Source organism: Macaca nemestrina, chromosome 4 (genome assembly GCF_043159975.1).
Source record: "Macaca nemestrina isolate mMacNem1 chromosome 4, mMacNem.hap1, whole genome shotgun sequence".
Lineage (NCBI taxonomy): Eukaryota > Metazoa > Chordata > Mammalia > Primates > Cercopithecidae > Macaca > Macaca nemestrina.
In genome coordinates this window covers 125,398,663-125,687,020 of record NC_092128.1, presented here as the reverse complement: position 1 = coordinate 125,687,020, position 288,358 = coordinate 125,398,663, and the positions used below count along the sequence as shown (strand labels likewise).

The 288,358-nt window shown below is 44.7% G+C and overlaps 1 protein-coding gene and 1 pseudogene across 4 annotated transcripts; one reads left to right on the top strand and one right to left on the bottom strand.

The window, feature by feature from the left end:
- The first annotated feature begins 22,961 nt into the window (after window positions 1-22,961).
- Window positions 22,962-25,510, top strand: LOC105493077 (calmodulin-like; annotated as a pseudogene).
- A 45,013-nt stretch (window positions 25,511-70,523) lies between these two features.
- LOC105493061 (epidermal growth factor receptor) lies at window positions 70,524-263,264 on the bottom strand. 4 transcript variants are annotated; one of them, XM_011760496.2, is made up of 28 exons: window positions 262,915-263,264; window positions 139,212-139,363; window positions 138,159-138,342; window positions 134,881-135,015; window positions 130,245-130,313; window positions 128,951-129,069; window positions 127,467-127,608; window positions 125,448-125,564; window positions 124,739-124,865; window positions 124,567-124,640; window positions 123,649-123,739; window positions 120,516-120,715; window positions 119,233-119,365; window positions 117,042-117,132; window positions 115,109-115,266; window positions 109,679-109,717; window positions 107,768-107,909; window positions 106,841-106,963; window positions 106,057-106,155; window positions 99,427-99,612; window positions 89,093-89,248; window positions 88,123-88,198; window positions 82,114-82,260; window positions 80,620-80,717; window positions 79,685-79,852; window positions 79,271-79,318; window positions 78,426-78,534; window positions 70,524-76,857 (listed from the first exon to the last, which is right to left on the bottom strand). In XM_011760496.2, the coding sequence occupies exons 1-28, from the start codon at window positions 263,000-263,002 to the stop codon at window positions 76,496-76,498; spliced, it is 3,633 nt and encodes a 1,210-aa protein (XP_011758798.1). In that variant the 5' UTR covers window positions 263,003-263,264; the 3' UTR covers window positions 70,524-76,495. The 4 variants fall into 4 exon arrangements, with proteins under 4 accessions (XP_011758798.1, XP_011758800.1, XP_070951294.1 ...); XM_011760498.3 differs by lacking the exon at window positions 262,915-263,264 and adding an exon at window positions 250,595-252,802; XM_071095193.1 differs by lacking the exon at window positions 262,915-263,264 and adding an exon at window positions 194,731-194,754.
- Window positions 263,265-288,358: the final 25,094 nt, after the last annotated feature.

Sequence of the window (288,358 nt, the reverse complement as noted above, 5' to 3'; positions counted from 1 at the left end):
CAGTTCTTCGCATGTTTGAATTAGAGAAGCAAGCTCTTGGCCACCTGGAAGATGCGGCAACGTCCCCACCCCTCACTGAGAAAGAAGGCTCCCATGGGAGATGGGCTGATTTCCTCTTTTTTGGGATCTAGGATCTGGTATAAATATGGGACCCTTAATTTTGGAGGTTCGTTTTTGTCTTCCAGCTGTGCCTGCTTATTAAGCCCTAGAAACTGCATGATTTCCTGGCCCTGTTCCTCCAAGGACTCCACCCTAAAGCCAATAATCCAATTAAAAAAACTTAAAAACTGGCCAGGCGCAGTGGCTCATGCCTGTAATCCCAGTGCTTTGGGAGGCTGAGGCGGGAGGATCTCCTGAGGTCAGGAGTTCGAGACCAGCCTGGCAAATATGGTGAAATCCTATTTCTACTAAAAATAAAAAATTAGCTGAATGTGGTGGCATCTGCCTGTAGTCCCAGCACTCAGGAGGCTGAGACAGGAGAATCACTTGAACCCAAGAGGCAGAGGTTGCAGTGAGCCGAGATAGCATCACTGCACTCCAGCCTGGGTAACAGAGTAAGACTCCATCTCAAACAAACAAACAAAAAACCCTTAAAAACTGGCAAATGAAAAATCTTACAGCTTTTACTGGGTCTTCTATCTTTCTCTGTGTGTAGTTATGTATGTGTTGTGTGTGTGATGTTTATATAAAAGAGCTCTAACTGGTTTAAAGAAAAATAAGCACTTAAATATTTTGAAAAAATAAAAACTGTAATGTCTCTTAGTTCATATAACTTTAGTAATCTTTGGGAAATAACAGCTTTAAAGATTATTGGTAAATTACAGATATTTCATCTAAATTAGGCATGTCAGATATTAGGTTTACTAATTGCTTTAAGGTTATAAATTGCTTTAAATTATAAAAATTGTTCAACTTGCCTACTTTACAGCTGGGTAAGGCCTGGGGACATGTGGAGTTAGCCACATCCCTAGCTATGCTGGAAAGAGTCTTATCTGCACTTCTGTGTAGTACCCTAGGCTCCATACCTAGATACATAATTAAAATAACCATACCTAAGCTCCATACCTAAGTACATAATTAAAATAACTTACTAGGTTTTTCACCAAAATTAAAAATTGCTAAGAGTTACCATTATCACATGTGATTGAGACTACTAAAAAAATAGTTTTACATGCAAAGTGTGTTAGAAAAGTAAAATGTGTTTTAAGTAAAAGATGATAAGAAAGTATGGGAATGTAAATTTTTGCCTAGTTAGAGGGTTAAGGATTGTTTTAAATTATGTAAGATAAAGCCAAAGGTTTGAACAAGTTGTGGATGGTTTGCGAAAAATTAATCCTGTGAAAAGAAATTCTGTGTGGACATTGGCTAAAGTTCAAGTGGGAATTATTAAGGTTTTCTGTAAATTGAACATTGGAATAAAAGCAAAACAGGTTTTTCTTGCAGCACTGCTTGCTCTTTCACAAAAATTGTTAAGGGTTATAAAAGGTGTATGAGAATCTCACCTTATGGTCAAACTGATTAAGATTGATAGATTTGTCTATAAGGTTTTATTAAAAATTGGGGTTGACATTAATAGACTAATGCAAGCGTAAAATTTGGCTTTCTCTCTTGAACTAGATTTTCATGTAATATTAAAGGATAATGAAAGATTTTTGTTTGCCTGTTAAATAAACTACAGGAAAAAAAGAGGAAAGACGAGACAGATTACATGGAAAGCTAAGTCTTCCCTCTGATGAGAAAAAGCTTTTGCCTTTTTAAAAATTTTTCAGTGGCTAGGCACGGTGACTCACACCTGTAATGCCACCACTTTGGGAGGCCAAGGCAGGTGGATCGCCTGAGGTCAATAGTTCAAGACCAGCCTGGCCAACATGGTGAAACCCCATCTGTACTGAAAGTACAATAATGAACTGGGTGCGGTGGCAGGTGCCTGTAATCTCAGCTACTTGGGAGGCTGAGGCAGGAGAATCACCGGGAGATGGAGGTTACATTGAGCTGAGATCGTGCCATGCACTCTAGCCTGGGTGACAAGAGTGAAACTCAGTCTTAAAAAAAAAAAGTTCTGTATTCCAAGACTCATTATGGAAAAGAGAGAATGATCCACATTAAATATATATTGGTGTGATGACTTCTAAATTGCTAACATAGTTTATGAACAATGTTTAGTTGTCACTAAACATTGTCAAAATGTTTATTTTGACAAATATAAAAACCATATTCCTTGGAAGACAATCAAAACTTTAGGTATATTCTGCTATTTGATGGGCCATTTAAACATTTATAAAGGGATTTCATTCAATTGTCATTTTCAATGCCTGTTTTCTGTTGGTATAAATACGTTTCCATGTAAGAGGGCTGATGTTACAACAGTAGCTTATTATGCCACAGTGTGTTTTCACCAGGTAAAGAAAGCTTTTTATGGTTCACTGAGGACAATCAACCCATTCACAGTCTAGAACCTGAAGATTGGATCTTCTGAGAACATCAGAGAAAGACTGCCTTTACCGTCCACACTGAAACAAAATTTTGGGTCCTTGAAACTTGGGTTCGTAATCTCACAGCTGAGAAGGCTTTCTTCACACTTGTGGAACTGTATACCCATTAGAACCCTTAAGGTAAATCTAACCAGGGAAGTTTCTCCCCAGAAGAAGATGGCATCCTTGATGTGAATAGTTTTTCCCAAGATCACGGATCAAGACTCTTATCTTCGAATATTTTTTTTTCCTTGCTTATGCCTCTATGAATAATAGAAGTAAAAAGGGGGTCTGTAATGTGCACTTACAGAATATACTTTTATTTGTGAAGGATTTTGCAGCCAGCCTTATTCATGGATAACCTTATACTTTGATAAAAGATGAAGGCCAATGTAGGTGAGAAACTTTAATGGTACACATGTCACATAGGCCACATAATCAGTCAGAAACAGAACTCCTCTTAACCTATATCATGAGTTAAAGAGAGCATTGCCAGGAGGCTTTCACTCTTCTAAAAGGGCATTTATTATGTCCTTTTTCGTGGTTTGGAGTAAAAGAGGCAATGATTAGAAATGTATCCCTCTTAATAAGCTCTATAGCAAATGCTACTGTAAAGGCTATGGTTACACAACAGACTTTAAACTCTTTTATGAAAGTTACGCTAAACAATAGAATTGCTCTAGATTACTTACTGGCTAAATAGCAGTATCTGTGAAGCTGCTGGCACTATGGTCTATGGAGAAAACATCGGGTATTACAGAGATTCAGTTGTAGGGGTTTAATGAAAAGACTGCTTAGTTAGGCAAGTAGACTATCTAGCTCATTCTTTGATCTGTTTAATTTTAGGTGGTTTAGTTTATGGGTACCTGGGTAAGGAGCATTCTCCAAACTCTCGGTATTATCCTCCGGATAGCCGTAATAGTAATATTCCTGGTGCGCTTCATTCCCTCAAAGGTTTTAAATGTTTGCATGCAGCCATCTCTAGAATGCCAAATGGTCTGTTTTCAACTGGAATGACAAGAGCTGAAAGGAATCTGCAACCATGGGGATACCATAAGCTATGAATGAAGTGCTGAGATGAGAAACCAAAAATGATGGTAACAGAGTGGCACTAAGGCCCAAGTTTTAGTCACACTCTTACCTAAGTGAGAATTTCAGTAAAAATTTTAAACAAAATGATGAGAAGCCATTGTTTTGGAGCTTATGCACTAGGCTCCAACAGACCAAACCAAACAAAAATGGAGTCACTTGTGCTAAATGTGACATGATCAAACTAAGATTTTAAGGAAACACATAGGTCCTGTAACAGACCAGGTTTTGTTTTTCTCTGTAAACAGGATGTTCCAGCATAGGGAGCTACCCTCTACTCAGTCCTTGTTCCCACCTTTGCAAAACTCCCGGTTCTATTGTTCCCCAGTGGGCTTCAAGGCCGAATAGTACATTTACCTTGGTGATAATGACATCAATGACTAAAGTTTTGGTCAATCGCTGAAAATTGAGAAAATGACTAAAAGGGGAGAAGTGTTAAGGTTAATGAAATATGGCCTGAGAAGGACTCTGCACTTCTATATTTGAGTCCTTGTGGATGAACTGTAACCTAACTTAGTAAGTTAGGTTCTCAATCTTGTCTACCTAAGTGTATGCACCTGTAACAATAGCTGAGACCTGGCCAATCGCAGCAGCCGTTCTTCAACCATTCATGCACTGCTGAGTGTTCAAACCGTGTTCAAACAAGGCAAACACCAACCTGCAACCAATCCCGCTGTTCTGTACCTCACTGCTGATCTCTGTACGTCATTTCCCTTTTTTGTCTATAATTTTTTTCTGACCACAAGGCAGCCCTGGGGTCTCTCTGAACCTGCTGTGGTTCTGGGGACTGCCCAATTTGTGAAAGGTTCATTTCTCAGATAAACTCCTTTAAATTTAATTGACTGAAGTTTTTCTTTTAACAGTTGTATAATTTACACAGTTTCCAAATTCGCACTACTGTAAATAACTCTACAATGAATAGTCTGTTTTCTTTTTTCTTTCTCTTTCCCTTTAAATCTCACTCTGTCACCCAGGCTAGAGTGCAGTGGTGTGATCTCATCTCACTGCAGCCTTGACTTTCTGGGCTCAAGTGATCATCTTACCTCAGCCCCCAAGTAGTTAGGACTACAGGCAAGCACCACCACACCTGGCTAACTTTTGTATTTTTTGTAGGGACTGGGTTTTGCCATGTTGTCCAGGCTGGTCTCAAACTCCTGAGCTCAAACAATCTGCCTGCCTTGGTTTCCCAAACATATATTCTTATTGACTTCTAATCTTACAACAAATTCCTACATATAAAGTGATCATGTGACATTTTGGGGGCTTTTGATGAACCCTGTTGAGTTGCCTTTCCCAAGGACTTTCCTACCTGTGGGGGATAAGGGGTGGGGGCGAGGTAGGGCAGGCTCCTAAAACCTTGCCAGGCAATGGCCACAGCTTCTGAGCCTCCCCTGGAGAGGATCATTCTGTAAGGGCCTCTCAGGGGTGGATCTGTCTGAGGCACTTGGAGAGGAAATCGGCACCTCTCGTCAAATTCATTGCTTCACAGCTTCCCTCTCAGTGCTTCCCTTAATCCTTTCCTTTCTTCCTCGCCTGGGCTGAGCTCTCTGGGTCTGGGTCTGCAGGATGGGGTTGGTGGGTTAGGGATGCTCCACTTCCCACCTCCACACCGGTGTCTGACCTCCCTGGGCAGCACAGGAAGAAGGTGAGTGTGCCTGGAGCCACCAATAATTAGGAACCACTGCCATCTAGTGTCTGCAGTGCTGTGAAGATTTAAATATTAAAATCCACTCCAAGCCCTGAAGAGTACCGCCTTCCCCATGGGCACACCTTAGGGACCCTACAGGCCAGAGCAGTGCAGGCCTGAGCTAGAAAATGCTCATTAGGAGAATTAAACATCTGGGGAAGGATTATGAAATCTAATTTAGAATGGCTCGGGACTGCCAGAGGAAGTGGGGAGTCCAGAGAGAAGACTGAAGATAAATTTTCTTGATAGATCACATTAATTAGAGGGTGGCAGCAAATGTAGGGTTAATGAAGAAACAAGTATCTGGGGAAAACACTTCTTGGGATGCCTAGGAGGTGTACGGAATCTCCCATGAGTCTCAAGACGGACCTGAGGCTTGCAGAGTTAAAAGAGCCCTCCTAGCTCACTTAGTCCACCCGGGAAGAGCCATTGGTGCTGCTGTCCCCAGGACCCTGCTCTGAGACTTGCCCCGTGTTCCAGCCTGGGCCCTTCTCTGAGACCCACCCTGTGTTCCAGTCTGGGCCCTGCTCCAAGACCCAGTCCGGGTTCTTCTCTGAGACCTGCCCCGTGTCCCAGCCTGGGCCCTACTCCGAGACCTGCCCTGCGTTCCAGCCTGGGCCCTGCTCTGAGACCCGCCCTGTATTCCAGCCTGGGTTCTTCTCTGAGACCTGCTCTGTGTTCCAGCCTGGGCCCTGCTCCGAGACTCGCCCTATGTTCTAGCCTGGGCCCTGCTCTGAGACCTGCCCTGTATTCCAGCCAGCGTTCTTCTCTGAGACCTGCCCTGTGTTCTCTACTGGGTTCTGTGTCTCTGACTTAAAAATGATGGCGGTGGTGGGGCAGTTTCTTGGGTGGGGGGATGAGGTTAGAGCTGTTCAGCCCTCGGGCTGCTGACACCACTGTGGGCTACAGGGGCAGCTTCACTCCGGGGGTTCAAACCCCATTTCAGCCACCTTTTTATTTGTTGTGGAAACTTAGGTAATTTCTTAAACTTTCCAAAGACTCAGTGTAATTGACAAATGGGATCTAATTAAACCAAAGAGCTTCTGCACAGCAAAAGAAACTACCATCTGAGTGAACAGGCAACCTACAGAATGGGAGAAAATTTTTGCAATCTACTCATCTAACAAAGGGCTAATATCCAGAATCTACAAAGAACTCAAATTTACAAGAAAAAACAACCCCATCAAAAAGTGGGCAAAAGATATGAACAGACATTTCTTAAAAGAAGACATTCATACAGCCAACAGACACATGAAAAAATGCTCGTCATCACTTGCCATCAGAGAAATGCAAATAAAAACCACAATGAGATACCATCTCATGCCAGTTAGAATGGCAGTCATTAAAAAGTCAGGAAACAACAGGTGCTGGAGAGGATGTGGAGAAATAGGAACACTTTTACACTGTTGGTGGGATTGTAAACTAGTTCAACCATTGTGGAAAACAGTGTGGCGATTCCTCAAGGATCTAGAACTAGAAATACCATATGACCCAGCCATCCCATTACTGGGTATATACCCAAAGGATTATAAATCGTGCTGCTATAACGACACATGCACACGTATATTTATTGTGGCACTATTCGCAATAGCAAAGACTTGGAATCAACCCAAATGTCCATCAGTGACAGACTGGATTAAGAAAATGTGGCACATATACACCATGGAATACTATGCAGCCATAAAAAAGGATGAGTTCGTGTCCTTTGTAGGGACATGGATGCAACTGGAAACCATCATTCTCAGCAAACTATTGCAAGAACAGAAAACCAAACACCGCATGTTCTCACTCATAGGTGACAATTGAACAATGAGATCACTTGGACACGGGAAGGAGAACATCACACACCGGGGCCTATTATGGGGAGGGAGAATGGGGGGAGTGATGGCATTGGGAGTTATACCTGATGTAAATGATGAGTTGATGGGTGCTGACAAGTTGATGGGTGCAGCACACCAACATGGCACATGTATACATATGTAACAAAACTGCATGTTGTGAACATGTGCCCTAGAACTTAAAGTATAATAAAAAAAAAACAGGGTAAATAATGACTCCCAAAATCCATCTCCACCCAGGACCTCAGAATGTGACAGATTGCCGTATTTGGAAATAAGGTCTTTGCAGATATAATTAGTTGAGTTCATCCTGGATTTGCGTGGGCCCTGAAATGTGATTTATAAGATGAGGGAAAGAGATGCAGAGACACACAGAAGGGAAGCCCGTGTGATAGTGGAGAAGGGGCTGGAGTGATGCCTCCACAAGCCAAGGAGCCCAGATACTGCTGGGAGCCACCGGAATCTCAGAAGAGGCAAGGGAGGATTCTTCCCTGGAACCTTGAGAGGAGACAGGGCCCTGCTAATGCCTTGATTTGGAGCTCTTGGTCTCCAGAACCCTGACGGAATACATGTCTGCGTTTTAAGCCATGGGTTTATGGTAGTTTGTTAGAGCAGCAGTGGAAACAAATACACCTAGTTTCCTGAGAAGCAGAATGGGGCTAGCACCACCTCGGAGCTGCTGGCGACAAAGCCATGCGGTATTTCATGAATGACTGGGAAGTCACCACCCATAGCCGGGCCACAGCTGCTAGATGGTGGAAGGCTCTCACTTTCTGCCAGGTGCATGGCAACCACTTAACAAATGTTAGCAGTCGTCACTTGGGCTGGTTCTTTGTTTTTGAGGGTCTACATGGAGACAGCCTCCTGGTCCTGGGGACTTCTTCCCATTCCATCTCAGGTAGCCTCCCTGTGGCCCTTCCACTCTTTCCACTAGGTTAGCAAATCCCTCAGGCCAACAGCACTCTGGCACCGGGGCATCTCGATGGCCCTTTCGTCCATTCCTCAGTGCACTGCTGCCCTGGGGAACGTGGCCTCCTTTCAGCTCCTCAGCCACCCCTGAGGTCCCAGGGCAAGCCCTCCCTGGGGCTCCTCCAAATGCTGCCTTCCCCTCTCTCCAGAAGGGCTTGTGGATATTCTACCTGCATTATAGACTCTAGCTGACTAGAGGGGACTCTGGGAGCAGTGCCCCATCAGTCTTTCAGTGAGTGGCTAACACCCACCACATGGCCAGGACCCGGCTACACAGGGGCTGGAGCAGCCCTGGAGGTTAGGCTGCATTCCATTCCCACTGAGCCCTGTCGTTCACACCTGAAATGAATCCCAGTCTCTCAGCCACAGCCAATCCCCCCACAGACACCCACGCTGTGCCCTCAGAGTGGAAGTCAACTCCAATACCTGCTTCCAGACAGTCTCAGCCTCTGCCCCCAGTTCCCATCTGTGTCACCTGGCTGCAGGTGCACACCTTGTTCACACACTGTCATCTATTTCCTGCAGGCAGAGTAATACCAGACATAGGATAGAGGTCACGGAGCCCAGAATCTTCTGCATGGGTTGCTGAGGCCGCCACGGAAACAGGCATTGGGAGCTGAGTGAGTCAGGGTATAACATGTTTACACAGCACCTCCCATGTGCCAGGCATAGTGCTATGTTACGGGATTTTAAAAATAAGTGAGAATCTACTCTGTTTCTTTGCTGGTGAGACTGCCAAGTCGATCTCCGTCTCCCCTTTCTGCGTGAAAAGGTCTAGGAGCTACACTTTTAGAAACTCAATGGATTACAAAATAATTTTGCCACTGATCATCTATTAAATACCTGGAAAACTTTACAGCTTCAGGCTCACTGGCATAAGTCTTTCTGTATCCAAGAGGTGGAGTTTACATGTCCTTTTTAGTTCCGGTGGTTTTTAAACATGTCTGAGAATTCTTTGACACTCCTATTAAGAAGGGAGGCCTATGTCTCCTCCTCTGTGACTTGGTTAGCTGGGGCTGCCAGAAAAAGTACCAAGGATGGAGTGGCTTCAACAGTGGAAATTTCTCGCAGTTATGGAGAGTGAAAGTAAGTTCTGGAGGGTGAAAGTCACACCAGCGTGGTCAGATTCTGGCGTGGGCCCTCCCTGGCTTGCAGACAGTGGTTTCTCACTTTTTTCTCACATGGCTGAGAGAGAGAGGGAGCAAGCTCTGTGGCATCTCTTTTTAAGGGCACTGATCCCATGATGATGGCCTCATCCTCATGACCTCATCCAAACCTAAACCCCAAAGACGTCATCTCCAGACATCATCACATCAGGGGTCAGGTCTTTAGCATGTGAATTTCGTGGACACACCTCAGCCATAGCACCTTGAGCCTTTGCAGTTCCCTCTATGAGTAAAATGTGGTGATGCTGTGTATGAGTTGCTGTTCACATTGCTGTAAAGAACTACTGAGACTGGGTAATTAATAAAGGTAAGAGGTTTAATTGATTCACAGTTCAGCATGGCTGGGGAGGCCTCAGGAAACTTACAATCATAGCAGAAGACAAAGGGGGAAGCAAGGCACCCTCTTTGTAAGTTGAAGGCAGCAGGAAGGAGAAATGCTGAGTGAAGGAGGAAGAGCCCCTTATAAAACCATCAGAACTCGTGAGAACTCACTCTCACGAGAACAGCATGGGGGAAACCACCCGCGTGATTCAGTCACCTCCACCTGGTCTCTCCCTTGACGTGAGGATTATGGAGATTACAATTCAAGGTGAGATCTGAGTGGGCTCACGAAGTCTAACCATATGGTGCTACCTGCCTTCCAAGTGTGGCCTAAATGAGGTCCTAATGGTGTCTCTTGGGACACTCACTCACGGAACCCAGCAGCCATGCTGTGAGGAAGCCCAGGCCTCACTGAGAGTCTGTGGACAGATGTCCCACCAACAGCCCCAGCAGAAGACCCAGCTGACAGCCAGCATCACCCACCAGTGAGGTGTGTAGGAAAGAAGCCTAAGAGAGGATTCCAGCCCCAGCCATTGCCTGATCACATGACAGAGTCTATGTAAGAACCCCATGACAGAGTCCAGCCAAGCCCCAGAGCTGCATGTGGGTCATAATTATAACAAATGATTATTATGGTTTATGCTCCATGGTCATAGATACCTAAATCAGCAATCTCCACTGGCTGTTTGTTTAGCTAAGGCCCTTTCTGCCATACCCTGGCTTGAGTGGGAATGGTCCCTGCATCCCTGCATGCCTGCCTGCATTGCAAGAAAGGGCTGTAACATTGTGTCCCTTCACCAGGCTTACGCTTAGCCTCAGCGACAATCAGAGCCTGAAGTTCTTTGTCTGTAGCCATGGTTCTCAGCCGAAGCTGCTTATTAGAATCACTCAGGCAGATTTTCAGAATTCTTATGCCTAGGTTACAACCCAGACCAGTTAAATCATAATCTTCGTGAGTGTGGCCCGGAAATCAATATGTTTCAAAGCTGTCCAGGGATCTGAATGTGCAGCCCAGCTAGAGAATGATGGAGAGAGTGGGTGAGGCTCAGGCCCACCCTGCTGTAGAAGGGGAGCCTCCCCCACCACCAGGCGCAGTGATGCCAGCACCCCCTCTCTGGAGGGGCACTGGCACTCTTACAGGGGAAATAGAAATTTGGGCACAGGGATATATTTACTCTTCTCTATTTCGTGTCAGTGAAGTATGTCATACCCGCATCAGCTTGTTCTTTTACTTAATGCCCTCCTCTCTTCTTATCAGACCCGGCACCCGTTTCCTTTGGAAAGGGTCTTCTGATCATTCCAGGTGTATCAGTTGTCTTTTGCTGCACTACAAATTATTGCAAAACTCAGAAGGTTAAAACAGCAATAAACATGGATTGTTTCATCCCATTTTGTGGGTCAGGAATTAAGGAGGGCTTAGCTTGGGTGGCTGTGAGTTAGAGTTGCCATTCAGATGTCAAGGAGGAGTGTAGACACCTGATGACCCGACTGGGGCAGAGGGAGACATCTCCATGGTGGGGCACACACGTGTCTGACATGTTGATACTCGCTGTTGGCAGGCAGCTTTGGTGCCTCACCATGGACTCAGCACAGGGTTGCTGAGTTTCCCCACAACGTGGTGTGTCAGAGCTTGCAATCCAGAGAGACAGAGGGGAAAGCTGCAGTGTCCTTTTATGACCTGACCTCATAACCCACACACTATCATTTTTGCAAGATCCAATTGGTACACAGACCAGGGGTATTCACTGTGGTGGGGGCTCCTCAGGGGCATGGCTATCTGGTGGTGGGAATCCCTGGGGGTCATCTTGGAAGCTGACCCTTCCACCAGGCCCCAGTCACCTCCCTCAGATCTGCTCTCTGCACCAATAGAATCCTATGAGAAACTTCTAAGAGCAGAGATTCCCAGATGCTACTTGTGATGCTCTGATTTAATCAGGCCTAGAAATCTGTATTTTAAAAGGTTCTTAAAGCAGTGTCGGTGATCACATGGGAATCTATAACTGTAGAATTTTGGCACTCTGTGTCTGACCAGGTGGAGTCCTCTTTGGCGGCTTCTCCCATGGGCCGGGCCACATTAGGGGAACCCTGCAGTCCAGAAGAGGGGCCTGGTGTTTGTTCAGGAGCAGCCATTGTACCCCTTGTTCCTTATCTGGCCATGCCTGTGTTCCTCTCCTGTCACAACCACATATGGCCAGCAACCGTGTGTGGCCGCCAGGACATGGGGCTGTGTGGTGGGAAGGGAAAGGGATTTGAGTACCCCTGACCCTTTCCATTTGGAGAATAAAAGTTTCGCAGATGAGCTGGGGAGTACTCTATGTTCTGAACCCTCTCTGTGTCCTGCCCTTGCGTGCATTTCAGTGTAGTGGTTGAGAGCCAGACTTCCCAGGTTCAAGCCCTGTGTCTTCTAGTTACTCTCATGATTTAGGGCGAGCTATTAGTTTTTTTGACCCTGCATACTGAGCGAGGCAGCCGGGTGGGACTGGTTCTTGCTCCTGTGTATCCTTCATTGTCTGTCTGCTCTGGGATCTGTGGTGTTCACGGTGGAGGGCTCAGAGAGGCAGCCGCATGCCTGGCCTGTTCGGCTGTAGGCTGGGAGAAGGGGTTGTGGGTCCGGAATTCATGAAGGAAGAGTGAGCGTGACTTGCTGCTGAATTCCAGCAAGAATTTCAGCATGTATGGGAAAGAGAACAGTTAATAAAGATTTCCCCGTAGACAATAGGGAAAATATAGGTGTAATCTGCTGAAATGGGGTTGGCTGAGGGAACAGGCTTAAGGTATTTGGTAAGAGGTTGTTTTGATTTTTCTAAGTTTGAGACACCTACTAGACATCTAAGTAGGCATTGGGATATTTGAATTTGGATTTCAGGGAAGATGTTGGGGCTGGAAATAGATATTTAACGATCTGAACATTTGGCTCTCATTCACATCAGGGGTGGGTCGTGGACGAGATAGAGAGGAGGGCCGGCAAAGGGTCTAGCAGCGAGCTGCCATGGAGAGTGCAGCAGCTCAGGGGGATGTGGTCTAGAAAGGTGGGAGATGCGAGAACACCTTGTGTGTTTATGGTAATAATTGGAATGGTGTCAGCAGATGGGGGACTGATGATGTCCAAGGGAGAGGAGATAATTATAGGCGCACAGTCCTTGAGTTGACAAGAGTGGGATGGGCTGCCTGAGGAAGGAGCAAGGGGCTTTCACCAGCGGCCACAGGGTGGGCAGGGGCTCACCAGGCCCAGGTGCTGGACGTCCTGCAGAGGTGGCGGCAGTGGAAGATCATTGCCTGTGCACACTCAGCAACGTAAGAGGTGATGCCGTGGTTGGAGAGTGAGGAGAAGGGAAGGGCCTGGGGATTTTGAGCAGTGAGCAGTTGTGAAAAAAATCTTCAGGGGAAGGGAGAGCAAATGGATTCTAGAAATACGAAGGGTCACTGGGCAGGCGGGCGGGCCTTGGGATTTACGGTTATCCAGCCAGTGAGGCTGCCAGCACCAGCAGCCCCTGATGAATTCCGTTTGGTGCTGAGTCCCTCTCTCCCTGACAGGATGGCTTTCCTGAGAAGGAATCACCCAGAACAGGTGAGAATTGACCTTCATCCTAACAACCCGGAAGAGAGCTACAGGACGGGAAATCACACCGAGTGGCCAAGAAGATGTCCTGTGTGTATGAACACATGGAGCATCCCCGTCACTTGCCTGGAGCCCAGCTGCAGTGATGGCAATGGCAGGAAGGCAGCCAGGAACTGTCCAAGGGCCCAGGATTTCCCCTGCTCAGGGAAGGCAGCAGCCGGGGCAGCCTCCTGCACAAGTACGAGAGGAAAACAGTGAACCAAGCCAGACACAGTCCGCACCTTCCTGGAGCTCGAGCAGGGTCAGGCTGCTTTCTGTGAACTTCTCCCGGGTGGCTCCCCTGCTGACTGGCTGTTCAAGGAAGGTTCCCGGCTGCAGCCCAGCCTCTCACACTCCTGGGTATTTGGAATTGGAAGACTCTTTTCATTCCGCACACTTGAGGTGCCCAAATCATGGCCCAGTTGACAAAGTGGGTCCTGAGCCAGGACCTTGCCTGATGATTTTCTTCAAGGTTGGTGCCAGCAGCCCTGACTTCTTCAGTGAGGGAAGATGGGCTCCTGGTCGTAAAACCCACCTTGCAGGTCTGCAAGTGTCATGTAGCAGGGGCTGACCTTCCATGCCGATCCCATCTGATGCTGGGGTGTCTGACAGGCAGCCAGCGGCAGGTGCAGCAGGCTCTCTTCTTTTAGCATATAGAGTTCAGGCTACTGGTGTGTTCTCTCAGGTCCAGAAAATCCGAGTACCAGGAGGGCATCACCCTGGGAGATACTTACCCAGAGATCTTCGCCGTCCTCACTGCATTCTGTTCAGGCTTCCGTGACAAAACCTGATAGACTGGGTGGCTTAAACAACTGACATTTTCTCATAGTCCTGGAGGTTGGAATAGTCCAAGATCAAGGTTCCAGCAGGGTTTGGTTCTGGTGAGGGCTCTCTTCCTGGCAGGCAGACTGCCGCCTTTTTGCTGCGTTCTCACATGGTAGAGAGGGGGAGAGAGCTCTGACATCTCCTCCTCTTTTATAAGGACACCAGCCCTATTGGATCATGGCTTACCCTCATGACCTCAGTTAACCTTAATCATCTGGTGACAGGCCCGGTCTCCAATACAGTCACGTGAGGAGTTAGGGCTTCAGCAGGTGGAGTTGTGGGAGACACAGTTCAGCCCATAGCAGTCCTATAGCTCCACCTGGGCGCAAGAAACCCCTTACAGAGTCCCACACAGGCTCTGTCCAGCAATATTTGGTTGTACTTCTGGATGGCTGGATTTCTGAGGGCGGCACCTCAGAGCAGGCATGTCCTGCTGTCTGGAGTGAGGAGCCTGGGATAAAGGGCTGATGTTCCTGATTCTGAGGCCCCAGTCCTTTTGGAGGGAAATGGCATTTCTGGCGTTTCTGCTTCTCTGGCTGTCTTGGCACCATGAGGCTGCCCGAGGCACCTGATGTGCCCCATGTGAGGCGGCACCTTCCCCTCCCTGCCCCAGTGGCCCAGCCCATCTGGCATAGCACCAGGCCTCGTGACGGCGCTCTCTCTGCTGCCCCCAGGGTCGCTGTTTCACGTGAACTCTGGGGAAGGGGGTGGGAGCTGGGGGGCCGTGCTCAATATATGTCCTAATTTTAGATGTAAGATGGGCAGATTTCCCTGTGTTCTAGCTAGGACTAATGATAGAAGCCCAAATACAATCAGGTCAGGAACAAAAGGGTCCTTCCTGACTCTCAGAACTAGTTCAGTGACTTTCTTCAGCAGCAATGGGGTCAGGCTGTCAATGCCTGCCAGGAGTCAGCCTGCCGCCCTCTCTCAGCTCTGCTCTGCCCTGACTGGACCTTCCCTGCTGTGGAAAAGAACTCCAGCGCTCCAGGTGCACACGATTCCTGCAGTTGGCAATTGGGTAAGGAAAGAGAATTTTGTCCTCAAATGTCTTTACTCCTATTCATGAACATTCTGGTTGCTTTGCTTGGATTCTGTTCTGTGGGGTCTGGAGGCATGGGGCACCCTGATTGGCCTGTCTTGTCATGCAGGAGTCTGTGGCCCTGGGTCGCCAGCCTGGCAGCACTGTGTCTGGTGCTGGAGTCTCCATGAGGAAGCTGTGTGTGGACACAAGTGCAAGTTTGCCTGCTCCTCAGCCTCTCCACGGCGTGCATCTGAGGTGCAGGCTCGGCCATATTGCCCACACTCAGAAGAGAGCATCAGGAACCTTCTGCTGTCAGGACAACTGGACCACGTGCCTCCCATTCCCAGGTCCCAGCATGCTGTGGCTGCCTCTGTTCAGCTGTGGTCTTCCTCCCGTGCAGCACGCTCCTCCCAGCCCCATCGCTGTCTTTGCAGGCTGATCAGCATGGTCACGAACATGGGGCCACACAGGGGAACTGGTGTCCCACGCCTGGCCTCTTCTTGCCTGAGGTGCTTGTTGGCCATAATCATATGGCTCTTTGGCCCATCCCAAGGCGGCCTTCTGTCAACATGCTTTTAACTTTCTGGCAAGTCTTCCTTGTCTTGCCTATGTGTGTGTGTTTTTTTTTTCTATTGTGATTTTTTTCTCCAGCATGTCCTCACCCCCTTCAGGCTCCATGCAAGCCAGCAAGGAGGGGCCAGGAGAGGTGGGGATGGCAGCTGCTATGGCTTAGTTTCCTTAAAGTTGTGTCCTTGGCTTTGTGGAGCTTGAGGGGAGGTTTGTAGGCTTTAAATATTTTTTGCTCTTTGGATGGAAACCCAGGGCCTCCCGGTGGCATTCTCCTCCACTGGAGGGTGCTGTAGTGTAGGAGTGGTAGTTGTGGAATTGATTTAAAAGCTGTTTGTTCCAATTTCAATAAGAGGACCATGGGAGATGTCACCACGTTAGACTATGGGTTGGTGGTCTTTGGGGATGGTGGTGGGAGAGGGAGTTCCCATTGTCCCTCATCCCAAGATGCCATTAATGCTGGGACAAGAAGCAGGGCGCGGGAAGTGATCCCAAGACAGTAGTGAGGACAAAGCCCTCATCTCCCAGGGGTGGGGTGTTTGTTCCAGCCTCTGAAGTTTGGGAAGCCTATGTCATCTTTTATAGGGTGTGGAGATGCCTCACGGAGGCAGTCAAGGCCCAAGGTGGGAAAGTGGTCCCTGGGGGATGGACGGGGGTCTCATCCCCCATGCAGCTGCACAGCATCCTGAGGCAGGGCCTCATGGTCAGGTGTGGGGTCCAGAGTCAGTCAGACCCAAGGACAGGCTGGTGGTGTCATGTGTGCCCAGCCTGGGGGGCTATGGTCTTGGGGGTCCTGAGGGCCAGGAGGGTCTAGTGCTGGCATGGAGGCCTGGAGTGTGTTGGGCAGCCTGAGACCAGACCCCGGAGGAACTCTCAGGAGAGCCTGGGCACATTTTGAAGCATATTCATTGCTGGAAAGGAATACCCCTGCAGAGTGGGTCTGTGGGAACATTCTGTGGTTTTCCCCAGTTTAATCCTTCGGTTCTGGCGTTCAACAATTGATTTTTCTGGCTCCCAGATTACAGCTTTGTTTTCTAAACTCTAGCTCAGTCTTTTCCAAACTTGGTTGGTGGTAGGCTTTGGAAGAATAATTTCACCAAACTTCTCCGAGACCCAAGTGTCAGATGACTAAGAGCAGAGCTCAGGAGCCAGAGTGGTCCTCTAGCTTCCGCAGTCACCTGTCTTGTAAGTTACTAGCACAGGGGCAGCTCTGAGTGAGCGTCTCCTAAGCGGTTTCCTTAGTGGGTGGAAATAAACGAAGACCACCCAAATGAGAACAAAGGCTGTTTATTCAGAGCTGTTATAGCAAGGGGGTCCGCGGCCATCACTTGTGTCCTGACAGACTCACAGGCAGGTGAGGAGTGGAGAAGCTTCATCATGGAAAAGGGGAGGCTTCGGAGGCCTGATGGAGGCTGTGGGCCTGGGGAAGCCAGAGGCGACTGGTGAGAAGTGGGCATCCCATGAGATTAGCTAGGGGACATACTGGGCTTTCTCTGGTTGGTCCTAGATTGGAAGCAGGGACAAAAACTAGGAAAACTGTCAGTTATTAATCAAGTCCTGGCCCATTGGGTCTGATTGTTAGAGAATGTATTATTTAATTTCCTGTATTATTTCTAGAGATAGCAATCTGAATTCTTACAAGCCTTGCATAGAGCAGGCTGGCCTCCTGGACTGGTTCCTGTAGATGTCGGCTTGGCCTGCTGGGTTGCTTCCTGTAGATGACAGCTTGGCCTCCTGGGCTGATTCCTGTAGATGATGGCTTGGCCTCCCAGGCTGGTTCCTGTAGATGTCGGCTTGGCCTCCTGGGCTGGCTGCTGCAGGGGTTGGGTGGGAGTTCTACTCTTACAGATGTTCTGGCCATTGTGCATTTGTGTACTCAGTCTCTGAAGTGCTCGGCCATAGTAAGCACTCCCTAAAAAGTAGCTATTGTTGTCTCTCCCACCTGACGATGACCAGATTATTCACCTGGACTGTCTTAGAACTAAGCCCTGCCCATTTCAGTGGCTGCTTGGCATGCACACCCTGGGCCATCTCCAGATCTGGCTGACTCTGGCCTCATGTGGTCTTTCCATGGTAGCTCTACCTAGGGGGGCTTTGGCACATCAGTGCAGTCAGATGACATGGTGGAAATATTTGTTGAATGGATTGCTAGACTCCTTTTCTAGAGGTTCAGGGCCCACAACCAATGGCATCATATTATGTGCTTTGCATTTTAAATTCTCTAACATGGTAGTTTTCCCCAGGCCAGTGTACATCCTTTACAGGGAATAAGGCACTTTCAGAATGTCTTATCAGTTTCTCTCCTCACATTTCTTGATTTCTTTTTGTGTCCTTTTCTCACTTATTTCCTTTCGTATGTTCCTTTGATCTCCAACTTTTCCTTAGTTTCTCATTATTCTGACTATTCCCTAATTTTCACAGCTTCCAAAATACTTCCAGAATGGGAGATTTTATTAGTTTTTTCCTATTGCTGCTATAAGAAGTTACCGTAAACCTGATGGCTTAAAACAACACAAACTTATTACCTTAGAGTTCTGGAGGTCAGAAGTCTCATGGAGCTAAAATCAAGGTGCCAGCAGGGCTGGTTTCTTCTGGAGGCATCAGAAGAGGATCCATTTCTTTGCCTTTTCCACTTTCTGGAGGTCACATGTAATCCCTTGGCTCATGGCCCATCCCTCCCTCTGAAAGCAAGGAGAGTAGTATCTCCAGGTTGGTCGGCGTCTCTCTCCTGTCCTCTCCGACCCCTGCTCTGTTATGTTTGAAGGATGTTTACATTCATCTCATTTGATTCAAATATTCGAGGTTGTCAGTATCTGCATGGTTTTGATGACAATGGTTCATTCAGGGAGGTAAAGGACCTTGCACACACCCTGGTGTGACCCATGGGAAACGGATCAGAAAGCAGCCTTCAGACTGAATCATCTTCTTTGCTTCTTACTTTCTCAGATAAAGAAACAAAAGCCAACAGAGGTCAAGTAATTTTCACAAGGTTATACAACTTGCTTACATAAAAGCAAAATCATGGAGAAAATCTGTTGGTAAAGATAAACAGTATTCTTCTCCTTATTTTCCTGCAGTTCTTTTATTCTAGTCCAAGGCAGATTTCTGAGCCAATGGGTAAACACACTTAATGGCTTTTTTTGAGAAACGTCTTTTCATATCCTTTGCTTGTTTTTAGATCAGGTTATGTGTTTTCTTGCTATTAAGTTGTGTTCCTTGTATATTTTGGATGTTAACCCCTTATCAACTGCATGGTTTGCAAATATTTTCCTCCCATTTCACAGGTTGTCTCTTCACTCTGTTGTTTGTTTCCTTTGCTATGCGAAATCTTTTTAGTTGGATGCAATCCCATTTGTCTATGTTTGCTTTTGTTGCTTGTGCTTTTGCCAACATATCATAAAAGTAATTGCCCAGACCAATGTCAAGAAGCTTTTTCCTGTTTTCTTCTAAGACTTTTAAAGTTTCAAGTATTGCATTTAAGACTTTAGTTCATTTTGAGTTTATTTTTGTATTTGGTATGACATAAAGGTCTAATTTCATTCTTCTGCTTGTGGACATCCAGTTTTCCTAACAGCATTTATTGAAGAGACTGTTCTTTTTCCGATGTGGGTTCTGGGCATATTTGCTGCAGATCAATCAACTGTGAATGCATGGATTTTCTTCTGGACTCTGCTCTGTTCCATTGATCTATATTTCTTTCTTTTTTTTCTTTTTGTTTTGAGACGGAGTCTTGCTCTGTCACCCAGGCTGGAGTGCAGTGCACCACTGGAGTGCATCTTGGCTCACTGCAACATCTCCCTCCCAGGTTCAAGCAATTCTCCTGCCTCAGCCTCCCAGGTAGCTGGGATTACGGGTGCCTGCCACAGCCTGGCTAATTTTTGTATTTTTAGTAAAGGTGGAGTTTTGCCATGTTGGCCAGGCTGATCTCAAACTCCTGACCTCAAGTGATCCACCCGTCTCAGCCTTCCAGAGTTCTGGGATTACAGGTGTGAGCCACCTTGCCTGGCCAATTAGTCTATATTTCTTTTTTTAAGTGACCACCATGTTACTTCAATTTCCAAAGCTTTGTAGTATATTTTGAAATCAGGTAGTATGTTTCTAGCTCTGTTATTTTTGCTCAAGATTATTTTAGTTGTGTAGCATCTTTTGTGGCTCCATGCAAATTTTAGGATTATCTATTTCTTTGAAAAATGAAATTTGAATTTTGATAGGAATTGTATTGTAGATCACTTTGGATACTACATTTTGACAATACTAATTCTAATAATTCATGAACATGAAATACCTTCCCATTGATTTGCATTTTCTTTCATTTCTCTCATCAGTGTGTTATAGTCTTTAGCGTTCAGCTCTTTCACCTCCTTCCTTAGTGAAATTTTCTCAAGTATTTTTTTTTTTGTAGCTATTGTAAATGGGCTTTTTTCTTGTTTTCTTCTTAGTTTGTGATTGGTATTAGAAACCCTACTAAATTTTGTATGTTGATTTTGTATCCTGTAACTTTACTGAACTTGTTTATTAGTTCTAACAATTTTTTTGGTGGAGTATTTAAGATTTTCTATATATAAGATCATGACATCAAATGGAGAAAATTTTACTTCTTCATTCCTGATTTGAATGCCTTTTATTTATTCATTTATTTAGCCTAATTATTCTGGCTAGGAAATCCAGTGCTATATGGAGCAGAAGTGGTGAGAGTGGGTCTCCTTGTCTTGCTCCTGATCTAAGAGAAAAAGCTTTCAGCTTTTCACCCTTGAGTATGATGTGTTGTGAGTTTGCCATATATGGTTTTTATTATATTGAGATGCGTTCCTTCTATATCTAATTTGCTGAGCATTTTTTATCATGAAAAGAGCTGGGCATGGTGGCTCACGCCTGTAATCCCAAGGTGGCTCACGCCTGTAATCCCAAGGTGGCTCACGCCTGTAATCCCAAGGCGGATGGATCACTCGAGGTCAGGAGTTCGAGACCAGGCTGGCCAACATGGTAAAACCTTGTCTCTACTAAAAATATAAAAATTAGCCAGGTGTGGTGGCACATTCCTGTAATCCCAGCTACTAGGGAGGCTGAGGGAAGAAAATTGCTTCAACCTGGGAGATGGAGGTTGCAGTGAGCTGAGATTGCGCCACTGCACTCCAGCCTGGGTAACAGAGCAAGACTCCATCTCAAGAAAAAAAAAAAAAAATCGAAAAAACATACTGAATTTTGTCAAATGTTTTCTCTGTGTCTATATAGATAATCATGTACTTTTTATCCTTTATTCTATTAATGTGGTGTGTGACATTTATTGATTTGTGTATGTTGAACCATCTTTCCATCCATGGGGTGAAACTCACTTGATCATGGTACGTGTGTGTACTGTAAAATTCCATTTGCTAGCATTTTGTTGAGGGATTTTGCATCTGTGTTCATCAGGAATATTGGCCTGTATTTTTTTTTTTTTTTTTTTGAGACGGAGTCTCGCTCTGTCGCCCAGGCTGGAGTGCAGTGGCCGGATCTCAGCTCCCTGCAAGCTCCGCCTCCCAGGTTCACTCCATTCTCCTGCCTCAGCCTCCCGAGTAGCTGGGACTACAGGCGCCCGCCACCTCGCCCGGCTAGTTTTTTGTAGTTTTAGTAGAGACGGGGTTTCACTGTGTTCACCAGGATGGTCTCGATCTCCTGACCTCGTGATCCACCCGTCTCGGCCTCCCAAAGTGCTGGGATTACAGGCTTGAGCCACCGCGCCCGGCCTGTAATTTTCTTTTCTTATAGTGTCCTTGAATGGTCTTGGTATTGGGGTAATGCTGGACTTGTAAAATTAGTTTAGATGTAGTCTGTCTTCTTCAGTTTTTTTTGGAATAGTTGGAGAAGGATTGACGTTAATTTTTCTTTAACTGTTTGGTATAATTCACCCATGAAGCCATCTAGTTTAGGGCTTTTCTTTGATGGGAGGGTTTTGATTACTGATTCAATTTTCTTTCTTATCATTAGTCTGTTAAGATTTTTCAGTTTCTTCATTATTTAGTCTTGGTAGGCTGTTACATTTCTAGCAGTGGGTCCATTTCTTCTAAGTTATCCAATTTGTTGAAGTACAATTTTTAATAGTCTCTTACAATCTTTTTTATTTCTGTGGTATCCACTGTAATGTCTCCTTTCTCATTTATAATTTTTTATTTATTTGAGTCTTTTCTCTTTTTTTTTTAGTTAGACAATCTAAGGGTTTGTCAATTTTATATTTGCAAAAAAGTAACTCTTACTGCAATTGAACTTTTCTATTGTTTTTCTAGTCTTGATTTCATTAATTTCTGTTCTGATCTTTGTTATTTTTTCCTTCTGCTAAGTTTGGACTTAGTTTTTTCTTCTTTTCCTAGTTCCTTGGGATGCAACCTTAGGTTGTTTATTTGAGATTTTTCTGACGTAGACATTCATTGCTACAAACATCCGTCTTAAAACTGTTTTTGCTGCATCCCATAAATTTTGGTTATGTTGTGTTTTCATTTTCATTTGTCTCAAAGTATTTTTAATTTCTCTTTAAATTTTGTATTTGACCCATTGATTGTTCAGGGGTGTGTTTAATTTCCATCTATAAATGAATTTTCTGGTTTTCCTTTTGTTATTGATTTTTTACTCTCATACCATTACGGTTAGAAAATATACTTATTATGATTTCAGTCTTCTTAAATTTGTTAAGACTTGTTTTGTGGCCTGATATACAATCTTTCCTGGAAAATGTTACACGTACACCTGAAAAAAATGTATATTTTGCTGTTGTCGGAGAGAATGTTTGTGTATGTTGGTTAGATTTATTTGGTCTACGGTACTGTTCAAGTCGAGTGTTTCCTTATTGATTTTCTGTCTGAATTGTCTGTTCATTGTTGAAAGTGAGTTGTTAAAGTCTCTTACTATTATTGTATTGCTGGGTATTTATCCCTTCAATTCTACTAATATTTGCTTTATATACTCAGGTGGTCCAATGTTGAGTACATATTTATAATTGTTATAGTATCTTAATAAATTGATGACTTTATCATTATATGATAAACTTCTTTGTCTCTTATGATAGTTTTTAACTTAAAAGTATATTTTGTCTAAATATAGCCACTCTGCTCTCTCTTTTGGTCACCTTTTGCATGTAATATCTTTTTCCATTCTTTGCTTTTCACCTCTGTGTGTTTTTAAAGCTAAACTGAATCTCTTATAAGCAGTATATTGTTATATCTTTTTTTTTTACTCATTTGGTATTCCACATCTTTTAATTAGAGATTTTAATTCATTTACCTTTAAAATAATTATTGATTAGGTATGGCATTACTATTGTCATTTTGTTAATTGTTTTTTGTTCTTTTTGTTCTTTAGGTCCAGAATTTCAGTTTTTTAAAAAATGGTTTCTATGTCTTTATTTAACTTACAATTTTGTTCATGTACTGTTTTTCTGATTTGGTTTAGTTGTTAATTTGTGTTCTCCATAGTTCACTCAGCTTCTTTAGCATGATTATTTTGAGATTTTTGTCAGGCAGTTAGTAGATCTCCATATCTTTAGAATCAGTTACTTATTTTTTTCCTTTGGTGGTGTAATGTTTCCCTGATTACTTGTGATATTTGCCTTGCATTGGTGTCTGTGCTTTGAAGAAGTAGGTACTTCTTCTAACCTTTACATCCTGGCTTTGACAGTGAAAACCGTTCACCAGTCAGCCCATCTAGAGATTTTGGGTGGGCCACCTTGTGGGGATCTGTGGATAGGCTTGTTGCTGGAGTCTTCAGGCAGTTTGACCTGGTTCTGGGTCATCAGGTGGGTGAGCCTGTTTCTTGGATTTACAGGGGACTTGCCTGGTGCCAGGGTCCACTACAGTGGGCTTTTTGACTGAGTTTTCAGGAGCAGACTTGGAACCCATATCTGCAGGGCCTGGCTGGAACCTGGGTCCACAGGAGAGGATCCGGTACTGGAGTGGAACTTAAGCATGAGTCTGCAAAGGGATGACTTGGTGCTGGGGGACCGGGTGTCTGTGTCCATGGAGATTAACCTGGTCCTGAATCTGTGGGGGCTGGCCTCACACTAGGGTTAACTTGGGAGAACCTGGCATCTGGCCCATGGGGGCAGGTCTCGTGTCTGAAACCATGGGGATGGGCCAGGAGACTGCATCCCTAGGCATGGTCCTGGAGCCTGGGTCCACTGGGGCCAGCCTGGAGCCTAGTTCCATGGGAGTGGCCCTGGAACCTAAGTCTACAGTGACTGGCCTGGTGTTAGGGTTTATAGGGGAGGGCCTGGATCTTGAGTCCACTGGAGTCTGTAGCCTGAGGGCTACATCTTAAGTTTCCTTCCCACAGAGGGGTCCACCTGGTGTTGGAGAAGACATGGAGCCTAGGGTCATGGTGGGGGGCCCCTGGGATCTGGCACTGGAGGAGCTGATCACTGGGGCATTCCTGAAGTCTGGGACTATGGGAGTAGGTCTGGTGCTGGGGCCAGTCCAGAATCTGAGGTGGGCCTGAAGCCTTAATTTGCAGGGTCAGCCTGGAGCCTTGGACTTTGGGGTCTGACTTGGCACCAGGTTTTACTGCTAAGGTCCACAGCAAAATTGGGTGCTCACTTAACTCTCCCTTCCCCACATGGAGGGTATCTCTTTCCAGGCTGCATTGCCTGGGTGTGGGGGACGAGTGATGTGGGTCATCTGAAACTGTCCTTCCTGCCCTCTTTTCTATTTCTCTGCTGCACCCAGGTACTGAAATCTATCCCTTGGATTCCTTTGCTCTTATGAAGGTATTTTCACACATGAATAGTTGTTCAAATGGATGTTTCTGAGAAGGGACGGCCATGGAAAATCCTGTTCCACCATCTTGCTTGGGAGACTGACTGACCTTTTGAATATTTTTACTTATAGTAATGCTGTTTAAGGAGTAGATGGTTTATCCAAATGTAGATGGAATGGGATTCATCCTCTCTATCAATCCCTCTCCCCTGAAATCAAAGGAAATAGCAATCAAGAGGCAAAAACTTTGCTAATTTGGTTCACCCTTCTTTGTGTTATTGTATTCATTTCTGTTAGTCATGTAAACATACAGTTTTAGTGCCTTAATGAAACATCTTAAGTTTTTCCCCCCTTTCATTTCTTCAGGGTCCACACATTCCACAGAGAGACACAATTTTGTGGGTACAGCTTGGCCTGGGTTTTAGTCATCTATAGTCATGACTTGTTATTGCTTATATTAAAAAATCCTGTGCAGTGGTGCTGGGAATGTCATGGATGAGGTGCCATTACTCACAGTAGGTGGGGATGCAGGTAGTGGCACAGTGCACAGTGCACAGCATGCCCTTAGCAGCAGCAGCAGCAGCAGCAGCAGCAGCAGCAGCAGCAGCAGCAGCAGCAGAGGAGGCTCCCCGCAGTCCCAGCCTCTGGGCCAATGCTGCTACCTCGCCCCTTCTGCTCTTCCTCCCTTCGCTGGCACCACGGCTGATCAGCTGACCAAAGAACAGATTGCTGAATTCAAGGAAGCTTTCTCCCTATCTTATAAAGATGGTAATGGCACCATCACAGCAAAGGAACTTGGAACCATCATGAGGTCACTGGGTCAGAACTTAACAGAATCTGAATTGCAGGACATGATCAATGAAGTGGATGATGATGGCAATGGCACCATTTAGTTCCCCGAATTTTTGACCATGATGGCTAGAAAAATGAAAGACACATATAGTGAGGAAGAAATAATGAGGTATTCCAAGTCTTTGACGATAGTGGCAATGATTACATCAGTGCAGCAGAACTGCATCATGTCATGACAAACAGAAGAAAAACTAACAGATGAAGAAGTAGATAAAATGATCAGAGAAGCAGATATTGATGGAGACAGACAAGTTGACTATGAAGAATTAATACAGATTATGACTGCAAAAATGAAGACCTACTTCCAGCCCCTTTTCTCTGTTCTAGAAGAATCAAATGGAATCTTTTACTTACCTCTTGCAAAAAAAAAAAAAAAAGGTTTATAATTTTCTGTTTCTGTTTCTTTCTTTTCTTTTTTTTTTTTTCTTTTCTTTTTCTTTTTTTTAAGACAGAATCTTGCTCTGTCACCCAGGCTGGAGTGCAGTGGTATGATCTTGACTCACTGCAACCTTTGCTTCCTGGGTTCAAGCGATTCTCATACCTCAGCCTCCCAGTTAGCTGGGATTACAGGCGTGTGCCACTACATTCAGCTAATTTTTGTGTATTTTTAGTAGAAACGGGGTTTTGCTATGTTGGCTAGGCTGGTCTCAAACTCCTGGAGTCAAGTGATCTGACCAGCTTAGCTTCCGAAAATGCTGGGATTACAAGCGTGAGCCACTGTGCCCAGCTGATTCATTCTGTTTCTATATAGCAAAACTGAATGTCAAAAGTACCTTCTATCCACACACACAAAATCTGCATGTATTTGTTGGTGATCCTGTCCCCTAAAGACCAAGCTACACATCAGTTTTACAATGTAAGTACATGTACTACCTTAATAATAAGGACTCCTTAAAGTTCCATTTAGTCATGATTAATACACTGTTTGGGCTGGCCAGTTTTTCATGCATACAGCTGGACAACTGACAGCAGTCAGCCATTTGCATTTAAAAAAAAAAATCCAAACCTATTCAAATGGTTTCTGGTTCAATTTGTTTAGTATAAATTGTCATAACTGATTTACTGAAAACAAACATTTAAAATTGGTTTATCTTAGGATGATGTACAGAAAAATGGGGTGAAGGATAAACTCTTGAGACATAGCCCGACTAGTGGGATGGTCGTCTTGTACTTCTGTGTGCCGTGATCCATGGTGATGATGACATACCCTGGTGGCATGCCCATGTATGTTGGTTTAGTGTTGTCTGCATTGTTCTAGAGTGAAATGGCTGTCACTGTTCACACAAATTTTTTAACAAGAAACTTTTACCAAGGGAGCATCTTTGGACTCTGTTTTTAAAACCCTCTGAACCATGACTTTGAGCCAGCAGAGTAGGCTGTGGCTGTGGGCTTCAGCACAGTCATCAACATTGCTGTTCAACAAGTTATAGTTTACTTCCATTCCAAGTTGTAAATGCTAGTTTTTCCCCAATAAAAAGACCATTAACTTAAAAAGAAAATTCTAAGGAATCTACAGAATGACCACTAGAGCTAATAAAAAGTTGCAGTCTATATGATTAATAAGCAAAAATCAATGTAAATTTAGTGTACTAATGGTAGAGAATTAGAAAATGAAATTTTAAAAATTATGTTTACTATAACAACAGAAACATGCAATGTTCTGCAATACATCAACAAAAATATGTAAGATCTCTATACTGAAAACTACACAATGGTGGTGAAAATATTAAAGAAGACTTAAATAAATGGAAAGATATACCATGTTTATGGATTATAAGAGTCAGTATTACTAAGATAGCAATTCTTCCCAAATAGATGTGTATAAAAGCCCAGCAGGACTTTTTGTAGGAACTGACAAAATATTAAAATCTATATGGAAATGCAAATCACCTAGAGTCTGCACAGCCATCTTGAAAAAAAGGAAAAAGAAGTTGGCAGGCTTACATTGCCAGCTTTCAAAACTTATAGAAAGCCAATAAACCTACAGCGATCAAGACAGTGTGGCACAGGCATGAAGACCAACAAACAGATAAAAGGAAAAGCATAGAGAGCCCAGAACTGGGCCTGCTATTACATGAGTACACCTAATTTGGGAACAGTGGTTATCCTTGTGATTATGGATATAAATATAAATAGATTATACTCAACTTGGGAACGGTGTTTTTTTTTTTTTTTTTTTGTCCTTTGTTAAGTGTTGTCAGGTCAAGGAGGTATGTACTGGTTGAAAAAAGATCCTGATTTTTAGGAAAAGACACAGCACGTGGTGATGTTTTAGAGAGTTAAAATTTGGAGCCATTCTCTATATTCATTGGATAGACTCATCATCCCCCCTCTGCCTTTCAGCCTATATAATCAGTAAGAATAATATGGCAGATAAAAATCTGGCATTTAAGGATGAATCAACTATTAGATAATTGATCTAATTTTCTCATGTCATCTATCTACATCTCTCATTGTCATCTGGCATATCATATGTTCTAGGTCAGTCCTGAGTTCAACTAGTCTGTCCTGTGATTTTCACTATTACTTACACTTGTTAGGTCACTATCGTGGGGTTCAGAATATTGGCGTGAGGTGGTGGCATGGGTGCTTTTTTTGGAGCAGTTGTGGGGTGGCATCCCTCCAGCATGACCTGAGGCCACAAGAAACCCCTTCCACCACAGGTGGTAGGAGTATCCCACATAATAAACCCTCGTGTGCCTTGTTACATGATAAACACTTTATATACATTAGACATTTTAACCTAAGTCAACCCTAAAAGGCAAGGTTATTTTTTCTACTAAATTTCCAACAACTAGGTGAACTCAAAGTAGGCTGAAAGACCAATTCTTATAAAAGAACGATTGTCCAAAAAAGAAAGATAAATTCTTCTGGAGAGACCAGAGACAGGAGCAACTCAGGAACTTTTAATGGATTTTAATACAGGGTTTACCATGTTTTGAATCTGCAATTCTGAAATCCAAAGCAGCGCTGAAAATTGAGTGTTTTTAGTAACAAATTGGGTGGCAAAATCTGAACTCTTTGTAGCTCTGTGTGCTAACGAGCATTGTGAGTGCCCTAGAGGGTCATAAAGCTTTTGCCCACAAAATCCTTTCTTTCCTTGGTGCATCTCAGTGGAGTTGTGTTTTGAGAAATAGTGCCTGACATAAGTTTGGTATTGCTACGTAAGACCTCTTTATTTTTTTTTTGCATAACTTTGGATTTTCCTCTTCAGTTTACTTTGACTCACTCTTTACAGTTTAAGCATGCCAGGTGGTAACTTGATGGCTTTGCATCTTAATGATCGCATCTATGCATAATTCTTTGGGGTTCGTTGAGCAGTTTCACATTCATTATCTTGTTTGGCCCTTAGTAAAACTCCTTTATTGTCAGCACTGAAGAAGTGGAGACTCAGAGGTCACACAGCTGGCATGTGGCAGAACCAGCCACGCCATGCCGCCATGCCGCTTTGAGGCCCTGTGACTCTCAGGGACTTAGCAAAGTGCCGTCTTCAGAACAACTTGTCAAGATCCTCACGGGCCATCAGTGTCATGTTTTATATCGTGTACAACCTGCAGCACAGGGCGTGGCAGGGGTGAGTGCCACTGTCTAGGGACTCTCCATACCCTCCAGCCTTCAAATGCAGGAACGGGAATCTCGGTCAGCTGGCTCTGTCCCAGGTTTCATTCCGAATGAAGTAGGTGATAGTCTACTGATCTGAAGGGCATAGTGGTTCATGGGATTTTGCTGAGTCTACACCAGGTGTCAAAAAGTCTGGTGCCCAAACCTTGGCAAGGGCACGTGACTGATTACTTCCTTGTCAGAAAATGCGAGAGCCCGGCAGTGCTTGGGACCACCTGGCTCAGACTCTTCATTCCAGGCCAGACCACTGAGGCCCGGGCAGCGGGGTCCACTTACAGGACGTCGGAAGGCAGTGGGCAGGAGCTGGGCTCCTTCCTGCGGGGCCGGCTCTTAGGAGGCGGGCGCTGGGGCTTCGGGACTTGAGGGCCTGATCGCTGCGCTGCGTAGGCCGCGCGCCACCCGCAGAGGGCACTGGCGGTCCGCCGCGTTCTAGGGCGCGGGCGTCTCTGGCGCGCGAGTGTTTCCTGAGATTTAACAGAAGGCCGTTACACTCAGTGTAAAAACAAACTGACGATTCCAGAGCACTGGCTTTTATGAAACCCCACGATGCACTCTAACGTGGAGATGGGTTCGTCTGTGACAAGAGGAAGTTTGTTTGAAGGCAGATTTGGAGAAAATGTAGGCAGGCATGAGCGTTGGCTGAGCTCCTCAGAAGTCCCTGAACAGTTGTTATCCGGGCCGCGGTTCACATTGAGATGAGACAGGTGGAAAAGAGCTCACCCTTTCTTGCATTGTCACACGGAGCGGCTCTGTCCCCGTGCAGCGTGGGGTCCCCTGGGCCCGGGCGAAGCTCAGGCGGGACGCAGCGGGGACGTCGGAGCTCGTTCCTGTGTGAACCCGGGCAACTGCCGGCGGGCGAGGCCTGGATGGTGGTCGGGCCGCAGCCGCCAGGACGTTTGCGAGTGGGCCTGGAGTCAGGGACCTGGCCCTGCGTGGCCGATGCGTGTGGGGCCGGGCTGATCCGCGGGCTATCGGGGCAGAGAACGGAGGTCCAGCCTTCCCGGCCACGCAGGGGCATGTTGAGGCTGGTGGGTTGGGGGCGCTGTGAGCGGGGGGAGGCCTCGGCCGGCAGGGGGCGCGCTCCGCCACTCCATCCGCTGGGTCTCCGCGGGACCCTGCCGCTCCAGCCCGCTGGTGCCGCGGTCCCGCCGCCTCCCTCCGCCCAGCTCTCCCTCCGCCTTCGCTCCCCAACCCCTCCCTCCTCCTCGCTCTCGGTCTGGCAGGGAAGCTGGGCTGGGCGAGGGGAGTGTCTCCTGGGTCCACCGTGGAAGCACGAGGCGCGGGTGCGGAGCCAGCCCAGGGCTGCCGGCGCGAGCTACAGGGCTGGCCTGGGGCTCATCCTCTGCTCGGGGCGCGAAGAAGGCGAGGGTCGCTGTGCTGGGTCTGTGTGCTCAGTGGCCACGCGTCGCCCTCAGGACGGGGAACGGGGCAAGAGATAGAGATGTGGGTGTTTTCCCTGTGGAAGCTGTGCCCGAGGCAGTGCCCGAGGGCACTGGGCCGCGAATGGAGACAGGATGCCCCGAGGGCCAGGGAGTGGGAGGGGAGCCGGGAGGTGGAGCGGGTCCCAGACGGCAGAGACTCGGAGTGGGAGGCAGCGGGACTGGGAGAGCCGCACCGGGGCCGCAGGGGTGCGCAGGGAGCTTCCTGCCCTTTGCACCTCAGGCTCCGGGAACGGATTAGTTTCACTTTTGGCAGGTGCAGGATCTGCGCTTGCAGCCACCTCACTTGGTGGGCTGTACCTGAGGTGACAGGCAGGGAGGGTCTTCTCTGATGAAGTTACCCACATGAGTCACCACGGGATGACGGTGAGCAGGTGCCACAGAAGGTAACACTGAGCGCATGCGGTTAAAGGAGCAGAAGGGAAAGGGTGAGGGCAGACCAACGGTCATTTTCACAACTCTTCTGTGTGTTAGGGTTCTCTAGAGAGACAGGACTAATAGGATAGACCTATATATGAAGGGAAGTTTATTAAGGAATATTGACTCACACGATCACAAGGTGAAGTCCCACAGTAGGCTGTCTGCAAGCTGAGGAACAAGGAAGCCAGTCGGAGTCCCCAAACCTCAGAAGTAGGGAAGCTGACAGTGCAGTCTTCAGTCTGTGGCTGAAGGCCCGGGAACGCCTGGCAAACTACTGGTGTAAGCCCAAGAGTCCAAAAGCTGAAGAACTTGGAGTCCAGTGTTTGAGGGCAGGAAGCATCCAGCTTGGAAGAAAGATGGAGGCGGGAAGAGTCAGCCAGTCTAGTCCTTCCACGTTCCTCTGCCTGCTGTTATCCTAGCTGCGCTGGCAGCTGATTAGATGGTGCCCACCCAGTTGAGGGTGGGTCTGCCTCTCCCAGTCCACTGACTCAAATGCTGATCTCCTTTGGCAACACCCTCACAGACACACCCAGAACAGTACTTTGTATCCTTCAATCCAATCAAGTTGACACTCAGTATTAACCATCACATTCTGCAAGGAAGGTGTTTTATGTCCATTTTACAGAAGAGAAACAGGCTCAGAGAAGTCGTTATTTGTCCAAGATCACAGAGCTAGTAAACCATAGAGTCAGCTTCTGGCCAAGCTTGAGCGATTCAAAAATTGAAGCCCCTTCCACTAGGTCCTACTGACATCTGGATTCTACCTGACTACTAGCTGCACAATTTCCCCTTGAGCCAGTTCTTCTGTGGTTGTGCCCAGCTGCCCTGCTTGATAGAATTATCCAGTAGACACTTTTCAGTCCTTGTCTTCCATGCCATCCCTCTGGTGTTTGACCTAGACTGTGCACTCCTCGCAATGTTCCTTTCCTCTGACTCCTGCAAAGCCACCTGCTTGCTTCTCTGCTTGTTTCTCCTCAATATGTTTCATTAGCTTCCTCCTCACAGCCCACCCGTGGTTGCTAGTGCTCTCAAAGTTATGTTCTTAGATATCTTCTCCTTTAACTTCACATGAAGAAGCACAAAACACAATGGCATCATGGGCATGGAGGGAATAGTAACCTAAACAGCTGATGAATGTCAGATCCAGGAGCTGCTGGAATATGACACAGATGCGTGGCCCAAATGAGAGGGTGGTGGGGAGAGAGGGTAGGAGCGTTTGTGAGCAATGAACCAAGCCATGTCCAGATGGGGGCTTAGGCAGAAGATGGGGAATATGCGGGTCCCAGGAAGCTAGCCCTTAGTAAATTGTTTTGGGTGAATGGGGGAATTTGACATGTGGAAGCTTAAAACATACATTTCCAAAGTCATGCCATTAGGTTAGGGACTATTTTGAGTAGACATTTCAGGAAGTTTGAGACGTCCGTGCAGCCATCAGGAGCTTGCTTTCCATGGAGCTCTTTGAGAAAGGGCCCAGAGGGTTTGAAGTCCAACAGTCAGGATTCATAGACACTGGGGATAAGATTCGTGGATCACAGTGGGACAATAAAAATTGCTTTTCCCCTGGGGCGTGAGGGAGAATCTCTGGGAATTTGCAGAGCACTTGCAGAATGACACATGGTGACACTCACATGCCATCAGCCCAGCTCTAGAAGGACTTTTCACAGAAAGAACAGCACATTGGAAAGAGGAAAGCTCCCTTTCAGAGGCAGCTGGAAGCCTCTTCTCCCAGCCTGCACGTCCCTGGGGCTCTTCCTGTCCCTGCTGCTCTGCACTGCTGTTCCAGAGGCAAACTTGGCCCAGGAACCACATGCAACCCATCATCTTCTCTGGCCAGCTTTTAATAGAGGGTGTCTTAGCTTAATTTTTAGTCAAGAGCAGGTCTTGGGACCCTGAGATCACTGAATGTGTTTGGCATTCAGTTATGAAACGAGCCCCTTTAGACAGACCTCAGACTTAGTGGCATCCCAGGCCCTCTATGCCCTTAACTTAGACTTGTGATGAGTTATCTTTGTGTCTGCTGGTCTTCCTAAATAGGGCCAGCCCCTGGAGGCAAACCTCATTGACTAATCCAGGTGCTCTTTCCAATGTGCCAGAGGCCCCCCGCAGGCTGCAGTTCCCAGCTGACTGGAGCTGATGCCTCAGAGGAGATGCACTGACCCACTGAACCCTAGATCTTTCTAGACATGTTTTTATTCCATCCTGCCTTCTCTGGCTCCCTTTACTCTTGATTTCTGATTTGTGGCTTTGTGCTCCGAACTCTATTTTTTTCATGTCGTTGTTTCTGCCTAGAATGCCCTCCTCATCGCCCGACAATTTCTCAGGTTGACTGCCTTTTCAGACCTCAGACCACTGTGATGCCAAACAGCAGCACAAACTCATGCTTCCCTCAGTTTCCACAGAAAACCACGGAATCAAGGAAAGACAAACATGGGCAATGGCAAAGTAGGGTGAAGCAAAAGACAACCACACCCCAATCTCCAGGGAAACTTTTGCTGACGTCACTGTGAATGGTAACCAATCGTCAAGTGTACCTCAGCCTCCTGAGTAGCTGGAACTACAGGCACAAACTACCTTTAGAGATGGGGGTCTCATTATGTGTCCCAGGCTGGTCTGGAACTCGTGGCCTCAGGCCATCCTCCTGCATATCTGGGATTACAGTCACGAGCCACCGCACCTGGCTCTTCCTTCTTAACCAGTACAGGAGGCCCATGAGGAAGGTGGAGAACATGGGGACACACTCCCAACCAGCAAGAATGCAGCCCATGTGGGCTGGAGACATTCTTCATGCCCTGTTTTCATACACTGTGACCAGCCCAGAGAGATCTCTCCACTCAGAGATGAATGAGTGCATCTTTCTTTCACCCACCAATCACCCGCTGCAATACAATATGCAATCTCCAGTGTGTTTTAAGCACAACGATTCAGCCCACCCTGACATGGGCCTCCCCAAATCTTTACCCAAACAGGTCCACTCCAAACCATATTAACAAGCCACGAGGCCTTTATCAGGGATTTTGTAGGTGTTCAGTGTAGAGGGTTTATGCTGCAAACCCTATGGTATAACTTCACTTAAAAATCTTCCAAATATATCTTTTCCCCTGAATTCTCTCCTGGAGTCAGCAGCCGTGTTTTCCTCATGAGAGTCTCTGTGTCCGGGCCTCTCTGGCTGGGCTGCTGCAGCCCCTGACTTCCCTGCACAGTTCCTCTTAGTCTCTCCCATTTGCGTCTTCATTCTCATTTGCTGCTGGCCTAACATAGATTGTCCTTGGGATTTGACCCTGAGTTGGAGGCCACTGGCACTCTCCCATGCCTGCCCTCCCTTCTTTCTACAATAATGCATTTGGAATTTTTAGTTGGGTGAACAACCACCCAGAGTAGACTCTACTTCCCCGTGAGGTGTGACCGTGTGAGCACTTCGATGGGACACGAGTGACTTATGGACACCACCTCCAAGAAGGGCTCTGAAGAGTGGGGACGACACACTCTTTCTCAGCCCTTGCCTCCTTTCTCCGGGAATACTGTGGTTAGAATCAGGACAGCCCCCCGGAGGCTGTGTGCTGAAGCTCTGTGCCTGAGCCTCAAAGTGAAAGTAGAGAGAAAGAACATGGGCCCCTGATGGATGATTCAACCTTTTATTTCAACTGAAAAAAATGTTTCCAAGTTTTCTGTGTTGTATTTTTTTCTACATGCATTAGTTTTACCATCCATAAAAAAATTCCACCATTTGAGACTTATTTTAAATTTTACTCTATCGACTTCCATGATTTTCTCCTATCACAGAAAAAATAAAATAATTGATAGATTCTGAAAATATTTTACAGTTTTGACAATAGAAGGTTGGAATGCTGGCAGCAGAGATCCCATTTGGGCCCCTGATTTGCGCCTGATTTTTTCTCTCTAGGTCTTCAAGTCTTACTGAGCTTTGCATCTACTGGCCCTGCTCTCCTGCAAACTATTTGACCCTAGGATTTCCCTTCACTGCAACATGTGAAGAGCAAAGGAGACAAAATGAGGGGAGTGAAAGGGTGGTGGTGGTAGAGAAGAGTCAGTTCCTCCTATATTCCTGCTTTTTGAGGAGCCAATACAATGTTTTTGTTTAGGGGGAATGTAGTTACTGGGCCTTTTACTCATTCATGATCAAACCTGGACAAAAACCTAAAGTGCTGCTTCTGCTTCTCATCCTTGGAGGGGGCTCAGAGCCCAGGTCCAGCAGGCTCTTTGGCTGCAGGAGTGGGAGCTGGGGTCGGGGAGGCAGACTGTACTATATGCCGACCTCCACATTATGAAGCCTGCTCCACTGGAAATCATCCGGAGGGAGCTGTAGTCACGGCTCTCAGATGGCCAGGCATGCCTCCTGCCTTTGCAATCTGTGCAGTCCTCTCTCAGAGGAATGTGGAGAGATCGCTTTGCTGGAACCTCCTCACTTAACCTGAAACTCGGGTCCTCGTCTGAAGGAGGCAGCTCTGTGTCACTCTTAATGATGAAACCAGAGGAAAGGCTCCTACTGCTCTAGTTTCTCCTCCTCCAGTATTCTGAAATTCAAAGATGCAAAGTCTCAGCAAACTCAAAATATAATTGAGCTTTCCTAGGAAAAAAATCTGCTTAGTTCTGGTTCTCTGGCTTTTCTTGATCTTTCTACCCAAGGAGGTCCTTTTCACAGAACCATATCTATCTCTTGCTAATCTCTCTAGTTAAATGATAAATATTATTTAATTACAAACCATTGTGCTAGTTGCCTAGGGTAAAGAGCTTATTGTCTGCAGAAGCTCATGACCTACAGAGAGACAGTCACGTGAGTGAATGTAAGGGCAGTAGCTACCACAGAGTTCGGCGGTGTGTGGCTAGTTTGGTTGGGAGGAGGAGGATGCTTGGGTCTGTGGAAGCTTTATAGAGAAGGAGGGGTTGTGAGCCAGTCCTATGGGCAGCAGAAACAGCTTCTGGAAATAGCCAAGCAGATATTGGGGTATGAGATGCATGAAGAGTGATGATGGTGGTGGATGTCATCACACAAAACTAGAAATCAGATGGGGCTTCGAACACCACAGGGTATGCAAAGGATAATTCTGTATAATTCCAGAAAACAAAAGTGACATGTAGGCATCTGTGTGCAGACGAAAGAGGAAAATGCAAAGACCATTTAGGAAGGAAGTACCCAAATCCTGCTGGTGAGTGCAAAGGAGACCACAAGGGAAGGACGTGCAGAAGACCTTCCGCACTTGGCCGGCAGGTGCAGCGATGATGTGGTGTGGGCCAGCTGAGATCCTGCCCTGCTGTGCCAACCCCACTCCACCAAAAAGGGCAGCCAGCATTTTCCTCCCACACACTTTGATTGCTTTTGATAGAATGACACTTCATAATATTTTTATAGAGTAGAAATATTCAGTCCTTTCTTTACTAAGGTTAACCAAAATTTTGTTTCTTTTTTTTTTGAGATGGAGTCTCGCTCTGTCGCCCAGGCTGGAGTGCAGTGGCGCAATTTCGGCTCACTGCAACCTCCACCTCCCAGGTTCAAGCGATTCTTCTGCCTCAGCCTCCTGAGTAGCTGAGACTACAGGTGCCCGCCACCATGCCCGGCTAATTTTTGTATTTTTAGTAGAGAGGTGATTTCACTATGTTGGTAGACTGGTCTCGAGCTCCTGACCTCTTGTGATCCACCTGCCTCGGCCTCCTAAAGTGCTGGGATTACAGGCACGAGCCACTGTGCCCAACCCCAAATTTTATTTCTTATTGATAGTGTAGAAAAGGAATGGTTTTATTTTTGCAAATTTGACAAAAATATTCATCATGTTAATTTAAGGCCAAGGGCTTGGAAGCTACCCATGCAAGTGAGGGCCTTGAAACCTCTGCCTTTACTCCTCTGTATCTTTTTAGAAAACTTGTAAACTTCTTGAAAACTGCAAGGCTGTAACCTGGCAAAAACAAATAGCAAATTTTAAAAAGCTGTGCGATGCAGGAACTAGTGGATCCAAACCAAGGGAGCTCTGAAGAGAAGTTCCTGGAAGACAGTAATGCACCAGTCCTAGGAAGCAGCGAGTTTTCCTCGATGTGGGAAAAGGAAAGCTCTTTCCCCAAACACACAACACAGGTATCTGAAGATACCAGAAGGCTCCCATAGAGAAGCTCAACTACAAATGGCCAGTCTGTACTTAGGACTCATAAAAAGGTCACACCATGAAAAGAAACTACATTGTTCAGCACAGAGCTGCTAAGACGGGAAGGAAACCTGACTCCAGCTGGCTGCCTGCTATCTCTGACAGCTAGGAATCCTAAATTATGAATCAGAGCAGAAACGGGATTAGTGCAGTAATGTGGTAAATACTTTATTTCCCATTTTGACTTTGATTAATAAATAAACATCAGTGATTATATTTTATAAATAAATAAATTCGATTTTGGAAAACTTATGTCTGCCTGCATGAGCTTGACAGTTTCCCGATACCTAATGACTTCTCTGATGAGATAAGCAGTGGCATGAACAGATGATTTGGAGTATCGTATAATGAAATGTGACAACATTTGAAAAATTCTTAACTCAAGGATCCAGTATTTTCCAAAGGACCAGTGCATTTGGCTACAAAATGCTGCTTGAGTAAAAGATCTTTTCAAGCTGCAATGGATATGAATGTGACAGAATAAGCCTTAATTGACATAGTTTCACGTTCCACATTGCAAGGAACTTTTGATAAACTACTATTTTTGAGTTTTGGTGTAATATCAAAAAGAATATCCACAATTACCCAAAAAAGATAAATACTCTTCCCTTTTCTGGATTTTCTGCAAATATTTCAACCATGATAGCATACCACAACAGATTAAAGATTTTTGTGAAAACATAAAAGTGTCGCTATCCTTACTAAATTTTCATTTGAAAATCATTGTTTTTTAAAATAATTTTTTTCATTTATGTTAACATGTAATTAGTTTATTATTGTTATTTTAAATGAATTAATAAATACTTGAAAAGTTTCTTACCTTTAATTTCTACTTCAGTGAGTACTGATAGATTTCAACCACATAACCAAAGCTCTTTGGAGTCTTTAATAATTTTTTGAATACATTTTATTTAGCACAATCTCTGCCATTTAAAAATTAGGTGTTTTATTCCCACCATCCTCACCTCTATTACTGTTTTACTTACAAATACTCCTAGAAACCTCTGGAAATTCCTTGTATGCGTCTTCCTGTAGACATATTGCACTGACATAGCATTGAAACCCCCATCTGGGGTCATGTGGGGAGAAGGCTCATTGTCCCTCCTGGGCCTCAGGAAACTGCAGGGGCTGTCATTTTGCAGACACAGAGAGGCGTGTGGAGCTATTCTTGACATGGAGCTTCAGCAACAAAGCTTGGCAAAGCACAAAATGCAAAATAATCATGTAAAACATTAAGTGGCACCTTATCAAATCACAGCTTGTAAATAATGCTGTTATTGTAATTCTCAGGTTCTCAGAGAACCATAAGTTCAACAGAGGAAAATGGCTCATGAGACAAAAATGTCCATGAGTTGCCTACTCTGGTAAGATCAAACAAGTGTAGAAACCAAGCAACAGGGTTGGTCCAGTTCGTACTTGTGCTGACAGGTGGGGAATGTCAACTCCAGGAGCGCTGGAGTTTTCTCATGGTTGGTTTCTGTGCCATTAGCATGCCCTTGAAAGTCATCACAACTATTATTGTTGTTACCGCTCTTCATAGGGTCCCCAACATGAGTTGTTGAATTGTGATAATGGGCCCTGTCAACTGAGTTTAGTTCAGGTGGGCACATAGCTGTCTGGTCTAAAACTGAGATTTTTTTTGTGGTTTTGCAAAGGTTCATTAAAATCCAGGTTGGGCATGGTGGCTCACACCTGTAATCTCAACATTTTAGGAGGCCGAGGTGGGCAGATCGCCTGGGGTCAGGAGTTTGAGATCATCCTGGCCAACATGGTGAAACCCTGTCTCTACTAAAAATACAAAAATTAGCTAGGTGTGGTGATGCATGCCTGTAATCTCAGTTACTTGGGAGTCTGAGGCAGGAGAGTCGCTTGAACCCGGGAGGCAAAGATTGCAGTGGGCTGAAATTGTGCCACTGCACTTCAGCCTGGACAACAGAGAGAGACTCCACCTCAAAAAAAAAAAAAAAAAAATTCATTAGAATCCAGACTTGCAAAGCATGTTGTCAACTTATGGCAAAACATACGCCATCCATCTCAAAACCCTGCATTTTCTTTCAGTAACTTTGCAAAGCATTGCAGTAGTTGATGTTGTAGGGTTAGAACTTTGTTTGCGTGATACTGCTCAGCTCCTTTCGGTGCGGCCCGTCTGGGTTCAGACTCATAGCAGGACTCTGAACTCCTTCCTCTTGGCATTTGGCTGATAGGTATTAGATATTCTTCTTCTTAGGAAAATTCTAGAAATGACTGCAAAATAACTCTTGTAAACTACAAACTGAATGCTGATCATAGGCTGAGCCCTCTCTGATGAACTGCAGGCACAGTGATGAGGGTCTGCTGAATCACCAAGGCAGTGAGGTGTGGAATCCGGACACCAGGATACGCATTCCACGCTCAGCTTGACTGCAGTCTGGAATACTGCCTGGGTTGGAAGCAGCACATAGTTGGACTTGAATCGCAAATAGCCCACATAGCCTGCGCAGACGTTGGTCATGCAGTACGTGAGAGGTCAAGAGCCTGCACTGATGACTGAGAAGACTTCCAGAGCCCACTCTCCAGGAGACTCCAGTTGATTTTCACATATCCCACTGCGCAGATAGCCACAGCCCTACCAAATGCTGCAGTAGCTTCTCTGCCCCATTATGGGTATAAGAATATTGGGGTGGTGCTTTGCAACCTCATAGGACTTGAACATAGTTGAAAGCGAGGTTAAAACCTGTGGTGGAAAAAGTGCACCGTAGGTATTAGGAACAAAGGCCTCTGAGGAGTAGCAGTACTTCAAATCTTGGAACCATGGAACACAAACTTTCAGAGTCACTCTTTGTGGCACTATGCTCTGCTGGCTGTCGTCCAGGTTCCCTGAAGTGGTGGGCTTTTCCCAAATGGGTTTCTCCCCTTCACAGTCTAGTGCTTCACTCTGATGAGGTTCCTTTAACCTGGAACACAGGCTTGGGGACTTCTTTACTTCTTTGCTGGGTTTTGCATGGAAAAACATGCTTTTCTTGGGCATTGATAGAAAAAGTGAGAAAATGAAGGCTGTGGTGGCAAAGACTATGGCTATGTGATGAGGTAAAAGTGTGACCCATTCTCCAGGGATGCCAAGCGTCAGGCTTTGTGGGGGCCTCTGTGTTGGCTGTTAGCGTGACACTCCTACGGTGGCCTCTCACTTCCTGGCAGTGTCTCAGGGCTGACCATGCTGCATGTGTTGATACAATAGGCCACCTGGGAGGTGGTGAGTATCCTGGAGGAGAACTCGACAGCCTGTGTGGTCTTCATCCCTTAACCCAACAAGAGCAGCAGCTGGGGAATGATGAAGCAGACCCCTTATGAGAGGGTGATGGGCTTGTGGTGACTCAAGCAGACAGACACCGGGAGCAGAGTGTGTCTAAACGGGAAGGACCTCATCTGTGATCTCTGCACTCAGGTTTTTCCTTGATCCAGATAAATATGGGATAAGGAATGATTCTCGGGGATCTTGCCATGGAGAACAATCTGAGTAAGCAGAGGAGCATAGTGGGATACTTTGAGGAATTGCTTGGCAAAGTTCTGAAACAATCCACAGCTGTTTCTTCCGTGCCCTGAGTTTCTTTCTTTCTGAATCAGGACTGGCTTTCTGCCTTCAGATCCAATTTCTGCTCCTTCCGGCTACTGGCTGCTACAAATCCCAGACACAATGCCCTTTTCTCTTGCTGGAATCTCTCATCCTCCTTCATGTAATAATTTTAAAAAATGAACAGGGATCTTGCGATAAAACGGTTTAAGAATTGCTGCGTTGGACAAGTATGCTTGGAGGAAAACATTTGTTTTCTTCTTGCCAGTTTCTTCAAAAACATTAATTTGTTAATAAGTTGGGAGTCTCCAAGGGTTGAGAATTGTTAAATCAAACTAAATTTGGCCTGAGGCTGCCTCTGATCCTTGAATCTCTAGTGAACTGCAGGTTTTCCAAAATTTTAGTGTTCGTTAAAAAGCTTGAATTTTCTCATTGGGAACTAGAGTTATTTTCTTTAAAGCAACAGGCCCAGTTTGTTCATTTCTGAGCACGTCTGCCTAATATCCAAGTGTAAATAACATATTTGTCTGTCATTCATTAAGTGAATTTGGTGGAAATTCATGAAAAAGCTGGCTAGCTTTGCTTGTAAATCAAATTTAGCGGCCGGGAGCGGTGGTTCACGCCTGTAATCCCAGTATTTTGGGAGGCTGAGGTGGGTGGATCACGAGGTCAAGATATCGAGACCATCCTGGCCAACATGGTGAAAGCCTGTCTCTACTTAAAATACAACAATTAGCTGGGCGTGGTGGCACGTGCCTGTAGTCCCAGCTACTTGGGAGGCTGAGGCAAGAGAATCACTTGAACCCGGGAGGTGGAGGTTGTACTGAGCCAAGATTGAGCCATTGCACTCCAGCCTGGTGACAGAGTGAGACTCTATCTAAAAAAAAAAAAAAAAAAAAAAATTAGCACAAGCACTTTTCCTTGGGATGACTGTCACGGCTCAGCATTCAGTAGAAGTACTTTTTGCATGTGTTTCCAAAGATGATATACAAATGGCCAAGGAGTATATGAAAAGATGCTCAGCATCACTGACCACCAGGGAAATGCAAATCAAAACCACAAGGAACTATCACCTCACACCTGTCAGATGTCTAGTATTAAAAAAAACAAACAACAAAGGTAAGTGCTGCAAGCACGCAGCACAAGAGAACTTCTTTACTTTGTTGGTGGAAATACATTTGGTCCAGCCATTGTGGAAACATCATGGAGGTTCCCCAAATATTAAAAATAGAACTGCCATGAGATGCAGCAATCCTGCTACTATACACCCAAAGGAAATGGAATCAGTGTGTTCAGAGACACCTGTACTCCCACGGTCACTGCAGCACTACTTACAACAGCAAAGATACGGCATCCACCTGTGTCCACCAATGGAAGAGTGGAAAAGGAAAATGTGGTGCACATACGTGAGAGAATGTGACTCATCCTTCAGGAGAAGAAAATCCTGTCTTTTGTGACAACACAGATGAACCTGGAGTGCATTATATTAAGTGAAATAAGCCAGGCACAGAAAGACAAATTCTATATGATCTCACAGTCTAAAGTGGTGAGACTCATAGAAGCAGAGAGTAGAATGGTGGTTACTGGGACTGGGTGAGGGTGAGATGGTCAAAGGCACACAGTTTCTGCTGTGCTGGCTGTGTAAATTCTGGAGATCTAATTTACAGCAAGGTGCCTCTCTCTAATAGCTCTGTACTGAGTACTGAAAATTCACTACGAGGGTAGATCTTACATTAAGTGGTCTTGTCACAAAGAAATCCCCAACAAAACAGTAATAATAATAGCAAAGGGGCGGGAGGAACTTGGGGAGGGGATGGATGCATTTATGGCCTTGGTGGAAGTGATGGTTTCTAGGCTGCAGGCATGTCCCCAGACTCACTGCAATGTACACATGAAATATGCACAGCTTTGCACAAGTCCATCAGCCCTCCATAAAATGGTTTAAAATAAGACAATGAAATTAATGATTTTTAGCCCTTTGTCAAGAACATTCTTCAGTGGACTGAGCTTCTTTACTATTGTTGTTGCTATCTGATTGTTGACTATGGTGCGTGTGTGGTGAAGAGTGCAGTGCCCATCAGAACAGCGGCACCGAGGCCCTGACTTGTGCGGAGGCCCTGGTGGCCTGGCCCATCAGGGTGAGGGGCAACATGAGACCTTTCCACCCTTTATTCTGTAATTACTAGTTGGCATTCAACTTGAAGGAAGTGCTTTCACTTTCATTTGTTTGTCGCTATGGACTCATGAATCCTGTTTACGCACTGGGTTATAATCTTTTGCCATCATCATTTATTTGGCTCTTCAGATTGTTATGAATTTGGCCAGAAAGTCCTGTGAAGCTCGTCCTTGTCTGCTGCTTTCCGCCCCATGTTTCTGCCTCTGGCTACAGACAGGCCTCCTGTGCCTGTCACCAGCTGGCTCCTACCCGGGCGTCAGGCTCTGAAGCCACAGGGCTATATGGTAGCTGGGCCTGCCGCTAGCCCCCCTTGCACCCAGCCTGGAAAAACCAAGCCATGAGGGAAGAGGTCCTGCTCCTCACTTGGCATTTTCTCTGCCTTCAGTTTCATTTGGTCTCTGACTGGAATGGGATGAGTTTGTAACACAGTGCAATATTTTCATTTCAGGACATTCAACAATATTTATAATATTATACAATTTTGGCCCATGTGCTACTGAAAAGTTGTTTCAAAAGTTGTTTCCACAGACTCAACAGAAATGTAGATGCATGTCTAGAAGACACACTCTGGCAGGACTCTCAGGGTCACTCCTTAAGTCTCCTTGGCACTGACATTGGACAGGGCATTGATAATATATTGACTGCTATAGCTGCCAAGCCAGAAGGGCAGTCTCTGTCTTCGTGGAGTCCAAGTTGTAAGTTGGACGAGAGATACAGTAGATCCACATGAAGAGGAAAACATTGGATTCATGCATTTTGTTCTGATTTTGCCTTTTTTGTTTGTTTGTTTTTTGTTATGTATTCCTCACTGACATCTGAATGGACAAGGGCAAAGAAGTAATGACAATAGGGAAGCGACAGCACTACCGACCAGCACTCACTGGGACCAGGCCTCATGCTGGCCTTGTCACACTCTCTCTTACTCGGTGTTCACTGTGAACCTGCGAGGTGTGTGCCCGAGACCCCTCCTTACAACCACTTAGGGCTAACTCCCTGAGCAAAAGACAGGGCGGTGGCTTTCGGTGGGGAACTGGCTGCTGTAGCACCAGTGACTGAGGAGGTGCAAGTGGCAGCCTTGTGGTGACGCAGCCAGTAATGTCTCTCACACATCTCCTGCAGTCTGTCACGCCAATCCTTGGTGGCATTATCTTCATTTCATACATGAGAAAACCACAATGCATCAGGGTAAGTCAATTGTCTGTGATCACAGGACTGCCTCAGCTTGAGTCAGGATTCCAGCCCATGTGTGCCCAAGGCCGGCATTCTCACTGGATCACGCCAGTGAAGATATATTTAAAAGAGAGAAAAACCGAAAAGAAGAGGCAGAAGGAGAAAGACCTGAGCAGGTGTGGCAGGGAAGACGAAGAGGAACAATCAAGAAAACATGAAAACGAGGGGGTCTGGGTGACTGGCCAGAAATTGCCAGAAGTCATGTCTCTCTTCTTTGCCTTCATCGGTGAAGAAAAGGATCTTCCTCATCCACGAATTCAGGTGTGGTGCTGTAAAAGGCTTCAGCACGCGTCTCTGCCTGGCATTTCATGATTTACTCTGTTTCAGGCTTGCAACAGGAGGGCCGAGCAGATTGATCTGTTGACGTTGGGCTTCTCAATTCTTCACAGCACAACGAGCGCAAGCCTGGCATCCGTCCAGCAAGACTGAACACCTGCGGCTCCCTCCCTACCCCCCGCATCTCCATGGACAGAGCCACCTGGCTCTCCTGTCACCTTGCCGAGACATTTCTGACTCCAGAAAATCTGCTAATAAAGCTCAACCTTGTTCCACAGTCTCAGCTGGAACCCTAGGTGGCTGGTCTAGCACCACCCTGGAAGCCAGTGGCTTAGTGCTGTCCTGGGAAGGCACTTGGCCTGACATCCGCTTCTTCCCCGCTGCTGTATACAGCATCCCTGACATAACTAACTCCAGCCTAGAAAACACTCCATTTCATACTTCACAAACACTCTGCCAGCAAGGATGTTTTGTCTAAATAAACAAATAAAAAACAGACAATAAAACAACATAAATAAATAAAACAAAAACATGAATACACAAATTAAAAAATAAAGACTGCATCCAACCAGATAAGGGCACAAACACTAAGCCTTTGGCAGCTCCAAATGATCATCTTAACTGACACTGTCTTGCAGTCACTCGTGGTGAGAACTTGGCATCTGCCACTGAAGGCTCTGCCACCTCTGAGACTCTTCCTTCCAAGACTGATGGACCACTTGGCCCAGAACAGGACTCTTTTTTGTCTTCTTCACTTCCCCTGGACTGGTTCATTAACCCTTTTTATTATTTCATTTTCCTCTTGTTGTTAAATGTTACTTTGTTTTTTGCAGAATGTTGAACCTATAACATTTATAGATTGATGAAGCATACTATTATGTATGGTTTGCAATATTGTCTGACTTGTGGAGTGGCTTGAGCCTGTGTGCCCGTGGCTCAGACTGCTGAGTGGACAAGATGTACTAAGGAGAATGCCTCCTTAGGTACTTCATGGAGCTCCTGGCTTTAGTGACTGAAATAGCATCAGTAGAAGCCTGACATTGTGGAAAGACACAAACGTGCCTGGACCTGGTTATTTCTAACCCTGCACTGCTCATGACACCTGCTCTCCACTCCTTGACCAAGTGGACCGAGGGAGAAGGAAGGGAGGGAAGACACAGGCAGCCACTGCATTTTTCTTTTTCTCTCTTCTGGCCCCTTGTTTTGCTGCCATAACATGGTTATCGCTTTTCACCAGAATCTGAGTTATCCTATGAGGCAGATACATTTGGCTCCCCAAACTGAAATCCAAACAGCTGTATGTCTTTTCAGCTTGTGCTTCTTTCCCACTTATAAAGGAGACTCGCATTTTACATAATACTGTGCATGGCATTGGGGAACCCTTATGGTTTATGGTTTTTCTAATGTTTGGGAACAGGTGAGAGCACTGTGGGCATTCTATAAAATATTTACCTTGAATTGATGAGAACAAAGCTGTGCCTGCATATTAAAAAGTCCAATTTCCTTCTAGATGAGTTATTTAAAGATTATTAAGCTAATTTCCACAGGATCATTACAGATTTTTCTATGTGACGAAGCCACCCCAACCGTGTGGGCTTTATTTCATGTGGGTGTGTAAAAATCGCTCCAGTGGTGAATTGGAAACTTGCAGTGCCAGGAAGTGCTTCTGCAGGCTTCATGCACCTCTGCTCCTTTTTTCAGAAAAATTCAAAAGTAAGCAGAACGGCTTCTTTTCACCTTCTGTGTGCAACTCATCACAGAAGTGCAGCCATAACTGAGTTACTTGTCTGTCTTTTTCCTCCTAATTACAGTGTTTAGACGGGGGATGCTGAGAGAGAAGCTGGCTTGCTGGGAGATGTGAGCCCAGAGCACATGCTCCACCTAGACTGTGGGCGGTACTGCGGGTGGTGCCCCACCGTGAGGAGCTCAGCAGTTTCTTCACATGGTGTTTTCCACCAAGCAAAAACATCCAAGATCTACTGTTTATGTAGCTTGTACTTTGGGTCAGGCCCCGGTTCAATTCCTAACATTGACATTTTGTATTTATGTGACTAATACACGTGTTATTAAGAAAGTTTCTACTGTCTTTAAGATGCAGTTTCCTCATCTGTGAAATGGAATATTTGCATATTCCATATGTTTTATAATATTACCGCCTGCCTGACTTTGGCATAGCGTTTGAAGGACACAAAGCCTGAGTCCAGCACAGAGCTGGTGCTTGATGAATACCCCAGACATAGAGGAAGGCAGCATCTGGATTCCAAGTTCTTTTCCTATATATACATTTATATCTCTCTGAATAGGCATCTATGTGTGTTTCTTTTATTATAGACAGGTTGTTCGATCTCAATCCATTAGAGATGGGGTAGCCTTATGGACCCTCTCGTCCCACATCTCACCGTATGGGGATGGAGGATTTGCCAAGGTCCTATCCGTTAGCGAGTAGCAGAGCACGGATGAGTTCCTTGGATCAGGAGGAGGGGGCGTGCTCCTGTCCTCTGTGAGAGGAAGCTGTGCTCAACCCCGGCCTCGGATCAGGAGGAGGGGCTGTGGTCCTGTCCTCCTATGAGATGAGGCCATGCTCAATCCCAGGACAGGTGCGGACGATTGTTTTCACCTTCTAACTTTAGAATCTGGAGAGTCTGCATAACTCCTGCTTTCGAAGCTGTCTCAGAGAGTCTTTGTTATTGCAGAATGCATGTGGGCAGGCTGGACCAGGCAGTGGATCTTGTTGTTTTGTTAGGGAGAAAGGAAAACTGACGTTCCATCACCTGCCAGTTAGTCTTGGTCTACCTCCAACCCAAACTTGGGCTCAGTGAAGCAGATTAATAAAGCGATGGGGCATCTCTGGCTGCTGCGAGCACCATGAATATGCATGCAGTGCAGGCCGCCGGCTGGAACGCTTTTCCCACCCTGGAATTCGCCAGTCACGTTTCTACTCTCTGGGTTTCTTTCTAAGTTGAAAGATTCTGGAATTGTGGAGCTGGAAGGGATGTTAGTGAAGACCATCTGGTCCAGTGTCCTCATTTTACAGATGAGCTAACTGAGGCCAGAGGGGAAGGGCCACTCCAGGGCACATTGCGAATGGCTCACAAACCTAGGACCAGGCCAGATCTCACAGCTCTTGCTCCAGAGGATGCTTAGTGCCTGCAGTGCTTAGGGCACTCATTTTTTTTTTTTGCTGAATTTTGTTTATTGAGACCGTATGGAAAGCTATTTGAGGCTGAAGTTACATGCATTCGGGACCAAGAGAAATGCAGTTGACCACAAGATCCTTCTGTGTTGGACCACTGAGCAAATCGTGGGGTCACCCTCTCTCTTAGCAGTACAGGCTATGTTGATATGACGATATCACCTTAGAACTAACGAAATGCATTCCTGAGAAATAAAATGATCGTTTCTGTTTTCTGCAGAGCAATTCCAAGTCAGAGAAGCAATAACACTTTTTATGAGCTATTAAAATCGCTCCCATCTCACTAAGCAGCCTTCACATCTGTGGCAGTCCTCGCTTCCCTCGCAGGGGAACTACCTTGATGTCGGAGAAAACGATCCTTGAGTGAGGCCTGACACTGTGTCTGTGATGATGTGAGCCATCTGCAAAATTCACCATGGAGGACAGAATGCCACTTAGGCTAAAGCAGGAGGAAGGGGGCCTGTAACTCTCATCATCTTTTGTTTGAAATGCAAACGAAACTACAGCCCAGGAAATGGATTCAATATACTTTGACAAAACATGGGTAATCTTACCAGCATAGTCTCAAGTGGAAAAAGGTGACCACCCAAACTAAGAATTAACAAAAATCAAACAAAATGAAACAACATGTTGTTTAGAAATGCATTCATTTGTGATAAAACTGTTTTTTAGGCCGGGCGCGGTGGCTCAAGCCTGTAATCCCAGCACTTTGGGAGGCCGAGACGGGCGGATCACGAGGTCAGGAGATCGAGACCATCCTGGCTAACACGGTGAAACCCCGTCTCTATTAAGAAATACAAAAAACTAGCCTGGCGAGGTGGTGGGCGCCTGTAGTCCCAGCTACTCCGGAGGCTGAGGCCGGAGAATGGCGTAAACCTGGGAGGCGGAGCTTGCAGTGAGCTGAGATCCGGCCACTGCACTCCAGCCTGGGTGACAGAGCGAGACTCCGTCTCAAAAAAACAAAAAAAACAAAAAAAAAAACAAAAAAAACTTTTTTAAAAGCAAAAACATGATAGACACGCAATTTGGGATAGTGGCCATGTTTAGAGGGCTGCGGGGGGGGGGGGATGCTGTGTAGGAGAGGCACAGAAAATTGGTGGTGTTTGTAAATTGGGGGGGGGGAGTTTAAAAAGTAGGCAAGAAAGAAGATGCCAAACAAACTTCTGGACAGAACTTCTGACTTTGTAGCAGCCTTGCAGTCTTTATTAAGCAAGATGCATTATGCCAATGATTTCAGATAATTTACTAGCAAGAGGATACTGAATTCTATCTTGTTTAGGAATTAAAAACTCCAAAGTAAATGAGGCTCTGTGCCGCTTGGCACCTTGTTATTTCTTGTTCTGCAGTGAATGACCACCGTGATTATTCACTGTTGTGTGCTACCAGACGGAGGAGCTGGAGAGACTGAGGGGGAAAAGAGTGGAAACAGAGCAAGCTGGGAAGGACTAAGGAGTCTTAAGGAAAGGCTCCAGGTAACCAAACGAATACACTAGGTGCTTGGCATCCCTCCCAGTTGCAAGATGGCTGCTGCACCTCCAGGCAAACGTTAGAATTCTAGGTGGGAAGAAGGGGGTGGGGAAAAAGCGAAGGAGTTCCAGGTCCTGGCCGTGGGGCCTGAAGCATGAGAGGTCTGCAGGGCTCTCAGTCCTTCCACGCCCCAGGCTGCCCCTGTGAGTGCAGCGCTCCCACATGGAGTGGAGGCAACGATGCATAATTAAGCCAGAGAGTGCCCAAGTCTGGTACAATGGAGAAAATCAAAACCAAATCAGGAGGCTGGGCGGGGGGTCATGGTGAGTCAAGAAAAGAGGGTATTCTTCCCCACCTTCCCGCTAGAGCCAGGGCAGGCCTGAAGCCGCTGGCACAGAGCCCCGCAGGGTTGGGGGTTTGCATGACTGAAGTGGGGTGAGGAGGAGGCCTGAGGACTGCATTACCCGCACTTCCCAGGCGCTCCCTCTGCGGCCGCGCTGCCTCAGTGCAGGTCAGCTGCAACCGCAACCCGCAACCTGGTCACTTCCGGCAAGGGCAGCGCTCGCTCCCGCCGGGTGTGGGGTCTGGAATCGGCCTTCCTGCACTGATCTTGTTCCCAGCACTCTTGGGGCGCACCTGGGAGCAATGCGGAGCCCCTCTATGTCTACAAAGTTACGGCTTTCCTCTGTAATGCTGTCACAGTGAAACAGCAAAAGAACACAACTAATTCCATTTTTAAGGGGTCTTTACCCATTCCTGCACATAGGAGAGGATAATTTTAGAGTACAGAGAAAATTAACAGCAATCATATCATATAGTTTTAAAAACTAGCTTTGGGACTAAAGGATAAGTATGAAAACAACTATGTTTTGTGAAAGATTTCCAAGAGCACTGTGACCTGACCAAGAGCACTGTGACAAAGCCATTCTTCACCTTCTTGGACCCGTGCTGGCTCCCAGATATCTGCGGTCCTCCATTACCTCTTGATCCCAACCCCCTCCTCTGTCCCCTGCCCTTAACATAAAAGAGCCTAAAGTTTGTAGCGACTTGAGGTGGTGCTGTAGGATGCTAGTTGGCCATCTTCTTGGCTTGCTGGCACTCTTTTCCTCCCACCAGTTCTCTCGTGTGTTTGGATTCGAGCAGCGAGTAGTGGACCCTGGGTTTGGTTATCTCCGCCTGGAGCCCTTCCTGGGCTGCCCCGTGCCTGTGAGTTTCCTCCCGAGGCTGCTCTCTAGGCCTGCTCCTCACCCTCCTGCTCCGGTTTCCCAGGGGCTTCCTGATGGGTTGGACTCTACTCTCTGGGCCCCCAATACCCCACTGGGGTTCTGCTCCACAGAACTGTGGGAGTGCGACATCCTTGGCATCCCCAGAAGCCTGGAAATGCACCCTGACTCCACTGTGCACGCTCATGTTCAGCCTCCATTTCCCACCTTGCCTGACAGAGGCTGTGGTGGGGCCCCGACCTCCACCCTAGAGAGTGGGCTGTTCTCCCTTGGGTTTCTCCTGTGTGTGCACTGGGTACTGTCTGCCCAGCTACATTTCTTCCGTCTTATTTTGTGCTAACAGTAGCCCCGGGTGTTAGGGTTGTTGGTGGAAACCCTAAATCCTGGGAGGGTGACCTCCTCAGCCCAGTTTGGAGGAATGCAGCTGCCCTATGAAACTCACGCAGCTCTCACTACCTGGGGCCATTGACCTGGCAGATGATACACAACCAGGCGTCTAGGTTTCCTGATCCAAGGGGGCTGGGTTCAGTTGCCATTCCTCTCTCCCCATCCCTCATCTTCCTGTCTGGAATTCTAACTTGTCAGCTGAGGGGCAGCAGCAACCTTGCAAGCTGGTACGATGATGAAAGCTGGCACAGTCAGGGCGGTGCCTCCGGGCGATGCTGAGCCTTTCCATCTGCCCTGGGCTGTCTCCCTCGGGGCTTATCCTAAATAAGGAAATTAACCCCTTTTTGTTTAAAGCGTGAACATTTTGGAATCACATTGTTTTCTGTGATTTGTGCCAGACTCATTCCTAAGTGACCTTCTCCCTTCCTTGTTGGCCTGGGACTTAGGCACACTGTTCCTCAAGGTGCAGCCCAGGTGAACGTGACAGATGCGCAGCAAGGACAGACAAGGACAGAGGGAAAAGTTTTCTCCTGTGGAAAAGGGGCAGTAGTAAGAGGCCTGCCCAGGCTCCAGAGAAGTGGGGAGTCCTAAGGGGGTTCCCAGGCCCGTGGTTGGTGAGGGAGCTGACCCTGGAAGAAGAGAGGCCTGGGTGTGGGGCTGGTTCTTCCAACAGGGCTGTGGCAATTCTCTGGGAAAGATTGTGCAGGCTGTGACCCAGCCTGCCAAGATTTTCCAGACCCTTGCAAGCAACCGCTGCTGCTAGTTCCTGTGGGGACACATAGCTCTACCTGGGAGCACCAGAGAAGCATCTTTTAGAGCTGTCCAGGGATTGCATGCATCTCCTACCTGTCAAGACCCAGGTTGCTCCTCGGGCTCCAGGCGCCATGGGTGGTAGAAGGCGTTTCTTCACCAGAGCTAGAAAGTCAGGGCCTGCACTCTGAAGGCTGTGGGGGCACTGGGAATGCTTCCATCCACCTTTCATCACATTCTGAGATGCTGGGAGCAATAGGCGATTATGAGGGTGGACATGAGCAGATGGCAATGAGGATGGCAGGCCTGGCAGCCTGGGACTTGGGCCTGGAAATGCCGACTGAGGATTGGGCCTGGAATGAGAGAAGCAGCCACATTGGGGGCAGCCAGAGGCAGTCTTCTGTTGGAGTCATGAAGTCGAAAATGAAAGTGCCCTGGAGCTAGGCGAGAATATGGGAGAACATTTATGTCTATGGGGAAAATAAGAGCCTTCTAAAGCAAGATGTACAAAGCATCACATTTATCAAAAAATAAAGTTGATGTAAAAAATTTAAAATTACATTTCACCAAAGATAATATTTACAACGTTTAATCCATCTGATAAGAAAATTAAAAATGAAAATCCAGAATAAATAAAGAACTTTTATAAGTCAATAAAAAGACAAGGCTGGGGACAGTGGCTCAGAACTGTAATCCTAGCACTTTGGGAGGTTGAGATGGGAGGATTGTTTGAGCTCAGGAGTTCAAGACCAGCCTGGGCAACGTAAGGAGGCCCTGTCTTTACAAAAACTGCAAAAATTAGCTGAGCGTGGTGGTAACTGCCTGTAGTCGCAGACACTTGGGAGGTAGAAATGAGGGGATCACTTGAGCCCAGGAGGCAGTGAGCTGAGATCTGCCACTCCACCCTGGGCAATAGAGCAAGACTGTCTTGAAAAATGAAAATAAATAAAAGGAGTGAATTCTCCACCTTCAACTGATGCATCCAGGTTCTCACACTGGGACTGATTGGAACTGACGAAGTGGAGTGCTCAACCCACAGAGAACAAGGCAGAGCAGGGTGGGGTATGAGTCTCCTGAGAGTGGCACAGAGTCAGGGGAGCCCCCAACCCAGCCAAGGGAGGTGGTGAGTCATTGTGTGAACCTGTCTAGGAAACCACGTTTTTCCCATGGATCTTTGCAACCTGCAGATCAGGAGATCCCCTCGTGAGCCCATTCCACTGGGGCCTTAGGTCCGACACACAGAGCTGTGTGGAGTCTCAGTGGAGTGGCACTCAGGCACATGTGGAGACCCAGGAGTTTTGCATACTCCAGCCCTGATAATTCTGCCTAGGCAGAATTCCCCTAGGAAGGGGGCTAAATGTAGGGAGTCAAGTGGCATCATTCTGTGGCCCCACTGCTGCACCTCACAATTTAAGACCCACTGGCTTGACATTCTAGACAGCTAGTGGCAGCAAGCTGGAGATTGCCTAAGATGGACTGAGTTCCCTGGGGTGAGTGGCAGCCATCATCTCTGTGGTTTGAGTTGGCTGTTCTAGCCTCCTGGTTCTGGGGTGTCTGGGTGGTTCAGACTGAGGGGAGTTCCCCACAGTGCAGCACAACTGCTGTGCCAGACTGTGGCCAGACTGCTTCTTTAAGTGGGACCCCTGTCCATCCCTCCTCACTGGGCAGGGCCTCTCTGGGAATTTCAGCAACTCTAGCCAGGGTTATATGGACAGAACTCTGATCTCCCTGGGATGGAGCCCCCAGGGGGAGGAGCAGCCTCTGTCTCTGCCATTCAGCCAACTCTTAGTTTTTCAGCCTCCTGGCTCTAGAGAGTCCAGACAGTCTGCATGAGGGAGGTTCCCTTCAGCACAGTGCACCTGCTCTGCCAAGGGGTGGCCAGACTGCTTCTTTAAGTGGGTCCCTGATCCTGTACCTCCTGACTGGGTGAGACCCCCACAAGAAGGGTCTCCAGACACCTCCTACAAGAGTGTTTGGGCCAGCATCATGTCGGGCCCCCTGAGACAGGGCTCCCAGAGGAAGGAGCAGGCTGTCATATTTGCTGTTTTGCTGCCTTCGCTGGTGATACCTCCAGGTGCAGGAGGGACTGAGGCAACTAGGTCTGGAGTAGACCCCCAGCAAACCACAGCAGCCCTATGGAAAAGTGGCCTGACTGTTAAAAGAAAAACAAACAGAAAGTTCAACAACATCAACAACAAAAAAGGCTCCATTCAAATGTCAGTAACCTCAAAGATTGAAGGTAGATATGCTCACAACGATGAGAAGGAATCAATGCAAAAATGCTGAGAACTCAAAAAGTTAGAGTGTCTTTTCTCCAAATGACTGCAGCGCCTCTCCAGGAAGGGCACAGAACTGGGCTGAGGCTGAGATGACTGAAATGACAGAAGTAGGATTCAGAAGGTGAGTAATAACAAACTTTGCTGAGCTAAAAAAGCATGTTCTAACTTAACACAAAGAAGCTAAGAATTATAATAAAACAATACAGAAACTGATAACCACATTGCCAGTTTTTAGAGCAAAATAACTGACCTGATGGGGCTGAAAAACACAACACGAGAATGTCACAATGGAGACACAAGTATCAATAGAAGAGTAGAATAAACCAAGTGGAGGAAAGAATCTCAGAGCTTGAAGACTCTCTTTCTGAAGTAAGACAGGCAGACAAGAATAGAGAATTAAGAATGAAAAGGAATGAACAAAACCTCTGGGAAATACGAGATTATGTAAAAATATTGAACCTATGACTGATTGGGGTACTTGAAAGAGATGGGGAGAACAGAAGCAAGTTGGAAAACATATTTCAGGATATCCAGGAGAACTTCTGCAACTTAGCAAGACAGATCTACACTCAAATTCAGGAAGTGCAGAGAACCCCAGTAACATACTCCATGAGAAGATCATCCCTAAGACACAATCTTCGGATTATCCAAGGTTGAAATGAAATAAGAAATATTAAGGGCAGCCAGAGAGAAAGGCCAGGTCACCTACAAAGGGAAGCCCATCAGACTAACAGTGAACCTGTCAGTGGAAACCTTACAAGCCAAAGGAGATTTTGGGGGCCAATATTCAACTTCCTTTTAGAAAATGATTTCTGACCCAGATTCATATTTGACCAAACTAAGCTTCATAAGCAAAGGAGAAGTACATTCCTTTTCAGACAAGGAAGTGCTGAGGGAATTTGTCACCACCAGGCTTGCCTTGCAAGAGCTCCTGAAGGAAGCACTAAATATGAAAAGGAAAAACCATTACTAGACACTGCAAAACCACACTGAAGTACACAGACCAGTGACACTATGAAGCAACCACATAAAATGGTCTGCAAAATAACAAGCTAGCATCATCATGACAGGATCAAGTTCACACATAACAATATTAACCTTAAATGTAAGTGGGCTAAATGCCCCAATTAAAAGACACAGAATGGCAAGCTCGATAGAGTCAAGACCCATTGGTATGCTGTCTTCAAGAGACCCATCTCACGTACAAAGACACACGAAGGCTCAAAATAAAGGGATGGAGGAAAATTTACCCATCACATGGAAAACAGAACAAAGCACAGGTTGCAATCCTAGTTGTGACAAAACAGACTTTAAACCAACAAAGGTCAAAAAAAGACAAAGAAGGGCATTACATAATGGTAAAGGGTTCAATTCAACAAGAGCAGCTAACCTAAATATATATGCACCAATTCATATTTGGAGTACCCAAATTCATCAAGCAAGTTCTTAGACAGACAAAGAGACTTAGACTCATGCAATAACAATGAGAGACTTTAACACCCTGCCGACAATATCAGACAGATCATTGAGACAGAAAATTAACAAAGATATTCAGTACCTGAACTCAGCTCTGGATCAAGTGGACCTGATAGATGTTCATAAAACTTTCCCCAACAAAACAACAGAGAATGCATTGTTTATATCACCACATGACACTTACTCTAAAATTGATCACATAATTGGAAGTGAAACACTCCTCAGCAAATGCAAAAGAACTGAAATCATAACAGTCTCTCAGACCACAGTGCAATCAAATTAGAACTCAAGATTAAGAAACTCATTCAACACTACACGACTACATGCAAATTGAACGATCTGCTCCTGAATGACTCCTGGGTAAATAATGAAATTAAAGCAGAAATCAAGAAGTTCTTTGAAACTAAGGAGAACAAAGAGATGGTGTAGCAAAATCTCTGGGACACTGCTAAAGCAGTGTTACCAGGAAAGTTTATAGCACTAAATGCACAAATCAAAAAGCTAGAAAGATCTCAAACCAACAACCTAACATCACAACTAAAAGAACTAGAGAACTGAGAGCAAACAAACCTGAAAGCTTGCAAAAGAGAAGAAATAGCGAAGATCTAGCAGAACTGAAGAACTGAAGGAGATAGAGACATGAGAAACCCTTCAAAAGAAAAACAAAAAACAACAACAAAAAACAAATCCAGGCAAATCCAGGAGCCGGTTTTTTTTTTTTTTTTTTTTTTTTTTTTGAGACAAAGTCTTGCTCTGTCACCTAGGTTGGAGTGCAGTGGCCTGATCTCAGCTAACTGCAACCTCCCCTCCTGAGTTCAAGCAATTCTCCTGTCTCAGCCTCCCAGGTAACTGGGATTACAGATGCCCACCACCACACCTGGCTACTTTTTGTACTTTTAGTAGAGATGTAGTTTAGCCATCTTGGCCAGGCTGGTCTTGAACTCCTGGCCTCAGGTGATCCACCTGCCTTGGTCTCCGAAAGTGCTGGGATTACCAGCATGAGCCACCATGGCTGTCTGGAGCTGGTTTTTTGAAGAAATTAATAAAATGGATAGACTGCTATCTAGACTAATAAAGAAGAGCGGAGAGAAGAATCAAATAGACACAATCAGAAATAATATGGGGGATATCACCACTGACCCCAAGGAAATACAAACAAACATCAGAGATTACTATGTACATAAACTGGAAAATCTAGAAGAAATGGTTAAGTTCCTGGACACATCCACCCTCCCAATACTGAACTAGGTATAAATTGTATCCCTAAATACACCAATAATGAGTTCTGAAATTGAGGCAGTAATTAATAGCCTACAACCAAAAAAGCCCAGGACCAGACAGATTTACAGGTGAATTCTACCAGAAATACAAAAAAGAACTGGTACCATTTCTACTGAAACTATTTCAAAGAATTGAAGAGGAGGGATTCCTTTCTAACTCATTGTATGAGGCCAGCATCATCCTGATATGAAAACTTTGCAGAGATACAACAAAAAAAAAGAAAACTTCAGGCTAATATCCCTGAGGAACATTGATGCAAAAATCCTCAACAAAATACTGGCAAACTGAGTCCAGCAGCACATCAAAAAGCTTATCTGCCACAATCAAGTAGGCTTCATCCCTGGTATGCAAGGTTGGTTCAACATATGCAAATAAATAAACATAATTCATCATATAAACAGAATTAAAGACAAAAACCAATGATTATCTCAATAGACACAGAAAGGGCCTTCAATAAAACTCAACAACTCTTCATGTTAAAAACCCTTAATAAATTAGGTAGTGAAGGAACATACCTCAAAATAATAAGAGCCATCTATGACAAACCGACAACCAATATGATCATAAATGGGCAAAAACTGGAAGCATTCTCCTTGAAAACCAGCTTGAAAACAAGACAATGATGCCCTCTCTCACCACTCCTATTCAAGATAGTATTAGAAGTTCTGATCAGGGCAATGAGGCAAGAGAAAGAAACAAAGCATATTCAAATAGGAAGAGAGGAAATCAAACTGTCTCTATTCCAGATAACATGATGCTATATATAGAAAATGCCTTCGTCTCAGCCCAAAAGCTTCTTAAGGTCATAAGCAACTTCAGCAAAGTCTCAGGATACAAAATCAATTGTGCAAAAATCACTAGCATTCCTATACACCAACAACAGGCAAGCAGAGAGCCAAATCATGAATGAACTCCCATTCACAATTGCTGCAAAGAAAATAAAATACCTAGGAATACAGCTAATGAGGGAAGTGAAGGACCTCTTCATGGAGAACTACAAACAACTGCTCAAAGAGATCAGAGAGGACAAAAACAAATGGAAAAACATTCCGTGTTCATAGATAGGAAGAATCAATATCATAAAAATGGCCATACTGTCCAGAGTAATTTATAGATTAAATGCTATTCCCATTAAACTACCATTGACATTCTTCACAGAATTGGAAAAAACGATTTTAAAATTCATATGGACCCAAAAAAGAGCCCAAATAGCCAAGGCAATACCAAACAAAAAGAACAAAGCTGGAGTCATCATGCTACCCAACTTCAAACTATACTACAAGGCTACAGTAACCAAAACAGCATGGCACTGTTACAAGAACAGACACCTAGACCAATGGATCAGAATAGAGAACTCAGAAATAAGACTGCACACCTATAACCAACTGATCTTTGACAACCTGACAAAAACAAGCAATAAGGAAAGAATTCCCTATTCAGTAAGTGGTGCTGTGAGAACTGACTAGCCATATGCAGAAATTGAAACTGGACCCCTTCCTCACACCTTATACAAAAGTTAACTGAAGATGTATTAAAGACTTAAATGTAAAATTCAAATATAAAGTCCTTAGCAGAAAATCTAGGCAATACCATTCAGGACATAGGAATGATCAAAGATTTTATAACAAAGACACCAAAAGCAATTATGACAAAAGCAAAAATTGACGAATGTGATGTAATTAAAACTAAAGAGCTTCTGCACAGCAAAAGAAACTATCATCTGAGTGAACAAACAACCCACAGAATAGGAGAAAATTTTTACAATCTATCCATCTGAAAAAGGTCTAATATCCAGAGTCTACAAGGAACTTAAATTTATAAGAAAAAACAAACCACCCCATTAAAAAGTTGGCAAAAGTCATGAACAGACACTTCCCAAAATGTGGCCAACAAACATATGAAAAAAAGCTCAATATCACTGATCATTCAAGAAATGCAAATCAAAGCCATAGTAAGAAATGCACATCAAAACCACAATGAGATACCATCTCATGCCAGTCAGAATGGTAACTATTAAAAAGTGAAGAAACAACAAATGCTGGTGAGGATATAGAGAAAAAGGAATGCCTTTACACTGTTGGTGGGAGTGTAGATTAGTTCAACTATTGTGAAAGACAGCGTGGTGATTCCTCAAAGACCTAGAGGCATGAATACTATTTGACCCAGCAATGCCATGACTGAGTATATGCCCAATGGAATATAAATCATTCTATTATAAAGATACATGCACATGTATGTTCATTGCAGCACTATTCACAATAACAAAGACATGGAATCAACCTAAATGCCCATCAATGATAGACCAGATAAAGAAAATGTGGTACATATACACTATGGAATATTATGCAGCCATAAAAAGGAATGAGATAATGTCCTTTGCAGGGACATGGATGGAACTGGAAGCCATTATCCTCAGCAAACTAACACAGGAACAGAAAACCAAACACCACATGTTCTCATTTATAAGTGGGAGCTGAATGATGAGAACACATGGACATGTGGGGTGGAACAACACACAATGGGGCCTTTCTGGGGTTGGGGGATGGAGAGCATCAGGAAGAATACCTAGTGCATGTGGGGCTTAATACCTAGGTGATGGGATGATCTGTGCAGCAAACCACTATGGCACACGTTTACCTTTGTAACAGACCTGCACATCCTGCACATGTACCCCACAACTTAAAATCAAAGTTAAACAAAAAAAAGCACAAGAGGAGGAATATCAAAGAAAAAAAAAAGACAAGACAAATCCAATAGAAAAAGGTCACAGAAGAAACGTCAATGGATAATAAAGAAAAACATATTTTAACACGTTAATTTTTATATTATGTTTTGTGCAAACATAAGCATATTTTTATATAAAAATGAGAAACAATGCCCATTTTTCACTAGGACAAGGCAAAAACCAAAAGCAAAATCCTTGAAGTGACACAAATTATGAAATGTGATAATATTAAGGATTGGCAAGTATGTGAAGAAACGGGCCCGCTTATATCATTCAGCAATTTGAAAGTATCTATTGAAAGTTCAGCATCTCCATACCCCTGGACAAAGCAGTCCTCATTGTGGTGTTTCCAAGAGAGCATTTGGAGGTACCCAGGAGATCCAGTTATGTTCACTGCAAAATTATTTATAATAGTGGAGACAGGGGAAAGCCTTCCAAAGGTCTATCAACAGGGAAATAACTGTGTAAAAGAAGTTATAGTCACACTATAGAGTACTATGTGATACTTAACACAGAACAACCTGGACTTTTGTCATAAACAGAGGTCTGCAAGACAGTGCTGAGGGAAAACAGCAAGACACAGAATTATGATGGAGTAGGTGTCCCTCTCCACCAAAAGAAGATCCAGTAGCATCTATGACATTTTAGTTGTTATGAAGAAGGCTGTATCCATGTACAGCCTATGTTACATGGATGTGCATATCCAAGACTATAGGCGAGATTGCAGCATTTAGGAAAGTACAGAGTGGTAGGAGGAGGGTGTCCTGCCACTGGGGAAGGGTGTAGAGTACTGATGGATAAATGAGGTGGTCCTGATGCTACTCAATGGACAGAGACAGGATTCAGGCCTTTTCTGATGAGTGGTTTTAATTAGAGTTGGGCTGGTCATTTCATTTTGCTAAAAGTCTTCCCTTTGATCACTGAGAAGTTAATTTCACAAAACAAGGAGAAAGTCACTACAGGAGCTGCCCTGTTCTGGATCTAAGTGGAAGGATTGCCTGTTCAGTAAAAGAGAGTGTGCAGGCAGGAGCTGTGCCAGAGGGTGCAGGCAGTGGCTGTGCTGGTTCAGTCATCAGCCCTTTATGGAGCACTTACTATGTGCCGGTTGCTGATGCAGGCACCAGAGAACTAAAGAGTAATACGGCACTGTCCCTGATCCCAAGGACCCTTTTTCTAGTCCGAAAAAAATCTACACAGTGGGATATTCAATATTAACACGTTGTGTGAGGACAGAGGTACAGGGTGCTATGAAGGCTCTGAGAGGCGGGGCTTAGCCCAACCTGGGGTGCAGAGGTGGCTTTCTGTAGGTGACAGCACCTGTGCTGGGTCTTCATGGACGAGTAAGAGCTGGATGGCATGAGGAGGATGCTAGCGCATGGCACAGACAGGACACCGAGGTGTGGAATGGGCATCCGGCTGAGGAGCTTGGGCTTCATCCCCAAGGCAATGTGCGGTTGAAGGAGGTGAGAGCTGTGGTGAGAGCTGGGAAGGGGTGGTGTGGAGGAGGGATGTGAGGAACCCACCTGCAGAGTCAGAAAGACAGGTTGGTGGGCTCACCCAGGGGTCCGTGAAAGATGATGGAAGGTCTGCATTGCTTTAGTTTGTAATGAAGAGCAAGGGGAAGTCGGGGTTATTTAGGTAATACTAGACCTGGCAAGGTGGAATTCTTTTCAAGTGGAGAGAGGTGTGACCTTCTGTAGGAAAGCTCACTGAGGAGTTGTGAAAGTTTTTAAAATAAGTAAATACATCCCTGAGAAAAACAGAACCATCTAAAGAAACCAACATGGCTGTTCTGGAATGCCATAGTGACTTCAGGCTCATATATTTAAAGTCCTGTGTGTCCAGGAAAGAGAGGGACATAGAAATAAGCTGCAGTTTCCTGGTAAGGACAAGGCTTTGCTGGCTTTGTTCCCGTTCAATTCCCAGTGTCTAGCATAGTAGCAGGCATGGAGGTGCTTAGTAATAGTTATCAAGAGAATGCATGGATGAATGAACAAGTGGATGGATGGATGGATGGATGGATGGATGGATGGGGTGGATGGGTGGATGGGTGGATGGGTGGATGGGTGGATGGATGGATGGAAGACTTCCTAGTGGCAAGATATGAACAAATAGTGTTGACCTGGCTAATATCCTAAGTAACTTTTGTAGAAAATGCTCAAAAGGAACAAAGTAGATGTTTAAAGCTATTTTTGGAAAGAAAGAATTGCCATAATGAATGGGTGCTGAAAGATGACAACCCCTTGAGTCAACAGCCCCCTGCTTTGGACTGAAAATGCAGGCCTGTGCAGAAGTATAGATGTAGTGGAAGCAGCAGAGTGAAGGGACAGTGAGCAGGCCCAGAAGAGGAACCCTTCAAAATGCAGGCTGTAAGCCACATCCATGGGTCATGGCAGAAGCCTGAATGGGCCCTCTCTGTTCCCATCTGCACACAGGCTCCAGCAGTCACTAGGGCACAGGTGGCATCTGCACTGCAGTGTCCTGGGAGTTTCCTGTGTCACTTCCTTCTCAGCCTGTGGGTCAGAGCGAGTCATGTGGCCCACCTGACTCTGGGGCAGAGAAGCGCGACCTCCCCATGTGCAAGAAAGGGAGGCACGATGGGGAAGCTTGTGCTCTAGCAGACTCTGCCAGGAGTACAAAAAAATTGGTTTAAAATGCATGTCCTTTTCCCCTTAAAGTGATTTTAAAAAAATTCTTTATTCTTAGAGTGATTTTTAGGTTCATAGCCAAATTGAGCAGAAGGCACAGAGAATTCCCATACAGCCTTTGTCCCCCTATATACACAGCCTCCCCCTTATCAATATCCCGCCCCAGAGAGGCTCACTGGTTACAATATATGGGCCTATCATGATCTCCCAAAGTCCATGGTTTACATGAGGATTCTCTCTTGGTGTTGTATACTCTGTGGGTTTGGACAAATATATCCACCATTATAGGTTCATACAGAGTAATTTCCTGCCCTGAAAATCCCCCGTGTTCAGCTGATTCATCTGTTCATCCCCACTGGCTCCCTGCTAGCATGCATCTTTATACTGCCTCCCTGGTCTTACCTTTTCCAGGACCTCATTAAGGAGATCTTTATATTTTTCTAGACACAGAAGTATGCTGCTTTACCTTGTGTGTTATGTCTGTACTTTTTATAATGAAGAATGTTCTCTTAGAGCCCATGCTGAGTTTTTGATTTGTTCTTTAACATGGAAAGAGTCAGCGTGTACTCCTGCTTTGTTTTCTTATGTGGTTAATTGTTCTTTACTTTAAAAATTAAAAAAACGTCAAATGGTCTTATCAATCTTTCTCTTTATGCCTTTGGAGTTTCATGCTATGCATTAGGATCATCTCCCCTTCCTGAGATTCAAAAATATTCACATACATTTTACTCAATACTTTGACAGTTTACCAGGTTGCAGGAGATCAGCCTGGTGGTCACTGGTTGCCAGAATCCTCCTCTGTCAGGTGAGGGTGAGGATGTCTCTGCCCAGGGCTCTTTGCCAACTTTCGTGTGTGTGTGTGCGCGCGCGCGTGCAGGCAGGTGCGTGTGTGCACATGTCTGCATGTGTAAAGCTTTGTTTTGGAGCACTGACCTAGGTATTTCCACAGTGCTAAACACGTGGCTTGGCACAGAGTAGGCCAGTAAATGTGTGCTGCGGTGGGCTGAGCGTCTTCAGCGCATGCTGGCATAAGACTGTGTGGATCTGATCGCTCTCAGGGAGCCCTGGGTCCTGGTCTACCCCAGAGCTGACTGGTTTTGGTTTGGGGTTGGTGTCCAGGCAGTGTGGTAGCTGATCTCCAGGAAATATCCAGCTATGGAGGCGTTGGTCCCCAGCAAGGTTGGTATGACTTTTCCCTAATGAAGTTCTTAGGAAGGTAAAACACCGATGTAGTAGATCTATGATACTGTGTCCAGACAGCAGTGTGATATTGCACTTTAAATGTTTCTTCATCAGTAAAATGGAAACAATCATTTCTGTCTTAGATGTGCACTCAAGACCATGTCTTGTCTATATGAAAACTCTCTCTTTCTCTATATATAATCACTTATTGTTTCCTTAGTTACAGTTCTTTCACTGTTCAATTAGAACTTTACTAAATTGTTATATGTCTTTCTTTTGGTTAAGGTCATAGATGAAGTTTGAAATCATCCTTTATTCTGGGATGCTAGTGGGCCTTTCTCAACTAAGGTCCCAGGACAGAACTAAGCCCTACAAAAAATAAGTAGGTGACCGTTGTTTCTATTCCCCCAGGGATGATGCATAACTAGCACAATTCTAGAAGGGTAGGAGAGAAGGTATTGATTACTTTCAGTAGATTCCTGCATGCATCAGGGATAAATTCTCTTGTGGTACTGAGAACTGCTTCAACTCCCTTTTAAAAGCACATTGCAACTCTTTCTGTTGCTGGTTCCTGTAGCCAATAAATTTAAAAATATTGTTTGTTTCTTAGGATTTAAAATGTGTTGTATTGAAACATTGACCCATCATGGCTGAGACTTGGATCAGTATCTCACTTCAAGAAACAGGACTCAAGCTGGGCGTGGGCACTTATGCCTGTAATCCCAGCACTTTGGGAAGCTGAGGCAGGTGGATCACAAGGTCAAGAGATCGAGACCATCCTGACCAACATGGTAAAACCCCGTCTCTACTGAAAAAACAAAAATTAGCTGGGCATGGTGGCTGGCGCCTGTAGTCCCAGCTACTCAGGAGGCTGAGGCAGAAGAATCACTTGAACCTAAGAGGTGGAGGTTGCCGTGAGCTGAGATCGTGCCCCTGCACTCCAGCCTGGAGAGAGTGAGACTCCATCTCGAAAAAAGAAACAGGACCCAAACATACATTGTAGGTAATTCTTGGCTCTCCCTTACACGGTTGGGTGCATATACTTTGATTAAAGTCCTCTATCATTCTTTTTTCTCTTTCATCCTAAAATAAAGACACGTCTCTGTTATGGACTGAATTGTGTCCCCCCCAAATTCATATGCTGGAGCCCTAATTCCCAATGTGATGGTATTTGGAGATGAAGTTTTTGGGAAGCGATTAGGGTTAGAGGAAGTCATGAGCATGGAGCCCTCAGGATATGATTAGTGTCCTTATAAGAAGAGACACTAGAGTGCTCTCTTTGTCTGTCTTTCACCAGGAGCCCAATCAGCCAGCATCTTGATCTTAGACTTCCAGACTCCAGGACTGTGAGAAGTAAACACCACTATGTCAGCCACTGGACCCATAGCACTCTGTGAGCGCAGTGCCAGCTGGCTGACGCCCTCTTACACCAGTGGGGATCTCATCATGTGCCTACATGGGCCGTCCTGGTCTCCCAGGAGCCAGGGCATTCCACCTGAAGTGGTCCCAACAGGAAACACACACCCCACCACCTCGGCCCATTAGGTCTGCGTCGCTTCCACTCAGGGCTCCTCCACAGGGAGGTGTGTGGCAAGGATTTTGTTCTGGGGGAGAGAGATCAGGAAGAAGAGAAAATTAAATAAGAAATTGCTAAATGTTCTGTTACAAGTGGAAGGAAGGGGAAAGGCCATGAACAGATGCATAAATGTTTTCCTTTACAATTGCAGAAGTAATATGTATTCGTTATAAAAATTCAAGCAACAGAAGTGTATCCAATAAGAAGTAAAATTTCCTCTTTGTCATTTCGTCATTTCACATTCCACTCCTTACTCACCAGAGGTCTCCACCATTAGTGAATTGACATTAATATTTCCAAGTGGTTTTCAGATTGTACACACACACAGGCATATACACAAATAGAAGCTTTTTTTTTTTTTTTCCAAAACAAAAATACTATTCAGTAACTAGTTTTGTTTCATTTAAAACTCTCTCTAAGATATACCTCCATGCTATTGCAGATGCATTTATTATTATTATTATTTTTGAGATGGAGTCTCATCCTATCACCCAGGCTGTAGTGCGATCTTGGCTCACTGCAACCTCCGTCTCCCAGGTTCAAGCGATTCTCCTCCCTCAGCCTCCTGAGTAGCTGGGATTACAGGCACCCGCCACCACATCTCGCTAATTTTTGTATTTTTAGTAAAGACGGGGTTTCACCGTGTTGACCAAGCTGGTCTCGAACTTCTGACCTCAAGTGATCTGCCTGCCTCAGCCTCCCAAAGTGCTGGGAATACAGGTGTGAGCTGTATATGGGATAGTTTCCCTTTTGATGGACATTAAATGTTTCCATTTTTTTCTCCACTACAAATTGTGGTTTAGTGAACATTCTAGTTTATATGTCTTTCTATAGTTGAATATGTTCATATAATTTATCTTTACAAGTAAAGTTGCCATATCAAGAAGATATACAAATGTAAAATTTTGTTTGCCTTACAAAAAGTTTATAGTAATTCACATTCCCACCAAAATGTGTGGTGAAAGGTTATTCTGTTTTAAGTGGCATTTCTTTCATTGTTAGTGAGGTAGGCTATATACTCATTAGTGCTATTTGCCATTTGTATTTTTTCCATAGATTGTCCATTGATACACTGTCAAAGTTTTAATGGTGCTTAATTTTTTTACAAATTCATTGGAATTCTTCACATTTTAGGGTATTAATTGTTGATATACCTTAAAAGTTTTTCTCCCTGTATATATATTGGCTTTTCTTCAGTGGTTAGTTATTTTTCCTTTAAAAACTGAAAAACATTGGATTTCCTTCTTGTCCATCTTTTTCTTTATGCCTTTGGGGTTTTGTGCTATGCGCTAGGATCACCTCCCCTTCCTGAGATTCAAAATTATTCACATACGTTTTACCCAATACTTTGTTTTGCTGTTATGTTTAGATCTTCGGTCCATCTGAAATTTGTCTTTGGGTAGAGTGTGAAATAGAACCATAATTAATTTTCAAATGTACAGACGTTTTCTCCAAAATCATTTACTGGGTAGTCTGTCATGTCCCCCCATCTGGAGATGTCCTCTTTATCATGGACACATTCCTATGCACGCGTGTCTGCTTCCAAACTATGTTTCCATTAATTACTGTGCAGATTTAGTTATTATAGTTTTATATAGTATATTTTTATATAATTCCTTCACTACTCAATTGTTTTCCAAATGTTGTTGGCTACTGTGGTACATTTTCTATTCTAGATTCCAAATTCTAAAACTTATACTCCCCAAAATAACTACTGAAATTTCCATTTGAATTGCACTGAATGTATGTTATATTTAGGGATAATTGGTATCTTTACAACATCGTCTTCATATCCATGAATGTAATGTATCTTTTTAAGTCTTCTTTTATGCCTGCAAAGATTCTTAGTTTTCGTTTTCATATTATTCTTGCACATTTAAGTTTAATTCTAGGTATTTTGTTGTTTTCTTTGCTATTTTAAATGGAATTCTTTTCCATTATGTTGCCTAATTAATGATGGATGGTGTGTAGAAAAACTACTGATTTCATTTCTATGCACTCACCGTACTGATTTTCTTGTTTAATTTTGTTTCAGCTAATTATTTTGGGAGAGGCAAACTTCTGTTGTAAAGGGTCAGACAGGGAATATTTTTGGTTTTGTAGGTCACAGGATCTCTGTTGGAACTACCCAACTTGCCACTGTAGTATAAAAGCAGTCATAACAGACATAAATAAAAAGGCATGGCTGTGTTCTAATAAAACCTTATAGAAATAGGCTGCTGGCTAGATTTGGTTTTCTGACTATATTCTAATGATGCAAATACATCATGTTTAAGTAATATGTCTTCTCTTGTCCCCCAAAACACTGGGTTTCTGAAGAGTGTTGAATAATGGAGGTGATAATAGTTATCATTGTCTTGTTCTGATTTAAGGTGCTAGATAGACTTTTGGTATTTCACTCTTATGTTTGATGTTTCTTATTAATTTTTGACAGATACTTTAATCCAATTAAACATGTTGTCCTCTCTTCCCAAGTGACTGAGAGATTTTAACAGCAATGTGATTGGGTGTTATTGATGCCTTCTGAACATGTGTTAATATTAACATTTCACCTATTATTTTCCTCATGTGTATAAACAAAATGAACTATCTTTTAATTCCTAGAATAAATAATTCCATTTCCTACATTTCATTTAGGATTTCTACATCTACATTCATAAATAAAGCTATAGTTTTCTTTTTGTAGTATCTCTCTGATTTTTAGTACTATTCGGACCTTGTAGAATAAACTGAGAAGCTTCCTATCTTTTTGTGTTCTGAAACACTTTAATACAAAAATTAGCTGTTCTTTGAAAGTTTGCAAGTACGCTCTGAAACCATCTGGACCTGGTAAATGTTTCAGCAATGAGGCTTGCCCTTCCAGCGTCTTCTGCGTCATTGGTCTGCAGGAGAAATGCTGTCCCCTCCACATATCACGTCTCTTTGTCCCTGACCCCTAAAGTCCGTGTGCGGCACTGGCCAGTGTTCCCTTAGACTTGTCCTTGGGAAGCCAGTCAGCCCAGGCAAAGTGCAAGTGCAGAGGGCAGGTTTGTCACTGCATTTCTGCTTGAGTTCAGGAAAGGTTAGATTATACAAGGGAGAAAGATGGAAGGAGAGGGGTACGGAGAAGCTGAAAGGGTGACAGGAGCAACCTCTTTAGAATGAAAATAGTCAGTAAGGGGTGGCCCCAAGCCATCTGGAGTGAGAGAGGGATGGCTCTCCCAGCTCTCACCTCCACTCCCTCTGAGATAGAGCTGCACTGGAGGTTTTAAGGGCATTACTGGTTCAAATAAGGGACTATGCAGTTTAGAAAAGTGAATGGGTTTTTAGGCACCTGAAGGCCTTGGGCCTTCCACTTCCTGTTGGGTTTTCAGGTGCCATTTGCCTGGGCATTGCCACCTTCAGTCCTAAGTGACGCTGACCCTGGATTGCAGAGCCCCTGGCCTCCCCAGCCACCCTTCCCCATCTATGGGCTACACCCTTTCCCTAGGGGTGGGCAGAAAGGACACAAAGCTGCCAATCTGGGGCCTGCCCCTCTCTCTTCTGGGCCATGCTCAGGTGCTGGGAATGTGGGGAGTCCTTGCCGAGTGGCCCTGGGCTGTGAGCCTGTTCAGAGCTTTCAGTGTGCACACCTAGAAGCTCAAGTTGTAGCCCAGGGGTGGCCCACTGTGGGACAGGATTAAGTGACAGGTGAGAACTGAGGGATGGGCAGTGCAGGCTCCCTTCAGATCTACACGGGGGCAAGGAGCTGAGGACCGGGAATGCCCTTTGCTTGAGCTCAGAAGGGTTGACTCTCAGGAGCAGGATAAAAAAGAGCTTTCTGTTTCTTTCAGAACCCAGTCTCCAGGTTTTCTAGCCCTGCGTCCAGGTAGGGAGAAAAATGGAAGGCAGAGGCCACAGAAGGCAGTGAGGGCAGGGCTGGCCTCCCCAGGGTGCATGTCCCTGGGGCTCAGAGGTGAGAAGCACAGAAGGGTGAGGGTACTTCAGGGCACACATTTATAGATTGCAGACATCTGCCCATGGGCTCCCTATCATGCTTCGTTTATTGTTTTTGAGACCGGGGCAAATACTGAATGTGATCTTGCTGCTTCTTGGCTTGAGCGTTTAAAGGTCTTTTCCGGAGCAGTGGGGCCTGAGCCCTGCGAGAGGTGCACCCACGGCCCGATAGGAAGAGCAGCTCCCTCCTGCGCATTGGACTCTCCATTCTAGAGAAATTGCCCCTCTCCCCACACAGGTATGATGCCTTTTATAGGATTATTGGCCCAAAGGGAAAACCTCTTCCAGCTGAAACCCCATCTGCACCCAGCTTCAGCTGGAATCGCGATGGTCAGCGACAAGACAGTGGTGCCACTGGGTCTGCCCTGAGGTGAAGGCTGTTCAGCGGGATGGCCGGCCGCGGCCTCCACTTGGGGGAACATTTCAGGCTCAGAAAGCCAGCACCCCACAGTACTCCCCACACTTGCCTCATCTGCAGAATCCGGCCTTTCTCTATATGGACTAAACCCCCTAATTGAAGGCTTTGATTATAACAAACCTGCGTGTGCCTGAGGTGTTCCCAGGCAGCCAGGGTGTGGAGACTCAGGAGCTGACAGAGGAGTGGGTGGAGGCGAGGCCCAGAGGCCGGCGGGTTCCCACATGGGATGCTGGGCCTTGAGCAGAATGCTGGGAAGCTCCAGATTTTCTCATTCGTCGTGGACCTGGCTATTCTGAAGTCCTGCTTCCACATGGAAATGTGGTTTACTCTCAGCCCCATGTTTGTGCATAGGCAACGGATGGCATTCACCAGGAACAGCACAAAAGCAAAGCTGCGATCTTCCTGGAAACAGAGTCAGCACTGCGAGCATTAGGGGTGGTGTGAGCTGGCACAGCCTGCTTCCTGCCCTCACTTCTGTGTGAAAGAAATAAGTCAGGGCACTGTGCAGCCACTGGCTGGTGGAGGGAAAGGTGCTGGAGGGAGAGGCTTTACGAAAGTCAGAGCCACCAGGAGCCCCAGGGCCATCCCATCAGTCCAGACGAGCTGCGTCTGGTGCTGGTCCACTCTCCGATGCCCACGGGAGGCACCCTGCCTGCCTTCCTTGCCCTGTGCATCCCCACCCAGCCTCCTGGCTGCTCGGCCCTTGATGCTGGGTTTTGGGAAGCTGTTCTCTCCTCTTCGGTGACATCATCTGCTTCATCAACAGGTTTGCTTTTTCTCAGGTGTTGAGTTCAAATCCCCTAACTCTACTTTTACAGCTAGAACTCGGAAAACTCCATACTCGTTTATCTGTTTAAGCATTTAGACACATAACCTGAGTTTTTATAATGTGCCATGTAACGATGTTCACATGGTCCCATAAGATGATAATACCATGTTTTCACTGTATCTTTTTAATATTTAGCTATGTTTTATATATACAGATCCTTACCATTGTACTGCAGTTGCCTGCAGAATTCAGTATAGTCCCAGGCTGTACAGATCATTAGCCTAGGAACAACAGACTACACCATATAACTTAGGCGTGTGCTGGGCTGTGCCATCTAGGTGTGTGAAGTACACTCTGTGACATTCGCACAGTGATGACATCTCCTAATGATGCGTTTCTCAGAACATGCTCCCGTGTTAAGGAAGCCTGACTGCAGTGTGAGCTCGATCTCCCTAGAACCCTCCCCTGCCACACCATGGCTATTCCCGATGTGCGGGTAGTGGCTTCATTACATTAAACATGGCAGTGAGAGCTCCTGCCATGAAAGTTCTGGGTGGAGGGTGGGACCGCCCACACGTGAGGGAGGTTGGCGGGGAGTGAGTGGGGCAGCTGAGTGGGAGGCCCCATGCCCATGCTGAGGCCCACTTAATTCCTCTGATTTGTAGCAGAATCAGGGTAAACTTCTACTTATTTTGGTGCTCTGAAGAAACAAAACCTGGGCTTGCCATAGGAAAACCTGTTCCCTCAGGGAATTCCCTCTTGGCTCTGTGAAGGAGAAAAACTACGAAGGGATCTTGGAAATGAGGGGTCTCAGGGGCACTGGAAGACCCTGGCATGTGATGAGCCTGAGTTGCAATGCACCTGAGAGCCCGAGGGGCTGGCCCAGCCACAGGAGGAAGCCTCTGAGCTGGCCTGGATTTTTTTTCCACTAAAAAGTTATCTGGTTCCTGGGGTGTGATGGTGATGGTGGGAGAGGCTGATAGAGAAAGGGGGGCTCTCTGTACTTTCTGCTCAGTTTTGCTGTGAACCTAAAACTGCTCTAAAAATAGTTTATTAATTTTTTAAAAAGTTATCAGGAAAGAACATCTACAGTTGGTTAGATATGACTAATAACTAGTACCAAAACAGCTTTGTTAACAAAGAATACATTATTATTATTATAAAGTACTCATGAGTAAAGAACAATGAATAATATACATCTAATTTTTTAATACTCAATGCACAATCAACATTTCTGATCAACAGTATAAACCATATAAAAGAGAATTCTGCTTTTCATTTGTACAAATACTGCTTTCATCATTGCAAAACTTTCAAGGTTAAAACGTACCATATGTCGAAGCTACAAAGCTATTGCTTGAACATTTCTGAAATGAAGTTATTGCTGTCTGTTGTTAGTCGGTTACATTGTCACCTCTAACACCAGTCATCAAATCCACAGGATCTCTTAATTTCCAAGAGATTGTATTGTACAGCAAGATTATTTTTGTGGCCAAATCAGGTCATAGGATTCCTTTTTTTAAAAAGATAAGTAAATGCATCCAGAAATGTATGCACGAGTTTAAGTTTTCCCCATAGTTTTATCTGCTAGGTGATAGGGTGGAGCTTCTTAGTGCTTCTGCTGGGAATTCAGATAGGATAGACTTGCAGCCTCAGAGGACACACTGTGGGTAGTGCAGAGAGACATGGAAGGAAAACACACTGCCTGCTACAGTTTTTATCCCAGGTATAATTTGTGAAGAATGTATAACTAATGTTTCTTAAAGCATGAATCCTCTTCTTGAATTCTTGTTTTTCTAAAAGCCATCCAACCACTTACTTAATCCTCTTGAAATCTGCCTTTTGTAATGTAACTGATAGGTCAATGTTTTCTTTCACTGTGGGAAATAAAGGCTACTTGGTTGCTTTGGGGAGAGCAACAATGTCAGCTGCATAAGTATCAGGAATATTATATTTTATTACTAGTCCACCCTTAATAAAGAGAGCAAGCTTAGGAAATGGAACAGAGGTGTCTGTTTTATATTTCCTTTGCTTTTCAACCATTGTTTAGACACTCTCCCTTCTAGTGCTTGGAGAACCTTCATGGAAACTCTGTTCAGGTTCTTGACTCTCAGCGACAGATGCGGAGGTCTTTGTGTCTCAGTTCTCTAGTCCTGAGAATCACATACTCCTGCAGAATTTGCCTGCAAGTCCAAGTCCTTGTGGCTAATCCCTAGGCCGGTAGTTCTCAACTTTGGCTGCACGCTGGAATGACCTCAGGAGCTTTAAAACTACAAATGCTTGGGTTTCAGCCCCAGAGATTTGCCTTTAATTGGTCTGAGGTGTAGCTGGGCTTTAAGCTTTTTAAAAGCTCCTCAGGTGATGTCACTGCAGCCAGGGCTGAATAACTTCTTTAGGGTGGCTGGGCCCAGCCTCGGTAAGACTGTTGGTGAACTAACCAAAGTGTGCTGAACATTATTAGGGCTCTCCAGATATGACTAGTTTATACTGATAGATGCATATCAATTTTAAATATAAAAATAAAATCATTTGCATTGAAGTCACAGTATATATATAAACCAACAAAATGCTATGTTATTGCTTTTCTTACATGTACCGGGTCACACTGGCAGATGATGAGGGTATGACATGCAGCTGGATTTTTCTAGTTGTAACAACAGACAGTGAGCCCTTTCCATTAACATTGCCCCAACAGACTCAACAGAACCTGCCTCAGACCAAGCTAAATGTGCCTTCCATCATCTTTTAAAATTTTCTAAATATAAAGGCGATGCTTCTCTTCTTCACCATGACAATGACCTAGCTTAGCTCCCCAATGACGTTGTGCCTTTTTGTAAGAGAGAGAAAGGGCTTTCCTCTTGCCTCAACTTAACCCTTTTAAACAAAGATTTCCGTTTCAAATTTTGATTCTATTGCAGTCTCTCTAAAGTAAACTGTGTTTCCTTTAGTAGAAAAATGAGTTTCTAAAAATATATTATACAAAGTTCAGTGCTACATAAAGAGGACGATATCCCACAAAAAAGTTACAAAAATAGATTTACATTTAAAAATCCTGTCTGTGTCTTTAATAGTACAAAGCTGTACCCCTGGTATGGCAGGCGTGGCTGGTGAGAGAGGCAAGGATTTCTGTTCTGTAAGGTTTTACAGCCCCCAGACAAGGAAATGTGAGCAGATCATTATATTGCAATAAAAATGTGTGCTTATCACAAGAAAGAAATGCAGAGTAGACGTTGAGGGCAGTTTCAATAGGTGTTGCCTACACGGAATAGCAGCTCATTCACAAAGGAGGGAAGAGACTGGTTTCTATAACTTAGAGAATGTGGAGGGTTCCCAGGGCTTTTTCAAGGCTCCAGTGCGGGTATTTGCCCCTTTCCAGCTGAACTGCTGGTGACGATGATGAATTGGAGGCTTTTGGAATGGCCACTAGCAGCCAAGTCTCAGGCTTATCAGTGACTGCAAATTGTTCTCTCCACTGCACATGGGAATCTCTACCTTACCCAGCTTTTTATTCTACTCTGACTGGGGGCCCTGGTACAGACCCACAGTCCTGTACAACTGAAGACCCTAGAAATAAGGGTTTCAACCCTGGTTGCCCATTAGAATCATGAAAGAGCCCCTGAGATTTGGGTTGAATTGGTCTGCAGAGACCCCAAGCCCCTTCTTTTGAAGCTCCACAGGTGATTCTCTTCTGCCTGAGGGGAGGTGCTGAGTTCCAGTCACTAACCAGCCTCATCCTACGCAAGAGCAACCAGAGGCCTAGTGAGAGTGGCACTGGGTGGGTGGCCCCCCAGCGAGTGCCAAGCAGACCCCCGCCAGGCCCTTCCTTTAGGCCAGAGGTTCCGGAAACTTTGATGAATGTTGCAATAACCAGGGGGTGCTCTGAAAAGGCCCTATGGCTGGGCTGCACCTGAGAAAATCCAGTCACAATCTTTCTGGTTGGGACCAGGAGATTCCCAAGGGCAGTCACCCTTGAGAACCAGTGCCTTTCCTGCTAAGCAATCCACAGTCCCCTTATGTCTGCAGTTGTGAGGCGGAGGTGGTAAGTCACAACATCAAGAACTTTCAGCAAACACCTAAGCTTTGTTGTCATCAGCTGGAGTGCAATAGGATGCGTCCACAGTGCTCCCCCTTACAACCTGGACTCACAGCGAATATAGAGTTTAGAAGACTCATCCCTTCTTTGATCCCTCATGGGGTGACAGGCATGGAGCAATTAGAGCAGCTCCTTAGAGATGATGCAAGAAGACGCACGAACGCTGGGGGCACCTGTGAATATGAGCTCTCAGCTCCTTACTTTCCTTTGACCTCTGTTTCCAAAGGCCACATCTGAAGCTGGGGTCATGGGGTAAGGTCTTCCAGGAACCTGAGGAAGAAACAGCCGACAGGCTCCCTGTAGGATATTAAGGCCAGGCTATCAATTAAGAAGACCTTCAGGGATGGAGTCCAAGCTTTGAGAACTGACGAACAGGGCTGTTAGGTGAAAATCATGGGACTTTGGGCAGCTCCTTTCCCGACCTGCCCACCATGGTCGCCAGATCCGTGGAGAGGCCAATGGCTTTGCGGCTTCTACCAGACAGAACTGTGCCTCCCTGGACAGATGAAGTGAGAACTATTTTGGGAAGTACAGTCTTAAAATTAATACATTTAGCAACTAAACTTTATGGTGGAAAATTAAAATATGAAGGAGAAGAAAGCTAGAGGCTGTTGCTCTTTTATTATGTTAGCGTTTCAAACTACAAAAATACTAGAATTTAATGCTACAATGTGACTCGCTTACAACTGAGCTGCCTCATCAATCATCTGCTTCTTGACACATACGTGACAGCAGAATGTGAGTCCTGTTTCCCAGTTCTGACTGAAATATTTGTTTGTCCTGAGGTGAATGAATAATGGAAGTGGTTTACTGACGATAAAAAATCTCAGATTCTTAGAAATGTTGCGTAGTCTTCTCACTAAGCATGTGCAGAGATGATAGCTCAAAATCCCCGTGGGGGATGCAACTTTTAGGGATCTTGCGGGATGAGCCAAGCTCATCCCCTGGCTTAGAGGGAGCAGGTTGCTAGGGCGACTGACCTCAGCCTTATGCGGACTTCAGCAGTGAAGGCGTTTGGCAGCTGTTTCCTTGATCAGGGTGCCCCTGCTGCACCTGCACTTTCCACCTCCCCTGTGGCTGAGACCTGGTCATCCTCCTGTGAGGCCTCCCTGATGAACCTTCCAGGTCTCCTCAGGCAGGACCCAACCTTCCTGCTCTGTGCTCTCACAGTGCCTGGCTGACGGGTCCTGTCTAGCATTTGTCAGGTTGTTTTAAGGTTAGCATCTTTGAGTCCATTTCCTTTGCTAAATTGTAAATTTCTCAGAATCAGGGACTATGTTTTATTTATCTTTGTACCTTTCATACCCATACCACGTTAGTATAGGTGCTTAGGGGTATTTGAGAGCATAATAGAGTGGAAATGAATATAATTTTATTTTCATTGAGACAAAAATCAAATACTTTCTTAACAAAGCTGTAGGGGCCCTGACTGATCTGGGAGTCAAAAAATACTTTAAAAGCAAAAGGAATATTTTGTATGTGTGTGTGACTGAACATAACTGTAGGCTGAAAATATTTTCTGAACCATTTCTTCCTTGATAAATTGGATGGGATGGATATTGACTAGGGGAGTTTAAAACACTGTTTACAAAGGGCTGCTGTTAACCAGTCAGGTTACAGGGCACACACAGATTAAGAAAAAAGGTGGGATCCTAACTAGCTGAGTCTTCCAATTGTAGAGAAATTATTTTAGCAAGGAACTTTTTTTCTTCTAAAACATCTGCAAATGTTGTGAAAGCATTATCAATTTCAAACCCTACTTTCATATTTACTACCTGAATTCCACATTACTCATAATGCCACTCTCATTCGCACCTGTAAAATGTCCCGTTGTGGCCAGAGCTGTAAGTGCTTGAATAGCTGACTCAGGGCGGAGACACTTTTTGTTTGACAAAGGGTAAGGATGGGGTCTGGGGGCAGCTGACCTGGAGGGAACATATACTCTGAGTAAATAGCTTTTAAAGTGAAGTAAAAGGAGAAAATTATCTTCCATGAGGAACCCAAACTAATTTTGGGGGCTTGGGGTGATGGCTAAAGGAGATTTCAGAGCAGCTTCATTTTTGTGGTCTCCTGCTCTATGCCCCAAAGGACCTGATGCATTTCATCTGAGCCTCAAATCAGGAGATATGTTTTTGCGAGAACAAAAGCGGTGCTATCCTTAGGTATTCCACATTCTCAGCTGTGGGCTATTGGTCTGAATGCCGATGAATCCAATGTGGGCTGGAATCCGAGTTATTATTTGATGTGTCATCCTCTCTTGCTGATTCCATGACAGCAAGACAGGGGCAGCATACTGAGTTTCAAAACAATGGAATGGAAGACAAACAAGTCAGTCTAACGCTCACGACTGGAAACCACTAGTCAACCAGTGGGGAGTAAGTACCGTGGGGACATTTTTACAAAAGTAAGTCTAAGGAAGAATTCTATCCCCTCCATTTCTTTTTTGCCCAGGAAGGGACAGAGTGGCTTATCCTATTGTACCTGCCATGACTTGATACAGTACCGATCCGGCCTGCTGGGGCCATGAAGGGCTTCTTGGATCTTTAGTGTTTTGCAGTGGAAGCCTTGAAGCACAACCACTGGAATCAAGCGTCCACTGGAAGACTTGTGGCCTGTGCTCCTTGCTCACAGTTGGGCCTGGATGAACTCAGGGTGGCAAGTGCTACCAGCAAGCTTCTTCTTTGTTGGAAGAGCCCATGGAAGTAAAAATGAATAGTGACAATGAAAAACTCCAAGATCCCCAATCAATAAAAATCCTGACATATACTTTTTTTTTTTTTTCAAATATACTTCCTTGAAGGATAAACTTCTGCTCAAAGGGACAATATTCTTGCTGGATGCGTTTCTGTAAATGCTTCACAGTTTGAAGACAAAGGAATGCACCTGCAACTTCCCAAAATGCGCCCGAGGTGGAAGTACTTCCTGGCTGATCGGTGTAAACGTTGCGAAACCAGTCTGTGGGTCTAAGAGCTAATGCGGGCATGGCTGTTGGGATGGAGGACCCGCTGTGGCTTGGTCCTGGGTATTGACAGAGTCTGGATTTTAAGGGCTCATGCTGTCCTCCGTGGTCATGCTCCAATAAATTCACTGCTTTGTGGTGCGACCCTTAGGTATTCTGCATTTTCAGCTGTGGAGCCCTTAAAGATGCCATTTGGCTTGGCTTCCTTGGGAAAGAAGTCCTGCTGGTAGTCAGGGTTGTCCAGGCTAATGTGGTGGCTGCCTTTCTGGGCCCAATGAGCAGGGCTGTCGAATGTGCTGTTGACACAGGTGGGCTGGACAGTGTTGAGATACTCGGGGTTGCCCACTGCGGTGCTGTGGGGGTCCTGGTAGTGTGGGTCTCTGCTGGGCGCAGGGTTCAGAGGCTGATTGTGATAGACAGGATTCTGCACAGAGCCAGCGGGCCTTTTGGGAACGGACTGGTTTATGTATTCTGAAAGTGGAAAGAAATCAGAGGTGAAGTAATCAGCAAAGCACCATCCCATGCAAGATCCCCGGGTTCTGAACCCTGTGAATGTCTTCAACAGGGAGACTTATGACAGGGAGCAGGAGCCTTGGGAGGCCCCTCTTGCTGTTGCTGCAAAAGAAAGTGGGTTCTTTCCTGCACTTCTCAAAGTAATGGACACGTGTGTCTTTTGTAAATTTAAAGTTCTCAGAGGATAGCCTGCTTTGAGGACAGTGTGTGTGTGTGTGTGTGTGTGTGTATGTGCATGCATGTGTACATGTATGTGTGGTGTGTATGTGGTATGTGTGTCTGGTGTGTGTATATGTGTCTATGTGTGCTGTGTGTGTGGTGTATGTGTGTGTGGTGTATGTTTGTATGTGTGTGGTGTGTGCATGTGTGGTGTGTATGTGTGTGTATATGTGGTGTGTGTGTGCATGTGTATGTATGGTGTGTGGCGTGTATGTGTCTATGTGGGTATGTAAGTGTGGTATGTGTTTGTGTGTGGTGTGGGTGTGTATGTGTGTGTACATATGTGTATGTGGTGTGTGAATGTGTGTGTCTGTGGTGTGGGTAAGTGTACATGTATGTGTGGTGTGTGTATGTGTGGTGTGTGTGGTGTGTATATGTATGTGTGTGGGGTTTTTGTGGTGTGTGGTGTGTATGTGTGTATGTATGTGTGGTGTGTGTGTGGTGTGGGTATGTGTGCGTACATACGTGTATGTGGTGTACATGTCTGTGGTGTATGTGTGTGGTGTGTGTACGTGTGTGTGGTGTATGTGTGTGGTGTGTGTGGTGTGTGTGGTGTGTATGTGTGGTGTGTGTATGTGTGTGTATACGTGTGTGTGGTGTCTGTGTGTATATGTGTATGTGCATGGGGTTTTTGTGGTGTGTGTGGTGTATGTGTGGTGTGTGTATACATGTATGTGTGTGTGTGGTGTGTGTGGTGTGTGTGTGTGGTGTGTGGTGTATGTGTGTGTATATGTGTGTGCATGTGTATGTGTCTGTGTATGGTGTGTGCGGTCTGTGTATGTGTGTGGTGTGTGTATATGTGTGTGTATGTGTATGTGTGTGTATATATATGTGTGTGTGTTAGCAGGTTGTGAGTGTCTGGATAAAGCTTAAAATTTATTAATATTAACTAATATTTAATTAGTTAAATATATGTTTCACAGGTCAAGAATAGAGCCAGCAGAGAGAACAGGGATCAAATCTGTCACACACACACATACACATACACAGATGTACACACATCATGCACATACTCACACACACACGTATGTCTGTCGTTTGTTTCATAATCTGGAAATTTTGCAGATTCATTCTTAAAACAGAGGTACAGCAAACAACCCAGACACAACAAGGAGCTTGTGCAGCCTCCATCATGTGTTTATCTGCTCCTTACGCCCTTCACTGTGTCTGCAAACGCCTGCCACTGTTTCCCCCTCTGGAGATGCTGGAGGGAGCACCTGGCTTGGACACTGGGTGGTGGAGACTGGCTGCTGCTGAGTGGGTCGAGGAGGCTGAGGAGCAGGAATGTTTCCAGACAAGCCACTCACCAGGCACTGGGAGGAAGGTGTCGTCTATGCTGTCCTCAGTCAAGGCGCCTGTGGGGTCTGAGCTGTATCGCTGTAAGAAGCTGTCTTCCTTGATGGGACAGCTTTGCAGCTGCAGGAGGAAATGAGGGAAGGTTACTCCAGTCAGGGCTGCTCCAACTTCAGTGTGTGCAAAAATCACCTGAAATCTCCTTGAGATGCAGGTTCTGATTCGTAGGTCGGGCAGGCCTGAGAGTCTGCACCCTAGCGGGTGCCCGTGCTACTGGGCCGCAGGCTGCAGGGCGGGCAGCGGGGCTGTGCTGGGTGCTATCCAGCAGAACCTTCTGCAGTGAGGGAGGTATGCTATGAGCGGTGCTCTTCAATACGGTCGCCACTAGGCACGTGTGGCTACTGGACACTTCACATGTGTGAGAAACTGAATTTTATATTTCATTTCATTTTAACTTACTAACATTTAAGTTGAAGTAGCCACATGTGGCTAGTGGTTTCTGCATGGCACAGTGTGGTCTAGACCAGAGCCTCACATTTCAACAGGCATCAGCATCACCTGGAAGGTGGCTCAAAGAAAGACTACTGGGTGCCACCCCCAGAGGTCCTGATTTGGTTAATCTGGGGCGGTGGCCTGAAAAATGGCATTTCTAACAAGCTGCCAGGTGATGCTGCTACTGGTCCAGGAGCCACGCTTTGAATGGCACTGTGAGGCGTGACAGCCATGCAGGGAAAAACCCACACAGGAAGAAAACTCAAGATTATCTGGGTTAAGATTATTTAGGTTAAGGCATTTTCCACGTATAATAGAGTCGTAGTGCAGAGCTGTAAATGCTGGCTTATAAGGTGTTCATACATACCCCATTTCTATCAATGCAAGCCACAGTGGAATTGTTGCTGGTTGCACTCTGAAAAATAAACAGAGAAGTTGCCCATGGAATGATTGTACTGCATCTCATCCACTTTTCCTGAATGCAGGTGGTGTGCCTCATGGAGGGTATATTGTGAAGGTGTTTAATTTTTGTCTTAATCATTAGTTTTAGAGCAACTATGTTTAGTTTTGATTTAATTCTGTTCCATAGTGGACCTAAAAGGCTTACAATCAAGTTGTTGCAATGCAACAAAGTAATACACTTATTTAATTGATTTTGATTTTACCATTTGGTTAAAATTGACTTCATCTCCGTGTGAGTTTCACTAGATGGTTATTATTTTCCCTAAAATTCATTTTGTTCAATTTGAGAGACAACTTGAGAGAGACAGAGGTTTCCTACCAGAGAGCTCAGGAGGGGAGTCCGTGACGTGGAGGGGCTGCTGAAGAAGCCCTGCTGTGGGATGAGGTACTCGTCGGCATCCACCACGTCGTCCATGTCTTCTTCATCCATCAGGGCACGGTAGAAGTTGGAGTCTGTAGGGCTTGGCAAATGCATTCTTTCATCCCCCTGGTGCAGAGATTTTGAGGCTATTAGAATGGCCCATAGAGATGCTATTCCACTTCTTGGCTATAGGAGCAGGGCTCTATTGCCAGCAGGTGCCTGTGTGTTTGCCAATTTTGTTATAATGAAATCCCCCTTAGTTCTCTGAATTATAGCTGCCTCCCTCATGGCATGTGGGTGCCTTAAAATAAAACATGAACCATCCTTTGATGCTTGAAAGCCCCTACATGAGATGCAAATAGCTTCTGAGGAAACAGGGAAGAAGCTGCAGCGTTCATCGAGTGTGCACCTTGCTGTGAGGTACTAGGGAGTGTATTTTGCAACATATCTTATTAAGTCTTTGAGACCAATCCTGTGAGCCTGGTTTTGGTATTCCCATGTTATGGAAGGAGATAGGTGGATCGGCTGCCTGGGTGATGGGACGAAGTGGAGAGTCAGGGGTGTGAAGCCAGGTCTGCCTGACACCAAGGCCAATAGACCATGCTTCTCTGTTAGACCCAGCTGAAGCTTTGGCTAGCTGGACAGTGAGGATGAGTGTGGGAGGAGAGTTCAGACGGGGACGGGGAGGTGGAGTTGGGTGGGCCCCACTCACGGACCCTGCTTAGTTCACGATGTGGCCTGCGCCTTAACCGAGGCTTGCTCTAATGCGCTGGGGGGTTTAATAATGCGATCTGGGACACAGGGAGGCCAGGTTGGCATGTGACAGAGCACAGTGACATGAGATGCTTATTAGAGGGACTCTTCCCAATGGAAGGACAGGTTACGATTTGTACCTGAATAACAAGGTAGCGCTGGGGATCTCGGGCCATTTTGGAGAATTCAATGATCAACTCACGGAACTTTGGGCGACTATCTGCGTCTATCATCCAGCCTGGGGAAGGAATGAGAAAAAACAGTGCAATTACAACACTGGAAGAAATGATAAAGACGGCATTGCTTAAAGAAGGCATTGGTGATGCAACACTTCCAGTCAAATAAGTGATGAAAGAACCAAGTCTTTGTGGTAGACTTTTCTGTCTTGGCCAACTAGTACTGGTTACTGTTTAAAGACCATGCCAGCACCGTACATTTGAATCAGAATAACAATAATGCCCTCCAGTTTTTCTACGCCCACTCTTCCTGGGGTCAGCATCCTGTGTTGTTGCCTGAGGGGATGGAGCAGTGTGGGTCTGTGCAATTGCTCTCTGTGAACTATCCTGACTGCAGGGTGCCCTGCACCAAGGTCCTCACTCGACATCCACCCTCAGCATTCCTTCAGGCAGGAAATCAGATGCAACGTAGAAAAATAGGCTTTAAAGAATTTGGGATTGGGTCCGGGCCCCTGCCCCTGGCGTCTCCAGTACAGCACATACGCAGTGGGCATACATGCAAGTGAGAGGGCTGGCTGCGCTGGCAACTTCCATAGAAGGATACACTGTTAACTGTGCTGCTGCATGTGACTACCCAACCATCTAAATCCAGATTAAACAAGTTGGAGGTACAGCTACTGCCTGGAAATCCTCATGCCTCTTGAGGGATCACATTTATTTTCCGTCCACAGGATGTCAAGCTATTTTAGGCCAGACTGCTATGTAACCTTAGACGAATCACGTGGCTTCTCTGGATTACAGCTTCCTCAGCTCAAACCAAGGAAGTTAAAAAAGATTAACTCTGTGGTCTAGAGTTCAGAAAGGCACTAATATTTACATTAACTTGGCTCTGTCATATTCCCTATACAACTTTCTTTTGCGAATGCTCATCCCATGTATGTAATGCTACCTCCAGAGCCCACTGCACTCGTGAATCTGGTAGAATAATAGCATCGATCAAATTACACACTCTTATGTGCAGAGACTTCACATAAATCCACTGGTTTAAAAGGTTTAAGTCAAAGCAGAAATGTTGACTCTATTAGCCTTATGTTGTTACTCACTGTAATGCATTTAAAAACATTCAGTCTCTCTGGTAACAGGCTTCAAAATACAGGGCAACTCGGTATTTCATTGAGTAACTCGGCGAATAGAGTATTTCGGTGTAATGGCTTGCGGAAGACTTGTTTTATTTATTTGCTTGCAAACATAGGCAAATGTCAGGTCACACTGCCCAATGAGTCAAGAAGTATCTTTAGAAGAATGCTTGAAGGGGTATTTACAGATGTTTCTGGATTTGTGTGCCTGCCTTAAGTAATGTGATGACATTTCTCCAGGGATGCAAAGTCCCCAGCTGTTTGGCTAAGAGCAGCCACCAAGGCTCAGCTAGCAGTGTGGACAGCCCCACTGGTCACTCACACTTGACCATGATCATGTAGACATCGATGGTACATATGGGTGGCTGGGGGAGGCGTTCTCCTTTCTCCAGGATGGAGGAGATCTCGCTGGCAGGGATTCCGTCATATGGCTTGGATCCAAAGGTCATCAACTCCCAAACGGTCACCCCTGAGAGGATGAAGTAAGAAAAGAAGGCAGTGGGATCATGAATGAATGATCACAATCCCTTGCTTTAGTCATCATTACTGGTTACTGTTTCTTGATGTTTAGAAACCTACATTTCTGTAGTCTTGGGCAATTTGCTTCAGTGCTGGAAGCCTCAGTTCACCTCTCTATAAAGTGGGATAAGAACAGTATCTGTTTCACAGGATGGCTGTGAGTGCCCAACAAGATAATACAACTGAAATCTGTTGTATTAGCGCAATGTCCAGCAAGTAGTAAGTGACTGATAAGTGGTAAACTTTGGTAATTAACAATAAAGACAACAGTAACTCTACTAGCATAAATATTATGCTCCAGACAGGATACACACTCAGTCACCTGCTCTGAGGGACCTGTATCTGCAGAAGGAGGAAGATGCAGATTCTGAACAGGGCTGTAAACTGCACATTTTTAGATCATAAAAAATTGGAAATGAAAAAGCTTATGTTCCTTTTGATAAAAATAAAAACCTCAGGAAGAAACTGAATCCCTGAACAGACCAATAATGAGCTCCAAAATTGAATCAGTAATAAATAGCCTACCAACCAAAACAAAGCCCAAGACTAGATGGATTCACAGCCAAATTCTACAAGATGTACAAAAAAAGCGGATATCATTCCTACTGAAACTATTCCAAAAAAATTGAGGAGGAAGGACTCCTCCTTAACTCATTCTATGAGGCCAACATCATCCTGATACCAAAACTTGGCAGAGATACCACACAAAAAAAGAAAACTTCAGGCCAATATCTCTGATGAACATAGAGGTAAAAATCCTCAACAAAATACTGACAAATTGAATCCAGCAGCACATCAAAAGCTTAAGCCACCACAATCAAGTCAGTTTCATCCCTGGGATGCAAGGTTGGTTTAACATACGCAAATCAATAAATGTGATTCACCACATAAACAGAGCTGAGGACAAAAGCCACATGATCATCTCAATAGCTGCAGAAAGGGCTCTCAATAAAATTCAACATGTTAAAAACTCTCAATAAACTAGGTATTTAAGGAACAAACCTCAACATAATAGCCACCTATGACAAACCCACAGCCAACATCATATTGAATGGGCAAAAGCTGAAAGTATTCCCCTTGAAAACTGACACAAGACAAGGATTCTCTTTCTCAACACTCCTATTCAACATACTATTGGAAGTCCTGGCCAGATAAATCAGGTGAGAGAAAGAAATAATGCGCATCCAAACAGGAAGAGAGGAAAACAACTATCCCTGATTGCAGATGACGTGATCCTATATCTAGAAAACCCCGTGGTCTTGACCCAAAAACCCTTAAGCTGATAAACAACTTCAGTGAAGACTCAGTTGTACGAAATCAATGTACAAAAATCATTAGCATTCCAATATGCCAACAACAGTCAAGCTGAGAGCCAAATCAGGAATGTAATTCAATACACAATTGCCACAAAAAGAATAAAATACCTAGGAATACAGTCAACCAGGGAGGTGAAAGATCTCTACAATGAGAACTACAAAACACTGCTTAAAGAAATCAGAGATGACACAAACAAATGGAAAAACATTCCATGCTCATGGATAGAAAGAATCAATATCATTAAAATGACTATATTGCCCAAAGTAATTTATAGATTAAATGTTACTCCTATCAAACTACCAATGAGATTCTTCACAGAACTAGAAAATACAATTTAAAAATTCACATGGAACCAAAAAAGAGCCTGAATTGCCAAGGCAATCCTAAGCAAAAAGAACAAAGCTGGAGGCATGATGCTACCTGACTTTAAACTACAGGGATACAGTAACCAAAACAGCATGGTACTAGTACAGAAACAGACATACAGACCAATGAAACAGAATAGAGAGCCCAGAAATAAGGCTGCACACCTACAACCGTGTGATCATTGACAAAGTTGACAGAAAAAAAAAAAAGCAATGGGGAAAGGACTCCCTACTCAATAAATGACAACTAGCTAGCCATAAAGAAGATTGAAACTGGACTCCTTCCTTACACCATATACAAAAATCAACTCAACATGCATTAAAGACTTAAATGTAAAACCCCAAACTATAAAAACCCTGGAAGACAACCTAGGTAATACCATTCTGGATATAGGAATGGGCTAAGATTTCATGATGAAGACACATCAAGCAATTGCAACAAAAGCACAAATTGACAAATGGGATCTAACTAAACTGAAGATCTTCTGCACAGCAAAAGAAACTATCGTCAGAGTGAATAGACAACCAATAGAATGAGAGAACATTTTTGCAAGCTATAAATCTGAGAAGGGTCTAATAACCAGCATCTATAAGGAACTTAAGCAAATTTACAAGAAAAAATGAAACAATCCCATTAAAAAGTGGGCAAAGGAAATGAGCAGACACTTTTCAGAAGAAGACATACATGCAGCCAACAAGTATATGAAAAAGAGCTTAACATTACGGACCATTAAAAAAATAAAAATCAAAACCACAATGAGATACCATCTCATACCAGTCAGATGGCTATTATTGAAAAGTAAAAAAAAAAAAAAAAAAGAAGAAAACCCGATGGATGCTGGTGAGGTTGTGGAGAAAAAAGGAATGCTTTTACACTGTTGGTGGGAATGTAAATTAGTTCAATTACTGTGGAAAAGAGCGTGGCAGTTTCGCAAATAGCTGAAAACAGAACTACCATTTGACCCAGCAATCCCATTACTCAAAGGAATATAAATCATTCTACCATAAAGACATATGCATGTGTATTTTCACAGCAGCACTATTCACAATAGCAAAGACATGGAATCAACCTAAATGCCCATCAATGACAGACTGGATAAAGAAAATGTGGCACATATATACCATGGAACACTATGCAGCCACAAAAGAGAACGAGATCATGTACCTTGCAAGAACATGGATGGAGCTAGAGGCCATCATCCTTAGCAAACTAATGCAGGAACAAAAAATCAAATACTGCATGTTCTCACTTATAAGTGGGAGCTAAATGATGAGAACACATGGACATGTAGAGGGGAACAACACACACTGGGGTCTATAGGAAGGTGGAAGATGGGAGGAGGGAGAGGATCAGGAAAAATAACTAATGGGTACTAGGCTTAATCCCTGGGTGACGAAGTAATCTGTATAACAAACCCCCATGACATAGATTTACCTATGTAACAAACCTGCACATGTACCCCTGAACCTAAAATGAAAGTTAAAAAAATGACAGGTACTAAAATCTAAAAAACACGAAACCACATGAAGATATAACAAGCATAGAATAAAAACCGTCATATTTTCCCTTCAAAATCAAACAACTATGACAGTTAAAAACAAGTGAAAGCAGTGATAATTTTAGAACCAGTGTTTTTTCAGACAACCCCGAGTTCTGATGGCCCTCCCGTCTCTGGGTAACAGAGGCCATTCCCAAATGGAACCACCTGAATTAATATGCAGAATGCAAGCTTAACAATAGAAGGAAAGCAATGGTTTTGGGGCAAGAAAGTAGATTCTTGTGTCATCCCCTGCCCCCAACACATAGTCTATATGGATTTGTAAAAGAAAAACTGTCTCATTTCCAGATCTATGCAGTCAGTTTACTATTTAACTAGGTTTTTAAACATGCATGATGAATTCTAGTGGGAAGACAGGTTATTAGAGAGGGAGGAGAGTCAGTGTAGCCAGTGTTAGGTGGAGAATGGACTGGAAGGCGTTGTGAATTCTCTCTTTAGCTCGTTGGTACAACACACTATGTCCCTAATTTATTAAATTGAATAATTTGCCTTGACTAGAGACTAGAAAGTAGAGAAAACAGGATATGATTTTTAGACTAAAAATTCAGGCTCATGATCTGGTAGTTCCAGTGGGCTGCCCAGGCCAGTGATTATAATCTGCTGTGGCAGCCTCAATGATGTTGAAAACACACAGTGTTTTCAGTGGGAACCTACTTCCTGAGAATGGGTGTGACATCAAGGCACTAAGCCACTGAATTCGAGAGGGCTTCCACTTGTACATGGAGTGTGGGCAGTGCACTGGCACACACAGGCTGTGCCTGGAGCGTGAGGGGAGGGGGACCTCGTGGACGGGACAGTTGGCAGGGCCAGATGGCCCAGCATCCCATCAGTCATGGCCAGGTGCTCAGGTTTTATCTGAACATACCTGGAGGACCAAAGAAAGATGTTGAGCAGAGAATGAAAAGTCTGATAAAGTTAAAAAATATGCACTTTGGGAGGCCAAGGCAGGCAGATCATGAGGTCAGGAGTTCGAGACCAGCCTGGCCAACATAGTGAAACCCTGTCTCTACTAAAGATACAAAAAATTAGCTGGGCGTGGTGGCGTGCGCCTGCAATCCCAGCTACTCAGGAGGCTGAGGCAGGAGAATCGCTTGAACCCAGGAGGCGGAGGTTGCAGTGAGCCGAGATTGTGCCACTGCATTCCAGCCTGGGCGACAGGGCAAGACTCTGTCTCAAAAAAAAAAAAAAGTTAAAAAATATATGTGGCCGCTGTCTGGAGCATAGATGAGGGGGAGCAAGTGGGAAGAGGGGAGACCAGCAGGAGACCAGGCTGTGCCTGGGGCAGGAGGGGCCGGCTGCATGGGGACAAAAGAAATGGCTTGGGGCAGGACCCCGGGGTTCCCTTGTGGAGAGGAAATACATTCTGAAAATGGCTGAAAATAACAATGCATCAGCAGACCTTTATTTCCTTATCTGCTCCATTAATCGAGGCAGCTCAGCTCACAGGTGCACACCAAACTTCACTTATTCATGGATACAAATCTCTGCCTTTGTATCATAAATCTTACATTTTAACAGAAGAGATAAAGACTCAGGAAATTTAAAAATGTGTATGTATTTGGAAAATCAGAAAGTTAATAATGCTATAGGAAAAATAAAAAATACTAAATAAAAAAGGACGATATCCTGAATAATTTTGCTTTCGTGGTACTGACTATATTATTCTCGGAAATTCCCTTCAATAGTGTTCTGCTCAAATACACATTTCTAGAGAGGTGAGGCGACTCCTCCCCTTGCTCCTGTCGCTGTAGATGGCTGGGGTAACCGATTTTCCTCAGTAAAGGGGTAGGTTCATGGGTTCCAGCCTTTCAGTAAGTTGCTGGGTGAAATTCAAGGACCATGTGTGGTAATGCAGTGGAACGTGCCTGGCACAGCAGTCAGAGAGAATGTGTCAGCAACACTTTCTCAACATGGGAGGCCCTTGTAGGCTCAGGACAGGGCAGGGACCTAGGGCCGGGTGAGGAGAGGGGCCCTCGTGAGGATGGGTACAGGCCTGTGCTGGGCAACACTGGGATTCAGAAGAGGAAACAGAGAATCCTCTGGGGCCAGACCAGATGGTCCTCCCAAGAGCGAGAAGCAAGGGTCATCTCCCTTTCTTCTTTTATCCCTGCAGACATCCTCAGTGTGTGTCAAGCCGTTCTCTCTGACACATAAGGGCCAGGGTAGTTCATCATAAGCCTCATTTCTCTACTGGAACTTTTCCCCACCAAGCTGCTTCTGTCACCTCCCTCTGGTTCACTTCAAATTCATGGCAACGTTAATGGTTTGGTTAAAGTTAAAGTTTGGTTGGACTTTGCAGGGAGAGGCATTTCCTAAGCTCTTTCCCTCCCATACCCCGCTCCCTGCCAGACCAGCTCATCGCTATCTCCAGTGACTTTCGGACGGCAGCTGGACTCGATTTCCTCTGTCGTGTTTTCTCAGTACAATAGATAGACAGCAACGATTACATTATCATTAGTCATTATCTCGAAAGAAAATACTTGGATGTCAGAGGATATAATGTAAATTAACTAACAATAAAAGCCAGCTTGGCCTCAGTACAAATTCATTAGCATCAGGATTATGACTCACCGTAGCTCCAGACATCACTCTGGTGGGTATAAATTCGGTGTAAAATTGATTCCAATGCCATCCACTTGATAGGCACCTTGGGATGGTGAGAGATAAAGCAGTGAGACAACTATTAGTTTCCCTCTGTTGGAAAAAGTTAATTCACTCTGGACCTAATTACAAGTGACACACACAGAGGAGCCAGGTCACCCCATGACCCGTCCCCCAGGCCTGGCGCCTCCTCCCGGCAAGAGGGGATTTCAGTCTGACGGAGTTCAGGGCTGCTCTGGTAGGTTTCTGAGCACCCTCTGGGTCCTAGGTTGCTCTGGTGAGCTGGGGGCCCTGGGTGGGCCCAGTGGCCTTACTCATCCAGGTCTGTGTGTGTTTTTAGGGCCCAGCATCACAGGGTTGGTGGCTGCTAGGAGCCAGGCAGGCCAGAGTGAAACCTCAGAAGGGCATGGCTGTGGGAGGGCATTTGAGGGCATGACAGGGGACATGCATCCCTAAGTGCTGTGAGGGTCCCTAAGAGAAACCTGAGCCAGAAAAGGGACAGAAGGACTCCATCACTGCCTGTCCCAGCCACGAGCCACAGACAGCCCTGGGAGCTCGGGCCCGCATGGGGGCCTTTCCTGTTCCTTAGGTGTCCTCGACAGCAGTGGGCCACCAAGGCAGCTGTGACCTTTCCCAATTGTGCTATTGAAGGGGACTTACATATCCTGCAGGGAGAGGCTGAAATCTAACATTTGCTAATGATCACCTGGGGGTAACATCCTCATTCACTGCCCCAGCAAGTCCCGTTCCCAAAGCAGCTCTGGCTCACACTGCCAGGAGACCCCGGCTGGACCAGCTGCCAGTGGCGGCTGCTGCGAGCTCACCCAGAAAGTCTGGAGAGTGTCCTCCCCTGCATGAGTTAGATAATACAGCTGGTGGGTAGGTAGCCTGGTCCCTGGTGTCAGGAAAATGCTGGCTGACCTACAAGCCACCTCCTTACTTTGCCTCCTTCTGCATGGTATTCTTTCTCTTCTGCACCCAGCAGTTTGGCCAGCCCAAAATCCGTGATCTTGACATGCTGTGGCGTTTTCACCAGTACGTTCCTGGCTGCCAGGTCGCGGTGCACCAAGCGCCGGTCCTCCAAGTAGTTCATGCCCTGAAACACAGAAGACCCTGTGGTGAGGGGCAGATCGTCATGGGAAGAAGCTCTGCATCTGAATTCAGGGTCATGTCCATGCCAGGCTCTGAGCCTCTCCAGCTCGAGGACTTACAGCTGGTGAACGTTAGTGACTACTGATCCAAAGAATGGAAAGGCAGATGAAAGAAGATGTAACCCGCTGCTGACTTTTGTCCATCCAGTTCCTCAAGTTTTAAGCCCAAAGGTGCTCATACATGAGGACACAGAAGAGCAGGAGCTCTGCTGTCCTGCTGAGACCTGCGCTTGAACTTGCTGGACTTGCCAGGCCGACCTTCATGCATGTGGTTTATCTGCAAAGCGGGGGTGGGGGGTGGCGGGGACCATGCCCTCCGAACCAAGCTGGTGCAAAGGAATGTCTGTCAGGGTTTTTAAGCCACACTCTCATTGTGCTTTCTTGGACTCTCTGACATGGTTCACTGCCTATGAAGATTTTTGTACTGTTTTACTTTTCACTGGTTTATTATTATTATTACTGAAACCACATGGATACTGAATATGCTTTTAGAAGACCCCACTCCCCTCACCTTCCTGGCTGCCTCCACAATCCCACTGCAATTAGAATCTCTGCTCTGAGAGTAAGAAAGAGAGAATATGTGAGAAGCAGCCAGCACAGCGCCCAACAGAGTGAATTCCTAGAAATGCTACCTGACCCTGGCTGACCCTGACCCATGGCCTCTGGTAACCTTGTCACACGCACCTTCCTCCCTGCTGGCTGCTGGGGTCACTGCTGACCTCTGTTCCTCCTTGCTCGATGGATGCCTACCTTGCTGAGCCCAACTGCCCCAGGCTTTGGCATGAGCGTGGCAGCCTGCATCTCTCTGCAAGGGCCAGGCTGGCAGGTGGGAGAGGCTGGGAGGGGTCAAGTTCTGCAGACCTCTTTGTTTCTACCACTCTCTCTTCTCTGTCCACCAAGAGGGTGGGCCACCTTTCTAGTTCCCTTTATGGCTGATGTTCATGTACTTTCTAGTACAGAGTGGGCACCACAGAAATGCTCGCTGTGGTGCAGCAAATAGAAACAAACAGGCATCCCCAGCCCGCTCCACTCCGCCATTTCTGTATGGAGGGATCCCACTGTAGTGTGACTGCAGGGAAGAGCTGTCGATGTGGATGGATTCCCAAGTTTTCCGGCAAGTTGTCTGCTTTTTTTTGCGCGAATGTTATGTGAAAATGGTGCGTTGAATTGGCATGTCAGAGCAAAATTTAAAATTTTTTCTTTCTCAGGCAAAACCAGTCATCACAAGAACGTAGGGTCTCACAAAGATGCTATCAGAATTAGTCTTCGGGTGCCATTTGTGAGGCCTTTAATGTTTTTCTCTTTTGGAAAAGAGACGCTTGCCTGACACCCACGTCTCATGACTACATGGACTGTCCCCTCACCCTGCACGGCCGAGAGCGCTCCTACGGGTTTCCGGTGCTGCTGGACGTTAGTGCTTCCCTGCCTACTTAAGAGGAAATGAGCAGGTTCTTCTCCGGAACAACACTTCCAAATTAGGAAGTATTATGTCAGGATGGCAGGTGGAAAGGGAGAGGAGAGGGAGGGGCAGAAGCCGAGGAAGTGCTTCCCAAGAGGACTGGCCCAGACTCCCTGCTACTCTGGCAGCCTGGGTCTCCTGCAGAGGCAAGCTCCCTGCCCCCCACTCCCGTCTGCCTCCTCTGACTCCTGGGATGCTGGCTTGCTCTCTGCCTGGTACCCTGTCTCTTACAGAGCAAGGCCTCTGTTTATTAAATGTCATGAACTCCTAACCATTCAAAAGGGAGAGTTGGGCTCCGCCTCTTGCTGGTTTGACTGAGTGTCTACCTTCTTGGCGGTGTGAACTCCCAGGCTGTCTCCCCTTCTCTCTTCTCTATCCCTTGATTTCTCACCCTCACCCTTGCTTTCTCCTTGCCTTCTACCCTGTATCTCTTTTGTTCATTCTTCACATTTGTTGAAGGCGTTCTCTGTGGTAGCTGCTGAGCAGGAGTGGCACAGGCCTACAGTGAAGAGCCACACACAAGCCCCTGCGCAGGGGACCAGGAGCCTCTCCTTTTCTCCCTCTCTATTTAAAATGTGTGGTTTCTACACGTTCATTAAGCCCACAAGGAGGCCTTCAGAGCACATTCCCAGCTTCATTTCACCACCATTGCTAACTTCTATTCTGCCTCTTGAAATGCTTAGCGGAGATTTTGGTATACTGGGCACATTTTTAAAACAGCCTGCTGAAGAATGAACAACTGAATGAATGAATGAATGAATGAATGAATGATTGAATGATCGGTGACAGCAGCTGATGGTGCTGAGCACTGGTGACGTGCCAGTCATTTCACACACGTCTGTGCAGACGCCCTTTCCATCCCAGTCCCCATACAACCACCTTGTTAGACGACCTGGGGTCCAGAGGCTGAAGCATGTAGTTGCACAGACCAAATCCTCTGAGCCCTCAAGACCACTACTGGGACCATGGCTTTAATTCCCCTGCTGGGAAACGTGCCTGCTAAGCCAGAGGCCGCTTGGGGTTTTATACACACACACACACACACACACACACACACACACACACACATTATGTGTGAGAGCATGAGACAGCATGAGCACACACCTTGGTCCGGTGCCTCTGGGGAGGTCCGCATCACTCTGTCAGTCTAACAAATCCAGCTGACCTCTGGTCCAGCCCTTCCCGGCTCCTCAGGCCAGGGCTTTAAAGGACCTGAGGCATTTCCACACAGTGTCTGTTTCCTCAGAACACAGGTCTTCAGCAAAGGCGTGGGAAAGGGCAGAGAGAGCACAGGACATATTCTGGAATTCAGGTAATGAGCTGGAGGGTTTTAAATCAGAGACAGCTTTGGGACAAGGAGAGAATCTCATGTGAACTTAGATGAGACTTGACGCATGGGTCTCTGTTCCACTGCCGGCACATTTGAAAGGACAACTCTGTGCCTGGCGCAGTTATGCTTTAACCGGTCCCCAAAGATAAGAGCCACGATACGGCCTGTGAGCTCCGAGGGTCAGAGCAGAGGCCGCAGGAAGCAATAACAGCAAAGCCTCAGCGGGGCCTCTCAGGAAACTCAGTTCCTGCTTCTTCTCCGAGACACTCACTTTAACTGAAATTAAAGTATTTATTTTTGTTAATTACTACAGGAAAGCTGGAATGAATTTTGAAATACAGCACTGAGGTTAAAAGGGGATTTGAAAAGTCAGCCTGGAACTTCCACTCACAAAAAGGAAGGCTCTGCTCCACATGGCTGTCGGGGCTTTTTCTGGCAGGGTTCCCCAGAGCGAGGGGCGGGGGCTGTGTTTGACCCTGAAGGGCTGGATGTTCCCAGGGGCTGCCGCACCCCACAAGTCTTGGGAGGAGTTCAGAGTGAGAGGCGGGAACTGGATTGTTTGTATTCTGTTTTGTAAATCTCCTGTGGAAGAGCTCATGGAGCAGTGACTTAGTGAGGAAGGAAGTGGAGGATGCGAGGACGAGAAGGCCGCGTGGTTCTTGTGGAGTGGAGGGTTTTCCTATCAACACTATTTTGTTGTTGCTGTTGTTCAGAAGTATTTATTTAAAGCAAGATCAGAAAGAGGCTTAAGGCTCATCATCTTCAAATTAACCCACCTCTACCAGAACCATGCTGAGACCAAGCTCACCATCACCCTTCCCCTGGGGGTTGGGGCTCACCCCTCACCTCCACTTTGGGCTGCTCCTGAGGCAGGCAGGGCCTGACACTCCTGACCACAGCTAGGGAGAAGGCGAGAGGCCCCGCAGGGCTTTCTCAGGCCTCATCTTCGAGGATCCCCCTGTATAAATGATGGTGTTCTCCCCTCAACCTTTCAGCCCTTGGGGTGCAGGTGGGGAGGGCAGCCCCACCCCAGAGACCCACCCGCAGCTGGTAGAGGTGAGGGATGGGGTTCGGGGGACTCCGAAGCTACAGATCTGATGACGTGTTTAAGCAGAGTGGCCACCAGGAGAAGCCTCCGCTCCTGCCTCTGGACTCCAGATTTCAGAGCATCTGTGGCCTTGAGCTCCCCAAAAATGGAAGAGTCTGCTCCTCGGGCCATCTTGTCACCTTCCCACGTGGGCACAGAGTAAGTGCTGGACCTCGGAAGAGGCAGGCAAGTGTCAGAATGTCCTATTCCCAGACAGAAGTGGAGCAGCACGGGCACCCTTGCTGTTCAGGGAGGGGGTGCTGCTGGGACCCCTGTCCTGAGAGCCGTGCTCTGAGCTGGGGCATCCGTGCAGGCTGAGAGGCTGCACCATGGAACTGGGCCACTTGGATCAAATCCTGAGATCTTGGCAAGTGACATGAACGCCGCATGCCTTTGTTTTCCCATATGTAGAATGGGTTAATCAGAGGGTGGAATGAGTTTATGCAGAGACAGCACTTGCTTAGATAGCACCCATGTGGAGTCCCGTGGAGGTGCTCGTGATTGTCACCATTCCTCTAAATGCCAAATCTATCTTCTCTTCTCCATCCCTTTTGCAGCGACCTTGAATTTGGCCACCATCTTGCCTTTGTGATGAGGCTCCATGTGCTTGGCCTTGAGGGGTCCACCCCTCCCTCCCCAGTGTCCCTTACTTTGTGGCTTCCTCCGTGTCCTCAGCATCTCCCAGTCAAAGTCACTTCCCCACTCTCGAGTGCCTTCATGCCCTGTTCACAGCCAACTCTCACCTACAGAGGCCTCCAGGACAGGGAGAGGACCTGTCACGCTGTTTGGTCTGCAGAACTCAGGGCTCTGGAGGGTGAGGGGCCATCTGGCTTGTTCACTGCTGTCTTTCCAGAGCAGGGGGCTTGGCTGACAGACCCAGTCCATTTGGCTTCGGAGCTCACCCTCCCTGCACCTTGCACCGTGGCCTCACGACAGCTGCGTCTCCTGCTCTGATCTGCTTCCCTTCCTGCTCTGTATTTGTTGGCAAACTTGGGGAGATAAGAAATTTTGTCTTACTTCTATATATATTTCATGTGATGCTTAACACTAGCAGGTGCTTAAGAAATAAATAGTCAAAATGTCTAAAGATGATGAATGTGCTTCAACAGCACTGTGAGCTTTGACTTCTTAGTGACATACTAACGTGATCATTAGGTGAAGTTTAGCTACAACCCTTTGTGGAACATGCAAGAACAAATAAAAAAAAATAACTCACATAACTGAAATCTCTGGTCCTTGGACCTAGGAACCCACAAAGCTGTGTGATGTGAACGTGCTGGGTAAGTCATCCTCTCTGGTCCAGTGCAGATGGGAGCAGGAGGTGCAGGGCTGAGTCACCACCCTAGGGCCGCAGTTAGTCAGCAGGGGTAGGCTCTGCCAAATCCTCATCTGAGGATGGGAAAGCCGTGAGGGGAGGGAGTAGACCTGGACGATGAAGGCTGGAGCCCTCTGGGACCTGCCTTGAAGCTGCATTGGAAGCTACGTAGAACAAGCCAGGGTCTCTTCTCCATGACAGCCTATCTCCACCAACGCACTGTGGCCCTTCCTCAGCGCTCCACCCAGTGTCACGTTCACTCTCTCACAGTCCTGCTTGTGCACTATGACACACACACACACACGATCTGTCAGCGTGGTTTTCATGACCTGGTGCCTAGGAGTAGGCCCCAGTGGCCTGGAACGTGCTGGCGCCACCAGCGTGGAGTCTCCTTCCCTGTCTCCCGGTGTGGACGGGATAGCCAGGCCCACTCAGCTCTGCTTCCTCTCCCTCCCATTAGCAGCTCACGGGCACTGGGGCCTCTTGTCAGTAGGGGAGCCGTGAAAGCACCTAGGGCTTTTTAAAATGAACTTGGACCAAATTAAATAGCCCACGTACTTGAAAAAAGGAGGCTTTGAAGTTTTCTTTGATGTTTATCTGCATTAAATTTTACCTCATAGATGGAACTAAGTATAGTTTGGTGCTTATAGAGTTGTGGTCAGAGAGTGCCACTCGTAAGCCAGTTTCATTCTGAGAGCCTTGCCCTGCCGCTACCGTGCATAGTTCACCAGGTCTGGCCTCAGCACTGTAAACTGATATTGTTTGCTGTACTACAGAACCACATCATGGTCTGCCTGAACACTCAATTCTGTGAGACTGTAATCTGCATTAGGTGATGAGAAATCTCTGTTGTCCAAATAGTTTGGAAGAATGTGAGATGAGTTGCAGTCTGAATGGCAGGACCCTGCAGTCCTGGGCATGGGAGGCTCCACGGGGAGAGGGCGGCGCAGGAGCGGGACTTTCCAAACGGCACGGATGACGGGATCTTTGGATGATTGTGCTGTGTGATTTAGTCTGGGATTTACTAGCTGGCTTGTAAATCCCAGGAAGAGTAGACAGGTTTTCTTAAGTCTAACTTACTGCTAGTGTGTGAAAGCCACCGTGATCTCCTGCGTGGGGAATTTAGGAGGCACCTGCTCTTTCTGGCTGGTAAGCAGGTGGTGTCTTCACAAGCTCCTGAGATGGTTTTGCATGTGGAGAACAAAACCCATTTTCCCTGTAGAGGGCAAGGGATGTCTCTCTCATGGTCTTCTGGTCTCATCCGGATTCCTCCCAGGACACCTCTGTTTTTTTTTTTTATTCTTTCTTTTGTCTAGTTGATATCATTTTATGTAATCTCTTTAGCAGTTTCGTCAGGACAATGAAACCTGCATAATGGTGGCCAGCTCTGCCATCAATATTTAGAAGAAAACTTCCCAAGATAGCTTGTGCCTTTGTCAATCAATACAGGACCTTTATAAGCCAATAATCCCACTTTGAGGATGCCAGGAGTTTAGTTTCTAGTCAGCCACTAAGTGTTTCTGGGTAGTTTTACTTCAAACGTTTAAAAAGAAAAATTTTTAATAATCAGATACATTGTAAGTAACCCAAGAGCAAATTTCTGTCTTTACAATTTGGGGAATCATTGTTTTCATTTCCCTCCGGGGACAGCTGTTCCATCATTGCAGCTATTCAAATACAGAGGAATGAGATTTCCTTTGTGAACTAAAAAGCAAATCTAACAGAGCCAAAGCGTTAACTGCCCATAATGTAAAAGGACTTCAAATCAAAATAAAGCTAATCAAAGTACAACAAACACAAGAATGGCTTTAAATAACAGGTTGAAATTGTAGGTAACATTATGTAGAGAACTATTGTGGATAACTTTCAGGCCCTGGAAACTTAAACTCAGGCTTTCAGTAACTTCTGCTTAAATGGGACCCGCACTAAGTGAGTTCTCTGTAATGGCACTATTATATTCGTTTGTAGAAGGCTAATTTTTGGGGTCAAATAAACCTCCACTTATCTAGGCCAGGCTGACTGGAGTGTGAGCGTGAGAAGGAGGGCCAGAGAACAGCTCATGAGCAGCGGAGCTCAGGAGCAATGGTGGACGCCTGACGGTCATGCTGAGCTAGGGAATGAGGGTTGGCGCAGATGTAGATTAGGAAGATGTTTCTGGGTATATTTTAGTGGCTGCTCCACCCTAGGTCAGCCAAAGGGGATCAAAGGAGGAAAGGAACACTCAGTGGGGATCAGGCGTGTGCTGGGCCCATGGTGGGCGATGTGAAGGGGCTCACTGCCCTCCCTACTTCCCAGAAAGACAAGGTGCAGAACACACTCCACAGCCGGGAGACCAGGCGCAGAGAGGCCAGCAACGTGCCCACGCTCACACAGCAAATGTGCCAGAATCCAGATCTGAATCCACAGTCCACTGGATTCCTGAGCCGTCCTGTATTGGGCGAAACCTGCCAAGACTACGTGCCCCTTAAGGAAAACGGTCACATACGCATTACACATGGATGGCCTGGCCACCTCTCCACCACGTGAGGAGTCACCTTTGTGGAGCTGGGGGTTACTGGGAGACGATTAAGAACAGCTGCGGACTGTTGGCCCCCTCTGATAAGCGGGGGAGGGGCAGCTCCCACATGCAGGGCTGGGTTCGGGGGATAGCCAGGGCTCACCTCCTGGTTGGGACAGGTAGGCACAAACTCAAGTAAGCCATAAACCAACCAGATCTTCTGGGGCAATATGTGCTAAGAGGAAAGTAAAACCAGGTGATAGAGACTGCCGGGCAAGGTGGGCAGTGCTCTCCATTCCCTGCTTCAGATAACCAGGAGGAGAGCTGGGGAAGCAGGTCTGGGTTCCAGGTCAGGGCATGAGTGGACCTAGCTCCACACACAGTAACACCTGCCCCAGGCTGACCACCCGCTCCCCAAGACAGTGGGTTGCACAGTGTCCCCACATTTCACGTCTACCCAGAACTGTAGAATGTGACCTTATTTGGAAATGGGGTTTTGCAAATCTAAAAATCTTGAAATGAAATCATCATGGATTTAGGGTGGGTCTTAAATGCAATGACTGGGATCTTTTTTAATATATACATTTATGGAGTGCGATGTTTGTTTTGACATCTATACACATAGTGGAGTGATCAGATCAAATCAAACTAATATATCTATCACTTCATATATCTATCTTTTTTTTGTGCTAAGAAGATTTACAATAGACTCTCTTAGCAATTTTCGAGCTCAATGATTGGTATCTTTATTAAGAGAAAGGAGAGGGGCCTGTGGTTACAGAGACACAGGAAGAGGCCATATGAAGATGGAGGTTGACGTGGGGAGGTGCAGCCCCAGCCCAGGGATGCTGGGGCCACCAGAAGCCAGAGAGGCAGGAAGGATCCTTCCCAGAATGCTTGCAGGAGCATGGCCTTTAGATGCCTGGCCTCCAGAGCCAGAAGGGAATAAATCTGTGCAATGTTGAGCTACCAAGTTGGTGATGATTTGTTGTGGCAGTCTTGGGAAACAAATGCAGCCACACACAGAAATAACAAGCATCTCCCAATAAAAAGAGGCACACAAGATCCTCTCCCAGGACCACTGTCTAACAACGGTCATGGGAGTGTTCTACTGTGTGGCCGAAGTTATGACCATGAGAATGGCAAAAACATTCAGTGATTTTTGTGGTCAGAGAAGTGTGAGCGTTCCCCACTTCCTGGGCTGCTGGGGGCCGCCTGTGGCTGCAGCTGAGAAATCAATGCCTGATGGTGTTGGAGTAAAAGGGGCTGTTCAGGGTGTGCTGCTGTCTGGTTATCCTGGGAGGTGGTCCCTGCTTCTACAATGTGGCCCAGGAGCTCTGTGATGGGAGGGAGTGGACCCAAGCACCATGGCTCCCAGCAAGAGCCTGCCTGGTGGTGTCAAGGGCAGCTGCTGGCATAAGAGCACTCCAGATATTTTTGTTTGTCTTCTTGTAGGTCACCTTTTATATCTGCCTGGAGCTGGGCAAACACCTCACGAGTGACTTGGCAGGACTGACTGCCACAGCTAACCAGGGGAATGCAAGCAATAAGGAGGACCTGCCCAGGCCGGGTGGGTGTCTGCTCCCTCCCTCTGGTCCCTGGCACATCCCTGAACTCCCTGCCCTACTGTCGGAGGGAGAGGAGGGGCAACAGCGTATTCTCAGAGACGGGGCCTGCCTGCAAATTCTTTAAAGTCAACGGGGTGAAATATATACCCACTGTCAGAAAAAAAACAGGACTTAGCAAGTTGAGTGCAAATAACTGATACAAGACTGGGATGGAGATGGGAGGGGTTTGGGGCAAAAGCAGAAGTCTTTCTGGGTCCACACGAGCTGTGAAATACCTGGCTCGTTGCTCTGTGCCTGCCTCCGGCACCCAGGCGGGGCTACCTGACCACTCTGCTCTCTCAGCCCCGCCCTGGCTCTGGAGCCTGTGGAAAGGGGGACACTTAGCCAAGGCCCCAGCCACATAGCAGCAGCAGCTGCGCCCTCTGTCGGCTCCTTGCACCTGCTCACTGGGACTCCTGCGAGGCACCTGCTCCATTCCACCACCATCACCTGGGTCCTCCTGGCCTCGGCCTAGCTTGCTTACCTTGTTATCAAGTCCTGACTGGGGGAAGCAATACTCCTTCTCCACTACAAATCACCACAGTATTCACAAAGAATTCCAGAGAAATAAGAACACAGACATCAGACCAGACTGAGCACTCAATAAAGAGAAAATTCTTCAAAGGTAGCTGATTGATGAGAGTTTCCACATGCAGAGGGGACAGGCACTGATTCGTGCACAAGAAGATCAACTTGATTGGATCCAAAATAAAGGAATGTGTGTGTGCTGCATGCACGCACACACACATCCCATGGCAAACTCTAGCTATCCCAGGAGCGTGGACCACATGTGAGGATCCCGGCTCCTTATCTCCCCTCCCCGATTACCTTTGCAATCTGCACACACCAGTTGAGCAGGTACTGGGAGCCGATATTGTCCTTGTGTTCCCGGACGTAGTCCAGGAGGCAGCCGAAGGGCATGAGCTGCGTAATGAGCTGCACGGTGGAGGTGAGGCAGATGCCCAGCAGGCGGCACACATGGGGGTTGTCCACGCTGGCCATCACGTAGGCTTCCTGGAGGGAGGGAGAGGCGTGTCAGTGGGGCTTCCCATGGCCGCCAGAAGGAGGGGCACATGGACCCCTTCCAGGTGAAAATGCATGAATACGATCTTGAGTTTTGAAATATGTACTCATGGAGGAAAAGCTGTGCCTGCAAAAGACCTAGCGCAAGGACGTTTATGCAGGGCTGTGAAGTGACAGATGCAGTGGGAGGGTGCCCCTCCTGGGTGCATCCGGGGATTCCCCATGACAGAGAGGCCCAGGCAACAGTGGCCATCAGGAGCACATTGGATAAAGGAGGAACCGGAGTCACCTGATCTCTGAGTTTGGGAACTGATACTGTCTTTGTTATGAAGACCTCTGCCTCAAGGTTAAGGATGCTGTGGTTTAAAATACCATGAGGGCCTGTGGGACTCTGTGTGTGGGGTCCAGAACACCCTGGGTAATGACTGACCCTGCACATCAGGGACACTGGCTGTGGGTGCTGCAGAGGAGAGGCGATGGAGAAGGCATCTAGGGAGCACTGAGCCAGCAAGGAGAAAGGCCTCCCTTCCCCACAGGCCAGGTTTGACCCTGACTGTGCTCTGGGAAATGGGTGGGCATTTGGTCTGGGGACCCTGCCCGCAGCACCTCTGCAAAGAGTAGCTGGACAAGCTCTTTCAATGGACCAGTCCCAGGCTTTGAAATGGACAGAGCATTCAATCTATAGTGACTAAAGGCTGCCTGGCTGCCCGGGACCCATTTCTAAAGAGAAGTGGTCTCCCTGTGCTGCGCCCCCAGACTTCCTATGGGAAATCCATGATGCACTGAGTCAGGCATCTGCTGCCCGCTAATTCCGGCTGGCTGCCAAGGCAGGGGCCTGCCTTTGACAGAGCCATAAATACAGACTTTATTTTAACCCTTCTGCTATTCTCGGGCTGAGGAAGCTAAATTTATTTGCAGTCATGCACACAATGGGGCCCTCTTTTCTGTCTGAGAATGAGGGAATCTCCAATTTCCACCCATAAATTCTCTTTCCCTTTAAAATACAAATGGTGGTGACCTTTTATTCAGATGTGGAAAAGAACACACGGACTGAAGCAGAATGCATCCAGAGCTGCTTTTCACATCTCAGCAATGCCTGTGTTTGAGTGTGGACTTGGGCAAGTTAGTTTCTCTGCAGAAGTGAACACACCGGGCCAGGGTCTGAGATAGGGTGCTGCTCCAGGGTGCCTGGGCAGGTCAGGTGCAACAGGCTGGCGGGAGGCAGGGTGGAGATAGGAGACAGGAGACAAAGGCAAGGTGGGGCGAGGGGATACAGACAGTCAACCCTCAGTGTCTGGGGAATTGGTTCCAGGACCTCCCTCAGATATCAAAATGCGAGGATGCTCGAGCCCCTGACATAAAATGGCACAGCATTTGCGTGTAACCTACAGACATCCTCCCATCTACTTTACAGCATCTCCTGATTACCTATAGTACCTGATACAATGCAAATACTATGTGAATAACTGTTATGCTGTATTGTTTAAGGAATAATGACAAGAAAAAAAGTCCGTATATGTTCAGTACTGATGCAATTTTTTTCCCAATGTTTTTGATCGTAGTTGATTGAATCCATGGACATGAAACTGCAGACATGGAGGGCAAACTGTAAATATTTACTAAAATACAAATATGCTCACACACTTTCCTTGCCCTAAACCCTGCCCTGGCCTTCCCTGTTCTTTGGAAGCCCCAAGACTGCCTGCTCTCCTCCCTCTCCAGCCTCTGGTCCTCCTGCCCACTTTCTCCCCAGGACAGCTTCCCTCCGCCCTTACCCACGGGAGGACCTCTGTCCCAGAACCTTCCACCTCCTCCTTCCTTAGCAGACTCTTTCTCAGAGGAGCCTTCCTTGACTCTTCAATCTAAATGAAACTCTCCTGGTATCTTGCAGTTTTTCCTTCAGAAAGCAGCCTAGGCATTGCCTGTGAACCTTTTAGAGCCACACATTCTTGGGCCCCGCCCCAGGCCAAGAGGGTGAAATGCAGGAGACAGGCCCAGCCTTCCCTATGAACAAACCCTCTGGATTCTGAAGCTTGATGAAGCTGAAGAGCCACTGCTTTGGGGCACTCATCATAATCTGTCCTTAAATGTTTGTGTGATTTAAAAAGTGCCCTTCCCACCAACCTCTTTGAGGAAAGAACGGCTTGGTCAGCTCCTAACACACGCCTAGGGTCTAGCTGGCGCTCTGCAGTGTTGGGCCGCCTGGCACACACTTGCTCTTATATTGCCTCAAGTCTCTACCCCGTATCTGTTGGCAAGTGTGTGGCAAGTGCTCTGAGGGCCTGACCTTTGCTTCTTCGACATTCCAGCAGGGACTAGGGCAGATCTAGGCACATACCTACTTCAAAACTGTCAGGGTTGAACTGTACTGAAGTCATGCAAGGTCAAAGACTCAAAGCAAATCAAAGTCCAGGCAAGACAAACAACTTTAAATATTTTCTGCAGAGTGTTTAGGCTCTCTATTTTCAAGGACAGTGTGTGTTATTTTCCTTTTATATTCTAAACATAATGTCACAATTTTAAAGAAGAGAGATGTTTAATATCTGTGGACTCAGTAGATATTGAAAATATCCTTTCAACTCGGAGAAGTGCTTGTTTATAAAATGTCAGAACAGGACAGGGCCAGGAAGTGTATTTTGTCTGAGGTCACTATAGTCAGAGGGTAAGCTGAGGCTGACGAGGTGAACGGCCCAACTCGGAGAAGTGCTTGTTTATAAAATGTCAGAACAGGACAGGGCCAGGAAGTGTATTTTGTCTGAGGTCACTATAGTCAGAGGGTAAGCTGAGGCTGACGAGGGTGGCCCACCTGAGGCCACCCTGCACAGGGTCGGGTCTGGGCCCACAGCCAGGTCTCCTGACCCTGGCTCCCTCCATGGCCCGCTGCTCACCCCAATGGTTTGGAGGCGCCCCAGGTCCTGTGTGTGAAGGCAGCCTGTGGGGCCTGTTGGGTGCTCCAGTTAACGGACTTTAGACGTGAGACACACACACAGAGCACACCTAGAAATCTGTTTTGCATTCCCTTTCCATTGCCTACTCTAAATTTAAACTGGAAAGCCTATGGAAAAATTAATAGGCCATGGGATTGCCAGAAAGCACAAATCACATCTCTCCCCCGAGTCTGGGAAGCTGTACAACCATAACACCAAAGAAACCCTCTGGCTCTTCCTATTTTCTCAAGATCTGGTTGAGATTTGAAAACATATTGTATTCATTTGAGAGAGAAGAAAAATCTGCACACCAGAGCAGTTTGAGCAGCCCATCTGCTGCAGGGCCTCGCAGGGCTGACCTGGGGCTGGGAATGGGGAGCAGAGCGGGGGGCGTGGGTGTCGGCCACACAGAGCTTGGAGCCCCGCCAGGCCCCATCCTACTAACATCTGATAGACCCACTGGGCCATCACTTCCTCCCCACCCAGCAGGCACAATGGGAACGCTGTTCAGTCGTGTGTCCCGTTCGGTGTACGCAGAAGCTAAAGCGAGCTTTGTTCTCGGTTGTTTGTCTTGGAAGTGGTAAATGTGCACCGTGACCTACAGCAAGCATGCTTGGTATTCCACAACAATCTCCGCGGAGCCCCAGCGCCCGCAGGCTGGCAGGCAGAGTGCACATTTGGAGCCCCCATGGCTCCTGGCCCAGTCCCACCGCAGGAGTGTCCCTGAGGCTTTGTGACCTTGAAAGCCTGTTATTTTGTCCTAACTGCTGACATGACTTTTGGTTCCTTCCTTCTGGCTTGTCTCCCTCATCTGTGAACGGCTCTACCATAAGAACTGGGGTTCTACTAGCTTTTGAACTCCTTAAGGAGAGGTGTATGTCCAGCCTTACGAATGAAGGGCAGGTGTCCCCTGCATTTTAAGAACTTTACTCATTCACTAAGTCACTGCTAGCAACATGGAACTGGGCTGCAGTGTGTGTGCCAGCCGCGGGGCCTGGTGTCTGCAGGGGAACGTGAGTATGCAGTCATTGCTGCTGTGCTCGCATGCATGCGAGTCTTTCTAAGAGCGCACGTGGCCCCGTGAGGTGTCCTGCCACACGATTAAGGTGTATTTAACACCCTGTTGAAATTGGCTTGGGCACTGCTGGTTTTTGCTTTCTTTACCAGAAAGTGCCTCCTCCAGCTTCCCCCTCTCCATCCCAGCACGGTGCCCCTGCCTGCCAGGATTGCTGGCGAGGCCCGGGCAGCCTGAGCTGCAGGACAAAGCACAGGATTCAGGGAACACTCCAGGCTTGTCGCCCTCTGACTGCAGCAGACATGACATCCACCATTGGAGAGGAGGGGGGACATGGCCGCAGTGAAGAAACATGGGGCAAGGAAATAAGATGATGGAGGGGAAGAGGCAATGAGACAGGATGAGCAGGAGGCCAAACTGAGCCTTTCTTTTATTTATTTAATATATTTAGAGAGATACATATCTCTCTAAATATATATCATATGATATTATATATGATATATTTATATATCTACATATCTATATACAGAGTATATATACACATATCTATATTCAGATATATATAGGTATCTATATTAATATCTGTATCTAATTATTTTTTTGAGCAGGGTCTTGCTTTGTCACCCAGGCTGGAGTGCAGTGGCAAGATTTTAGCTCACTGCAGCCTAGATCTCCTGGGCTCAAGCCATCTTCCCATCTCCTGAGTAGCTGGGACTACAGGCATGAGCCACCATACCCAGCTAATTTTTTATTTTTTTGTAGAGACTGGGTCTCAGTATGTTGCCCAGGCTGGTCTCAAACTCCTAAGCTCAAGGGATCCTCCTGCCTCAGCCTCCCAAAGTGCTGGGATTACAGGCGAAAGCCACCACGCCAGGCCCATGGACACTTCAGATGTTGGGTGCACTTAACTTTTAAGCCTTGACCTTGTCTATCTTCTACTCCATTTCCAACTCCACAGAAGCATATTTCCTCCAATTAAAAGGTCCTGGGAGGCACTTTTCAGTGAACACTGCTTCCTTCCCAAAGCACAGCTATTGTCTTAGAATACATTCAAACCCTCCTCATACTGCATTATAAATACCACTGAAATTCACATTTCAACATGATTTTATATAATTTATTAGGATGTGTTGAATGAATAAAAAATGAATTAAGGAAGCAAATTCTGCACAAAGATCTTCCTACACAGCACAGGTGAGGGGCTAGATTGTAAGTGAAGGCTTCATGGATTGCCCGCCTTCCTGTATTTTTGTGGTTATATTAATAGACCTAACATTTTGTTACTAGGACTTGACTCAATTTGTAAACCATTAAAATGAAAGCTAATTTTTCTTGATAAGTATATCATCAATTTTTACAGATTTTTTATTGTACTGTATCAATTCATCATCTTTCATTTAGAAGTATATCAACATGGCATTTCCCCTACTGTAATTAAAAGGAAGAAAAGCTGCTGAGAGAAAATTAAACTGTAGATTTCCTCCAATTAAAAAATAGTGTCTTAAGACAATTTTATGAAGGCCCATGTTCTCTTAGCTTGCTATGTATTCTGTGTGTTAGACATGAGGCAGGGGATATCACTCTCTGGCTTTTGTCCTTCTTGGCTGTAAGATCAACTACATTCTCTAGGGTTTTGAGGTAATAAGGACAGCCATTTTTCCTTTTCCTTGATTCTGCTTCCCTAGTCCGCTGCCTGAGCCCCTTGACCTCCTCTTTCACTTGCTCTGTGTTGGGACAAGAGTAAAGGTTTCCATGATGAACTCACAGCAAACCCAGGCCAGTGTAGAAGAGGCTCTGTCAGACCCCAGCCAATGTCTTCCCACCACTGGCTGGGGAAAGGCCCAGAGAAGGTGGAGAAAGTTCAATAGAATTGGTAGTAAGAATATAACAATAATCTTGTGGAATTTTCCAAGAACTTATTCCACAAAGTAACAATCAGCAGACACTGGAGAAAAATGTGTATTATTTTGAGAGAAAGTACAGCAGGTGGGCAACAGTTTATAGACTGCACGCCATCATATTCTAGGCACCTTTAAAAAAGCCATTTCAAAGATGAGATAACTTGGTGTAGTGAATTGAATGCAAGTTTCAGAGTCAGAAATAACAAGGGGTTTAAACCCTATCCCAGCCATATAAGGGTCAATTTTTTTATGCCTCCATTTCTTCATCCAAAAAATACCACAAACAACATCCATGCTCCAGGCTCACCAATAGCACTCACTCATCATGCATGTCAAGAAACTAGTGCTGGGCAGATGCCAGTGATTGCCCGTTTCCAGCCTTTTGGGGTGGATACCAGCATGGGGGAGGCCAGTGTTGTCTCTAAGGGGAGGGAGTTATACCCACTATGGCTAGAAAGGGAAAGACATGGAAAGTGAACATTTAGGATGTGGAGATGAGCAGGGTCTACAGCAGAGCAACTGCCAGACATGAGAAAAGGTGGGCCCTGAGGTCCAGAGTCATGGACCCCTGCACAGCAAAGCAGAAACTCACATCGAGGATTTCCTTGTTGGCTTTCGGAGATGTTGCTTCTCTTAATTCCTTGATAGCGACGGGAATTTTAACTTTCTCACCTTCTGGGATCCAGAGTCCCTATGACAGAGAGAGAGGGAAGATGTTAACTGGCAATTGTGAGATGGTGCCACGAGCTGCCCAGTGAGCTGGGTGGATTTTACCAGCAATGCACCCCAAAGGTGAGGGACAGTGGGGCTGTGGAGCTGCATCCAAGGCTGATATTGCTGGGCGCCATGATGCTCCCACAGCCCTGCAGCTGTTAGGCTCCACGAATCACACCGATTATTTAGATAAAAGAATCTCAAGCTTATAAAGCCTGTTATAAAGTCCGTGCAGATCATTTCATCTAGAATTTAATGATGTTACATCTAGGCCTAACTGAAATCAGATTTCATGCAAAGAGGATCTAGAAGAAGCAAATGAAGATGAGCCCATTTCAGCTGGGCTGCATTCTGATGCCTTGTGGTGAGAGGTGGCCCTCCTCCCGCCCTGTGCTGCGCCCCACGGCAAGGTCAATGGCGTCTTTCAGAAAAATGCCTTTGGTCTGTGAAGTGGTCTCACAGGACCACTGGTCATTGTGGTTCTCGGAAAAAGAGAATCTCGGAAAAAGATTTCCTCTCAATAACTTGGGGAAAACACTGGAGTTTCCCAAACATTCAGTGAAACAAAGAGTAAAGTAGATGATGGAAATATACAGCTTTCGAGGACTCTGGGCTCCCCACCAGATCATGAGGGGCCCTGTGGTCCAACCCAGAGACCTTACCTTATACACAGTTCCGAACGCACCGGAGCCCAGCACTTTGATCTTCTTGAATTCAGTTTCCTTCAAGATCCTCAAGAGAGCTTGGTTGGGAGCTTCTCCACTGGGCGTAAGAGGCTCCACAAGCTGGGGGGAACAAGAACAGAGAGACAAGGGTCCCCTCAGTGCTCACCACGCTGGGAAGCAGTGCCAGACGTGGCCCAGCAGGGGGACCAGCAGCCACGGCATGTGCTTGGGTGCCAGGACACGGCACTTGCCAGCTCATTTGGAAGGATAAATGTACGCCTTCTCTACAGAGCTTGACAGAAGTTGGTAGAAACACAGGCTCTGATACAGGTGTTCTTCAAATGAACAGCTACCTTTCAACAAACACAATTTCTATTTCTGTTTCCACGCCTACTAGCTGGATTGAAAAACTCCAGTAGGGAAGTTGTGTGTGGCAGTCATTTTGGTGTCTGTCGGGGCATATCACATGCCCTCATGCTTATGAGCCAGGGGGTTGCTCTTTCCAGAGATCATGGCTTCCAGCACAGGACTGGGCTGAGGCAGAGTCCATCATGGACAAAGCCACTGTGTAGACAATGGTGTTTTCCAAAGCAGGAATCTCTTGCCTCTGCCACAATGCCAGCAGAGGATCAGCAGCTAGACTTCCCGGCCTCCCTCCTACGCACACACAGGCACCAGGTCCTAAGCAGATGCCACACAGCTTTGTGGGCATTGAAGGGTGCAGTCTAGAAACATTGCCGTTTCCTCGGATGGATGTACCAATATGTCACTAACTGGGTATAACTGCACGTTCAGAGATTCTTTCTGCATCATAATACAATTATGTGTCTAACATACACAACTGCTAATGGTCCGTTCTCGGGGCTGGCCCTTGTTCCCATTGGGGTGCGAGGGCTCCTGAGCACACCCAGTTCTGGTACTCACCTCCCTCTCCTGCAGCAGCCTCCGCAGTGTGCGCTTCCGAACGATGTGGCGCCTTCGCATGAAGAGGCCGATCCCCAGGGCCACCACCAGCAGCAAGAGGAGGGCCCCCACCATCCCAGTGGCGATGGATGGGATCTTAGGCCTGGAATGAGGTGAAGGAACAAGGAAGGATGAGATTGCTGACAGATTCCATGGCCTTGGCACTCAACACGCCCCTGAATGTTTCGGCGCACTGACATCTATCTTGTAGAATGATCTCGGAAAGTGAGATATTGTGTAGCTTCTAAGAGGAGAAAAAACAGGCTTCTAGGGCAATGTCTCCAACTTTCTCAAGCTCCCCCCAGTCTCCTACCAGGCCCAATTTTCCTCATTTTTTAAAATTGAGGCTTTATCTGGACCTCTCAATATGATGAGTGATTTTCAATTTGTTGATTAACAAAATATAATTCAAAAAATAACTTAGACTTCAATAATGCTTTTTCATGGATTGGTATTTTGTTCATTCCAAGAGTATTTCCATGCAATTGAAGTGCCGTAGTCCATACACATGGAGCAGGCACTGCCTCCGGTCAGGCTGTGTGAAGGGACTTTTTGACAATGCCGAGACTCCTCTGGGTCCTTGACTTGCAAGATGAGCACATGGATTGTGTGAAATACTCTCTGAATGAGCTTGAAGGGGGTTATAAAGGGATAGGATCCAGACATAGAATCATTGTGATGAGTGATGTCATCATGCAGCCTCAATCTATAAGGTGCATTTAATCCTCCCTCCCACAGAGGCCATGTCTAGTTCCAGAGAGAGGAAACCAGAAGCCACGTGTGCCAGCTCACTAGACTACCGGAAGATATAAAGAATCATTTGCTATAGAGCGCATGTCCACAGAGAGCCGCAGGAGTGAGGGTGGGTGAACAGGAGAAGAAAAAGATGGAAAAGAGCAGATGTAAGAAGGAATGGCCATGACTGGTTTCAAAGTGGCCATGTGGTGGAAAGCCCCATGATTAAGATCCCTGAGACTGCAGGATGGAGTGGGGAAGTTCTGCTGGGTGTCGTAGCAGCTCACTGAAGAGACGGGCGTGGAAGTGGACCCAGTCTCTGCAAAGTTGCCTTCTTCCTCGATCATGTGGCACTGATGGCAGGAGGGAGAGCTACGGTTGTCCACTCAGGGGCGGAAGAGCAGGCCAAAATGAAGGAAGGGCAGTAGTGAGGAAGGGACTTTGTAGACGTTACCAGAGATGGCAGAGTGGCCTGGAAGTTTGGTTCGTGTTCGGAAACATCCAGAATGGCAAACAGGTGCTCGGTGTGTAATTCCCTGATTCCCGGCTAGACGCCGTCGAGGGTAACACCACTCTTTCCTAGTGAGTTTGAACAAGATTTTTCAACTTTGCTTTTCTCAGGGCTCTGCTCTGGCAAACTGGCCAGAGCTGATGTTGAAGGAAGCCCTTTTGCCTTTGCTGGACAGTGTGTCTGGGAAAGAAAGCGAGGAGAAACACTCCCCTACGCTGGAGGGTGTCATCGAACAAAAAGGCCACTCATACACAGGCTTGTGATGGGACCAACGGGGTAAGTGGACAGAAAAGAAGAGGAGCTAGAGGCAGGGAAGGACACAGCAAAACCAGTGGAACCGAGGAAGTCAGAGGCAGGCCATGCATCAAGCAATGGCGGAGCAGGGAGCAGCTCCAGCACTGCGCGTCCAACCTTCCCTCCACTGAGGACAAAGTTGGCACACGGAGCCACGTGGAACCAGCTGGGCAGTCTCTGCAGAAACCCTGGCTGGGGGAAGGCTGGCCCAGAGCCATAGAAACTTGATCAGGACAGAGGATAGTCAGAAACGCAGGAAAGTATAATCTTCACCCACAGCAGTGTGGTCATTCTTGACGAGGTCCATGTGATACAGAGCTGTGAACACTTACCCGTTCCTTGCACAGCCTTCAAGACCTGGCCCAGTGCATCTGTAGGAAGTGAAAGAAAAATATACATTTTTCTCATTCTACTTCTTTGGCATATTTCTTGGAGATTTTAAATTAAATTATAAGGCAATATGTGCTAAACTACTCTTAAATAATTAAAATCACAATGTGTCTGAATGTTGGATTGGTGGTTAATTATTTAGTATGCATTTCTTCATTTGTTCATTCACTCAGCAAATATTTTTGAGTTTCTACTCTGTGACAGGCGTTGTTCTAGCACTGAACAAAGCAGTTAGTTTGTTATTGAAATGTTTTCACATCTGGCTTTTGACATAGATAATTGTCCTACAGCTGGCTCTAGAATTTCAAAGAGAGGGGCAGAAGGAACCAAGGCTAGAAGCATGGACTGGGGCCACGCTAATTATGGAGAAGCCTGGCAGCATGGTGTCACTGCAGGTTTCTGACAAATTCTGTGCTTTGAACAACCATCTGGCAGTGAGGAGGAAGAGGTCAGTCCTGGGGGTGATGGTTAGGCTACTAGATGGGGTGAGGGGCACTGGCAAAGGGAGTGGAAGGAAGGAAACCAGTAGGATACTCTTGAGAATCTGGCGGCCCACATGCAGAGGTGGCAGAAAGGAAAAGCAGGGGGGAACAGACAAGTGAAGGCATGAGGCTCACTGGCCGGAGGAGGCTGTGAGGATCACAGATGCAGAAGGCCAGGCATGGAGGTGGCTGCATCCACCCCGACCCAGCTGAAACTCTAATGGCAGAAGAGATGGGATCCATCCTCAGCATGACTCCTGAGCAGCTGGGCTCCCATTCTGGTGGGACACGCTACCATCATTACTTTGATTACAGGACGATAGTTTAAAAAGGCAGAATAACGTGGCTTTGAGACTCCCATTTCCTGGCTTGGAGAAAGATGGACAAGTACATTTCAATATGTGAGAGGCCTGGGGAGCCCTGGTTTAACACTATAATCTGGTCCTAACAGTTTCCGTCTCTGCTCTCCAGGTCTCTAGTCTCTACACTGCTCTTCTTAATTTGGGGGTCTGGGCGCTCCCTCTTTTCCATGGTGTCATGTAGTGCAGTCTTACCACTGTGGTGCCTTTGAGCTTAGTTCATAAACCAAACACGCAGGCTTCATAGGGGTGGAATATACAGGAGGCCTCGTTACTGCTCACCCCATTACCTCCTGCGGACACCAAATAGTCCAAGACAGAAAGCAGTCACTCAGGAACTGTCCTTACAGCAGTCTCTCCCTGCCTGCTGAACGCAATACAATGGGAATACCCTGCAGAGGGAGGGCCGATTGAAACTGCAAATTTTCTACAACATGCAGAATCTTATGTAGCCTCTGAAAGTGCTTTTGGGCAACCACAGGGATTGCTAACAAGAAGCTGTGACAAACAAGCTTATAGGGAAACGTAGACCAGTTGACCCTTGAAGAGAAGCTGGACAAGGACAATGGCAGGACAGGGCTGCAGGAGAGAAGGATGTGAGAGCGTCAGAAGGCGAGGGGCTCTTGCTGACGCTGATGAGGTCCTCGGTGACTCTGCAGAAATGACTATTGGGTATGAAGTCAAGCAGGCTATAGCATGCTATTTAATTCTGTCAGAAAAATTATTCTCTGTGCCCCACTTGATTCATTTTTTTGGTAAGGAATTTATACATATTTGCAATTATAGCAGTAACTAAACTTTGTTACATATAATTAAAATAGGCAAATTTTCATATTATTCGGTTTATCAGGATAAAGATTTCAAAACAACTTTTTCCTCACTGTACTATGAAAATGCAGTTCCATTTAAAAATAGATACTCTGGCTGGGCGCAGTGGCTCACGCCTGTAATCTCAGCACTTTGGGAGGCCAAGGTATGTGGATCACCTGTCAGGAGATCAAGACAAGCCTGGCCAACATGGCGAAACCCCGTCTCTACTAAAAATACAAAAATTAGCCAGGCGTGGTGGTAGGCATCTGTAATTCCAGCTACTCGGGAGGCTGAGGCAGGAGAATTGCTTGAACCTGGGAGGTGGAGGTTGCAGTGAGTCAAGATCACGGCACTGCACTCCAGCCTGGGTGACAGAGTGAGACTCTGTCTCAAAAAAAGAAAAAAAAAAAAAGAGCTCTTCCTCCAGGGTCCCTCCCCCTCATCTGGGTGGCTGCGCCTGTTAAAGAAACCCCTGTAAGTGTTTCTTTAACAATAGAAATGGAGAAGGCAAAAATCCCGTCTGAGAAATGAGAGAGACAATATATTCAGGAATGTTGTGCACATCATAAAAACTCAGTGAAAGAAATTTAAAAAATTTTCCCTTACTCTCATCAACATTTCACCACATTTAAAAAATTAAACCCATTTCTATTGTGCAATTCCTATATAATTAATGGTTTTGGGAGAAGACACAGGTGTCAATAACAAGATTATATAAAACTATATACTCTTCTAAAAAGGTTCAGAATCAGGAATGTAATCACACATACTAAAGAAAATACTTACAAAATTCCATATGTCAAATGAATAGCATTAGGACTTTATTTGAAACAAAGGGAGAAATTGAAATTGTAGAAAGAAAATGCAGTTTTAGTGGGAGACTAAAGTCAGACAGTGAAGATTTATTATGACCTGGGAAAAACTAGAAAGACATTAGAAAAATGATCACTAACATTTTTAATTTAAATCTTGAGTAAATCCCCTCTTTCTGTATTTAGCAAACTATTTCTTATACGAAGTAAGTGTATTGAAAATGCCAACACCCAATCACTTTCTGGACCTCCCCTAAGCCCAATGACATACACTCACTGACACAGAGATACTGACACAGAGATACTGATGCACATCTATTCCAAAAGAGAGAAAAGGGGGGAAGATAAAACATTTATTCTATCCAGATAATATAATTCTGTTTCAGAGGCTTAGCTCCAAAATTGCTTAGAGAAATAGATTAAGTGAAAAACTAGCAAAGCATCTTTTATACCATGCTTCATCGAGCTCACAAAGTGGCCAACAGAGCTGGCATGTTGGTATACCCGAAGGCGAAAATATGAAAAATCTTACATTGCTCCCAGGGAAATATTTGATAAAATTCAAAATCAATTCCAGATTTTAAAAACCAGGTAAAAACTAGGTATAGGTGAGTACTTCCTTAACTAGATAATTAGTATCTCAGACTAATAGCAATGTTGTTTTCACGCTGAGACATTAGAGCTATTCCTGTCACCTTTAGATGCCAAGCTCTGATGTCCACTGTAATTATGTCTGATATTATTCTGGAAACTTGGCCCTTATAATATGATCTGATACTTTTGGAAAAGATATTAAGATACTGCTGTTGGAGATTATATGATTGTTTTCCTAGAAAGTTCACAAATCGTCATCATGTCTCAATCACCATCACTGCCACTATTGTTGCTCCCATGTCCTCACGACCATCACCACCATCACCACCACCACCATTGTGACTCTCACCTCCTCACCACCATCACCACCACCACCATTGTGACTCCCACCTCTTCACCACCATCACCACCATCAACACCACCACCATTGTGACTCCCACCTCCTCACCACCATCAACACCATCATCACCGCCACCATTGTGACTCCCACCTCCTCACCACCATCAACACCATCATCACCATCATCACCACCACCATTGTGACTCCCACCTCCTCACCACCATCAATACTGCCACCACTGTGACTCCCACCTCCTCACCACCATCACCACCCTCATCACCACCACCACTGTGACTCCCACCTCCTCACCACCATCAACACTGCCACCATTGTGACTCCCACCTCCTCACCACCATCACCACCCTCATCACCACCACCACTGTGACTCCCACCTCCTCACCACCATCACCACCACCACTGTGACTCCCACCTCCTCACCACCATCACCACCACCACTGTGACTCCTACCTCCTCACCACCATCAACACCACCACCATTGTGACTCCCACCTCCTCACCACCATCAACACCACCACCACTGTGACTCCCACCTCCTCATAACCATCACCACCCTCAACACCACCACCATTGTGATTCCTACCTCCTCACCACCATCACCACCCTCAACACCACCATGATTGTGACTCCCACCTCCTCACCACCATCAACACCATCATCACCACCACCATTGTGACTCCCACCTCCTCACCACCATCAACACTGCCACCATTGTGAATCCCACCTCCTCACCACCATCAACACCATCAACACCATCACCACCACCATTGTGACTCCCACCTCCTCATCACCATCACCACCATCAACAATGCTATCATTGACTCAGTATTCACCATTTTCCAGGCACCATTTTAAGTATATGATGTATCTTCACTCATGGTCATAAACATCCTGTGAGCTATGCAGCATCATTATCCCAATTTACAGAAAAGAAACTGAGGCACAGAGAAGGTAAGACCCTTGCCCAAGGCCACACAACTCATACAGATGGATTCAGAGAAAGAATGAGTAACATTTCCAAACAAGGCTGAGGATTTTGAGAAACAGAAGTAAGTGTGAACTACTACATGACAGCTCAACTTCTCTTTCTGATTGTTGAGTACGACCCAGTTTGAATGACAGCTTTACTCTTCCAGTAAATTAGATACACACAATCAGAGTGCTTCTGCTAATTCCAATCAAAGTAGTTTTTTTGCTTTTGTTTTTTTGGGACGGAGTTTTGCTCTTGGTGCTCAGGCTGGAGTGCAGTGGTGCGATCTTGGCTCACTGCAACCTCTGCCTCCTGGGTTCAAGCGATTCTCCTGCTTCAGCCTCCTGAGTAGCTGGGACTACAGGTGACTGTCACCACGCCTGTCTAATTTTTGTATTCTTAGTAGAGATGGGGTTTCACCATGTTGGCCAGACAGGTCTCGAGCTCCTGACCTCAAGTGATCTGCCTGCCTTGGCCTCCCAAAGTGCTGGGATTACAGGCGTGAGCCACTGCGTCTGGTCCAGTTAAAGTAGTTTTAATTCAAGTAGCAACAACTTAACAACCAACTAGCTTTTAAAAAGTGTCTTGAAGCAACATTCCAGGCAATGTTACCTTTTATTCATTGCAAAACAGTTAATCCCTATGCTAACCTTAGAAATCTGGAGAGAGATGCAAAAGCCCCTGGAGACAGGCCGAGATGGCAGCTGCCAGGACCTGTGCTCTTTTTGTCCCCCTACCCTCCTGTTGCAATGAGCAGCAAAGAACAACACAGGCCTGGCCGGAGACACGGTGCACGGCAGAGTCAGTCCCACTGCACCGAGGCCTGCCCACAACCATGTTGCTCCTGCCATGGTTGTGGGGGCCAAAGCACCTTAAGTAACTGACTCAAATACAAACCTCTGCAATTTGTTGCCTGAAAACTTTAGAGACATTTTCGATCTCTGAATTTGCAAGAGGAAATGTTCTGTTATCCTGCGCTTTCCACTCACCCGTAGGTGCAGTTTGGATGGCACAGGTGGCACACGTGGCCGGCGTCTGCGTACTTCCAGACCAGGGTGTTGTTTTCTCCCATGACTCCTGCTGGGCAGGTCTTGACGCAGTGGGGGCCGTCAATGTAGTGGGCACACTGGATACAGTTGTCTGGTCCCTGCACCGAGGTGGAGAAAAATGTTCATGCATGTCTCTTTCTTTTCTCTTTCAAAATGGAAGTAACGTTTTACTTAACATATTTAGTGTGTGTGAGTGGGGAAAGCCAAATGATAGAAAAATTTTTAAAGGAGAAAACCAGTTCTTCTGTGATTGCACTTGCTTGATAAGGTCACTGTCAGTTGCTTAGTAGAAATTCTCCCTGTTTTTGAATGCATGTAATACACACGAGCATGAATGAAATGATATTCTCTACATTATTGCATTCTGCTTAACACATTGTGGGCATCTTTCCTTGGTAAAACCATCTTCATTGGCCCATATGTATATTTATGGTCAGATAGTCTTTCTTGCATATTATATTTGAAGCTAAAGGGAAGCTCAGAGGGAGGCAAATTTAAGAAAACCCACACGGGTGTTTCTCCAGTGACAGGAAGGTGGCAAGTCTCTGTGCAGTGGTTGGCGTATCAAGGACTGAGTCATATGCTACCTTTGATTCTGTTTGCAAAACTTGGAATAACCTTGGAAAACTCAAATAGAAGCATTGGGACTCAAATAAAAGCATTGCTCAGGCCGGGCGCGGTGGCTCAAGCCTGTAATCCCAGCACTTTGGGAGGCCGAGGCGGGCGGATCACAAGGTCAGGAGATCGAGACCACGGTGAAACCCCATCTCTACTAAAAATACAAAAAATTAGCCGGGCGCGGTGGCGGGCGCCTGTAGTCCCAGCTACTCAGGAGGCTGAGGCAGGAGAATGGCGGGAACCCGGGAGGCGGAGCTTGCAGTGAGCCGAGATCGCGCCACTGCACTCCAACTCCAGCCTGGGCAAGAGCGTGAGACTCCGTCTCAAAAAAAAAAAAAAAAAAAAAAAAAAAAAAGCATTGCTCAGGTTGTGTGCCCCACACTTCAGAAGTAGCAGAAATAAAACCAGCAGGGAAAGGCTTTCCCCTTGGCTAAGTTCTCTAATGTCGGTTTTGTCCACTCAGAGGCTGCACGTGCCCAGAGCCAGCACATCTAGATGACTATGTCAATATCGCCAATTATTTTAATGACGGAAATTTAACCCACACCATGTAAACCTATAAACCAAGGCTTTACTTTGTAACCAGTCATGCTGGCAGCCTATCCCTCAAAACACGGTCCTGTCATCTTCTGCCCAATTTAGAGAATGTCTAAAAAATGTTTTCAGTTAGTAGATTTACAACTGGCTGTTTAAGCTCACATACAAACAGAGCTCCCTATATAATAACATTGAGAATTAACAACATCAGGACATTTGGTGTGAGAGGGGTGCGAATTCTCACTCATATTCTTTACAAGAATATTGTAAAGAATATTGTATCTATGTTATTGAACATATAGATACAAAACTGTGCAGCTTAAAAAGTTTTGCTAGGAATTTCTTTAAAACTTCTTCAATTAATTATAAAGTAATGTTAAAAATTTGAGGACATTTGATGAAAGTGATAAAGCAATGCTGACTAGGTCAGGGATGGAGGAAACCAGGTGAAAACAGCTGCTGTTAAATGTGAGGATGTGATAAGCTTAGATAAGGTTGGAGGTGTCAGCAGAAAGAGTGAATGGTCATCACAGGCGGGTGTGTGCTAATGTCACAGACACACTGCCTGGACAGCACTGTTAGAGCCTGCCATCTTCTCTGGGAAGTGGCTCTGATGGCTGTCCTGCCCACATTGGATACCCTGGGCCATCGTCACGGTTCGGCTTCTGTGAAGGCCCTTTCCATGAAGTGGATGTGGATAGCAGCAAGGGGCTCTTACCCGTCCTGTGCAGGTGATGTTCATGACCTGGGGCAGGCATTCTGGGTGGCACTGTATGCACTCAGAGTTCTCCACAAACTCCCTTGGCTCGCTGAGAGGAGGAAGAGGAGACCTGTCAGCCCTTCCCTGATACATTGTTGCAGGAACACAAATCACCTCTCTGAAATTCCAAATAACTTGAGGTAATAGTCAAGGAGTTGGGACTCCAGGACGATACAGTAATATAATCAGCTGATTTTGTTAACTGAATCCTGGGTCATCTTCTCTCTGAGTAAACACAGGAGCATCATTCATAATCAAGATACCTTTTCTGCATTTTCTACAGCATAGTTTTTGCACATTGGGTAAGCAAGTCACATGATAAAAGAAAAGACAATCCCGAAGAGGTGTTCCCTGCCTCTAATACCAGATTCACGGTTATTGAAATTAAGCTGGAAAAATGATAATTTTAGATTAAGTGACAGAAAAAGGAAGGAGGGAGAATGAACTTGCTCAATGGTTATTACTAAAAATGGTGAGTGTGGAACACAGGTGTGCAAAACTTAGCTTGTAATATTTTGACATCCCTCAAGATGTACAGATCAGTGTTAAGCAAGAATTGTTTGATTGAAAAGACAGAGCAGACGTGTGGCTGTTTGTCAGGAAGATTGGACTCTGCCTGGTAGTCAAGCATAGTTCTATCCTCCAGCAGTGAACAAGGAGTGTTTATTCTCAAAAGCATGTGCCTTGGCCAGGCGCAGTGGCTTATGCCTATAATCCCAACACTTTGGGAGGCCGAGACAGGCAGATCACTTGAAGTCAGGAGTTCGAGACCAGCCTGGCCAACATGGTGAAACCCTGTTTCTATTAAACTTACAAAAAATGAACTGGGTGTGGTGGCGCACACCTCTAATTCCAGCTACTTGGGAGGCTGAGGCAGGAGAATCGCCTGAACCAAGGGGCAGAGGTTGCAGTGAGTTGAGATCACATCATTGCACTCTAGCCTGGGTGATGGAGTGAGACTCTGTCTCAAAATACAACAACAAAAATGTGTGTGCCTTTCATCCTCCCCTTTGGTCAATGGCACCAATTAAACAAAATATGATACAGGGTTGTGTCTTCTGTGCTGCTTCTCCTGGTCACTGCCCTAGCTGAAGGGGGCTAGGCTTGCAGAGGGAGCAGGTGCTGCTGGACACCAGGCTTTTCTACACTAATGGAAGGACATGGGACTCCCCACATGGGTATTTTCATCACCCTGCCTCTTAAGAAACACTTGAAAACTGAAAACATGAGACCACTGTCCATTTGTAGCCGTAAGGGTTGCATTAATATTCCTTACTTGAAGTTGAAGCAGCACTACTGATTATGTGATTCGTTCTGAGCCTATCAGCTAAAGAATTCCTATAGAATTGAACTTGGTCCTCTTATCCTGTTCCTAAATATTTCTGGATCCAAGCTGTGGTCCATGCCCAGAGAGTAAAACAGGAAGATTTCCTACAGCCTTCTGTAATTCCTATGGTGCTCACCAAATTTCCCTTTTTCTTTAAATCTTCTAAAACATGGCCTTGGCCTCTATCCTTCAGTTTTACTTTCCTATTTATTTTTTGTCCTCATTTGTCGTTCAAAGCCTTATGTCAATATCAAGATCCTCAGAGCATCCACAAACTGCACCTTTTATTGACTGCAACTAAATTCAACAAGCATCATTATGAATTATTTCTTTGTCCGTGGGTATATTTAAAGCTCCTGGTACTGTTTGATGTTCAACACATGCTGGGGGCACATAAAACAGATATTAACTTGGCAATATAATTTGTGTTAATTTATTTTCACACACCAGGAATCGGGCACTGCAAAGAAGAGCCCAAATGGCCACAGTGTTGGCCAGATGAACCACTGATGACTGTCTCATTTGTCTTAGGAACTTTTTGTAGCTTAGACAAATTTAAGATACTTCCAGGAAAAGAAATTCTATAAATTATTGGATTAAATTAGGTAACAATACTTGCTTATTTCCTATTGTGATTAACTTTTCCAAAAAATAAAGCAATCAAACAACCTCCCATCTCCCCACAGAAAACCCCAAAACCTCCAAAAGCCAAGGGCAAAGAATAAAAGGAAAAAAATCAAACAGAATGCCTGTAAAGCTATAACAACAACCTGGAGCCTTATTTTTGATCAAAGCCAGGGGATTAAAGAAATAACCTCCTACCCCTCCAGGATGTTGCACTTGTCCACGCATTCTCTGCCTCGGCTGACATTCTGGCAGGAGACGCAGTCCCTGGGCTCCGGGCCCCAGCAGCCCTCGGGGGAGCACAAGGCATGGCAGACCTGGCCCGTGGCCTCTGTGGAGACAGAGTGGGTCACAGCAGTCAGTGACAGACCAGGGACCCGAAGGGCCGCAGGAGACAGCACCTTCCCGGGAGGGGCCCTGTGCTCCGTGACTTTGGGTGGCACGGACATGCTGGGCATCCCTGAAGGAAGAGGACACAGACTGGGCTTCCCAGAGGCCGACAGTGACTGGAAGGACAAAACAGTTGTGCTGGCTGCTGGGAAAACTGAAATGTGCCTGACAGTGGAGGACAGGCGCTCTAGCACCTGAGAGGGGGTGCCATGAGTCCTCCCCTTTGGCAATGGCATCAATTAAACCAGATGGGACTCCTTGTTTTCTGTGCTCCCACAGCCACCGCCACTGCTGAAGGGGCCAGGCGTGCAGAGGGGCAGGTGCTGCTGGGCACAGGGTGTGTTTTGATGGTGCCCAGGGCAGCCTGGAGCAGAGCTGGTGATGTTCGGATGACAAATCCCACAGCCGATAGGGGCCATTGGGCCATTGGCTGTGTGCTATGTGCTAGGCACCATGGAAGAGTTTTACACACAGAATTTCACTGAATTCTCTCAAAGCGCTATGGCGTGGGAATCATTCATATCTCCATTTTATGGATAAGGAAGCCAAAACCTAAATAGATGAAGGGAATTGACAGGGGCCTCGAAGCTAGGGAGGCCAGACCAGCACTTGACTCAAAGCTGATGCTGCCATGGCCAAAGCCCAGCACAGGCCAGGCTCTTGCCAGCTTCAAAAGCTCTAGAGTAAGAACAGGAAGTGTTGATGTAAAGTGTTCATTCCATTCCTCTGTGTGTGTGTGTGTATGTGTGTGTGTGTGTGTGTGTAGCTGCAATCTTTACAGGCTGAAATGCGCAGAGAGTGACCTACAGCTAAAAGGTAATATAACTAATACTAAATTTAGTTACTTAAATTACAAATAATTGGTAGCCTAAACCTCAGGGTAAATTCATCCTATTGAATGATAATGATCTGGAAAAAGTTTTAATGGAATTCACATGGTAATTTCACAATTAGGAATCTTAAGATTTTAATTTGCTTCTTAAGGAACTGAAAAAAGGATTTTAAATGGGAATAGCCCTTCAATATTCTAAATAAAAATAAAGGACCCATTAGAACCAATTCCATAAACAAAAGAGAAAGCAGTGACTTACTGCAGCTGTTTTCACCTCTGTTGCTTATAATTTTGGTTTTCTGACTGGAGGTCCCAAACAGTTTTTTCCAGTTTATTGTATTTGCATAGCACAAATTTTTGTTTCCTGAAATTATCACATCTCCATCGCTTATCTCCTTGAGGGAGCGTAATCCCAAGGATGTTATGTTCAGGCTGACGACCGCAAGAGAAAACTGACCGCTACATTGGAGAGAAGAAAAATCATGTGGTGAAAATTATAAAAACAATGTATCCCTGAAAACTTTGTTTTTCCAGACCACCTTTGATTGGCTACAAACTGCTTTCCAATGATGGTAAGTCATGCTGTGGGAGGCACACACTGCAACTTTTGAAAACTGCAGGTGTTTTTTAAGTTCCTGCAGGCAAAAGCTAGTTCCTTGTTTATTTAGTATCTTTAACCCCAGTGGCAGATGGGGAGGATGAATAAAATGCCTTAATGTCATTATATTTCTCCATTTTCATTTTGCTTGGAAATTGAGAACATATTCTAAAAAAGCCTCTCAAACAGCCAAATACACTTCAAAGGTGTGGATTTGTCCTTCTGTCCACCACCCAACCTGTCCCTCTATCCATTCATGTATTTATTGAACAAACACTTGATGTTCTCTGTCCTAAATTCTGTGCAGGTTAAATATGTTTCCTCCTCTCAAGGACCCTTGATCTGGTGGTGATACAACCCTGTAAACAGATAATTTTGAGCTGGTGTGAAGAGCACAGTGAGTGTGGGCAAAAGGAAGAAAGGAGCAGGGGCCTCTGAACAGGTCTGGGAGGGATGCCTGGGAAGCCGGGCCTTCCTCCAAAAAGCTATGCCCAAGGTTGTGAGGTCCTGAGAGCAGGAACTGTGGCATTTTCTTCACCATCCAACATGATGCTAGGACGCTACTGGGTGGTCCAATGTGTATATCAGATGACTGGATGGAAGTCATTCAGACTGAAGGGGGGATGTCTTCAGTCACCTGGAGGAGCAGGAAGGCACGCGTTGGACATGAGAACCACTAGCCCCTGAAGGACCACGATGGGTGTGAGAACCACTAGCCCCTCCTGGACTATGATGGGTACGAGAACCACTAGCCCCTGAAGGACCACGATGGGTGTGAGAACCACTAGCCCTAGCCAGACTATGATGGGTGTGAGAATCACTAGCCCCTGCTGGATCACAATGGCTGTAAGAACAACTAAGCCCCTGCCAGACCACGATGGGTGTAAGAACCACTAAGCAAGCCCCTGCTGGACCACGATGGGTGTGAGAACCACTAGCTCCTCCTGGACCACGATGGGTATAAGAACCACTAAGCCCCTGCCGTACCACGATGGGTATGAGAACCACTAGCCCTTCCTGGACCACAATGAGTGTGAGAACCACTAGCCCCACTGGACCACGATGGGTGTGAGAACCACTAGCCCTTCCTGGACCACAATGGGTGTGAGAACCAGTAGCCCCTCCTGGACCACGATGGGTGTGAGAACCACTAAGCCCCTGGGGGGCCACGATGGGTGTGAGAACCACTAGCCCCACCGGACCGCGATGGGTGTGAGAACCACTAGCCCCACCGGACCGCGATGGGTGTGAGAACCACTAGCCCCTCCTGGACCACGATGGGTGTGAGAACCACTAGCCTCTCCTGGACCATGATAGGTGTGAGAACCACTAGCTCCTGCCAGACCATGATGGGTGTGAGAACCTCCAGCCCCTGCAGGACCACGATGATGCAGGCTGGGAGGGCTGGGCTGGTTTGGGGAGGGAGTAAAAGGCCAGAGTGCACCCTGTGGAGGAGCTGTCTGTAATTGAGAAGGAGCCACAGGAAAGAGATCTGCATTTGCAGGAAGCTCTCATCTGACCCCAGGCTGGGGACTGGGCCAGCTGAGAGCACTGGATGAAAAGACTGATGTTCAGATGTTGGATGGCAGGGGGTTAGAGTATCATCGAGAGGCTTCTCCTCTCCCTGCTGCTCTTCTTTCCCCCATCTTTTTCCTTTCTCCTACACTGATGAGTGGTCTTGCATAGGAGCCTGTAACCAATACCATTAGGAATTCTCCCCCACATATGCCCAGGGAGGCCAGACACCAGGGAAGAGCCAGATGGTCCTTGCAGGGCAGGCCTGGAGCTTCAGTGAGTCATGACCTGGAACCTGTGGCCACCCTGCCTCAGTAGGAGCTGGAATCACCAGACTTCTCATTAAATGTGAAAAGTAAGTAACCCTTATCTTGTTTAAATCCCTACAACTAAGCCAACTGGCTCATACCAGCCATCCAAGAAACTTGCTCTAAATCTCTTGTTTTTATAAGAATCTCAGGCAAAGAAGGTATTCCAGAGAATTCAGAGCAAAAAGGCTTTTCTGGGAAGCAATGGTAGCCACATATTTAGTATCAGAGATTCAGAGCCAAGGGAGTTTATGGGAGGCAATGCATATTTCATGCACTCTTACTCTCTTTAATGTTGCACAGTATTATCTAGTGCTTTAGGAGTCAAGTAGGGGCAGCAGTTCTCATAAGGGGGCTGCTTCCAAGGCTGGTTTTACTAAGAGATTCCCATCTCCTCCTCCACACCACTAAACTGATGATTACCATTACCATATTAAAGATGCTTGTGTGTGAGCACCTGCAAGTCTATTCCACTGTCAAAGCTGAAAATGTGGAAATTCTTAAAGAGTGGTGCTAAAAAGTCTATCTGGTCCCCGTGATAAGATGTGCATAACCTCAACTGCATCCTGAGAAAACACCAGCCGAACTGAAATGGTTAGACAGTCTGCAAAGTACCTGAACAACACGTTTTATAAGAGTCAAGGCCATGAAAGACAAGGAAAGACATAGGAGCTATTACAGGTTAGAATGGACTGAAAAGATCTGACAACTAAGTGCAATGTGGGATCTGGAGTGGACACAGAAGCATAAGCACTGGCGAATGCTGAGAAGTCTGTGGTTTAGCAGACAGCCTGTGCCAGTGGTCGTTCAGTCTTGATCCTTGTGCCTGCTCATGTGAGATAGCATTCGGGAATGCCGGCGAGAGATACAGGAGCTCTGTGCCCTATCTTAGCAACTCTCCTGTTAAGCCTAATTTCCAACTAAAAAGGCAAAATGTAATCTACCAGGCTCTTTGGCTGTGGTCAACTTACTGTTGCTTGGTCCTGCCACGTATGATTTCTAGGTTCTCAAAAGCATGGAGGTCCGTCCTGTTTTCAGGCCAAGCCTGAATCAGCAAAAACCCTGTAAGGCAGAGGAGACTCAGACACACACCACACAGGAGTTTCTTTTTTGTATGAGACATTACTCTAGACTCTCAGGGACTTTGTATTATAGGAACAGTGAGTGGGAAAATTGGATTTGCTTTCTTTTTCGTTATCATCTTCTCTGAGTGTACATGCGAATGGGCGGATGCAGGCCAGCCAGAGTTCACGGCTGCCTCCCGCCTCCCCCAGCGATTCCCCATGTCTCCCGCCGCCCCTCTGGCTGTGGCCCTGGGGCCCCTGCTGCGCAGGGTATCTGATTACCCCCAAGAGGCTCCTGCTGCGATTATCTGCCAATTATGGATCTGGTATCACATACAAGGAGCTTTACAGATTTTCCTTATTTGATTCCAACCCTAAAACAGTTGTGTTATATAAGTCTAATTTTCCCATTTTAGAGAGGAAGGAAGCGGAGCTCAGGTGGCAGTCATGGACCCGAGGCTTGCCCGTGGCCCCACAGGGCTCTGGCATCCAGTTTCAAAAGCCTGAGGCCCAGGCTGCCCCTCGCCTACCCCTGTCCTCTCCCTCTACCCGCAGGGGTTATGGGCCACCAAGGCAGCTGGCTGGGGCCGGGTAGGAGGGAGAAAGCGTGTTCACATGCGCAGTGAATGACCTAAGCCTGGGCTTAACGTGTCCCCTTTTGCCTGCAGGGAAACTGTACTTTTGAAAAGTATCAAAACATCAGCCATTAATGGTAAAATTTCAGAAGAAATGTTTTTATTCCAAGGGAGAAGGAAATATGTCGAAAAGTTCTCGCTCTAAAACACTGATTTCCCATTTATATTCATGCGATCATTCAGCTCAAACCTGTGATTTCCTTTACGGTTTTCAGAATATCCAGTTCCTGTGGATCCAGAGGCGGAGTGTGTGTGAAGGAGTCACTGAAACAAACAACAGGTGATTATTGATCACCTGTCTCTACCAGTTAAAAAGGCAGACTTTGTTTTTCTCTATACAAGTAACTGAACCTGTGACTCACCCCCTAAATGCCACCGGCAGGATGTGGAGATCGCCACTGATGGAGGTGCAGTTTTTGAAGTGTTTAATATTTGTAGCATTTATGGAGAGTGTGTCTTTAAATTCACCAATACCTATTCCATTACACACTGCAGAGATAAGAGAGACGTGTATTCCGTTCACATTGGTGGATTAAGAATAGCTAGGGATCCACAGGCAGAGGGAAGCAGGAAGGAATTCCAGTCGCGGGAACTGCCACTGCCATATCAGCCTTCATTCACTCAACAAACACTGACGGGGCTGGGGAGGGTGCGGGGGGCAGGGGGACACGAGGACCTATAGCACACTTTGGGGCTACGGCGGTATAGGAGATGCCATCCCTGTCACCGCACACCGACCTTGCATTCTCCTCATTATTTCCCCTGGGCCGCATGGAACTGGACTGCTTCCAGCTCTGCCTTCCCTGGATTCTCCCCAGGGCTGGGCATCTGGCAGCTGCTGAGGGGCTGGCTCTGTGCACTGTTCTCGTCGGAGCCCCCCACCCTATCACAACCTTCAGTGCCTTCCCATTGCCTAACCTGGCTTTGCAGCTTTATCTTCTATTTTAAAGAAATGATATTTATAGTTGTTTTTTAATGAGAAGAAGAAGTAGTGTTCATTTGGAGGTGGCATGAAAGCCCAGCCTCAGCAGCTGAGAACAAGCCTCATTCACACACCAGCGGGCTTCCTACCTTTGCGGCAAGGCCCTTCGCACTTCTTACACTTGCGGACGCCGTCTTCCTCCATCTCATAGCTGTCGGCCCCGCAGGCTCGGACGCACGAGCCGTGATCTGTCACCACATAATTACCTGGGGAAGAGAGCATGAAAGGAAGGTGACGACGGTGGCGCCAGGTGCTCGGGCCTCACACAGACAGTCCAGGTCCTCCTCTCGAGTGCTGATGGAAAGGCTCCATCCTCCTTTGGCTTTATTTACTTTAAGGACAAAGAATGAAAGGTTGCAAATAGAAAAGGAATTCCGTTCAATAGTTTAATAAATTCTAGGCTGCAATGTGGATAATACAGGTGTTTCATCAGGGCAGGAAACAGGTGTCAGGGAAAAAGCATGGCGTTGCTCACTAGGTTAAAGCACCTCTGTGAGCTCATGTTCTTCCTTGTAGGATCTGTCCCCAGGGCTTATGGTTAAAGTTGGAATGCTCATTAAAAATGCGTAAACCTAAAAAGAGCACTCTTCCACCGAAGCAGCTATAGGTGAGGCTGCATTTTATTCTTGCGGCTGATGCCAGCTTTGCTCTCCATGGCCCTTCCCGACGTGGCCCTGGGTCCCTTGAGGGGCCAGCTGTTCTGTGTCCCAGCAGGCACCTCAGCCCTCTCCTCCACCTGCTCCCACCTTTAAAGTAATTCATTTGTGTTGATAGCTGACTTCTGTGTTATTTTTAGGAGCTCTATGTGTTCCTTTTTTGTTTGTTTGAGATGGAGTCTTGCTCTGTCACCCAGGCTGGAGTGCAGTGGTGTGATCTCAGCTCACTGCAACCTCCGCCTCCTGGGTTCAAGTGATTCTCCTGCCTCAGCCTCCTGAGCAGCTGTGATTACAGGCAAGCACCACCACGCTCAGCTAATTTTTGTATTTTTAGTAGAGACGAGGTTTCACCTTGTTGGCCGGGCTGGTTCTAAACTCCTGACCTCAGGCAATCCAGCCCCCTTGGTCTCTCAAAGTGCTGGGATTACAGGCATGAGCCAATGAGCCACTGTGCCCGGCCTGTTCCTGTTTTAAGTTCCCCAAGAAGATCCTCAAAAATATTTATAGGACCTTGGTGATTCTTCTGTGAACCGTCTGCTCTCGGTATCTCAGGCTCGAGGTGTTTTCCTATGGATTTTAAAGCTCTATTAAGTCCTATCTCAAAGACTGTATCTGTGTCATCAGTGTGGCACATTTTTCTTTAGCTTCGTTTGTCATTTACCTTATAATGGCTTATTATTTTGTATTTTTTCCCCATACAGAGTGTAATATTTTTCATGTACACAAATCTGGCAGGGTAAAATCTACCCCTCATAGTTTTTCTTTCAATTTTTTTTCTCAGTTAATCTCCCCTTCTAGAGATCAAGACTGGCTTCTAAAACTCTTTCATTAGACAACGTTTTGTTTTCTCTAACAGGAAGTATTTTATGTCACAATTTCCCTAAACTCTGGAGCCACCAGGACAAATGTAAGTACAAACAAGCAAAACTCAAACCCAAACCATTAAAACAAAACAAAATGAAAACAAAGACAAAACCTCTGCAATACTCCTAAGAGGCATAACTTTCACTAGAATTTTAACCACTCAAGAAGGCAGGTCTTCTGATAGACTCTCTGATTTCGGTCTATTAAATACCTGCTTGGCACAAGCACTAAATAGTGACATGCCCACGGCTTTGTGCCCAGCAGACAACTGAATACCCTCGGCTGTGGATGCTGGATGAGTGGTGAGGGCTGAGCAGCAGGTGTTTCTCCTGTGAGGTGGCCTGGCCCCAAGTTCTGCCCTGTGCACTGAGCAGCCCCCGTGGGTGGGGATGGCCACCACCTACCCGCTCCTCGGGAGCAAGGCAGCCCCTCACCTCTGCGCCTGGACAGGCACAGGGTTGCCTCCCCCTAGCGAGGCAAACACATCCACCCAAAGACTCTCCAAGATGGGATACTCCAGGGCTCAGCAGGAGACAGAGCGGGACAAGGATGCCTGATCAGTCAGAGGGCCCACAGAGGAGGACTCACGGGGACACTTCTTCACGCAGGTGGCACCAAAGCTGTATTTGCCCTCGGGGTTCACATCCATCTGGTATGTGGTGGGGTTGTAGAGCATGAGTGGGGGGCAGGTGTCCTTGCACGTGGCTTCGTCTCGGAATTTGCGGCAGACCTGTGGAGGAGAAAGGACACGCTGGGCAAGTGAGGTAAGGACACTCGGCGCCACACACGGAGGAAGCGCAGCACTGTGTTGACTCCCGTCAGAAAGCTCAAGTTGCCATCTTCACAGCTCAGTGTTCAACTAGTGGGGAAAACCGAGCTGGTGCCCTCTGCAGAGTCAGAAAGACCCTTCTCTAAAAAGTCCGTTTTTTTCTTAGGTGCACTGTCCCACCTATCATAATTTATGGATTATGATAAAAATACGTCTCTTTACTAACATACAGATGATGGAGTTCACATATTATAGCGGTGACTATGGAGTGAAATTATGTTTAAACTCAGATTACATTGGGCTTCCCTTATAAAGTACAGTTGAGGGTACATTTTTTAATGTATTGCTGAATGGCAGTAAACCTTGCTAGAATGATGCCCTGTAAAGGGGCCAGACCCAGTGCAGCGGGGGCTCTCCCTAGGATCAACCCTGCGTCTTCACAGTCTTCTCCCTGGGGCTCACATTAGAAACAGCCCAGGCCAACCAAGTCACAATTCCTGGGTCCGGGTCCAGCCTCTGGAATTTAGAAATCTTCCCTGAAACCACAAAGAGATCTGCATTTAGTCTTAGGGAGGGCTTCGTCACACCAGCTCCCACTCCAGCAGTCACATCCACCAGCCTTGGCGTCTCCAGGGCTTCCAAGACACTTCTGACCTGCACCCTCCAGTGCTGTCCAGAGCCCGCTGGGGCAGCAAGGCTTCTGCTGGCACTTTCTGCAGTAATGGGGCAAGAGTGAGTACTTCAGGACCCCTTGAGGGCAAGGTGCAGCTCAGGAGGTGCCTGAGCAGTGGTGGAGGAGCCGAGGGATCCGTGTCAGGAGGCCCTAAAGCAGCCCCAGTTAGCAAGACCTGTGTGGCTCTCCATAGGTCTCTTAGGGACCTCACAGTGTCAAGTCTCTGGAGGTGTAGCCGATGTCAAACAATAAAGAGGGTGTGCTGCTGGCAACAAGGCACATTCATGCAAATACTTGCATGTAGTAGTTAGTGCTTGTTCTGTGCACAGGTCCTAATGCTGGACATCACAGGCATCGCATCATTTAAGCATTCAACTGGGAGAGACTTTGTTATGCATCATTGTCAGGTGAGGAAATGGAGGTATGGAGGTCCTATCATTTTCCCAAGGCCTCAGTGAGTGGTGGAGGTGGGATACTAAAGATACTTTGTCACCAGGCAGAGGGCAATATCCTGTCTGTTACTACAAATGCTAATTGACAGCTCCCCCACAGGAGGTCCTCTGTCCTGGTGTGGGTGGAGAGAGTGCAGCCACAGCCTGCTCCAGGGAGGCTGCCGGAGGGGCATCTTACCAGGCAGTCGCTCTCCCGGGGGCCCGTGCAGCCCGCGGCACACTGGTTGTGGCAGCAGTCACTGGGGGACTTGCCGCGGCAGCGCCCGGAGCACTGCTGGGCACAGATGATTTTGGTCACTGAAAAAGAGCAAAGGTCCCTTGTGAGCTGAAGAGTGAGGGTAGGATCAATTCCCAGGGACGTCGCAGAGTGCTCGCAGACTTTTTCACGAAAAAGTGAAGACACATTTGCTTCCAGTGAAATCACACTCAAGCTAAGTCAAACCATGCCCTTTTCTGATTGCCTCTTTTTTCTCCTGATTTATTTTTCATCACTTAAGAGAACTGATCAGATCAAGTCTACACTTTGAGACCTGCTAAGTAATTAGATACATCTTGGGCAATGCAGGAAGCACATACAAAGAACAGAAATACCTGCTGGGAAGTAGTGTTTAGAAGGGTCTAACAGCCACCCCACAATTCAGCTTAAGGACATAGGGTCTGTTTTTGAGCTCATGTCCACAGGTTCCTTGGCCACTGAGAGGCTGAGCCAGACAGCCATACCCGGGAGAATGGCCCTCTCCATCATAAAGCACGGTCCACATGGACAAGTCCCCATGAGAAACCGTGCTCAGGCTTCTGTGTAGGTGGATACCAAAGAAAGCCAGGGAGGGAGAGGAAACAAGAAACCTGGGGACTGCTGTCAACAGGGACAAGTCTTCCATTCCCGGGAAAGTGTGCTGTGTTCAGAGGACAGGGCTGGAGTACCTGCTGATGTTCACTTATTGTTGTTGTTGTTGTTTTGAGACGGAGTCTCACTCTGTTGCCCAGGCTGGACTGCAGTGATGCGATCTCGGCTCACTGCAAGCTCCGCCTCCCAGGTTCACGCCATTCTCCTGCCTCAGCCTCCCAAGGAGCTGGGACTACAGGCGCCCGCCACCACGCCAGGCTAATTTTTTGTATTTTTAGTAGAGATGGGGTTTCACCGTGTTAACCGGGATGATCTCAATCTCCTGACCTCGTGGTCCGCCCACCTCGGCCTCCCAAAGTGCTGGGATTATAGGCGAGAACCATCGTGCCCGGCACCTGCTGGTGTTCACTTATTTGTGACAGGCTGAAGCACCCAAAATAGCCCACCCTGGATTAACCACATGCGGTGAGATTTGCAAGACTGTCCTTCACCTACCAGTTCACATCTGGCCCTGTAATAAAATAACTCTTCGGAGTCTTCAAAGGGAAAACAAATCCAATCACCTAAGTAAGTGAAGGAAGAGAGGGGCGGTCACATGTGGGTCTGAGGCTGTTCACTGACTTACGTTTCTGGCAGTTCTCCTCTCCTGCACCCCAGCAGCTCCCATTGGGACAGCTTGGATCACACTTTTGGCCTGAAATGTAAAAGTAATAGATGCATATCTCAGTGAAAGGGAAGGAATGATGAGAAACTGATGACGCCCTTTCCCAGGCCTGAGTTAAGCATGTTCAATAAATGAAGACAATTTTTTCAACTTATTCTCTGATTGTTTGGCTGGCTGGTTTGTAGAATCACTTAAGAGACCCCGACAAGAAAAGAAGATGAACCATGAACTGCTTTTATTTACATGTCAGCTGTGGAAACTGAGGCAGAGAGTAATTACTGATACAGGCCACACAAGCGAGAATTTTTCATGAATTTGAGGTTCCTTGTTTACAATCTGCTTAGGCATGGAGCATTCCCTGGCATCTCCTGCCACAGCTAGAGTGTCTCATCTGGCTGAGCCTTTGGCATGGACCCACTGCTCCCTTGCTGTGTCCAGTCTTGAGTGACTGCATGTGTCAGCCGTTCTGGGATTGTTAAGTCATGGCCTGTAAATAAAACCTTCTCGACTCCAAACCAGAGAGAAGCACAGAATGGTGCACAGAGGGTGAAATGTTAACAGTGCAGATCACTTTAATGACTGTGTAAAATCTTAGCTATCTGGTCAATTTTTGCAGTTTTTATAATTAGTTGATTACAAATTACAGCTGCAAAGGTTTTCTTCTCATCTGTCGAGTTTTCTTTTTATCAGTATTGAGAAGTCTGAAGGTCGAGCTATATCTATATAGAAAAAGCAGGTTAACCACCAAATTTGTTAGAGTCCAGTCATGCAGATATCTTTTACTGTGAAGACATAGTAAACTAGAGGAGTTCATGGGTCCCGAGGTCCCCTGCAGTCAGGAAGAATTTAGATTTCAAACAGAAAAGCTGATGATCGATCTCCCATGTGACTGTGAAGCCAGGATACCACCAGGGCGAAGGGCGCTAATGCCGCACTGGTGCTCCTTAGAGTCATGAAGGCTGGGGAGGCTGGCATCACGACAGTGACAGCGGGGGATGGACGTTGTGAGGAGGGAGGCAGAGAGACTGCGACAGAAGTCTAGAGAAAGCAAGGTCATACAGAGGCATGCTAAAAGCAGCTAGGTCTGCAGCGTGCAATCCCATTCTTTCTACTTTTTACCCTGTACTCACATATAATTTTCAAATTTCTATTATAAGCACGTAATCGTTGTATAAGAGAGAAATGTTTAAAAGAAAAATGCATCTTTTCCTAACAGGGGAAACGTTTGCCAACAAACTTAAGATCTGTTTATGATTCTAGTATTGACCATCTGTTACAAAAAAGAAATGCAGGCACATCGTTTAAAATATGGATAATAGAAGAGAGCAAAAAGACATGAGACTCATCCAGAGTTAATCAATATAGACATATAAGTCTATGTATATACAGGAATTGGAATCCCACTATACATTGTGTTATAACCTTAAAAACCCAGATAAAACATGACAATTTTTCCATGCCTTTAAATATGCTTCTATCTAACATGATTATCAATAGCATTGCTGCAGCATAATTTATTCAACCAATCTGTTATTTTTAGATATACAATTTGTTCAGAAAATTTATTATAAGTAAGGCTGCAAGGATTCTTGTATAAGAATATGTCTGTACATCTCTTATGATTTTCACTTTCATTATTATTTCTTTTTCTCTTATTCATAAGTGTGATATTCATTGGTCAAAGCTATACATACTTTGAAGCTTTAGATACATATTGCAGGCGTATTGCCAAGCTTGGTTTTATTAACATATATGCCCACAAGCAGAACATAAGAATTTCTGTTTCTCCACACCCCAGCTGACCCAGGTGTTTAAAAGCAAAAGGAACCCAAATACTTCACAAAGGAAGATGTGATGCTTTCTTATTTTATTTTGACCTTTTTACTACATTAGAAATAACATTTTACTTTATTGCTTGGCCATCTTTGTGTGTGTGTGTGTGTGTGTGTGTGTGACAGAGAGAGAGAAAGAGAGAGAGGGAGAAAGAGAAGGAGAGGTTGCTCATGTTCTGGGTCAGGTTTTTATTAAGAGATTCATCTCTTTCTTAGTCTTTTAAAGATGACTTCAGGGAGTGATATAGCAAGGATATTAACCCTCTTCATGGCAATCAGACATTGCACAATATTTTCCTGGTAGCCATTAACTTATTTTACATGAAAGTTTTCTTTTATGATGTCAGATTTTGGCTTTTCTTCAACTTGATATTACAAAATATTCATCTTTACTTTATGTTTCCTTCTGGCACTTACATATATTTTAAATATTATATGTATTTAATATGCATTTGGAATTTATATTACATGGAGTGGGTGATGGATTTATTTTAATTTTCTTTCAAGTAAACCCATTCATTCTAACTTCTAATGCCCAACTTCAACATAAACATAAAAGTTGGGCACACTGTGAAATTTTTCTGAATCTTAGACATCTTGTCCATAAAACACTTAAATCATCTCATGAGATTTTTTTTTTTTTGGTGAAGACTAAATGAGACCCGTCCTGAGCAGGAATGTGTAGCCATAAAGCAGCACCAGTCAAGAGAGGGGCTTCGTTTACCACAGGAGCCTGGCAGCAGTCCCAACTTGCCTCTAGATGGGAAGAAGGGAATTTCAGGTATCAGGTCGATGGTGAATTTGCACTCTCCAATGAGACTAACCCAACATGCCTAGTTCCTTTTTAAAAACCCTTTATAGTTCTCTCACTTTGATATTTTCACCCCTAATAGTTAAGTCATTCCAGACCACTTATTGAATAATGAATTATTCCCTTACTGGCTTGAAATGTCAGCTCTTTATGGACTTTTGATTTTGCTAGGCTTATTCTTATTTGTCTTATTTTTCTATTTATTCTTAAAGCAATGCTATATTGGCCTATAGTTCAAAGCCCTGTAGTATTTGAGTCTTTTTATTGCATGAGCCCACCCATCATTCCCCTTTCCAGCAATTTCTTTGTGGGTCTTTCCCACAGTTGTTGTACAGAACATGGAGGCCTGCTATTGTGGGCTGCCTGACCTGATCCATGGCAAACACTGGCCCCATAACTGTTCCAGGTTCATTTAAAAAATGTGCACAATTTAACCTTCCCATTGTCCACCAGACAGCTGAAGAAATGCTAACCTTGATCTCATAATATGAAATGTTGCAATGTAAAATAAAGTGTTCAGTTTCTTGCAAACATAGTAGGTGTCGGGATGGGTATCTGGTGGAATAATGTATCTATAAAACAAAGAGCCTCAATACTCATATTCACAGCAGCATTATTCAAACAGTCAAAAGATGGAAGCAACTCCAGTGTCTGTAGATGGGTGAATGGACAAACAAAATGTAGTGTCAACATACAGTGGAATGTTATTCGGCCATGAAGAGGAAGAACATTCTTAATACATGCTACAACACGGATGAAACTTTGGGACATTTTGCTAGGTGAAATAAGCCAGACACAAAAGGACAGATACTACATGATTCCACCTGTATGAGAGCCCCAGAGCAGTCAAATTCATAGAGACATCAAGTGGACTGTTGCCTGCCAGGGCCAGAGGCTGGGAAGGAAGGGAGAGCAGGGAGTTACTGTCTAATGGGTAGAGTTTCAGTTTTGCAAGATGAAAAAGTTTTGTGTGTGGACAGTGGTGATGGCTGCACACCAATGTGGATGTGTAATGCCACTGACATTATAACTTACAATGGTTAAGACGGAAAATCTTGTATTATGGGCATTTCATCACAATCTATCCATAAAATAAAAAATAAAACAAATATGCAAAAATCTAAAGTCCTCTAGTTGATGATTTTGAAGATTCATGTCAGATCTCTCTCTCTCTCTCTTTTTTTTTTTTTTTTTTTGAGGGCAGAAAACAAACAGGCATCCACTGCACAGTTGTGGAGAAACAGAGAAGCAGGAAATGGTGATCACTTCTTATTCTAAAGAACAGAAAGGCCGGGCGATCAGGAATAGGCAAAGCCCAGGGGAGCTGGGTGAGTGTGAGCTTGCGTCTCAGAGTTCCCCATCAGTGCTGGCCTCAGCCACGGCGCCACCCCGACCTGCCCCTGATTTCCTGCCAGGCTTCCCCACAGGCTGCCTCACTGGTGAATGGGACAGGGACCAGGCCACCAGCATTCAAGGAAACATGGACAGACTTCCTCCCCATGGGCAGTGCCCAGCTGTGTGTGTGACTCCATGTGGCAGTGTTCACGCCCTCAGCTGGGGGTGGATTCAGCCCTGGTGCTTCAGGAGGGCCGGGGAGCCTCTGGAGACTCAGCAGCATGCAGGAGTCTGGCCAGTCTCAGCAGGACAGGCTGGGAGAGGCCCTGGTGCTGTCCGCCCTGTGAACAGCAGCTCTTCTCGGGACACAAGTGCTGTCCCTGCAGGGGATCTGCCTCGGCTGGCCTGCACTGCCAACCAGCTGGGCTGCCACCCGCCACAAAAAAACCATGTCTACGTCTGTGGTTAATACATGCTCTTCTAGTGGTCAGATATTTTGCTTACTTTTTGTTTCTGATTAACCTGACTTATTAAACATGGCTTCTCTCCCCGGCCCCAGTGCTGTAGAGCTCCCCCGCATAGGAACTGGAGGCGGAGATAGTGTGTATGTGATACTTACAGCTGCCCAGGTGGTTCTGGAAGTCCATCGACATGTTGCTGAGAAACTCGCTGCTGACTATGTCCCGCCACTGGATGCTCTCCACGTTGCACAGGGCAGGGTTGTTGCTGAACCGCACGGCGCCATGCAGGATTTCTGTGGGAGAATGGAACTGCTGTGAGCACCCTTTCCAGCTCCTTTAAATTCCCATGAAGGATGTACGTGCTCTTCACATTTATGTTCTGCTAAAGAGATGCCATGGTGCAAACAAGAGTCCTGCGATTAGCCCAGTGAACTTCCTGGGGGGCGGCCAGATAACATTGTTAATGATAGTGCCATGGAGAAGCTAGGGTTTTCTCTGAATTGGGCTTTGAGCAATGATTAGAAATTTAGAAATATGGGGAGGAAGGAAGAGAATGGTTTAGTCAGTGGTCACAGCATAAATGATACGCCTGTGGTAAGCTGGGGGTCCTGAGGGACTGATCGGTTGGACTGGAATGGTCACATGATGTAGGGGGTAGGCAGGGCAGGGAGGCAGGTCCCCAGCACTACAGTCCCAGATGCCAGGTGAGGGGTCAGCCTCCACCTTGCTTGCATGCCCAGGCGGAGCTGGTCATTAGAGAAAAGGGTGTGAGAGGGACACGAAGCAAGAAGAATCTGAATGTATGACAGAGACAGACAGACTCCAGGGATGCACAGGGCACTGAAACTGTACAGCTGTTTCCAAGGAAGAACTAAGAAGATGTGGAAAGGTCAGGGATGAACACATTCAAGCCTTTACAAAGTGGGAGTGTTCCATCGATAACATTAAACATGAACAGTGACAGAACGACATATGTGTACAAAACCCTGTGCAAGTGCTGTGGGTGCCGCAAGAATGAATTAGACCCACTGGCTTCGATCTGGGAGCTGACAGGCTTGGGGACAGACATGTCACACACTCTAACCACCTTATGCCCAGAGAGACCCTGACACACAGTGAGGCTGGGTACCTCGCTGGCTGATTTATAAGCAGTATCTTCATTCATTCTCACAATGGTGCAATGACCATCTGTGATTTTAACAGAGAGAAAATCGACCTTTGATACATGAAACAACGCCCAGCGCCCCAGGCAGGGAATGGGCGTGTTGTGTGTACAGAGTACCAATGTGGGAAAGGAGGGATTCACCCCCGAGGCTGCTAGGAAAAAGAGCTTTCACAGGAGGGGACAGGCACACATCTTAGAGGAGTGTGGAAGTGAGGGCTGAAGGCTTCCTGCAGACAGGAGACGCAGTGCAGGGAAACAGTGGAACAGGTGGACGGCTTCTTCAGTGGATGTGCAGAAGCAAGGAACCGAGGGAGGAAGCTGGGGTCATGAGGGCTGAATCGTGGTGCTTTGTTTATCAGGTTGGAGACGACAGCAGAACCATCCGTGAAAACACTCATGAGAAAGCCGTGCACAGGTGGATGGAACTCAGGAGAGGACAGGGCTGGAAACACCAACAGGGCTGTCCAGGCTGCTGTGGTAGCTTGGACAACAGACCAAGGAACTGAGAGAGAGAGCAGGGGGTGGGGTGGGGAAAGCACAGAGGGAGAGTCAGAGCGGGCCTTCAGCACACCCCAGGCAGTGACTGCCAGAGGAGGGCCAGCGCAGGTGAGGGGGGCTGCAGGAGCCGCTTCCGGGTGGCTTAGCGGAGGCGGCAGGCACCCAGGTGTAAGGGAGGCTCACCCTACAGCAGGCCCTACGTTAGCTATTAAAGATATCACATTAACTAATCTGCATCTATACAATCCCAGCCTTGGTTTAAAAAGCAATTATACCGAGGAAGTGGAAGGAGCTGCTGAGACCTTTTCCTACAGTCACTTAATTTTCTGCACCACCTAGGAAGTACCTCACCATTTTTTAGCAGCTATGCCATCCACATTTTTGAAGATGAGGAAACAGAGACACGGAGGGATTGGAGAATGTGCTCCGGAGCCTTCTGGCTGCTGAGGGATGGGGCCGGGCAGGAACCCAGAGGGTCTGGCTCTGAGGTCCAGGCACCCGCACAGGCTGCCTCCCTCCGAGACAGCGCGTGAGGCGCACTGTAGGAACCTGTGTACCAGGCCATCTCACAGGAAGCAGGCACAGCACAAGCATTTGCGCGGCTGCTCTGAGCAGCAGGGGGTGTGGGGGAATCACACAATTTTATAGGTGGTGAACCGAGGAGCCACGCCTGGAGGTGCTGCCTTGGGTCCCAGAGCTGCACCCCTGTTGGGCTCCAGTCACTTCCGATATGACTCCCTCTGCTGGGCACCCCTTTCATCACACCCTTTTCCGACCAGCACTGCCTCCCTGTCAGAACTGCATGGCACAGGAGGGGTGTTGAGAACTCTGGGGCAGAGACTGGTGGCCATAGCTGGCTTCTCCATTCACTGGCTGGGGGCCTCAAGGGAGTTACTTGATTGCCATTTATTTATTTGTAAAATGGCAGAACACAGCCAGTCCCTGGCTTACCATGATTTAACATAGATTTTCGACTTCGCCATGGTGTGAAGGCAATACACATTCAATTAGCCCTGAAATCCGACCTAATGACGCCTTCACCCTTGGCGGGGTCCAGCCAGATAGGATCCCATCGTAAGTCAAGGAGCATTTGTACAATGCCTACTTTGAAGAAAGGTTGTGGGCGTTAAATGAAGTCACTGATTTAACCTTCCTGGCCCCAAACCTACTGCACAGTGAGGCACAATCACTGCTGTCTCCAGTTTTTAAAAATCAACTTCCCTCTCTTCTATCATCCTTCATTGTTTCCTCTCACAGGAGCCTCATGTGTCCTACTCACAAAAATTCAAAGTTCTAGAACACCTCATTCTCTGTCCTTAACTTACACACGGTTTTCTGTGTAGCAGTGTGACTCTTGAAACTGTCCTCAATGTGAGTTGATTTTTACTGTATGTATGTCTTTTATCCTTGAGGTCCAGGTAAAAAGACTGGCAGTTTATTCACTGCCTATGCGCATAGATTCACGATTCCTGCCCAGCTTGTCTGGTCATACCCTCTTTTACTCAGAATCTTTACAATTTCTTACTATCTCTCCGTATTTTTTCATGTCCATGGAAACACTGGTACCCCGCTTAAATCTTCCCATTCCAGTATCTGCCATCTTCTCAGTAACTTCCCCTGCAGTATCTTACACACAGCTGGCACTCAGTGCACATGTACTGGATAAAAATAAGAGTCTTCTCCGAGGTAGAATTGAGTGACAAGCTCACTGGGAGCCGTCGGAACTGCTCTCTGCATTTATAAACCCCCAGCCTTGGCATCGCAGCCTCTCACCCTGTAAGTTTCTCATGGGCAGCTCCTTCAGTCCGGTTTTATTTGCATCATAGTTAGATAAGACTGCTAAGGCATAGGAATTTTCATAGTACATGTTTCCTCTGATGATCTGCAGGTTTTCCAAAGGAATCCGCTCCACTGTGTTGAGGGCGATGAGGACATAACCAGCCACCTCCTGGATGGTCTAAGAAGAGAAAACATAAATGCACGATTTCTCTTTTGAGGAACTCAAGGTCTAAAATGGGTCCAGGGAGCCCTAGGACACTCAGTTGAACCCTAACGCCCACGAGTGCTCAACAAATGTAAAACAGGTAGATGACTGCAGTCATGGACACAGGAGGAAGCATTTCCACGATTTGCAATAATCCCTGCACGTTCGCCTTTAACGCCTGTGATAACGAGCAGTAAGCATTGTTCTGGAACGCCGTGCTCTCATGCCACATGGGGTTCAACACTCTCCAGTGAAAATGGAAATTAAAAAGAATTACTTTGTATCTGTCTTGCATTATTTCTTATTTAAAAAGGAAAGGAAAAAGAAAAACAGAAGGCTAAGTAAATCTCATCCAAAGTTCAATGAAACTCTGAAGCCTTCAGAGCTGGCTCCTATGGGGTCATTAGCACCTATTGTGAAGTAATAATTCTGTGACTAGCTGGGTGAAACTCTTGGTAGCTTGAAATCAGCTCTGGTAGGAGTATTTACACTAAGGAAATACACTAAGGAAACAGGCAAATGGTGCAAAGCAGGGCTTTTAAAAAGAGCTAAGAGCTAGTATGGCAACACACCATGACTGAGGCAATGGTCAGGGATAAACATCAGTGTCTATGATGACAGCAGAACTCCAGATTAGCCTGTTTCTCTTTGATATTCTTTTCTAGCTATTACTTGACACTAGCTGGTAAAATGGCTTTCTCTTAAAACTCTCATTTGTAGCTCTGTAAGACTTGTCATTGCCATAGCAAAAATAAACACACTTCAAGTGGAATTCTGCCCAGGGCTTTCTCCACTTAGATTTTCTCCAATTTTATTTGTGTAGGAAAATCAAAGTCACCAACCTTTAAGAAGGAAAGATCATAATTCCTCTGCACGTAGGTAATTTCCAAATTCCCAAGGACCACCTCACAGTTATTGAACATCCTCTGGAGGCTGAGAAAATGATCTTCAAAAGTGCCCAACTGCGTGAGTTTGTTACTCGTGCCTTGGCAAACTGGAATAAAAAGAAAGATATCACATGAAATACTGAGAAATGCAGAAGAACTAAAATAAAACAATCCCTCAAGGTCTAGGTAATAAGGCTAGCAGTTTCTTCACTCCCTCCACACAGAGACTCGCCCATTCCTGCCCAAGTCATCTGGTCACAAAGCTTACTAACTTTGTGAGCTTTAGTGACTGATAATACAAATTCTCACTGATGGATACAGCAAAACAAATGTGATAAAAGATCTTTATATAAGGTGCAATTCATAGTAAGTGATAGCTTGTCCCTATAATGCATGAAATTGCATTAAAATGCCAAAATTAAAAAATGTTGAAATTTAAAGGCATGGGCAGTAGATGAAAATTCTATGAAAATCTCTAAGACAAGATTAACCTGTAAGAGCTCTAGTAGGCAAAAAATAAATTTCACAAGGTATTTCACTAATATAACTGAGTTAATAACTATATAATGAATTTTTTACTTCGCAAAAATATAGTATGTCACATTGTTGTGTGTGCAAAGAATGTTTACAAACATAGCATACACTGGGCAGTAGTGTACACAACATTGTACACCTAAAATCAGTGACCAAAGTGTAAATTAAAAACCTAATTGGTTGGAGATTAAAAATATTATTCAAATGAATGCATCAAAGAATAAATCAAAAGTCTAATGTAGAATATTCAGAAAATAACAAACATCAAAATACAACATTTAAAAACACCCTCAGCTAGTGAGAAACCCACACATCCCTGTGTTTGTCCACACTCCATGTTGATCCACCAAGCACAGGCAGAGATGCAGTTACTTCCCTCACCACCAACACACAGTCCTGTATGCTTGGGTCCTTAATGTTTCAAGGCATCAAACTTAATCCAAGAAAAAAGTTTTAAATTAAGGGACAAAGTTGGACCATATAAATGGAAGTGGTTATCCATTTTTAAAAGCAAAGGAGAGGATTATAATAAAGTTGTATTTACAGCACTAGCTCTTTGAAAGGCATGTTTAGGCGAGCATAACAAAACAGAGTCTTGGGGCTTTTGAGGCAGAGAGTGTGTAAAGCGACTATAATTTGAACCCAAATTATCTTAAGAGTGAAGAAATATGGCCTCTGGCTTTGGATGTTGGGTTGAGCCCTGGCCAGGTTCTTCCTCATCTGCAAAGGCGCTCCTGCAATCACAGTAACCAGGTGGTAGAGCACAAACCATGGCCAAAATCAATACACTGGCACTTTCTTCAATGCTTTTTACATGTGCATTTCTATTTTATAGGCTTCTTTGTTCCCTCCCCATGGGGATGATTCTAAAGAGTATCATCGGACTGTCTGCCCTTGCAATGAGCCATGGAAATGAGCACATGTTCAGACAGCGCATAACCAACCCAAAGCACTTACACAAACATTAAATATGAAGCAATCTTTACATCCTCTTTAACTCTGTGGGGATTTCCCTGTTCTTCCCTTCTGTGTTCTCATTCAATTTCAGTGATAACGATAACTTTCACATGGGAACCATGACAGTTGACAAGATGGAGTCCCTCTCTCCTATCTCCAGGGGCAGAATTATTCCATCATTTTTCCAACCATAACTCTGGATTGACCCAGCGTCTCTGGTCTGCTTTTCCCCAGAAGTATGGGGGAAATGAGTTTGTTCTGAATGCAACCTCAAGTTGAAACAATTGTATGGTTGTCTGTTACACATGCAGATAGGGCTAACCTGATTTCCCAATTCTAAAGTCTTTAAAGATGTCAGCACTGATGTAGGTACAAGGTTGTGACAATAACACGTGGCCTTTCGGTTAGCACACCTTGGAATAAAAGCTGCTTTCCCGGCTGACAGACTATGGCCTCTAACTCTCATTCCAACTAGATTGGCTGTGGTCCAGGTAGCCGTAAGTGTTGGTTGGGCCCCTCATGCCAAACAGGTGAACGGGGTCAACTAGAACCTAGGGCTGGAACACGTTGCAGAAGAGTTTCTTCAGGATGCAGAGGGATGAAAACAGGCAGCTGCTTTCATTTTAAATAATCAAGGACATTAGCTTGCAAGTTTCTCTCAGTTGAACCAAAGAATTTTTATTATTAAATCAAAGAGTAAGTAACTTTTGTCAGTAAAGGAAAAATACCATTTAAGATTAATCTATTACAGAAAACAATATTAAAAAAAACCCTGTACTTGTGCTTCTATTCATTTATTCAAAAACTGCTAAATGAGCCCCAAATAACCCCCCAAAAGCTCCTTCAGGGCTTATTTAGCACTTTTTGAATAAATGAATAAAAGCACAAGTATTAGAAGCACTTCATTATCAATGAAGATAATGACCCTTCATTGTCTACAATTAGCATGAGTAACTTTTATATTCAGAAAAAGATCCTGTATTTGGGAGACAGTAACAACATTACATATTCTTGATGTAAATCTTAATTCACAAAACATTTTGGGAAGCAACTGGACAATTTGTTTAAACAAGCAAGTATGCCTAAATTCTACATCATGATGATTCCACTTTGGGAGACTTATTCTGAGGAAACAGACCTTATGCAGAATGCTGTTCATTAATTTTGTTAATAATGGAAAAAACTGCAAAGAAACTTAAGTGCCCAATTACCCAACATGTCTATTCTTGAGAATAAGAAGGCAGTTGACATACTATTTGATTCAATATAAGGCATGTCAATCTTGAATACTATCCTGGGTTAATAACTAAAGTATCAAAAGAAAACATATAAGGTTGTTTCTTCTGAGGCTTTCCCTTGTCAAATACCCAAAAGGAGACAGCAACATTTAAGTGAAATCTAGGATGAGGATCAGAATGACTTGGTCTAGGTTTTCTAATTAAAACAAGGTATGATCTTGGTTCCATCCTTATACCAAATATCTCATGTTAGAAATATAAAGTAATGAGAAAATTTAATGTGAGACCACTTATATGAGTAAATTACTTAAAAATTACAGTAACAAATTAGGTAGATTTAAGACAAAACTGCAAAGAGCAAGAGATTTTTAATTAATCTAAGATAAGGTTTTTGTTTAGCCACTTCCTCACTGTGTGAACTTGAAGTACCTCTCCAGGCTCTCTGTGTCATGCTTTCCTCAAATATGAAAATGGTGACAATAACATTGACCTCTGCTGTGGTGTGAATGTGTTTTCCAAAATGCATTTATTGGAAACTTAATCACCAATGCAACAGTGTTGAGAGGTGGAACCTTTAAGAGGTATTATAATTAGATCATGAAAGCTGTGCCCTAAGGAATGGATGAATGCCATTATTGTAAGAGTGGGTTAGCTATCACGGGAGTGGGTCCTTGATAAAAGGGGAGTTAAATCCCCCTTTTCTCTTCCCCCCCACCTCACATGCATGCTCTCTTGACCTTCTACCATAGATTGACACAGCATGAAGGCCCCCACCAGCTGCCAAGCAGATGCAAATGCCATGCCCTTGGACTTCCCAACCACCAGAACCATGACCCAAATACATTTATTTTCTTTATAAATTACCCAGTCTGTGATATTGGTATAGCAACATAAAATTAACTAAGACAACATCCCAGAAATGTTTTGAAGATGAATAAATATATAAGCTTTTGACTTTCTTTTATTAAAGTTAACTATTGAGAATGCAACAGCAGCATAACATAACATGCATCTGGACCCATTTAGGGGAAGTCGGCCACTCTATATTGTCTTAAGTTATTGTCTAAACTGAGATGTTTGGATTTGCGTATGGACTTACTCAAATGTTGGCCATTAAACACAGTTACTTTATAGAATATTTATCAAATCAGAAAAGAAAGAAGAAAGAAAAAGGAATACATTGTACTTTAAGAATTACATAAAAATATTTATTTAAGACTAGGTATTTTAGTAGTTTATTCAAAGAAAGAGTTAATATTAATTTAAGTCTATACATTTGAAAACCACATAATTAAAAGTGTTTGTATCAAGTTCCATACAAAATGCTAGTGGTTTGCCCTACCCCTTGCAAATCTGAAGACAAATTCTACTGCATCAAGAGCAGCAGGCCCTATGACTTAGGTCTTCAAGAAAGTAACTTTTTGTCCTAAAATTTTATTTTGAAGATTTATAAATGTATAGAAAAGCTGAAAGAATTGTACTGCACACATCCTTATGTTAGCATTTTACTACATTCACCTTATCACATATCTATTTATCTGTCTGTCAGATGTGGTCCTCTAGTCTGCTTTCGGATGCATTTTAAAGTAAAGTAGAGATATCATTATACTTCACATTGGCATATCACTAACCAGAGTTCAATATTAGTTTTCAGTCATCATTGTTGTTTTTAAGGTAACATCCACAAACTGTGAGAGGATTAATCTTAAGTGTAGCATTTAATGAGCTTTAACGAATGCACATGCTGGAGTAATCTGAATTCCTGTCATGATTGAAACGGTAACTGTCATCCCTAATGCCTCTCCCAGTCGATCCTGCCCCCACACACCAGAGGCAACCGCTGTCCTGATCCATTTTCACTACAGAATAGCTTTGCTCGCTTTAGAACATAGATGGACTCACACCACACTGTCTTCTTGAGCAAGGCTTATGTCACAGCACAGTAGTTTTGAGGTTCATCTCTGTTGCTGTGCTCCACTTGGCTGTCAGGGGCTGGTTCAGGAAAGTGGATATAGGAAGTTATCTGTGCATTCTCGTTGGACATCTAGGGCAGGCCAGTGGTCTCATTATTATTTTTCTTAAGAAAATCCTCACTTTATTTTAACTGAAAAGAAAAGCAGTCTTCCTCCTTTAAGTTTTTAAATGTCTCTGGTTTTGTGGGGTAAGCCCTGTGGCCTTCCTCGGCTATTATGGGGGTGTATACCTCTCTGCCTACAAGCCTGGGCAAATCTGTATTATTTATTAAGACACAGTATTAGAAGAAGTTTCTCCAGATTTGCCCAAATCCACTTAGACAGTTAGAATTGTCTAAGCAAAACTATAATTGTTTTAACTTGTTTTCTCAGCTATGCATTAACGGCTGCTGAGGTAGGAGCTGGGCTCTTGTCAGTCTCTCCCTTTGACCTCCAAGTTGTCTCTGCTTCCATCCCCAGCCCAGATCTTCGCATCTTTGCTTCCTTTGCATCTTCAAGGTACGAGGTATGCTTAAAGGCCTACCCCCTAGAAAAGCCTGTTCTGCAACTACATTAGCTTAAGTACCCACCATTACATTCTGTCACATTATCCTGCATTCTCTGCTCCCTAGCAGTGATCACTACTTATTATTAAGTAGGGAAACTTAATAATAATCATGAAATTATTATTTGCCTATGAATTTGTTATCCATCTTTCCTTACCAGATATACAGATGGTCCTCAATTTACTACAGGGTTATGTCCTCATAAACCCACCCTAAACTGAAAATAGTCGTCGAAAATGGCATTTTGTAGACATGAAAGGATTGGAAAACACAAAACACAATATCCCCAAAATGCTGGTGACACAGTCCACTGTATAGTATTGGCTGTTTAACCTCTTGATTGCATGGCTGACTGGGAGCTCTGGCTCCCGGTCATTGTCTGGCATCGCAAGAAAGTAACATATCAGACATCAATTCACCCGAGAAAAGATAAAAAATGTAACATTAGAAGTATAGTTTCCATTGAATGTGCATGGCTTTCACACCATTGTAAAGTCAAAAAATCGTAAGTCCAACTGTAGTAAGCTGGAGAGTGTCTGTACGGATGTGTGTGTGTGTGTGTACACATGTGTATATGTAGATAGCTTATTGGACCTACTGGTATGAAATGCAAACACACATGTTGCATTTGTATTTTTATTGTGAAAGCAATGGATGGCCATGTGACCAAAGTCTTGGATGACTTATCCTGGGTTTCTCTGCCTTTCTCGTTTCCATGTGCCTGAGGTAGACAGAGGAGGCGGCAGGCTGTATGGGAAGAGTGACAGTCCTCGCCACTTTCTGGTTGGTCATTATAAAATCTTTCTAGCTTAGTCACATATTTAATTAGGCTTTAAAGGCCAGAGGATTTTTTTTTCCTGCTTTCTTGCTGAAAGATTTAACAAAATCTCAAATAAGATGGATGGATAGTTCATTTATAGGATGAACTTAAAATATATAAGGAAAAGACACTCAGTGAGTTTGCCAGAGGTTTCATTGAATCAGGATTGGTCATTTCTTTTGCTATACCAAAATCTAAAAATGAACATGTATACACATCTCAAATGTGCTCAAATGCACAGAAGCATGACAGGAGGAAGACACACCATGTTGTTAACAATGACCTTTTCTGAATGGTAAATTTCGGGGTGTTTTTCTTATTTACTCTTCATAGTTTTTGTGTTTTTAAAATTTTCCAAAGTGGCCATGTATTACTTTATGCTAAAAAATTACCAAAAAGAAAATTTTAAAAATCTGTAAAAAATTTACAAAAATCAGTGTTAAAGAAGGCTAAAGAAGGATATCTTAAAAAATACAGTCCTTAAAAATTGAGAAATAATCATGTACATCTATGAAGACACTCAATTTGCCACATAAAAACAATTTTATAAATTGTGACTATAGAACAAGACTAGTCTATGAAATTGATTTAACCCATACAATAGTTTGTAATAATGGAAACTAGAAGACCTACAGTTGTGAGTCATAATGAAGTAATTGGTTAAACAAAAGTAAATACACTGTTTTATTTAAATTTTCATTATGGGTTTAATCAAAACTTTTGTGGGATGGAAAAAGTCATAATTTTGAAGACAACTTTTATTCATTTAACAAATTTTATGTTTTTTCCTCAGTTCCTTATTTTACCCTATTTTATTTCACAACTAATAAATAGTTCTTAGCTGATAGGCATCTGAAGATACCTGTCAAACTGAATTTGAATCTACATGGGAACTTGAAAATGCACATGTGATATTCAAAAAGTCCTTTTGAATTTCTGACAATCTGCCACGTACATTATAATATGCCTTCTGGACTAAACATGCCAAGCTGTGGCATGCCCAACACAGCTGCAAACTAATGTATCTCTAATTAAGTTAACAAGCAGAAGACTTGAAAATAACATCTCTTTATTTTGAGTTAGGGAACTGAATATCCAAACTGCTGGACTTTCAACTCTATGATTCTCCTTCTAGACATTAAAAGAATCCCAAACCAAGCTTGTGATTTTTGAAATATATACTAAGTAGAGTGAGAATACCTTTGTAGATTGTCCCACCCTCTTGGGAGTTCACTGATGCTTGTGATCACAGGAAGGCCAGTTCACGAGGGACTGTGGAATATGCTTCCAGTGACATCATCAAACTTCTACTGTGTGAAGACTGTGATGGTACCATTATGGGATGATCTCCAGCCAGTTATCTCAACACGCTGGGTCTCAGTGCTCAGTGTACTCTGATTAACATGGGACCAGTTCTGTGAATTTCACAGGGCAATTGTGATCAGTACTGAGATTATGGACATGAAAGGGCCTCAGAAATCACAGATCTCTCTAAATATGAAGCATGACACTGAGGCTTCACATGGCAGCAACTATTGCAATCTATTTCTGCCTACGTGTCTTCAGTGATACCTGTTTTACCTCCATTGGTTTTTAAACTAATAATCTTAAATCACATTCCATTTTTTATGGGCAACTGAATGGCTAGTAAATCAGAAATGAATTTGACCTGTTATTGGACTATAAGAAACAAAATTCGGCTAAAAGAGATTTCAGAAAGCAATACCCATTGATCTGTTATGTATTCAATACAATAAATTCATATTAAGTCCCTACTGTGTGCCTAGCAGCACTCTTTGCCCTGGCAGGCAGTTTCTCAGAACGTTTCCATTTTAAACACAAGGACACACAGGGAACAGGCTCCTGGACGGAGGAAAGCAGATGATTTACCTGGAACTGAACCTGGGTGTGGTTGGGGTGGGCCTCACTGTGTCCTGAATCCTGGAACTGGACCTGCATGTGACTGGGGTGGGTCTCGCTGAGTCCTGAGTCCTGGAACTGGATCCGTGTGTGGCTGGGGTGGGCCTCACTGAAGCCTGAGTCCTGAAACTGGACCTGGATGTGGCTCGGGTAGGCCTCACTGTGTCCTGAATCCTGGAACTGGACCTGCATGTGGCTGGGGTGGGCCTTGCTGAGTCCTGACTCCTGAGCAGGGGACATTGGAGAAAGGACAGGATGCTGGCTTGGATTCAAAATCCCTCTGTGTGAGAGGACAGACAGCGGTGAATGTGCTGGGCCTGGCTTCCCTTCCTAGACAGAGCGTGAGTAAGCAGCTCCTCTCGGGCCAGCATTTCGCTTGTCTAATCTCTGTGCTGGGACTTTTGCTTACTCATGTTCAGGGGCTCTCTCTCTACACACGGGCATACTTTTGAAGTGAATAATACCACTTCCCCTCCAAAAGTCTGTGGGCCAGGCCGGCACTTGCACCCTGCACCTCCCCTGTGCCCAGGGCATCTGCTTTGCTGCTTGAGGGCTGTGTGCCTCCTCCAGTGGTGCCTCAGACCTGCAAGGGAAGGGCAGTGCAGAGCCAGGGTGGCAGGAGCCCCAGCAGAGCAGGCCTCTCCCTTCCCAGCTCGCTGGGGAGCCAACGGCACCACGGAACCTGGGGTGGGACAGAATGGGGTAGTGGGGGCATGGGGACGATAGGGATTACATGATTATCACCAAAGGTGAGCTCAGAGACATCTGGTAGAAGGTAGGGGGAGATACAGAATTCCTCAATGGGGTTGGCATCAAAGACCACTGCTGGAAAATTGGCTTCAAAACCTGGCCAGTTGACTTCAGGAAGCCAGCTCTTTGTTCAAACTCAAGACTGCCCTGTGCTACCTCCCTTCCCCTCTGACTTCATGTTCCTCTTTTTTACTGGAGAGCTGATGAGCACCAGGCAGTAGAAAGGTGCCAAGGGTTGCTAGGAGCTGCGGACTGCACAGCCCAGCCCAGCCTCCACCGCCCCAGCAAGCTCACTGGGCAACTCACTCTTTCTTCCTCAGCTTTGCATGAGACAGCTCAGTGCTGTCTGCCAGGGTGCAACTCTTGTCTTCCTAGACAGGCCCTCACAATGGAAGGCATCCCAGCAAGATGATGTGCAGGTAAAGAGAGGCAGGGCTTCTGGGAGTTCACCTCGCTGGGCGGAGTCCCACCCAGTCCACACACCTTCTCTCTTCTATCTTCTATTCAGCTCAGGCCCATGACTCACTCCTTGATGACAAAGGCTGAGTAATATTTCCCATATGGAGCTGTTTATTTGCTGGTTGAACTGTCGTTCTAGAAGTCATGTGAGTGAATACTGAGCATGGCTGAGAGGCTCCGTGGCCAGGTGGAGTCAGCCACAGAGGTTGCACGATGACCCTTTGGCCAGGCTCACTCCACCCTGCTCTGAGATCCACATCAGGCACCAGAAGTTGCTTGTTCTTTTGTTCATTAATTCAACTACAACATATCTAGTAAAGTAGTGTGAAGGCAGCTGCTAAGGATGAATCAGAAGTACTCACTGCCCTGAAGGAATACGTGAGTCCTTTGGGAAGGCAACTTTACACATGAAAGAGTCACAGGACATCTCAGAGCCATGTAGTGTAGAGGTGTGTTAAAGGAACACATGTCAGAAAGAGAAGTCACTCAGCTCGAGATCTGGGACGGAAGCACCAGTATTCCTCATTACCAAGCAAATGAAAACATAATACTTCACATTCAGATTAGAAGAATACATTGTCTACAAGTGCCAAGTGTTGGGCTTGGTAACTTCACCATACATAAAATACATAGTCCCACCATTTGCCACTAAAAATAAAGTTTCTTCCATTTCTTTTTTTAATGCCTTCCCCTTCTCTGGATCATTGCCCAAATTCGAATTGGGGGGTACGAGTTATTATCCTTCCTGGTTTGTTTATAGTTATCTGTAAGAACCACATCTTCATTCATTCTTCTTATAGACAAAAATCCAGAAACAGATGTGTAATTTGCAAGGAAATAAAAGATATCTGACTCAAAAATTGGGACTGGAAATTCTTTTTGCAAATGTTCCTCTGCAGAGAGATTTTGTTTGGCTTCCATGGGGAGGTGCATATTCACCCATAGCCCAAGATGGTTTAACTGTTCTTTTAAAATTTTTCTTCAATTTTTACCCATGTTTTTAAAAAAATCAATCTCTACTACAGAATTGTGATTTAAAGCCGTCTCTATAAACATACACACATTTACATTGGTTTACCCATGAACATTAGGAAAAAAGCACAAAAGCCCCTCTTTAAAAAAAAAAAAAAGACAACCAAAAATCTAAAGAAAAGAATAATAACTAAGACACCAGGAGAAGACCAGTACACCAGTGTGCTTTTTTGTTTTGTTTTGTTTTGTTTTTTCTGAAAGCAAAGATGCTCCCTGCGCTTGTCCCTTTGACCTCTGCAGCACTGGGCCACAGAATGTCCACGTCTAGCTGCTCTACTGTTCCACGACAGCTGTTAGCCTGGGAGGCTATGCTGTGTGAATGCCTCTGAATGCTGACAGCACGAGGGGTCAGCAGCAGGGACCTCAGAGCATGCTGGGACACCCAAGGGCCTCTGGACTCTTCCCCTGAGGGTCAAACATGCAACTTTCAGTACTGACAGGAGCAGGACAACCAGTGAATTGAATTGCCGGGGGGCAGAGGGCGCTCGGTGCCTCTGGGGTAGCACGGGGAGAAGCAGCTTCGGGAGGGAGTGTCCGAGGGGCTCAAGCCACCCCACCTGTGGTTTCCAAGCCGACCCTAAGGTCTAAGCTCCCACAGTGCTGCTTCAGGCTGGAGGTGTTCCCTGAGTCATTGTGATCCTGTCCTCTTTACTGCGGGGAACAGATGAGAAGCAGTAAAAGGAAGAAAAACAATCGTCCTAAAAAATTACTGGCTCAATTTTGCCAATGAGCAGTCCACTGCTTGCTTTTTTCAAGTTATAGAAACATGTCATGTTGTCAGCAGAACTATGGAGCCAGTAGTTCATATTCACGTCATAAAGTGTTTGAAGAGTGAAAAAACAAAAACAAACAAAAAAAGAAGGTGGAAAGTCCCCGCCGCCAGTTTTGTGGACAGAACCACAGGCAGCTACACTGTTACTGGCGCATGTCAGTGGGCACTGGGCTCAGTGGAGTCCACGGTTTGGAACCCTGGTGCCACCCCTATGAAGGCCACATCTTAATCATGTTGGGTGTGTTTTCTTCATTTGTAAAACAAGGACTCATGTACCTGTGACTCCTGCGAGGGGAGTGAGAGGGGAGAGAGTCCCTGGTCAAAGCGCCTGGCCCCTTAGTCAGACTTGAGTCTGAGTGAGACTGGAGGGGTCACACAGGAGGAATCCTATCCCTCTCTCCAAGCACTCAGAGGTCGCCGGCCTGCCCTCCTGCTCTCACGTTGGGACCTCACCACGGAGCGGGGCAGCTGGTGCTGACCACAGCTGACCGGCCTGCCTGGACACAGGGATGTGTCCGCGGCTTGAAAGGAAGGCAGCTGGCCCCGTGTCTAGCAGGGATCCTGTGCCGGGCACGTACGGCTGAGAATTCCCTTCAGGGAAGCCAGTGTGCTCTCCGAACAGTCTCCACCCTACCCCTGTTCTTTGTCATTTAGAAAGGGGTCTCGCCTGACCCTCTGTGGTGGTTTTGTAAGCGTGGTTGGATTTGTATGCTCTGTGTGTGTGGGTTTTCATTTAATGCTTGTTTTAAAATGAACTATCTTCTCACCTCCTACTTAACTGAAGTCCTCCTTTTAAGTTTCATTTTAAAGTGGGTGAGGGGATGTAGCAGTGTGAAGACAGACCTTGTTCCGGGGGAGGGCGCGAAGCTTTCCCTTTCCCAGGCTACCCTGTAATCCCAAACTCATTCCTGGGGTCGTTGACAAGGAAAAACTGACTAAAAAATCACTAACGACTACCAAGTTAACTCAGGAGAAGCCCCAGCCAAGTTTCTGCCATAGAAGAATCTTAATTTTGGCTCAGGACATTCTCGCAATAGGGCCGTACTCCTGTTTCTAGAATATATTAGCCCTTCCATGAGGAGAGCTACTAATTAACAGACCAGTTCCTGCACGTAGGCACTTGATGTTAGATGGCTCCCCTGCCTGAAAAAATGAGTGAGTCGGGAATGCTATCCTGAGCTGGCGCTTTACTGCCCCAGGCCTGAGTCTAGAGAAGAGGAAGCCTGAAACAGCGCTTGCCACGTCTCAGAGAAGGGCTCAGCAAACCTCCTCTGAATACAACAAGAGAGTAAATGTTTTCAGCTTCACCCATCATATGGTCTCTGTCCCAATTATTCAACTCTGCTGGGATAGTGTGAACACAGTCGCAGACCGTAAGCAAATACATACAGTCATGCTCCAATAAAACTTTATTTGCAAAAACAGGCGGCAGGTTGGGCGTGACCCACAGGTTGTGCTTTGCCAGCCCCTGTTTTAGCGAAAGGCCTAGCAGGAGGTCAGGGAATACATGATGAGGAGCCCCTTCATCCTATACTTTCTAGAAGACAGACCTGGTTGGAGTGATTCATTTTCCCCCCAGGCCAAACTCCAAAAGGATTTTCTTAGTGCTAAGCTCTTCCTATTTCATCATCAGCTAAATAAAAGAATTGAAGTAAGATACGAGGTCCTGAAACCCGAGAGGGAAATGCAGGGGCTGGGGATTGTTATTTGTGTGTGTTTGTGTGTAGGGCAGTGTTGCAGCTCCGTTCTGGGCACAATTTACTTCTAGATTGGGATGATCGCCCCTACCCCCGCCACTCCCACTGAGGACCCCTGCCTTCCCATACTCTACCAAAATGGTTGTCCACTCCTCCTGGACCATTCTGAGTGACTAGGAGTGTGTGAAGAAGCAGTCTACTCTTGTTATTGACAACCCTATTACATAATTGTTCCTTATGTTAAGCTGAAACCAGTCCCTTGATAATTTCCTTTGGCTTAACACAGATGCAATGTATTGCTTCTCTACCTTACAGCCCTGCAGATATTTTAAGACAATAATTGTTTCTCATCACGTTTCTCACCCCATAGCTTTCCTGCAGATTCCCCGCCTCCACAGCCCTCCTGGGAATTCCACGTGTGTGGCCTCCCCGCACAACTACATCCTCTGCAAAGGCCTCCCCAGCCAGATCTGCTTCTTGGTTTCTGTAGTCCCCACGGCTTTCTCTCATGTACGAGCGCGCACTCACACTTGAGTGCTGAAAGCATTCTATTATTTCACAGCACATTTTGTCCTTCAAAGAGATAATATGTCATCTGAGAACAGCACATTTTGTTTTCTTTAGCTTATTATTTTGAAAAATTAGCAAGCAATAAAAAGATAAAAATTGTTGAATTACTAGAATGCAAGCATGAACATCACATATAAGTTTTCAACAGACATGATTCCTTTTTCTGTACAGTGTAATAATGAATACGGCAGTTGAGTAACGAAAATGGAATCTGTATTCTATCTATTAATAGTAGGGCTGACGGTAAATTGCTCTCAAGTTTGGATGAGGAAGTATTTTTCCTTGCTTTGGTCTCCCCTAGGTTTTACTTTCCTATCACATCCTACTAGCTTAATAGAATTGTATTTGCTATATACTACAGATATAGAATCTTGTTGTAGAAAACCCATTTTCCGATTGAATATATTTGAGATTTAACTAGAGTGATATTTTCCAAAAACATGGAGTCTGCTAGAATACTAGATAAGAAAATATATCATTGCCATGCTTTGCTTCATTATTAATTACTATGCAAGAGAATACATACAAATAACTTACATGGGTGAGTCATAGAACACGCTTCGTATATTCTTTAAAACATTCCTACTTTCAACTTTTCTCTTAGGTTTTCTTTTGCTTATGGAAAACGTTTTGTGATTCTCTTCTTTCATTAAACTTTCTTAAATAGCTTTCAAATTTAAGGGCAACGTCTAAGGTGAAGCTGCTCCGCCATGATAGTAATTTTAGACCAAATAATATTTCAGTGGATTTCTTTAACTCTTAGTGATAAACTATTTGAATTTCTCCTCCTTGGGGACAATTGGAAATGAACTACAAGGGCACATGTCAGCTGCTTTGATCAGCAGAAGTGTCTTTCAAATGCAGGCATCGTTGGGTGGTCTAGGAGACTCGTGGTAATGAAGCGAGAAAAGGAGTGGAGCAGCAGGGCTGGGGCTAAATCCCTGGGTCCAGAAAACCACTATGAATGAATGCTGCTTGCACCCATTATAGGTCTAAGCACCAATCCAGGCTCAACTGCTCACTCCAGGAGGATGGGAAGCCTTCGTTTTGGTTCCTGTGCCAACTCTGGCTTCTCTGGCTGCCCCACTCAATCTGACAGAACATGTTGATGGAGCTAAGGTCATTACTGGCTCCTGCAATGCCCCGACCGTGTGAGGTGGCTTCCAGTGGCCTTTCCTAGGGCTGAGAGCAGGGCCTGGTGAAATGGACATATTATAAGAAGTCTGTAATCTGTAATCTGAAGCAAGCTTTTGTTTTTCTTTTTAAGTTGACTGCCTGGTTATTGAGGCCAGGAACCAGAGAAGGGAAAAACTGGAAGTGTGTACTTGTGTCTCAACTGATTCATCCTGGAGTTGTTTATTCTGGCCCACTGTCAAGTCTTTATAAGGGGGGTGTTGGTGGCAGAAAGGATTGGTCCTAAGGGTTATATGAGTGCCTTCTACTCAGCTAATTTCTGTGCTGTTGAACAGCCATTCAAAGCGTATTATTTTTCCTTGAAGCCGAGAAAGTTTCTATACAAGCATTCCTTTGAAAGTGCAATTAACTTTTATAACAATTTGTGCTTTAGTTTAAGAATTGCAGATGTTGTGTGGGTGGTGGGGGGTGAGGGGGTGGGAAGGAGAGGATGAAGGAGTAAGGATATAGATGCCTCCCACTTGGAAAATGTGGTAACACTTCCTTTCGTGGAAAAAACGCATCGATTTTTAGAATTACTAAAACATTTAGATGGTTGGTGAAACAACTGGGAAGGCCGTGGTGTTAGGTTTGGGAGAGGCTGGACTGGATCATCTCCCAGCTTCCTCTCCTTCCTAATGAGACCCAGATCTTTGGGACAGGATTATCTGGAATTGTCATTTTATGCTTGGAAACAGTCCAAAGGTTGGGTAGCAGAGCCCGGCCACTCATCAAAAATGCTAGCTCAATTTGCAAAAGAAATACAAAACCCAAAATGTCACATCACCATCGGGATGTAACTATTGTTGTGTGCGGGTCAGAGGAGCTCTTATTAACTAGACCGTACATCAGTTTTCACTAGGGAATGTTTTTCACCATTAGAAATATACTTGCACTGCCCCCAAGTCTATTCCTTATTACTCAGTGTTAGTTTGAGGTTAAGTGGGAGTGTTTGGGTTTCACTGAATGTTTGTGGCTATTTCATACTATGGTATGATCCTTAGTAAACTTTCTACCTCAAAATCCACACTACTTTTTGTATAATGAATATCTCACTCATCCCTGACAAACAAAATAACATTTATAAAATGCTTTATAGTTTGCATTTGCTAATAATCTAGAGTTTCTAATTCATGTATACCCAGTACTTAAACTATTAACAGAAATCAACCTAATAAGGAAACTATTGAGATTCAGTCCCACTAGAATTAAGTCCCTTTGTATATGTGTGACTTCTATGAAAGTAGCTAATCAAAGGCAGTGCAGGAACATTTCCCTCCCCGTCACTGGTGTGTGGGGATGAGGTGTGCAGTGGGGGCACCTGGCATGGTCTTTGAATGCATGGGTCCCAGCTTCACATGCCTGTGTTTGCACCCAGCTCTGCCAACACTAGTGGGGTCCCCTTGGGCAAATGACTTATCTTTACTAGCTTCACTGTCCTTGTCTGTTAAATGGGAGTAGAAGAATGCCTCCCTCATGGTTTGTTGCAAGGATTAAATTGTTAATATTTGCACAACACCCAGAAGAGCGTCTAGGTCATGTAGGTGGTTGCTGTTGTCATCGTCCTTTTAGGATTAGTGTGTGCAAAAATGAGTAGTCTTGGGACATGGCATTGACTGGAACCAATGCTGTTCCTGCCCTCAGGAAGCTTACCATCCAGTGGGGAGACAGACATTCACCGAATCATCACAGCATCGCAACTGTGATTATGCCATGGGGATGATCTAAGAGTGCAGAAACCTGACCTGGTCTGAGAGGTTCTCGAGGGGTTCCTTGAGGAAGCAGTTCAGCTGGGCTTCTAAGGACAAGCAGGGCCCCGCCACATGTGGGGAAGAGTTGGGGGAAGGGGACCTTCCTGGCAGGGCAGGAGGAGAGGGATTGTGAAAGGCTGCCTGGCTGGACACAGCCTAGCAGAGATTAAGCTGAGAGTGTGAGGGGAAGTGGCAGGGAGAGGTTCCTGCTGCAAGGCTTGTAAGGACTTTAGATTTCATTTGAAAGGCACTGAGAAGGCACTGACAGATTTCAAACAAGGAGGAACATGTGCAGATGTATGTTTTTAAGAATACCTCTGCTTTTTGGAGGGGGTCCTAGATGGCACCCAGAAGTGGGCATGTTTGTGAAAGCACAATGCGAGGGGCCCTGTAGTGGTGGAGTTGCTCTGGACTTCGCCTGGGTCAATGTCTCATCCTGGCTGTGATGCTGCAAGACATCTCCGTGGGGAAAGCTGGTACGCTGGATTTCTCTGCATCATTTCTTACAGCTAGTATGTGTGAATCTATACTTTTCTCAAAACAGACAGTTTAATTACATAACTTCTTGAGATGTACGAACTGTAGGGCAGAGCTCTTGCAAAGAAATATCATCCTTAGGTATGTATTAGCTTTATGGGAGGAGCTGGCACCCCAAAGCTGGAGCACCCAGTGCTGTTGAAAATAAGCCTGGCTTCTGGCAGTGCCCTGGTGACAGGTGACTCTTTTTCTATAACTGAGATAAATGGAGTTAGCCACAATAGCTTGTAATTTTCAAATAGTATGATTTTTTTTCTTATAAAGATAGAAGCCATTACTTTTTAAAGCATGTGGTTTCAATGGTGCATACTCGACTTATGACTAAGAATTAGTTTTCTCAATCCCATGTTGCACCTTTTAGTATTAAATAATCTCCTTCTCCCAACTTAAAACAAAAACACAAAAACAGATCTCACTGCCACGTGGAGAAGGCCCCATTAGGCCTCCAGGGAGTGTGGAGAGACCCCTAGGAGGCGACAGCAGAGCCTGGGATCCCACCACTCAGAGCTCATCTGCAGCACAGCAGCAGGGGCATCCCTGGGAGCCTGCTGGAAATGCAGCCCAAGCCCATCCCAGATTTGCTGAATCAACATCTGCACTCTATTAAGGTTCCCAGGTGACGCTCATGTATGCTGAGCTTTGCAAAACAGCGCACCAGGGAGATGGCAGGGTGAAGGGGCACAATGGACCCCCCGATAGCAGTTAAACAGGGTGAATCAACACACTTGGGGATGGCTTAGCTACAGAAAGATAGAAGAGAGTAGCATCAAGCAGTTGTTGACATCTCCAGGTCAGAATCGGGAATGTTCGAGTGGATATGGTAGTAGGAGCGTCGGAGGCTCAGGTTTACAGACTGTGAGTTTGGTCTGGAGTGAGGCATGTGGGGCAGCCAGCCTGAGATAGCGTCTGGTCTTTCGGTTAGAGGAAATCAAGGCACCCAATGGATGATCAGAAGGGAACGGATCCTGACTGTTGTCATCTTGGCTGGAATCCAGTTGAATTGCCCCCGAGGGATCCATCCTTTGGGTCAGTTATGCCCCATCTAAACTTGCAGATGATGATAATGTAGATTTCATGAAAATCCTAAGATCCACAACTATTAGTATAAAGCCCTCTACAGTTTTTCAACCATAAGTTGCAATCAAAGAATATCATAAACACCAGCATGGTTTTTAAATTTGTAATTTTGAAAATCTGAAAATTTAAGAACTGAGTTAAGCAAGTCTCCAAGCCTTGGCCCAGGTTTGTTCATTTTTCATTTTGAATAATTTAGTCAATTTCATGGCCAAAATACCTCTACAAAAACCTGGTAGAAATTTGAAATATACTGATATCAATAAAACATGTTGGAATAAAGGTTTTAGATTTGATTGAGGTAGTATGGAATGTCATAGGGACATTTTCTGCCAATAGCACTGGGAAATATATCAAGTCTGAACATTTTAAAACCATGACTGATAGGCAGCAAAGTTTTTTCCTATAATTTAAGCTATGGCTTTCTTGTTCATATCCCTATTTCTTTATGCACTTTCTCTAACTAGACTCTAGAACTACATGCATACATTAATACACACACACCCATCAAGCACACATGTACATTTACACTTTTATGTGCATACACACATGCTTGCAAACAGATGCATAAAACACACATACAAGTACAGAATACATGCCCACACATGTATACACACTTACTTGCACACACATGCACACACACAAACATCCACACATTAATGCACTAACACATTAATGCACACACACATGCATTAATGCAATGCAGGCACATGCAGGCACATACACATGAACACACACACAGCTTTAATTCTAGTTCGAGTTAAGAAAAACTTGCTGCTCTAGTCCTTTATTACTCTCCCCTGCTGCTTGATCCCTCTAGGTTTCTTCTCCTCTAGGCTTTCCCCCTCATAAACTATCTCTTGGATTTGAATTGACATTCATATCCGTAAGATGTTGTAGCTCTAGACCTCCTCTTGCAAAGCCTCCTGCAATAAGGCATATGATAAATGTGAGATCGAGATCCTCAGGCTGCTGCCCACAATTACTTATGTGCACCAGTAGACTCTGAAGACATTTCATAAGGAGGTGCACTTAGCTATGAAGAAATACATTTCCTACAGACGCCATACCTAAAAGGAAGACCAAAAAAGAGAAAAATATATCCTTTCTGGGATACATAATCTGAAAGAGAGATATGAAGTATTTTTAGTTAAGTTTTCTTTATATTTATTTGTAAAAGGAATGACATATCAATTACTATAAGCAAGTAAAATTTGCAAATTAATTTCTTAATTGATTGCACAGATATTTGTTTCAAAGAATGACTCTTTAATCACCTGGATTTGACCACAATATCACCACAATTCCTTGAGTTAATCTGAAACTTACTAGGTTGCACCAGGAAAGGTTATAATCACATATCACATTTTCTTCTCCCAGACACGACATTTAAGATACGACCTGATAAAATAAAGGTAATTAGGTAGATGATTTTCAGTATCTTCTATAGCAAGCCTGTAGACGAAAAAGGAATTCCTGACCTAGTCTTGTTGATTTTTTTCTTACTACAAACTAGCCTGGTCACCCTTCTAAAATATCCCACCATGTGAATTATTTTGATGAGATCTTTGCATCGAAGGTTGCACTGTACTAGTGTAAACCACTAATTAATTATTCAGTTCATCAGTTAATCAGCTATATGCTGAATACAAGACACTGCACACTGGCCCCAGCACTGAAGGAACTCAGTCAAATGGCAGAAAAGCAAGTCAGCCATTACTCCACAATGTGACAGATGCTGTGGCGGCAACACTCACATGACATGCTGGGGAAGAAGTTGAGGCAGCTGCTAATTTTCAGCTAAGAGGGGATGAGGGTCACCTCATCAGACTGAACAACTAAGAAAAGTGTCCCAGAGGATCTGATGCTTGAGCTGTCCTGTGAAGGATGGCTTCGAGGTGGGCAGAGGAGAAAAGGGGAGAAAGGGGAAAGGGAACAGAGAGTGAGAAGGCACAGAGAGGCGAGGCCGTAGGAAGAGTCTCACGTCTGTGAGAGAGTGAGGATCCCGTGCAGGTTGGAATAGCTCCTGCCAAAAGTGAGTGGAGCTCAGAAAGGCAGGAATGCGCAGGCCAGTGGGGGCAGGAGGCTGTGCATTTCTTCAGCAGCACACAGCATGGCTGTGTGGTTCCCCCCACTGCTGCCAGCAGCCCAGTGAGGACACACGCTGCACTGTCCCAGGCATGGACTTTGCAGGTTCGGCAGTAAGAGGGGAGTAAGGGAACACTAATGATGCGACGCTGTGTCATGCAGGCTGGACAAAAAGAGGGAGTGAGACCAGAGGGGAGCTGCCAGGTGAAAAATCACATTGCCAAAGGCCAAGGTCAATGGAGGACTAGAGTGCTCCATGAGCAAGGCTGAGAGTGCTGGGAAGACAGGAGGTCGGAGAGAAATGTGGCCCTGAAGACTGGAGAGGTAGAGCCTTCCCCGTTATGGTGGGGTTGCAGGGGCTCCTAGAGAACAGATCTCTTCAGTGAATTGCCTTGTTGCACAAAGATTATCTAAATAAATTGTTATCATTTCCTTCCAGAAGTGGGCTCAGGTCTCCCCTCCAAGTCCTTTTTGGATAGTGAAAAATCAGTAAAGAGCCCCTAATGCAGATTAAAGAGAGACGCCCAGATCCACTGGACTGAACTGGGCAGCAGGGAACTGCCTTTGAAGAACAGGCCCCATTCCCTGTTCTTCAACAGCTCCATTCCCAGTCAGGGTCACCGTCACACAGAGGCCATATATATTTGATAAATGACTGAATTAATTATGGTACAAACTTGACTGCATCACTTAAATGCTTTTCTATTCCGGTAAGAGGAAGTTCTTCTAATATTAACTTCAGTTTAGTGGAAGTTACCCAGGGAAGCTCAGTAATCCAAAATAGAAGACAAAGCCACCCATTACGTGGCAGAGTGCTGTGTGTCTAGGGGTCTGTTTCTTACGGTGATCCTCTGAACCAGGAATTCAAACGGAGAGAATGCAACTGTAGTGGTGGTGGCTGGGCAGAAGGCTGAGAGGGAGACAGAGCGGAAGACAGCACAGTCACGCTGCTGGCTACTAGGACAAATGACAACTCTCGAAGGACAGTACCTCACATTCCTCTCATCACAGAAAATGAGAAGGTGTGTAGGACATTCTTTTAATGGCTGAACTCTTACCTAAGAAGGGCAACACACAATGCCACTGAAATGCCATATGATATCTGTCAGAGGCATGGTGCTCCCATTGACTCCTCCTCTGTTGAAATGGATTCTGAAAGAGCAGCGGCAATGAGAGAAGAGAGCCGCCTTTTCCTGGGGATGTCTGCCAAAAAAGGTTTACCTTCTCTTTCATATCGGAGTTTTATCCCTCAATCTATGTATGGTTGTAAGCAGCTAAGCATTCAGAAGTTTGGATTGTATGGACTTTCTGAAGAGGACAGTGTGAGGAGCTCTTGTGTTCATACTAAATCAGAGACTTCATCCCTGCACAGTCTGACACACTTCCCTGTGTTGTAAGACTTGGATTTAGTTCATGGAATCTTCCAGGCTTTCAAAACAGATGACCTCTCACTAGAAGATCCACTTATCTCTTTCCCCTTGGCCCTGTAAACCAGCCCAGCAAAGTCCCAACTTGCAACAAACAGGCAATTCACTCTACCAGAAAACAGTTACCTAATCTCTCAAAAATGACACCTGGCCAGTTTCTAACCATAATGCCTTTGGACTCATTTCCATCAACATGTCTTCCTATGAGCAATATTAACAATGCCTTTACATCTGTAGGCACTGTAACTAGTGGAGAATACAATAAAATAATAGGAATATGCAGCCTGATGAATGCCATCCACTCCAAACGAGTGTTATGAGATGTGTGAACAACGTTCCCAGGAGAACTAATCTGTTTACCATTCAGCAAGTGCTCACTGAGCCCCGGATGCGTGCCAGGCCCTGTGTGTGCTGTGGAGATACTAACAGTATCTGCCTGGATGGAGGTGACAGTCTAGGAAGGGGGATAGATGTTAAATACACAGGTGAATATTTCTCCCACCACCACCCATTGGCTGATATAAAAGGAAAATGGGAGATGCTTTGCAGATGGTTCATTTCCATGTAAACATTCTTGTGGTTGTAATACATTGCTTTCTCTACTAATGGGAATAACTTTCAAATGAAAAAAATGGAGTGATTATTTGTCAAACCAAAGTGTTTTCTTCATTATTAATAAAATTGCTGAACATCTGTTTAGTAAGTGAAGTCATTCACACTGGGTGCCAGGAAGTGGAGATAGTCACACATCAGCCCTCTTGGGCCTTCCATGTGTAGGCGGATGAAAAGGAGCCACGAGGGTGGGTGGCGTCCCTGAGCATTGGAGAGCAGGCTGTGTAGAGTGCTCTTGGTCATCCTGTCTGCAGTCCTCCTGCCAGGGAGGGTGGCACCTGATCACAGAGAGACACAGCAATACAACAGAAACACTGAAAAAGAGTAGCCTGTGCTGGCCCACGTCAGCAGCCTTGGGTCCATCCAGGTTTGTAAGAAACAGGAAGGTTTTCACTTGTATCTAGCTACCCAGCCAGCATACCAACCTCAGCACTATTTGCATGTCAGGAACTCATGAGACCTGTGCTTCTCAAACTCTCATGGACATAGGAGTTACCCAGGACTTTGCTAAAATGCAGATTCTGAGATTCTGGAAGATCTGGCCAACTGCATCTTTAACACACTCCAGGGATGGTTGTGCCCAGGGCCCTGGGGAGGTGACACAGATTTGGAGCAGTGGTCACCTACTGCAACAGAATGTGTCTTCCAATAGAAGAGACCTTTTAAGACATTGATAAGGAGGGGTTAAGGGGAGAGGAGAACCAGGGCAGGGTGGGGTCATGCAGCCCAGGAAGATAAAAGCAGAGGACCGTGTTGTTGAATGCCGCAGAGGGGCCAGGCCATGCCAGAGCGAGGGAAATCCCACAGATGTAGCTACAAAGGGATCCTTGTGATACCTTTTTTGGAACACTTCCTAGATCAGTTTCAGTAGAGTGGCTAAACACAGATATTATATCCTGAATAAATTCAGGCTTTAAACAGGAGAAGACACACAGTGAGACTCTCTTCCCACAGCATTTGCTAGGGCAACACCAACTCCAATTACACTGAAATTCTAGTTTCCAAATAGTTGATGGTTGTTGGGGACGTACAGCATCGGAGCCAACATTGTCCCCTATGTGTTTCTGAAACCACCCTGAAAGTTGTGTTGGTCTCAGGCACTATGTCATGGCTTACTGTCTTCAACCAGGAGAGTCTGACATCCAGGTCTAAGGCTGTAATCCCTCTCTGTTACACCTCATGGGAAAAGGGTTTGTAGGTCATGATAGACACTGTACGGAGAAATAGGTACTCAATTCCTTAGGAGGGCACTCTCTCAAAAGGCCTGTAGTTATTGATCAAAAATTAATTTTATAGCTTTCACATTCTTATCAGATCAGATGTATTAGAAGATTAAGGTCTTGATGATGCCATCCTCTTCTTGCCACGATAAATTGAATGGCACTTGAACTGTAAAATGAGCAGGGGAGAGAGCAGAGTTTTAGGCTTACTTGGTCCACTGTTCATTCCTATTCTTTTCTCCTTGACTTTGGAGGAAAGGTAGGATTTGTTAATAAAAATGTTTTCAAAATTTATTTTTAAAGCTAAACTCTAGCTTTCTAGTATGAGTTTTTTAAGTAAAACAACCAATTTTCCCATGAGTTTGCTACTGAGAAAACACTGAATGGGAAGATTTGGGGGAGCATTTAAGGCTGATGGGCTGACTTCTCACCCCTCCCTGTGTAGCCCTAGGTCCCACCTGCCCTGGGACACTTCTCTGTGGTCCTGCAAGATCACAGCTCCTTTGTCAGCCCCTGGAGCTCTCACCCACGGCTCTGAACGACTAAGTGACTTGTCATGTGCCAGAGGACATGACATTTCTGGAGGGCAGAAATGGTGTCTATCCAACTAGCCACAGCCAGTGCCATGTGGTGGCCTGACACATAGTGGACAGTTGACACGTGTTTGTTGAATGACTACTCCAAAGGTGGCAACCTTCCACACAGCTGGGGATTGGGGCGGGGGGGAAATGCGCTCAGAGGCTGGTTCACCTGCTCCTACCACTCTGGTCTTTGGGATGCTGCCTTCAGGTACCTACTGAGCCTATCTTACTCTAGTAATCTTTTAAAGCATTTGAGATTACCAGTGCTTCTCAAACTCCAATGGACATACGAATTACCCCTGACCTTGCTAAAATGCAGATTCTGAGATTCTAGGAGGACCTGACCATCTGCATCTCCAACATGCTTCAGGTGATGGTTGTGCCCACCGCCCTGGGGAAGTGACACAGATTAAGAGCAGTGGCCATCTATTGCAACAGACTGTGTCCTCCAACAGGAGGTCCCCATTAGTTTCAGAAGCACTGGCAAAATGCTCAAAAGGGTAATCTCTGTTTAAGCATTTTACGAATAAAGAATTCATTAATGAAAAATTAACTTGTACTAGGCACTTTAAAAACCACCAAAATGTCAAAGTGTAATGCAATTCTGATTTAACGCCAAGTATGAGCGGTGTCAGGCCCTACTCTGGTCCTGATTCCCTTCCTTCTCCTTTTCCAGGGACCCAGTTCTGCACAGGTGCATGTCTCAAACTAACTCCAGTCTTCCCAGCATCAGCACTGAAGTTCTAATTGCAAATTCTCAGTTTTTTTGGCCTATGAAATCTAGTCTTTTCAAACTTCTGAAGCCTCAAATATACACTTTACCAATGCTTTTCTGCAGCCCTGACTGTCATTCACCATGACTATGGAAACACATACACATATGCAAACCCTCGGGAGACTTGGTCTTCCTTGCTGCTTAGCTGAGGGCACTCTGCATGGGGTCTGTGGCACAGAAGGATATACCGTCTAGGACTTGCTCGCAGCAGCATGCCCTGGTGGCTGCTTTGGGATTATTTTACACAACAGAGATCTATTAAAGGGCCATGTTCCCTGGAGGAGTTCTCCCATCATTCCAGGTGGTTTCCTCCAGGTTTGCCCTGGCTCTGCTAGTATCAAATATCCTCCCAGGGCAGCAACTATGGCCAAGAGCCATTCCTCTTTGACAAGCTGCCTCGTTTTCTGCAGCTTACCTATAACACACTTACCGAATGTGGGAGTTACAGAGTGTGGGTACCCCCACCCCGGGAAATGCCCTTCCTTCTAGACTGCTACGTCTTTCATTGGGTACTATTATTTCTCATCTTTTCTCACCTTCATTCAACAAACATTTGCTGATCTAAAAAGGTGGCAAGACAACTTTTACCCATATCCCTATTCCACTTTATATTTGAATAAAAAGAAAAAATATATTTCCCTTCAAATTTGCTGAGTAGTTAAGTAACTGATATGGAAGATGTATGCGGCAATCTTGGGGAGTTTGTTGTAAGCAATTTGAAATGTTTTCTACTGCTGGTGGAGTATAATTTGCTATAACCGTGTTGGAAGATGTTTTGGCAATATCTATCAAAGCTACTAAAGTGACCAGTACCCTCTGACCCAGCAATGCCACTCTGAGGTACCCAATAGAAGTGCACACAAAAGTTCACCAGGGACACGTGGTACAAGATTCATAAACTTGTAACTGCAAGAAAAGGGAAAGAACCCATATGTCCATCGGCGGTAGAATGGACGAACGTGGTGTGGCATTTTCCTATGATGGAACTGTCCAGCTATGGGAAGCAAGAAATACAATTTTACAGCACCGCATGGAAAAATATCAACATATAATGTTGAGTGAAAGAACCCGACCCAAAGGAGTACCTACTGGATGATTCTGTGTAAGCAAAATTCAACAGCAGGCAAAGTCAGCCCATTGTGTTGGCCTTAGGATGGTGGTAGCCTTGTCCCAGGAGGCAGCACAGGGCGCTTCTAGGGTGCTGGTGTGGTCAGCTGTCCTGATCTGGGTGCCACTTACAAAGGGCTAATTGGTTTGTGATACTGGCCAAATTGCACACCTTTGACTGTTGTTTTTTTTTTTTTAATTTAATTATACTTGAAAATTTACTTGAAATATTTCTAGAAAGCTGCTCCCTCTGAGCAAAGCTGCCTGGGCAGCATCAAATTCCCAGTCAGGAACCCATGTTTTTAGAAGGGAGTTGTGGTGAGGTTCTGAGGAGTACATAAATGGGAGGTGCAAAAAGTGGGGTGCTTGGTGCAACTGGATTTCTTATGGAGAGCGGCCAAGGGTGGGATGTGTGCATTGTGTGGGCACAGGGATCTCAATAACTGGCCCCAGAGCAGGAGCAGAGAAGGCATGAAGGCCTGGACTCTTCTGAGCTTGAGGTCAGGGGATCTACCTGCACATTAGAGTTATTTAAATGAGGAAAATGCATGCCCTTCTTGAATCAATGTTGCCAAGCCTTTCTTTTCCTAGGAGAATCTTTCGATTCCCAGCATGGGGAAAGCATGTTTTCAGGTATTAAAATGAGTAAGGTTGTAACAGTAACCATGAACCAACATGTCCCCATTCTAAATTGAGTATGGTGATAACAAACCCTATGACCCGTGCCTAGGAACACTTGTTTCAAACTTCAGACCCCTCTCGAGTTACATACGAAGCATGGCTGTGGGCATGCATCTCCCTCCGCATAATGTGCTATCGCTTAAAACTTAAAGTTATGGCCATCCATGTTGTCCTGATAATTATAAACTTTCCTGATGTCATTCCCCATTCCAGTTCTGCAATCCCAGGGCCAACCAGTCCAACTACCCAGCAAAGACACCTGCCTGCTGCTGCATGATGGCATTGGCTGAGTTTGAGGAGGGCACACAGGAAGTTCCAGGTGCCATCCACGGCCTCTGCGTAGGTAAGTCACTGGGTCCTGAGAGCAGACCGGGATATTTTCAGGGAGCTCGTGGATGGGAAAGTGAAGCCGAGTGTTTCACTATACCTTCTGGAAGGCTTCCAGGAACCCCTTGAGATTCAGAGACCTGCGAGTCACTCTCCCATACTGCCATTGATTATAGAATCTATTTTGAAGAGATGGAATAGCTAAAATCTTAGATGATGATAAATATAACATCTTAAATCCAGTAGAGGACAATAAATATATGTTAAAAGGAATTCATAAAAATAGCAGCCATTAACTGGATATTTACTTTGTGTAGGCAATGTGCTTGGCGTATTCACAATAATCCTGGCAGTTAAAATGAAATTTAAATAATCCTTATTCACAGGACTACAGTGAGGTTAAGAGATCATGCCTGTAAAGTGCCTGGCTCACTTTTCTGATACTTTTGTCTGAACAGAGTCTTGGTGATATTTTAACTTGTGATATTTGTTGAAGCCATACTAAATTTTCATGTGAACTTAAAGAATAATACAAATAATACAAACCAAAGTTGCAGTGTTTCATTATTTCTACACAATGTCCTTCTCTCAAAAGCTGATATTTATACAGGTAGTAACAATACATTTAAAATTTTTTGTAATGCCAGAAAAATAACAAAACATAAACACACTGATTAATACTTTAAGTCTATTGGACATGGAAACTGTAGAAGAGAATGGATTTCCCAATCATCTCAAAGTCAATGGTTCCTTGTTGTAAAAAGTTAGAAATACAGATTTAAAAAAAAATAGTTTTTAAAAAGTGCTAAATGTCTAATATTAAGAAACCGTTAAAAATTATTGCATACATAGACATAAAATTGAGTACTCTAATAATTAAACATCATGTATTTTTTAATGTTTTAATTTATTTATTATTTATTTTAGAAACAGGGTCTCACTGTGTCACCTAGGCTGGAGTGCAGTGGTGCAATTACAGCTCACTGCAGCCTTGAACTCCTGGGCTCAAGTGATCCTCCAGCCTCAGCCTCCTGAGTAGCTGGGACTACAGGCATGTGCCACTACACCTGGCTAATTTTTAGGCCTCAAGTGATCCTCCTGCCTTGCCCTCCAAAGTGTTAGGATTATAGGCATGAGCTACTGTGGCCAGTGTAAACATCTTTTAAAATATTAAATGGTATAGGAAATATCTCAGGATATACTGTTAATGAGTAAAAACACATACTAATACATACTAATACATTAATAATCATTGTTTCTAGATGACAAAATTCTGTGAGCCTTTTATTTACTATACCACGCTTTTCTATATTTTTATAGTATTCCAGAGTGCCCATATCTTACTTTTTACACTGAGGCTGTGAAATGTGAGAACACAGGGAGGAACCTGGTTTTGGCACCGCTGTGAGCAGTGCTTCCCACCCTGGCCACACGTTAGAGTCACCTGGCAGCGTCCAAGCCCCTGCTACCATGGCTGTGCCCATCAAAGTGTCGGGTGGGGCCTGGCTTGGCAGCAGCTGCTCAAAACCCCCAGCAGACTCCAGGGCTGCTGCAGGAAGGCAGCCACCTACTTTCTAGAGGTCTGTGGGTTTTGGATGGGACTTGAAACCGTATCAAAAACTCCCAGAGCCCAAACACAGTCCCACTTCCTATCAAATCACCTTGGCATCTTTGTCAAAGCTAAACATTCAGGGATGTTTGTATCAGAATTAAAGTTCTGTGCACTCATAGGGCAAGAGTGTTGAGCAAAAGCTAGAGTTCTAAGCTATGTTTTTGGATCAAATAGTGAATCTAATTGAGACTGTCAATGATTTTTTTCCTTATCGATCCTCTATTGAAGGAGGTACATTGAAAAAACATTGGAAATGTGAAAAGAATGTGGTTACTTGTCTGTGGCGGAAAACATCACATTTGTTCACATCAAAGATCGAGGAACCAAAACCACCCTCCTGCAAACACATGGGAGAGGGAAAGAGCCGTCAAGTGTTTTCAACTCTATATTTCACCGGGGGGAAAAAAAAGAAGGAAATGTCCTGGGTGCCAGGTGATTTGAGTAGGACATTTTTGTGGGATTACTGAGGCAACAGCGTGTTTACTGAAAGTGTGCTGTGTAGCAGACACTCACATAGTCTCACGCGGTCAACACGACCATGAGGCAGAGCTGGCAGGCTTGGCAGCGTTGGGTCATTATTAGAATGTTTAGGGAAGGGAGTTGTTTTCATTCACGGAACTTTGTATTTAACGGAAGGTTAAGGAACAAAACCTCTTTCCAAGGTGACTTTTGAAAAACTTTCTACAACATACAGGAATCGCTGCTCCCCTGGCAGACAGCCTGTCGGTGCCTGTCATCCAGTGTCCGGTACAGACGTCTCCTCCTTTTCATTCTCAAAAATGTCCTCGTGCGGAGGGAAAATGATATGGTCACTCTGAGTCTAAGGGGATAATTTAATCTTCCTTGATGACTATCTCTGGATCATCAAGATAAGGTTGATTCCCATTATAAAAGACAAAGACTGGAACCCGGGAATCGGGGGTTGCACTGGCACTTGACTGTAAGGCTGTTTGGGATAAAGAAAGGTGCACAGGCCTGGAAGTCGGGGGTCTGGGATTCCAGTCCCTGCTCTACCAATGGCTACCTGGGTGACCTTGGCCAGTTACAGAAACCCTCTGACAGCAATTCTACAAACGCACTGCCTACAAACGCACTGCCTGCAAATGCACTGCCTCGGTATCATAGGGCAGTGGGATTCCCATCCAGCATTTCCTTATTTGTGCATTTCAATACTGATCTCCAGAGGCCGGCAGAAAGACCTTTCCTCGCTTCACAGGAGGCTGCTGAGGCTCGGCCAGCCACTCCACAAGGCCTTCTGAGGGGGCAGCCATGGCCCTCAGGCCACACTTGCCATCTACCACGAGATCAGCCTCCGGCCACACTAGGCCTGATTCTGAGGCCATGTCTAGGCGATGTGAAAACTCTTGATTGAAAGTGACCACCCTAGCTAATCATCTGTTTGTTTTGACTCCAAATTACAGGTTTGAGCAACGTGCCACCCCTGGCAGCTGCCTCAGTCGCCTGGCTGCTGTGTGCTCATGGTTGACCTGAGACTTTTCACCCACCACGCAGGGCATGAACTTCTGGAATTTGAAATGCTTGGGCAGGTGAATGACCCTGAGCCACAGCACTCATCAAATCATTACTGAACCACCCTTAATGTGGCTATCAAAGTGAGTCACGATGAGATCTGAAGGGGCGAGACGCCGACTGCAGAACCTGCTGTCTAAGCTGGGTATCGGTTTGCAATGGGGGCCTCTGTAGGGGGACCTTGCTGTCCTGCTGCCAGTGAGTCCTGTGTGTCACTTAGCGAGGGCATCATGGGTGAGGCTGGGTAGCCCAGGTGTCTGCCTCAGTCACGCCAGGAGTTCCAGTCCCAGCTCTGGTACCCATCAGCCGGAGACCTCAAGCCCATCATGTAATCCCACCGTGGGACCCCACCCTGGGACCCGACCCCACATCAGCCATCAGTCAGGTGGTGACTCCTGGTTAAACGAGATACTGCAAACAGTGCCGGCACACAGTGATATAGCAGCAAAGGGATATGTTTCACCTCCTTCCTGTTTCAAAAAGGTTTCCATTAATTGGCATCATCATAAGCCCTCCTAAATGTGGTATTTACACGTCATTTATCTGGTGGGCTGCTGACACAGAAGGACGGGTCTCTACAGACGAGCTGTCTATCATAATGTCCAAACGCTCCTCAGGTGGGTGCTCGCCTGTGCGCCAGATATCTCATCTTAGCTCACTTAACTGAGCCCACTCACTCCCGAGCCCATGCCAGCTTGCTGCATGTCAAGTCCAGGAATTCATTTCTATAGGATTTTATTCAGTCTAGAGAGTAACATGATTTTTAGTGTTTTTTAGACAGTATTTTGAGCAATTTAAAACCTCTTAATATAGTCACTGCTGCGTTTTATTCAGGAAGCCTGGTGGGTTCTCCTTCGAGCCTGTCTAATCAGTGGCACAAACAGTCTCAGGGAACTGGAATCCAAGTCTGATAAATAAAAGGTGTGAGGTTTAGGAAAAAAAAAAGAAAAAAACAAAACGTCTAGCAAGCGAGATGAAACCTGCCTCGCTGGGCAGCTGCTCTGAAACCGGTTACTGTGGATTGCAAATCATACCCTGGCTGATTGAGCCCTAAACCACAAAATGTCTAAAGAATGAAGCAAAACACTTTAGTTCTAGTGCACTTTGGTGTAAGAAGGAGTCTATTAGAGTTAGAGGACTCAGCGGGCCAGGCAGACAGAGCACACACCACGCGATACCCAAACCCAGCTGGCAGGGTTTCTTGGGAAGAGTGCAGTCAGCTGTCTGCTAGCATTCAGCGATTCCAAATCCAATTTCTATGGTTTCTGAATCAGTTCCTGGGATATAAATGGAAGGGGGAAAAAGCAACAATGATGCTTCCAAGAATAAAAGCAGTTGCAAGTCTGGAAAATCCCCAAAACTCCATTCGCTGGAAGGAAGCTTTTCTGAAGGCACTTGAATCCCCTTCATTTCTGCATAGTGTCAATGGAAAATGAAATCACTCCCATCTTGGCCCTGAAATGCTTCTCCAGCGACTTCACACCTGGGCCCAAGATCTGCCAGGGGCCAGCTGGTCATTGTGCAGAGGCTGGTGGCTAATGGCCAGCAAATGGCAGGAGAAAGGAGAGCGGGGCTAAAATCGGTCCCAAATAAAGCATGAAAAGCAATACTTGAAATTCTACTTCCGGATCCGAACAGGAAACAGAATGGAAACCCAGTAAATCACAGACTGGAAAGTTGCTTTGCTCCCTAATTCCCAGTCACACAGTCTCCTATGAACTTCCTGGTTTTGGACACATGCTAATTGAGTTATAAATAATTTAATGATCGTAAGACATTTAACGTGGGAAACAAAGGCCTGTAAATCATTGGGGTCAGTGCCAATGAAAATTGGGGGCTTTGCCCAGCCTCTGTCCGCTTTTCACAGTGTGTGGGGTGGGACGGCTGCCCCATGTGCGAGGATGCCCCGCAGACTGGGCAGGCTTGGCTGCAGCAACCCGGATACACGCTTCGCTTTATTATCTTTTTGGGTTAGCAGTGATCAAGTCACAGAGACATCTAAGTCTGCAGAGACCCCTTTTCTCTCTTTTTGGCTATATTCCTTTTGGCACAGAATAAATAAATAGGAAAAGAAAACAGGTATTTATATTTTCCATTATGCTGCTTTGAAATCTACTAGGTCTAGAATTTTATAGCATGGGGTATATTACATACTCTTTTAAAAATAAGGAAAATTTTCTAAGTTAACAAAAAGCTCAAAACTTGTTCTCCCTGGAAATTCTCATAAAATTCCTAGGAATCTCCCCGCTTCTTCCCTCCCCAGCAGTATCTCATCATGTGATGCCTCATAACAACATACACTGTGTGTTTATGCTAGTACCTCTCACATTGTTTTCTTTCTGTGCCTCCTCACGTACTTTCTTACTTGGTTATCCGGATAACCTTCTCAGCATGGAGAGGTCGCCTGCCAGAGGGAACACAGAGCAAATGCACAACCAAGCAGCCCAGAGCTCCCTCTTCTTCTGAAGTCCAGTGGAGAACTGTTTTGGAACTCATTCAAAAGGAGATGGGCTTTATATTTTTGTTTTCATTTGCTGAAATACCAAACAGTCCCTTTTGTCATGGAAATAAATGCAATCCTAGGCCCAAAGGAATGAAAGGATTTGTCCTGTGAGTCAAAAGTTTATACCTAAATCAGGAGAGGATATCCCTTTAAGAGCAAATTTGGAATTAAGCCTCTCTGCAAAGGTAATATTCTGACTAGCAATGACTCATATGGGAAAGCGAGGAAGGCTTTGAATTACTGCTTCAGAACCTGTCTTGTCTTGCTTTCTGCTTTGTCCCTGGCAAAGAGGAGCTGGCCTAACCAGTAAGCAGCAAGCATTGCAGTCGGCTTTGTGCTTTGTAGCAGGTCCTTGATTTTTTTTGGAGAGGGCCATGAGGCCACACCTCAAGGGCCAAATCAGCCTGCAATCATTATTACCTGGGAACACATCCCGACACCCGATTCTTCCATTGCTGTAGATATTCCTTAAAATTTTCCAAGAATAAAAGCATCTCAGTTTAACTATAGAAAGACTTGATGCTTGGGAAGAAGATGAGGGTATCCAGACCCCTTTTGTTTAGATGGCATTAATATGTTTTATGTGGAAATAGATTTTAAATGACTTTGCAGATCACATAATTTAATCCTCTATGCACATTAATCTATTTCCTTTCTAATGTTTAAGGTTTTGGAATTTATTGCCTAAGGAGGCAATAAATTCTTCTTCCTATGGGACTGTGCTGCTCATTCTACTAAATGCTGTCCCTCCTACCTTCTCCCTCCCTTGCAGCCCCCTCCAGTGTATCACTCTATTGTAGCCTCACTGAGCAATGACCTTCCTCACAATGTATCCTGCTGATTTACATGTTTACATATGCATTTCTCTTTCCCCACTAAGATGTAAGCTCCAAGAGAACAGCAACTTGCCCAGCCTGTGTCGAGGTGCTTGGTTCATGTTCGTGGAGTTCAAATCACTCCTTAGGAAGTTGCACATGAAGTCAAACTTTGGCCCTGTTTCACTTCCACCCATTCATTGCCTCTTATTCTGCCACCTGGAGTCCTACAGATTAAATTGAATTTTGGTTTGGAGTGATTGTGCTTTGAGAATTTGAAGAGGGCCCTCCTACCTGCAACTCCCTTCCCTTTCTCTCCTGTCATGATTAAATCACACCAGTTCTTTCAACTAGTGTTCATGAATCCCAGGCATGGCGACTTGCCTTCGGCCTGCTGCTGTTTTTTCAACTTCTGAAAATGTAGCATGTAAAACTCACAAACCTCTGACCACAAATTTCACTTCCCAAAATTATCCCACAGAGACTCGCTCAAATACCTAAAAATGTGTGAACAAGGATGCTCATGGCAGCCGTTTATGGAGATAACCCACGTATCCGACAACGGAAGAAGATACAGCCAGCCTCAGACTCCTCCGCACACCGGCACCCAAGGCAGCTCTGGCGGAGTGACGCGGCCGCTGTGTGTGAACACGGACAGTTCCGAACATGAGTTATAAGCTCTAAGTCATGACTTAGAACATGAGCATGATTCTATTTTTGTTGAAAATTCTGTGGGAATGGCCTATGGCCATTTCTTATCACTCAGGGCTTTTCCAGGCTCTTGCATGACAAATAGACTAACTCGGGGTCAGAGATTTCTGCATTTGGAATGAGTCACAGTGCAGCTAAAAATCACCTTTCAGAAGTTCTGCCAACTTAAAAAGAATAGAACTTTCGTCTCAACTTTATCTTTCAAACACAACAACTAAAGAGGAAATACAAATTTTTCTAAGGCATCCAATAGGAGTCAGAAAAAAGATGGTTCTTTTATGCAGCAGCGGAGGTGTTCATGAGCTGTTCTGTGTTTCTTGACATTTTTATACATAGTATAGCGCCATTTACATGGGATTTAAATATTTTCCTTAGTTTGCAAACCATTTATTTTACAAGTGGGTCTGTCTTTTGAATAGCTTGTGCCAGATAACAGGGGAATGGGGGAAGATAACGCAGAGTAGGCAAACTCTATATAGCATACAGGCACTTGAGCAAAAAATAATCTTCCAGTTTCAAATGCAAATATTGCTCTGTCCTCAAATCTGTGGCCTTGAGAATTTGGAAGTCAAATGTGCTCTGAACAAGTGGAATTCCCTGCCGCGATTTGCAGCATGCTCTGCCTGGCAGGGCAGTGCTTGGGACATGCAAGATGCTGGAAGAGATGAACTCTGTGCAGATGTCTCACGTCCTGCAGCATCCACTCTTCACAAATTTCCTCTATTTGGGGTTATGCTGCCAGTATTTCACATGAAATTCATTAGACATGAACATCTGAAATAACAGATTTTTTATATTACTTAATTCCATAGGTGCCATGGAAAACAAAAAACGAAAAATAGAAAAACAATAGGTCTCCGTTATCAAATAACATCACATAACAAAACCCAATGGGCATTTTTCTTGATTGAGGGAACAATATTCTTCTAGTAATCATTTTGCCTGTCATGTGGCTTGCCAATGAAAACAGGAAAAAAGTATACACCTACTATCAGGAATGAAAAAATGGGGAGGAAAAGAAGGCAAGGAAATGGGAAGAAATACACAATTGTTACCACATAAACTAGTCTGTGTGCACAATCAGAATGTTTGAGTTCCAATAAACCAAATGCTGCCAAAATATGCTGCTGCTTCTAGTTTTTCTGAGTGTGTATATGTACACACACACACCTACACACACACACATACACACCTACACACACACACACCTACACACACACACACCTACACACACACACACCTACACACACACACCTACACACACACACCTACACACACACCTACACACACACACCTACACACACACCCCTACACACACACCTACACACACACACACACACCTACACACACACCTACACACACACCTACACACACACCTACACACACACACACCTACACACACACACCTACACACACACACCTACACACACACCTACACACACACCTACACCTACACACACACACCTACACACACACACCTACACACACCTACACCTACACACACCTACACCTACACACACACACCTACACACACACACCTACACACACACCTACACACACCTACACCTACACACACACACCTACACACACACCTACACACACACACACCTACACACACACACACACATACACCTACACACACACATACACCTACACACACACATATTTATGGGCCAAACAGACTGACTTTTCCTGTATTTTAATTTTGCTTGGGAAGGCACAAATCTGGCAATATATATGTTTCTACTTACATATTTAGGATGTTTATTGTGAAAGCCAATTCAGGAATATCTGAACATTTGAACTATAAGAGTTGAAGACAATTCCATGGGTAATAAGGTAACGTCTTGACTTGATAGATTTTTGACCAGGATCTCTAAATATGATTTTTTAAAACTGACTTTAAAATGTATGGCAGTGTACGTTTTACAATGCAACTCTGAGGATAAATGACAAACCACCACATTAAGGATACATGTTGATAATAGGATACATCAAACTTCCAGAGTTTAGGAGACATGTCTTAGAATTAGAGTCAGGACTAGCCTCTTGCATGAAATAATTAATTGGAAGAATCTTATTTTAAGTCTCTACATCAAAGATAACATTTCCTTCAGGCCTGTGGATTGTGGAGTGCACAGGCAGTTCAGGCCTGATCTTTGGAGGGATGTGTAAAGGAAATAGAACTGAAGATTAATAAACAACCGCTGGACATACTGGTGCCCAAGGAAAACAGATCCATTTTGCATTGAATGAGCAGGGCAAAACTGATTAGGAAATGAAGGCATATTGCCACAGAATGAAGGGAAAAGGTGGGCTTGGTCCACTGGAGGGACTTACTAGGGTTCTCAGAAAAGGGAGGAGGATGACAATGTTGGTGGCTTCTGACCCAGAATGGTTTTGTGAGTTAGGGCGAGGGGCCCTACAGACACCTGGACGCACACTATTCCATGTACTGCTGGGGGAGCAGTAACATGTGTGTACCTGACACATCCAGCTCCCCTCCGGGGTTGCAAGTACTGCACTGTCAGCATTGGCCTGCACTGAGCTGCTGCTGGGTTTTTGGAATAGCGGTGGCTGCGAGTTTCCGCTGAGGTCATCCCACGTCCAGCCCTTGCCGCCAGGCTCCCAGACCTGGGTCTCTAGGTATCCTGGGGACTCTGCACTACCTGATACACCTCGTTTGCCATATTCTTAAATTTTGTTGTTTTCAAGTGAAAACCCAGAAATCTATGTGTGTCAGTCCTTCTTATTTTATGCTTGAAACTTTTATCACATTCTCCACATCTGAGTTATCTCACAGGAAAGAATAAAAATAAATTGTTTCTAAAAGCTTATCAAATAGAACATTTGTCTTAAATTATGTCTTATCTATTGAACAGATGTGTTTTTTTTTTAAATCAAAACAACTAAATTAAAATAGTTGATGCATTTGGAACACTGGTTAATATAAATAATCTTTAGGATGAAATCAGAGTTCTTTTACTCTTTCTATATAAGCCCTAATTAGAATGACATTTTGTGATTCATCCTGGATGTTGTCAAACCCCGTAGAGTCAGATGTGTAGGTGGTCTCAATTTGCACTAAAGCTCCCTAAATGCTTCTCCAGTTGTGCCCATGGCTAGTTCACAAGGCTATCATTTGTGCAGAAGCTGTTTCCCTGAAGAAAAGGAGGGAAACAATTAGTGTCCACATTAGGATACTGGAACTACTAGAGCCTGGTTCTCTTTGATCATGAAAGACTCTGTTTTATCAGAAAGTAATAGAGTAATTCCCTCTCTCCCAACAACAGAAAACCATTTTAAAATATTAGCGCTGACTTTGAAAAGCACTTAGAATGAGAATGAAAAGCAACAGCAAATGATCTAGTTTCATCTCAAATATTTGAAACGATGAAGGCATAACCCTTCTGCAGTTTCCCACGTGTGCATTCTCCACTCTTCTCATCCACAAACCACACCAAAAGGTATGCGGTATATTTCTGAAGGAACCACATTATAATTGAATGTATCATTCTTGCCTGAGCATTTGACATCAGGGGAAATGGCTAAAAATAAGCAATAAAGGCAGAGATGTAACAACCGCAAGCTCCTCTAATAATAATTTAGAACGTTCATTACACTCCAAATCCAAAATCAAAAGCAAACATCCATTGTACAATCACTTTGTAAAGCGGCACCACTGCAGCATGAAGTGACTATATCAGGCAAAAAGCTTGCTATTAATACTTCTATCCCTGGAATTCTTACTCACCCAGATTTCCCCCTTCAGTTACTTTTTCTCTTTCACTTGAGTAGCTTTCTCAGTGCAGCTGATCCGCATTGGATCAAAGGAAGCCAAAGCACAAGCAACATATGACTATCACTTTTCCTGACAGTCTGCCCACTTCCTACTGCATTGTAAAACAACAGAAAAAATGCAGGGGCAATAACATGAATTTTTGGATGAAAAGAGTCAATACCCCTCAGAATTACTGAGGCAGCCCAGCCTCCTATGGTGAGTTGGGAGAGAGGAGAGAGGGGAGAGGGGGGCAGTGCCTAGGCACTGGATCAAGCCAGGCAGAATTACTGAGGCAGCCCAGCCTCCTATGGTGAGTTGGGAGAGAGGAGAGAGGGGAGAGGGGGGCAGTGCCTAGGCACTGGATCAAGCCAGGCAGGGCAGAGCTTTGTGACTTCACACGCTGACATATTTCCACTAAGAACATAAATCGTTCCTCATCGTTTGTGAAACAGTTACTGTGTGCTGTAGACAGTGCCATATGCATTCCTGGAATCCTTCAGATAACCCCCAAAGATAGGCCCTAGGTTTTCTTAATTGAGAGATGAGACAAATGAGGCTCAAGAAAGTCAGCTTGCCAAAGTCATCCAGCCAATAGGCAGCTGGGGTGGGACTGAAACCTGGCCTGTCTCAGAATCCACGGGACTCGACATCTGCATCTACCCGGTATCATCCAGCATGGTAGTGGCGACAGAGGCGGAGTTGGGAGCCTACGGAGGAGGGTTTCAACCCAGCTTGGCAACGTGCTCGCTGCACGGCCTTAGGGAATTCCACGGCACTTGCTTTCCATGCCTCGGTCTCCTCACTGAATTGCCTGCAATGCCTTTTGCCACACAGATTGTGGATGAGGGGCCAAAGCACTCAGCATAGTGCCTACGAGACAGGAGCATTCGAGAAGCTGTTCCTTTATCAGTAGCAACAGATGGTCTATCCTACTCAGTGTTGCCCAAGGCTGCTTCTAGACAGAACAGGCACACGCCCTTTATAACTCCTATAAATTGGGCTTGAGTTGGGCCTTGATTGACACTGCTGTTTCTTAATATGAGCACTGGAACTTCTATCCTTCTGGCATGGAAAAATAAAAATTAATATAATGCAAGTAGTGAATTTTTAGAAACAATGTCATTTCAAAACAATTTCACTCTTGTGAATTAAAAGATGTGAGCCTTCTATGCAGCATCCTTTATTCTTAAAACCAGAGATGATGAAATCTGTATGAATAGTCATATGTCATGACTGGTAGGCATAGGTTCAAGTATATATAAGGATGTGAAAAGGAAGAGACAGTTTCCAGAATATTTAAGAGTCTTTTATAGGACATATTTCTACAGACTCTTGTGTTTGAAAGAATGTGGCTCAATGTGGACCATCCAATATCCAAACGCCTGCGACATCATTCTTTGGTTAGATTTAACCACCACCACCCACAGGCACATCATTCCCTCCCTAAGCACTACCCTTCTGTAGCTCTGTCTAGACCAGCTTTCTTAGCTTGTGCTTTAAATGAAAAGCTGCCAGTTTTTCACTTAGTCTCTGAATGTGATGCTGCAGGTTCATAAGTGGTGGATCACATTCTGTAAGGGTATCTTTACAAAAGCATATTACAGGGTGTTAGGAAGGGAGATATATTTGAAGACTTATGGTTATGAACTTCTGCAATGAGGCTGTCTAGTTAACTAAATCATAATATTAATTAAGAAATCAGTTTAAAAAGCAACCCGTCCCAAATCCCTTTCCATGTATCAAGCACACAATTCTATTTGCTCAGAGAGGACACATACTGAAGGGCTTGCAGAGACTGGGAAAGATAATCAACTTCATAAATGGATGCTCTCAAAGTTCACCAACAGAGGATGCCTCAAAGAAGGGGAGGATATTCAGAAGCAGCTCACCCTCCTGAGGAACAAAATACTGAAACTGCACTAAGAGTTCCGATGCAAAAAGATACTTCATGGCCCATATGGGGTGTCTATTCTTACATCTTTCTCCATCTTCCCAAACTTCCTAATTTCTTCAAAGGAAGAAGAATTTTTAAGATCTACAGAAGTCAAAGCATGTGGCCTTTGTATTACATTGTCTGAAATGCTCCTCTTTCAAAGATGTTAAGGACTGCAAAATCTGCAGGATTTAATTTTTCCCTCTCCTCCACACTTTAAACAAAATCTGATTTTACAGTCTAGCTAGGTATATCAACCAACAGTTACATGGCGTGCCTCCTGGTAATGTTTGTCAGGAGTTTTTAAAATAATTTTTAAAATTTCAATTTAAGATATGTAAATGAACAGATACTTAAGATAAACATACACATTATACATGTGGTATACAAATTTCATTGCTTAATTCTGACCCTAAAGAGTTGAAAAATGTGTTTTCCTAAAAGCATTTTAATAGAAACATCAGGGGAAAACCAATATTTTTTATATATTGTTAACATTACTTTTGGTAAAGAAAAAGCGTTAAGTTGTTTTGCTGAAATCTTATTCTTTTGATGAGCTGGGCCACCAAACAGCAGCAGACGCTGCAGTTCAGTGTGCATGTCCAAGTCCAGTTCAACTTAGTGAGTGAGCAATACGCACAGAGCAGTGTGTTAGCTGCTTTTAAAGCCAGAGTTGAGTTAGACATAGCCCTTCACCTGGAGAGGATGGCTCGGGTAAGATGAGCCAGATAGACCAGGAGAAGGTGCAGTGGAGTGCCCTGCTGGAGCCTGAAGGTGGCTGGGGTTTCTGGAGGGGCAAAGCCATCTGACTGAGAGATGAGGAGAGGCATTTGGAAATGTCCTTGGAGATGAATCTTGAGGGGCAGGTGGGAATCTTTCCAGGAGGGGTCTTACAGGTGGGAGTGGGGAGCTGAGGCTCTGGGTGAGGGAAGGTGGTGATGAGTGGGGGTGGGTCACAGAAGTGGGCTTCTGCCGGGCACAGGGACCTGCAGGGCAGAGGCAGGGAACAGAGAGGTTTTCAGGGCCACACAGTGACAGGTTTTAATGCCAGAGTGACAGGTTTTAATTTGCTGGAAACTGAGAGTTTTAGTCAAGAGAATGTCATGATCTGAGCTGAGCTTCGGTACAGAGTTTCCCTACATAGCACAGCCTCTTCCCTCACCACGCGATCCAAGGCTTCTGGCCTGCATGGAAAAGGGATGGGAAGAAATTAAGTCAAAATTGCTGAACCTCCGTTGCTCAACCTTAGAAAATCCTAGAAAACAGTAGGCTGTGGAGAACTGTTGACAGGCAAACTTGTTCTAAGTTTCAAAATGGAAAAGAAGATGGAGATATTATAAATACCTATCTCAGGAAAAAATATAGACAGTTTAAAAAAGTTGCTGTATGTGCATGTACAAACAGACTTGTTACTCCTAAATGCAGGTCACGTGTTGCTAACCTGTTTCATAGCTGGGCAGTACTACAAAACGGACAGGTCAGGGCAGCAGCCTCAGCCAATGCTGTGCCCGGACGCAGCGTGTGAGGCAAGTTTCTCCTGATTCAACTGCACCTTAAAAGGAAGTATGCAGGCTGGCTGATAGGATTTCATGGATTCGTGACAGGTTAAACAAAGCACAGTGATAAGGGGATGGATTTCTCAGTAGGTGAGAATTAAAGTGGTGTTAAAATACAGAACTCAGCCTCGCTCCACATCCTCGTGGTGATTCAGTAAATCGAGCGACAGAAAGAACACAGAGAAATACCAGAGCAGAACTGTGTCGGTGCGGACGACATACCACATCTGAGTGGACCTCAGCAAGCTGGAAGGAAGTGCTGCGAACAGCACCAACTGCAAAAGGAACAAATGACGAGGACTTAGGTCCCAAAGCCCAGTGACGCAAGTATGAAGTCTGGTGGACAGGAGAGGGCAGCCTTCCTCGAGTTTCCAGTCTTCCTGGATACCTTCTGCCCAGGCCCCTTGTTCACATCTGGCAGCCGTTGCAGAGGTTGTCAGAAGGAGCAGAGTTGTCACAGGGTCGCTCGGAGGAGGCTGCTCAGCCGCGGGAGAAGAATCAGCTGTCTGCAAGCCCAAGGCCAGCACGAGGAGCAACAGTCTTGTGTAGTGGAAAAGCACCAGGTAAAGGTGAGGCAGGGACGCCGACGCTGGTATTCACAGCAGCCATCTTTTATGACAGTTTAAAGAAAAATTGTTGGAACTGTCAAAAAAAATGGAGCATATTGCCTCTGGCAGTGGCAAGTTTTCTGTCATCCAAGTGTTCAATTGACTTCAGGGCCCTGCCAGCTCTCCAAGACTAACAGTGATGTGTGACATGAGGCTTGGCAGCTGACTGTAGATAGAGCCTCTGAGTGGCTCAGGTGGCCAGCTTCCTGTCTGCGTGTCCCAGGAGCGGCCCACCCCAAGGACAGCGTGTGGAGATGACAATGAGGCCTTGGCAGGCTTGGGTCTCCAGCACGGTGCTCCACCCAGGGCGGAAGCGGAGGTCCCCTTTCAAAGCCTCGGGTGACCACAGCTCTGAGCAGGGTCACTCTGCAGTAAACAGCTGCAGTAGCTCTTAGATAACTTAGAAAACAGACCTCTCGGAGGGGAAGAATTTCCTGCAGACATTTCTCCCTTGAGGGCCTCCCACCCACCTCAGAGGCTGCACCCAAATCCTGAGGATCTGGCAAGAACCATGTTTTCAAGATGTAATTAATACAACTGTTTACACACAGCATCTGCGGGGGCAGAGATGGCGGTTGTGTGCGAGCCACAGCTGTGATTGGAGCAATCTGATGACAGTGAGCTCATGGTGTCCCCAAGGAGGCCTTTGTGAAGTACTTGACATAATTAAAATTGGGAGGAAAACTAGGTCAGGCGACCCGGGGTGGTTTAGGTGAAAGGGCTTCAGAGCTCCCAGCTCTGCCCATTCCCTGGTCACTGTCACGCGTCGTAGGACGGATGTGCACTGAAACGCAAAGCCACCACAGTCTCCGCTGAGGAGCAGCGCCTCAGAGATGCTGAGATGCCGAGAGATGCTGCCTTCCATTCAGAGTGGCCACCACTGACGTCTCTGACAAGACTGGCAGTCTGCTGGCTGGATCTCTCAGAAAAAAAATTTAAAAGAGGATTGAAACCATCAGATGCAGCCCCCCTTGTATTATCTCTAAACACCAGCACATTTCCTGCGTCGGTTCTGTCTCAGATTTTAAGTTCAATTCATTAGCCTGTCCTTTTCCATTAAAAAGTCTCCACTTAACAATGTTGAGAATTGGACTCCTTTGTCTTTTTTTTTTAATTGCACATCTGTTCATAGAGGTTGGCAAAAGACACTGGAAGTGATTGTGAAATCCACATTGTGATTCCTCAGGAACCAGACCCTGGGAGGGGGTGCCCAGAGCTGTCGGCACCCTGTCCCAGGAGTCTGCCTGTGCAGCTCCCAGCCAGGCAAGACGCCCTGAGGCAGAGTCCCAGGTGGACACAGCTGGATGCCTCTCTGACGATGGTGACTCTGGTGGTGAACCCCTCGGTGTCTCCTCTGTGCCTTTCAAGGCTGCAAAGTGCCAAATACTCTTTTTCAACCAGCTCCCGAATTCCCCCCTCCATTTGGGACTGCATGTCCTGCTTAGCGATTTCAAGCAATTATTTCACCTTTTCATAGACAAGGACATTGTCCTCCTCAGGGCTTGCACCATCACTCTGATTTCCAACGCTGACAGCCAAGTGGCGGCTTTTAATTCTTAAAAGAATGTGGCATTAAAAAGAAAAACTCACCCATCTCATGGTCTAAAATAAAGCAAAACAAGTCAGAAGGCTCTGCCTAACCCAGCACAGCATCTGTTACATAATCTGAAACTTCTGTGTAATTGAGTGAGATGTGGGAGAACTCAAGCACAGTCTTTGTAGCATTCTGGGCATGGAATCCTGATCCGCTAATTCCAGAGACTGAATCAACAGAGGAACACAGAGAAAGCCACCACAACGTGTGAAAAGGAGAGATACGAGAGAGCACACAGAGGGATGTTTTAGAAATTGATTTTCATCTCCTGTTTGAGGCCCTGGGAAAGGAGTGAGAGAGTAGAGGGAAAACATGGACATTGATGAAGAGCTGCCAGTGGCCAGGTTCTCATCACTTTCCAGGGCCTCTCAGGAGAGGCCACCTGAGGCTCCCTTCTGACTCCCCACTGCCTTGAAACCAGAAGACTCTGGGAGTCAAAATCAAATCATTTCATTTGCTCACAGACAACACTGGACACCTTTTAGGGTTTACTGGTTCACATACTATTTCAACTACTTTGTTGAATCTTTTTAACAAGTGGAGGAAACTGAAGCCTTGAGCCACAAAAGGTTGGCAGTGTGGAGGGCCAGGTTTGCCTGTTCTTACTATCGGTTTGATGGTAAGATAAATTAATTATTTTATTTTTATATTGCTGGAGGAACATGTTATTTGAAGCAAAATTAGGATTATAGGTAAGCAAACAGAAAAAATACTTAATAACAATATGCATACAGTACTTGTATTTTTCAGGATTCTTTTTATGCATAATAGTAAATAGGTATATTTATTGACAAAAGTGAGATTTTACTGCACATAATTTTTGATGCCTTCAGGTTTTTTTTCATTTAACAACATATAATAAAGTTTTTTAAAGCAAATATTTATCCAAAAATACTTTTTACTGGCTGAAGAGTGTTTCATCCTATGGAGTTGCCATCACGTCTCTTAGCAGCCCTGACTGTGGGAAGGTCATACATGCTGTCGGGTCAGCCCACCCTCAGGACAGAGTAGTTCTCCCCAGCCCCCGAGTCCCATCCCTGCCAGTCTTGGCTGCTGAAGGCTGCAAATTAGTTATTTGGAGAAACACAGGCTATTTAGGTTTTGAAAAAATCAATGAGGCTTCAGTTTCTAACTAAGCTACCAATACCGTCATTTTTGCCCTGTCTTCATGGTCTGCAACCAGATGGAGGGCTAAGGATAAAGATTCTTTTCTCCATCAACTACAGTGTCAGGCAAAGCGACTCTAGGGTCTGTATGAGAAGAAATACAGATTTTATTTATGTTAGCAGTAGTTACTGCTGTGAGGCACTATTTGAGTATTTCTTCATTATATTTACATTTTTTTTTTCAAAATTCCTATGATAAAATCATCCACATTTTTCTAAGTAGGAAAAATAAGGGAATGAGTGTCATGTTTTTAAAAATTTGGGGAAAGATCAAGAGTACAGAAGAGCATGGGGCAAAAAAAAAAAAATGTTTAGATGCATTTAGGTGACATCGATAAAGCCCAGTTCTTTTTTTTTTTTTTTTTGACAAATGGGATCATCCTATAGACATTGTTAGGCAAATTACGAATCTATCTGCGCTGTCCCTACTTGGGCACAACACAATCCATGGCAATCTGTCTTGCTGCTGTGCAGTCCTTCCCTGGGTGGCTGCAGGGGCAGACACAGGGTTTGTAGGTCCCGGGTCTTATACAAATCAAACACAAAGTGACATGTATATTTGGAAGGAGAAATCACACAAATGAGACAAAATGTTTTTGTTATGCAAATTTCATAATATAAATTGTAGACACAGCCAGTGCACTGTTAGGACCCCCAGGGCCTTGGAAGGGGCTTCAGTATTATTGGCTTTACAATAGATCCGGTCCAGGTGAATGTGCGATGATTTACTTCTCCATTTTCTCTTTGATGGATATTTGGGCTGGTTATAGTTTTATTTTACAGTTTTATTGTTTCCTATTAAAAAACACCGGGGAATAAGTTTTATGGGGGAGGCTTTGTCAGCTGAGGTTACTATTGCGATGGTTGTGTGACCTTCCCTTCCCTTGGAGATCTCAGAGCATCCAGGCCATTAGGCAAGGAGGATGGAGGAGGCTGGAATTCTGTGTTCCAGGCAGTACAGCCTTGAAGAAGTGGTTATCAAAGACACCACCAGAATCACCTGGGGGTGCTTGTGAAAACTGCAGATTCCTGGGCCGTGGCACTGGGGCAAGGCACAGAAATATGCATTTTTTCAAACATCCTCAGTGGCTACCTCACAGGTTAGAATTCTAGAGCCAGTGACTTGGGCTTCAGAAGGAGCACAGGCATGCAGCCTTGGGCAAGCCACAATTTCAATTCAGTCTCCTTACTAGAGAAAGGGAGCCAGGGATATGCGTGTGGAGGACGGGTGAGGAGCTGGGGTAAGGAACAGACAGTACGTTCATTCCACTGCTGTAGCTGCATTCCCTGAGCACATGCAGTAGCCTCTGTATTTTAATACAGAACCTAGGCAGCACCGCCCATGACTCCAGGAGGGACCCCGTGCCCTGCGCTGGCTCCAGCAAGGGCACAAACCGCTCTGCGCCCGCGCCCCTACAAGCTGGCTGGAGCTGACAGGTGCTGTGGCAGGGTCTCTGGGCAGTGTGAGGGAGCCAGGGGTGGGGAGTTTCTTTTCAATGGGACCAACACGTGTCCACTTCACAAAAGTGGCCATGCGGCGGTTCCCACAGGGCTGCGTGGCCGGGAACTCCTGATCATCACTATTTCAGAGTGGAAAAACATTTTGGCTTCCTTGATCCCTGAGATCCTGACGCTTCCTGTATTCCTAGAAGTAAAATGGCCATAAACAGAACTTCCCACAGGTGACCTCTGGCATCGTATTCCCATTGCCTGATGTTATTTTTACAAGGGAGATGAAAAGATAGCAGGATTTCAAATCTGGCCCTGCAGTTCCCCACTGCATATGCAGAGGTCTAGTCCATAGGCCGCCACAGAGTTAACTCAGCAGCAAATTTAAACACACGGGGTACACGTCACAGGATTCTTAATCATGACCAAGCACCTGGTGAATACAACTGGAAAATTAAAAATCTGAGGTATGTGTATCAGTGTGCCTGAGAAGATTTCGAAAAGAAAAGGCTTAGGTGGGGTCTGGGAATGAGGTAGAAAGGGGTGCAGTTGGAGCCAGAGCCTGGGATATGCTTTTATGCTGAACTTACCTCTAATCAAATCTTCACTTTCTCTTCTATAGAAAGTGGAGAAAAACAAGGCTTCTTTCACTCCTCCTGAACTAGCTAATATTACTTTCTCTTTATCTCTTTCTCCTCCTGAACTAGCTAATATTACCTTATCTGCATGTGTATGCCTGTGTGTGTCTGTGTGTGCCCGTCTGTGTGTATGTCTGTCTGTGTGTGTCTGTGTGTATATCTGTGTGCTGTGTGTGTCTATGTGTATTTCTGTGTGTTGTCGGCGTGTGTGTGTGTGTGTCTGTGTGTAACTCTGTGTGTTGTGTGTATGTGTGTGTATCTGTGTGTGTCTGCATGCAATCCTTTGAGTCAATAATTAATTATCTCATTGCATATATCAGAGAATTGTGGCTCTAGAGATGAAACTGGCCTACGCTCCCAAGCTGCCCTGTGTAGGGAGCCGTGTGTTGAACCAGGACTGTCTTTCCCAAAGGACAGGGCCTAATTCAGGACCCACTGAAGCAACTTCAGTAAAATGACTGTGGCATGCCTGCCTGTGAGAGGGCGAATAATGACGATGACAGTAATAGCTGTCAACCTCATTGGGCCACTCTCCTCACTTAATCCTCACAACAGTCTAGTATTTTCCCCATTGTACAGAAAAGGATGCTGAGTTTTGAGAGGTTAAGTGACTTGAGCTTTTGAATGTGGCATGGTGGAGGGCCAGTCGGACAGCAGAGAAGAGGGAAGGTGACCTGGCCTGCAGGGTTGCTCTGTGTCTTGCGGGGCCTGTAGCTTTTCCAGCTTTTGCACTTAGAGCAGAGCCCTGCAGGAGTGGCCTGGGCGTGAGCTGTGCTAGCGTCACGGAGAATCCGCCTCTGTGTCCTTGTTTCTTTAAAAGATGAACCTTTTTATCACTTTTATTAGGGAGAAATGAAAACCAGCGATAAGAGAGCCCTAAGATAAGGCTGTCGGTGCCAGGGAGCACCTGGGTTTAGCACCTACAGAGAGGTTTATGGTTGCCACTGCTGCACTGGGGCCTAACTGCTGAGGTCCAAAATGGTCCAAAATGTTTCTGTTAAATTGTTTTGGGTCTTTCTAGGTTTTAAGAAATATTTGCTTTACCTGCCAAAAAGCAGGATCTGTCTAGCGTCTGTACAATAAACACAAGTGAAAATGTAATCCCATATCAATTAAGATGTGTAGAAATACACCTAAAGCACTATGTATTTATTTCTTTTTACCCTACTTCTCTCAAAGTGGATCTGTGATGACCATGTAAACGCAAAGTCTTGGAGTATCCAGCATACGTGAAAGGCGAAGTTGGAAAGGAAGTTGTTAGACTTCTCTATCATAAATTCCTCTTCCTGTTTTCACTGTGGACTCCTAGTAGAAACGCATGACCCAGATGTTCTCACTCCTTCCTCTGAGGTCACCTGTAATCTCCAACTCAAGGACTCTCCCAGAATCCGTGGAGCAACTGCCTAAATCTTAGGCCCTTGAAAACATCTGGGCAACTGGGTCTCCTGACAGGATAGGCCAGTCTCCCCAGATGACCAGTGGGTGGCAGGAGGCTGCATGATGAGGCCCCCCTGCCCCCCGCCTGGCAGCCCACAGCTCAGGAAGAGTGCTCTGCAGACTGCACAAACTTGGCTTTTGCACCAGGCAGCTGCGTGGATGACAGACCAAGAGCTATCGCTCCCAGGATAAGAAGCTGGATGCTGGGCGAAGCCAATTCATTTTTCTCCTCATCAGTCATTGGAAACTCGCTTCCACAGATTGATTTCCAAAGGAATAAATGTTATCACCAGATGTCATCCTGTCAAGCAGCCCTGTTCAGAAAAAACTTTTCCTTGGTAATGGGGGAAATTTGACTTCAAGGAGGCAGTACACAGCGGTGTGCAATGGGTTTCATCCTTTTATGTTACACACGCTCTACTGTGAGTTCTCAGTGGCTGCACTTCCTATCTCGTGTGCAGCTTTGCCACCATCGCAACATAACAGATGCCTTATGAGGCCAATTTCATGGTGTCTGCTGGCACCTCTGCACTCCCTGAGCTACTAGTGACAGTTACGACAGGACCGGCCGGCTAAGCACCTGTGGCATCCAGGCATGATTCAGGCAGCCACACTGCCCGAGGTCTGATGGAAGTGAGACCTTGGATCACAGACTAGTTTCATTTCCCTAAATTAAGATAACTCCATGCAAAACCAAGACAAAACAAAATGCCATCCACCAGCTAAAAGTTTCCATCAAAATTGGAATGAGTCTAAATGCAGTTTTCACCTCAAAAATGACTTCCTCATTATTACAGTCCACAGATATGAACAGAAATGACCATTTCTATGAAAGAAGATTTTATGAGAGGAAAGGACAAGGGAAGTAGGGCTGAGGTGCATCACGGTCGGGAGAGGGTCCTCATTCTGTTTACCATCACCGAGGACTAAGACGCGGGGCAAGTGCTGGGGAGGCAGGGCATGAATTTGCTCACAAGGTCACCATGCCATTCATTACTCACTGTACGATACTGATTTTTGGCTATAAATTGGCCAGGTTAGTGATTCCAAAACGAGGTAGAGTAAAAATGAGCAGCACAATTCCCAACACAAAGCAATTCCATTTTTAAAAAGCACAGAAAAATGATTTTCATCATTTCAAACACGGAAATCAGAACCAAAAAAACATGGAAGGCAGTATCTATTCTCATAGGACATGACTGACAAGTGCATTCGAAGCTTGGTTGCAGCTGGAGGAGCTTACAGGCTTAGGTGCTGGAAGGAACCCAGGGGACCCCTGAGCTCATATTTTCTTCTAGATGTCAGTTAAGGAAATCAAGACAAATATAGGCTGAGTTTTCAAAGCCTCATTTCATTCTGCATTCTTTTGATTAAAATAGGCTCTTGTTTTGAAAACACAGGGCAATCTAGGAAGAGGCACATAAAATAGCCAATTACGTGAACTCTGTCCACGTGGGTTTCGGACTTTAGGATCAATACTCTAATTGGTTATTCTTAAAACTGCTAGCAATAAAAAGCCCTCCAAATTCCTAATGTCTAATCCAATCTTGAAATGGACAGATCTTTAGTAACATCATCAGAACCACGTTTGTTATCTGCGAATTGCTGGAGATACGGTGCCGGCCCCACACCACCCGCCGGCCCTGCCTGGAGTGGCTGACGCCAGGGCAGGCTGAGCTATCATTAGCTGGGCACAGGGATGATGTGCATCTGCCTGTCATGGTGCTCGGTGACATCTGATACTACAAGCTTGTTTTGATCTGGCAGAGAAGATATATGAAGTTGATGCCATAAAGCTATTTTGCTAAATAAAACAGCTTTCTTCAAAAACTGTCTTGACAATAATATAATAAATAAAGAAAAGAGTTCTAGGGAATGAAAATCAGAGTCATTTTATTTGCTGAATTTGTGGGGGTGGGCAAAATGTAAGAGGGTTGGGCTCTAAGCCTAGTTTTGATTGCAAATGCCCTACACTATGAAATCACTAGGAAATTGGAACCTGAATGTGGCCACTTAAGTGCAGGCCTCAAGTGAGGCAGGGACTAATACCACTGATGCAAATCTTGCCACAGTGATTAAGGCAAATGTTCAACCTGATGGGGAGCCACCCAGTCTCATCCTCTAGGGCACTCCTGGGCTCCTCAAATACATTGTAGGACTCAGCATCTAATTGAATTTTCAGGCCAAATGCAAAAGGAAGGGAGGGCCAGTTTACAAAATTTCACCTGCCAATATTGTGCTACAGGGCCTGTTTTCCTCCCCATTCTGTTCTGAGCAGAGCAGAAACCACAGGTAGCATGGAAGAAGAGAGGCAGCCTGCATTACACAGTTCTCTGAAAGTTACAGCCTGCTATCCATTAAGGAGCTGTACAATCAAGTTAGTGGGCCGCAACCAGAACATATTTTTAAAGGAGATAGAGTAGACTAGGAAATGCTAGGAGTAGATTAATCATTAATAAACCTTCATTAGAGTATGTATTATTTTGCCAAACTTCAGTTCTCTCTGTGTGTGTGTGTGTGTGCGTGTGTGTGTGTGTGTGTGTGTGTACAGCGGGTCAGGGCTTGGATAAATTGCTCTATGAGATCCCCTCTGCTTTGAAATCTTCTGAGTGTGAGTCTCTCCAGCTGCACACAGCTCCTCTGAGGCTGAAGTATCGTGCCAGCGACACAAGCCTGCCATTGTTTAAGTGCTACTCCTGGGCCCCACTTGTCACTAGTCAGGACCAGATTTTAGAACATAGTAGGGACTTGTATTGTCAAGTAATGGATCTCTTTCCACCAATAGCTTCTACATTTCTCAACTTATTCAACTCTCCCTGGCCTTACTCTCTGGAAGGTAACCAGGAAGCCTGTACTGTCGAAAGGAGGTGGGAGGGGTGTTGATGACTATAGGCCCCACCCCCGACCCAACTGTGGCCTCCCCACACCCAGCTGTGGCCTCCCCACCAGCTGCAGCCTCGCCTCCCATTCCCTGGCTGGTTACAAATCTTTGGCTTACACATCTTTCACTGCGTTAGGAACCACTATCACCAGAACCTTTCAAGATGGTAGTTTTCATCACTTTTTACCCCATAGTAGATAATTACAGATGAAAGGCTTATTTATCGTATTTCATCATCATGGCGCTTTTCCTGACATGACTGATCCTTTTCATTCAAAAGGCCCATTTTGCAAAGTTGAGGGCATCCTCCTTCAGAATGTGAAATTGTGCAAAGCCAATACAAAACAAAATTAGAAATTGGGGTCTTTAAGTTAGAAATTGGGGTCAAAATATTGCCTCTATCACTTGCCAACTCAGCAATCTTGCACACTGGTACCTCTCAGGGACAGCTGAGAAGTCAGATGAGGTCAGGACAAAGTGCTAAACACAGTGCCTGAACCCCAGAGGAACATTATATGTCTTGAAAAAGCAAAGTCGCATTTAATAACAATCTCATGTACAAAAGTATATTGTGAACATCATAAAATACCCAAATATAGGTTGGGTCCATCAACATCAGAATGCATTTTTCAGTTCTTCATGGTTCAAATGAGGATTTCTTCCACAAGTAGGAGTATTTCACTTTTTACTAGCCTTATTCCTTAAGCCAAGATTATTGTCTTTAGAAGAAGGATGTTTTTAAAACGATAAGATATATTTTAAATTTCCAAATAGTTAGTTACATATGGCTTTCTCAGCAGACAAGCCTGGCCATTTTTTTGGCATCTCGGGCTGTATGTCTGAGCTCTGATTTTCAATTAGGGTTTAGCACGGTATTTTTTAAGAAATTAGGTGAACCATTCAGGTCATAAGATTTATGGTTTTAGTAAATCACGTGCTTTCTACCCTTTTAAACGCCTTCATGTTACACTTTATCATCTATTTTGTTATTATAGCTGAATCCTAAATAATATGGCCAAGTCAAGAAAATCTGCACATAGGACCTTGAAGACGATTCATGTGGCAGCAAAGGACCCAGGGTCTGGGAAGGGGCCCAAGGTCAGGCGCTTCTTGGCTGTGTGACCTTGGCTAGCGGCCTTTGTACTGCCAACTTTTTCATCAGCAAACAAGCACTGTGTACCCTGGAGATCATTTGAAGTTCTTTAAAAAACAGAAAAAGGACCCGATCATCAAAACTAAAAATGCACATACAGCTCCTGAAAACATGAAGCACTTTGGGAAGCCGAGGCGGGTGGATCAAGAGGTCAGGAGTTTGAAACCAACCTGACCAACATGATGAAACCCCGTCTCTACTAAAACTATAAAAATTAGCTGGGCGTGGTGGCACGTGCCTATAATCCCAGCTACTGAGGAGGCTGAGGCAGGAGAATCACTTGAACCCGGGAGGCAGAGGTTGCAGCGAGCCCAGATTACGCCACTGAACTCCAGACTGGGTGACAGAGTGAGACTCCATCTCTAAATAAATAAATACATACATAAATCAAGTAGAAAGTATCACTTGGGCTCACAAAGGTGAATTTGAACTGAATGAGTCCTTTGAGCAGCTTGTATTGACAGGAAAGAGGGCACCCTGCATAGCGGGTTAGAGGGAGGCCCCATGGAGCAAACCCCGTGTGGAGGTCTCCCAGCCTGGCTGGAAAGAAACGTGGGCTCTGGCAGGTCAGGGAAGGGTGAGAGGTGGGCCTAACTTTTGGATCATGTTTCAGACAAACCACAACGGAAAACACATTTTTGAGACAACTAGAGATGTGTCAGTAGGCTGGTTTTCGGGTAACAAGAGATTTATGGCTAAGTTTTAAGTTTGATGACAATATTGTGATTATGTTTTAAAAATCATGCTTTTAGAGATTCATAACGTGAAATGGAGATAGTGTTGGGTGAAAGGATGGGATTTCTTGGATGAGACGTGACTGGTCTTAAAATAGTTCAGATATGGAAGGACAGATGTGAAAGAAAACAATCTTGATGATTTGGGGTTCTGGATGTGTATTAAAACTTCTATGTGTAACTAAAAATTTAAAAATTCCTCTATTGAAAATCCTTTTTGAAAGGCACCCTCTGCCAGGCCTCCCTAGCAAGTCCTCCTTTGTGTGCACAGAGAAGCACGTATGGACAGTGCCCAGTGTACGGGTTGCAAAGCCCAGAACAAGCTAAATCCCCTTTTTAGTGACAACCTCGTGGAAGATGAGGGAGCCATTACACACATGGGACCAACTTACACACACTTCAGTTTAAAAAGCCCTCAAGGAAAGTGAAATTAAGTTTAAATAAAAAGCAAGTGGCAAAACGATATGCATGAATGATATAAGCTCATATGTACAAAAATAGAAACAAAACCTAAATGACTGACTTTTATTTGTACACATATTTGTGTGTATGTAAAATACACAGAAAACATGCTGGAAGGATTCTTCCACAACTCTTGACAGTGGAGTGAAAGCATGGTTCTTGCTTTTTACCCTATAATTTCCTGAAATCATTATACTTTTTACAAAGAGGAGTATTTTTGCATTATGTAAGTAAAATACAGCCAAATAAATAAGTAAGTAAAGACAAAAAATGATGAGGGCGTGGGAGAGGCGGCAGGGAGGCCGGCTGGCCAGTCTCCAGAGCTTGATGTTTTCATCGTCAAAGGGACAGGACTGAGATGGATAACATTTTGGTTTCATCTGCGAAGGCCTTTCATTCCAGAAAGAAAACAGTGTCAGCATTACAGCCATGGGTTGACACATGGCTAAGGTCCCATTAGCGCATGAAGGAGGCTCCCTTGATAATCACAGGGAAAGTCAAATGACGGGAAAGGTCTCATGCCCAGAGGAACTCCCCTGTAATTTGTATTGTAATGAATTATTACCTTAACACAACTATGTGCCAGGCATCTAATTTGCAAGTGTGGACTTTAAAATCACTCTGGAATTATCCCTGTATAATCTGAACAACCAGAAGTGTGACCAGGGCTTTGCCAAGAGAGAGTTGCACAAAAGGGTAAACTGCAGACCGGGAAGTTCCATGTGCATGGAGGCGGTGGATGCACCGCGCTCTGCTTCAGGAGAAGTCCTACACACATTTTCTGCATCTGTTTTATAGACTGGACTGTGCACTCTTTCATGGGGCTCTTTGTGCGAAGGGGGCCTCCCCCATCCACTCCTACCTTCAGTGTAGGGCCAGGTCCAAGTGGAATGCAGCCTCTGAAAACATGGCTGCTTCTCATACTCCTTGGAGCCACACCACGGCTCCTTTCTATGTACCTCAGGGTTTGTGGGGGCTTTTTATTCAGGTGGGAGAGGAATGGGCACTGGGACAGGTGTGGTAGATGCCGAAGAAGTGGGAGAGAGAGAGTGTGTGTGTGTGTGTGTGTGTGTGTGTGTACCCTGCATTACATCAGAATGGAAGAAAGGAAATAGTATGTCCATCTATTACCTCCCTGTGGGCCTACCTCAATTAGCCATCAACACACATACACACCTATGTCCCCTTTGATGAAGGAATTAAGAAGGCCCAAAGTGACTCATGTCACTTCCTTTCTGTGGCCTGCAACTCCAAAAGCAGAAGAGGAGAGGACGAGGGAGGGTGGGAAGGCCATTGCTCCTGGTTCCAGGGTGCCCCTCCCCTTGCCTGCTCAGGTTCCTGTAAGCCTTGGCTGTCCGTCAGTCCTTTCCACATCTTCGAGGAGACTGTGCCTGACAGGGCTGGCTTGAAGCTGGGTGCCTGGGTGTTCATGCTCTATTAAACCCGATCGGGAAGTTTCCAACTCATCACAACATCACAAAGAGTGTGCAAGAAAATGCCGGCTCTCTTATTTCTCCTTCAAAGTTTGATTAATGCCTCTAGGAGGAACCAGAAATCATTGGTGCCAATAAAACATATTTTGCCATACCTTTTCAACATTTTACACACAACCCATGCTTCATGAAAGCATGGCTCTTACCCCTTTGGGTGCATAGAATAAGACTGCCGGATCGAATGTTTCTGAGACCTGCTCTCTAACATTCTAAGTCAGTAGGCCCCACACAGGGCCTGAGAATGTGCATTTTCAGTAAGTGCCACTGCTGATGTTGATCAGTTCTCTAAGAAATTCTGGGTTAGCTGTGGGATTATAAGCATATGCTCAGAGTACAGGTTTTTTTTTTTTTTTTTTAATAATTGAGAAACTTCTTAAAGTGAACCTAAAATGGTGTGAGTCTGAGGTGCTTGCTGGGCAGCAGACAAGCTTTGCCAGCCTTGTGTTCCAAGTGGAAACGCAGCATCCGAGCCGTCCTGTCTTCCCCCCGCTTGTGGTCAGCTCTAAATAGCATGCTCACAGTGCTGGGGGAAAATATTTTTCCCTGTTTCAAGTGGGCAGTGGAAGTAGTGAAAGCCTAAGTAAACTCTGACCGTTAGATAATGGGCCATTATAACTCTGGACGACTTCCTGAATGACCCTAAAAAATGACTTCTCATTTCCTGCCTGTAGAAAAGAGAAATATTAGGATAGTGTTGTGTGCAAAAAAAATGCAAGCTTGCAATGAGAGATGCAGAGAGTGAGGGAGAGAGGCACAAGGGGGTGGAGAAAAAGGACAGAGAATTTGAGGTTGACTCACGGCTTTGAAGGGCAAACAAAAAGAGGAAGAATGTCTGTTCTCCCATGGGTCATCAAACCCCACACTTCACACATCTTTCCCACGGGGCCGCCAGCTGCCGCCACACCACATCTGTGCTGCCACCCGAGTGTTCTGCCCCCACAGTGGAAGCGACCTCAGCGTGGCCACCTCTGCCTCTGGGGGGCCTGCCTGCTGGCCAGCGGTGGCCGCCCCAGACCCGGGTGACTGGGCAGCACAGTAGCCCGCCTGGGCAGGGCATGAAATTAACGAGGCAAAAGAAGCCACAGAGAGATGAAAGCATAGAAGAAAAAAAGTCACCCCGCAGCTCATATTAAAACAGAGAACTCTGCTGCTATACTTGGTCTTATTCCAAGATGCTGCCAGGAAAGAATTGGCTCACAGAAAAGCCACAGCTTCATTTTTTCCCATACTCAAGTGATACGTCTTTCCAGGGCTTTTTTCCTCAAAGGGAGCAAAATAACCGCCCTTTTCTGCATTACCATAGACTATCTTAAATAATTTTTTTACAGCTTGTAATGGCTGGTTGAGATACCAGCTGACAGTGTAGTGGATGAAGGCTCCGGGGTGCAAGTCCCTGGCTGTCCTGGCCAACTCTTTAACTCGAGCAAATTAGTTACTCTCTCTGAGCTTCCCTTTCCTTGGCAGTAACATGGAGGTATTGAGCAGAGAAACTGTGAAGCATTGTAGACACAAGATAATTCACAAAAATTGCACGGCACATAGTCAGCATTTGACAAACAGTGGCTCTCATAAGGTAGTTAATAGTGGTTTCAAACTAGGTATCAAATCTAAGGGAGAAAGAGGGGCTTCTAGGGGGTGAGGATGGGAGGGAATGGTCCAGTACAAATCGTAGTATTGTCAAACTTGGGGCAGCATGTTCAGGAGACGAAACACGGAGGCACATCTGCACAGGCTCAAATTCTACTTCTGCCACTGCATCATTTGGGCCACTGTGGCTCCTCATTTCCTTATCTTTAGAAGAGCTGGTGTGAGAATGAGCTGATTTAATGTGTAAAATACCTAGTGCCAGCAGACAGAAGGTATCCGCTACACATCAGCTCTGTACTCCACCCTGATCCTTCACAAATGTCGTTAGCAGAATTCCACCACACACTACTGATTTTATGGTATGGCTAAAACTAGAATTCTGAATGTTCAAGGATTCTTGGGCAGTTACTTCAGCAGGAGTTTTCAGAAAGTGAGAGAAATACTATTTATGAAGCACCACCCATGTGCTTTATTCTTTCTATATTATTAGGTTTTCATGATAATACTTTAGAGATAAGAACTTTCCTCATCTAATGGACAACGGAACGGGCTCTACAAGAGGGTGCGCACATTGGACTTGAGGTCTGAAGCCCACCCTGCTCTCTGTGCCTGGAGGCCACCAGCATCTTGCTCCCCGTGCTGCCTCTCCTGGAAAAAGAGACGCATGCAAATGACAAAGCACGCAGGAGCCACATGGAGGTTTTGTAAAATTAAAAGGATTTACATGAATGCCTCAGAGAAGGGGCAACTCAGTGTCAATTCTGACACCCCAGGCATGATACCACCGACACTGTGTCTGCTGGCATTGTTTTCCAACTTGGCAAATATCCTTCACGTGATTAAACACAACATGCCTGTGACATTGTTTTTTTTTCTAGCCAGGCTGACTGTTGTCCTCTGAGGTACTGTAGGCTTCCAAAGGCTGCTGGTGCCCTGACCTTAAGCTCCTAAATGACGATCTGAAGGACAAGGACCGGGGAAGGGAAGGAGAATTTGCATTTGAGCGTACCATTCTGTAGGTCATTCCAACAAAACAGTGCCTTCCTCCCAGTTGACTCTCCACTCACTGAGTGTGACAATGTGCCTGACTATGGCAGATCATGGATAGGGCTGTACTCCCCTGTTACTGAGAACCTGGACAGAAGAGAACAGGTGAGCCCCAGAGGCTGGAATGAATGGCTAAGAGCGTCTCAGGACTCCACTCCTCTGAAGGCAAAATCCAATATGCCAAATTCCTCTTCCTAACAAAAGCCCTTTAAATATTTGAAGACAGTTATTATAACTCCTCTTAGTTTTCTCCCAGATAAATATCCACATTCGTCTTCATCCATCACTTGACTCTTCTCAAGTGCCTTCCCCATCCTCTGACCATTCCAATTTGTAAACATTCCTCCCAAGTGTAGCCTTGTAACTGAACACTTCTAGTCAACAGAAGCTTGTTCAGCTTTATTACATCTCGTAAGGCAACTTGACCAAAATGCCTGATAAATATCACTCCCATGGATAGGTTATATGGCAAAGTTGAAGTTGCGCAGATGTAATTAAGATCCCAAATCAGCTGGTTCTGATTTAATAAAAAATGAAGTTATTCTGAGCGGGCCTGACTTAATCAGGTAAAGGCCATGAAGAATGGATGGAGGAGGCACATGTTTTCCCACTGGGCCTGGAGAAGCAGGCGGCTGTGCTGAGAACTGCTTATGGAGAGGATGGCCTCTAGGAGCCAGGACCTCAGTCCTACAGCCTCAAGAAACTGAATTCTGCTAAGAACCCAAGAACCCTTATGAGCTTGGAAGAGGACCTGGAGCTCCAGATGAAAACATACAAAGTCCCTAAGTACCCTGAGAACCCAGACCCTGACCCACAGAGACAGAGACAAGAACTGTGTGTTGTTTTAAGCTATGACATTTGTGGTTATGTGTGACGACCTTATAATTTGGGCTTATATCTCATTATGGTAAGCCAATCTCTATCTTTCATAGGGGCATTGGTTAAACCACCTTTCTTCCACTCAGTGTCTTTGTTACTGATTTGGCCTTGACCTTGTTATTAACAAACTCCATGATTTTGCTCCATTCATTTGGGTCTGTATTTTAGGATCCCAATCTTGCTAACCTATACATTCTAATCCCTTCCTCTTGATTTCTTGTATTCCAAAAACCTGGGGCACTCATTTAAACTGGCCGATTATTCCCAGGATGTTACTTCTTGACTCATCTAAGTAATCAACAGAGACATTGGGTTTCATTTTACCAAAAACTTCTCGTATATTTAAACAGTAATGCATGTCTGCATTATATTAGTTCACATATTTTTAAAACACAAATTTGACTAATGAGTAGCCATTTTTTTTTTTTCAGGAAGAAAAAGATTCACTTTCTTCAGTGGATGCAACAAAGATCTCCACTTCGCCTGAAAGTGATTTAAAACCATGATATTAATTGTACACACGTGCACACAGTGTGCCTCACCATGTGCCTGTTTTAGTTATACTGCGGACAGCTTTTCATGCTCTTCTAAGAGTGATCTACCATATGTTTTTCTCATAAGACATTCGCCAAAGATGACATTCAGCAGAGAGGTCTAGACCACCGACGTCAGGCGTCTGTTACAGTCCTGGATGGGGGAGGCCTCAGTGGAGTGAGTCAAGAAGAAAATCCCAGGGAAACCCTTTTCTGGAGTTCAAGGCTGAGTTATTGTCTAAAAAATACCAAGGAAGTGAACATGATTATTAAAATACATTCTGGAGATCATATGCTTCAGGATGTCAGCAATGCTGGTGACATTGCCATGGCTAATGCTACTAAATAAAGTCAACATCTCCAAGGAGGAGTGCAAAAATTACTATGTGTCATCAGTTGAATTGTTCAATAAGGTATGTTTAAGTCCTAACCTCCAGCACTTGTGAAGTAACCTTATTTGAGAACAGGGTTTTTGAAGATGTAATGGAGTTGAAATGAGGTCGTACTGGTATAGAGTGGGCACTGATTCAGTGATGGGTGTCCTTATAAGGAGATGGAAACACAGACACACAGAGAGGAATGAGAAGGCACAGAGACAGACACGCAGGAGAACGCACTGTGAGGACAGGGGTGGAGATCAGAGTTTTGCATCTATAAGGCAAGGAATGCCAAGGGCTGCTGGGAACAGGAGAGGCTGGGGAGAGGCCAGGGGCATCCTCCTTGGCAGGTTTCAGAGAGAGAGGCCCTGCTGACACCTCCATTTTGGACTTCTGGCCTCCAGAGCTGTAAGCAAATAAATCTGCAGCTTCTTAAGCCATGGAAGGATGGTGACCTGTTAGAGCAGCCCTGGGGAAGCCACACACTAAGGCTGCCCTGCACCAGATGTCTCAGGAGGGTCTCAGATAAGGCCGCTGCCCGGAGCCGCAGGGATGAGTGGTCTATTGTATGTCTACACTGGAGCAAAAATGAATCATGACATGAAAACAATGAAAACCCTGGATAACAATCCTCATGAAACAGGAAGAAACAAGAAATAATCATAGTAGGATGCTGTCCTGCTTTCTCCCGTGGGTGGTTTTGTGTCTAGGCAATCTCCTTTTTAGCCTTGGATGCCACCCACTGAGTTTAAATACAACTATTGCTGTGAATCTCCAAAAGGCTATAAAGTCACAGGTAGGAGACAAGGGAAACAAACAAACCAAAACACCAAAGCTGCTTATGAAGAAAATGTGGGCAGGAGTGGGGTGCAGAGGGGAGGAAAGGAAAGGGGGGGCATGTAGGATCGTGCATCCTTTACAAGTAGGTGGTGTTCAAGGACTACCTTTTTTCTCTTTGAGGTATCAGAAATGACCCAAGTTCCTTCACATATCCGACAGTCCAACAGCTTTCTCATCCTGATGCCACTTGGTAAGATCAAATAACTTTGGTTTGATCACTGATCCACTAATGTCCCCAGTTACCTACTTTGTACAGTGAGAGGAAGGCCCTAGATTGGGGTTTCAAACTGTGGGCCCCCACCCAGCCTGCATTGCGAAATCACTGGAGTGGGTGGCGACCAGCATAACAAGGGACACAAAGAAAAATAAACAGAAAAGAATAGACAATATCAGAGTGATATAGTAAAGGCAGAAAATTTAGATACAACTATATGTGTGCCATGATATTAAAAGGCATCTCTTACTTTGCTAAGGTCAAAAATGTTTGAAAGCCACTGAAATAGATGTTATCTGGGAAACTTTCCTGTGCTGGCTTTTTGTGAGCATATGATTGGCTCCAGAATTCCTTACAGAGTAAACTAGAACACACTGACAGCATGTTTTGGAAAGAGAAAAAAAGCTTGCAAATTAAAAAAAAAATACCACTCTCAAACAATCACCGACGAACTGTGCAGTGATGGCCCCTCCTCGCCCAGGGTTAGTGAGAGATTTGGTAATAGCCTGCTTGTCCTGGGAGCACGGAAGGATGGTTTTGCTTTAGCTACAGAGAGACTGAGGGGCAGAATTCAGGGGCTGATCCCACCTCTGCACGATGGCAGGTGGCTGAGGACGGGTCAGCTCAGGCATCTCAGGCTCTTGCTCACCCACGCCCCACTTTACCACCTGGCCTTTGTCGCGAGTCTGCAACACTCATTGCGAAGAAGAAAGGCAGGTCCAGTCTAAACAAGACTCCTTCATGGCAACAGTGTGAACAGCCCAGGAAAAGATGCAGTTCCCCTGCTCAGCACAGCCCCCTCCAACCGTCCACAGAATCGAGTATCTCAGTTAGGGTGCGCGGCCCTGGCCCAGACTACTAAATGATACCTTCTGCTGCCAAAAGTCCACGATTGATAATTCCCCTGTTAATCATTTCCACTCTGATCTGCAAGGAACCCTGCCAAAAGTGTGTTTCAAAATGCTTTCTGTTCAAATTAAATTGCTGTTGTTTTACATGAGGAAAAATTCTACCTGGGAAAATGTTTGACAAAAATGTGGCAATTAAGTGCACTTTTGAAGCACTTAAAATCCAGGATTGAACCTTCAATCTTTGATGTGCACCTTTTGCAGGGCATTTCTAAGTAGTGTAGTGGCCAAAAGGAAGCTTTATCATCTTGACTGGCACCCATACCTCCTGATAAATGACCAGTGTCACTAGATCACCCCTACGTCCTAGTACTACAGGGAAGGCTGTTCCACACCTGTCCCCACCACATCCACAACACAGTGAATAACATTTATTTTACCTTATTTTTAAATTTACGTAAAGAGACAGTATATATATATGGTATACAACATGATGTTTTGATATACGTATCCATTGTGGAATGGCAACATCAAGCTAATTAATGACTGTATTACTGCACATACCTTTTTTTGGTGTGCTGAGAACACTTAAAATCTATTCTCTTAGCAATTTCCATGTATACAATACATTGTCACTAACTACAGTTACCACGATGTGCAATAGATCTCTTTAACTTATTCCTCCTATCTAACTGAGATTCTGTGTCCTTTCACCAAATCTCCCCAAGCTCACACCTTCCCAGCCCCTGGTAACCACCATTCTACTCTCTGCTTCTCCGAATACAATTTTTTAGATTCCACGAAGGAGTGAGATCATGCCATGTTTTTCTTCTGGTGCCTGGCCTGTTTCACTTAACATAATGTCCTCCAGGTTTGCAAATGACAGGATTTCCTTCTTTTTTTTAAGACTGAATAGTATTCCATTGTGTATGTATACCACAAGCAGTGACTGGCAGTTACTAAAAACAAAACAAAAAGAAACAAAAGCTCCTGATTATTATAACGATTAAGTCTTGACATTGGCTATCATGTTTTCAACAAATGGTGCCAGAGCCACTGAACATCACAGGCAAAAAAAAGAGCCTTGACCTCAACCCTTGTGCAAAAACTAACTCAAAATGGGTCACAGATTTACATCTAAACACAAAACTATGAAACTTGTGGAAGATGACCTAAGAGAAAACCACAGGATATACTTTGGTGCAGACTTCTCAAACCTGACACAAAAAGTATGATCCATAAAATAAAAAAAAAAAAAATTGAAATATATTAGACTTCAAAATTTAAAACTTTTGTTCAGCAAAAGAGCCTGGTAAGAGGTTGGAAAGATAAGCTATGGACTGGGAGTAAAGATTTGCAAACCACAGATCTTTCAAAGGCATCATATTGAGAATATAAGGAATACTCAGAACATACAAATGCCCCTCCTGGCAACAGCCTACATGTGTTCAGCTCTGCTGCAGACACCTGGGGTGGGGGGACCCCGGATTTTCACATGACTGGGCTTGTTTCCTTCCTTTCTGTTCTCAGGTCTTAAGGTTCCATGGCAATGATGAGAACTCTGAATCCAGCAGGCCCGGGCCCAGGGTGGGGCACGTTCTTGGGCACAAAACTTAAGGGGGCAGCAAAGGACTCTGTTATCACGATAAACGATGCAGTATTTAGAAAAAAAAACCCTCCATAAAAATCCATGCTGAACAAAATATCAAAATGTAAATGCGGACAAGACCCAGTGAGTGCCTGTCTCAACCATCACTCCAATCCTGGCCCTGGAAGGAAAAAATTCAAAGAACACGTATTTGGGAGAAACAAAGGAAAATGTGCAATCCTAACACCGTCCATTTCTTTTCGTAAGTGCTTCTCACCACACCTTCAGCACCCACAGAGCAGGCCGCAACTCCTGCATCTTTAGCAGCAGGCCAACCCGCCCCTCTTCCCCGCTGCACAGGCCACCTACTCCGAGTGTGCATGCCTGGCTCTGGGCGGAGCACCTGCTCCAGCTCTGCAGGCCTCTCACACCCCGTGCCTGGCCACTCCGCTTCTGATCTTTCCTTCTACATCTCGAGCCCCCTGGTGGGAAGCTTTCCCGCCCGCCCCCACCCAGCCTTAGCTGGGCTTTCCCTCCAGCCTCAGCCCATGCCTGCCTCATTCCAGGGCCTCGCAGCTCGGGCCTCTCCTGGTTCCTGGAGGCTGTCCCTGCTGCCCGCCCGGCCCACGGGAGAGGAATGGACGAGAACTCCCCGAACTTAGGTTCTCTTTTCCCTTCTGAAGCCAAACGGAATAGAAGCACCCGCTTGCTCCTGGGGGTGGGGAAAGAGGTCTGGAGGGCCCCGGGCACCTGGAGTCTCCACCGCAGACGCGTGCCCGGCCAGAGACAGGGGAGTAGGGGCTGCATGCATAGAACCTTAACCTTCTGTCTCAGCAACACCGCTCCACTCCTCCTTGGAGAAGGTGCAGGCTCTGGGGACACGCACAGGCTGCCCAAACTGTCTCAGGATGTGCCCTCTCTGTCCTCCTGAGCACAGCCACAGGCCGTGGAGTCACCAGAGCGTCCACTCTCTCATCAAAGGGACTGGTCCCTGCGCGTGGGACCTGCATGGGCAGTGACTCGACGCCACAGATGATCAGTGGTGTTGCCCGTGTGGCCCCCACACTGACCAGTGCACGCAGACATCTTCCTGCACATGCAGAAGGACGCAGGTCAGTCTGGGCAGCAGTTCCCCAGGGGGGACCAGCTCAGAGGGAAGAAGGAGGACGCACACAAACCCTATGCACCGAGGCATCCCAGGGTTGGTGCAGCCGGCACACATGCTTTAGGAGTGACGAACACAAAGTGAAAAATAGTGTCTCTACGTAGCATGGTACCCTTGGGATGGTGCTGGAGCCTCAAGATACGGTTGTGTGGAGGGGGCTTCCTGGCACCGCTCTGAGCTGTAGGAGGTCCCAGGACAGTGTGGATGCGGGACGCATCCAGGGCCTATACCACCGACAGGGCGGTCCTCATCCCCTCGCTGCTGCTCTGATCCTTCTCGCCTCCGCACACGCCACAATACCGCACACACCCAAATACCCCAGGACAGGAACACCGCACGGTGGACGGGAGAAACCCTGCACAGTGCCCAGAAGGTCTGCAGGAGCTGCTTCTTCCCTTTGACTCGCGCAAGTTATTCTAAACTGTTCCTGGTCGTACTTTACCCCAAGAGAGCCAGCCACTGCCTCCCCCTCCACGCCCACGACGCCACCGGTCCTTGCAGATAGCGTCTCCCTGGTGCAGCATTACACCCTTGCAAAGCCCCGCTCGCCAAACAAAGTCGCGCTGACGGCCTCCAGTTCCTGCTCAGGGTTCAATGTCCAGCTCTTCGGTGCTGCCTCTGTTTAAAATAAAAGACGGGCCGGCATCCGGAAACTACCTCTGCCAGGGTTTCTTTTTTATGAGTATTTAACCCATTCCCCCCGCCCCAAGCACCAAAGCGTTTCTGCAGCCCCCTGGAAACCTCCCGCTCTTCCATGAGGGCCTGGAGTTCTTGCACCACCTGTTTCCTAGTTCTTTAGCAGTCTTGGTCTTTTCGGTGCAAGCAGCTGCCCTACCCTGAGTTGCGCTGGCTTAGTTCCACTTGGAAGTAAACATTTCTGTCGTTTAATTATATCATAATCATGCTGGAAGGAATTAGACCAGCAAGTGTGAGGCAGGCTGTGCAAACGGACACGCAACACACACACACTTTCCACTATCACAGAAAAAGCGGAGGACACATTTTTACTTCCAATGTAAAACGACAAGGCCACGATCAGAAAATTAAGTGATGAAATTTTACTATGATTTATATTGTGCTGAATTTTATTCTATTTTAGCCATACAGGAAGATAATTTCACAGCCTTAAGATGATATTTTTTGCTGAAATTTTATGTAATGATTATCAAGGAATTTTTCTGTGTGCTTGAAGCCCCGTGCTAGGCACACTGATGCCTCAGTTTAAAAATACCACACCCCACACAGAATATAGGTCAATAAAACTGCCATATTTTCTGCTAGGCTTACAGAGGATGAAGATTGACTGAAACATCGTCTTTGGAATCTTTGCGGTCTAAATAATAATCTGTAATTGACCTCACCAAGACATTGAATGATTTACCAACTCATCCATTAGTACATGGTGTTCAATAGTTGTACTCACCTATTGGGATTGACATGGATTTTTGTATGACTTACATTCTGCCTTTGTATATCTTATGACTGTAGTGAACTCAGTTTTCGACTGTCCAAGCAGAGGATGGCTTAGGTCCTTGACTGCTAGTCAGTTTCCCTCATTCCCTCACTGTTTTATTTATCATATATTTATTGAAAGCCTATATGACAGCAGCTAATGATGGAGCAGCAGGCATTATGAAAATAGATAAGGGGGTGGTCAGAGCTCTGATGGAAATTATGTCCTAGTATATATATATTCTCACATATGAAGAACTTCACCAGTGAATGAACCATGTGCTCTACTAATGAAGTTCAAAGGGAAAGAAACTACAGCATTCCTCAGTGGGGGTGGGTGCCATGCACACTAAGTAGGTTTTATTGCAATGAGCATTGAAAGTCACCTAGATGATAACAGGTGAAGGGGTGTGAGAATGTATGTTTTGTTTGCTTGGCTACTTTTGGTTGGTGTGTGTGTGTAAAAATAGGCCTATCAGATGATGGAATAAAAAAAGGAGTCTTTTTCTGGACGTTAGTTGTGTTCCTAAGTCTAGGTCACACAGTGTCCTAAAAATTGTAATCATTAAAGTTAATATGCCCAACAGTGCTTATCGGGATTTTTTCCCCAACGAATGAAACTAGATTTTACTGGTGCCCTTCAGTCTTGATAACAAAACTCAAGGACAACAGTTTTGTATTTGCCTGCATTTCCCATTAGATTGAAGGAAGTTACAAGGCTTTCTTGGGTTTTAAGAATATTTGACATGTATTACCATTTCTGTTGATTTATTCATCTGTACTGAGAATCATATTTTAATTCAGAATTAAAGCCCTCATGCAGCTTGGATTTAGTACTAATACATCTCAAGCTGGTACAACACTATTAACAAAATGTTATAATAAACCATACCAGTATCCCAAAAGAGATGCTTTAATACCAAATGTCTCATTTATAACAAATTACTAATGGACAATTGCTAGGCTGGACAAGTGAACAAGGACAATTAATTGAGGTAAACAGGCTTGGACATTTCCAGTTGAATGGAAATTTCCACGCGATGTGCTTGCTTGTCTCTTTGTAAAGAACTGTTGTGCAGAGTTCCACTATTGCACCCCCACCACTTGAAAGCCAGCCCATCTAATTTAATGCTCTTTTTAGCTCAGCAAATTCTGATTTGGAGAGTTGATGTGCATGGATTTTTGTGCAATCCTATTTACAAATCAACTGAAAAAAAATAAAGAGTTCCAATCCCAGAGTACACTGTGTAGCTCCAAGCGTGCCAGAGAAGGCAGCTGTGGTGCACTTGTGATGGCCTCTGAGGGCTCCGGGCGCTGTCCTCACTACGGTGGTAGGTTCCGCTGCCTGAGTATATCCATTACAGGAACTCGAGCTTCAGGTGGCCCATTATAACCCAGCTCAAGAGGATGTGTCTCCAAGTTTCAGAAGGAACATAGCTGTGCATCAGCTGCGATGTTCCTGTGACCTAATCTGGGGGGAAATTCAGATTGGTAAATTTGTTCCAAAACACATTGCTGCGTTGTTGTGGTAGTGGTTGCTAAGTCCCTTCCCCAGTGAATATATTCTGAAATTAGATATAAACTATCTATATTATAAAAGCCCCTAAAACAGGACATTCTGTTGTGGTGGTCACAGCTCAATTGATAAAATGACCTCCATACAAAGAAGGGATCCGAGTGAATGAAAAGTAGCCACTGGTGCAGAGGAAGCTGGAGGCCTTCACAGACAAGGGAGGCCCAAACTGTCCTAGGTAGTATCCTCTGGTTGGTGGAATTATTTGAAACATTTGTTTTGTTTCGTTTTGTTTTTTAGCTCCTGCTTCAATTTTAATTTGCTCTGCCCTTTAGAAGAATGCGGACTGCAACCGTGGCCCCTGCCCTGGCCCTGGCTGCCCACTGATGGTCTGGGCTACCTACACACCCTTTGGCCTTGTATTCAGTTATTTACAAATGCTCTTTAAAAGTCTTACGAAGATGACAAAGTGATTTTACTGGTATTGTGAGTTCTTTTAGTTGCTCTTATACTGATTTTCCATGAATGTGATTGTTTTAATAGTAACCTTTGCCAAAGATTTCTAAAATAGATTTCTAAAATACCATACAATCTCAAGGTTCAAATTCTGGATGAAAATAATGTTTTGTTGAAATGACCTTCCAAAGAGAACACTGTGCTTGGTAATTAGAATGACAGGTTAAGCATTATTCTTCAACTACCATAAGGAAAAATAATCTTGACTTTGCCAGCTAATTGATTTGCTTACTAATTGATTTAAAATGTCCTTTCACTTTAATCAATCTGTTTATTTACAGTAGTCATTTATAAGGTTAAAGTATGCATTCCCAATTATTAGATATTCTTTAATCATGTCATATATCCAAGTTGAAAACAGTAGGTATTTGGGGAACAGGCAAGACAATATTTAAAATAATTAAGTATTTTTAAGAAATTCATATTATTCTCGAAAATAATTCTGGAAAGATTTCGGTGGCCTTTCACATTGAATGAGAGAATATGATGTCACCACTTACACTTTCTGTTTCTATTTCATGTACACAAACCAGGCTAGGGGGCCAGCTGTAAACCCGCATTCTATTTTGATGACATTGTCATAACTTTCAGTTCTAACTGGAGAAAGCCAGAATTTAAATCCAGTGAGAGTATTAATGCTGCTCAACAGGAGGGAAATGAGAAAGTGGGATCTCAGAGTGAACATGTGGTCCTTTCGAATTTCCTCCTGGACCTGGACAGGGCTCATGGTCAAAACAGAGATCCTGAAATATTTTCACCATGACTCAGAGTGAGCAGGAAGGGTGGGGCTGGCCTCTTTGTTTTCTCACAAGGTTGATAGCGTGTACCTTAGAACCAGCCAGGGCGCAGCAGGGGTAACAGAACGTGGCTTAGCCATCGTGAGGCAGATGTGGTGAACGAGCCGCTGAGACTGCCCCTGACCACGTCAGGCTGTTTGCAGTACCCACGGGCCTCGCCCTCTCCAGACCAGGGGAAGGGTGTGGCTCCGACGCAATCTAAGAAATGATCATTCTTTAAATTCTAAAGCTGAAGAGATGTAAACAGCATTTTAATTATAATATGCCTAAAATATATTTCTTGTAGAGGATAGGCATCCCTGTGCGTATGCAAAGTCTTGGAAGAAAAATATACGTTGAGAAGGCTTGACTAAGGGACAGAACAAATAGCACACTGGTTTTCTGTTTTCCTTAACGCTGATAACGTCTGAAGAGCTGTGAATGTCTCTATGTAATTAACAGGGTGGCAAAAGAACAGGAACGAGATTCAGGGGACTCCAGAAAGAACTTTAATTTCTGTATCCTTGGTTTCCTCATGGGACACATGGGACGAAGTATTAATAGCTATGCCCATAACAACTGAGATTTGATAGTAAATTCAAAATTAAGTTCATGCTTGAACTTTATAAAAAATACACACTTCATTTCCCTATGGGCCATATACAAAATGTGAGCTGCCATCAAAGTCCTGGCCAGGGAGTTTCTGGTAACGTGTCTCTATTATGGGATGTACACACTAAGAACAGCATTGATCACTGCATCTGCAGAAGCCTTTCCCGTGTGTGCCTCATGTGCATACTGAGTGAAAGTTTTTCTGATAATCATTCTATTCTCACAAAAAAGTCCTCCTGGGAAGGTCCTACACTCATACCTATTTTACAGATTGAGGAGGTGGGTTGAGAGGCTTGATAACCTGTGCAAGGCGGCATGGCTGGTAAGCAGGCACTCGTAACCATCGCACTATGCTATCTGCAGTATCCAACTGCCCTCTCCTTGATCCGGCACATTGAGGGAAGTCCTCCGGTATTTAGAAAACTCACAGATGACTAAATGGTGAAATAGCAGAAACAACAAGTGAGAAGTTAGATATTTGCTTCATTCCAAGGGAAGAGAAATGACAAGATGGGTCAGGTAGTTAGCCAAAAGCTCAGTCTCCAAGAGCAGCCAGATATAACAAAGCCTGAGAATTCCTTATCTAAAAGTAGTGAGATGTGAGATGCGAACATGAGAAATTTCAGCCTGATTATAAGGAAATTTTCCAGACAGCGAAGTGAATTGAACTGTAACCATGTACCTAAAAAGAAATCATGAAAGTCCTTTGTGTATGGCATTTTAGAAACTGACAAGCACACCGGAAAGAAGGCAGGTTCACTGACTCCAGACATCTTTCCTTCTGCACTGTCATCTTTTTAAGGATTACTTTAAGGACCTCAAAAGGAGACACAACAGCAGACTGTTAAAAGCAGCCGTCAATAGTTATCTAAACACAACGAAGCACCTGCTTGTGGTATGACCAGCAGTCATAAAATGATGGGACGACCACTGTTGGTCCTATTAGTGGAAATAATTAATAGAAAAATGGGCCAACATGAAACTGTTGGTGCCTCTGCAAGGGAAAGTCACCTCCCTAAAAAAGGGAACACCATCAGCACCACCACTTGTGAGAGCAATGCTTCACACTTCACATCCACCAGCAAACCTCATCCAGCCCGCAGCCCTCTGAGGAAAGCACTGCTGATAGCTCCATGGTGCGCACCAGAAAATGCAGGTGCAGCTGCTTCAGGAGCTTACTCAAGTCCCACAGCTGGTAAGTGGGACAGCTGGGATTTGCACCACATTCCTCTGACTCTGATGAACATGCTTTTGTCTGTGATATAATGCCACAAATAGAGCTCTAAAATCCACCTTGAGTAGGCGGTATGCTCCAAAGTCTGTGCAGAGTACAGACTAGTAATAGCTACAATTGCAAGTAATAGCTATAACACTTAAACTGATGTTACATGCATTTAAAATTAAGTTTGCATTTGAACTTAGTAAAATGTGTGCATTTAACTTACTTCCCTGCAGGTCACATACGAAATGAGAGCTGGAGTCCAAGGCCTGGCCAGGGAGTTTCTAGTATTACTGTGGCACTCACTGGACACTGCACTGACCACCATGAGTGCAAAAGTATTTCAGATCTTTCTACGCCATTTTCTCCATAGTACTCTCTGACCCAATCCAAGAGAAAAATGTGCTGCAATATTGGCTGTCTTCTGTTGGTGTTGCTAAGTTACTGAATATTTTGCCTTGCCTTGCCCAGAAACGGTGTTAATTGTCTTTAAAGAGATAAGCTACATTCTGGAACATCTTCGCATGTGTCCTAAATGTACTGAGTATTTTTGTAAAATAAATTTTGTTCTTTTCTTTCTTTCTCAAATACAATTTGGAGAGAAGCATGTGATTCTGTACTGAATTGAAACATAAATCTCTAACATATTATTAATATATAAGCGGAAAAATATCTTTTTTAGAGTCCTTGGGAGCTGCGTGTGTGCATGCAAAGGCACACCCATGCATCCTGGTAAGACTGCCTAGAAAGGAAGAGCCCCATGCTCTGAAACGGGTGACGACATTGAACAGAGAACATGACGGATCACAATCCTGCCAATGAAGGCAGGGCGGGTGGAGAGGTGCGTGCTGGTCTGGTCCCTGTGTTTAACATAGTCAGGCCGTCTGTTTTAGTCCTCTTTTCAAAAAACACATTTCTGAGAGAACTTAATTTATTTCTTGAAGGTTCTGAATAATGAAAAAAGAATAGAGAAAACACAATTTTATATAACAGAAGGCAAATTGAAACATATATTCGATATGCTAGCTTCTTTCCTTTTGCCCCTAAAGTCTTCATGTGAAAATATACAAAGGCAATTTTGGAAATAAGCATATGTGTTCCTATCTTCTATGAGTTCTCTACCTCACACAATTAATAGAATGGGAATGGAGTTAGGAGCCTTCCAGCTCTTGAACAGTAACACCAACCCTCCAAATTCCTTTCTACTTCTTCCTCACAGCAGCGGAACCTCGCTCGGTGTCAAGGCTGGGCTTTAGGGAGGTCCTGAGACACCGGAGCCACAGAAGGGCCAACGTTCTACCTCTGGGGCTGTCTCCGTCTCCATGTTCCTCCTGCTAGTGGCATTTGGCACAGGTCTAACCTGCTCTGAGCCACTGAAACATCCGGTGGGATGTGTATACCCATGTTGCCATGGAATAAAGCAAAACTTTACAAAGCTGGAATTAAGATTCTCCTAGGATCTGTCGGCTTTATTAATTTCTTTTTCTTTTCTCCACTTCCTTTCCCTTTTCAAGACTGGTATGGGGGAAGGAGACAAATTCAACAGCTCAGCAATGGTTCTGTCTACGGATAGAAATAGCGAGAGAGGAGGAAATCCAAGCTCTAGGATGTGTGATTTCTTCTTGCACATGTTTGCAAATTTGCTTCTACAATCAGCACTGGCTGTGAATTAAGACATAAACTGGGGGACTCAGGGCCATTTGCAAATAATCGCCTGCACACGTCCCAGTCCTCTAATCTGTGACAGGAAGCTTTGGACTGGAGGACTGCAAAGTCCTCTTCCAACTCCAGGTCTTGTCAATGTTCCACAGGCTGCTACTGCTATTATGTATGTATGTTTGTATGTATCTATTCATTTATTTATATCCCAGAACTAAATAAAAATTAGATAAATAGTCCAACACATTGGTTTTTTTCCCATTGTAGTTGGGGCAATTCCTCTGAAAATGAATGACCTCACTATATTTTAGGCAGTGGAGGTTTGCTGAGGCATGAAAGTTAGTGATTTTTGTGAACATTTAACAGAGAATAAGTAAACTGATGATACCAGGGGACTCAGAACCTATCCTGTCTAACCAGGAAGAAAGGGAAGTAGTGTGCCCTGAAAAGTGGGGGAAACCCAGAACTTTCACTGTTCGGAAAAGATAGATAGCATATTCCCTTTGAGTTTTCTTAGATGCAGCCTGGGATTGGGGAGAAAATGTAACATTCAGAGAAAGGTGGGATACAGCATATAGCATTGTTCTCCTTTTTAAATTAATTAAAGTTTTTAGTTCCTAAGTGTATTTGTATTCATGTACTTTTCAAGTGTGATGTTCAAAAAATAATGCAACTTTTTACTAAATCTAAAGATATTTCAGGTAATTTCTCAGTTTTGTACATGATGTATTCCTGAAGGCTTTTCTGAAAGTAGACTCTCTAAAAATTAAGCAACAAAGTCGTTTGTATGTGTGTGTAAGTGTGTATGAGAGAGACAGAGAGAGAATGATGATTAGTGGGTTATCACACTTCTGTGACTGGTGGAGACAGCAGTTAGGTAACTATGGGGGTGCCCTGTAAGAATTCTGTCTTTAACACTACAGTCTATGCAGGCACCTTCCTGAGTTCACTGCATCTACCAGTCCTGCTGTGGGTGGTCTGCTATTTAAATGCCTGCTGACACTGTCGAAGGGACCTGAAGCTGGGAGGATGGAGAGGAGTGTATCTTTGCCCGTCACAGCATCATGACCTAGGAGGTCACCAATCCTGGAGAGAAGGACAAAAGCCAAGTTGGAGTCTGGTCTTGGGGGTAAAGTACGTGGTGGGTTCTGTGGCCCCCAGGACTGAGCAAGAACCAAGTCTGATGTTCTTGGTCACCAAGGCCTGTGAGGCCCCATCGTGGGGAGCTGGGATGCAATGGAATGAGGGGTCTTTTTAAGCATGACCTTGTGCCACAGACTGTGGCAAGTGCCCACTGTCTTTCCGCCTGAGGCTGTTTATTATTAGCTCAGCAGATACTCGCTGGACATATTCCCTATGCAGCAGTCACCACACGAGCTAAAAAGTATCTGTTGCTGGAGGATCAAGGACTCACTTTGCAGCTGAGTACAGGCTATTTGGCACTCAAGGGCCACCTCGATAAAATGTTTCTTTTTACATTAACAGCAGTTTCAGGAGAATGAATTGTCTTAATTATCTGAATTTTAGAAAAAAAATAACCATAGAGCATTTGCTAGTTTATTTGCATTTAGTGAATTTCATTTAAAAAATACTACAATAATGTTTTATAGTCGTCTCTGAAATCAATCTGGTACTCAAAGCCTCAAACTGCTTTGTAAGAAGACTTAAGTCTCATGACTTTTCTCTGAAGAAATGGTTGCAAAAAGAAGTGAACACTCTTCCCAAAGTGTTGCTGCAATTCAACAGTAAAGCAAGACCTCCTACTCCAAATACATGACCAGATGCCTTTTCCCTGTGCCCACCAACTGCTCTGCCCACCATTTCACCCCTGCCCCTGCCCCTTCTTTCTACACATTCCTAAAGTTGGTGTGGACAAGGCCTTTTCCCAGGAAAAGTCATAGGAGTTTGATAACCCAGTAACCATGCATTCTCTCTCTCTTTCTCTCTTCTCTAAGGTTTATCCAAGTGTGTTCTTAGATGTGGACAGACTATTGCCTCCTGGTCACTGGAGTGTTCTCAATGCTTCAGCAATCTGTGGATGATGCAGACAGCAGGAATTGAATTGAGCCAGTTGGTAACAGCTTCAGCAAAGGCTGCAGGGAAGATACAGAATAGAAACGACCAGGAGCAGATCCTCACAGAGCCCCGGCTAGTGATGAGGATCACTGTGCCCTGGACACACAGACGCAAGCAATCTTTGCATTGACCTTGTTCTGGGGCTCACTCTAAGCTATCTCTGAAGAAAACCATTGCCTAATCTGGAGCTGCTACTACCAGAAATAACCACAGTCAAGGAAAACCCTACGCCCAAGTAAACTCAAGGTATCAGGAAATAAGATTAAAAAGGAGTGTGGGACTGCCACTGACATTTTAAAATCTCCTCTTTGTATTCTCTATTTTCAGAAAATAATTTCAACATCAAGCATGAAGTTTACAATGAATACAGGGAATAGAAGGATGATGGGATTGAGGATTTTGTCTATGGGAAATTATTATTGTTCTGATATTTCAAAACAGAAGAGCCAAACCAAAACAACTGTTCTTTTGACTAAAAAGATGATAAGAGATATTTTTAGTGCACCCACCACACATGCACACACACGCACACACACAGGCACACACACCTGTGCACAAACATACACACACGTATGCACACATGTACACACATACACATATACACATACACACAGGCACACCTGTGCACACAGACACACATATACACACATGCACACACACGTACACACATACCCATATACATGCATACACATGCTCACAGACACACATACACAGGACAGACATGTACACACATGTACACACATACACATATACACGGAGACACACACACAGGGCACACATGCACACATACACACACACGCACATATGCGCACACACAATGGCAACTATGGGTGGGTTGGATGTGTTAATTTCTTTGATTGTGGTAATAAGTATACAATGTCCATGCATATGAAATCATGTTTTACACCTTGAATATACACAATTTTTGTTTGTCAATTAAATATTTTAAAATTTAAAAATATTTCCCCTCAGGAAAAAATTATTAAACAAAGGTAGCAGATTGGTTCCTTAGCAATGTGAATATACTTAACACTACCGAACTGTACACTTAAAAACGGTTACGATAGTAAATCTTATGTGTATTTCACCATAATTCAAAACTGAAATGTTTTTAAAGTGAGAAAGAGGCAGGATTGGGGTTCTCCCTTTAAGTTTCTCACCTCATTTACCAGTAAGTAACCTGTCGGGGCTTTCCCAGTCATTCTGCGTGTCTATGCAGGCAACTATTTGCTTGAATGTTTGTTTTCCAACAGACACCTTCCTCTAATATGTGGAACACTCTGGAGTCATTTCCCCACGGGCTCCGGCTCTCCCTTCACACTGTGCTTCTGAGTAGTCTTGAAAGCATTGCAGGAGATGACAGCACTTTCCTGCAGACACAGCCACCTTGAGGGTTTCTTCTGAGCTTTGCTCCTGAAATCGCAGCTGTGCTCACGCAGGTGTAGCCTGGATGGTTTTCTGAAACCACACCCTTCCTCCCTCATCCTCACAGCAGTGCTGCAGGAGCGATGTCACTGCCCTACCAGACAGGTGAGGAGCCGATGATGCAGGACCGGCCTAGGTCACCTGGCCAGCCACTGCGCGGTGGGGCTGAGGCGTAAACCGATGGCAAGGACGCCTGCCTCCCAAGTGACCAGCTCAGCATCCAGTTCTGTAATTCCGTGTCTCTGTGAATGCATGGTTTACTTTTACATTTTGGAATATTTATATGAAATCATGGGTTTTTATGTAGCTGTATCATTGTCAGGCTTGAGAAATGCAAACATCATAGTCTTTGTTCCTGTCTACCTCAGAGGAGGAGAAGCTAGGCAGCTGACCTCAGGGAGCAGCCAGAGGCTTGACCTGAGGAGCCTCTCGCTTACTTGCGAATCCACAGCATCCCTGGTGACAAAAGAGAATCTGCATGAGCCCCACCCCAGCATCAGCACGGTGGGAGGAATTCAGCTGACTTTCACAATCCTAAGAACCAAAGCTTTTGAACTGCCCTTTTTGTAACCAAGCAAACCAAACTCAGTGAAAAGAGATACCTTTGTGATGTGCGAAAGATAATTCATTACAGTGAGTTAGAAACTGATTTGCTTAAAGAAATCTTGGTTTTATATTTTATTTACTTGTGTGCTGCAGGCTGACAGTAGCCCTGGCCAGGAGGAATTCGAGGCTACAACTTGAGCTCCCGTGCCCTGTCGCCTCTGCTTGCACCAACTCCCAGGGAACATTTCACACCAGATTTTTCTTTGTATTGAAAAAAGGACTGTAAATGCCTGAAAATAATAGGTGGCACGACAATGCCTCATTAGCTATCAAATGCCTCACTATTGTGACCACAGTGTTAATGTTTTAGTTTTCACTTACTGGATTTTTAAAAAATGTAGGCTGTAGTTTTCAGAACTGTCAACTGCCAAAACACCCCCTGCTGACAGGCAAAGAGGCTTTGCAAATGCGGGAGGAAAGGACGCAAAAGGGGAGTGCGGCCGCCGTCCTGTACAGGGGACTCTGTCACATACCATGAGCACCTCAGTCAGACACCTCCTCTGCATGGCACTTTCGTCACGTAGTCACTGCGAGGAAAAACTATGCTAGGAAAACATGGAGCTTTTTGGAAAAGTTTATCTTCGTCAGGATACATAATAGGGCCAGGCTTCAGGCAGCCCTCTCCAGGGTTCTAAAGGGAGGCAAGAGCGAAAGGAATGCAGCCGTAGAGAATAGTTTTGGAATGACAGAGGCCATATGACTCAGCTTCACTTGGCAAAAAAAAAAAAAAAAAATGCCACTTAGTCACTTACTACGTTGTCCCCTTCCCCTTGCCTTCAGCTCTGCCATGCACGTCAAAAGCGTGTTGGTGAAGAGGGAAAGTAAAATGGCCACTTTTCTCTGGGGAAACACAGCCATGTCCCTAATTCCCCCAACACCTTCTGGGGACGCTTGATCTCATCACTGGTTGAATTCACAGCCAGAGCTAACATGTTTACAATGTGATTCACTGTGTCATGATCTCAAGCCATTTCTTATTCCCTCTGCACCCAGAACCTTTTAATAAATACTCTTGAAAATGGGAAACTGGCTGTCAGTTTTTAGTGACTTTCCAACTCTTTATATTTTTAATCTTAAAATAAAACTGATCTTTTTAAGGACACAAATGTGTTAGTAGCCACCCAGATACTTCTAGTGAGTAAATTACTCTTCCGGAATAACAAATTAGAGGCTTTTGAAAGTGCATTAACCCTTTAGACTCACCCTGCGCAGCTTCTTGTGCAGGGAGTTTCCACTCAGCACATGAGTCACCAGCAAAGCTTACTCCTCGTCCACCCCTCTCCTCCCTAGGGAGTAATTTCCTTAGAACATCTCAGTGTTTATGCATTAAAGACCCAGAATGCAGCAGGAATCTCCAGTAAGACTAAGAAATTCCAGAGTTGCACATTTGAGGAAGTAGGGAGGAATCTTCATCTGGCTCTCCCAGTATCAAGCGAGCAATCATCGAAAGTGTCACTTTTCAGATAACTCAAGTTGACTTCTGGAAGCTGAGATGCTTTTCAATACATGCCTCTAAAAAATTCGCTATAGTGTGCCTTCTGATTTTATTATATTTGATTTCTCGTATGATGCATGGTAGACCTTTTCCAGGAGGATGCAGTGTGGTCACCTTGACCAGGAAATGCAGGGACATGCCCATCTCTTGGGCTACTGGTATGTGTGGCAGGTTATTTGCTAAAACAGAAATGATAAAGCCAGTAGGTTTGTGTCTACTTGCCACTCTTTATTCCCTGACTTTTCCTTTGTTTTAGACTTTGAAATGGCAATTTCTAAAATTCAGAAGGCTACGATCAATGATAAAATCCATCCTTATATTGTTAAGAAGTCTTTATCTTGTTATATAATTATTCCACTATCTTTTCTTGGGGCTGTCATAATCCTTTGTGGAAATACAAGAGATTCTGTTTCTAATTAGGTTTAAACTGTATCTAAATTAAGAATAAATGGGCACTGACTGAGAGTTTGAAGAACGAAAGAGAAAAAAGAAGTGCATAAATGTCAGTGGAATCACTTTACAATCTCCGTTTGGTTTGCATGAATGGGTGTTTGTGTGTGTATTTCAAAAGTGGGGAAAATGGACTCTGAAACAGTAAAGGATCCTTTCTGGATGTCTGGATACTAACATATTCTCCTTAATAAGGCAAGACAAGCTGCTCTGAGAACAACAGCCAATTCTGGATAAGTGAAATTGCAATGAATACTCCATTAAATTATTTTCCATGTGTGAATGGCGAAGCTTGCATAATTGGCTTCTAGTGGGGAAGAACATGACACAATTATTGTGAATTAAAATGACATCTATTTGACAGTCAAACATGACCTGTGGATACTACATACAACCTATTTTTAAGCATTAATCTATAACTGCATATAAACTGCAGGTATTTTTTAATTAAAATTCTAGTATCAAGATCATAGTTTAAGGAAATGTATTATTTTATATAACAAAAATTGAGGTTCTCTTAGGTTTAGAAGTTTTCTTTTAGTCCATGGAAGACTTAATGTGCTTTAAAAAATATTCTATTATGTTCGGGCTAATAAATCTACAAGACTTTATATAATTCTTTTCTATTAGATTTTTACCACCTGAGGGTTTCGTGTGGAGATGAGAAGCCAAGAAGAAACATACGCAGTATCAAGCGAGTAATCCTAAGAATGACTGTACACATTTCACTGGAATTTTTTGTTTCAGAAGTGAGCAGCTGGCACTTGCCCTCCAGGACGATCCTCAAGCTGTGGGGTGCACTGATGGTCTTCCTTTCATTTCCGCCTCCCTTCTGAACAGCGTACCTTCACCTGCCACTCCATCCTCTTGCTCCGCTCCTCTCGAGGCGCAGACCTAGTGTTGACACCAGTATTTATGTCCATGCCCATGACGTCCTTTGTGTTAGTCTGGCTGATGCTGTGTGCTGTCTGTTGGATTCAAGATGGCCCCATCTCAGAAGACTGAGAAAAACTGCGTGTGCTGATGGTAAAATGCTTTGCGAGAACCTCATGGGAAGAGAACTTTTTCCATGAGTGCAAGTTTAGTGTTCACTTAAAATACTATTTTTTGTTCATTATATTTCCTCCCCTACACCTGGTCTTTTAATCTTAAACACACACACTAACCCCTCCATAATTCTATCTCTGTCCAGAGAATTCCACATCATTTCAATCACATCAGCACATGTGGTTCAATCTAAATTATGGACCAAAGTAAAATAAGAGGCTGAACCTAAATGACTTCACCAGGGAAGAGGATTCAAACGAGATCAAGGAGGAAATGCGGGGGAGAGAAAACTTGGCCAAAAGGCAGAAAAAGATGTGAGAGGAGGTGAATGGAGCCAGTTTAATGAGGTCAGTCATTCTTGCTTCCGGGCACATATTTCTTAATTTCTCTTATTTTCTGAAACTTGACCCCCATGTGTTCTTTCCATTTGACTCTCAGTGAAGAGAATGGAGACGCAACATGAGGTCCTGGAGCAGGCAGACTTTGGAAGCTAACAACCCTGCGCTTGCGTTTGGGGTCTGTGAGTTTGTGGAGAAAGACTCTCCATCTCTGATCCTCTGGCGTTTCCTCTCCTGCAAAAAGGGAACCGTGGTGCCTCTCTCAAAAGCCAATTTCAAGCACTGAAATAAACCGATGGGCTTAGAGCACAGTGCCTGGCATGAGACGGGCATCCACCACATGGTAGGATTCATCTCGTATGGGCAGCAAGAGCTGCACAAACTTTGTATTAAAAGCACATTTTCAAGTTCAGAGCACAGCAGCACATTTTAAGTAGCTTTTCAAAGATGCCACAAGTCCGTTTCTGATATTTTCAAAGAACTGGGGAGGGGAAGAAAGGCAACCGAGGATTCAGAACAGCCCCCAGCACCACCTTCACGTAAAATAGTAATGGGAACGTGCAGTAATACGGGGCTCTTTGGTTGCTTATCAGATATGATCCAAATGGCACAAATATAATGGAAGCAAGCACCATGGAAGTATACTCAGAAACCCACGCACACATTTCCATGCAGAAGAGCAGCAATGAAAGAGAAAACATGCCCACAGAAGCACTAAGGTATAAATGATCAATAGTTTTGTAAGTTATTTCTAGGGCTATGATCTTAATTAAAGGGTTAAGAAAGGGGTACATTGGGGTCGGGAGTCCTCCATGTCTCTACTGTTTAACCTTTTCAGTGCTCATGTGTTACTCTAATTTTAATCTCTGTGCCTCCAAAGCCAACACTTCTGCCTCCAACACAGTGGACTATGATGCAAGAGAGAGTGTGCCGAAATCCCTGCCATGCCGTTGAAGACTAATTTTAATTCAGAAATTAAGTTTCCTTCTCTAGAAAGTCTTGAGAGCTGCCAGATCGAGACCCACTTCCAGAACAGTTCCACCCTCCTTCCCCGTCTTTCTAGCCTTGGACATCTCTTGTTTCTAAAGATATACTTCTTACTCTTCACTTATCTCCCGGGGATTGAGTTTCTCTCCCAGTTAATTGGAGTTTTGGTTTCTGCTCCAGGGTCCCAAATTTCCCTGAAACTGACAGTAAAGTCCCATGGCCTTGCACAGTTAAATGGCCCTCCCCACTCTGGCCTCAAGCAATGAGCGAACCTCAAGCGCTTGGTCCTTTGGTGAACAGTCAGCCTAAGCTGCTCACCTCCAACAACGCTGCCCACTTAGCGGCTGAGCCTTTGCTGTGCTGAGACAGGCTTGTTTCTGGGTGCTGCAAAAATTAGGCCATCAAGTTATAAATTGCCTGGTAGGTTAAGTAGATTAGGTCAGAGTCAGTCTACCTTTTCCCATCTTTTAGCTAAGTTCCATTTGTCTCAGTTCCAAAAATTCACATATGGAAAATGATGTTTCACACAGATATATGTTTACAGTCTCTCTCTCTCTCTCTCTCTCTCTCACACACACACACACACACACACACACACACACACGACATCCCTGGAGACCGTCATCCGTGGGAGGGAAAACTTTGCCTTTCACACAGCAAATGTGGCTTATAAAATGCTTGTTTAATCAGAGCAAAGAAATGTATGCAAGACAAGAGGTGCGAGACGAGGAGAGCCGAATGAAAGCATATTCTCTGTCCCCTTTCCCTCTATGGCTTAAAATTCACATTGACATGGGAGAATTGTACTGATACAGACACAAACTGGGATTATGTATATGGGGGCTAATTGGAAGCAGCTGACAACAGTGGGAAGAAAAGCTACCCACATTTGGACAATTGCTTTCCTTCTCGTGGGTGGGCCAGTTTGTGAAGGCCAGGAGCCTCCCCGGGGCTGGGGCCTGAAAGCTGAATTGCAGCACATATCTTATATAAAAGGCAGAATCCTCATCCACACAAGAGACCTGTCTATTAATAAGTGGCCAGTTACATAAAAGGAATGAAATCCATTGAATTCTCCTTAAGTAGTTCCCAGTGGGGCATGTGATGTACCAATACAAATATTGCTGGTACAGATACAGTTATGAAGAGCAGGCGCATGGGCTGTGCTTGCACCTCATCTAAGCAGATGAGGAGCATCTCCCAATATGTGGTTCACCTTCTGTAGTGTCACTTTCAGACTGGTAGGTAGCAGAGCATAAAGTGTAGTCAACTTGTCCTTGTCCGAGTAACTATTAAAAATAATAATTTGTTGAGCTCCCACTCTGTGTTAACCAGAGCACATCCATGATTTTTGATGTTCACATGGTTACATGGTTGGAAATAGGCAGAGTTGGCATTGAGCCCTTGTCTCTTCAGGCCACACGGCATCCAGGGTCCCAAAACCTACTCAAACCCTTTCACAGGGAACTGCATCATTATACTGGGAGCAAGGCCAAATAGCCATCTACATGCTGGGTCTATCCAGAGACAGTCTCCTGCCCAGAACCATCTATGGCTCCCAAAACACAAGATGAAAAGTCATTTCCTGAAGGGGAGGTAAAATAATGAGAAACTCACTGTGGCCATACTTAAGGACGGTACTGATTATATTTTGGGTTCATGCAATAGTCTGGTATTCTACAAACAAAGATGGAAGGAAAAGACACTAAGAAAAAATCAACTTAAGATGTTTGTTGTTTGTTTTGCCTCATTATACTTTCTTAGAATGTGAGACTTTGAAAAACATCAGTATTATACTGTGAAATTCAAAATTTACCACGAGAATCCAGCGATTTCACTTCTTGAACCAGATACTAAGGAAATAATCCAGAAGGAAAACATAATTATGTATAAAACTACTGAGGCACTACTAACAACAAAAATGTCAGGAAACCACACAAATTCACCCAATAAGAATAGCTGAACAAACTAGAATATATTAATGAAATATAATCATATAATCCATTTATTGGCAGTTAAATGCATATAAAACTGTACCCTTGGGAGAAGTCAGCAAATGTAGAGTGACAGAAATAAATTAGAATTAAATTGTTCTTTTAGGGGCAGAGGGTGTCCCTGCAAGCCTTTCTCGGAATCGTCTGTAGGTTTTCCCCACGTGGCATAACACACATCAGCCCTGTACCCACCGGTGGCTGCCAGCAGAGGCTCAGTCCACACTGAGAGGACCTCTCTGCCTTCAGTTCTTCTGACGCTCAGTGGTCCTGGAAGTCGGCACTGGCTCTCTGTGTCTCCGGCCCGACTTCCACCCAGCCCTCAGCTGGGTCAGAACATGTACAGTGTCCACTCAGCGCATCTCAGTGAGAATGACTGCTTTCTTATAAGGATGATGTAATGCATAAGAAATCCTGTAAGACTGATTGATTGTTCCTGCATCCATGCAAGTATTTATTCACTGAATATTTATGGAAGCCTACTATAGACTATTCTTTTATATTGTTAAACTATGGTGTACATACAGTAAGGCAGAATAAGAATAAATCCATTCGGTCAAAAGTTAAGTGGTTGCCACAGTTTGGGGAGGGTGGGAAGGAGGAATGAGCAGGTGGGGAAGGAGGGGACCTGGAGGGCCAGGAGACGACTCTGCATGATACAGTAATAGTGAATGCATGTCATTATAGATTTGTCCAGACCTGAAGAATTGCACCACCAAGAGTGACCCCTAACGCAACCTGTGGGCTTTAGTGAATAATGTATCAATATTGGCTCATTAATTGTAACAAATGTGCCATGCTAATGCCGGATGTTAATAATAGGGGAAACCTGTCAGGACTATGAGGAAGAAACAGGGGCCGTGCAGGAACTCCCTGAACCTGCTACTCAATTTTTCTGTAAGCCTAAAACAGCTCAAACAAGCAAGTTTATTAAGTAATAAGAGAGAAAGTTCTTTCGCTCTTTATTTCAACTTTATCTAGCATTGAGGATGAATACCAGCTGGTGCCAAGGAGATAAAAGAGACCTGAGATCTGCTTCCTGGTGTGTTTTTACTTGGAAATCTGAGTTGCACATTCTGTGGCTGGAAGTCTTGTTGCCCAGAATTTTAGAGGTGACATTTAATCCTTTGTTCAGTTCCGTCTTTTGTGCTGGTGCTCACAGGAGGCCCACATTCACCCACAAGTGTGAAATCTCAACACCAAGTCCAACAGAAAAAGGATTACAATTCAGATTTTTCCCCATTTATTTCAGCCTTCCCATCGCTGAGAAACTTATTATTTATTTATTTTTTGCTAGAGCCGTCCAGACACATATTTTTAGATCATTAAATGAACATTTACCAAGTTAAATTCTTAATTGACAATTTTATTGCATAGCATCTTTTTAAAAAATTTTTAAGTTCAGGGGTACATGTGCAGGTTTGTTACACAGGTAAACTTGTGTCATGGTGGTTTGTTGTATAGATTATTTTGTCACCCTGGCTCTAAGCCTAGTACCCAATAGTTATTTTTTCTGCTCCTCTCCCTTCAACCCTCTATCCTCAAGTAGGCCCCGGTGTATCCATGTGTTCTCATCGTTTACCTCCCACTTATAAGGGAGAACATGTGGTATTTTGTTTTCTTTTCTTGTATTAGTTTGCTAAGTATAATGACCTGCAATTCCATGCAAGTCCCTGCAAAGGACATGATCTCGTTCTTTCTTATGGCTGCATAGTATTCCATGGTATGTATGTACCACATTTTTTTATTTTTTTTGAGACGGAGTCTCGCTCAGTTGCCCAGGCTGGAGTGCAGTGGCCGGATCTCAGCTCACTGCAAGCTCTGCCTCCCGGGTTTATGCCATTCTCCTGCCTCAGCCTCCCGAGTAGCTGGGACTACAAATGCCCGCCACCTCGCCTGGCTAGTTTTTGTATTTTTTTTTTAGTAGAGACGGGGTTTCACCGTGTTAGCCAGGATGGTCTCGATCTCCTGACCTCGTGATCTGCCCGTCTCGGCCTCCAAAAGTGCTGGGACTACAGGCTTGAGCCACTGTGCCCGGCCTCACATTTTCTTTATCCAGTCTACCATTGATGGGCATTTAGGTTGATTCCATGTCTTTGCTATTGTGAATAATGCTGCACTGAACACATATGCATGTGGCTTTTTTTTTTTTTTTTTTTTTTTTTTGAGACAGAGTCTCTCTCTGTCGCCTAGGCTGGAGTGCAGTGGCATGATCTCGGCTCACTGCAACCTCTGCCTCCTGAGTTCAAGCAATTCGCCTGCCTCAGCCTTCCGAGTAGCTAGGATTACAAGCGCCTGCCACCGCGCTCGGCTAACTTTTGTATTTTTAGTAGAGATGAGGTTTCACCATCTTGGCCAGGCTGGTCTTGAACTTCTGACCTCGTGATCCACCCACCTCGGCCTCCCAAAGTACTGGGATTAAGGCGTGAGCCACTGTGCCCAGCCACGTGTTTGTATAAAAGAATGATTTCTATTCCTTTGGGTTTATATTCAGTAATGAGATTGGTGGGTCGAATGGTATTTTGAATAACATCTTAATTGAGGTGTGACTTTAAATATACTACATTTAATCAGCTCTTGATTTGGCTAATAACAAAAACTAACACTTTCTTTTGAAAGTAACTTTGATCAACCATGTAAAAATAGCACATTGCTTTTGTGAAATGAACTTAGTGCTTCAGTGTCACAGATCTCACAGTCTAGCATTTCCCTGAAAACAGAGGCTATCTTCAGGCCTGAGAGGCCTCTACCTCCGCTAACCTCACTTAAATGTGAGAACAATACTACATAGATAATGAGCTGTCAGAATGTAGAGGACAGACCATGGGAACTTCAAAATTGCCCTCTCAATCCCATTTTATGTTAGAAAATGAAGTACTGAGAATGTTAAGTTAAATTATGTGACCAAAACAAGGAAGAGGGCTGGTAAGATTGCATTTTGCACAAAAGTGTTGATTCAACATGAAGTCAAATAATACGTTCTAATGAAACTATACCTCTCACACACATATCTTTTCTCTCAGACTTCAGTGTTATTCTAGCTAAAAGTCTTAGGTTTCTTGAAGTGTTTGTGGAAGAGTAGGTGGAGTTTTATTTAACATTATCAAGAAATCCAAGGTGCAGACCCGCACATAAATAAAGTGACTTCTTTGAAGTGCTGAGCTTTGTTCACTCATAAGATGCTTAATTAAGAGGCGCTCAGTGTCAGGGAAGTACATGTTTCTGGTGATTGCGGTATGCACTGGAAAGGAGATTACTCACAACTGCCCGTCCCAACTTTGCTTAAGCAATTCCAGGGTGAGGCATTCGCAACTTTATAAAGAGCAAATTCCATTTTAGGATTGCTCTAGCTGTTTATAAAATTCTTATTAAAGTTGATCCAAAATCGGCCTCCCTGTAAGCTTCTGACCATTTGTCTGAGTTCTGTACTCTGGAGCCAGGAGGGTCAATCTACTTCTCCTCTCCACGATAGCACCTTCAGTACCGGAGGATGGCAGTCATGCCACCTATAAGTCTGTCTTCCGTGCTGCATATCCTTGTGTCTTCAACAGCTCTACAGGGATTCTGACTCTGCTCTGTTGGCTGCACTCCACCTTACAAACTGCAGCTCCCCGTGGGCGCCTGAAATGTGCCCTGGGTTACATACTGCACTGCACACACCGTCTGACCTGCACAGGGCATGGGTAGAGCATTACCTCCTGAATTCAGGACACTGTTCTTATTAATATGCTCCAGCCTCCACACCACGCTGTTGTTGGCTCATGTGGAATTTGGATCCAACGAAAACACCCAGATCTTTTTCACACTTACGCAACTGGCGTTTTTCATTCCGTCAGTCACTCAACAAATATTGCCTTCAAGAAAATTATTTCCATACCAAAAGCTGACAATTTTCCATGAGATGATTGAGAGACAAATAGACTCACAAAACACATGGACTTCTGACCTGTGGTTGAACCTGGAATTATATTTTTCCACAAATTTAAAAGCTCACTACATCATTTATCAGTTAGTGGTTAAAGAGCAAAGCTACCATGCAGAATTCTAACTATATGTGAAATGGGAACTGCAGTGGGCAAATGAGTAAAATGTTCTGATCATATTTTCAAATGAGTTTGTTGAGAAGAGCAGAAAGTATATTTCTGAGGAAAAAAATCAGACCTAATACTATTTTGAAAATCAGTAGAAACAAAATCTTCAGTTTCTGTAAATTCTATAAATAGTACTGGCTAGCTGCTTTCCTGACTAGAACGCAGCAGACAGGTTCCTTTGTGTTCCAGATGTGGGCCTACACATACATAGAGGCTCACTCTCCATTTTACTTAAATTCCAGAAATACTGATGAGTTTTCCATAGAGTTCTTAAACCACCAAAATTGCTGCAGAATCATAAGAGGCCTTTCATTCAATCTTCCCTCACCTATCTGGTTTTTCAGATTTTGAGGAGCATCTGCTGGGAGCCAAGGATGCTCACCTTTTGTGCCCTCTCTTTAATTGGTGAAGTGTTGTGGAGCGAATGAATCACAGAGCAAATGCACTCTCAGAGCTGGAAGAAACCAGGCGGACCCACCAACTCAATGCCCTATTACCCAGATGAGGAGACTGAGGCTCTGAGAAGTCACCGTCCGTGCATTCAGGCATGTTGAGCACTGTGGTGAACATGGCAAGTGGAAGACGCTCAAGGAACATCTCAAGAAGAGAAAGCAGAGGTGCACAAAGGACTAATGACTCACACTCGAAGAAGTTCAAGACGAAGTCCAGGGTAGATGGCACTGATCTTGGTGTGTGTTTGGGGGGCGGGGGGCACGGCTGCAGAGAAAGAGGACAAGACCTCGAGAGAGGAAGTTGGACAATCGGTGTGGGTCAGTTTGTGGAAGGACTCACGTCTCATACATTTTGAAGAAAACAATAACCTATGCCATTATGCATATGACATTTTATATACAACTGCAGAAAATGGTTCATAAATCTTGCCGGTGGGCTGAATGCGTTAACGCACAGTTGAAAATGTGTGCACTGAATGTGCACATGTTCAGTTTTGAACTTTAGATAAAGAAAGCCAAAGAAGGCCACCTAAAAGGCTGGTAACATGACCAGATCTGCACATTAGAACAGCGATACTCAACTCTAGCTATGCATTACTAACTGGAGAGCTTTAAAAAAATACCTGTAGGACCCCATCCCAGTCTGATTGTAATAGAATTATTGGACCGAGTGTTAAGATTTTTTTAAGGGTCCCAGGTGATCTCAATGTGCAGCTGAGGTTGAGAATCACTGATTAGAGAAACCTTAAGATGAGCAGTGGGTGGGAGGACAGTTAAAGCCCTTCTCATAGGGCTGGTAAGGGCCAACCCATGTCAGTCATTATCGGGACCCAAAAGACAGGATGGATGAAGTCAGGGAAATGAGGCAGTCCAGGATGGCTCTGGATGTGTGACTCAGATGCCACTGTGAACAGGAGGGCAGCTCCCCAGTGAAGGGCAGGAGAGTGCATCTCGCCACATGGAGCTTGGAGTGGTTCTAGGGCCTGCAAGTGCAAACATGGGTGCACGACGAGGCTGGGCTGCTGGTGAGTGCTCTGCCTCTGCAGGTCAGAGAGACTTTTATCCACAAACACAGGGAAGAGCATCTGAGGGAGATGGTTGAGACCTGGGGGAGAAGCAGCCATGCCAGGAGGAAGCAGAGGCACAGCCATGTGAGGGGTGTGAACGGAGGCACAGTGCTGCCCACTGCCCTGCAAGGGGTCCAGACCTTCCCGGCGGGTTTCATACATTCTGCACTCTCTGTGGGGCCATGGTTCAGAGACAGTGTCCTGCTTTTGAACACAAAAGACACAGTCAATGTTTAATGAAAATCCTGAGTTCCATGTTTGCTAACCCGTCTGGAGCAACTGTTGAGAGACGAGGGAGTGCTCCCCCCTTTCTGAGCTCCAGGCCCCGCAGGCGCGCCAGGAAAAAGTGGCATTAAAGGAGCTGCTGCCATGGCATGGCTAAGTTAGAGCCGTGCTCTGCCCAGACCCACTCCACTCCTGTCTGAACAAATAGCTTTTCCCACCGTGTTAAAAGTGGTTTTCAAGCCTCAAGTGATGTTTTCCAGGCAAGCTTAACTTAGTGCTGCACGCCCCAAAGGGAGAGCGACTTGGAGGTGGAATTCTGAGAAACTTGCTCAAGGTCACTCAGGGTCAAGTTAGAGGTGGAATGATAGGCTGAGACACTGGGCATACGGTGAGGAGATCAGAGGGAGCGAAGCCAGCAGTGCCATGTATAAGCAGGAGCCTTTAGACCTTCCAGAAAGAAGGCGGGTGGGGAGCCCGGGGCAGGGAGTGAACAAGAACGGGCAGACCATTAGGCAGGGCTTTCCTCTTTGAGGGTTGACAGAAATTCCTGGCATCTACCACGCTCAGCCATTGTTAACACACATGGAAAATATTCTACAGAGAGGGAGGGAGGGACCTGAGGTTTTTTTTTTTTGCTAGTTGTGGAAAATGAAAACTCTTTCTCAGAGATTGAAGAAATCATCACTATCTCCTGAGAATCGGGTTTGTCTGCTTCAAGCAAAACTGGTTCATTGCAAAGCAGATTGGCTAAGAGCTTAAAAAATAAAAGAAAAAGGAATGTGAGCTCAGGTGATTCACTGAAGGGAATGGCTGGGAATCAAATGTCCTCCTAGGAAACACCCTGCCCTGCTGAGGTTCCTGCGACAAAGCGGCAGCTGCGTTGGGGAGCGGAGCGCTGCCGGCCTGGCCCAGCAAGGGCTGGAAGCCTCGGATTCACCAGCCTTCACTTTGTGAGGTGTTGGCTCTGGGAGCTGTGTGTCCTCCTGGTCCACAGTGTTGTTTCCAAGTGGAGGACACAGCAAATTCAGCTCTCATGAAACAGGCATTGCTCTGCAATGTCTTGGAGGAACTCTGGGAGTACAACATGGGCAAAGGAGGGATGGCAGCTCCACTGACTAGCCAACTTAGAAAATCTAAGAGAAGGCCCAGAGACACCAAGGTCACAGAATGGTCTTCACAAGTTGCCACAGGAAAATGATTTCCCACGGCTCCGGCTTGGACCAGGCCCTATCCTTTGGACCTGAGATCACACATGTTTATGCAGACAGCGTCAGTGGCATCCTTAGCCTTATTTCTAGAGATTCACCCTCCTTCCCAGGGGTCGAGGACATCTCCCCAGCCCCCTGGATTGAATCAGCTGTGAGTTAGAATACTGAAGCATGTCAAGAAACCACAGGGGTTTTCCTTAACTTAGCAAAACATACGTTAAACTAGTAATAATTAAAAGAGTCTGTCCTGAAGAATGTGCAGTGGGCAGCATTTTCTTCCTGACCTGAGAAAGACAAATCTCTCCTAAGAATCTAAAAGCCAAAATAACATCTCTTCATCAAACCTGGATCCCCAAAACATTTAAAGGGTGCTATTTTCTGAGACTCAGGGGAGTGGGGAGTCTCCCAAAGCTGGGAATCAAGGTCTTCTTTTCTGTGCTCCCCTCCCACTCATGACTTCACTCTGTCTCTGAGATCACGAGAGTCGACCTGCTTGGATGAAGCAGGAACAGGAAGTCAAGATGAGTCAAGAGTTGTGCGAGCTCCTGCCTTCTGCTTTTTCAGAGTGGCTCCTTCACCTTTCTCAGTCACATTACGGTATCCCAGAAGCCAGCATCAACCCCCAGTTCCATTCCCACCAGGAGCCCCGTGACTCCCCTTTCCCACGGGGCCCTTGCTCCTTGACCGTGTCAACCACTGTGAGCAAAAGCCTTGCCAGCTCTTCACAGCTGCACATGCGAGTGACGGCAGGAGCATTTCTCTACCTGGCTGCATTCCTTCCTCATTCTACTGGGCATTCACGCACCTGAGCTTCGCAAGCTTCCTGAGGCTTCCGGGGAGGGCAGCACTTAGTGTGCCTTCAGCAGGACACAGCCAGCACGGGGCAGGGGCTCACTCACGATTATTATCACTGTTAATTGGTTGCTGATTGATTGATTGATTACTAAAACTATCGAAAGAAAAGTCTGGTTTCTGAAGAACAAAAGGGCTCTAAAGTGGGGGACTCAGGCAGGGACATTAAACACAGAGGCATACCAACAATAGTGTGGATTCATCATCTGCTGAGAACCCACTTCTAGTACATATTTAACTCATGAATAACCGTGCATGAAGAAGGGAATGTGTGTCTCATGCAAGGCAGGAAGCTGACCCTTCCTGGTCATAGGTGTGCTGCCCTAGCTCAGTGACTTTTACATGAGTTTCCCAGAACATCCAGGAGAGGGGAACTTTTCTCATATTTTACAGAAGAGAAAACTAAAGCCCAGGAAGAATAAAGGACTTGACCAAAATCACACAGCTGAAGTAAGAGGCTATGAGGCTGGGATCCAGGGTCCTCTCATCCTTCACCCTGTGGACTTTGTCAGTCAAACTGCTACACAGTTCTGGACTCAGTGGGCACATGGGTGAAGGAAGCAGAGAAGAACTCTGCCCTCCTGGAGTTGATAGTCTAGCTGGAGAGACATTTAAAGAGCAAACTAATAATCCTGCAAGATGAGAAGGAACCTACAACTAAAGATTTGAGGGGGAAGTTTTCGAGGCAAAGAAAAAGTTCTGAAAAAGTCCTCAGGAGGAAATAAACTTCAATTTGAGAAATTAAGCAGTGGTCAGCATCTGTATGAACCAGTGGGTGATAGGGTGGCATGACCCTGGAGAGTAGCTGAAGGCCAGATCTTGTTTGGTCTGCTCTTGAAAAGTTTCCTTTAACCTTGGACTGGCAGTGTTTAAAGTTTGGGACCCTAACCTGATTAAAGAAGATTGTCTTAGTCCATTTTGTGTTTCTATAACAGAATACCACAGACTGGGTAATTTATAAAGAAAAGAAATTTGTCTGGCTCGTGGTTCTGAAGGCCAAGAAGTCCCAGGGCATGGTGCCGGCATCTGGGGAGGGTCTTCTTGCTGTGTCACCCCACAGTAGAAGGCAGAAAAGCAAGACAACATGGTAGCCAGCAAGCAAGAGGGGGAGAGGGGGCTGCACTCAATTTTCTAACAAGCCCACTCTCACAATAGCTAACCCACTGCCTCACTAACCATGTTCATCCATCCATGAGGGCAGAGCCTTAGGACTGAATCACCTATGATTAGGCGCCACCTCCTAACACTATTGCATCTGGAATTAAGTTTCCAACACATAACCTTGAGGGACAAATTCAAGCCATAGCCCCAAAGATTCAACCTCTTCTTTATGAAAAAACTTCCCTGGGCCATGCCTGCCACACATTTCACTGGTGAGTAGAAGAAACTGGTACAAAGAGCAACAACCTCAGCAGCAACTGGAATCTGTAAAACTATGCCTTACGAACAGCTCTCCCATGGGCCAGCACCAAAGGCACTCACTTGGAGAAGAGCACGGTGCTGACCAGGATTCCCAGAATGAATGGATGCTGTGCCCACCCTCCAGGAAGGAGCTCAGGTCCTGGAGGGGGCACACTCGCACACACAGCCCACCCCAGGACAGCCATGTGGGCACACAAGAGGTACTGCAGGAACAGTGAGGAGTGATTCTGCTTATGGAGGAGGGGCCATGGAGAGGGTGTGTGCTGAAGACTATGCAGACACCAGGACACTTGGGATCTCTGGATCTTTTGGTTTTTTGATTTTTTGAAAGAAGAAATGAGAGTTCACTGGGTAGAGATGATGGAAGGCTCATGCTCCAAGATGACAGAGTGTGAACAGAGGCAGAGGGCTATGGCAATGCAGGGCCTAGGCAAGGATGATGAGCAAGAAGACTGAGCAGGGCTGGCAGGAGAGACCTACAGTGGAGACTGGACTTTATCCCAGTGCTGGGGAGCCGTGGAAGGTTTTAAGCTGGGGAGTGACTTGATCAGATTTGGGCTTTAAAAGACAAAGGCATACATCTATGTTCATAGCAGCATTATTCACAATAGCTAAAAAGCAGAAGCAACCCAAGTGCCCTCCCATGGATGGATGGATAAATGAGACATGGTCCATGGCTACCATGAAAGTCTATTAACCGAAAAGCAGACAAAAACACTTTGAAAGCATCATGGAAGGCCCTATCAGGGTAAAAAAGATGCATGTATGCATCTCTAAAGGTAAAGTTCAGTGATGTCCAACGTCACCCAGAGGCCATGGGGCAGTCCCAGCTGTGTTTACCTAAACCTCACCAACCTCACCAGCGCTTGTAACTCTGTAAGAATCAGTAAGGCCTACATTCTGGTCCACATGTACAAAGCAGTACTATTCAGCCTGGAAATGGACACATGTTGCAACGTGGATGAACCTTGAAGACATCATGGAAAGTGAAGCAAGCCAGTCACAAAAAGACAGATACATTGTATGATCCACTTATAAGAGGTGCTTAGAGTAATCAAACTCACAAAGACAGAAAACTGAGGATGGTGTCCAGGGGCTGGGGGAACGGGGGAATACAGAGCCAGAGCTTAATGGGGACAGAGTTTCAGCTTTGCAAGATAAAAGGAGCTCTGGAAATGAATGGTGTTTATGGCTATAGAACAATGTGAATGTACTTAATGCAACTAAATTCTACTTTTATACATGATTCAGATGACAAATTTTATGTTATGTGTGTTTTGCCACAATGAAAAATACGTTCAAAAAGAAAGAGAAAGGGAAGAGCTGAGGAGAGGAGGTTTGGCAGAAGAGTGAAGAGGTTGTCATGACTACCTACCTGCAGAGAGATGAGGCTCTGAGGGTGGGGGTGAAGAGGATGCCAGATGCCATGTGTGTTTTGGAAGACAATGTGGGAGCCCACAGATGTGAGGTCATGAGTGGAAATTCTGAACTTAAAGATGATTCTCAGTCTAGAGTCTAGATCAGGGACTAATTTTAAAGGATGTGTCCCCCGCCCCACCCACCGTGCAATCTGTAAGCAAGGGATTTGTGCTCCTCTGATCTTGGGGACACATAGTCTAGATTTTGCTTGAGTTTATAATTTTATAAATAAAAGAGCACAATCAGCCCCTCATTGACTGTTCCTGCAATAGGCTGTGCTGGCAGTCCTCGGGTGGAAGGAGCATGAAACAGTCATCAGAGAGCTGGAGAGGGGAGGGGAGGAGAGGGTCTGCAGTGGGAGGAGGAGAGAAGAAAGCAAAGTCCCCCAGATACAGAACACCTAATCCCCAACTGTCAAAAATGAATTACCAAAGAAGGATCCCATTCTCTTCTCCAGAGATGTTTAAGGGCTGACACAAGCACTGGTCTGCTTGAAAAGCCTAGGCCTAACCCTTTCACTGCTGAGTGGGGTGGGAGAGACTGGGCAGCTGAGTTCTCTATAGATTTGTGCTTCAGGAGAAATAACGAAGAAAGAGGTGGTTTGGTAATGAAATGCATAGGGGCAGGAGATTACGGTCATTTCAAGTTGTATTCGAATTCTCTTCTTTTTGTGTCTCCTGCAGGAGCTTATAAACAGGCGGTAGAGCTTTCTGTGCAGACACCAGTGGTCATTATTCCTATGTCCAATCTAGATGGTATTATAATTTATAATTCGGATGGAATACAGAATTTTACTAATTTGAGTATAAAAAGTCCTGTAAAACTGTATTGCATCAGCAAAATTGAAGTGCTTCATGTTGTCATATGCATACTAAATGTGCGTTTCCATTTATTTTAAAGGATTGAAAGTAGTTTAGAGTGCCATCTTTGATGCTGCTGTAGGGCATCTGTGCTTCCTTTACTAAAGTGCACCCACTCCTTTGAGTCTGCGCCATATGACTATCTCCATGCTGAGAACTGAGCTAGTTGGGCTCTGTTACCCTTTTAGAGCCGTCAACACTCACATGCTCTTTAAATTCTCAGAGTCATTGAAAAGAAGAAAACTTTTCTAAGTTATTCGGTTTATTTTACTCCTCAGTTGAAATTTGAATCAGTGGCTACTGTATTTTATCTAGCTGTGCCACAGCCAGTACCATACAAGAGCAATGAACACCTGTACTAAGCTGCCAGCACTCTCTCATTCAACGCTCCTGGCAGCCCTGGAAGGGAAAGGCTCTGTCCTCATTTTGAAATTGAGTAATCTGACACTTGGATCCTACCCAAGGTCACACAGCCAGGGAGAGACACAACCTAAGTTTGAATCCAGTCTGTGTATAAAGAGATGCCTTTAACCACTATATTCAATTGTCTACCGTGAAAGTCTATTAACTGAAAAGCAGACAAAAACACTTTGAAAGCATCACGGAAGGTCCTATCAGGGTAAAAAACATGCATGTATGCATCTCTAAAGGTAAAGTTCAGTGATGTCCAAGGTCACCCAGAGGCCATGGGGCAGTCCCAGCTGTGTTTACCTAAACCTCACCAACCTCACCAGCGCTTGTAACCCTGTAAGAATCAGTAAGGCCTACATTCTGAGCAGGGCCCTGGAAATGCTGGGAGCCTGTACACACAACACATACGTGTCACCCATGCAGATGCCTCGTCCCAGAGCAAGGCATGTGTCATTTAAACATATTCTTATCAATACCCCTAATTACTAACTGAAAACAAGATCAGGGGGTCTAAGGATTTTTTTATCATCATCTCTTATTAGCAAAAAACACAAGCATATCCTTCTGCTAAATGATTAGTTATTTAATTATAATGTACATATACTAGTGCACTAAAATATTTGAGCACTAAAAATATTCACAAAAGATGTAGAAAGTGGTGAGATAACCATTATTTCATTTTATTTATATTTATATATTTTTTCACATATATATTTATATGTGAAACTGAATTCACATTTGCCTAGATATAGAGGTTATAGTATTACTTTTCCGCTCACTCCCCAGTGAAATACTTTCCTAGTTTATGAATATGTTGGAAATTTTTATTTGCATGATTCTCTAGCTGTGTCATGAAATGTGGTTAGGTGATACAGCACATAGATTTCTTTAGCCCCAGGTTTTTTTGTTTTTTTTTTTTTGAAATGGAGTTTTCACTCTTGTTGCCCAGGCTGGAGTATGATGATGCGATCTCAGCTCACTGCAACCTCCGGCTCCCGGGTTCAAGTCATTCCACTGCCTCAGCCTCCCAACTAACTGGGATTACAGGCATGCACTACCAAGCCTGGCTAACTTTTTGCATTTTTAGTAGGCATGGGGTTTCACCATCTTGGTCAGGCTGGTCTCCAACTCCTGACCTCAGGTGATCCACCCGTCTCTGCCTCCCAAAGTGCTGGGATTACAGGCGTGAGTCACTGTGCCCAGTCCCAGTTTTAATCTTTTAAAAGCAGCAGGCCAGATCAAGTACACACAATATGTTTTCCACTTAAAAACATTTTGATTGAATGCATTAGGCTACTCTCTTTTCAGGGCATTTTTAGGAAGAAGTTTTTCTGCATAACAATACTCCAGTAATGCTTCATCCTCTAAATTAAAATTTGTGTACTAGGTGTTCTGGGTGATACCCCAAGGGCTGGCCTTGGGTAACCACCACTCAAGGCAGCAAATGGCCTGGAATCAGGACCATGAACCTGCAGAGGCCTTGCCTGCAGCCATGAGGCTCAGAGCTGGTTTCTAGGCCACATTTTCTCCCAGAGCTATCTCTTCTTTTTTATGACTGTGTTATCACCACTTTACAGCTTTACTGGAATGGCCCTATCATACTGGTAACTTTTACAAGGTGTCTCAACTATTTTCAGGAAATAGACTAGTTATAAATAAATATAAATCTAAGGCATACATTTTGGGATTTTTATGTTACTTATCTAAATAAGGCACATTAATTTTTAATATCACCAGTCCTACCAAGAGTAAGAACTGTACTATTAGTTAGACGTGGACACACTTGGAAAACAATAAGTGCCCTGCTTTCCCCTGCCATGGTTTGAATGTCCCTTCCAAAACTCATGTGGAAATCTAATCACCACTGTGACAGCATTGGGAGGTGGGGCCTAAAGAGGTGATCTGAATGTAAATAAACTCAAATCTATTTAAATTTGAGCAATTATGGGTTGCAGCAATGTTAGACAGGGCTCTGTATTGCGGGGCTTTCCAAATTATTGAATATAAAATGCGCACAAGAAGCGTAGTGCACATTCCGAGCTTTCTGAGCATCCTTGACCTCAGAATGCTGTTTTCTTTTTTGTTTCTTGTTTTTGTTTTTTTCAAGAATATCTACTAACACTAACACGAGTCTAAGGAACAGAGCCGAGAAACACTGGCTTAGGACACATCAGGCCAAATGCTGCCCTTTATAATGACTCCCAGAGCCACGAAGGGCAGCCCATACGCAGGGTCAGTGACACTTCCGCAGTGAGCTCTCTGAAGAGTAAGGAATTAGGCCTCACTTCACTATTTTGGAAATAGGTTTATGCGCACATAATATCCCGTTGTTGAGAGCAGAATGTCGGAAAGAAACTGAATTCACATTTCCCTAGATGGTTATTCTTTTCAATCTACTAATGCCTATCCTTCAGAGAAACACAGCCACTAAAGTAAAAAGACCGAGGCCCAGGAGCCAAGGGCTGGAAGTGGAGGAGACCAGGAATGCTTTAAGGTTCTAAAAGATCATGCGGCATGTTTCTGAGAACCTCCCCACAGATGCCACCCATAGTACTGTCTAGAGCGCTGCTGTCCAATAGAAATGTAATACGAGATGCACACATAATGTCACATTTTTGAGTAGCCACACTAATTTAAAAAAGTAAAAGGAAACAGAAGAAATTAATTTCCTGTTTTATTTAACTCAATATATCCCAAATATTTTCATTTTGGCATGTATTTAATTTAAAAATTATCAATGAGATTTTACTAACATTGTTTTCCTTGTCCTAAGTCTTCACAATCCAGTGTGTATTTTAGACTCACAACACATCTTAGTTTAGACTAACCGTATGTGAAACACCCAACAGCCAACAAATGTGGCCCATGGCTACCCTATTAGAAGGCAATGTTCTAGAAATCACATCTATAAGAATAGTTGCAGCAATAAAATAGTTAGTATTTATTGAGTGCTTTCTGGATGCCAAGCACTTTTCACTTTTCACTTTTCACACGTTACCTTCCTGAAGCCTCAACAGCTTTAGGTGCCATCATGTTGACACTTGACAGGTGAGGAAACTGTGGCACCAAGAGATTGAGGTGTCTCCACTCAATCACACGGTCACTTAAATTATGGAACTGACTCTGAGGTCCCAAGAATTCACCATGAGTATGGTCTAGAAGACTCTCTTCAGGCCATTTTTGTTAGAGATGGAAGGAAACTTAGCTATCATGAAGTCTAACCCCTTTTTTTACAAGTGAGAAAACTGGGGTCTTTTATTAAGAACAAAAAAACCTATCATAGAAAATCAAGTGAAGTTCAATCAATTATTTAGCTGGATATAGTCAAATTAAACTTGATTAAAATACATGTAATTTATTTTTAAATTCTCATTTTAGGTCTCTAAAACTTACTAATTTATACAGAGAGGAACAACTGCATTACAGACATATAGAGACAGCAATAACTCATAATATATGATTAATAAACTTTACTAAATGTAATGAAGTCAAACATTTAAAAATGTTGATTTCACTATTTTAAAACTAGTGGTCAAGCTGGGGTCTCCAACTCCATAACTTATTTATTCTCTTGAGTTTCTCAACTGGAGGTGATGCAGGTTTTGTGCAGTCAAAGCTTAAGCAGTTTTGGAAGCTCTTTTAAAGAAAGCTGGACTCAGGATCATGCCAGCTGGATGGCTTGTCTGCATGCCTTTCTAGATGGCCGGAGTGTCTGCATCAGGACATTCACGGAGCCAAGAGAATCACAGGGCCACGTAAACAACTAGGCCATGAACACAGCCTTCTTTCTTAGACAATCGGGGAACCTCTATGGACCTCGTTAAATAAGACAGTTGGACTAAGATTCCATCTAATTCAGAAAGAATTCATTCACTTAACAAACATTTCTTGTGCCCCTGTTGTATGTTTGCTTGTAGGCATAAGTGACTGAAGTTCAAGAAATTACTGTGTTTCAGGACACACACGAGTTATGGGTAGAGGGGGGTTAGGTGGGAAACAAGTGTTACTGGACTCTCATCACAGCCAGATTTGCTTTTCAAGTTAGACTTCAATTCCAACAAGACCCTTGGTCACCTGCCCTGCCCAAATGCCAAGGGGGCACCCCACAGGTATGCTGCTCTGTTCCAGGACTCTGGTAACTCACTTGAAGCACCACAAATGCGTGGTGACTTCACTTCTCAGCCCTCTGGGGATCTGGGCAGCTGCTGAGTCAGGTGCCCAGCTCCAGGCCCACAGTTACCTCTGCCTAGCAGAAGGCTTCCTTTCCATTTCTTTTTCTAGGTCGTTAGGTGTAGTAATCTAAAACTTTGGCACAAACAACATTATTTCAAAGTCCCATAAAGTAGAAACAGGCATACATTTACTGTTCACTTGTGTAATTAAACTATTAAACACACTTTCACCCTTGGGCAGGCTGCTACCAAAAGAAAGAATAGTTCAGAATGGAGCAGCTGCCTTCTCTCCATGACAAAGCTGGGCTAGAACAAGCTGGTTTCTCTTCTGGCTCTGCAGGATTAGTGTGGTGAAGGATTTCTTTACCTAATGGCGTCCTTGCATTGCCAAGACAGGAAAAAGTAAGAAGAAAAAAGAAAAGCACGTGTTTTTTGTTAAATTTATGTTGTTTCTACAGCAGTGAAGGATCCAGTTTCTAAGACCAGGGCCCCACTGATTCCTTTCTGAGCAAGCGTATGGGTAGGTGCATATAACTAAGACATCTTCACGTGGCTCTTGCTTTCACTTGGTAGGTTTTCAGGTTGAACAAGCTGGGGCAGGTGAGGTTGGAATGCTGGGCCAAGTGCAACTGGTCAGGAATGCCAACCTGCATGCTGGCTGTTGCACTTCTGGGCACTTAGAAAGTCCAGGCAAAGGATCAATAACTGCAAAGCAAGAGGAATGAAGAACAGGACTGCATTCTTATGCAACATTAAATAAGATAGATAAGTTGATTTGGCTTAACCTTGGGTTTCTCAACCTTAGAACTATTAGCATTCTGGGCTGGGGATTCCTTTTTGTGGTAGGGGCTGTCCTATGCATTAAAGAATGTTAGTCTGGGCCCAGTGGCTCACACCCGTAATCTCGGCATATTGGGAGGCCAGAAAGGGGGCGGATCTCTTGAGGCCAGGAGTTCAAGACCAACCTGGCCAACATGGCAAAACCCCATCTCTACTAAAAATACAAAAATTAGCCTAGTGTAGTGGTGCACACCTGTAATCCCAGCTACTACTTGGGAGGCTGAGGCATGAGAATTGCTTGAACCTAGGAGGCAGAGGTTGCAGTGAGTTGAGATCACACCATTGCACTCCAGCCTGGGTGACAGAGTGAGACTCTGTCTCAAAAAAAAAAAAAAAAAAGAAAGAAAAAAATTGTTTACCACCATCCCTGACCTCTACTCACTAGAAGCCCCAGTGTGACAACCTTTTGGAGAACCAAAAGGTTCTCCAAATATTGCCAAATGTCTCCTGGGTGAGACGAGGACAGGATTGTCTCAGTTAAGAGCTACTGGCTTAGACCTTCACATTCTCAAAATTTATTAACTTGATTCACAACTCAGCTCATAGGCTATATTTCAGGTACTAACATTGAGTCTATGGCCACATCACCTTGAATGTTAGTACTCATCAAGTACTAACATTGAGAGCAGTGCCTTGAATGTAGCAGACAGTCATTAAATCGCAGTTTGAAGGATAGGTACCATCTGATTTGAAAGAGGTGGAATACATATACTCATAGAGGGCTGTGCTTTATATCTTCAAGAGATGCCAATTTCTCATAATACATGACACATCTAGATGTGAGAGTTATCGTAAACACAACAAAAGGAAATTCACAGATAGCTTCTACCTCCTCATGAAGTCACTTGCAATGCTAATTTCCATTTCCAGAGGTAAACTGAGAAAGAATCATTTGTTAAACTTGTACATGCAAAGTCAAGACAATATGCATCTCCGGCCTCACATGGGACAGCAAAGTTTGACCTGTTATTATTTTATTCAGAGATTTCTTTTGATTCTCCTATACATTATGTCTTCCGGTTGGATAATTTAAAAAATCACCTGGTTGGTGAGTCCATATTTTCAAGCTTTATAATGACCTTGTGCACACATGTAGAGCGACCTGCATTAACTCCCTTTGCAGAGAAGACTTTTTACCACATCCATGCCGCATGGAACTGTAAGTAGAAAACAGGAGCAATCTTGCAACCACGTACCAAGTGTAAAAAAGCACAGGATACATAGGATATGGGTCACAAAACCAAATGGGGCATGGCTTTTCTTGTCCTTGAAATTCCATTTTATTTCCTTAAGTAGTTCCTCATTTAGCACCTATGGTCTTCCCAGCCTTGTGCCAGCTCTGAGAAGCTTTGATCAGACAGCAGGGATGTGACTTCTACCTCTTGTCATTACTGGCTAACCACCAGTTATTTGACTTTTCCAAGACATGTGTGGAGCGAACTCACTTTTCATGGTGTTTCTTGAGGTTACCAGTTAATAGCTGTTCCCAAGATAAATGAGAGTCAAACTTATTTTTCTTTGATGTAATCTTTAATGGTTGTCATGGTTAAAACTTTTTATCAGGCACTTAAAATCACTTTATCATAGTTCATGCAAAAATAATCATTTCTTTTAATTACTAAGGAGATTCAGAAGATCATATATTACTCTGACCTGCCTGTCAATTTATACTAACTTGAAGTTAAAATATATATACAGAGAAAGAAATATATGTCTCTGAGCTTTTTGGTGCTGGTGAATGCTGCAGAAAATTCTTAGATCCTTCTATATGAAGAGGTTTAATTGTGATTACATGAAATTAAGGTATACTTTTCCTTAACAATGATTCAAGTTTTAATCCAACTACTATTTCCTTAAAAGTACTTTTAAACTAATGTACTTTAAAGATGAATTATCTGAAAAGTAAAATAAGTAAGAAAATACTTGTCACACCCACCTGTTTTCAGATAAGGCCTATTCACTCCTTTGGACATAACTGTTTTTCTAGGTATTACAATTCAAGTATAAAAAAAGCCAATGAGAAAATTTATGAATTAAGATCATTATTATCTAATCATTCACTAGTTTAAAAATGTCTTTTCTTGTTTGTTTTTAAATACATTGATGCTTGTTAGCAAATAAAGATGTGGTAGGACTGCACATGTCTATTTGAATGCAATGGTGCCTACATATGTTTGTGGCATGCAGTCAGTGTATTTATCTGGTGTCCACTCTGTACATGGTATGATGCGTATGGGCTGGATGAATGGTGCCTTGGGCTCACTCCACGTTTTTATGTAGAACTTCTTTTTTTTTTTTTTTTGAGATGGAGTGTCGCTCTGTTGCCTAGGCTGGAGTGCAATGGTGTGATCTCGGCCCACTGTAACCTCCGCCTCCCAGGTTCAAGAGGTTCTCCTGCCTCAGCCTCCTGGGTAGCTGGGATTACAGGCATGTGCCACCATCCAGCTAATTTTTGTGTTTTTAGTAGAGATGAGGTTTTGCCACGTTGGCCAGGCTGGTCTTGAACTCCTGACCTCAGGTGATCCACCCACCTCGGACTCTCAAAATGCTGGGATTAGAGGTGTGAGCCACTGAGCCTGGATTTTATGTAGAACTTCTATCCATCATCACTAACTCTGACACCACCTGTGTACTGCTAAAGCACTTATTTACAGGAGACACACAGATTAAATTTACAGAGACCTCTACTGCTGTGATCCAGAGTGATATTTTTAACTTGGGGAAAGATCAACAAGTTGTCAGGGTTTCTGTTACTGAGTGAAGAGATTTCCACATAGGACTCCACATACTATTTCTTGCATAGCTAATTTTATTCTTAAATGAATTATAAACATCTTCTGATGTAGATGCAGTAGATTTCACCTGATAATTATTGAAATGTAGGGTGGAATTCTAAATGTTTCAATGACCTCTTACCTAGTTAATTGAGTAAAGTATATACAAGGTTAAAATTTTCTTGTGCTTCTATAAACAAGATCAGATAAACATCCAGTGCCTATTTAATGTTAACCTGAGATTTTCTGGGAAAAAGGCATGTTGTCACAAAAACAGTAGTTCAAAAAACATGTTTACAAGTAGACACTGAGAAATAAAAGCAAGAAAAGTCTTTCTCCAGTCGTTTCGTAACCCAATGATAAAATGCAGAGTGAAGAATTTAGACAAGCACTTTGAAATATTACTTTGTAATATTTTCAACCAGCTCTGAAATAAAAATACAGCAATGAGTAAAATAAATTGTATAGGTCTAATCTGCCCAGTTTATATTAACCAAAGCTTCTTGCTAATGGAAAGAATTTTCCAGTTATATCAGCGGACTATAATCATGCAGATCTTCCAATACCAACTTTCTCCTATTAATTATCCCTAAATTCTACTTGACTTTAGCTGCAGGTCTCAGGATTAATATTGCTTTGAAAAAATGTAGTATACAAATACAGTAATTCTGCAGAAAGTTTATAGGCAATATAGCTAGAGAGGCATAATCCACTTTTCATATTTTTCTTGAGGCTGTGGGTGGGGAATCCTCCTTTTGACATCCACAGAGCCCACTTCCAAGCCTGATGCAGAAGACTCAGGGCTCCCTGCAGCAAAACTTTCCAACAGGCAACTTTCCTTGTTGGAACAAGACTCAACTGTCTGATCCTAATCCACAGCAAAGCACAGCGGCTTTCAAACCGGGACACATGCAGGGAATTCTGAATTTCTGTTTCACCATCAGTGTATAGTAAGAGAACAGTCAGTGAAGAGAACAGTAAGAGAACTATGACTACCAGTGTATAATAAGAGAGCTATACTGCTTCAGTGTTTAATTAGCTGTTTTAACAAAGGGAAAGGTATCAGCAGAGAGGAAACTCAAAGAGGACCCCATTTCTCTCCCCAGTGCTCCCTCATTTTCAACAGCTGAGAAGAGATTCCTGGTGTGCTTGCCTGTCTGGGATCACAGTTCAGTTCATGGACTGCTTTCTTTGCAGCCACTGTGACAGCCCAGGAAAATGTGGAAAGAAATAGGATGTACACAATTTCTTTCTGTTTTTTTGAGATGGAGTCTCGCTCTGTTGCCCAGGCTGGAGTGCAGTGGCTCACTGCAAGCTCCACTTCCGGGGTTCACACCATTCTCCTGCCTCAGCCTCCTGAATAGCTGGGACTACAGGCGCCTGCCACCACGCCAGGCTAATTTTTGTATTTTTAGTAGAGACGGGGTTTCACCTTGTTAGCCAGGATGGTCTCGATCTCCTGACCTCATGATCCTCCCGCCTCAGCCTCCCAAAGTGCTGGGATTACAGGCGTGAGCCACTGCACCTGGCCTATTTATTTCTTATTTATTGATATACTCAAGTATTCACAGACCTTCTCTTCTCATTCCCTTTATAAATGAACCTCACTCTAATCACAAACCCACAAGTGACTGCCTGGTCTCTGAACGCCTCCAGCCATGGAGGAGCTCTCTCTCACCTAAGCACATTCCTCTTGGGATTTGGGACCTGAAATGCTTTGTGCCTCCTTGTGCCTTTTACCACCTTTTCTCATCACAAACCCTCTTCTCTCTGCCAGCCTTGAGCAGCAGATATGGACGTTAGAGGTCCTGGTCTTCCCACTGAGTGTCCTCAGGTGTTCAGCTCTCCTGCAGCTTCCACCGTCCTAGTCATCTCTGTGCTCCTCCACCTGGAGGTTTGAGGCTCCCCTTACAGCATCACGGGACAGAGCTTAGAATCCTTAGTTTATCTTTGCTCCCCAAATGTCAACCAAGCATTGAAGGAGCAGGTCATAGAAAGCCTTACTGATGCCCTTAGTAAAATATGTCGAGCAAGGCAACCAACTGATTTGCTCTTCTGAGCTCCCACTGTATCCAGGGTCTACATTCATTTATAGTGATGGATCTCAGATTTCATAATGCATGGGCGCTTTTCACAGAAAAATAGTTTCCATGGGTTCCAGTGTGAATAGCATTAACTGTGGAACTAAGGTTCCATGCTATACAAATTTCAACCACAGACTTCTACCTCTGGCCATTACCAACTGGTACCAGATCTACCCTCCTCTGCCACTGTAAACAACCAGAAAACTGAGCAAAATATTGCAGGCAACCATTTTCAGGCAAGGGACAACAGGCAGTGCAGAACCAGAGCACCTGCCAGCAGGGAAGCACCCTGTAAATATATGAATACATATAAAACAGCAGCTTTTCTTTTGTCCTCTTAATTTCCTTAAGATGCAAGTAACTATTTAAAATAATAATATTGTAAGGTGAGGTTTATCATACATACACACACACACACACACATACACACACACAAGGACTGATTTATTGCTATCAAATGGTGAAATCTATACATAAGTTCAAAATAATTTAGATTCTCCTCAATGTGAATAAATAAAAATTAAAAATCTTATAAAATTCTCAGTCTTTGCCCAGTGGATATATTTGTCACTCCCAGTTTGAGAAAATGACTTTAGAGCAGTTTCATAACTGTTCCACCCCTACCTATCAACCTGAGGGCAGGGACCACATGTATGTTTGCATCCCACAAGCACATAGCAGGTGCTCAATGAAACAAGTGAGCCTCTGGTGGGACAAGCTCCATCCAGCAGCAGTCACTGTACCTGGCTCCTCAACAGTCCACATCTTCTCTCTTTGGGAGGCTGCACTGTTGTAGGGGCCACGTGCTCCAAGCAGGGTGAGACTCCTCCAAAGTTTCCTCACATGTCTTTTGCACACTACCACCTCGCTGGTGTCCTTGGAATCAAGTTAGCAGCCTTCAAACTGGGGCGAGTGTGTCTCTGTGGGTCCACAAGGACTCAGCACGAAGTATGGGAATGACAGATCAATTTCCAGGTTTTCACCTCCAATTTGTACTATTTCCAAAAACTGACCCACCTGAATGTACTGTGGCTCCACCCTCCCCTTCTCTATCTCCCTCCTGTGGCTTTTCAGAATCAAGGTTTTGGAAATCCTGCCTCCTATCTGCAATCGTTAAGTGTTTTAGAACTTTAGTATAGGGACAGCCCGGAGTACACAGCAACTAACTTGGCGCTGGAACACTGGGAGTGCAGAGGCACCCGACTAACTGAAAACACTGGCGTGGAATCGCGGCATGCCTCAGTACCCCTCTTCCCAGCATGTAGCAAAATATCTCCTGAGGAAGGTATTAAGTTTTTTAATCAGAAAAAAAGAAGTCAAAATCTATTATCTGGGAGAAAGTAAATCTGAATTGACTAATTGCTTTGACAATGAAGGTCAGCTTTAACAAATAATTGAAATTACATCTCTTCAGGCTCAGGCTTTTATAATAACCGATTTTTGATGCCAACTTAGAAATGTGAAGAGACTATTTTCAAGGCGAATTTAGTCCTCCGTGAGCACAGAAATGTGGGGCTTGCTGTTTACTGCATCACTCCATGAAGAGCTCACTGAGGGGAATGAGGCTATCCTCACAAAAGTATTCAAATAAGACACCGCGTGTGGAAGGCTCTGAGGAAGCTGTGAAGTGTGCTGCAAAGCTACATCACACTTAATTATATAGACACATTTTAGTGAACCCATTCTGGTTTCTCCGGACCACCTTTTCAGCTCTTAAATTCTCGCAAACCACATGAGGTAAATTCTTACTTGGGGGAATGGGATGGAAAGAATGGGGATCTGGATTACAGACTCCTAAGGGGGCAGAGGCTACGTTTTCTATCCATGTAACCCTGTACCCAGCAGCTTTTTGGTGCGCAGTCTGCAGTAGACATTTGACGCATGCCTATTGAGTTGAACTGAGCTAAAAATCCAAGATGAAACATGCAGATAAGATTCTGCCAAGTTAGACCAATCTATTAAAATAAACTGTCCCTGCTGGTACCGCAAACATCATTTATGGTTGCATAATACAAATGGTGTAAGGATCAGGGCTCAGAATGCTCGGTGAGCTGGGAGGCCCTGGGAGCTCCCACAAACAAGAGTACCCGTGTTTGCTCAGTGAATTGGGAACTTTCCTTCACCAAGGGGTTTATTTTCTCTTCCCTCTCCCTATGTTGCTCTGAATATGGCTCCACAGAAGCCTGACGATGGGAGGGAACAGACAAGGAAGGGAGCTGTAGTTATTCCCAAATAGCCCTGTCCTTCTGCAGTTTCTGCAGTTGGTTAATGCCTGTTAAGAGAGGAGGCGTTCCTTAGAGGTTTTATCTGTGTAATGGAGCAGGGGTATGTTACTTTGTTGCTACAGTATTTCAAACCCTATTTTTTATATAATTTGTAATTAAGAGTAAATTGCAGTAACAGTAAGAGGAGGGCCACTTTGAATTTAAGAGATCTTTTAGCTACTAGTTATATCAAAAGAAAGAATAGACGCTTTGCCTTGACTTTAAAGTCCGATACCTCCGTCGAGAAGCTGAATTTTCTAATAAAATCTTAGCCTCCTCTGTAGGTTTTCTAACTTCTCTACCGAATGGCTGGGAGTTCAGGGGAACCATATATATTGTTAAGATTTTTATAATGGTATCATATACACATAGGAAAGTGTACAAAAGGGCAAACTCCCTGAATTTTTGAAGAAATGAATACATTTGAGCACGGAGCACCTGAAATGGGGAACATGGCATCACCAGCTTTCCAAAGACCCTCATTTAGGACACCTATCCTGAAAATAAAGAAGGCAGAACAGACCAAATACAGGACAATAAATACAGGATGGGTAGAGTGGTACACACACACACACACACACACACACAAACTTGACCATTTGTGATCTGAACAGAATATACACTTAGCTCATATAAGTTAATCCAAAAACTCTAAGGAAGTATCTGGTTTGTTCAACGAATCAATGGATCTCCCCATCTCTGTCTGTTTATCTGTCTTAGCTCTCTCTCCCTCCTCCCATTTCTCCTCATGCCTCCATGGCCTCCAAACCTTAAAGACCAAAAACATTTCCCTTAAGAAAATTAACTTCCAAATAATATTGTGAAAGGCTGTGAGTTCTATAACACTGCATCACTAGGTAATTAAAATAGTGGGCTTTTGGCTTAGGTTAATATTTTGATGTCAAACTTAGATAATGATATCAAAATAAATACACGAAACTTTGCTACTAAGACGTTACTACTGGAAGAGGTTGGGGGAAGGGTACATAGGACCTCCCAGTAGATTTTTTTGCAACTTCCTGTGAATGTGCAATTCTTTAAAAATAAAAAGTTAACAAGAAAATTTGCTATCACAGCAAACCACTATTTCTATTTCTATAAGGTGGTCAGCATTCTGTTTTGTTTTTAGTATGATTTCTTTATTCTTTTGACAGAGTCTTGCTCCGTCGCCCAGGCTGCAGTGCAGTGGTGCAATCTCTGCTCACTGCAACCTCTGCTTCCTGGGTTCCAGTGATTCTCGTGTCTCAGTCTCCCTAGTAGATGGGGTTACAGGCACCTGTCACCTTGCGTGGCTAGTTTTTTTGTTTGTTTGTTTGTTTTTTAGTGGAGACAGGATTTTGCCGTGTTGGCCAGGCTGGTCTTGAACTCCCGACCTCAAGTGATCCACCCGCCTCGGCCTCCCAAAGTGCTGGGATTACAAGTGTGAGCCACCACACTCGGCCATTTTTAGTATAATTTCTAAGTAATACGACTGTAAAAAACTCATCCTGTCTGTTAAAAGAAATTGAAAAAATAAGATCAAAATATTAAGTTCAAATAAATAAAATGTTTTGAAAATGAATAACAATGCTTAAAAACATTACCTAGGGAATGTACAACAGTTAACTTTCTTCTTTCTTCCTTCCTAACCACACATTTTTCCCTGTTCCTAGCACCTAAAAAAATGCTTACCCTAAAGTGAATATTTAAAGAGAATAAAAGGTTTTGCCTCCCAAGGCGTATAGGTTAAGCTCAAAGGCCACTTCCCTTCATAGCTTCCAGGTTTCCAAACAGAACAGGCACTCTCAAGTGTGTCACATGTCACTACTGTGCTCTACAACCTCTAGGATCTCGTGGAAGGCGAACACAGGACAAAGGTTAGACCACCCTTCATCCCATTTGCAAATTAAATATCTCATAAATCCTCTCACTGTTTAAGGCAACTATGCCACTAGCGATGTCCATAAGATAAATTACCAACTTTGAACCGTTAGCTTTTCCATTTTTGGTGTTTCTTGCAGCAAAGCGATTTATTTTTACTCACAGATTTAAAACAACTTTAAAAATAACTTTTATATGCTGCTAGTAGGAAACAGCAAGTCTCCAGCATGCATTAATTTATGATCCGTCTATTAATTTGCAAATTAGAGAACAATGATAAACAATCAGATAAAGAGAAAGGACAGATGGTCGACGCATTTCTTTACAGTTCCATATAACACGTGCAGGCCTTATTATACACTAGGTGAAGAGACAGGAATTTCTGAGGATGGACCCCAGATGACAGCCACAGTCCCTGGGTGTGGGTGTGGACTGGCTCAACACCAGTCATCAGTGAATCAAGCAATTCCTGCAGTAGCTCAATTAATTCCAGATCAAATAATAATGGGCACCCGGCCAACATGGTGAAACCCCGTCTCTACAAAACATACAAAACTTAGTTGGGCGTGGTAGCGGGTACCTGTAGTCCCAGCTACTCAGGGGGCTGAGACAGGAGAATCACTTGAACCCGGGAGGTGGAAGTTGCAGTGAGCCGAGGTCGCACCACTACACTACAGCCTGGGGAACAAAGTGAAACTCTGTCTCAAAACAAAACAAAACAAAACAAACAAAGCAAAAACAATAATGGAGAGGGGAAATACAAGTCCCTTCTTTTCTCACTTGAGGAAGCTGAAACATTGCGGAAAGGGCCAGGTAGGGTGTGTTTGCCTCCCTCCTTGCGAGATGGTCCAGGCACCTGGGGAACCATGAGGATATACAGCTGGACCCTTGGAAAGTGTGCATGGCCATCACTGCCATGTTTGCTTTAGTGATGATGGGGGAGAAAGCGGAGCAAGAGAAAAAAACAAGAAATGGGCCATTCACAGTCGTCATAGTAAAAGTCCTAAGGCAAAAAGAGCACAGGAAGAAAGCATCAGGGTTTCTGAAATGAAATGAAGAGGGTTATCAAAACTGGCCCAGGACTATGCAGGAAACAAAAAAGCAACAATCTTGAGGGAAAGTGAGACCCATCAAGGAAGGAAAGTGAGGGTTGCTGGGATGTCATCTGAGAGTCCAGCCATGGAGGCAAGGGATGATCACCAAAGAGGTGAGCCAAGTGGAGCCTTTCTCCTTTCTGGCTCTTGGTGACTTCCCAGGGTCCAGACCACGGGAAGGACGTCTGGGGCAGTCATGTAGCCATGGAGAACACAGGCTCACTGGTGAGAGTCCAGGTCTGCCTCCCCTAGTTGGAGGGCTGTTGTGCACACATGGGGCGCGCTCCAGCCTCTACACCACCCTGTCACTGAATCCCCTCTGCAACCCTATGAGATAAGCACCAGCCCTACCCTCATTCTGCAGATGAGGAAACCGATACCCACAGGCATTGCTCAGCATGGCCGGTTTCCCCTGCAGCCCTCAGTGGGGCCTGAGTTCAAGGCTGGGGCATGTGGCCGAGTCTGCCCTGCGCAAGTCATGTCACCTCCCTGTGCTTCATAGGGAGTGAGGCTAACAAGTCACTTTAATTAAAACAAAAACAAAACACCACAAGGCAGGTCTTAAGATTTGTTTGGTACATTTGCTTTGTGTATTCATATGTTAGTCCCATGTCCACATTTTGCTTTTTCTACCTACAGAGAATTTACCATCAAAATAAGAGAGTAAATGGAAAGCTGCTGCTTTTTCTAGAACAAAAAAGTCATCTATTGAATGTTAATGATTAGTCCTAGAATCACTGACCTACCGCATTCTTTAGCCTGCTATAAAAACTTTCAGATTGAGAAAATCACTCATAGACATGACAATTTGGGACATACTGAGAACCAGTGGAAGTTTTCAAGCCTTGAAGACTTTATTTTAAGAGCATTATGATCCTAAGGGCTTTGAACTCTTGGCACTGGTGGCTTATTTTGACTTCCAGCGTGGTGAGTCCCCTTAACCCTACAAAGGTAGTAAATTCCTGGCTGAAAAAGTGCCCTGAGTATCCCTTTTCCCTCCCTGAGTCCCTGAGTCAAGAAACTCCTGAACATTTTCTCCATTTTTAATAAATGACATATATATTCTATCTTATGGCCAGAAAAAAATACAAAGGGACACTGATTCATTAGGAGAATCAACTCTATACCATCCAGGATGCATATATGATTGACAAATGAGCAGAAATATCTGCTACAAAATAATAATAATAACAGAAAGCATGAGACAGTCAGAGAACCAGGCAAAGATAGAATCATCAGCTTAACCAGCCAGCAGAGTTAGCGGTCCCTGATCTGGGAGTCAGATGTGTCAAACTGTGAACACATCCTCGTCATCTGCATCCTCATTCACTTCCCCGGGACGCTGGCACTGACCTGAATCTTGCCAGGCCACTACTTGCCACACATGCAAAGGCCCAGGAAAAGGGTGCGCTGGTGCCGTTCTAGATAGAGAGTGAAACTTCACGGGAGCAAACTCTTTTTGAAATAAAATGCATCTTCAGACATCATTTTTTCCCTTAAGGCCCATTTAGCCTCCACCATGCTGTGCTAAGCTGCTTCCTCAGACAGAGATGGGATGAATGATTTAATCATCCTCTGTCTGCCTATAAGGATGGTTTGGCAGAACATCCTGCGAATGGGACATAGGGCAATTGTGAGATCAGTACTACTGTTATCACATTACGTGGTACCTAGAGGTTCTCTCAACTAAAAATCAACCTCGAAAACAGTGTTCAGAAGTCACCAAGCCTGTAAAACTTCTACTAGGTGACCAACGTGCACTCAACATGCCTGTGCTCACAATAGCCCCTCTCACCTGTGACCACCACTTCATGCTACCTCTTCCCTTGTCACCTAGTGAAAGAAGACAATTGTGGGAGGAAAAAGAGTGCCCAATGTCTGCCCAGTATCAAGTCAGAGGAATGCTAATATTTTCCTTCTCCAAAATGGGAATAAAAACACAAAACCCCAAAGAATATAATATTGGCAAGTCTCCTTGCTTTAGCACCCAATTCTCATTGGCTCCATCAGCAGAGTTTAGGCCTTGAGTTCATGACTACTTATCTCCCTGGCTATAGTTTGAATGTCTTGTTTTTGCAACTGAGCAACATTATGAACATTCAGTAGCCATTGCCCAACAAACCTAAAAGCCTAGCATTCCTAGCCAAGACTTTAAGAACTCTATCCAGCGATAAGGAAAGATGGACTCAGATAATCACCCAAGTCTTCTGCCCTTCTGGGACTTTTCTCATTCAACTGTCTCTCCCCGACACCAGGCATGTCACTACTCTGCATCTAAACAAGAATCTCTAAAGGTGGAAAGCGAAGTGAAAAAGTGGGCAACTCACCTGATTCTTCATGTTGTCCTTCATGTTGCTGGACTTTCTGTTCTGCCTTGGCTAGGTAGATTTTTGTTGACTGAAGGTAAAATAATGATGCTTTTGCCCAAGTAACCTTTGCAAGACTTAGAGGTTCAGTGACTAAAGCCACCCTGAAATCAATATACTCACTGTCTATTTACTGGAAGGGTTTACTTATTCAACAAGAGACACGTCATCACAGGCCTGAAAAATCAATGTGTTCTCCTGGCAGTACTCTCTAAACCTACAGCACCTAGATAACAACCGGAGATCCACTGCTCAGCTGGAGTGCAGGACTTTTCCCTTTGCCACTTTATAATCATGAAATAGAAAATTGCTTTATGGAAATTTCTGCCAGAGTATGGAAAAGTTTCCACTATGTTAGGAATAAACAATAACAAAACAGTTTCTTCCTTTCTTGTGGAGGAAAACGAACACTGCATTTTGAAATTTCTTCTGGGAGAGGCACATCACCATCACTGATAGATCTACTCACTGCCACTCTCTCCATTCCATTCCTTCAACCCAGAAAGTGCCTCCAAGTGAATAATTTGATGTGTGTAACCATCTCTTCTTAAAAGTCAATGCTTGCAAGTAAATCCCAGCCAGAATGGCTTATTATAATGGTATCATATGGAAAATGAACACTCTTGGAGGGCCACACTGTTACTTAAGTTTGTCTCTTTTTGTAAAAGCTGTTTCACACCCTAATGAGGTTAAGTGTATTCCTTCATTTAAACCATAGAAATGAGTCTTACAGATCTGTGTAAGGGAATTACTACAGTTTGCCATAGGCATTGCTAACTGACCCAACTGCTAAGTCAAGTTGCCTTCTCCCCTCATTTTGTTTTCCCTGCAAGTATTTATAGGTCTGGAAAATTTACAGAAGTTGATGACACAATGTTGAAAAGTCGTACTTCTCATTTCTAAAGTAAATATTTCCAAGGCTCAAAAATTCACTGCCCTGTATCTTATGGAATGGGCAGTTATAACATACGCAGAAGAGACTTGAGTCTAAAAACTACTTCATAACAAAAAAGAAAACTGGAAAAGGAGCCAAAACAGAGCAGAAATACACAGAAACATACAGAAATCGTGAGGAGCATTAGGCATTAGTAATAGAAGTATAACAAATTTTGAGGAATACTTTATTTAGCCTTTGATTCACAAATAAACTGAAAGTGATAGGGGCATCAATAGCTAAAAAACCCAATGATGTCTTGACGGAGGAATAAGGAACCTTGACCTGCATGTTGAGAGACAGTGCTGTGTAGCAAGAGAGCACCCAGCGCCCAGTGCTCACCAGCCTGGTGATTATGGACACCTGCAGAATTGCTCTGAGCCTGGGTCCCTCACCTCCCAGTGTGGAAAGCTATCCCAATCCTGTGGGGTTGTAGGAGGCTCAGACAGAAGGATGTTAAGGCATTGTGTAAACTATGAGGTGCTGTACAAATGCGAGGTGGTGTTATTATTATGACATCAATGTTTTAGCATCTAAATTATAGGGACAGCACCCTTATTACCAGCATGTTTAAATATATATCTTGCATACATTTCGATTTGTTTTTAATTTCACAGATGTTTTCAGCTGGAAGGAGTCTGAGGATCGTCTAGTTTAACTATTTTATGGAAGGTGAAACTGAGAGGGGAGACTCTACCCTGTTTTCTCGCTCCATTATAACTAACAACAAATTACAGAAAAAAAATATGTTAAGCCATGTACTGAGAAAAACTCCCTTAGCAACACCACTTTTCAGGGACAATACATGTGTATGCATACTTGTATAACCATGAATACTGAGTGTTCGGTAGTTTCTAACTTTCAAAAATTGTATAGTATATTTTTACAGTCATTTGACAAAGTTTCTCATCTGCGGTCCTTTGCTAAGTTTCATTTCCAGTTATTTATCAAAATTTTTCTTTTTCTGTGAAGGCTAATTCATAACAGCTTGCAAAAAAGGAGAGAGAAAGAGAAAGAAGGAAGGGAAGAAGCAAGCAAGGAAGGAAGAAGAAGAAAGGGAAGTAAAGAAAGAAAACAGAGCAATACAGTATTCTCACTCATAAATGTCATCAGAAATTTTTTAAAAATCATTAAGTATCTATAAGGATAAGGTTTCTGGGCCGGGCGCGGTGGCTCATGCCTGTAATCCCAGCACTTTGGGAGGCCGAGGTGGGCGGATCACGAGGTCAGGAGATCGAGACCATCCTGGCTAACACGGTGAAACCCCGTCTCTACTAAAAAAAGACAAAAAAAATTAGCCGGGTGTGGTGGCGGGCGCCTGTAGTCCCAGCTACTCGGGAGGCTGAGGCAGGAGAATGGCGTAAACCCAGGAGGCGGAGCTTGCAGTGAGCCGAGATCGTGCCACTGCACTCCAGCCTGGGCAACAGAGTGAGACTCCGTCTCAGAAAAAAAAAAAAAAAAAAAAAGGATAAGATTTCTGATTCTCTACTAACATTGTAGCAGATTGAAGCCAATAAAAAGTTCTATAGGGCACTCTATTTAAAAGCTCCTCAAAATTAGTACGTTAGAAAACAACAGGTGACACAATAATTCTTCAATGACCACCTTTTTTTTTTTTTTTTTTTTTTTTTTTGACTGAGTCTTGCTCTGTCGCCTAGGCTGGAGTGCAGTGGAGTGATCTCAGCTCACTGCAACCTCCACCTTCCAGCTTCAAGCGATTCTCCTGCCTCAGCCTCAGCCTCCCCAGTAGCTGGGACTACAGGCACCCAGCTAAGGTTTTTTTTTTTTTTTTTGTATTTTTAGTAGAGGCGGGGTTTCACCATGTTTGTCAGGCAAGTCTCGAACTCCTGACCTCGTGATCCGCCTGCCTCAGCCTCCGAAAGTGCTGAGACTACAGGCATGAGCCACCGTGCCCAGCCAACCACCTTTTGTTTATCTGTCATATATTTGGAGTTAATCAAAAGTGGATGACATCTGACATTGGGGTTCTGGGGTTTTTGTTACCTATAAACAAATAATTGTTTAACTTTCTAATAATATATTAAAATATACTTTAGTTTAAAAATCTAGTTGGAGCCATTAGATCTTGCAAGTTAGCACTAGAGCAAACTTAAAATAGTTTGTCTAGTTCATCTTGTTCAGCAAAATTTGAAGCATTTACAATGGCTTACAGTGTATGAGAATGAACTAGGAGATAATTTTGTAAGTGAAGAGAAACCATTGTAATAAAATCTCCCAAAAGCTTTCGGGTATTCAATGTTTGCTGGTAAATAAACAAAACCAGGTTTTTGAAATTAAAAAAATGTTTTTGAAACACTTTCTAAAATTTGGTATACAATGATCTGAAAATCTCAGGACACCTTTGCCTGTCCTTAAGGACCTGCACAGATTCACTAAGTGGTTTGTTTTTATTCCAGGCACTAAAATAATGGACAATTTGAGTATCAGTAGAGACGCTACATGCACAGTTTTTCACATACAAATGCCAGTTTGTCTTATCAGAGAGACTATGTGCAATGCATCAGTTTTATCCAAAACCTGGAGTAAAAGAAAGAAATTTTAGCAAAGGGTTGTAATGACATCATAAGTAAAACGATAGGACTGCTAAAACAATCATGACGTCATCTGCTGTGCGCCGGCCTGCAAGTACGTAGTGGTAAAATCGTTAGATATCATATTTCTGCTTATAAAATAAAATCCTTCATGAACGCTCTTAAAACAACTGCAAAGCAAGCAGTGGTCTTTACTTCCATATATATATATGTGTGTGTGTGTGTGTGTGTTTTTACATAAAGGCATGAATGCACAAGGTAACACCAGCAGCTGTACTCTACTCTTTATTTGTTACAAATCTGCCTATTTGTTTCCAAATGATCTCTGCAAATAAATAGGTAACGTTGTACAACTTTCAACAGTGAATCAGAAAATAGATGTCTCTTCTAATTCACAAGTACCAATGGCTCAATTAATTTAAGGGACATTTTCTGAGTTGTGTGATGTATTTATCACATGTATTTATCGCGTCTAGAACTATGCAAACTTTTGTTTCATTTCTCTCTTAGATTTCTGTAGGAAGAGTTCAAGAATGCGAAGTAGTCATTTTACTTATTCATAACACATTTCAGGGAAAATCGTGCTGCTGGGGAGAAAGTTAAAGCTATCAACTATACTCTAGACTCTAGTCCAATTTTTCACATCTGGTTGCTACTTTAAAAAAGGATCATTTTAATTTTTAAATGCAAAATGTGTTGCACTTTACCTTTCATATTCCAAGTTTCCCAGGGTCATTTAGAAAAATAAAGCAGGAAATTCTAACGCCTTACCATCTACTTTGGTAAGATGTTTGCATTTATAAAAATAACAAGAAACTGAGGGTTTGCTGAAGGAGCACAGGACCTACAAGTATTTCCTCATTCCTGTCCCTGTGCCTGGAGGCCCAGCTAAGCATTCTGTTTCTGAGAAACTCCCCTTGTCGCAGAGTCTGAATTAGTCAGTCCCCCTTCTGAGCTCCCACTGAAATCCCAAATCACATCTGTTATAAAACATTGCATTACAGGGAGTGATCATGTATGTCTCTCTTTCTCAGTCCTTCCAGAAGATATGTCGGTCCTTGGAGGACAAGTGCGGTTATTTTGTTCCCTTGGTGTATCTAGATCCCAGCATGCGATGTGCCTGGAGTTTATCAGCAGTTCTCAAACTCTGGCATGCATCAGTCAGAACCTCCCTGAGGACTTGTGTGCACAGACTGGGGCCTGCCCTTCCAGTATCTTACTCAGAGGCCAGGGTGGGGTCCGAGAGTGTGCATCTCCAACAGGTTCTCAGGTGCTGCTGCCATGCTGGGCCCGCTGACAGCCACTGCAGAAAACTTTTTTTTTCTCTTTTTTTTGGCAGTTAAAGACAGGTTTTCTTTAGTTAAAACCAATTTCGGTCAGGAGCGCTCTCTCTTACAGACTAGGAGTATAGATTGGTTTTAGGGTGAGGGGGATGATCAGAAGCTTGGAATGTGCCTGTGTGAGGGAGAAGTTTTATGGCAGGGTTGGAATATCACTGGGAGGAGGGGAGTTTATCTTGGGGAAGGCATCTTTCCGGCCAGAGGGAGGTTATCTCGAGACTGGCACCTTCCCAGCTGGAGGGGGCTTATCTTGGGGCTAGCATGTCTCTGGTCGAGGCTAGCATGTCTCTGGTCGGGGAGGAGTTTGGAATGTTTCTGGTTGGAGATGTTATTTGTGATTTATGGTCATGCTGACCTTAGTCATTAGGCTGATGCCCTTTGAATTTAGGCAGTTTTTTATTAAGGTGAACTTTAGGATGATGGGCTTGTCCAAGATGGCGATGCTCCTGCTCTGTCGAGCCAGACCCTATAGTTATAAAAAAGACGAGGGACGGCGTGTTCTTTCTGGCTACTTCCTCACTGCAGGAAACTTTTAATGGACTAACTTGTGAAATAAAATGTGACTGTGGAACTGATTTACTAAATATGCAACTGTTTCTGGATCTCAAAGGAGCTCATGAGATGAGTAAGAAATGGGGGTCTGAGAGCAAAGACAAGATTCCTTCTGTTACAAGCTACATACAACACCTAATCCACTCCTCAGAATTGTCAAGGGAGCTTTAAGAAATGTGTGCGTGCCAGGTTCCATTCCCCAGAAATACTGATTGTCCTGATGTGGGGCACAGTAAGGCACCCTCTTTTTCAAAAGCCCCTCAGCTGGTTACAAGGCATGATCAAGGTTCAAAAGCTACTGCTTTAAGAAAAAAGAAAAAAACCATCTCCTACTTTTTTTGGGTTCAGTCACTAATGTACAAAACCAAGTAATGTGATGCAGTCTTAAGCAGGGAACAAGAGATCCCCATTCTGAGGATTTGTAGCAATATACGAACATGACTCCTGGTACACTTATATGCACAATATATTATATTACGAGTGGCCAATAACTGCAGCTAATCACCTGCTGACTATAGCAACCTCACCTAGAGAGAAGCTGGTATCCAGAACCCCTGGTGTGGCTCAATTTCGATGCTGATGGTGAGCATGAGACAGGGAGAGCCAGGAGACTGTGAGGGGAGGAGTTGTCCTGTGACCTAAGACAAGTAACTGACATGGAAATAAGTGAGCAAATGACAGCTCAAGCCACATTGCTCTCCTGTGCTCTGGACCACCGTATTCTACTGCCTCTTGGACTTCTCCATCTGAGCAATTCAAGCTCAATACACCTAAAAGCTGAATATTCATATTGGACTCTCCTGCCCTTCCCCTCCCTGCCCTTCCCTTCTCTGCAGTCCCATTGACTTCCCAGCCTTTGTGATTGCATTCAGGATCTATCCAGGCTTCCAAGTGAGAAGCCTGGGTGTCAATCTGGGCTTCTGTCTTTCTTATGCTGCTACATATACTTATCAACCAGTTCTGCCTCCTGATCAGTCCCAGAGTCCCCTGTCCTGAATCTTCCTTGTTCTTGCTTCATTGTCTCTGGTAATAGTCACAAACCTCCCTGTTTCCAATGCCACCCCTGCAGTCCATTCCCCAAACCACAGCTGCAGCCATCTTTCTAAAACACCAAACACAGCATGTCAGTTCACAGTCACTTCTCTTTCACACAGGACAAAATCCAAAGCCACAGGATGGAGCTCTCTGTGAACTGTAGGTAGCCTTACCATTTACTCCTTCTCTTCCTGCCATTTGAATTACTAGCACTCTCAAGAACTTTGCTCCTATTGGCACTGCTTGTGCAATGTCCTCCACAACCTATTCTCTGGGGGAAATAACCATATAACCAAATAGCTCAAATGAGCAATCCCTTCCATTTGTGGCTAAACGTGCTCTCCTCCCCGTGTAGAATTAAAGGCAAAGACTGAACTCAAAAGTCATCCTTTGTCCTGGGAAGAGTTCTGTCATTAATTCTGTGACATTGTTTCACACTTATTATCTCTAGCTCTCTCTTCCTCCAGTTGACTTCCAGACACTTAAGGGCAAGTACCAAGTCTAATTTATTTTTACATCTCAACATATGGATGGAACAGTGTAAATCACTCATCATGGCTCAAACATAAAGAAAAAAAAAGCCTAAGTTGTAACAGGTACCCATACTTGCCCTTCTACTCAAAGGGCAAACAATCATGGTTGACTTACATAATTATTTAAACTAAGTCAGGGCCATGTGTGCTGCCCCGCTAGTAATGGTGTAATTGCAGGTGTACTTAGGGCTGTCCGCAAGGCATTCTCATTGGGTGCGTTGTCCCCTAAATTATAACTTGAGTCTTTTGTTAATGAGAAGTTCTAGATATATTCAGAAAGGACACTTGGACTCTGGGTCTCTCCCTGAAAACCCACCAGAACGAGATAAAACTTCAATCAGAGAGAGAAATTCTACTCCCCCATGTTAGTGTTTTCATACTGCTTGCTAAAGCAAGCTGCTGAAACTGGTGGGAGTAAAATTTATTCTAAGCATATGCAATTCACAGATGCTCAGTCCACAGGACCAGTCATCTGATACTGAACTTCAGGGCCTTCAGGGATTGAAATGTTAAATCTAGCACTTACTTTCTAGGGGCTCAGTAAACACGTCCCCAATGTTCCAGGCCCCAGCTACCCCTCCTGCTCCCAACTGGCTCAAGGAACTTTCTAGACAACTGGATTGAGTGTATCTATCTAAATGTGTAGCAAGAAAGCTTTACCAGATGACTCTGAAAAAGTGAAAATTACAGGCAAACTAGTTATTTGAATAAGTTCCAATGCCTGGATTCTTGCCAAATTCAAACTGGCCAGCTTGTGCCTATGGGCCCAATGGAGGACAATCTAATGATGTTGTCCAAAGAGCCAACTGCTGAAATTTTCTTAGAAAATTCAGCCCTGTAGGAGGAAAATGAAAAAGAATGAATGAGAAAACACTATGATGTTTAATGGGGATGGTCTACACGAACAAGTTAAGATTTACACTCTATTCTCTATGGGTTAGTGCTTCAAGAATAAACCAGTAATAATTAACTGAGACTAAAAATGTTTATCACCATAATTTCAAATGTCTGTAAGTGACAAAAGGAAACAAAAATGGAAAGAATCTGAGGAACAGAATCTGGTTTTTTTTTTTTTTTTTTTGAGATGGAGTCACACTGTCATGCGGGCTAGAGTGCAGTGTCGTGATCTTGGCGCACCGCAACCTCCGCCTTCCAGGTTCAAGTGATTCTCCTGCCTCAGCCTCCTGAGTAGCTGGGATTACAGGCACCCACCACCATGCCCAGCTAATTTTTTTTGTATTTTCAGTAGACACCGGGTTTCTCCATGTTAGCCAGCATGGTCTCAAACTCCTGACCTCATGATTCGCCTGCCTCAGCCTCCCAAAGTGTTGGGATTATAGGCATGAGCCACCGCGCCCAGCCCAGAATCTTGTTTTAAAAATTGTATTTATAGGGAAGCAACGTGTGGGTGAACCATATTCTAAAACTTTGAAATTTTCTCAAAACATACCCCATTAGTAAAACCTAATGTTAAATAAGCTCATAACTAGAGTACATATGAAGTCAAAATTAAAACACGCACACACAGACCACAGACACACACACAAGTCACGTGGCAAGGGCTAAACTGTGTTGCAGGTGGGTTCTGCAACAGGCAAAATGTCCTCAACATTGTGACCCATCCCTATTCCAGGCCACCAGCCTGGGGTTACCTTCCCTTCAGTGCCCATAATCATCAGTTGCCTTTAATATTAGAGTTGGTTTGTCACTCTCGTCAAAAAAGTTTCAGATGCTAGCTGCTAGTCTTGGAGCTTGGATCAAAGAAAAAACAAAGAATATCTTCTTTTCAAACAGGGAGGAATCCTTCATCTTAGTACAGAGACTACTTCTAAAAACATTTCAGAACATGTTAGTGCTGTCACGTGGACCAAGTGTAATTATGCAGCACAACGGACTTTTGGCAATCGGTGTCTTCAAACCAGAAGTTTTTGAAAAATTATGAGTGATGAAACTAAATATGTGAAGCCAGAAATTACCGTTAAAACCTATTGGAGCTCTCAGCCAGTTTCTTGTATTCTGTGCTACAGCAGTGTGGGTCTAACACACAGACCACTGGTGTCCCTTCCAGATTTGAAAGCAATCTGGAAGCAAGAGCAGAAACCCTTAAAACTCACCCCCCTTCACCCTTTAACCCAGAATATCTAGCATATTCTATGCACTCAGTAAATATTCACTGAATTCAGAAACAACAGCTCAGAAGCCTGAAGGGTCAAAGTGACTTGTCCACCTTTGCCCTGGGCTGGAGTGAGAAGAAAGGTCCCAGTTGCCAGGCCAGGCTTGCGCTTTCTAGATCTGACCTCCTTTGAGGAGGGAGGGTGGTAGATCTCACTTTGGATACCATTGATATCCCCACTTTGGTTTCTCTTTAAGACAGCTCGGACGTACTGAATAGGAACATCTCCAGAAGTGGGGCTGGGCAGGCTTATTTCCACAAAGCTCCCTCAGTTGGGAATTCCGACTCGCCTTGGAATACTTTCCAGAGTCCCTTCTGGAGAGCACCTTCATTCTGTAAGAGGCAGGGCTTTGCTTAGCGCCCCTCAAGCAGTCTCCACTCCATGCTCACTGACCTAGGGATGGAGCTGTCTCCATGGAAGGTGACTGAACAGAGGGCTGAGGAACTCTGAAGGAACGCAGACTGCTGGACAGCCCGCGTTGAAGCTTCAGACAGACCTATCTTCATGAGCCGGCTCCCTGGGCCCTTTCCCCTTGCCAGCTCTGTCATTAGACGTTTGCACACACCTGATTTGGATCTCCTGAAACCAGAACTCGGACAAGGCAGTGGAGTTTGGAAGTTGAGAGAGGGATCTGGAGTCGGAAGCCCCTGGTGTGAGTTTCACATCTGCCTCCTACCAGCGGTGGGAAAGTCACTTTAGTTCTTTGTACCTCAGTTTCCCCCATAGGAGGAGAGTGTACACCTCTTATGCTTAATGTGGGGATTAGGACGCATGAAACGGTGTCTGGCAGTCATTATGTCTAAGAGCAGCAAGTCCAGAAGTTAGCATGTCCCAGAACCAAACAAAACCCTTACTAAACAAAGTGCATCTTGAATAAAATCGACTGAATTTGATAGACACAGGTCTCAAACAAATTTCTGTTAAAAGAGCTCATCTCCTACTTTAATAATTTGCCCCTGAAAATTCAGTCTTTTATGTTACTGTAACAGAATAGCGCCTGTTCACCTACTCTCTCTGTCTTCAGGAGTTTCTGTTTTGAGTGAATACGGGATAAACAGGCAAATTAAGTGGTATTTATATTTTTCTCAGGAACAAATCTCCAATCACTAACAGTGGTGTTCAAGCAAGTAACATCAAAGAATGAGAACCCCACTGGAGGGAGAAAAGTGATGCTTTGGAGGTGCTCTGAGGGTTTAATTTAAAATAAAGAGAAGAGTCTCTTCAGCAGAGACAGGGCTGACACCTGACTAACAGGACCCGCAGTCAGCCCCCAAGCAGGCAGGAGGGGCCCTGCAAGCTCAGCAGAGAAGAAACCTTTCCACCAGTTCCTTCAATGAAAAGAGGAATCTTTTATTATTGGAACCACACCCCACCTTTTCCCTCTTTCCTATATTTGGCAACATTGTTAAAATTCCAGATGTCCTCAAAGAGCTCCTTTGCATTGGCAAGTAATCTCTCCGGAGACTTTAACAATCCTTCTTCCGTCCGGTGATCCCCAAACCTGGCTCCCCAACAGATCACATGAAAAGCATTAAAAAAAAAATCCCATGTCCAGGTCTTGCCCCATGCCAATTAAATCAGAATGTCTGGGGGCGGGATTCAGACACTGGTTTTTGTTTTGATTTTTTTTTTTTAATCCCAGGTAATTCTAACGTGCAGCAAGGTCTGGGAACCACTGTTCTATGTCTTGCCCCTCCCCCAACGACCGCGCTGGGCACCAAACCCCAACTCCCCATGCCAGTGACATCAACAGCAAGTACGGGCCTGGCTCTTGGAACCCGCGCAGCTCAAGGTTGGAATTGTGCAATTAAACCTTCCGAGGCATGTTTCCCGTGTCAAGTGGGTTTATGGTCAGTAGTCACGAAGCCAGACTCGCTCATGTTCTGTCTGGACACTTGGCACACTTGAACCAGGGACATCAATCCGGTGTGTGTGTGTGTGTGTGTGTGTGTGTGTAAGACAGGTTTAATATTTTGGTTGGCTCAATGTCAAATTCTTCAGACAGCAAAAAGAAACATCCAAGAAAGAAACTCTCCGGGTTTTGAGGAGAAAAGTTTGCTGTGAGCCCCATTTTGAAACACCGTGCTGCTGGCCAGGATGAGCTCTGCTTCCTGGGCTTCCGCACTAGAGGCCGCGATCCCCCCAGCAGTGGCCAGACAGCCGCGTCCCCCTCCACCGCGAAGCCCAGGCGCGACCGAAGGGCTGCAGGTGGGGCAGACCCGGACGTCCCCGCGAGGCGGCCACCGAACGAGAGCCCGGGCCTTTCTGCGCGGGCGCCCGGGAGGGAGCTCGGGTCCCCAGGAGGTGGGGGGCATACCTGGACCGGCAAGACGAGGGCGCGCCGGGTGAGGCGAGCGGCCGGGGTCTGCGCCCAAGGGGCGGGTCGGACCCCACCTGCCTTTTGCCAACGAGGAAGCTAACCGCCGCCAGCACCACCCCTTCCCAGGAGCCGCAGGTGGTGGCGGACTTCTCCCAGCTCCCAGGTTGAGGCTGCGACTCCACACCTGGGAACGAGGATCGCGGGGACCTGGAGAGGGGCCGGGGTCAGGCTGGCCGGCGCCGGCTTCAGTTTGAGACCTGCGCGGAGCGCGGAGGCAGGGAGGTTCGCTCAGGAAGCCGCCTGTCCCGCGGGGTCCGAAGGGAGGCTTTATTTTCGGGGTCCTTCCTCAGCTTCCCTAAACAGCGCAGCCTCGGCGGGTGGGCAGCGCCAGTCCCTCGGGCGCGCGCCGCGACCCCGCCGCGCCCTGGGAAGACAGCGCGGGGCGCACGTGCGGGACCCCGGCCCCGGGCACCCACCCGCACGGGGCTTTCGCCCACTGACGCCGATTCCGCGCAGCGGGGCGGGGAAAGTGAGGGTGGAAAGTTGGGAGCGGTTCGGGGCGCCGGAGGTCCAGGCGGCCGTTTCCCCGCCGGCCCGCAGCCCAGTGCCCCACGCGTCTCCTCCCCCGCCCGCCCCAGACTCTCCTGGCCCAAGAACGAAACGTCCCGTTCCTCCCGCGGTCCCGGCCGGCGGCGCAGCTGATCTCAAGGAAACAGGAAAGGACGGGCGGGGGCGCGGGCGCCGAGCCGGTGCGCCGGTGCGCCGGTGCGCGGCTGGGCTGGCTGCGGGGTCCGGGGCGCGATCCGGGGGCAGCGCGGGAGCCGGCGAGACACGCCCTTACCTTTCTTTTCCTCCAGAGCCCGACTCGCGGGGCAGAGCGCAGCCAGCAGCGCCAGGAGCGCGGCCCCGGCCGTCCCGGAGGGTCGCATAGCTGCTCCCCGAAGAGCAAGCTCCGGCTCTCTGGATCAATAGTGGACGGAGTCAGGCGGCCGTGCGCGGTGGTTGTGGCGTTAGCGGCGAGGCGGGGACTCGGGCGGACGCCGACGAGGTGGCCTGTCGTCCGGTCTGGGCGGCGGCGGCCGCCGGGGCTAGCTCGGGACTCCGGCCGCTTTGGCCGCGGCGGGCGCGCACACCGTGCCGGGGGCGGAGGCTGCTGCGGCCGCGCTGCGCCGGGGGCTGCCCGGACGTCTAGCTCGCGCGGGCCGGGGCGCGGGGAGGCAGGGCGGGAGGAGGAGGGACCAGGCGGCGGAGGAGGGATCGGGAGGAGCAGAGGAGGAGGAGAATGAGAGGAGGAGGGAGGAGAACCAGCCGCGGGGACCCAAGGCCAGCGGCCGCCGGAGGCGGTGGACAGCGGTGACCCCCGCGGGACCCGGTCTCCCGCGGGAAGGGGGTGGCGCGCGGGAGGGGAAGCGGGTGCCCTGAGGAGTTAGTTTCCGTGAGGGGCGTTCCCAGCACTGCCCCTCTGGACTGGGTCCCCGCAGACTTGCAGGCCCAGCCTATGTCGAGGTCGAGCCAAATCTGTGCCAGGGTCCCCTTCCCCCTTTCCCTTCTTTTGTTTTACAGAACAAACTTCTACCAGCTTTAGACAGACTGGCCGAGCCCTAGAGCCAGCGTCGAATAATGGCACCGACGGGGAAACTGCTCCTTTATTCCGGTCCCCACCTCCCCTGCAGCACCCAGGGACCCTCGCGGGGATCAGAGGCTGGCCTGGCAGCTGAGGAGGTCGCTGTGCCCGCGCGGCAGGGGTGCCAGGCGTCCGAGGTGGTGCTCTAAAGTCCGAGGGTCCTTCAGATCCCGTGAAGCACCCTAGAAATCGTCTGAAATGAGGGCACCCAACTTTGGGCGCAGAGACAGGCCTCCTCAATGTTTACTGCAACCGGCCGTGGGTACTTTGAAGCCAATGTGTGAAGCACGTTACTTCGCAAAAGTGAGGCTCTTGGAATAAAGGCTTGACACAAACAGCTGTGGAGATGCTTTTAGAGAGGCTAAGTGTCCCACTGCACCGGTAGCTCCCGCAGGAGAAATGCCAGGTAAGTTTGCGAAAGTTTGGCCGAAAGAAACTGAGCTGCTTTAAGCTGCAGGAACTTGAGCTACATTCCTTTGGCAAGTCCACCCCATCCCCACTGTTGCTTCTCCTGCAGTAAGAATGTCCTCTAGGTCCATGTTACAGTCAGACCCCTCCTCTCTTCACGAGATTCACTAGGACCTTCAGGCCTGGTTCAACAACCCTGATCTCCCGGCTCTGTCAAAAATCATAATCCTGAAGTAAGTAGAGCTACAGATCTGCCCTTTGCTGTCTCTGAAGGGGAGCAACCTTGCATCTTTCCTCTGCATCCAGCGAAGTGTTTGTGCCTGGGTTTCACACCCTGCAGCCTGAACGGTGGGTTTTTCACCAGGGCAAGCGCAGACAGACACAAGGCTCCTCACCACCCGTACAACCTGGAACTTCCCTGTGAATTAGAAGAAGTAATTTGTTCCTTTGTTTTAGCGGATCAGTACAGCCACTGTGCGTTGAAGTCAGTCCCTGGATGCAGAGATGGTGAAGGCTCTGCAGGCACGTGTGTGCTTCCTGCACACCTGGGCTGAGAGCAGTCCGTATAGAAACACAGAGACAGAAAACAAAACTAGAGAAAGGCAAATGCGAAGCACAGCAGTGGAACATAAAATGAAGACAGGAGTGAGTCTTACAATAAAAGACCTAAATATGATAAACTCGTGTGCATTCACTTAACAACTGCCGCAAATTTGTTTCTAAACTATATTTTCTGTCAAGGGAATGTGACCTGTGTGCACAACTCACAACACAAATCAATTTAAGCTACAACTGATTTGTAAGACTGCACAGGAATTTCTCCTTTGAGTGACCAAAAAAAAAAGAAAGAAAGAAAAAACCAGTATGTTAGAACATCAGTTCTCACTACGTTAGGACTATATGAGACAACAGTCTTCATAGTACGGCTTGTATATTCTTCAATGTGATCTGATGGCATCACAAGAAACAGAGCTTTTTGTAAAGAATTACTAGACACACACACAGCTCAATACTGGGATGGATTCCAGGGAACAGAGAAGAATGGGTTTGCTGAACATCCTCCTGGGACATCTATGTAAAGTTTGCGTTTCTCCTTTGAACTTTTTATACAAAAGCTGACATTCATGTTGATTTTGTAGTCCTTGGCTAGTACCTGGAGTGGGCTGATAACTGTGTTACTTGGTAAGTAAAGAACTGTATGGCCAAGCAGGCAATAATGACGGCCTCTTGAGAGAGATAAGGAGCCTGACACAGTTAGGGCCCTGCATAGTTTGGGCTCCAGCTCACAGCCTCTGTGGAGGGTGGTCCCAGATCATGGCCCGGACAGAGACTGGGTGCCATGTGCCACCACCATAAGAATGACAATAGCAGCCCAGTTGCTGCGCTAAGCATTGGTCAGACTAAGCTTATCTGATAACCTATGAGCCGGTTAATACTTGTATCTGCCTCTTATAGCAATGTGATTCTGTGGTCACGAGAAGTGGCCAGGATCCCAAAGTAAACTTGCTAGTATGAGAGGCCAACTTTGAACCCAAGGCAGAGCCATATTTTATCCCTCTTGTCCAGCAACGCTTCTAAACCTGAGACAAATGGTGATGTCAGGACCTAAAATTCTATTTCAAAATATCTTGGAAATTTGTTAGGGTGAATAATACCAAAATTTCTGCTTGGCCAACAAAAATTATAGATAAAGCCTTCATGTGTACTATATTAGCAAGTATGTACTGAGACTCTAGTATTTCCCTTAATAAATCTCATAAGTGTCTGTCGATTTTAATAACACAGATGGTTCCATCCCTTTGCCAGCTGTACATGAGAAACTTTTCCTCTGATGAGCGGTTATCCTCTTAGAAGAAGTTTCTGAGTATGTTGAATAAGAGTTTAGTCTTGTCTATAAGGAATGTGGCTCTGAATTTTCTAAAACCAAATTCTCTGTGAACGGGGAGGAAAAACAGGTTATTTGGCAGGGTGAAGAACTGAGGTCTTCAAATATTCTAAGTTCCATCTTAGGCAAAAGGCATTTGACCACCTGTTTTCTCTGGCTTGGAGGTCAAAGTAAAGATTGATTAGGAAAAAAAAAAAATAGTGGCAGAGTTTAGACTTTCAAAAAATATGTTTTATAAACTACTGGAGCTAAGTAAAAGTAGAATAAGCTATTTCAGAGTGGAAAGGGCTTTTTTGAGAAAGATTTTTGTGCAAGAACAATAAGTACTAATGGAGGTTGTGAATTAAGGACTGACACAAGTTCCTTCTAACCCTAAAGTTCCTTAAGAAAATGCACTTCTAAAATAGGTTTTCACTTAAACATATGTTCACTTGACAGCTCTTCTAAGGATATATGTTAAGGAGATACAAGAATCTGGTAAGAGCTTTGCCTCTAGGGAGGAGAACTAGGTAGCTCGGGGTCAGGGGTTTGTAGCGAGACTTGTTTTTCAATTATTTGTCTTTCTCTACTGTTGGGAGTTTGTACTGGGAGCATTAATCACCTATTTCTGCAAGGTAAGTGTGGCCCCTGCCGAGGTTCAGGGACCTTCCTGGGGGCAGTCTTTTATGGTTTCTGAGACTGTTTATTCCTTCTCCTTGAAGGAAGTCATTTGCCTTGAGCTCTGAGTTGAGATCCATCTCTTCCAGAATATGGAAGAAGCAGCTTTTTCAAGGGATAATGCTCTGACAGAAAACTGCTGAAGCATTTCTCCTTTGTCATTGGTATGCTTCATCATCTCTGGAGTTGAGGGTTACATGTCACTATAGGAGGCACGATTGGCACTCCATTCTAGCAACAAGTAGAAAGCTGAGCAAACAGAAAAATTAACGCCTCTTCTTAGATCTTTCAGAGAATTGAGGTCATTGGGCAAACCACTGCCCCCCAAATTGGAGAGACAGGCAAACACAGAAGCACAACCTCCAGGGGCAGAAAGCAGCACACAGAAACCTCCAAGGACCCAGTGCTGGGTGAGAAAGTTCACCCTGTAATTGAGAAATTGCAGGAGGCTCAGTATGGGCAGCTCTGCGAATTAAGAACTCCAGCAGAGCCCAGTCATGGTGCAGGGTGGTATGAGACACTTGAGAGTGTTACTTCCTGGAGCTCTGCCAGGTCCTTACAACGAATATTAGGGGGAAAATCTCATCATGGCAGTGGAAGGAGAAGGGGAACCATTTTGAAATAGGTTGGAACATTCTATTATTAATAGAAGGTCTGCCCTCAGGAGAAATTATTTCACTGGAGCCCTAACCTGGTGTTTTATCAGAGCGTGACCTGCCTGGAGCAAGGGAAATATACAACTCCATCCCCCTCCAACTGTTCTGTACCATCTAAGGGGCTGGGGAACCCGAGAGCAAGCTGAAGTTCACAGTCCAGGGACACAGGCTCACTGGAAGACTGTGCAATGCTCCCTCTCCCCACAGCTTATCACTACATCACTAGAAGCCTCTTTACTGCAGCTCCTCTTACCCAGTACATCATGTCCACCACAACCAAATTTACGAGGCACACTGAAAGGCAAAAGACACCATTTGAAGAGACTGCACAAGTGTCAGAACCAGAATGAGACATGACAGGAACGTTACAACTAACTGCTGTGGTTTGAATGTGTCCCCGAAAAGTTCATATGTTGGAAACTTAATCTGCTGTCCTCATGAATGAATTCACATGGCTATTGTGGTGGTGGGTTAATTCTTGTGTGAGTGGCTGTGTTATAAGAGTAAGCTCTCTTGACACATGATACCCTCTCCCATGTTATGATGAAGCAAGAAGGCACTCATCAGATGCTAACGCCAAACTCTTGGACTCCCCAATCTCTAAATCAGCTTCTTTTGTTTACACATCACCCAGTTTGTGGCATTCTGTTATAACCACGGTAACTGGACTAAGACATTATCACATCAGGGATATTAATTATAAAAAAACTATGATTAATATGCTAAGAGTTTTAATGGAAAAAATAGACAACATGTAAGACCAGATGGACAATGTAAGCAGAGAAATGGAATTTTTTTTTTTTTTTTTTTTTGAGACAGAGTCTCACTCTGTTGCCCAATCCAGAGTGCAGTGATATGACCTTGGCTCACTGCAATCTCAACTTCCCAGGTTCAGGTAATCCTCCCACCTTAGCCTCCTGAGTAGCTCTGACTACAGGCATGCACCACTACACCTGGCTAATTTTTTGTAGAGATAGAGTTTCACTATGTTGCCCAGGCTGGTCTTGAATTCCTGAGAGATGAAAGTTTTAAGAAAGAATTTAAAAATTGTAGAGATCTAAAACACTGTAAAAGAAATGTAGAATGCTTTTGAAGTACACATTAGTGGGCTGAACATGCTTGAGGAAGGAATTTCTGAGCTTGAAGATACGTAAACAGAAACTGCCAAAACTGAAAAGCAGGTAGAAAAATGACTAACAAAAAGGACAAAACAAAACTTTCAAGAACTGTGGGATAATTACATGTAATGGGAATACTGTAAGTAGAAGAAAGAGAAAAAGGAGCAGAAGCAATATTTAAAGCAATAATACAAAAAATTCCTCCAAAATAATGTCAGACAACAAATCACAGATTTGAGAAGCTCAGAGAACATCAAGAAGATATATGCCAAGAAAATCCAAACAGACAAACAAATGATACCTAGGCATAACATACGCAAACTTCAGAAAATCAAAGGTTAATGAAAAATTCTTAAATGAAGCTAAAGGGAAAAAACACCTTACCTGTAGAGGAGCCATAAAGAAAATACCTATAAAGAATGTTAGACTTACATCCAACATATCCTCAGAAATCATGCAAGCAAGAAGAGAATGGAGTGACCTGGTGAATGTCTTCATCTTTTTGGGCTTCTGTAACAAAATAACATAAATTGATTTACTTGTAAACAACAGAAATTTATTTCCCATAGTTCTGGAGGCTGGGAAATCCAGGATCAAGGTATTTGCAGATTTGATGTCTGATAAGGGCCCACTTCTTCATAGACGGCCATAATTTCTCAGTGCTCTTACATGGCAGAAGGAACAAGGCAGCTCTCTGTGGTCTCTTTTATGGCACTAACCCCATTTGTAAGGGCTCCACCCTCATGACATAATCCCCTCCCAAAAACACTCTCTCCTAATAACATCATTTTGAGAACTTACATTTCATCATATACATTTTGGGGGGACAAAAACATTCAGTCCATTGTGGTATATTTAGACCACTAACATTTAAGATAATTATTGACATAGTTCGATTAATATCTACCATATTTATTACTATTTTCTATTTGCTGCCCTTGTTCTTCTTCCTGTCTTTTTATTTATTTATTTATTTATTTTAGAGGCAGGGTCTAACTGTCTTCTAGGCAGGAGTGAAGTGACACGATCACAGCCCACTGCAGCCTCAAATTTCTAGGCTCAGGGGATCTCCTCATCACAGCCTCCTGAGTAGCTGGGACTACAGGCACAGTCCTAGCTAATGCCTGGACTTTTTAAAATTATGTTTTGTAAAGGTAGTGCCTTGCTATGTTGTGCAGGCTGGTCTCAAACTCCCAGCTTGAAGCGATCCTGTCCCCTTGGCCTCCCAAAGTGTTGGGAGAAAAAAATCTAAGGCAACTGATTTAAAAAAGTTAAAAACTAAATAATGCTCTGCTAAGAAAAGAGAGAAAATCGAATTTTACAAAATGCTATGTAAAACCCACAGAAGCAGAAAAAGTGTGGAAAACAAAAATAGAAAAAATGAGCAAGGGTGTGGTGGCTCACACCTGTAATCCTAGCAAGAAAATCAGCAAACCCAAAAGGTGATTCTTCAAAAAATCAATAAAATTTATAAGCCTCTCACCAGGCTAAGAAACAAAGAGAGGATACACAAATTATGAATATCAGAAATGAAAGAAGGAACATCACTACTGATCTCATGAACATTGAAAGAATAATAAATGATATTATAAACAGCTCTACCCACGAATTTAACAACCTACATGAAAGGAACCAATTCCTTGAAATGAAATGTACCAAAAGTCATACAAGAAGAAATCGACAATTAATATAGGCCTATATCTACTATAGAAATTGAATAAATAATTAATAACCTTCCAAAACAGAAAGCACCAAGCCCAGATGAGATCACTGGTGATTTCCATCAAATATTTAAGAAAGAAATTATATCCATTCTCCACAATCTCTTCCAGAAACTAGAAATAGAGGGAAGACTCCATAATTAATTTTGTGAAGCCAGAATTACCTTAATAGCAAAACCAGAAAGAGATATTACAAGAAAAGAAAGAAAACTGTAGACCAATATTTTTTATGAACGTAGATGTAAAAATTCTCAAGAAAATGTTACAAAATCAAATGCAACAAAGTGTAACAAAATTATAGATGATGACCAACTGAGATTTATTCCAGATATGCAAGACTGGTTCAACATTTGAAAACTCAATTAATGTAGTTCATCACATCAACAGATCATATCAACAGATACAGAAAAATTACATGATCGTGTCAATAGATACAGAAGAAAACATTAGACAAAATCCTACACCAATTCATGATAAAAATTCTCAGTAAACTAAGAATAGAGAACAATTTCCTCAACTTAATAAAGAACAGTTACAAAAACCTATAGCTAAAATCAGGAACAAAGCAGGATGTTTCCTTTCACCAGTGGTTTTCAACATTGTATTAGAAGTCCTAGCTAATGCAATAACACACAAAAGAATAAATAAAATGAATACCGATTGGGAGGGAAGAAATAAATCTGTATTTGTTCACTGACAACATAATTATCTCTTAGAAAATCCAAAAGAACCAATTAAAAAGCTCCTGGAACTAATAAGCATTTATAGAAAGTGTGCAAGATACAAGATTAACATACAAAAACCAATCACTTTCCTATATACCAGCAAAGAACTAAGGGAATTTGAAATTAAAAACACATTACCATTTACATCAACACACTGAAATGGAATACTGAGCTATGAATGTAAGAAAATATGTATAAGATCTATAAGAAAAAACCAAAGAACTCTGGTGAAAGATATCAAATAACTAAATAAATGGAGTAATAGTTTGTGTTCATGGTCAGAAAGACTCCATAATGTCGAAATGTCACTTATTCCCAAGTTGATTTGTAGATTAATCCCATTCAAAATTCGAGCAAGTTACTTTGTAAATATTGACTAAATGACTCTAAACTTTATATGGGCAAGCAAAAGACCCACAGTAGCCAACTCCATATTGGAGAACAAAATTGGAGGATCAACACTACCTGACTTCAAGACATATACAACTACAGTAGTCTAGACTGTGTGGTATTGGTGAAAGGATAGACAAATATATCAATGGAACAGAGAGATCAGAAATCGACCCACATTTAGCCAATTGATCTTTGACAAAAAAGAAACATAATACGATACAGAAAATATAGTCTTTTCAACAAATATTGCTGGAACAAATGGACATCTACATGCAAAAAATGAACGTAGATACAAACCTTACACACTTGATAAAAACTCAAAACTGATCATACATATAAATGTAAAATTCAAAACTATAAAACACCTAGGAGATAATGTAGGAGAAAACCTAGATGACCTTAGGTATGACAGTGACTTTTTAAGTACAAAACCAAAGGCACAATCCATGAAATAAATAATTTATAAACTGAAGTTTATTAAAATTAAAAAACTTCTGTTCTGAGAAGGACAATGCCAAGGGAAGAAGGCAAGCCATATACTAGAGAAAAATTTGCAAAAGAAACATCTGATAAAGGATTGTTATCCAAAATATACAAAGAACTAAACTCTTAAAACTTTGTAACAAGAGAATAAATAACCTGATTTAAAAATGGGCCACAGCCCTACACAAACACCTCATCAAAGAAGATACACCGATGCCAAGTAAGCTTGTAAAAAGATGTTCAACATCATATGTCATTAGGAAACAGTAAAATACCACTACACATCTATTAGAATGGAAAAAATTCAGATCAGTGGCAACACCAAATTCTGATGAGGATGTAGAACAGTAGGAAGTCTCATTCATTGCTGATGGGAAGGCACAATGGTACAGCCACTTAGGAAGGCAGCTTAGCTGTTTCCTATAAAAGTGTACATACATACTCTTACCATATGATCCAAAGATTTCCCTCCTTGATACTTACCCCAATGAGTTGAACACTCTTGTCTACATAAATCTGCCCATGAGTATTTATAACAGCTTTATTCATAACTTCCTTAACTTAGAATCAACTAAGATGTCCTCGTGAGGATGAGTGGATAAATAAACAGTGGTACATGTGGACAATGGATTGTTTTTCTGTGCTAAAAAGAAATATGCTATCAAGCCATGAAGAGACATGGAGGACACTTATGTGCATGTTGCTAAGTGAAAGAAGTCAATCTGAAAAGGCTACATACTTTATGACTCCTGCTACAGTCATGTGCCACGTAATGACATTTTAGTCAACAATGGCACCCATATACAATAGTGGTTTCATAAGATTATAGTACCTTATTTTTACTGTACTTTTTCTGTGTTTAAATACACAAATATTTACCATTATGTTATAATTGCTTACAGTATTCAGTATAGTAACATGTCAGATAGGTCTGTAGCCTAGGAAAAATAGACTATACCGTATAACTTAGGTGTGTAGTAGGTTATATCATTTTGACTTGTGTAAGTTCACTCTGTTATGACCATACAATGACAAATTCACCTAATGACACACATCTCAGATCATATTTTCATTGTGAAGTGGTGCATGACTATATATGACATTCTGGAAAAGGCAAATCTATGGAGACAGTAAGTTGACCAGTGGCTGCCAGTGGTTGGTGGGAAGGAGAAATGAATAAGCAGAACACAAAGATTTTTAGGGCTGAGAAACTATTTTGTACCATATTTCAGTGGTGGATACCTGTCATTTTACATTTGTAAAAAGCCATTGAATGTACAACACCAAGAGGGAACCCTAACATAAACTATGGACTTTGGGTGATAATGATGTGTCAATGTTGGTAATCAGTTGTAAAAAGACACCACTTTTTTGGGGAGGCTATTTATGTGTGTGCCCAGGGGTATACAAAAACTCTCTATACATTTAGCACAACTTTTTTGTGAACCTAAAACTACTCTAAAAAAATAAGGTTATGAATTAACAACAATAAAAAAGCATGACTGCATGTTTGAATGCTAGTTTCAGCATCGTTGAGATGTTTGTTAATTGCTTTGCAGAGGGATCTTGTAGAAAGTTTCTGAATCCTTCAAAATGCTTCCCCCCTAGTGATGATTTTACAATTGAGCTGAAATAATTTTGTTCAAGGTATTATAGCTTGTTTCAGGGACAGATGTTACTAGAAACACTAGCCTGGAGATTGTAACTGGTGGTCTACAAACCAACTTCAGGGTACAGATGTAGTGTTGTGAGGTCCATTCAATGTTTCTTTTAGTTTAATTAATGGTAACATTTAAAAATCAGAAGATTTTACATTTAAACTGTAGATTTTGTGTTTTTCTTGAAAAATGGGAATTGTTAGCCAACTGTGTTTGCTTTCATGGGAGATGACAAGTGGTTAAATGGTAACTGTCCCCTTTAGGAGGTACATTTGATCTCCAGTTCACACTGGAGCTGCCATCCTGATTCTCTTGTTCATGGGTCTGTGAGGTCACTGTAGGCATTAGAGTTTGCAGCTCATCCCCAGTGGTTAAATCATGGTAGTGCCATTTTATAGGTGTGCTTCCTATCTCTGCTTTTCCCCTCTCCTTATCTTTCTTCATTCATCTCTCTCTCTCTCTCTTTCTCTCTCTCTCTCTCATCTCATATATGTATATACATCCTTTTGTTGACAGATTTTTGTCCAGATGCCATAAACCATAACATATCATGATAGACATCTCTTTAAATTGCATATTTCAAATATGGAGTAATATTCAAGCACAAATGTTTATCACAGGTCATTATCCTTATAGGCAGACTTTCTAAAAATCAGTTAAACATTTCTGGGAGCAAATTCAGTTCTATTGCAGAACAGAGAAAAAAGGATCTATCCATTAATTCATGGTACATGTGGAATGACCATGTTACATGAGTTGACCATGAGTTGGCTTTGCAGGTAATCAGGGTTAGGGGATGGAGGTTTAGGAAGGTGGCTGGAGTCAACTTCACTGCCAATCTTACAAAGCAGCAAGTTTCGTCTGGCTAATTTGTCTATAAACTGTAATAAGTGAGAATGAGTGCTTATTAGGACACAACTAAAGAGACATTTTGAAGCATTTTAGTTATGTCTGATTTCATTATTTTAATTATTGTGATTACGTCTCACCTTATGTAATAAAGGTCCTGGAGCAAAGACATATTCTCAAGCTTATATTCTTCTAAGGAGAAAATCAAGGCAGGTCACCAACTGAGAAAATTATGTCACTTTATTTTTTTTTTCACAAGGAATATAAACAGAGAGAATGGAGTTTCCACCTGTAGTATAGAAGGAAATAAATCGCTTTTGAGAAGAGGTCTCCAGAAGTTAGATTTCAAGTGGCATTTTTAGATGGCAGAAAATCTGGAGATTCTGCAAGGTCAAAAAATATGTATGTTAAAAATGACAGGGCTAAAGAAATCCAAAGCAAATTGGTGTTCTATTTCTGCAATTGAATGGAAAATTAGAATTTCTAGGGCCCCTCCAAAAAAATCAGCAGAAAATCTTGCAGTTGTTACTTTTGAGGGACTGAGCTTACAAAGCCTGAGTCATTGCAACAGACCTGGGAAGGACCTCACAGATAGTTCTTCACCATTTTTTAGATGCCAAGGTAAGCACCTTGTCCAAGTTAATTGTTTCCGAAAGAGACAAAGGATTAATAAATAATATTTTATTAATAAAATAAAACACATAGGAGTTTTCAGGGTTGTTGGCTATTTTATTAAAATTCAGAATTGGAGTAAATGGCATTTACTCAATGCTCATTTATCAAGAGCCAGAGGTGGCAGGGGATATGAGGTCACTCACCAGTTCCTGCCCTTGCAGAACTTACAGTCAACCTACAAAAGGTCACCTAAGCTAACCAGGTGTGTGTGTGTGTGTGTGTGAGTGTGTGTGTAACACTAGAAATCTTTCTACTCTTCCATAATGAACAATTTCTCTGGTTTCTCAACACCACAAAAAATAGGATGTTTTGCTATCCACCATTAAAATAAATGTCAAATACAACTAGTTAGTGGTGACACAAGCAGTAGAATCATCAGTGCCTGCATTTAGGGCAATTGCGTGTCACTGGAGATTAGGGAGTTGTTCTGACATTGTGGCATTTAGTTTTGTCACCTGTTAAGATCATTTGGCAGGTGTGCACTGCCTTTCTATCTTAGTAATGTCACTGAGGCCAGTTAATTGTAGCCTAAAGGAGAAGGGTAGACTGTTTCTGTGATCAGAAGCATCTGTTTTTTCTCCCCATTGGTGGATGGTTCTTGGCGGTCCTTGGAAGTCCACCATAGGCTTGCATAACCTGCTGATGTTAGGACTCCTGTCACTCTGGGGCAGAGGCTCCCTGAACCAGGCCATGCCTCCCCAGGTCACTTCCTCCTCCCTCTTGTTGGCCAGTGACCTCCTCCTCAGCCTGGGCCCAGAGGGAGGGGAGCAGCCCCTTGGGCTGGACTCGTAGGTGGCATTCTGACGATGGGTGTGTAGAGAGAGAAACACCCCCTCATTAGGCTTACGGGAGGTGCAGGTTGTTTGTCACTCATCATAACACAGCACGCCTTAATGTATACAAGAAGGCAGTCAACCCCTTGTTAAAGATTTCAATGCTATATTTTATATATACTTGAGATTAAATTATTTTATGATTAATATATAAACATTCATACATTATATTATCATACACTATATATATTTCTATAATATGTACAATGTACACACACTCTTTCTGTGTATTTGTGGCGGGGGGAGAGAGAGAACGTGGACTATCCAAATGAACAGGGACCCAAAAATGCCAGGACCATTTGCCATTAACTGTGACTTTGAGCATGTGATATTTTTTCAATCTCTCCGAGCAACAGCCTTGTGTGATCTTCTGTGGACTGGCATAGGTGTTTGCATACAGGATTGCTCTGCCCTGAAATAATGCAGGGACAGCACCCAGCACATGGTCGGCTCTTGACAGAACCGTTGTGCACAGGCGTTTTTTTCCAGTGGAAGAGTTGCCTATATAAACCCTTAAAGGGTTACTGTTCTTTCCTTTCCCTGGAAGTTGTGTGAGCAGCTCCGCATATGCAGATAGAGCAAAAAAAGCCTGAAGTGGAGTCCAGCCCATTAGATTTCTCCTTTAATTGGTCGTCATATGAACAATCAAAACATAGAATTAGTCATTAATTTTTTTAAGAAGAACCCTTCAAGTCTCCAATGGCGCAGCTTAGCAACTATGACTTTTCTCTGAGATTTCTCATTATGAACTTTGAGGACCACACTGTTCCTTCCCTCAAAAGAACTGCTATTTGTTGCAGCAGCTTCGAGGGAAAAAGGGCCGCGCGGGCCCCAAAGCCAGTGGCACTGGCAGGCGTGTCCTGCTGTCGCAGATGGACACGCTAATAGGGGCCTGGGACCGAGACGATGAACTGGCCTGTCCTGCGCGGGCTGGGGGGCCTCGGGGCCAGCGGCCTTTCACAATAGCTCCCGACTGCATTTGTTCAGGGTCGCTGTCAATCCTGCCTCCCTTGGCGTGGGGTGGGGATGGGGGACTCTGATCCTGGGCTGGATGTGGGGTTTCAGAGCAGGTGGAGGTGACAGTGAGCTGCGTGCCTTCGGGCCTGGCAGGGGAAGATTTCCAGCGGGCCGGGAGGGCTTTGCCGAGGCTGTGGGCGGACCTCGGGCACTGGGCCAGGACCTGACTGGCATTTCACAGGGCTCTGCTGGAGCCTGCAGGACTCGGCCCTGCCTCCCAGGCCTCTCAGCCTCCGAGGCCGTGCTCGGGGAGGTAGTGAGTTCCGATGCTGCCAGAGTTCACTGCCTGGCTCTTTATTGGGCCTTTGCTAATAAGCTTCGGTTTCTCACTGCTTTGTTTTACCAGTTTGGCTCTCCCCCTCCCCCGCCCCGGAACTTTTTGTTTATTTATTTTAAATCTTTCTGTCTTAATTGAGGACTTGGAGGCCTCACTGGCCAGGGTGGGTTGATTTCTGAGGGATGGAACAGGGGTATTGGATGCTTTTGCTTCCTTTCCTTTTCTGAATTTGGGATGTTTCTAGAATTTGTTTTTCAAATTATTAGGTGGTCTGCAGTGGCTTTGCCCAGCACCTGGCACAGAAGCGAGAGGTCGCACAAGTCACCCTGGAATCTGGCTGAGGTCTCCCCTCCGTGGGCGGCAGGGAAGGGCAGGTGCCTCAGCCCTCGGGACCCGCACGCAGCAGCGCCTTCAGCGCCCAGCCCCACTGTCAGGGCCAGGTTCTGACGCGGTGACTCCGCAGCCAAGGCCTGAGATCGCCTTCTCCACCTCTGTAATGGGTCTTTCTGAGGTAGGGTTTCCGCGGACTGAGCGAGGGGCGGCTGGCCAGCCTGCCCAGGCACAGTTGCCCCTCCTTGCGGGCCTCAGCCAGGCCGGCCCTGCTCCCCACGGCCGCGGCGAACCCGGACCACCTGCTCTGGCTGCACGGGGCTCACAGGAGTGCATCCAGGAAATGCCATCCTTGGGTTCGCAGGAGGGGACACATTATCGTCCCTCCAGGCCACCAGATTTAACTCATTCTCCAAGAAGTGTGAATAGGCAGGCCTGGTCCTTTGACACAGTGTTAAGAGGTCCTCAGAGAAGTTCCCCACAGGAGCCCGGAAACCCAGTTCTACAGCCCGTCTGATCCATGGGCGACCTCACGGAGGCTCGAGTTTCCCTAAGGAGCTCCCATCTTCCAGAGGAAACAGTTAGCCCTGAGCTGCAGCACCTGGAAGGGAAGTTGCTCTCACACACCCTGGAGGCTTCACACTGCAGGGCCTCAAGGAGCTCAGCCAGCTGTGTTCACTCAGGCAAGGCCTTTACTTGACTTTAGGAGACCTAAAGACCCCAAGCTCTAGGTTAGTATGAAGATAAAGTCTGTGTCATGGGACAGTTTCAAGGACCAGCACTGGTCAGTGCTGGATCTTGCGCAGGACCGAAGGCTGCTAACGGGGTGGAACAGCGGGAAACCTGTTCTGGGGATGCAGACCCTCTGCTCGCTGGCCAACTCCAGCAGGCCGAATCCCATGCAGGACCGCCTCCCCTCTGTCATCTCCAAGCCTAGGGTTCTGCCTTTGACATGTTACCCGACCCAGGGCACAACAGTCGTACCTTTGCCTTGAACAGACTGTTAGCTTGACCCAGGAGCCACCTCAGGAGGCTGTGTCCTCAAGGCTGTTCATTCACAGAAGCCACTAAGTCCTTTCTGTCTCCAGAGGGAGGCTGGATTCTCTTCTGGTCCCACTCAAGAAAGCCACGAATGCTCATTGATCTGTCACCTCTCACAGGAGATGTGGGGCGTGGACCTGTGTAGAACAGACCTTTGCCTTGTTTCCAGGCCTTGTTTGGGGTTCAGGAGAAAAGTGAGTGGGAGATGGCCTTTAGCTCATTCCAGTTCGAAGTGAAGTTGCTTGGTTTGTGTCATGAACGCCTCAGTCATATGTGCATTTGTGAACTTGGTCGAGGGACTTCGGCATTGCTTGCTGTCCAAACTCCAAATTATTAAAATAGTGCCCAGCACATATTCCAGGGGGTAAAAAACTGCCTGTGAACATCCAGTAATCATAGATATCATGGGATAGGTGCTATGCGGAAAAATGAAGTAGGGAAGGGGCACAGAGGTGAATGCCTCCTAAATAAGATGCTTAGGGAGGGGCTAACAGAGAAGGCTGTGTGTGTCTGGGAGGAGCAGCCTTCCGTGTATGCAGAACTCTACCGTGTTTACCTAGAGAACTGGAGGGAGGCCAACGTGGCTCAGTGGAGGAGGGCATTGGGGGGGGGGAAGGGGCTGATGTAGGGGAGGGGTCTTGTAGGGCCTTGGTAGGCTATTGTAATCTTTTCAGCTTCTATTAAAAAATAGATGGAGGCTGGGAACAACAGTGGTTTACCCCTGTAATCCCAGAACTTTGAGAAACTGAGGCTGGAGGATCACTTGAGCCCAGGAAGTTGAGACCTGCCTGGGTAACATAGCGACACCCTGTTTCTACAAAAAATAAAAAAGATAGCCAGGTGTGATGGCACATTCCTGAAGTCCCAGTTACACTGGGGGCTGAGGCAGGAGGATCGCTTGAACCCCAGAGGCCAAGGTTGCCATGAGACGTGATCATGCCACTGCACTCCAGCCTGGGTGACAGAGCTAAGACCCTGTCTCAAAAAACAAACAAATGAAAAATAGATGAGAAAAAACTGTAAGACTGTAACAGTGTCAGGCATTGTCAAGTTGGTCTTAGTGGGATCCTTCTTCCAGCTGTGTCCAAAAGGAAAGGAAGGCAGATAAGAGGCTGCTGCAATAGTTCAGGTGAGACACAGGACTGGCTTACAGCTGTGGAGCAGGCAGAGAGGTGTGATTGGATTCTGCTTGTACTTTGGAGAAACAGCTGACATGAATTCTTGACAGATCACATCTGGGATGTAACGGACGGACAAACCAAGGGTGACTCCGAGGTTTTGATCAGCAACTTGGTGATGAGACCTCACTGAGATGAAAAACAGAGAGGGAGGAGAGGTTTGGAAGGAGAACACCCAAGAGTCTCCTGTGTTTGAGGTACTTTTTGGACTTTCAAGTGGAGGTATTGAGCTAAAGGTTGGATATATAGCTTGGTTTTCAGGAGAGAGGTCCAGGCAAGAGATAAAAATCGGGATCATCAATATATGGTTGCTATTTAAAGTCTTGAGATTAAGCCAGATCATAAAGAGATTAGAAGAGAACATAAAGGGCAAGGAGAAGAGATCGAGTCTTGAGCCCTGGGTCCTGCAAGGGGAAGAGACCCGGGAGATGAGGAAGGAGCAGAGGCACCAAAAGGGAGGGATGTGATTGTCCTAGAGCAAGGGGAAGAGCAGCCATTAATCAGCCTTACCCAAAGCTGCAGATAAGTCAGCGGATTCCAGCAAGTGGAATATCCCTGGTGTCCTTATCAAGGAAAAGATTCATGGGAGTGATGAGAAAAGAGTCTGATCTGAGTGGGGTTTTAATTGGAATTTTAATAATCTATGGGCATATTTAGGAAGTATTGATATCTTCACAATATTTTCTGTACCTCCTTATATTATTAACTCTTCACATTGCCTTCCCATTTATGTCTCTTTTTTTCATATATTTCCTAGGCAGACATCAAGTGAAAAGTTTGCTCTGCCAGGGATCTGAAAGGTGTCTGTGGAAGGAGGATGGCGGGATAGTGCTTATCCTTCAGGCAACTGCAATGGGGAGTGAGGGTACTGAAGGGGTGGGCATCAAAGCAGAGTGTCGAAGGGTGCCAGGAAGGAGGAAGAAGGGAACAGGGTGGCTGGCAGGCATCACTACCAAGGCTTGCCTTAGAAACGGTGAATGAGATGGACCTTTGAGAAAAGTCACCTGCTCCTGTTTATGTCCACACATTTTATTAATTTAATTTCATTTAAATTTTGAATACTTAATTCATTGGGTCAAAATTAGTTTTAAAACTGTACAGTGAAAAGTCACATCCCATCTCCAGCCACCATTAGAGATGATCATGCTCATCGGCTCCTTGGGAGTTTTAGTTTGCTTTCTGTTGCTTATAACAGCATACCTGAAACTGAGTAACCACAAAGAAAAGGAATTTATTTCTTACATTTATGGAGGCTGGGAAGTCCAGGGTTGGGGAACTGCATCTGCTGAGATCTTGCTGGTGGGGCCCTCTGCAGAGTCCCCAGGTAGCGCAGGGCATCTCATGGTAAGGAGCATGCTACATAATATGCTAGCTCAGATTCCTCTTCTTCTTACAAAGCCACAAGCCTCACTCTCATTATAACACATTGATTCATTAATCTAATCTATTAACCTCTTAATATTGCCACATTGGAAATTAAGTTTCAGCATGAGTTTTGGAAAGGACATTCAAACCATAGATGGGTCCTTCCAGTGATAGTCTTTCTGCACTTAAAAAAATGTGTAATAATATATCCTGGAGCTCTTTCCATGTCAATACTTAAGTGTTACTCATTATTTGTTGCCTAGTATATTTTTTCTTCCTTCCTTCCTTCCTTCCTTCTTCCTTCCTTCTTTCTTTCCTTCCTTCCATTCTTTTTCCTTCCTTCCTTCCTTCCATCCTTCCTTCTCTCTCTTTCTTTCTTTCTTCTTTCTTTTTCTTTCTTTCTTTTTCTTTCTCTCTCTCTCTCTCACACACACACATTCTCTCTCTGCCTATCTATTATCTATCTATCTATCTATCTATCTATCTATCTATCTATCTATCTATTTATCTATCCATCTATCTATCTATGTAGGACACTCTAAATAGATCCGGCTTATTGTATGTAACTATACCTCCATTAAGTTGAAGCTAATTTATTTACCTGGCTTCCTACTGAAGGACACTTAGAGTATTTCCATACAATGCTAACTGAATAACCTGTAATATGATTTCACACATTTGCAAGTAGAATTTCTGAGTGTTTTGTTTCTAATTTTAATTTTTTAATTTATATTCTTTTTAAAAGATCTACACCTTTAATATTAAGATAAATTTCTATGCAATAAAATTCAGGTGTGAAATGGTTTTATCTTGTTTTTGCATTTCTTTATTGTCTAATGGCATCAAGCTTTGTTCATGTACTCATTAGCCATTTATCTTCAACTTAATGGAGGCATAGTTTACAAGCCAAAAGCTGCACTATTTAGGGTGTCCATTCAATGTGCTGTGACACCATGAGCACTGCTACAATCAAGGCGCAGGATGCTTCCATCACCCCGAGAGGTTTCCATGCTACTTTGTAAAATCCTCTGCCTCTGCCCGTGGCCTCACACAACTACCGATCTATCTGATGTCACCAAAGAATAGTTTGCATTCTTTATAAGTTCAAAAAGAATTTAGATTTCAAAAAGAATCATTCATTATGAAGCATTTTGTGTTCGGCTTTGTCACTCAGCTCAATAATTTCCCTGCATGTTTCTGCATTTATCGGTAGTTTGTTTCTTTTTACTGCTGCATAGTACTCCATTGTGTGGCTATAAACAACCTTTTGTTTATCCATTCACCACTAGCTAAAAAAGAAGGTGGTGACACATTTCTCTAAACAGTGTTTTATCTCATCAGACTCTAAAAATTTAGCATAGTGATGCTTTTCTTCAGTGTTTCGGGCCTTGACTAGTTTCTCTTTAGGTGGGATCTGGAAGTAGGTTTGGATGGATAACCGTGGTGTGCCTCAGGAGAGTGTGTGCCCTGCCATTTCCTTGCCATGCCTAAACCTGCATGAAATGAAATAACAGAAAGTTAATTCTTAGTGGATATCACTTTGGAGTCAAATATATTTGACTGATAAAGAATACAAGTCACCTAGAATTTACGAGAAGCATGTATCTCTTGCCTACAAGCTATTTAAGATTGAAACCATAGTATTAATTAACAAATTAAAATTGGATACCGATTTCTCTTCTTGGGTGGGGATGGGGGCACTTTTTCAGACTTCTTGGAAAACCATGGGGAGACTAAACGTTAATGAAATTGCACTGCCTACTTCTCATAAAAAAGCTAATTAAATTACTTAAAATGTTTAGTTGTAGTTGAAATAAAAATCACATATGTGTCAGAATTTACAATTAAACTAATAGAGATTAGAAAAAGTGCACACATAATACAACGTTAATCACCAACCCAATTGGAGCCTTAATATTTTTGATTTGTTAGGTATGTAAGTTACAGTAATCTATTTGAGAGGGCTTAAAGTAAATGTGGTATTAAAAAGATATTTAACACCTATCTAATATAAAAAATATAAAAGTAAATGGAGTATAATTCATATATTTTAAAAAGCTATGATGGAAAAAGATAGCAGAGAATGACAACTAGAGAATAATCTAAACCAAATTATAAACGACAGGGAAGAGCAAAGCAAAAGGCCTCAAAATAAATGGACATGAGGCTGGGCATGGGGGCTCACGTCTGTAATGGCAGCATTTTGGGAGGCCGAGGCAGATGGATTGCCTGAGCTCAGGACTTCAAGAACAGCCTGGGCAACATAGTGAAACCAAAAAATGCAAAAAAAATTAGCTAGGCGTGGTGGTTGGCACCTGTGGTCCCAGATACTTGAGATGCTGACATGGAAGATAGATGGTTTGAATTCAGGATGTGGAGGCTGCAGTGAGCTGAGATTGCACCACTGCACTCCATCCTGGGTGACAGAGTGAGATTCTGTCTCAAATAATAATAATCATAATAAAAAGGCATAAAATGTGAACATTTAACTCAAACAGGAGTAAAACAAATAGAGATTAAAAATATTTTTCTTTCTTAGGAATCAGAGAAGAGGAAACTTAAATTACTTTTTAGTAATATATATAAATAAATATGTAAATATATTACATATATATAATATATGTTTATATAATGCTGGTGAGGTCAAGATGAAACTGGACATATTCCTTGCTGGTAACTTTCTAAATTTTTGAGACCAATATGGAAAAAATTTCAGGATCCACAAAAATGTATCCCTGGGCCCACTGAGTATACTATTAAAGCTATTTTATAGGAGTAGTCCAAATACTAAAGTTAATGCTCTGCTAACTTTTCGGTACATGACCTAAATCTCTTTTCATCACGAGTTTGCACATCTGAATCCACTTCAGGATGTGCATTATGGCAACAAAAATAAATTTTCTTTTCCTAAAAGTAATTTTAAGCATGTGCTTCAATATTGTAGGTGTATTAAGTTAATTATTGGTATAGAGAGAAATTTATCAGAATTATTTGTTCATTTTCCTTTGTTGCTACTTTAAACCAAAAAATCAGTTTTTAAACTACCTCAAACCAACTTAATGACCAAAAAAGAGGCAATGGACAGAAAGAAAGATAAATGGAGAGTTGACACAGACCACTTGAATTTGGGGTAAATGAATGAAAGTATTGTTGAAATCACTTTTAACTATGTATTCTGCACTGGTAATAAATTCCACCTAAGGCAGTGACAAAAATATTACTAGTAAAGTCTAATATATTTTCCAGTTATGGGTGTTCAAGCTGAAAGTGTTAATCACAAATATGGCATTTTAAAATAAATTCTTTTTGTCACATTTCTGGATTTTAAGTTAGTAAATTTATAACTAACTGTTTTGGTGTTTATGTATGAATTGTTCATTTAGTGTTGAAACATGCATTCAGTCCCAGCTTCACCACAGTTTACCAGCTAAGGTATTATCAAACTTTTTTTTTTTAATCTTAGCAAATGTGAAAAGATTGCTTAAGCATTCATTTCTATTCATTTTTGTTTGTTTGTTTTAGATTTCTTAGCTGTTTAAGCAAAGAAAAGAGAGAAACTAAATCCCAGATACTAAACATGAAGAATAAGAAGTTCAGGACTCTTTCACTTACAAGTGACAGAAAAACAAAATATCCAGAATTGGCTTAAGCCAAAAAAAGAGAGAGAGAGAATTTACAGGCTCCATTTCTAAAAGCCCAGAGTGAGTGGCAGGTGCAGCTTGTGACAGCCTGTGAACCAAATCTGGCCTCTGCCTGATGGAGGGCCAGCCAGCTAAGGATGGTTCCTACACCTCTTCAATGGCTGGGGGAAAAAAATCAACAGAAGAACAGTCTTTCAGAGCATGTGAAAATTCAAATGCCAGTGTCCATAAACAGAGTTTTATAGGACATAGCTATGCCCTTTTGTTTACACACTGTGCTGCTTTCACGCTAGGATAACAGAGTTGAGGAATCACTACAGAGACTTCATGGCCCACACAGTCTAGAAGATTTACCAGTTGGCCCTTTAGAGAGAAAGTCTGTGGCCCTGCCCTGGAAGCTCAATGGTGCTAGCACTGAGCTACATCCACTGGCATCGTTCCACCTGCCCCCACTGCCTTCCTGTGTGTTGGCTCCATTTTCATACTGTGTGGGCGAAAGGGTGGCAGCATCACACATGAGCTTCCTACCCACTCAGCAGAGGAAAGGAGAAGGAGAAATTCTCTTTCCCACTCAGCACAAAGAACTGAGATCGAGTCCCATCGGTCTGGCTTGGATGTGGTGTCTGTCTCCATGGCAGAGTGTTCTGATGGTTCAGGCGTGGATAATTCACCAGCCCTGGAGCTGGGGCCCTGCCTGTCACTCCCCAGTCTCATAGATTGAGCAGGGGTCAAGGCAGAAGTCGATCATGCAGGGACACATAGACCATGTTAAAACTTGAAGTTTTATTCTATATTTAGTGGGATCATGTAATCAGATTTATATTTTAAAAAGATGTCCCCCCTGACAACATAGAGAATGAACTGGAGGGGCCCAAGAGTGGAGGTGGAGAGGCTAGTCAGGGGTGGTTCTGCTGGAAAAAAAACTAAAACAAAAACAAAACAGATAGTTTCTTTAATCAGGATGGTGGCTAGAGAGAAAGAGATATGGGCAAAGTCTAGAGATGCTTAGAAGTTTTAAATGGATAGGTTTACATCTGAGGATTGAGGGAGAGGAAGATAATGAGAATGCATACTGCATTTCTGGCTGGCTCAAGTGGGTGGATGTGCTCATTCTCAAGTTGGGACTGCTGAAGAAAATGAGGATCAAGATAATGAGTTTGTATTGGAAATCATTAAATTTGAGCTTCTCTGGAAATATGCAAAAAGCAATGCCAAGCAGGGAGTAAGAAAATCAAGTCTGAAGCTCAGAGGTGTAGTGTAGGATGGGAAATAAAAATTTGAAAATTCATCAATCTGTCAATAATATTTAAAGTCATGGGAATGAAAGAGTTTTTGAGGGGGAGGGATGCAGGGGGAGAAGAGAGAGACGGAGAGAAAGAGAAAGAGGAAGTCTCACATTGATCTTAGAAAATCCCACATTTATGAGTGAGGTGGAGGAGGATGAAGTGGCAAATGAGATTGAGATGAAGTAGACAGATAGGTAAGAGGAAGACGGGGAAGCCCAAGGTAAACAATGATTCACAAAGGCGGAAGTGCTCAGAATGCCAATGCTGCTGAGAAGCCACGCAAGAGAAAGACAAAATATTACCCATTTGATTTGATGATGTTGAAGTCATTGGTGACCTTAGTGAGTGCTGTTTGGGGAAAGTTTGGGGGTGGAAGACAGATTGAAGTGGGCTGAAGACTGACTCAGATCCTGTTTTTATGGGACTCTTGTCTTTTGATTCTATCTTTTTATGATTCCATGTCTGCTCTTTGAACCTGGTCTCTAGTTTTGATGCTCACTCTTGACTCAGCCCCAATCTACAAGGTTTTGCTCCAATCCTAATTATTCTCTTTGGAACCCAATCCTTGGTTCTGGCCCATCGAGCATCCCTGACAACACATGAGCTACTCTTTAAGCGAGGGTAATTGAAGCTTACCCATCCAAGTCATGGCATGTAGAGCTCAGGCTTCAGCTCAGCTTACCACTAATTGCATAAAACTGGAAAGTTACTCAACCTCAGTTTCTTCCTCAGTGAGGTGAGACCTAATCACCCCTATTTTACTATATTATTGTGAAAATTAAAGCTCTTAATACATGACAGTTGCTCAATCAATGTTGGTTACCTTCTTTCAACTTTCCTGTCCCTCTGAGAAATTAATGTCCTTGTACCTATCTTTCTGTGGAGCATTTGTAGATTGAAATGAGTATTCCTAAAGTCATGTATTGTAATCAGGGAATGTAAATGCTTCCCCGTGACATTTCTTTATTCATGCAACATTTATTTATCAAGCACCTTCCATGTGACAAACACAGAGCTCGGATGGGCAGCCAACCATGAACAAGAAGGACACAGCCACGTGCCACGTGTGCAGGAGGTAGGCAAATGTGGAACACAGGAGAGTCATGAAGAACATGACTGTGAACTGTGATAGGCTCTGGGAAGGAAACAGTGGGGGCTTAGAAACAGAATGAGGGCCTGGGGATGCTTCAAGCAAAGCCATCGAGGAAGGTTTTTTTGAAAATTTGATGTATAAGCTGCTATCTAAAGGGCATGATGGAGCCAAGGACAGTTGTCCTTCTTGGCATTCACTGATAGATGGGGCTATCTGTGGAGACCCCTGAGAAGCTACTGAGGTGCAGATGTATTCGCCTCTACATTGATTCTACATCTGGGTGGCTATGCATTCGCTAACTTTTAATGTTTTTCTTTCCTTTTCATAATCTGCCAGGTGAGCAAGTCAATCATAACCTTTTAAACACTTGTGATTTCTAATCTATTTGTGGCTGAGAAATCTAACAATTGTGTTGGTTAGAATTGTGCTGGTTAAAATATTTTAATCTAGGTGACATTTGAATTTCATATGCTACAGGTGCAACAGAGGAAGATAACATGAAAATTTAGGAAATATTAGCTTTTACAAAAGAAATACCCCATTACCTGGAAAACTCAGCAATTTAAATGGTTTGCTGGACTTTCAGCATCAAGCACATAGTTCCTTTCTCACGATGAGAAATTGGAAGAACTCAGTTTTTTTCAGCAATAAAAGAATCATTAATCCCTCATTTTGGTTTGAAATTCCTCTCTCTCTCTCTCTCTCTCTCTCTTTTTTTTTTTTTTTGTATTTGTATTGGTTTTTACTGAACACTTCTCTCACTAGATTTCACATGACGTCAGTTCTTGTTTTCGTGTTTCTAGCTCCAACCGCTTTCCCTGCCCCTTGCCCTCAACCAAAATGTGAAGACTGGGTTTCAGTTCAAGTTTCCAGTCGCTAGCTGAAAGCTCACTGAGATCTTCTTGCTCCCTGGCTTTCTGTGGGGGAAAATGGCTTTCTCTCTCTTTCAGGAGAATGTACTGAAAACAATCTCTGCTCTGCCCACTGGAATAGCGGAGAGGATGCCGTGTGCGGGGGAGAGGGTCGTGGTTTTCTGGCAGAGATGACAGTCCTGGATGACATGTGTATGATGCCTCCTGATGGGTGGACGCTCTCCTGATGCGAGCTGGCAGCAGGAAGCCTGTCATCACCTTCCGCCCGCGGCCCTTGGAGTTGCAGCCCTTCCCAAACCAGCATCACTAGTGCCTCTGCCATTGGTGGTTCCCTTGGCTCCTAGCAGCGGCCATTGCCTAATGTGTCTCAGCTCTCCGATGCTCTCATGGGAAAGGCCAGCAGCTGCCATTATTTGGAACTTGGTCGTGCTCTCTATATGTCTTCACGCACTCTTACCTCTTATGTTACTTGTTACACTAATGATGCCTGGAGAGCTCGA

Bases quoted from the DNA above. Each gene is read 5' to 3' on its own strand.
- LOC105493061 (XM_011760496.2), bottom strand. From the start codon at position 263,002: ATGCGACCCTCCGGGACGGCCGGGGCCGCGCTCCTGGCGCTGCTGGCT. The intron at 99,613-106,056 runs GTGAGTTTCTGC...CCCTCCCTCCAG, and splicing joins CCAACAAGGAAATCCTCGAT to GAAGCCTACGTGATGGCCAG. The intron at 79,319-79,684 runs GTAGGAAACCTC...TTTATTTTTCAG, and splicing joins CTCCCCTCCTGAGCTCTCTG to AGTGCAACCAGCAACAATTC.